The sequence below is a fragment of the Ranitomeya imitator genome, chromosome 6, assembly GCF_032444005.1.
Source record: "Ranitomeya imitator isolate aRanImi1 chromosome 6, aRanImi1.pri, whole genome shotgun sequence".
NCBI lineage: Eukaryota > Metazoa > Chordata > Amphibia > Anura > Dendrobatidae > Ranitomeya > Ranitomeya imitator.
Window position 1 is genome coordinate 221,409,842 of NC_091287.1, and position 288,358 is coordinate 221,698,199.

At 45.6% G+C, this 288,358-nt stretch overlaps 1 protein-coding gene across 1 annotated transcript; it reads right to left on the reverse strand.

Moving 5' to 3' along the window:
• Positions 1-16,066: 16,066 nt before the first annotated feature.
• Positions 16,067-204,656, reverse strand: LOC138643344 (synaptonemal complex protein 2-like). The gene is made up of 16 exons (XM_069732268.1): positions 204,519-204,656; positions 203,913-203,956; positions 203,704-203,764; positions 186,352-186,392; positions 163,965-164,022; positions 145,548-145,591; positions 145,334-145,394; positions 102,048-102,189; positions 100,910-100,989; positions 100,703-100,760; positions 65,606-65,730; positions 64,321-64,415; positions 38,945-39,044; positions 35,353-35,411; positions 20,223-20,274; positions 16,067-16,891 (listed from the first exon to the last, which is right to left on the reverse strand). Exons 1-16 carry the CDS (start codon positions 204,654-204,656, stop codon positions 16,841-16,843), a joined length of 1,209 nt encoding a protein of 402 aa, XP_069588369.1. The 3' UTR covers positions 16,067-16,840.
• Between the last annotated feature and the right edge of the window lie 83,702 nt (positions 204,657-288,358).

Genomic DNA, 288,358 nt, shown 5'->3' on the forward strand with positions numbered 1-288,358 from the left:
AATCTGCGCCCAGCACCTAGGTGTAAATTTTGACACCTGTGCTGTGTCTCCTTAAAAAGACAAGCCACGCCTCCACTACTGTTTGACAGTATAATGGGCTAAATAGTGTACTTGGTTTATTCAGCGTGTGCAAGGAGCAAAATTAATAGAGCAACCTTTTACTTGTGCAGCATTAATGCTGCACAAGGTGTGGCTCTTGTACCTTGCAACACCTGAGGGGGGGTTAAAGGTAACTTTTGAAATTGGTTCAACTAGGCTTCGGCCTACACTCTGCTCCTCTCCTCCTCCTGCTGACCCTGGGCTCTAACACCGCTAGTTTTTGCCCGGAAGTGCTAGCCGCACAGAGAAAAACACCAGCCAATGTGTTAGTGGGGTTCAGCACCGCCAGCTGTTCCCCTGCTGTGTAGCCGGCATCGTGTCCAGCACAAGCCACGCTGGCACAACAGACCTAAAGCTGCGACCAGTGCAGGCTTCGGCCTACACTCTGCTCCTCTCCTCCTCCTGCTGACCCTGGGCTCAAACACCGCCAGTTTTTGCCCGGACATGCTAGCTGCACAGAGAAGAACACCAGCCAATGTGTTAGTGGGGTTCAGCACCGCCAGCTGTTCCCCTGCTGTGTAGCCGGCAACGTGACCTGCAAACGCCACGCAGGCACATGAACTGAAATTGAAGGGAGCCTGCCCCCCACCCCCAGGTGTTTCTATGTATAACAGCCACCTTGTACAGCAGTACTGCTGCATTTGTACAAGGTGGCTGACTTTTTCTACTTGCCCACGTGGAACTCAACACGTACAAAATGTGTCTCATTAGAGACCCTTACAATGTCCCTGAGGTGTGACTTTCCTTTTTAATGACACGCAGCACCACCATTGTTAGCGCTGCCCGTCTTCTGACATCATTGGTTGGCTGGCTGTGCGTCCGCCCTGCCCGACACAACGCCCCTCGTTGTCTCATATATTTTGACTGCGAGGGTGTGATTGATGGGCACGAGCAGTGCATATCTTCGCCTGTCTTCACTCTCCTCCTTCCGCCTTCTTCAGACTGTGCGGCCTCATGGCCGTGGCAGGCGATAAGGGATCAGCTGAGGCCGCCCAGTCTGAAGCAGGTGTAAGGACATGTGTGAGCGGCTAACATATTTACTGCACAAGGTCACGAATCCCAGCACCGCAGTGTGACTTAATGAAAAGGCACTGTGGGTCTGGGATTTATGGCCATCGTTAACCGCACCGGCCAACATGAAATGAGGTCATAAGACGGGCTGCACTAACAGGGTATTGCCAAGGGATAACACAAGAGCGCAGACTACTGTACTGCAAATAACAACGCTCAGGAATCTGCGCCCAGCACCTAGGTGTAAATTTTGACACCTGTGCAGCGTCTTCTAAAAAAGACAAGTCTCGCCTCCACTACTGTAAGACAGTATAATGGGCTAAATAGTGTACGTGTTTTATTCAGCGTGTGCAAGGAGCAAAATTAAGAGAGCAACCTTTGACTTGTGCAGCATTAATGCTGCACAAGGTGTGGCTCTTGTACCTTGCAACACCTGAGGGGGGGTTAAAGGTTACCTTTGAAATTGGTTCAACTAGGCTTCGGCCTACACTCTGCTCCTCTCCTCGTCCTGCTGCCCCTGGGCTCAAACACCGCTAGTTTTTGCCCGAAAGTGCTAGCTGCACAGAGAAAAACACCAGCCAATGTGTTAGTGATGTTCAGCACCGCCAGCTGTTCCCCTGCTGTGTAGCCGGCATCGTGTCCAGCACAAGCCACGCTGGCACAACTGACCAAAAGCTGCCACCAGTGCAGGCTTCGGCCTATACTCTGCTCCTCTCCTCCTCCTGCTGACCCTGGGCTCAAACACCGCCAGTTTTTGCCCGGACATGCTAGCTGCACAGAGAAGAACACCAGCCAATGTGTTAGTGGGTTTCATGTTGTGAATTCTGTGGCAGAGCTCCCTCCTGTGGTCACAAGTGGTACTTCGGCTGGTTCTCTCTGTGAGCTTCCGTTGGTGGAGGAAAGTGGTACTGCGGCTTCTGAGTTTCCTTCCTCAGGTGATGTGGTGAAGTCGTTAGGTGCTGCTCTATTTAACTCCAGTGCTTTGATCCTGGCCTCCAGTCAATGTTCTAGTATTGGACCTGTTTCCTCCTGGATCGTTCCTGTGGCCTGCTGCTCTTCATAGCTAAGTTACTCTTTGCTATTTGTTTGCTGTTTTTTTCTGTCCAGCTTGTCAATTTGTTTTTTTCTGCTTGCTGGAAGCTCTGGGACGCAGAGGGTGTACCTCCGTGCCGTTAGTTCGGTACGGAGGGTCTTTTTGCCCCCTTTGCGTGGTTTTTGTAGGGTTTTGTGTTGACCGCAAAGTTACCTTTCCTATCCTCGCTCTGTTCAGAAAGTTGGGCCTCACTTTGCTAAATCTATTTCATCTCTACGTTTGTCTTTTCATCTTAACTCACAGTCATTATATGTGGGGGCTGCCTTTTCCTTTGGGGTATTTCTCTGAGGCAAGGTAGGCTTATTTTCTATCTTCAGGCTAGCTAGTTTCTCAGGCCGTGCCGAGTTGCATAGGGAGCGTTAGGCGCAATCCACGGCTGCCTTTAGTGTGGTTGGAGAGGATTAGGGATTGCGGTCAACAGAGTTCCCACGTCTCAGAGCTCGTTCTTGTTTTTTGGGTTATTGCCAGGTCACTGTATGTGCGCTGACCTCTATGTCCATTGTGGTACTGAATTACCTTTCATAACAGTTTCAGCACCGCCAGCTGTTCCCCTGCTGTGTAGCCGGCATCGTGTCCAGCACAAGCCACGCTGGCACAACTGACCAAAAGCTGCCACCAGTGCAGGCTTCGGCCTACACTCTGCTCCTCTCCTCCTCTTGCTGACCCTGGGCTCAAACACCGCCAGTTTTTGCCCGGACATGCTAGCTGCACAGAGAACACCAGCCAATGTGTTAGTGGGGTTCAGCACCGCCAGCTGTTCCCCTGCTGTGTAGCCGGCAACGTGACCTGCAAACGCCACGCAGGCACATGAACTGAAATTGAAGGGAGCCTGCCCCCCACCCCCAGGTGTTTCTATGTATAACAGCCACCTTGTACAGCAGTACTGCTGCATTTGTACAAGGTGGCTGACTTTTTCTACTTGCCCACGTGGAACTCAACACGTACAAAATGTGTCTCATTGAGACCATTCCACTGTCTCTGAGGTGTGACTTTCCTTTCTAATGATACGCAGCACCACCCTTGGTAGCGCTTCCCGTCTTTTGACATCATTGGTTAGCTGGCTGCGCCTGTGCGTCCGCCCTGCTCGAAACAACGCCCCTCGGTTTCTTATTTATTTTGTCAGCGAGGGTGTGGTTTATGGGCACGAGCAGTGCATATGTTCGCCTGTCGTCATTCATCTCCTTCCGCCTTCTTCAGACTGTGCAGCCTCATGGCCGCGGCATGCGAAAAGGGATCAGCAGAGGCCGCCCAGTCTGAAGCAGTTGTAAGGACGTGTGTGAGCGGCGAAAATATTTACTGCTGAAGGTCACGAATCCCAGCACCGCAGTGTGACTTTATGAAAAGGCACTGTGGGTCTGGGATTTATGGCCATCGTTAACCGCACCGGCCAACATTAAATGAGGTCATAAGACGGGCAGCGCTAACAGGGCATTGCCAAGGGATAACACAAGAGCGCAGACTCCTGTACAGCAAATAACAACGCTCAGGAAGCTGCGCCAAGCACCAAGGCGTTATTTGGGACACCTGTGCTACGTCTCCTTAAAAAGACAACTCACGCCTCCACTACAGTTTGACTGTAGAATGGGCTGAATTGTGTACGTGTTTTATTCAGCGTGTGCAAGGAGCAAAATTAATAGAGCAACCTTTGACTTGTGCAGCATTAATACTGCACAAGGTGTGTCTCTTGTACTTTGTAACACCTGAGGGGGGGGTTAAAGGTTTCCTTTGAAATTGGTTCAACTAGGCTGCGGCCTACACTCTGCTCCTCTCCTCCTCCTGCTGACCCTGGGCTCTAACACCGCTAGTTTTTGCCCGGAAGTGCTAGCTGCAGAGAAAAACACCCGCCATTGTGTCAGTGGGGTTCAGCAACGCCAGCTGTTCCCCCTGTGTAGCCGGCAAAGTGTCCTGCAAACGCAACGCAGACACAAAGCTGCCTCCAGTGCAGGCTTCGGCCTACACTCTGCTCCCCCTGCTTACCCTGTGCTCCAACAGCGCTAGTTGGGGCTCTAGGAAGACAATCTTTAATAGGCAACGCATCCGGGTTCCAGCACCACCAGCTGGTTCTCGCCAGTGTTTTTGTCACGGGTACTCCCTCGTGCCCAGCCTGGTTCCAGCACCGTCAGCTGTTTCTGGGTAGTGTCAAGCTCACTGAGACGACTATGCTTGCCCCGTCGTGTTGCGGTCGGGTTAGCCAACTCCAGGGTGCCTCCAGTTTAGGAGCTTCCTATGTGGGCTGCATGAATTGGTAGTCAAGGCTGGTTCTGTAGTGCCAGTAGGCCAAGCTCCCTCTGTAGGACTGTTGGGGTTCGGTAACTGCGGCTGCCTCGCGGCCTAGCTGTTCTCTCCTCTCCTGTGGGCCTTCTGGTCCACCACCTGGTTCCAGCACCCTCAGCTGGTTCCGGGCCGAGCCTTTGGCTTAGGTGTCTCCTCCTGGGTATCCGAGTTCTGCCAACGCCAGGCGGTCCTTGGTTGTGCTTTTAAGCGCGGGCACCTACAGCTTAGTAACCGGGTTCCAGCACCGTCAGCTGGTCCTCGGTCGTGCCATTGGCTCTTGCACACTGGGGCAACGCATCCGGGTTCCAGCACCGCCAGCTGGTTCTCGGCAGTGTTTTTGTCACAGGTACTCCCTCGTGCCAAGCCTGGTTTCAGCACCGTCAGCTGTTTCCGGGTTGTGTCAAGCTCACTGAGACGCCTATGCTTGCCCCGTCGCGTTGCGGTCGGGTTAGCCAACTCCAGGGTGCCTCCAGTTTAGGAGCTTCCTATGTGGGCTGCGTGAATTGGTAGTCAAGTCTCGTTCTGTAGTGCCAGTAGGCCAAGCTCCCCCTGTAGGACTGTTGGGGTTCGGTAACTGCGGCTGCCTCGCGGCCTAGCTGTTCTCTCCTCTCCTGTGGGCCTTCTGGTCCACCACCTGGTTCCAGCACCGTCAGCTGGTTTCGGGCCGAGCCTTTGGATTAGGTGCCTCCTCCTGGGTATCCGAGTTCCGCCAACGCCAGGCGGTCCTTGGTAGTGCTTTTAAGCGCGGGCACCTACAGCTTAGTAACCGGGTTCCAGCATCGTCAGCTGGTCCTTGGTCGTGCCATTGGCTCTTGCACACTGGGGCAACTGTTGTGAATTGTGGCAGAGCTCCCTCCTGTGGTCACAAGTGGTACTTCGGCTGATTCTCTCTGTGAGCTTCTGTTGGTGGAGGGAAGTGGTACTGCGGCTTCTGAGTTTCCTCCCTCAGGTGATCTGGTGAGGTCGTTAGGTGCTTCTCTACTTAACTCCACCTAATGCTTTGATCCTGGCTTCCTGTCAATGTTCCAGTGTTGGACTTGCTTTTCCCTGGATCTTTCCTGTGGCCTGCTGCTCTGCATAGCTAAGTTCTTCTTTGCTATTTGTTTGCTATTTTTTCTGTCCAGCTTGTCTTTTTGCTGGAAGCTCTGGGACGCAAAGGGTGTACCTCCGTGCCGTTAGTTCGGTACGGAGGGTCTTTTTGCCCCCTTTGCGTGGTTTTCTTTAGGGTTTTGTGTAGACCGCAAAGTTACCTTTTCTATCCTCGATCTGTTAAGAAAGTCGGGCCTCACTTTGCTGAATCTATTTCATCTCTACGTTTGTCTTTTCATCTTAACTCACAGTCATTATATGTGGGGGGCTGCCTTTTCCTTTGGGGTATTTCTCTGAGGCAAGGTAGGCTTATTTTCTATCTTCAGGCTAGTTAGTTTCTCAGGCTGTGCCGAGTTGCCTAGGCAGAGTTAGGCGCAATCCACGGCTGCCTCTAGTGTTGTTTGGAGAGGATTAGGGATTGCGGTCTGCAGAGTTCCCGCGTCTCAGAGCTCATTCTATGATTTTGGGTTATTGTCAGATCACTGTATGTGCTCTGACCGCTATGTCCATTGTAGTACTGAATTGCCTTTCATAACAGGCAACGCATCCGGGTTCCAGCACCGCCAGCTGGTTCTTGGCAGTGTTTTTGTCACAGGTACTCCCTCGTGCCAAGCCTGGTTTCAGCACCGTCAGCTGTTTCTGGGTTGTGTCAAGCTCACTGAGACGCCTATGCTTGCCCCTTCGCGTTGCGGTCGGGTTAGCCAACTCCAGGGTGCCTCCAGTTTAGGAGCTTCCTATGTGGGCTGCGTGAATTGGTAGTCAAGGCTGGTTCTGTAGTGCCAGTAGGCCAAGCTCCCCCTGTAGGACTGTTGGGGTTCGGTAACTGCGGCTGCCTCGCGGCCTAGCTGTTCTCTCCTCTCCTGTGGGCCTTCTGGTCCACCACCTGGTTCCAGCACCCTCAGCTGGTTCCGGGCCGAGCCTTTGGCTTAGGTGTCTCCTCCTGGGTATCCGAGTTCTGCCAACGCCAGGCGGTCCTTGGTAGTGCTTTTAAGCCCGGGCACCTACAGCTTAGTAACCGGGTTCCAACACCGTCAGCTGGTCCTCGGTCGTGCAATTGGCTCTTGCACACTGGGGCAACGCATCTGGGTTCCAGCACCGCCAGCTGGTTCTCGGCAGTGTTTTTGTCACGGGTACTCCCTCGTGCCAAGCCTGGTTTCAGCACCGTCAGCTGTTTCCGGGTTGTGTCAAGCTCACTGAGACGCCTATGCTTGCCCCGTCGCGTTGCGGTCGGGTTAGCCAACTCCAGGGGGCCTTCGGGTCCACCACCTGGTTCCAACACCGTCAGCTGGATCTCGGCAGTGTCTTTTGCTCTTGTACCTTCTGCTCCCCATCCTGGTTCCAGTACCGTCAGCTGGTTCCGGGCAGAGCCTTTGGCTTAGGTGCCTCCTTCTGGGTATCCAAGTTCCACCAACGTCAGGTGGTCCTTGGTAGTGCTTTCAGGCACGGGTACCTCCTGCTTAGTAACCGGGTTCCAGTAACGTCAGCTGGTCCTCGGTAGTTCCATTGGCTCTTGGACCTTCGGCTACCCATCCGGGTTCCAGTACCATCAGCTGGTTCTCGGCAGTGTCTTTTGCTCTTGTACCTTCTGCTCCCCATCCCGGTTCCAGTAACGTCAGCTGGTTCCGGGCAGAGCCTTTGGCTTAGGTGCCTCCTTCTGGGTATCCGAGTTCCGCCAACGTCAGGCGGTCCTTGGTAGTGCTTTTTAGCACGGGTACCTCCTGCTTAGTAACCGGGTTCCAGTAACGTCAGCTGGTCCTCGGTAGTTCCATAGGCTCTTGAACCTTCGGGTAGCCATCCGAGTTCCAGTTCCATCAGCTGGTTCTTGGCATTTTCTCAACCTTCTTGTACCTTCTGCTACATTTCCAAGTTGAAGACGCTAAAGTCGACGACCCGGAAGACCACCCCGATGACGACGGCGGAGACGACGACGGCGTAGACGACGACGGCGTAGACGACGACAGCGTAGACGACGACCCTGGAGACGACGACCCTGGAGACGACGACATGGAAGACCGAGAAGCAGAAGAACAAGAGGCTGCAGAACAAAGAGCAGAAGAACATTAAGCATAACACTTAATATCAGAGCAAAAGATATTATCTCAATTATATGCAGAAGAAGACTAAGCAGTGTATGGGGGTGAGTCCGTTCCTCCTCGTGGTGCCCCTGGATAAAGCCTGATGCTGCAGGCCAAACTGAACGCGGACAAATGTAACTTTTGTGACTGGCAGAACGGAAGGTGTAATCTTCAAACTTTTATAGATAACAACTACGGGAATGCCTGTCACAAATGAGAATATGATAAAGAAGTAGAATAGGAAGAACAATAATAGTTGAATAAATGAATATGAAGAATGTAATAAAAAAAAAATAGGTAGAAGATGAAGAAGATGAATAAGGTGAAGAAGTTGATGTCAAAGATGCTGATGATGATGAAGATGAAAGTGTGGGAAAACTAAAAAAAAAAAGGGGAAGGGCGTGGAATAGTTAAACATCAATATCTGACAAAAAAAAAATTACATAGTCAATATCTTTGTCACTACGAACGTCTTTAAAAAAAAAAAAAGGCTATTCTATTTGATTGCGCTAAACCTCTATGACTTTTGTCTCCGCCACCTCCCCAAATACATCCTGCATTATTCTTTGTTGTTTTCCTTCATGTAGAATGAACCTACAAGGAAAGAAAGGGTTTATTTTAATTCCGATATTTTGGTCCCATTGACTTGCATTGGGATCGGGTATCGGCGATATCCGATATTTTTTGAATATCGGCCGATCCAATCCGATACCGATACTTTCCGATATCGGAAGGTATCGCTCAACACTAGGATCATGCAGACAGGAGTAATGGGCCCGATAGGGTTTAATGATAGGGTTGATATGTCGATCTTTCTGTGATTTAACTGATCCTCTGTATTGTAATATTTAATGTGATTTTTTGAATATGTTTGGTTTTATTTTGTCATGTGTGGTTTTGTTCTGTACTTCATATTATTCTTTGTCAGTTTGGCTCTGTGTATCCTCATTTTTGTTGGTGATGATTGTGTGACGTTGGATTACAGATCCGATTCAGGACTTGTTCACGAGTGGAGGTTATTATGGGCCGTTGGAGCTTAAAGCTAAGTCGGGAGACAGATATACGGACATTTGTAGTGATAATAATTATTGTAATGGAAGAAATATCTTTGTTTCTCATGATTAATGGTGATAGTAATATCAGGTTTATTTAAGCATAATCTAGCGATTGAATGTCATTGCTTTTAAATGTTTTTAAGTATTTCGTACTGTGGAGGGGCAGAATGAGGTGGGAGGAGCTGTTCGTAATGCACAAACTTCTTCTCACGTCATGTCCGTCCATCCACTGACCTGTAGAAGCGCCAGATCGGCGCGAAACAGCTGTCGTCTGGACCTGCACCCTCGTTTGTATGTACACGCCAAAGCCGTGAAGATTTTACCATGATGGAATAAAGATTTACCTGTTTTAGAAGATCGGTGAGTGCTGCCATTTTTCTTTGCCTGTGAGACATATATATGTATATATATGTGTCTCACTGACATATATATATATATATATATATATATATATATATATATATATATATATATATATATATATATATATATATACTGTATATATTTTTTTACGAATATTTGAGGCCATGGATCCATTCTGTGTTCATTTTGCAAGCCGGCGAGAAAATCTCGTCGTACGGATGCCATACAGATGACACACAGATAATTTTTGGAGAAAAAAATTGCATCCTCTCATTGAATACGGATCACTGTTCAGGAAATTTTCTGCGTAATCTCAGCCATCAAAAATGGACCATATTTTTACACGATGTGTGTGACTTCGGCCTTACTAGGGTAGCACACAGCAAAAACAGTTCAATGTAGGCCTGAAATGCCACAATTTTTAGCCCACAGAGAGATGAGGCATGTGACGGAGAAACCGGACTGTAAAATATGTGGCCTGCATTTTTATTTTCTTACAGGAAAATAGTGTGAAGAACAAGGGTAACACAGCAAAAACAGTTGAATTGAGGCCTGAAATGCCACAATTTTTAGCCCAAATATAGCTGAGGAATGTGACAGAGATACTACACTGTAAAATATGTGGCATGTATTTTTATTTTTTTAAAGCAAAATAGTGTCACTAACTAGGGTAGCACACAGCAAAATTAGTTCAATGTAGGCCTGAAAGGGAATCTGTCACCCCAAAAATCATAAATAGGCTAAGGCCACCGGCATCAGGGGCTTATCTACAGCATTCTGTAATGCTGTAGATAAGCCCCCAATGTAACCTGAAAGATGAGAAATAAAGGTTATATTATACTCACCCAGAGGCGCTCCCGCTGCGGTCCGGGTCCGATGGGTGTCGCGGTCCGGTCCAGTGCCTCCTATCTTCTTACGATGACGTCCTCTTCTTGTCTTCTTGCCGCGGCTTCGACGCAGGCATACTTTGTCTTCCCTGTTGAGGGCAGAGTAAAGTACTGCAGTGCGCAGGCGCCGGGAAAGGTCAGAGGCCCGGCGCCTGCGCACTGCAGTACTTTGCTCTGCCCTCAACAGGGAAGACAAAGTACGATTGCGCCGGAGCAGGAAGACAAGAAGAGGACGTCATCGTAAGAAGATAGGAGGCACTGGACTGGACGCCCATCGGACCCAGACCGCCCCTGGGTGAGTATAATATAACCTTTATTTCTCATCTTTCAGGTTACATCAGGGGCTTATCTACAGAATTACAGAATGCTGTAGATATGCCCCTAATGCCGGTGGCCTTAAGGTACCGTCACATTTAGCGACCCTGCAGCGATCTAGACAACAATGCCGATCGCTGCAGCGTCGCTGTTTGGTCACTGGAGAGCTGTCACACAGACAGCTCTCCAGCGACCAACGATCCCGAGGTCCCCGGGTAACCAGGGTAAACATTAGGTTACTAAGCGCAGGGCCGCGCTTAGTAACCCGATGTTTATCCTGGTTACCATTGTAAAAGAAAAAAAAAACACTACATACTTACATTCCTGTACATTCCCCGCCGTCAGCTTCCCTGCACTGTGTAAGCGCTGGCCGGAAAGCAGAGCGGTGATGTCACCACTGTGCTCTGCTTTACGGCCTGCCGGCGCTGACACTGGGGGACGCAGGGAAGCTGACGTCGGGGGAACATAACAGGAATGTAAGTATGTAGTGGTTTTTTTTTTTTACTTTTACAATGGTAACCAGGGTAAACATCGGGTTACTAAGCGCGGCCCTGTGCTTAGTAACCCGATGTTTACCCTGGTTACCAGTGAAGATATCGCTGAATCGGCGTCACAGCGACGAAATAAAGTCCTGGACTTTCCCCAGCGACCAACGATCTCCCAGCAGGGGCCCGATCGTTGGTCGCTGTCACGCATAACGATTTCGTTAACGATATCGTTGCATTGTCACAAAAAGCAACGATATACGATTTTTGGGGTGACAGATTCCCTTAAAATGCCACAATTTTTAGCCAGAGATAGATAAGGCATGTGACTGAGATACCAGACTGTAAAATATGTGGCCTGTATTTTAATTTTTTTTACTGCAAAATAGTGTCATTAACTAGGGTAGCACACAGCAAAAACAGTTCTATAAAGGCCTGAAATACCACAATTTGTAGCCCACAGATAGATGAGGTGTGTGACGGAGATACCACACTGTAAAATATATGGCCTGTATTTTTATTTTTTTACAGCAAAATAGTGTCTCTAACTAGGGTAGCACAAAGCAAAAACAGTTCAATGTAGGCCTGAAATGCCACAATTTTTAGCCCACAGATAGATGAGGGGTGTGACGGAGATACCACACTGTAAAATATATGGCCTGTATTTTTATTTTTTTTACAGCAAAATAGTGTCACTAACTAGGGTAGCACACAGCAAAAATAGTTCATTCAATGTAGGCCTGAAATGCCACAATTTTTAGCCCAGATAGATGAGGTGTGTGACAGAGATACCACATTGTAAAATATGTGGCCTGCATTTTTATTTTTTTACAGCAAAATAGTGTCAAGAACTAGGGTAAGACACAGCAAAACAGTTGAATGGAGGCCTGAAATGCCATAATTTGTAGCCCACAGATAGCTGATTCGTGTGATGGAGATACCACACTGTAAAATATGTGGCCTGTATTTTTTTTTACAGAAAAATAGTGTCACTAACTAGGGTAGAGTGAGCATAAATAACGTGAGCGCTACTGTAGAAGGTGCTTAGGTAGGTTCCCAAACCGTGATATGACAGAAAAACCTAGCACTAAACTTAATTACACATAAGGAAGAACTTTTATTCAGCCCACTGGAGGTAGTTCAGCAAAAAACGTTTCGGTCAAACCTGACCTTCGTCAGTTACGTACTTCGTAAATAAGGAAATTCAGGTAGATATCCCAGTGTGTTCCAATGAGTATCTCATTTTCGGTAAGGATTGTGTATGTTGGTTAGGAGACTGTATTAGTCCGTGTGTCAGTCACATCAAATGGTCTTGTATGCTGGATAGGGTACGCCTGTGTACTCCTAGACTTGGTATCCACCGCTTGTTTATGAACTAGGGTAGAACAGCAAAAACAGTTCGATGGAGGCCTGAAATGCCACAATTTGTAGCCCACAGATAGATGAGGCGTGTGACGGAGATATCAGAATGTAAAATAGGTGGCTTGTATTTTTATAGCAAAGTAGCGTTAATAATTGGAGTGACACACAGCAAAAACAATTGAATGGAGGCCTCAAATGCCACAATTTCTGTAGCCCACAGAGAGATGAGGCATCTGACGGAGATAGCCCACTTTCAAGCATCTGGCCTGTATTTTTATTTTTTTTGACCAGCAAATTTGTGTCAATAAGTAGGCTAAGACACAAAAAAACAATTCTATGGAGGATTGAAATGGCACAATTTTGACCGCATTGATCTGCGATCTGTGTGGCAGCTAAATATTTTTTGGCAGCAAAAAGGTGTCAAGAAATTGTATAAGACACTCCCAAAATTTTTTACAGTAGCACAAAAATGGCAGAATTTCATGCACACTCAGATGTGACAGATGGGACCGCTGGAGTTTCACGTTGTACTATGAAAACCATGTGGCTCTATTCTGCAGTTGTATTCCTAAAAACCAAATGGAGAAAAAAACATGGGCTCTCGATTGCTTTGGACAGGATTAAGATGCAAAAAAAAAATATTCCTGGCCAATGATACGTGGAGCTATGTATAAATGGTCAATAGGCAGCAGCAGACAGTAATGGAATGGACCTTCTTGATGTATGCAATGAATTATGCCACATACAATGTCTGCCTGCTCCTGATATCTATATACCCACATACACTCCCTGCCTACCTAGCACAGCAATCTATATACCCCATTAGTTCTTAGAAGGACTGTTGGTTTAGCTGGATTTGTGTATTCAATTATGGTATACCAACAGTAACTGTAAACCCCACCTATTCTGTCCCTATCACTGCAGCAACTCTCCCTACACTGGTGATTCCAGAGCTGACTGTGCCGAGAAGGGCGGCGCCAACTCTGATATAGACTTGATGACTCTGTGTGGCCAGCCAATCAATGCCACAACCAACATGGCTCGGCGAGTACGGCGATGCTCAGGTGAGTACTGAGCATTACTGAGTATGCTAGCTCATCTGTTATGCTGTGCTATCAGGCAACACAGTGTGCAGTAATCAGCGCACATACAGTGATATGGCAATAACCCAAAAACAATAGAACAAGCTCTGAGACGTGGAATCTCTGCAGACTGCAATACCTGAACCTATCCTCACACAACTAAAAGCAGCAGTGGATTGCGCCTAACACTACCTATGCAACTCGGCACTGCCTGAGGAGCTGACTAGCCTGAAGATAGAAATACAAGCCTGACTTGCCTCAGAGAAATACCCCAAAGGAATAGGCAGCCCCCCACATATAATGACTGTTAGCAAGATGAAAAGACAAAACGTAGGAATGAAATAGATTCAGCAAAGTGAGGCCCGATATTCTAGACAGAGCGAGGATAGCAAAGAGAACTATGCAGTCTACAAAAAACCCTAAAGCAGAACCACGCAAAGGGGGGCAAAAAGACCCACCGTGCCGAACTAACGGCACGGCGGTGCACCCTTTGCGTCTCAGAGCTTCCAGCAAAAGAGAATAGCACAGCTGGACAGAAAAAACGGAAACAAAAACAAAGTAACACTTATCTAGCAGAGCAGCAGGCCACAGGAAAGATGCAGTAGCTCAGATCCAACACTGGAACATTGACAAGGAGCAAGGAAGACAGACTCAGGTGGAGTTAAATAGCAAGGCAGCCAACGAGCTCACCAAAACACCTGAGGGAGGAAGCCCAGAGGCTGCAATACCACTTGTGACCACAGGAGTGAATTCAGCCACAGAATTCACAACACTCATCACTAATGCCAACCCATCGGCAACCCGCGGTCATGTGACACAGGCGCCAATGGGAGGGATTAGTGACGAGCTTCCAGCACAACCACATTAAATGCTGCTGTCAATCTCTAACAGGTTAACAGCCGCGGGTGGATCATGATTCCACCCTCAGCTGCTAGGGGCACATGTGTGACGGGAAAGATGTGGGCTATGGCGTTGAGCCCATATCAAAATGAGAGACATGTCATGTGCAGTACATGTATGGCACATGTCGTGAAGGGGTTAAGGTATGTTTTACTGTATACACATTGATCACCAAGAGTTTATTGGGTGCAAATCAATAATTTGTGTGCCCTTGCTGATCTACAGTGTTATTTTATCATGAAAATAGGGCATGTAATTAGAAGTATGCAATGGTGATTACCTCTCAAACAATTTATTGAAACAAATGCAAAGAACAGTGGTGGGTATACCCCAACAAAAAATTTAAATGTCTCAATAGCTTGTCATGTCACCATGAGCAACAATTACAGCTTAATTGGGATACAGAGTTACGAGCATCTACACGGCAACACAGCTGATCCCATAGCTTTTCTAAGGGATTTAAAACTGGAGAAAATGCAGGTCACTCCATTTGAGATACCCCGCTCTCCATCAGCCGTTCCCCAATGATGCAACCTTGATGAGCTTGAGCAGTTGTTCATAAAGATGAAATTAGGCCTGTTATGTTAGTGCAGAGGCACTATGACTGGATTCATGTTGTTATTCAAGTAGTAGGATCTTGTCACTGTACCATTCACAAAGCGTAGGGAAGTTCTGTATAGACTAAACACAAATGTGCACACTGTAACACCACCACACCAAAAGGCTCATCTGTTGACAACTTTGGGTAATACATAGCGCTCTCCTTGACATCTCCAACATCACCATCATTTCTGTTTAGCACGAATAGACTTTCATCAATGAAAAGCAATGACGCTCACTGGTCCCTAATCCAGAGTAGATGCTCCCTGGCTCATGCAAGACGATGACGCTTGTGCCTGGTGGTGTGCTCAGGTACCCCTGCAGGCCATCTAGCACACAGACCACGCTGATTGAAACTGTTTCGAATGGTCAATGTGATATGTTGAAGCATTTCAGAGTTATTACTACATAAAGTGACATGTCATTAAGGGGTTAAATCAATTGTACACATGAAAATAAGCAACTTTGCAACGTAAATCAGATAAATCTGTTTCCTTCTCCTTCTGGATTGATCTTTCATTCACTCTCAATTCATGGGTTAAATTTGTATTCAGATCTGTAAGACAGATTTTGCCGTTACGGAAATACTTGACAGTTGGTTCTCATAGAATTCTATGCTGAAGAGTGTCATTTCAGGAGAATTTCCAGTATCTGTCTCTTCTACCTCCTCCTCTCTATAAAAATGTAGAAGCACCTACTGTCATCTAATATGGAGAGAAGGAGAGATAGAAGCAGACACAGATTTTCTGCTGCAGGTTTTGATATGACACTTTGAATTTTATGAGCACTGTCATCTCCCATCTCTGTAATCATTGAAGAAAGATTTTACCAGGGAATTGAAAATATATTACAAAGTTGATTATTTTTGCAGAAAGATTAAACTACAAATACTCTAAGGGTTGTAAGGCAATCTATGTCTGATCAAAAGAGCTGTGGGTACGTCAATGTGATCCAATAGGCTCAATAGTGAAGTCTGAAACGGAGCTTACTTTCCTGCCAGGCAAAAGTTAAAGGAGTATACCCATCTCAAGACCCTAACCCAATATGTAGTAGATGTAAAAATAATATTAGCAAATACTTTCATTTAGAAGACTAGTTCTTCCGATTTCATATGTTGCTTAACCAATATGCAGAGCATTGCAGTAGCATAGTGTTCATAATCATGGATACCTAACAATTGTCACTGTACGTATGAGTAGTCGTAACCATGGATATCTAAGCTCCTGCAATGACTTGAATTTGGGGTAAGTGACATCGCTAATCAGAAGAACTATACTACATATTGAGATAGGATCTTGGAGATGGGAATATTCACTTAACAAGTGCAGAACAAAAAAAAGTTATTTTCTACAAGATAGGTTTATTGACTCTAGACAAAACATTAAACTTTTATTTGCTAAATAGAAAATTGACATTCATAACAAAATTGTCAATTTGGGCAAACAAACAATGAAAGGTTACAATTTCTGGAGGCTCTCATTGACATCTAGAATTCTTTCTTACTTCTGTAAGCAAGCGTACATGGTGGATGCCAAGAAAAATATTTGGTAAACATGTAGAAATGATCTAGTGATTACTGAAGAGAATACCAGATCTAATCTAGACAACAAAACAAACTAATATTAAGCTAAATCGAAAATTGACATGCATAACAAAATTGTCAATTTGGGCAAACAAACAATGAAAGGTTACATTTTCTGGAGGCTCTCATTGACATCTAGAATTCTTTCTTACTTCTGTAAGCAAGCGTACATGGTGGATGCCAAGAAAAATATTTGGTAAACATGTAGAAATGATCTAGTGATTACTGAAGAGAATACCAGATGTAATCTAGACAACAAAACAAACTAATATTAAGCTAAATCGAAAATTGACATACATAACAAAATTACCAATTTGGGCAAACAAACAATGAAAGGTTACATTTTCTGGAGGCTCTCATTGACATCTAGAATTCTTTCTTACTTCTGTAAGCAAGCGTACATGGTGGATGCCAAGAAAAATATTTGGTAAACATGTAGAAATGATCTAGTGATTACTGAAGAGAATACCAGATGTAATCTAGACAACAAAACAAACTAATATTAAGCTAAATCGAGAATTGACATACATAACAAAATTACCAATTTGGGCAAACAAACAATGAAAGGTTACAATTTCTGGAGGCTCTCCTTGACATTATCAATCGTTCTTTCTTCTGCCTGTAAGCAAAAATACATAGTAGGTACAAGGAATACATTTGACAAACATTTAGAAATGATCTTGTGAATAATTGAAGAAAATAGATCTCAAACATTATATGAAGACATTTTGCACACTTTTAAAAGTTACCTTTTCATATAACCCCTAAACGCTCAATGAAGGGCAAAGTGAAAGGAGAAAATAAACATTTTTACTTTTTTTCACAAAAATTTTACTTAAGACACAATTTTTTTCAATTTTCACAAGGGTAACAGGAGAAAATGTACCCAAGAATTTATTGTGCAATTTCTCCTGAGTACGCTGATACCCCATGTGGGGAAAAAACACTGTTTGGGCGCACTGCAGAGCTCGGAAGGGAAGGAGCGCCGTTTGACTTTTTGAACACAAATATGCCTGGAATAGAGAGCATACACCATATCTCATTTGGAGAACCCCTGATGTGCCTTAACAGTGAAAACGCCCCACAAATGATCCCATTTTGGAAACTAGACCCCTCAATGAACTTATCTGTGAACGCACAGTGACAATTCAGTGCCGACAGCTGTCACTTATATCCGAGAGGCACAGGAAGAGATGCAGTGATCCATGCCATCGGTCCCTGCACCCAGATCACTGTGATCGGTCAATCATATGGGGTATCAGCGTATTCAGGAGAAATTGTACAACAAATATTGGGGTCCATTTTTTCCTGTTACCCTTGTTCAAATAAAAAATTGGGAGCTAAAAGATAATTTTTGGGGAAAATTTTTTATTTTCATGGCTCTAAGTTATAAACTTGTGTGAAGCACCTGGGGGTTCAAGGTACTCACCACACATCTAGATAAGTTCATTGAGGGGTCTAGTTTCCAAAATGGGATCATTTGTTGGGGATTTCCACTGTTTAGGCACATCAGGGTGTCTCCAAATGCAACATGGTGACTCTAGATTCCAGGCAATTTTGCGTTCAAAAAGTAAAACGGCGCTCTTTCCCTTCTGAGCCCTGCCGTGCTCCCAAACAGTGGTTTTCCTCCACATATTGGGCATTGGCGAACTCAAGAGATATTGCACGACAAATACTCGGGTCCATTTTCTCCTGTTACCCTTGTTAAAATTAAACAAAATGGCTAAGTAAAATTTTTGTGAAAAAAATTAAAAATGTTAATTTTTTAACTTCCACATTGCTTTAGTTCCTGTGAAGAATCTGAAGGATTAATACATTTCTGTGGCTTTAAGCACCTTGAGGGGTGCGTTTTTAGAATGGTGTCACTGTGGGGTATTTTCTGCCATATAGGCCCCTCAAAATCATTTCAAATTTGATGTGGTTCCAAAAAAATTTTGTTGGAAAAATGAGAAATTGATGATCATCTTTTAGCCCTTAAAAATAACAAAAAATAAAATAATGTTTCAAAAATTGTGCTGATGTAAAGCAGACATGTGGGAAATTAACTATTTTGTGTGACATAACTCTCTAGTTTAAGGGCAAAAAAAAGTTTGAAAATTGTGAAATTTTCACCAAATTAGTTTTTTTCACAAATAAATGCAAATTATAACAAATAAATGTTACCACTATGATGAAGCACAATATGTCTTGAATAAACAATCTCAGAAACAGTAGTATCGGCTTAAGCGTTCCAGAGTTACTAACTCAAAGCGACAGTGGTCAGATTTAAAAAATGAGGCCTGGTGATTAAAGGGAATCTGTCACCCCTGGACGATTTTTAACTATTACTATGGCCATTCAGGTAATTGAATGGTTAAACCAGGGGGGGGGTAATAGCATAATGAAGTGAGGAGGTAGTGACTTCTTCCAGGCACCCCCCCCCCCCCCCCCACGCAGAGCCTGGAAGAAATCATTAACATAAAAGATTATAAATCAATTTCTCAATGTCCACACCACAGCTATGAAGCATACAGGCAAGACTGGTTTAAACATTCAAGTGACTGTATGCCCATAGTAATAGATACAATTGTCCAGGGGGTAACAGATTCCCTTAAACCTACAAAGTGGCTCGGTCCTTAAAGGGAACCTGTCACCCCGTTTTTTCAAGAAGAGCTAAAAATAGCGTTAAATAGGGGCAGAGCTGTGCTTTACATTAGTGTATTTTGGAGCCTTTATTCCCCACCTATGCTGTCGAAATACCTTTGTAAAGTCGCCGTTTTGGGCTGTCACTCACGCTGGTCAGGTCATATGGGCGTGGTGACAGCGCTGTTTCTCCTCCAGATCTCCGTTGGTGGCGTAGTGGTGTGCGCATGTCCAACTGGCGAATCCACAGCGCAGCTTGAAGGAAAATAGCGCGATCTGCGCTATTCAGCCGTTTATCGTGGGCGCGGCCATCTTTGTGAGGCCGCACGTGCGCATATGGTTCTTCTCGGCTTCCCGGGGCTTCAGGAAAATGGCCGCGGGATGCCGCGCGTGCGCAGATGGCGATCTCGGCGGCCATTTTCCTGAAGCCGAGTTCGCATCTCGGCTGCAGGAAAATGGCCACTGCGATCGCCATCTGCGCACGTGCGGCATCCCGCGGCCATTTTCCTGAAGCCCCGGGAAGCCGAGAAGAACCATCTGCGCACGCGCGGCCTCACAAAGATGGCCGCGCCCACGATAAACAGCTGAATAGCGCAGATCGCGCTATTTTCCTTCAAGCTGCGCAGTGGATTCGCCAGTTGGACATGCGCACACCACTATGCCACCAACGGAGATCTGGGGGAGAAACAGCGCTGTCACCACGCCCATATGACCTGACCAGCGTGAGTGACAGCCCAAAACGGCGACTTTACAAAGGTATTTCGGCAGCATAGGTGGGGAATAAAGGCTCACAAAATACACTAATGTAAAGCACAGCTCTGCTCCTATTTAACGCTATTTTTTAGCTCTTCTTGAAAAAACGGGGTGACAGGTTCCCTTTAAGGGGGTTAATGTATATTTTTCTTTAAAAAAAAGGTACAATTCCATTCATCATTTTACAATGAAAATGTCCCCAACCCCAAAATAGATAACCTAAAAATCCCACAAGATTGTGTTATGTTCAAAATACGACCATCAAGATCGATCATAATGAAAAAGACCAGTTAAAGAATGATAGGAATGCAAGGCTGAAAAGGAAAGCATTTTATTTATCTAGAAAATTATTAATCTTATTAAAATACTGTGCATTTCCATTGCCTCACATGCATTTTGGAAGCTATGAACCATAGGTCTTACTACCTACTACCATGAAAAATCTTAAAGTATGAACTATTTTTTTTACATTTACAGATCATAATAATATAAAGAGTGCTTGTAATAGGTAGAAGTTAAAATAAAAAACATTGCTACAATATAAGTAGACCTAAATAAAGCAATACAATAATTACCTGTTTAGGCAAGTTTAAAGGCTCAGGACCTGCATGTTCTATTGCTTCAATACTAAATGAAAAAACAATTACGGTAGTTTAGTGATTACTCTGTCTGTCACAGAAAATAAAGTAGATTATATAAACCGCAATAAGACTTTTACTGTAACAACACACACCTGATGCTCCCCTAAATATCTAGGTAGTATGCTTTACACCTGGACATGGGATTTCTAATTATGCAGAAAGAATAGTATGATGCAATTTTTGCTGCGAAAATTATATTATAATATATACATTTGTTTTGCAAAAAAAAAAGCTTTAATTTAAAAAAAAAGTCTAAAAATGATATTATTCCCTCATACCCACACATTTTCTTAAAAGACTTGGCACATTGAAGATTCTGCTTAAGGCTACGTTCACACTAGCGTTGTGCGCCGCTGCGTCGGCGACGCGACGCACAAAGCACCGAAAAACGCGTGCAAACGCACGCAAAAACGCTGCGTTTTTCGACGCGTGTGTCGTTTTTTGACGAAAATCGGACGCAAGAAAAATGCAACTTGTTGCGTTTTCTTGGTCCGACGCTAGCGTCAAAAAAGACGCACGTGTCGGAAAACGCAACAAGCAAAAACGCATGCGTCCCCCATGTTAAACATAGGGGCGCATGACGCGTGCGTCGCCGCTGCGTCGCCCGACGCTAGCGCGACGCACACTAGCCGAACGCTAGTGTGAACGTAGCCTAACACTTCACACTCGCTTTAGGCCTCTTTCACACTCCCGTTTTTAGCCATACGTCGCAATGCGTCGTTTTGGAGAAAAAACGCATCCTGCAAAGTTGCCCGCAGGATGCGTTTTTTCTCCATAGACTTGCATTAGCGTCGCATCTGTAGTGCAACGGATGCCTCATGATTTTGCGGCCCGTCGTGACAAAAAACCGTTCAATGTAACGTTTTTTCGTCCGTCGGAACCGCCATTTCCGACCGCGTATGCGCGGTCGGAACCGCCATTTCCGACCGCGCATGCACGGCCGGAACTCCGCCCCCTCCTCCCCGGAACTCATAATGGGCAGCGGATGAGTCTGAAAACTGCATCCGCTTCCCACGTTGTGCACTATTTGCACAACGTCCGTCGGTACGTCGGGCCGACGGTTTGCGATGGCCCCGTACCGACAGAAATGTGAAAGAGGCCTTACAATAAAAATGCAACATTTTGTAGTTAAATAAATAATGCTTGTGCCTAAAAAGATTGACCCGTACAAAGTCTGGGACTCACAATGCCTCCTAAAAATACAACATAAAAATAAAATTCCTTTTTGTCCATATATTTTCTCAAATTTAAGAACCATCACATTATGAATATTCCAGCCAACACTTAGGACTTACTTTATGATCACTAAAATGCAACATTTTGCAAATATAATAAAAGTTACTTGCTGGGTAAGGGGCAAGCTCACCCCTTAAGCCTGATCCATTCACTAACAACCGATGTGAGTCGTACATGTACGGCTGATGACTAAGTGCTTAAAGGGAGCCTGTCACCAGCTTTGGCCAATAAGAGATACGGCCATCACATTTCAGGGCTGATATACAGCATTCTACAAGGCTGTATATCTGCCCCCAACACGACTAATAAACTTTTATTTTATTAACCTGTGGGGCGGTCTGGTGGGTGGCGATCTTCTTGGTCTGGCGCCTCCCTTCTTCTTGCGATGCCCCCCACCTGCTTGCTTCGTGTTGATGACGCGTCTCCTCCGCACCGCGCTACTGCACAGGCGTACATCTCTGCCCTGTTTAGGGCAGAGGGACGGGAAAGGTCAAAGAGCTCCGATGCATGCGCACTGCAGTACTCTACCCTTGAGAGGGCAGAAAAGTACACCTGCACAGGAGCTCTGTGCCGAAAAGACTGTGTGGATGACGAAGGGACGCGTCAACCACATGAAACAAGCAGGAGGACGGGGATCGCAAGAAGATGGGAGGCGCCGAACCAAGACCAACGACGCCCATTGGACCAGACCGCCCTGCAGGTGAGTAGAATAAAGTTATTTTTCTTCTCTTGTAGGTCGGGTTGGTGACAGATATACAGCATTATAGAGTGCTTTTTATCAGACCTGAAAGGTGATGGCCGTCTCTTTTATTGGTCAAACCTGGTGACAGGTTCACTTTAAATCACCCCCTACTTCAAAGATAATGATAAGGCCGGGGTCACACTAGCGTAGAATACAAATGAGTGCTATGCGAGAAAACATGATAATGTGTGCAAACTGTAAAGCGCTTCGAAATATGTTAGCGCTATGTAAAAATAAAGATCATTATTATTAACACACTGCATAGCAATCGGACCAGTGTTAATCTAAGGGGCAGCTCATATCACCGTATTTTTTCTCTGGCATATTCTAAAGGCGTGTAAATTTGCAGCATGCAGCGCTTGTCACAGAGTCTCGGCAGAAACTTGCCAATGCAAGCCTATGGGTGCGAGAAAAAAAATCGCATAGCACTCAGACCATGCAAGTGCTGTCTGATTTTTACGTAACGGCGTTCTTTGAAAAGCCGGCAATTCATCTGCAGTGTTCTCTAAAATCACTGCAGGCGCTGACAGGATAGAAGAAATTACTTACAAATGGAATAAGTACATACTGTATATAGATGTCAGTGACAAATATAATTAGTACAGTGTGTGCAAATTACTGGACATGTATTTAATAAATCTAAAAAAGAGAAAGAGAATATCTGTGCTGGAAAAAACAAACACTAGAGGACCATAAAAACTAATAAATACATACGTAGATCTCACAAAAAAGACTAAAACCGTGTTAGGATAAGAATAAAACTAAAACTAAAAACAACACCATATGCAACTGGGAGAGCAACCTACTACCGCCAAATGTATAAAAAATAAATAATAAACACTATAGTGTCACTACCTGCCAGGGTCGTCCAGGGAGGATAAGGATAGATGCAATATAGTAGGTTGAAGTATCCCAGTGTGGTGTAGAGAGAAGTCCGTGCCAAATGGCCACTATGCAGGAAGCGGTGGAGCGGCTTGTTCCGATATCCTTAGATACTTGCAATACCCGGAGGAGGTCAGGTGAAAAGAGTATCGCAAATAGTCCGGTACGGATCAAGGTGGTAGACACTGCCCCGGCCGGTGGCAGCGCTAGCCAGCATTCAATGTGGCGTGTCCACGCTGCTATACAGAGCCGTTAGGTGTACTGCAGACGCAAGACCTAATGTGACGTCACAATCACGTGAAGAATCACGTGATGGGCTACAGGGAGAGCTTAGGACCAATTCCTTCCTACGCGTTTCGGAGAAGGGAAGGAGATCGTTTTTTCTCCGAAACGCGTAGGAAGGAATTGGTCCTAAGCTCTCCCTGTAGCCCATCACGTGATTCTTCACATGATTGTGACGTCACATTAGGTCCTGCGTCTGCAGTACACCTAACGGCTCTGTATAGCAGCGTGGACACGCCACATTGAATGCTGGCTAGCGCTGCCACCGGCCGGGGCAGTGTCTACCACCTTGATCCGTACCGGACTATTTGCGATACTCTTTTCACCTGACCTCCTCCGGGTATTGCAAGTATCTAAGGATATCGGAACAAGCCGCTCCACCGCTTCCTGCATAGTGGCCATTTGGCACGGACTTCTCTCTACACCACACTGGGATACTTCAACCTACTATATTGCATCTATCCTTATCCTCCCTGGATGACCCTGGCAGGTAGTGACACTATAGTGTTTATTATTTATTTTTTATACATTTGGCGGTAGTAGGTTGCTCTCCCAGTTGCATATGGTGTTGTTTTTAGTTTTAGTTTTATTCTTATCCTAACACGGTTTTAGTCTTTTTTGTGAGATCTACGTATGTATTTATTAGTTTTTATGGTCCTCTAGTGTTTGTTTTTTCCAGCGCAGATATTCTCTTTCTCTTTTTTAGATTGATCTATGTTTTTGCGGGTGGGTGGTTCCGCTACTATATCTGCTGCAGGTTTTTCCCGAGTGTGAGCGCTACAGGTGCCTTTTTTGTTTTGATGTATTTAATAAAAGATTATTTTTTCGGAAAAAAACAACATGGGCTCCCGCGCAATTTTCGTAACTAGCAGAGGGAGAGCCGATGGCTGGGGGCAGATGTTTATAGCCTGGGAAGGGGGTAATACCCATGGAGTTCCCAAGCTATTAATATCAGCTCACAGCTGTATAATTAGGCTTTACTGACTATTAAAATGGGGGACCCTAAAAAAAATGAGATAGGGTCCCCCTATAATTAATAACCAGCAAAGGCTATGCAGACAGCTGCGGGCTGATATTCATAGCCTAGGAAGGAGCCATGGATACTGGCTCCCCGAGACTAAAAACATCAGCTTTCATCCGTTCCAGAAAAAGCACATCTCTAATATGCGCCAATTTTGGCACTTAGCCTCGCTCTTCCCATTTTCCCTATAACGGTGGCAAGTGGGGTGATAGTTACTGCTATTCCCTGTCTGACGGCGCCGCGAGCGAGAGTTCTCCTGCTCGCGGTGCTGTCCAACAGGTCCTGCGAGTTCACGGCCAATTAACTCATTTCACCTTTCTGACGTCAGTGCGAGTGCAGTGGGAAAATTTCCCTGGTATAGTGTAATGGTTAAGTGCACAGCCTTTGACATTGGAGACTGGGGTTCAAATCCCAGCTCTGCCCTGTGAAAAAATAAATTATATACTAAGGCTCCTAACATTACAATACCTACCTTAGGTGGTTGTTATAGCGTAGTGGTTGAGGTGCACAACCACCAATGTGGGAGACTAGGGTTATAATCCTGGCTCTGTCCTGTTGGAAATAATATACCAGTAGTGGTCCTTTGGCAAGACTACTAACACTATAGTGCCTACATCAAAAAACATGAGAGTGTCACGAACAAAGAGAGTGTCACGAACAAAGAGAGCGTCAGATGTCGAGGAACCAGGACAATCTGATGATAAATGGGCTACTGGAAAAAAAACATACATGGACAAGGTGAAATGCTACTATAACAGCAGACCAAATGAGAGAAGATATATGAAGCGTATGAGGAAATTCTGGATGGATACAACACCTGCATGTCCACTGACTGAGAAACAACTAGTCACCCAAAGTTTCAATATCATAAAGAGAAAGCTATTATCACAACTTGAGATGGATTAACTGCACTGCAGATCCACCGCACCGCACATGAAGACCTGAAAGAACATGTGCAATCCCCTGAAAATCCCGATCCAGTCCTGCAACTAGAGGGCACTGCAGCTGATCTGAAACAGAAGATCTTAGATAAACTAAATACCATCATTACCAGAAATCGACTGCCAAGGCTCAGCAAAGAAACACCACCAGACAATATGCTAAAAGATGCAAATAGAGCACTTGGATCAATACCTACCACCACAATAACTCAAACTAGTAAACTGATCTATGCTACCGTCTCAGCAATCATGAAAATGCTTGGCTATACAACCAGCAAGAACAACAGAGGTACATGTCCCACTTGGAAAAGAAGACTGGAGATAAAGATCAAGCGAAGAGAAGTCAGCTAACTTAACAGAAATACAGAAGGGTGTAAAGATCCAGAATAAGACCAAGCTGGACAAGTACAAAGGCCTGACCCCAACTGAAGCACTAGAGACAGCTAAACAAAGGCTCACAACACTCACTGCAAGACTAGGGAGATACACTAGAGAAGCTGAGGCCAAGAAGATAAACCTAGAATGTGTGACGTCACAAACCTACACTTTTACGTAACGGGGGCCATATAATCATATGTAGAAACTCACATAAATAACGTTTACAAGTTTATTTCAAAATTGCAAAATAAGATTGGAATAATGCACAACATTTTAATTATAATTTTTTACAAAAAACACCCCCCCCAAATTTTTTTTTCAAAATTTCAAACAAAGATATGAAAAAAGCACACAGATATATAAGGCTAGGTTCCCATTGCGTTAATGGGACCGCGCTAACGGACAGCGTTGCACGGCAAAATTAACGCCGTGCAACGCGTCCGTTAGCGCGCCCATTAACAGCAATGGGGACGCGCATCACTAACGCATGCCATTTTCGGCACGCGCTAGCGATGTGCGCCCGAGGTCCGTTCCCCGCTCTCGCAGAACGGAGATCTGCGAGAGCGGGGACAATTAACACGACCCCTTATAAAACATTGCGTTAGCGCAATCCGCTAGCGCTAGGCGCTAAACGGATTGCTCTAACGCAATCTGAACCTAGCCTTAACCCAGAGTAAACTAGCTGCAGCTACATTTCTTGTACTGCTGAGTACATGATAAAAATAGCAAGGGCCTAAAAGGCCCCCGTTCCGTACAGATGTGGTCTTCCCCAAAAAAGCATCGTTACACCAAAATGCCTATCAAAAAAATTATATGAACAAATGGATATTACCAACAACAACACACCTGAGGAATACCTACAGTTACAAAATTCTAACTAAAGTAATTTTGCAGATAATAGCAAAAAAGTAAGCACCAGGGCCTAAAAGGCACCCAATACGCATTTTAAAGCCCTGTTTTCCAAACAGCCATCCAAGGTGTACTCCCAACTACAGAGTAACAGCACAAAGGCAGCAACTCTACCAAGAGCAGAGACTGAACAATACTGGAGGAACATATTAGAGAAGGAAAAAACATACAACATCAGTGCAATGTGGCTGCAAGATCTGAGAATGAAACGCAGCAACCACCTAGAGCAAGAACCAGTCACCATTACAGAAGCAGACATCCAGCAGCGTGTCAAGAACATGAAGAGCTGGACAGCATCTTGCCCAGACACGATCCACACCTACTGGCTAAAGAAATTAACAGTGGTACATGAACGCATGGCAAAGCAGATGAAGCAAGAAGCAGGCCACCACCCAGTTTGGCTAACACAAGGAAGAACAGTGTTGATCATGAAGGATCCTCAGAAAGGAAAAGTTCCATCCAACTACTGCCCAATAACCTGATTTACGACAACATGGAAACTCCTGTCAGGCATCATAGCCACCAAGCTACAGAACCATATGAACCAGTACATGAATCCAGCTCCAGATGGCAGTGGGACTGACACCAGAGGCTCTAAGCACCAGCTCCTAGTGGATAGAGCAGTCACTCAAGACTCAAGATCCAGACAGACCAATCTCAGCATAGCCTGGATGATTCAATACCACACATGGATCTGGGACTGCTTGGCTCTCTACAATGTCAACAAAAAATTAAGAACCTTTCTCAGAAACTCAATGGGGCAATGGATAACAACATTGGAAGTCAACTCAAGACAACTAGCACAAGTGACCATCAAATGCGGCACAAATCAAGGTGATGCACTGTGCCCATTGCTGTTCTGCATAGGCTTGAACCCCCTCAGTTAGATAACTAGAGTCTGGCAATGGATACAAGTTGAAGAGTGGAAGCACCATCAGCCACCACCTCTACATGGATGACATCAAGCTGTATGCGAAAAACGAACGAGACATCAATTCACTGATCCACCTGACAAGGATCTACAGCGAAGACATCGGGATGTCCTCCGGACTGCAGACGTGCAGCCAGTTGGTAATAAAGAGAGGCAAGGTAGGCAAGACTGATGGAGTGGAATTAAAAGCAGGGCACATAGCAGATGTACAGACATGCTACAAGTACCTCGGCATCCCACAGGGATATGGTAACCATGATGAAAAGACATGGAAAGCAGCAACATTCAAATACCATCAAAGGGTAAGACAGGTCCTGAAGAGCCAGCTCGAGGGGAAGAATAAAAGTCCAGGTGGGAGACGCCAGAAAAAGACGTGGAGAATGAAAGGGCTAAAATCCTGTGGGACTTTAAGATCCAGACAGAAAGCAGGTTTTGGCTAACCAACCAGATATTGTGATAGTAGACAAGGATCAGAAGACAGCAATGATAGTAGATGTGGCAGTGCCAGGTGACAGCAACATCAGAAAGAAGGAATATGATAAGCTGGAGAAATACCAGGGCCTCAAAGGAGAACTGGAGAAGATGTGGAAGGTAAAGGCAACAGTGATTCCAGTGGTGATATGAGCACTTGAAGCAGTGACACCTAAGTTGGAAGAATGGCTACAACAGATCCCTGGAGCAACATCTGAGCTCTCTGTCCAGAAAAGCACAATGCTGGGAAAAACTAAGGTCCTGCACAGAACCCTCAAACTCCCAGGCCTCTGGTAGAGGACCGGAGGATGAGATAGGACAAGAAAGACCACCTGGGAGAGGGAAGTGTTATATATATATATATATATATATATATATATATATATATATATATATATATATATATATATTTTTTTTTTTTTTTTTTTTTTTTTTTTGAGGAATATTTCCTTTGAAAACAATGTGTAAATGACAGAGAATTGCTGTATGTAACAGCTCATGTTAAAATCGCATTGCAATTGGACAGCAATCGCACTGCACACGGATGTAAATCGGAGGCTAGGTGTGAAAAATCAGATTGTATTCACATTACACTCACTCGTGTGACTCTCGGCAGGGAGAGATGGACCGATTTTTCATACGTTTATTGTGACTCAAGCCTAAGGCTGCCGTCACACTAGCATTATTTGGTCAGTATTTTACATCAGTATTTGTAAGCTAAAACCAGGAGTGGGTGATAAATACAGAAGTGGTGCATATGTTTCTATTATACTTTTCCTCTATTTGTTCCACTCCTGGTTTTGGCTTTCAAATACTGATGTAAAATACTGACCAAATAGTGCTAGTGTAACGCCGGCCTTAGAGTGCAGCTTTAATTTGCTAGTTACATAGGGAAGTGGCTCTTTAGCTTGCACCTGTTCACATCTGTCTTTCTGTTTGGAAGGGACGGTGTTATGATCCGGTGACCTTGGAGCAACATGAAAACTTTCACTGGAGTAGGTGGTAACTATACTGACCGCAAATCCTGAACTTAACACCGCAACTAGAAGTAGCCGTGGGGTGTACCTAACAAATCCTAGACACCTCGTCACAGCCGGAGGACTAAATACCCCTGTAGATGGAAATAGGAATACTACCTTGCCTCAGAGCAGAACCCCAAAGGATAGGCAGCCCACCACAAATATTGGCTGTGAGTAGGAGAGGAAAGACAAACACAGGCAGAAAACAGGATTCAGCACAAGAGGCCACTCTAGCTAAAATAGGAAAGGATAGGACAGAGTTCTGTGCGGTCAGTATTAAAACCCTTCCAAAAATATCCACAGCAGATTATACAAAAAATTCCTCCATCTAACTAAAGACGTGGAACGTATATCTGCAACTCCAGAGACTACTAAACTCAGAGCAGGAATACAATCAAAAAACAAGCACACTGCTTGTGTGCCATAGAAAAAGAAACAGACACTTATCTTTGCTGAATTGGCAGCTAAGCAGGAGAAGCCAGACAGAGATCCAACACTTCCCAAGAAACATTGACAACTGGCAAGGACTAATGAGTCCTGCAAATCTAAATACCCCAGTCAGAATTGCAATCAGCAGATACACCTGTCCAGGACTGCAGCCCAGAGACAACTGCATTACCACCTACAACCACCGGAGGGAGCCCAAAAGCAGAATTCACAACAGGACGGTCGGTCTTTTGATATTTGTATACATAGGCCACCTGACTGAGCACTCCACTCATCAGCCTATGGAGTTTTAAAACACAGCAGGATCCTACCTATCCATTTAATTGTAAGCTTCAGCCCAGGAGGTATCATATAAATAATAATAATTTTATTTATATAGCGCCAACATATTCCGCAGCGCTTTACAAATTATAGAGGTGAGTTGTACAGACAATAGACTTTACAGCATAGCAGAAATCACAGTTCAAAATAGATACCAAGAGGAGTGAGGGCCCTGCTCGCAAGCTTACAAACTATGAGGAAAAGGGGGCGACACGAGAGGTGGATGGTAACACAATTGCTTTATTCGGACCAGCCATAGTGTAAGGCTCGGGTGTTCATGTAAAGCTGCATGAACCAGTTAACTACCTAAGTATGTGGCAGTACAGGCACAGAGGCTATTAACTGTATAAAGTGTATGAGAACATGATCCAAGGAACCTGATTATGGTTTAAGTTTTTTTTTTTTTTGAATGGACCACACAGGGATAGTTAGGTTAATGGGTTGAGGCGGTAGGCCAATCTGAACAAATGAGTTTTTAGGGCACACTTAAAACTGTGGGGATTGGGGATTAATCGTATTAACCAGGGTAGTACATTCCAAAGAATCGGCGCAGCACGTGTAAAGTCTTGGAGACGGGAGTAGAGGTTCTGACTATTGAGGATGCTAACCTCAGGTCATTAGCAGAGCAGAGGGCACGGGTAGGGTAGTAAACTGAGACCAAATCAACAGGTTAGGTTCCCAGCAAAGAAGTTTGCCTTGTCATTGGCTCCTGGGAACACATGAATTGGCCAATTTAAGCTCTAAGTATTTTCATTTTTACTTATTTTCCATAGAAGTAATGCAATTCCAATTTCATAAATCCCATGTTTCAATACTATAGTGTTACAGAGTGCAGCTTTAATTTGTTAGTTTGCATGTATTTCTATGCAGCTGTCACACTCCGGTTAGGAAAGCCAACGGTCAGTCTGAAGATTGCGATGAGATGTTCGAGCAAGTAATACGAATGTCTATATGGCCCAGAAGAGAGGACGCGTCTGCCTGGAGCTCCCGTGATCCTGCTCAAAATCCTGTGATATACTCACCCAGGAGGGTTCCTTTGGCTGCTGCTATGTTCCCCTGGACACCTGGAGGCGCCCGGCTTCAGAGGTGTCAGGCGCAGCTCTGGCAAGGTGAGCGCCGGGGAAGCCAGGACGGAGGACGGGCCTTGAAGGAGACTGCGGCCATCTTTCATGCCACGTGTGCCGGCGGTGAAGGACGTGGAGCAACTCTGTGCCCATGGAAACTAAATTGACAAAAGTGACTGGCTCTATAAATGCCTGGAAGCAAAAGGCGGACGACTTGGACAATAGACTACGTTGGAATAATATCCGCATTATTGGGCTACCAGAACACTCAGAGGGTCAGCAATCGGAACAATTCTTGGAGAGTTGGCTCAAAGATACTTTAGGAGATGAATTCTCCTCTACATTCTCTGTGGAAAAGGCCCACAGAGTGCCAACAAAACCTCTTCCTCTGGGCGCCCACCGAGACCCTTTTTGGCACGCCTTTTGAATTGCAGGGATATGCAGTGCTCCGTAAGGAAAGACAAAAAAGCCCCATTAAATTTAATAATGCCACTATATCAATATTCCCGAATTTATCTATGGAGTTGCAAAAACAACGTGCCCAATTCATGGAGATAAAGAAACAACTCAGAGAAAACAACATTTTATATTCAATGATCTATCCAGCCCGTCTCAAGATTGTTTACAAGGGCTCTTCCTCGTTCTTTATGACCCCAACAGACGCCGAAGATTGGATGCGATCTCATGTGGGAGCGAATGGGGGCGGGGGGGAAATCACCTCCCATAGATACTCCGGAAATGGAACTCTCTCACTGGGTTTTCTTCTCCTTTTATTTTTTCTTCTATTTTCAATGATAAGAGCTTTTTCCGAGAAAGTCCAAGAAACCAACTATACCGGACTCTGTTTTCTGAGATGGTACCCTCTTTTTTTCTGGACAGTGACAGGAGCAAGAAACTTTGCTCCCTTTTGAAGCATATTTTGCTTTATCTTGTTTTAGTTTAGTTAGGTATTGGTTATATAGGAATTGCTGCCATGTTTTTTTCCATTGTATATCAGAAGTGTGATTGGCGTGACAATGTATATTATATGTGGATGACGAGGTATGGCATCTGATCTTACATGTTTAACCTGGAATGTGAGAGGTCTTGGATCACCCGAAAGAGAGTTAAAGTATTTTCTCGAATAAGACGTCACCATCCTCATATTGTAACCCTAGTTGAAACACACTTGACCAGAGATTCGGCCCGTTATGTACAAAAACTGTTGGTACAATGGTCTGTACATACATTCCATACTAGTTATTCTAGGGGGGGCCTTCTATTAATCCACAAGGATGTTAGATGGGAGGTTGGGGAGATACGGAGAGACCCTGAGGGCCGTTTTATCTTTGTACATGCGTGGATTAATTTGAAAGATTACATTATAATATGTATATACAACCCCCCTCCTGCTAATATGTCCATCATAAAAAAGGCGCCGAGTTTTGCTCTAAATTATCCAGATGAATATATCATATGCATGGGAGACTTCAATTTGGTTATGGACGAGGAGCTGGATGGTGAGGCTTTGGGGGGTGACTTCCTCCCCATCTCGTTTGTCCACATTCATGGAGGGTAGTGGGTCGCTAGTCTGTGGAGAATACGTCATCCCGATGTAAAAGAATACACCTGCCACTCGTCCGTTAGACGCACTCTATCCCGCTTGGATTATATTTTTGGATCCAGTAACTTGGCGAGTGGGTGGGGGAGATAGAACATGGGAACAGGAGCATTTCAGACCATAGCCCGGTAATACTTAAGCTCATAATGCGGTCTGGAAACTAAATTTAAGGCATACCTGAGAGGATGCTTGACCTCTACAATTTCCTACATTAAACGTATGACCTCACGGGAAGACGATGAGTTGGAGAGATGACTGAGTGACTCAGAAGTGGCCTATATCACTAGCCAAACCAGCGAGGATAGGGATGAATGGTTACTTTCCCATAGATTATACACTCAATATGTAGATACTAAATCTAAGTAATACAGACATCTGACTGCGCCCTAAATGTAAATTTAGCAAGAAAAGTACTATTCCTAGAGGATATAAATGGGTATAGCCTCCAGAAATAATACCTGTATTACCAAAATTGTTATTAGTTGAGCTGAGAGATGATCGTAAAACTATACTGGGGGTTGTAGAGGTTACCAGCTGTGATCCCTTTTTTTTGTCACTTGCAGCTTTTTCCAAAGCTTATTTTCAGGCTTATTTTCCTTAGTATTGCACAGGTGAGAGAACCTGTGGCAGACTCTGATGCTTTGATAATTCCAACACCTGTGAAATGCTAAGAAATTATTGAAAACATGACCTGTTGGGGGCTATAACGATTGGAGTTTGGGTAACAGTGCTTTATCTCATTATCAGTATTATCATTAATCTTCTAAGTAAGGGAAGAATTTATCCACTTACCGTCATTCGCCGTACATGAGCGGGCTGAGCTTGCCCCATATCTGGTATGTAATGGCTGGACCTGTCTCTAACAGCATCGGGTGGAGCAGAGCTTGTGACTGTGAAATGCCGCTGTCAAACTCTGACAGCAGCATTAACAGCGCGCCAGCATGTGGAAACATCATTCTATGGACCCATGGGTGCGCTCGTGACGCGCTCATGGTGAGCCAATGGGTTGCTGCGACAGCTGGGTTTCTCATGAAGACCTCCTTGCCAGTCATTAGAGAGCTCTCTTCCAAGCAGACTGTGCTTTTTATCAGATGCAGGAATACTGTGGTATTGATGCGTATAGTATAAGATAGGGGACTTAGTCCTCTTAGACGATAGCACGTTCAACCGTTTTTTTAAAATATGACATAAAAAACTAAAGTTGAAATCTCCACTTTTCCCCCATTAAGAGTAAAGATAATAAAAAAATGTGGTTTAGCCATTTCCAGAACAGTCCAATCTGTCAAGAAAATAAAAAATTGTGGTATTTTTGTAATAACTGAAATGCCATAATATATACTGTAAGAAGTGATCAAAAGCGAATATCTGTCCCATAATGGCATCAAAAATGTTGTCTCGTCCCACCAAAAATAAGGCCTCACACAGCTCTATTGACAAAAAAATTTAAATTTTAGGGGTTTCGGAAAATGACAATGCAACCCCAAATATTTTTTTTTTTCACTTTTCTGATTTTTTTTCATCACTAAAATTTTTTAAAAAAATGGACAAGTTTGGCATCACCTTAAATTCACCCCCAGGTGATTTTCCATTTTTAGCTCCCCTTCTTCCCAAAGCCATAAATTTTCAATTCTTTCTGTCAATATGGAAGCATAAGGGCTTGTTTTTTGCAGGATGAATTGTACTTTTGAATTACACCATTTATTCTAACATATAGTGTACGGGAATACAGGAAAAAATTCCAACTGCGGTGAAATCGGGAAAAAAGTGCAATTCCACAATTGTTTGGGTTTTTTATTTACCATGTTCACCAAATGCTAAAGCTGACTGCCATTGTGATTCTTATTCTCAGGTCAGTATGAGTACGCAGATACCAAACATGTATAGGTTCTTATTTTTTATTTGAGTAATGGAAAAAAAATCCAAAGTTTGTAAACAAAAAAAAAAATGGAGCCATTTTCCAAGACTCATTGCGCTTCTATTTTTCGGATCTGGGGTTGGGTGATAGCTAATTATTTGCACGCTGAGATGATGTTTTTATTGATACCATTTTGGTGTAGATACGATATTTTGATTGCCTGTTATTGCATTATATTGCAATGTTGCGGTGGCCAATGAAACCTAATTCTGGTGTTTCGATTTTTTTTTTTCTCTCGTTATACGGTTCAACAATCGGATTAATTCACTTTATATTTTCATAGATCGTACATTTCTGAATGCAGCGATACCAAAAGTGTGTTTTTTTAATGGTACGAAAAAATTTTTTTCAATGGGACAAAAGCTGAAAACATGTTATGTGCAACTTAAATCATGATCACGCCCGTGGCTGGAGTTCATAGATTTACAAACAACAGGCACGGGAGGAGTTCATAGAAGATTTACAAATGACAGGCACGGGGGGTCTTCTGCAGACAACCCAGCAGCGTCCCGCAATCACAGGACGAGCAGGTCTTTTGACGCGCTTCCATACAGCACAGCACGTGTTAAATCCCGCTGTCCGAGGTTGACAGCGGCATTTCATTTGTTAACAACCACAGGTGGATCACGAAGGGTCTTGAATGGGTTAATCATATTAATATAAAAGCAATCTCACCACACTTAGTGTACTGGAAAATGGGGAAAAAATTCTGTGTGGTAAAAAGAATGGTGTCAACCAAAGTACAACTTGTTTCGCAGAAAACAAGACTCATACATTTATGCAGACAGAAAAATATGTTATGGCTCTTGGAAAAGGGGAGGAAAAAAGAAAAACATGGAAATTGGCCATGTCAGGAAGGAGTTTAGCTGTGTCCCAACAAATGGAGACAATGCAATAGGTCACACCTTAGACGTTGATTGTTGCAGAATTCATTAACTTTCAATGTCTGTGCTTCCCAGAAATCCTGTTTAATAAAAAAAAAAAAAAGGTTTACACAAATGAAATTATACAGCTTTATAATAAGAATCATACCCACATTTCTTGAAAGGCTTAAGAATAACACTCATTTTAATATTTATTTTATAAACCAAATATTACACATGAAAATATGGAACTTTGTTATACATCTCAAGAGAGGAAAACTTGTTTTTTTTCCTCCTGAACTGATTTTTCACTAATTACATGGGCAAAATCTGTATTCAGCACAGGTTTTACACATTACTGATATAGGAGATCACAATTGCTGCTAATAAGATTCTAAGGAGGGGGAGGGAGAGGAACTAGAAACAGATACAGACATTCTGCTGCAATGACAATAATAATTAACTATTCTTTTAGGTGAACTTGCAGCAGACCGTGTCTGCCTCTAGTTCCTTCTTCCTCCTGCCCCTCCACACTTCATAGAACCTTATGAGTCATCTCCTATTTCAGTAATGGTAAAATCTGTTTTCACTCTTAATACAGATTTTATAGCATTTATCCTTGAATTGAGATTGCAAGATGAACCTAGGAAAAGAAAGAAAAAAAACAAATTTATCTGAAAAGATACATAACAAAAGTTTGTTTTCAAGTGTACTATTAATTTATAAAGTAAAATTGTTACTTTTTAAAGAACATCTCCAAGAATGTGATAAATATGGTGACCGTGACATCATTCAAACTACAGATGTCCTAGTTATGCATCAGCACCAGGGCTGTGGAGTTGGTAAACCAAACCTCCGACTCCTCAATTTCCCCGAATCCCAACGCCAACTCCACAGCACTGCCTCACTACTGAGCATGTACATAAAGTGCAGCACAGATTCATCTCAACTAAAAGCCCCGATCCTCAGATCAGGAACAGAACAGACATTTATAGGACATTTCATAACTTTCTCATATTTTTATAAAAACATTTACAGCCAACCTCAATTGAACTTCTAAACCCAATTTATACCTTTTGAAGTCGGTCCATTTTATACCGACTACACTAAAATGGACACAGACTCCACATACCTGATCAGGACCATTGCACGCTGAAGAAACGGAGCTTGAAATGTATCTCAACTGTCAGAGAAGCTGCTGACATAAATCTCTCAGCTGAAGAGCAGCGCCATGGGCATGAGACAAAGTAAATCTTTTCACTGACTAGGCACAGTGGGGATAATAAGGACTTCTCCAGTTTCAGTGCTCAGTAGAAAGGGTACACAGGCTCAGTCAGAGACTAGATGTATTCCTTCTCTAGTCCACAGTACTGCTACTCAGTTGCGAGAAGCTGCCATCATAAGGACACATACCTGAGAATTAAGATACACCTTGAACCCTGTTTTTTCAGCATGCAGCTGTCCTGATATGTGACTAGGACAAAGGAAATAACCAAAGCAATGGACTAATTTATAAAATAAAAAATTCATATCAAAATTATGTGAAATATATATGAATAAGGATACGTCAGGAACGAAGGAATACATTCCGAAAAGCGCGTTGGAGTGTGCACGTGATAAATAATCTTTATTTTTATATACAGCGCTTTACATACATTATCATTGTTGACCCCGATGGGGCTCACAATCTAAATTCCCTATCAGTATGTTTTTGGAATGTGGGAGAAAACCGAAGTACCCGGAGAAAACCCACGCAAACACGGGGAGAACATACAAACTCCTTGCAGATGTTGTCCAAGGTGTGATTAGAACCCAGGACTCCAGCACTGCAAGGCTGCAGTGATAGCCACTGAGCCACCGTGCTGCAGGTGATTAGGACTGGAGGAACTTAAAGGTACATTGCCCCCTTTATTTTGTATTCTCACCCTTGTGACTCAGAGCACTTTGTGTGCTGCATTGATTTTTCTTGTTGTCTTGGCACTTATGCACTTTAAATCATTTCTCTATTGTTGAGTGATCCTCCCTCAGGCCAGTCTCACACGTCCAGATAATTCCGGTACCGGAAAAATCAGTACCGGAATTATCCGTGTGCTCACGTGGCACATCAGTGTGGCACACGTGCGGCATCCGTGTGCCGGCTGGATACCACACGCACCGTGCAGGAGACAGCGCTACAATCTGCGCTACATCTGGTGCTGAAGCCCCATTCATTTCTTCTCTCCAGCAGCGTTCGCTGGAAAGAAGGAATGAATAATCTTTTTTTTTTATTTATTTTTGTTTTTAAAATAAAGTTGCCGGTAATCTGCCCCCTCCCACCCCCTGTGCGCCCGCCCGCTGGCATTAAAATACTTACCCAGCATCTTCGGCGCTTGCATCCTCTCAGCGTCGCAGCTCTTCCTGTATGAGCGGTCACGTGGTGCCGCTTATTACAGTAATGAATATGCGGCTCCACCCCTATGGGAGGTGGAGCAGCATATTCATCACTGTAATGTGCGGCACCACGTGACCGCTCATACAGGACAAGCAGCGACGCTGAGAGGATGTAAGCGCCGAGAGAGCTGACGTGTGAAACCGGCCTCACATGTTCATTGGGACTATTTTTCCTTGGCACTTTCTTTGAGATATATGCCACCCCCTTCAATTGTGGTCACTTCTGTGTCCTTATTCATATATATTTCACATCATTTTTATATGAATTTTTTTTATATATATATATATATATATATATATATAAGTTTTTTCTTTGGGGCTCCTTTTGTGATCAAATACATATACTTTATATATGCTTTTACATAATATAATTTTATGTAATCAAATATTTCACTTTTTATTTATTGGTCCACCATCTTTGGTATTGAATTATCCCTCAATGTATATTTTCCTGCATCATTTAACATTGTATAATCCTAATACATGCACATGTTTTTAAATGGTACCACTGTTTGCCATATTTGCCATATTTGCATAATAAATGCAATGTTATCGGAATCTCATTTGTCCGGTATTTCCTTTTGGTCAATATATATATATATATATATATATATATATATATATATATATATACAGTGTATATATATATATATATATATATATATATATATACTGTATATATACTGTATATATAAATATATAGTTTGATCTTTTATTTGGTTGTGGTATATACAGGTGTTACTGCTGATTCTTGAGTGACTAGGTCTACAATTTGAATTGTTGGTCACCATAATTATCAAATTCTTGGAGAATCTCATTAAAGCTTTTTTTGTATACATTGCCATTTAAGAGCACCTCTAAAAAAAGATGTCCGTGCATTTATTAACATTGGTAGAGCTCTCTAATATATTTATAGTCTGATTAGAGAATAAATTAGCAGGAGCTTGGTCCAAAGACCAAGTCATTATTCTGTGGTTACCTCCTATGTACTTGAATCCCCAACGTTTCTTCTGTTTGATAGGCCTTTGGCAACATCATTGTTGTGGCATGATGCACACAATATCACATCAAGCCTACTAATGAGGAGACGTCAGGGATTCCAGCAGGAAGGAGTTGGTTTGCAGGTCTCTCAACTTGTGGCGACAATACTGATCGATTGCTCACCTCTACAGACTAAAAAGATGTGTGTAAAGATAGTGCTCACCATGGAATCCTTTTCCAGTTTTAGGAAAGCCTTATTTAGGACCTGAAGACTAGAGACATGCTCTGCTACCACTGTGTGAAAATGATCCAATTTTCGTAATCTAAGCATTTATAAAAACAAAACAAAACACAACTTAGTTAAAGACTGCCAACACTAAACAAAATAGACAGTGTGACAGGTATTTATAGAAGTAAAACTCTACCCCCTCTCTATGAATTCATGAACTAGAGTAGAAAGCTAAAGAATATGGTCACTCCAATTCACTGACCAAGCACATTTTCAAAACATACACCAAATAATAGCACATTGTCTGCAAGATCAAATGGGAAAGATGGTTGTCCCATGAATATCAATAGATCTTGGAATAATAATAACTTCCACAATTGGATGTGTTAAGTAAAATGTTCCAGTGCTTAGATAATCTTATAAATGTGCCCCTGCTATGCACTGTGTAATGGCTTTGTCTCACCCTACAGAGACATGGTCTGGTCATACCTCAGATCCTGGGCAGGGCAGGGGGCATAAAAAAATTATACAGCCTTTACACCAGGGAATCGCAGCTGATTCTTTGAAGCAAAACATTGTTTAATAACAGGCAGGGAAGTCTTTTACCTCACAAAAAAATCAGCTGTGATCCCGTGCTGTAATGGCTGTATACTCTTTTTCTTCCCCCCAGCCCAGCAGATGTGGTATGATCAGACAATATTCCTGTACGGTCAGACACGAACATTACACAGTACACAGCAGGGGCACAACTATAAGATAATCTCAGCACAGGAACATTTTATTTAAACACATCCAATTGTGGAAGTTCTCATTCCAAGATCTATTGATTAAAATGAACTTTGTTTGTTGGACAACCTTTTTAAACCACAATTTAGGGAAAAAAATCAATTGGTTTAGGTCGGGCTCACATTAGCGTTTCTGTGCCCAGTGTATGATCCGCATATATCAGAATGCATCATGTATATACACTCATGGCCAAAAGTATTGACACCCCTGCAATTCTGTGAGATAATACTCAGTTTCTTCTTGAAAGTGATTGCAAACACAAATTATTTGGTATTATTATCTTAATTTGTCTTAAATGAAAAAACACAAAAGACAATGAAGCAAAAAGCAAAACATTGATCATTTCACACAAAACTCCAAAAATGGGCCAGACATAAGTATTTGCACCCTCAGCCTAATACTTGGTTGCACAACCTTTAGCCAAAATAACTGCGACCAACTGCTTCCGGTAACCATCAATGAGTTTCTTACAATGCTCTGCTGGAATTTTAGACCATTCTTCTTTGGCAAACTGCTCCAGGTCCCTGATATTTGAAGGGTGCCTTCTCCAAACTGCCATTTTTAGATCTCTCCACAGGTGTTCTATGGGATTCAGGTCTGGACTCATTGCTGGCCACCTTAGAAGTCTCCAGTGCTTTCTCTCAAACCATTTTCTAGTGCTTTTTGAAGTGTGTTTTGGGTCATTGTCCTGCTGGAAGACCCATGAACTCTGAGGGAGACCCAGCTTTCTCACACTGGGCCCTACATTATGCTGCAAAATTTGTTGGTAGTCTTCAGACTTCATAATGCCATGCACACGGTCAAGCAGTCCAGTGCCAGAGGCAACAACGCAACCCCAAAACATCAGGGAACCTCCGCCGTGTTTGAATGCCTCTTTTTTTTCTCCTGTAAACTCTATGTTGATGCCTTTGCCCAAAAAGCTCCACTTTTGTCTCATCTGACCAGAGAACATTCTTCCAAAACGTTTTAGGCTTTTTCAGGTAAGTTTTGGCAAACTCCAGCCTGGCTTTTTTATGTCTCGGGGTAAGAAGTGGGGTCTTCCTGGGTCTCCTACCATACAGTCCCTTTTCATTCAGACACCGACAGATAGTAAAGGTTGACACTGTTGTACCCTCGGACTGCAGGGCAGCTTGAACTTGTTTGGATGTTAGTCGAGGTTCTTTATCCAACATCCGCACAATCTTGCGTTGAAATCTCTTGTCAATTTTTCTTTTACGTCCACATCTAGGGAGGTTAGCCACAGTGCCATGGGCTTTAAACTTCTTGATGAAATTGCACACGGTAGACACAGGAACATTCAGGTCTTTGGAGATGGACCTGTAGCCTTGAGATTGCTCATGCTTCCTCACAATTTGGTTTCTCAAGTCCTCAGACAGTTCTTTGGGCTTCTTTCTTTTCTCCATGCTCAATGTGGTGCACACAAGGACACAGGAGAGCGGCTAAGTCAGCTTTAATCCATGTCAACTGGCTGCAAGTGTGATTTAGTTATTGACAACAACTGTTAGGTGCCACAGGTAAGTTACAGGTGCTGTTAATTACAAAAATTAGAGAAGCATCACATGATTTTTCGAACAGTGTCAATACTTTTGTCCACCCCTTTTTATGTTTGGTGTGGAATAATATCCAATTTGGCTTTAGGACAATTCTTTTTGTGTTTTTTCATTTAAGACAAATTAAATGAAGATAATAATAACAAATAATTTGTGTTTGCAATCATTTTCAGGAAGAAAATGAGTATTATCTGACAGAATTGCAGGGGTGTCAATACTTTTGGCCATGACTGTATATCTTTAACATGGGACATGTGTTTGCATACTTTTGCATGCGGATGTGTACGCATGCGTCGTTTCGCGGTGTGCGACGGTGTCCGGCGAACACAACAAGTTGCATTTTTGAGGGGTCAAATATTGCGCAATCATGCGCATGTGGATGCATTGGTACGCAAGGACATGCGTATGCATGCATTCGATACGCATGCGTACTTCACACTAATCATGTCCAGGAAATGATGTTACCACCTGCAAAATCCCTGATGCATAAAAGGGGATCTGGAGACAGGTAGTCCATTACTCTCAAGACTCTGGATGGAAGCACAAGACTCTGGATGTAAGTAAAGAAGCTTTGAAAATGTCTGTTTGTCTTCGCAGTCTGTACTCTGTACTAATTTTTTTTCTGTTCCTTGTAGACTGTTTGCTGTTCCAGTCCTGGTGCTGCTGCCGTCTTGGTGCTGCTGCTGTCCTGGTGCCGCTGCCATCCTAGTGCTGCTGCCGTCCTGGTGCTGCTGCCGTCCTGTTGCTGATGCAATCCTGGCGCTGCTGCCTTCCTGGTGCTGCCGTCCTAGTGCTGCTGCCTTCCTGGTGCTGCTGCCGTCTTCCTTGTGCTGCCGTCTTCTTGGTGCTGCAATCTTCCTGGCGCTGCCATCTTCCTGGCGCTGCCATCTTCCTGGCGCTGCCATCTTCCTGGTGCTGCCATCTTCCTGCTGCTGTCCTGGTGCTGCCTGATTGCCGTGCTGTTGGACTACTGCCTGTAATATTGTTGTCCATTGGGGGGGGGCTTCATTGTGTTTGGCTCTTAACAAGTTAGAATTTTTCTAATCTGTTCTTTTCTCTAGTGTTTCACTTGACTGCTGCCTGCTACTCCAACATGTCCTCCACTGAAGCTTCCGAAGGTGAACATGACACTGATTATGTAATCACATTTGATTTACTGATTAGTATGTATTGACTGTTAATACTATACTATACATGTGGTAAATCATGTATTTTCTTTACAGGTACCTTCCAGTGCGGAAGAGCAGGAGCAGTCGAGTGGAAATGGTTCTTCCCAGGGTCGTCGGCCTCAAGTAGCTGAGGAGGAAAGACGGGGTGTAAGTAGACTTTATCAGAATTGTAATTGAATTTGTTTCAAGTTTTACTAACAATTTTTTTTCTATTTCATCTATAGATTCCACAACGTGAGGAAGGACGTGACATAGATAACGACCTACTTATTCAAGCTGTGCAAGAGCGAGCAGCGTTGTGGGACCACCGTGATAGGAATCATTCCGACTGAGCCTTGATCCGATGACTCTGGGAAGAAGTGGCCAGATCATGGTCCACAAGTCAGAAAGGATTTTCAAAAGTATTGCAATGTGGTCATATGCGTCTGTTTTGCTGTAAATGTTGGTATCTTTCTTTTTTTACAATTAATTTTTTTTTCTTCCCCCTTCAGAGTGAAGACAATAAAAGTCCGTTGGCGTTCGATGAAGGATCGCTTCAATAAGGACATGAAAGAGGAGATTCGGTTTCGAAGTGGTGCTGCTCGAAAAATCAGAAAATATAAGTACCATCATCAGCTTTCTCTTCTAAAGCCTGCGGTTGCTCAGCGAATGCGAGTATCTTTTGTGTTCTCTAACTATTATTTAAACTTTTTCCTTTTTTTACTAATGTTTTTCATTTATTTTCCACACAGAACCTGGAGTAGCACCACACAACCTGGATCGTCCTCTGCTGGAGTGGCCCCTCATTGACCAGCCAATGAACAGGCCCAGTCTCCAATCATCCAGCAGCGATGGAGCAACCAGGCAAGCTTCACAGGCTGGGGAACAGGAAGCCTGTCCATCTGGTTTTCCCCTCTCCCAGCACTCTGCCACTATTTCACTTGGGTCTGTTCGCCAGCGGTAGAGGGCCTGGGAGAGGTCAGTCATGCCGAGCTTATTCACTTAAGCTCGGTCTTCCTGGCTGGGATGAAGGGGCGGTTGTAGAAAGACTGGATAGTGGGTTCACTAAGGTGAACACACTTTTCTAGGAATTCCACAGATGCCTTGACTGCCTGGAAGCTGACCTTAACAGACCGGCGCGACATTATTTTTACACTATAGAATGGGGCGTGACGGAAAACCTGATTTCCAGCTGTATGTGATGATGGCCTGTCAGGTTGCTTACACCGAGCAGCGTTTCCGATATTAGCAGCAGGCACAAACTTCATTCCCTACAGGACAACAAGCTCCAGCACAGCATCAGTGGCACCAAATGACCTATCCACCACCACAACGACCACTGGACATTAGGACTGTTCCAACAGTACTCGGCTACACCATGCAGCTGAGTGCAGCAGCCCAGCCTTCCCCTTCAACCATGCAGCTGAATGCAGCAGTCCAGCCTTCCTCTTCAACCATGCAGCCAAGTGCAGCATCCCAGCCCTCCACTCCCACCAGGCAGCAACAGGAACCAAAAGGCCGAGGAAGCAGCAAAACAAAGGCCAGGAAGCGAAAAGGAAAGAGACATTAGCCACCCCCTTCACCCTCACCTCCGAATGTGTCTTTTTTTTCTGTCCACACCTTACCTTGGTTCTTTCTCATCCAATGTGTCAATCCCTTCCAACTTGTTTTCCACTCCTAAGGTGTCCTCTACCTCAATGTGTCCTCTGCCAATGTTTCTGACCCAATCCTCCAATTGACTGCCACTTCCACAACCACTCCTAGCCCACCATCACAGCTCGACACCCCCCAGGTCCACCATGTAACTCCCTCCTGCAGACCCCAAAAGTAAATCACATTACTATCCTTTTTTTTTTTTTGTAAAATTTTAAATTGTTTTTATTTTTGTTAGTAAAAATTCTTTGGTTTCACAATAACTGTCTCACTGTGTTTTTTTATCTCTTTATTTAAACGTGTCAATTGTTGAGTGTATTGTTGAGTGAAGTATTAATCGGTGTTAAAGTTAGGTGTTTATTATTAAAGTTACAGTCAAAGTGTTAATATTAAAGTCAGAAAACAGTACAGATACATAACATTACAGGTACATTTGACTTATTTACAGCTTAAACCATTTCATCTTGCCATGCCACACGTCCAATATCAAAAACAAAGTAGGCATCCAATGTATCTCTCATTTGGGCAACTTCCACTGTAGTCCTCAGAGGGTGAGCATGGTAATCCGGCAATGTGGTATTAACAGGTTCCTCAAGTTCGAAGTGGGGTTGCTCTTTTGACAGGATGTAATTATGCAGAACAACACACACTTTCACAATCTCAATAATTGTCTCTATTTTAAGATTGATTGGTGTTCCCAAAATGCACCATTTAGCTGCCAGCAAACCAAAGGCACACTTTCCACAGTTCTTCGTGCCCTTGTCAGTCTGTAGTTGAAAATTCTTTTTGTGTGAATCAAGTTCCAACTCGAGTATGGTTTTATGAGGTTGGCACACATTTGAAACGCCTCATCCCCAACAACGGCATTGGTAGTCCTTCAGTGTTCGGAAGAGGTTGTGGTGGTGGTGGAAAAGAGGGATTTTTGGTACTCAACATAAAATCTCTTTCTTGGAGCCTTCATTGGGGGACACAGGTAACCATGGGTGTATGCTGCTGTCGCTAGGAGATTGACAATAGGCAAAAAAGGAAAATAGCTCCTCCCCAGCAGTATACACCCACCGACAGGCACAAAGCAACTCAGCTGGTGTAAAAGCAGTAGGAGAAGTAACAAAACGCTCAACATATGTACCAACCCAAAATAAGACCAGGAAGTCCCCACGGCCGGGGTTGAGTGAGCCCTGACTCCCAGAGGAGGCTGTTCGACCTGAACGCGGTATGCCTCCATTACTGCAGAACGAATCCAACGAGCAATAGTGAACTTAGAAGCTGGGAGCCCCTTATGACAACCTTCGGAGATGACAAACAGGAAATCGGAATGACGAAAGGAAGCAGTCCTAAAAAGATAGACCAGAATAGCTCTGACCAAATCCAGCTTGTAGAGGGACTTTTCCAAGGGATGAACCGGAGAAGGATAAAAAGAAGGAATGACAATGTCTTCGTTGATGTGAAAGGCAAAAACAACCTTAGGAAGAAAGGAAGGAACGGGTCAAAGAAGTTCCTTGTCCTGATGCAGGATCAGGAACGGAGAACGACAAGACAGAGCTGTTAGCTCAGAAACCCTGATAGACATAATGGCGATTAGGAAGGCCACTTTCCAAGACAGAAGAGAAAAGGAGTTATCTTGAATGGGTTCAAAAGGCGTGCGCCAAGGACAAAATTCAGATTCCAAGGTTCTATCAGGGAATGGTAAGGTGGAACCAGGTGGGCGACACCCTGAAGAAAAGTCTTCACCTGTGAATGAGAAGCTAGATCTCTCTGAACGAGAATGGAGAGAGCGGAAACCTGTCCCTTAAGGGTACTAAGCGATAGACCAGAGTCAAGACCCGCCTGAAGAAAACCAAGGACGGAAGTAAGGGAAAAAGACATTGGGAACAAGCTATTCTCCTCACACAACGGGAAGAAGGACTTCCAGCATCTGTGGTAGATGCGCGAGGATGCTGGTTTTCTCGCGCCTTAATCATGGTCTGAATGACCCTATGAGAAAAAACAGCTTCCTTTAAGACTGCTGCCTCAACAGCCATGCCGTTAAACTCAAAGACTGAGAACTTGAGTGGAAGAGGGGGCTTTGTGAGAGAAGATCTGGAAGTCTACAGGGACCGTCCATGAGCATGTCACCAGCTCTGTGTACCAGGCCCGTCTTGGCCAGTCTGGAGCTATCAGGATTATGGGAATCCCTTCTGCCTTTATCTTTTTTACGACTCTCAGAATCAAGAGGCAGAAAAAGATAAGGCAGCTGAAACTGGGACCATGGCATCACCAGGGCATTGCAACCGATGGCCAGAGAATCCCGTGCCCTAGCTACGAACTGAGGAACCTTGTGGTTCATCTGAGATGCCATCAGGTCGACGTCCAGAGTGCCACACCTCTGGCATATTTGATTGAAGATGGTGGGATTGAGAGACCACTCGCCTGATGCGAGACCCTGACGACTCAGAAAATTGGCTGCACAATTTTCCACCCCTGGAATGTGAACGGCTGAAATGGCAGGGACGTGCCGTTCCACCCATCTCCGGATCCTTGTCACCTCTGACAAGACCTGTTTGCTGTGGGTTCCATCTTGGTGATTTATGTAAGCTACAGCCGTGGCATTGTCCGACTGAATGCGAACCAGCTTTCAAGCGAGGAGCGACTGCCAGTGAAGAGTAAGGAAGATTTCCCTAATTTCTAAAAGATTGATGGGGAGAAGGGCTTCCTGAGCATTCCAGCAACCCTGCGCTGCGTGATGAAGGAAGACCGCTCCCCAGCCGAGGAGACTGGCATTGGTGGTGATAACCTGCCATCGGAGAGGGAGAAAAGACCTCCCGAGCAGGACCAAGGTGTCCACAAAGTCAGGGATTGCCTCACTCTGAGAGGTAGGAGAAAAGGTTGGTCCAGGGAAACGGTTTTCTTGTCACAAGCAAACAAGAGGGCAAGCTGAAGGGGCCGAGTGTGGAACTGGCAAAAGGCACAGCTTCCATGGAGGCAATCATTTTCGCAAGGACCTTCATGCAGGACCGTAGAGGAAGGGGGGCTGGACGCTTTAGAGAGAGGATCCCCTGGAAAAGAGGCAAACTTCTTTTGGAGAAAGGCACGAGCTTTAGCTGAACTGCATACCTAGAAACACCAGGCACTGAGCTGGGATTAGAGAGGACTTCTCCCTGTTGACTATCCAGCCTAGACGGATCAGTGTCCAGAGTGATCTGAAGACTCTGGTCGCACTCTCATCGGGACGGTCCCTTGATCAGAAGATCGTCCAGGTAGGGGATTATGAGAATCCCCTTGGAGCGAAGAATGGTCATGACAGCCGTCATGACCTTCGTGAACACTCTGGGAGCAGACGCCAGGCCGAAAGGTAGGGTTGTGAACTGATAATGATCCTCCTGGATCGCAAAGCGAAGGAATCTCTGGGGTTGCACACAAATTGGAATGTGGAGATAAGGATCCTGGATGTCTACGGAACAAAGAAATTCTCTTGGTTCCACGGAGGTGATCACCGAGCGTAAGGACTCTATCCTGAAGTGGCGGATCCGAACGTGACGGTTCAGCTGCTTGAGATCCAAGATGGGGCGGCGCGACCCATCATTTTTCTGGACTACAAAAAGATTAAAGTAGAACCCTGAAAATCATTTGTTCCAAGGAACGGGTATAATTACTCCTGAACAAAGAAGGGAAGAGACTGCCTGAAGAATCCCTGGGGCTTAGGATGGCAGTTTTGGCGGGCGAGACAGAAAGAAACGTCTGCTTGGGGGAGAAGAAAAGTCTATCTTGTAACCGGACGAAACGATTTCTCTGACTCGGGCATCGTAGACCACCGACAACCAAGCGTCTCTGAAAAGAAGTCTGCCTCCCACCCTGGAAATATTTTTAGGTGGGGTGACCCGTCACTTAAGAGGATAATCTGTGAGAGTGGGACCCCGAAGACCTTGAGGCCTCCAGTGAGATGCAGGTCTGAAGGATGGCTTCCTTCTGTCCTTTGGGGCAGACAAGCGGTCCTGCTGGGAGTAGGGGGTATTCCCTGAAGAGGAGAAAGATCGAAAGGAACAAAAATGCAGGGCCCCTTTCTTGTTAAAGGGACGTTTAGGTCTGGATTGAGGAAGAGAAGTACTCTTCCCCCAGTAGCATCTGAAATGATATGGTCCAGTCTGGACCCAAAAAGCCTAGAACTCTGAAAGGCCAGGTTGGTGAGAGATTTTTTAGATGTTGGATCCGCATTCCATGCCTTCAACCAAAGGATGCGGCGTATGGCAATGATGTTGCTGCTAGCTCTGGCAAAACAGGCAGCCGCATCCAAGGAGGCAGCCAAAAGGTATTTCCGGTATGAGCAATCTGGTCCGCCAACTCTGTCAGCTCATCCGGAGGGGCTGCTGCTACGACGCCCTGGCAAAGTTTTTTGGCCCAGGCAGAGATGGACTTCACCACCCAAGTGGAGGCGAAGCTGGGGCAGAGAGAGGCACCAGTTGCTTCAAAGGCTGACTTGGCCAGAGACTCAATCTGCATGTCTATAGAGTCCTTAAGAGACGCGCCATCCGGTAAAGGCAGAACCGTTTTGGAAGATAGTTGGAAGACCGACGGGTCCACTACAGGTGATTAAGCCCACTTGCCGACAAGATCGGGACTAAAGGAATAGAGAATGTCCAGCTGCTTCCTTCCTGAGAAGCGCTTACCGGAAGTTCCCAATGTTTAGCCATAGTCGCCTCAAACTCCTTATGCTTAGGAAAGGTCCGGGAAGGACGTTTTACCAATTTGAAGGAGACGGACTGTTCCTCAGCGGGAACCTCGTCCTCTTTCAGTTTAAGAGTTTGCATAATAGCCAGGATACGGCTATCTACCATGTCCTGCATCTTTGAAGTCTGGTCCATATCAGAATCAGATCCAGACTGGGATAGCATATCCAACCCAAAAGCCGCCTCCGAGAAGGAGGAATGGGGAGAGGGGGCATCCTTGGAGATGCAGAGGGGCCCGGGGAGCTGGATGGGGAGTTAGAGCGAGCCCGCTTTCTAGACCTTTAACCCGATCGGTCCCTGCGAAGGTTGTGGTCAGGTGCTTGCGAATCGCTCTGAGAGGCGTTCGGAGCACTGGTGGCCGCATATATATGTGGAAGGTGTTCTAGGACCTAAACCAGGGACTGGGAAACTTTAGTCAGGTCAGAGACCGACTGAGACATAGCAACAGCCCACCACGGGGGGAGGGATGTGTTCGCATACTGGGCGTTATGGTGCTCCTGTGGGGCAGACATGGTGGAAGGACTGACCTATAGACCACTTTATTTTGCAGCAGGCGCAAGCATAGTGAACCATAGTGGGTCTATAGTGGGGGTGAGAATCCTCTGCAGAGGTGAGCATAAATCGAGGTACTGCTGAAGAGAGGAACTGCTGAGGAGAGTTATAAAGGGATGGAAGGGAGAGAGAAAGCCGAGCCTACCCGATGCAGCGATGTGCAGCAGAAGACCCAGGATAGCTTTGTCCCCCTAGTCCGGGTACCGAGTCGGAAGCAGTGAGTCTGAAGAGCAGGGACACGGAACAAAGATGGCCCCGGAAGAGCTGGCACAGCAGCACGCTGTAGAGCGGGGGGCATGGTGAAAGAGATGAATCCGGTTGGCCGACGAGCCAGAGAGGGCGTGGACGGCATGAAACGAAAGCGCCCCTGATAGGCTGATGTGTCGGGGGATGTAGCCAGCCGGGAAAATCTGCCGTCCGGCAAATCAAAAGCACCCCTCTGATTGCCGACGCGCCGGGGGGCGTGGCCAGCAGAGAGGATTTGCCGGCCGGCAAGAAAAGCACTGGCCCGATAGGCTGGCGGTATATAGGCGGAGGAGAAAGGACTCCGGAAAAGGCGCACAATGTGTGGGCGTGGATATACGGAGCGCCCGCCAAAAAGAGTGCGAAGTTTAAAGCACGCAGCCGGGGAAGGAGGTGTGGCCATATAAAATGGCAGGGGCTCAAAAAGATGGCTGGGACTGAATGGGATTAAAGATACTGCTACACAGCTGCCATGGAGGTACCACTAGAGGTACTCTGTCCCAAAAAGGGACAGGAATGAGAAAGGAACTTCCTGAGCCGCTGAAGAACATGGGAAATGAATACCTTAACAGCAGGAGGGACGTGCTGTTTCTGGGTCCACGAAACCTCTTCACGGATGAGGATCCATCAGGTGCCCTCGGGTGGGAGAGGGTCGCTGCATAGGAGATACTCCTTCCCGCACCGCCATCGGAGGGTGCAGAAGACAGCGTCAACCCCTTACAAGAAGGGGGCAGACCACCGCAGGTGACCACCATCTTCCTCTCAGTCCTCTACAAGGTGAGGGGTGAGGAGGGGAAAAGGCAAGGATTGGCCACCAGGAATCACCCTGAAACACCCAAAAAGGGTGACAAGGGAGAGAAAGTCCTGCCTGCGAGTCCGAGAGTGGGCGATCCGGATGACATCACACTGCTCTCTTGGTCGCAAAAACGTGGGAAAACAGGGTGAGACCATTACACCCTGTTACCCTGAAGCTGAAGAACCTGAAAGACAAAGGGAAAAAAATAATAAAACACAATAGGGTACCTGAAAAGGAAAAGACGGATATGGGATCAGATCCAGGTCTGCCTCCTCAGACACTAAGCTTAAACATAGTTGTTTTGTGCCTGTTGGTGGGTGTATACTGCTGGGGAGGAGCTATTTTCCTTTTTTTGCCTAGTATCAGCCTCCTAGAGACAGCAGCATACTCCCATGGTTACCTGTGTCCCCCAATGAAGCGATAAAGAAATTAAAATTATTAGCATACAAACATTGTTCCATGTCAGAGTTTTTGAAAGTCTAGGAGTGATTTCCTCATCCAAATGAGCCAACGTTAACGGCGACAAATCGACACTCAGCATTTGCAATTGCCATAACAACAATGGAAAAGCATTTTTTATAATTGAAGTACTCGGATCCACTTCCAGCAGGTTTCAGAATCCGAATGTGTTTGCCGTCCACAGCCCCCACACAGTTTGGAAAATTACAAATTTCCTTTACAAATTACAATTTTTTTTCATCTAGAGTTCAGTTGTTGGTTGGGGAAGGAATTCAGCACGCAGAAAATCACACAATGCACAGCAGGTGTCTCCAACAACCTCAGAAAGGGTGGACAGTCCAATCTGAAATTGAAACTATAGAGATCTTAAGGTCTCTCTGGTAGCCAGGAATATGTGGAAAAGAAAATGGGGAAAAAAATCAGTACATGGCTTTTAGAACAAGAATATTAATGACGAGTGTTTCCTTTTCAAAATTACGTACCTTAGGGTCACTAAAAGACCTTCCTCAGCAGGAATTGCTCTACGTAGCTGTGTGTCCTGCCTGGTGATGGATCCTTTTGACAAGTAGCGGCAATTCTTGGAAGCTCTGTTCAGACATTCTTGTGTAGTCGAAAAACTTTTGCGGGATTTCACGAAGCTCGGTGAACAATGAGTGGTAGGCTCCACGGCACTCTCGGATTTCAAGAATGGGGTGTTGCCAATAGTGTTGACGATGTCTTCTCCGTCTTTCTCTTCTCCTTTCTTCTTCACAAGCCACAGCAAAAGCCAATTTCAATGATAAATCCAGATTCAGATTGAAGCTCCCCACGCTAAGATCCATCTTACAGCAGGATACAGCATCAAAAGAAGATTTAATCTGTGCAGTGTCTCTATATATAGAAATCCCATAAGCCACGCCCATTGGGAAATACCGTACGCATGCGAATAAACAATGCAAACGCATACAAAAACGCATGCACAGGCAGCGTTTTTTCGCCGTCATGCCTAAGATCATGCAGATAAAAAACGCTGAGTAAACATGCGTTTGCATGCGTTTTGGCATGCTTTTGCGCATGCAGATGATACGCTGCACACAGAAATGCTAATGTGAACATAGCCTTAAAGGGTTTATCCAGGACCTTTTTTTTACCATGGGCTTAAAAACTAACCAGCTAGCTAACTACCTGACTGTACTACCTAGTGCCAGTACCGAACTGTTAAGTGACCGCTCCTTCCGGCAATTCAGCAGCTCACTCCTTGTCAATAGAGTAGCCTGGAAGAAGAGGTGCTGCTTAGTTGATGGGGCGTGACTGCAAACGTTACGTTGATTGACAGCCAGCTCCCTGCAGTCTGCAGTCACACCTAGTCAACACAGCAACGCAGAAAAGAAACCGCTGTTCTGTTAATGTAATGTCAGCAGAAAACCACATATCTGCCTGTTAGTTTTTAGGCTCGAGACGATTAATCTCTTAATGGAAAACCGCATACATGCATGTCCTGATATGGTATAATTTGAGAGCTTCCACAGAAAAGAATTCTAGTTAGCGTAACATTATTCCTTTTTGCCCTATTCAAAGGCCTTGTACATCTCGTCATTCAATGCTGCCATGATTCATCTAGGGCTTAGCACTTTACGATAAAAAAAAAATGCTACTTAATATAGTACAACTATGGGTGCACCTCCTGAGTAGTATATATATATTTTTTTATTTCACTTATGTTTTATCACTTATCACTTTACTACAATAAATACACAGAAGAAAATATCTTTTTTGTCTCACCATCTTCTGAAGCCTATACATTTTTCTCATTACTGGAATTATATAAGGGCTTTTTTTGCACGACAAGCTATAGTTCTCATTGGTTCCACGTAACCGTACATACAACTTTCTGATCAGTTTCTAATCAATTTTTTGGAAAGGAAGAGGGAAAAGAAATATGGTATTTTTTAAATATTTTTTCCAGCACATGATGGTTGTTTTATTTATCCATCATCTGCCTCTAGCAGTCGTAAATGAAGAAGAACAATCATAAGGCGCTAATAGGTTGCCAAGACAAATGAGGGTCTGTTGTAGACCCCAGTGTGGCTTTCATGAAGGTATTTATTGATATGAAAACCAACCCATGGCTGGCATTCATAGACCAGGATTTTTTTGCTATACACAGCTGTACTTTGTTCTTAATCAGACGATTACATGTTTAAGTACCTTGAAGGGATTTTCCTAAGAATAATGTTAATTTTAACCAACATTCTATTCAATAGAATTTTAAATAATAATTTCCACAATTGAATATTTAAAAAAATATATATATTCCTGTGCCGAGATAATCTTATAAATGTGCCCCTGCTGTGTACTGTGTAATTGCTGTGTCTGACCGTACAGGAACATGGTCTGATCATACCACAGCTCGTGGTCAGAGGAGGATGGAAAAAACTATACAGATTCTTTATTTGAGCTACAACATTCACTAAAACCAGGCATGTTTCGTCTCACAAAAAGAATCAACTGTGATCCCCATGCTGACCTATCTGAATACCTTTTCCCTCCTCCCTGCCCAGGAGCTGTAGTATGATCAGACCATGCTCTTGTATGGTCAGCTACAGCCATTGCACAGTAGGGGCACATTTATTAGATTATCTCAGGATGGGAACATTTTATATATTTATTTTTAACACATCCATTTGTTCAACTTAATAATTCAAGGTTTACTGATTAAGGAAAACTTTATTAAGTCCCTTTTAAGAAGACTGCAATACACAGTGAAAAGTTTAAAAAAAAAGTTTTAAAATATATTTTAAAAATCTGACAGCGTTAAATCAGCCCGCATAAATAAAATAAAAAATAAAAAAAAGAACGTGGTATCTCCACGTCCATAAAAGTCTGAACAAAAGCAGGATTTTTGGTTACTCACCTTAAAATCTGTTTCTCAGAGCCTTCATTTGGGAAACAGGAAACTATATACTGTATACTGCTGCCACTAGGAGGCTGACATTATGCACAGAAAAACTTAGTTTCTCCTCCGCAGTGTACACCCCACCGACTGGCACTAGGTTAATCAGTTAGTGAGAAAGCAGGGGAAGCAACAAATAAAAAAAACAACTCAAAGTGTAACAATACAACACAGTAAGTAGAGCTGATAAACATGGGAGGGTGCCATGACCCCCAATAAAGGCTCCGAGAAGCAGATTTTACGGTGAGTAACCAAAAATCCTGTTTTCTCCATCGCTTCACTGGGGACTCAGGAAACCATGGGATGTCACAAAGCAGTCTCTGGGGAGGGAGCAGCAGAAACTCTGTTTAGGTCAGAGAACTCACAACTGCCGCCTGCAAGATCCTTCTATGTAGGCTGGCATCTGCCGAAGCCTTGGTATGGACCCTGTAAAATTTGGCGAACGTGTGCATGGAATACCAGGTTGCCACTTTGGAAAGTTGCAGGGCGGATGCCCTATGGTGTACAGCCCAGGAGGCGTCCACTGCCCAAGTAGAGTGTGCCTTAATCCCCAGGGGAGGCACTCTGTTCATAACTCGGTATGCCTCTAAAATAGCCATCCGGATCCAGCGAGTAATTGTAGCCTTGGAAGCTGGCAGGCCTCTATGTGCACCCTCTGTAATGACAAAGAGTCCATCTTCCTAAAGAGGGCGGTCCTAGCCAAATACACCAGTAACGCCCTGACCAGGTCTAACCTGTTCAGTGAACGCTCCAGAGAATGAGTCAGAGCCAGGCAAAAGGAAGGGAGGACAATATCCTCATTTAAGTGAAAGGATGACACCATTTTGAGCGGGAAAGAAGGTAGAGGCCGCAAAACCACCTTGCCCTGATGGAGAATCAAGAAAGGGGAACAACAGGAGAGAGGCGCTAAATCCGAGATGCGCCTAATGGAGGTGATAGCCACAAGAAATACCATCTTTCAAGACAAAAAGGACAGAGACCTCTCGGAAAGGTTCAAAGGGAGAATTCCTAAGGGCTTCCAGGACCAGATTGAGGTCCCAGGGGTCCATGGGTGAATGGTGTCCGGTACTGTAGGGGAGAGCATGAGCTACCCCATGGAGAAAAGTTCTGACTTGTGAACGGGAGGATAAGATTTTCTGAAAAAGAATGGAAAGTGCTGACACTTAGCCCTTTAGCGAACTAAGAGCCAGACCTGCGTCAAGAGTCCCGGCTGGAGAAACGCCAGAATGGAAGGAAGAGCAAAGGACATAGGCGGTATGTGATTAGACTCGCACCAGCTGAAATAGGCTCTTCAAATCCGATAATAGACCCTGGACGACAAATGCTTTCTAGCCTGGATCATGGTCTGAGTCACCCGATCTGAAAAACCCAGACGCTTTCAGAACGGCGGTTTCAACCGACACGCCTATTGCCGTTAAATTGAGCGACCGACAATTCTGGTGGCAGATCGGTCCTTGGGACAGAAGATCAGATCTCTCTGGAAGCCTCCAGGGGACGTCTGCGAGAAGATTGCCGATCTCTGAAAACAAAGACCTTATGGGCCAATCGGGTGCAATCAGAATGACCTTGATCTTTTTCAACAGCATTGGAAGAAGAGGGAGTGGAGGAAACAGAAACAGAAGAACAAACTGTGACCAGGATATTGCCAGAGTGTCGACGCCCACCGCAAGAGGATCACGGGACCTGGAATCAAACAGTGGAACCTTCCTGTTCAGCCAGAGGCAAATCTAATGGAAGACATCTTGATGCAGAGACCACACTCCCGCCGTGAGACCCTCGGCGGCTCAATTGTCCACACCAGGGATATGTACTGCAGATATCCACGGAATCTTCACCTCTGCACGGAGCAGAATCTTGGATACCTCGGCCGTCCAAAACGGACTTAGAGTTCCTCCCCTGTGATTGACATATGCCACCTCTGTGGCACTGTCTGTCTGAACTCAGATCAGCAGACACCTGAGACGGAGGGACAGAAGAATAGCCCTTATCTCAAGGATGTTGATCAGCAGAACTCTGCCGACCAACGACCCTGGACAGTCAGGTGGCGAAAGACTGCACCCCAACCGAGAAGTCTGAAATCCATCATCACAACCTGCCAGTGAATGGGAAGGAAGGACCAACCCAGGAAGATGAGAAGGGATGACAGCCAATTGAGAGATCTTTTGACTTGGGAGGTGAGCCGAACCAGACGATCCAGAGAGAGAACAGTCTTGTTCCACTGAGATAGGATGGCTTGCTAAAGCGGTCTTGAATGGAATAGCGCAAAAGAAATCGCTTCCTACCCTGCCACCATCCGTCCCAGGACCGCCATGGCCGAGCATAAAAAAGGAAGCCGAGGGCCCTGCAGAGAGCGAACCCCCTGCTGGAGGATTGCTCTCTTCCCCTGGGGAAGAAAAGTCCTTGTCTGGCGGGTGTTGAACAGCATGCCTAGAAAAATTAGGCGCTGAGTCGGGACAAGGCAAGACTTTGCCCTGTTGATTAGCCATCCGAATCGAGACAGAATATCTAGAACGATGGACAGACTTTCCAGGGCCTGATAAAAGGATGGAGCCTTGATGAGAATGTCTTCGAGGTACGGGATGAGCACAAAACCTATGATCCGCAAAATGGCCATTAACGTTGCCATGATTTTTGTGAAAACCCTTGGAGCTGTTACAAGCCCGAACAGCAGGGCAACAAATTGAAAATGGTCCTTCCGCACCAAAATGCAGGAATCCCTGATGCCCTGGGAAGATAGGGACATGGAGGTAAGCGTCCTGGATGTCTATGGAGCACAGGACCTCCTGTGACTCTATGGAAGCAATTACTGAACGAAGGGACTCCATCCTGAAATGTCACAAACGGACCCTTTTGTTCAGTAACTTTAGGTCAAGGATGGGTCGAACTGCGTCATCTTTCTTCGGCACAACAAATAGGTTAGAATAAAACCCTGCGAAACGTTTCTGGTCTGGGATGGGAACGATGACACCAGAACTGAGAAGGGAGGCAATAGATGCAAAGAACCGTGGAACCAGAGAAGCATCTCTTGGAGGACGAGATTAGAAGAATCGATCTCGGAGCCATGAAACAAAATATATTTTGTATCCAGAGGATACAACCTCCCTGACTTATGTCCTCTACTGAGGCGAGTCAAACGTCTCTGAAAAAACAGAGACGGCCGCCCAACCTGGGAGATTCCCTGGAATCTGGAGACGAGTCATGCAGAGGAAGATCTGCCAGGTCTAGGTCTGGTGGATCTACCTTGAGCATCACAGAAACGCCAGAAGGGTGTGGGCTTAAAAGAGGCCATTTTGCTATCCTGGTGAGCCTGTGGCCTCTCCTGGGGGAAAACTTCATTTGCAGAGAAACGGCAAAAGGGCCGAAAGGACCGAAGCTTACGCTTCCAAGGAGGCCAGCGAGGTCCATCGTCCCTCCTGTGGCCTCCTTAATAATTTGGTCCAACTTAGAGCCAAATAGATGTGAACCCTGGAAAAGTAAGCTGGAAAGGGATTTTTTTTAAGATAATTCCGCCTGTCATGCCTTAAGCCAAATAGTTAGCTGGATGGCAGACGACTGAGCAGCACATGAAGCGGTGTCCAGGAAGGTGGATACCATGTACTTCCCTGCATGAGAAATCTGGTCCACAAGGTCTGCCAATTCCTACAGTCGGACTCCAGAAAGAATGCCCTGACGGAGTTGTTTAGCCTACGCGGCTGTAGACTTTGACACCCAGGTGGTCGCAAAAGCAGGGCACAATGTAGAAGCGGCTGCTTCAAAGGCAGACTTAGCAGAAGACTCTATGATCCTGTCAATGGAGTTCCTTGTCGGATGCTCCATTCATAAGCGGGAGGACCGTTTTGGTGGATAGTCTGAAAACTGGAGGGTCCACAATTGGAGAAGCGGTTCAGTTCACCGTGAGCTCAGGTGTGTAGGGATATAGGATGCCGAGGCGCTTCCCTCTTTGGAAGCATCTGGTCGGGTTTTCACATTCCCTAGAAAGTACCTCCTCAAATTCTCTGTGTGTGGCAGACCTTAGGAGCTAGTCTTGACCATCTAAACGAAACCACCTGTTATGCAGGTTCCGTAGCGGTATCCATGATGTTAAAGGTCTGACTGACAGCCACAATGAAGCTCTGGACCATGTCTCTCATATTAGAGGCCTGGTCAGAATCCAGGTTTGAGTCATCCTCTGATAGTGCGTCCGAAACCGACTCGCCCAACTCGGGAGAGAAGGACTGGGAAGAAGCAGTCCGCCAGGAAAGATCAGAGGGAGAGACAGAGCAGGAGGTCCTAGAATGACTCTTCAGCCTGGATCTCTTATGGTCCATGTTGGTAGGCACCGCCGGTAAGTTCTGTGAGCCGCTAGTAACGGTGGAGGCAGGAAGGGGCAACCTGTCAAGAGCGGACACCAGAGTCTGTGACACCTTGATTAAGTCCGCCACAGATTGTGCTAAAGAGGTAGCCACATTGGGATAAGGGCACCACTCTCTCCTGGGACAGTAGGGGGCTCCTGCGTAGCAGGCATGGGGGGACTGCTGCAGTCCTGACAAAGGGGAGAGGACTGGCCTGAAGAGAGTTTGCAGTTAAATGAAGAGCAGACAAAGTGTCTGACAAGAGCAGAAGAAGAAGAGGAAACAGGAGGGCGAGAGCACTCTCCTTTAGGATTAGGCATGCTAAGGAGCAGACCCACTATCTAATGCCAGAAGGTTAGGGGACAGAAAGATATATGCCGAGGTGAGTGTCAGTCTGCAGAGCAGAGCTACTCACAGTAAGATGCAGGACCTGTCTGGTTCCAGGCTGTAGAGGGAGCACCATGACAGCTGCAGAAGTAAATGCAGAACTTCCTGCAGAGAAAAGCCACCTTCCGGGTTCTGATGCCGGAAAATGGTGACCACAGGGATGAAGAGGAGGGCCTACAGTGTGAAAAGCGTGCGGGGATTCCACGCAACTGGAGGAAAGGGGAACGTGTGCAGAAGAACTTGCAAGATGAAGGACAGGGAAAGGGGGCCAAGCCAACAGCAGGCGCTCTTAGAAGAGGGGGCAACTGCGGGAGCTCCGAGAAGGGGTGGAGCCAATCGTGGGAGCCTCGAGAAGGGGGCGGAGCCAATCACTAACATCCTGAGAAAGGGCAACGCCAACCGCAGGAGCTCCGAGAAGGGGAGGTTATATTAAGATGAGGGGGCGTGTCTACAACTGGCGGGGGAAAAAAGCCCACTTGTCATATACTTAGATGAAACTTTACTATTTTTGTCTATTGGTATGAAAAAAAACCCAAACGAACACATATGGAACATTTGCAGCCTATCTTATTTTTACAGACACATCGTCATTATTAATTAATTATTATTGATCATGCACTTTTTTAAATGTGGATATATAAAAACAGATGACATACGGACATAAAAAACATACATACGGATGGCATATAGGCGACAATCGTCCATTTTCTAGATGAAAGGCAGATTATTTTTCATAAGCGCATCTGACCCCGGCCTTAGGCCGGCCTCATACTAGAGAGTTTTACGGACGTGAGAGGTGCTGAAAATACGGATTGCATACGGTACAATGCTTCTCTATGCCCCTGCTCCTATCAGCCGTATTTTACTGATCCGTATTATACGGTCTTCAACGGCCGTAGAAAATCGCAGCATGCTGCGTTTGTCACCGTATTGCGCAAAAAATCCGCCAATGAAAGTCTATGGGGGCCAGAAAAATACGGATTACACACGGACCAGCAGTGTGACTTGCGAGAAATACGCAGCGGTGTTAGAGAGAAAAGCCGGCAATTCAGCGCGGTGTACAGTAAAATCACACTGACAGCTTACAATAGAATATGTAGAATGAATGTGTACACATAGAATAGGTATATATATATATATATATACATATATATATATATATATATATATATATATATATATACACATATATATATGTGTCATTGAGACACATATATGTATATATATATATTAATATTTAGTACAGCGCTAGATAGCTTTAAAGCCGGTAATTCAATTGCCGGCTTTTCCTATCTCCTTCCTAAACCCGACATGATATGAGACATGGTTTACATACAGTAAACCATCTCATATCCCCATTTTTTTTGCATATTCCACACTACTAATGTTAGTAGTGTGTATGTGCAAAATTTGGGCTCTCTAGCTATTAAATTAAAGGGTTAAATGGCGGAAAAAATTGGCGTGGGCTCCCGCACAATTTTCTCCGCCAGAATAGTAAAGCCAGTGACTGAGGGCAGATATTAATAGCCTGGAGAGGGTCCACGGTTATTGCCCCCCACCCCCCCTGGCTAAAAACATCTGCCCGCAGCCACCCCAGAAAAGGCACATCTGTAAGATGCGCCTATTCTGGCACTTGGCCACTCTCTTCCCATTCCCGTGTAGCGGTGGGATATGGGGTAATGAAGGGTTAATGTCACCTTGCTATTGTAAGGTGACATTAAGCCAGATTAATAATGGAGAGGCGTCAATTATGACACCTATCCATTATTAATCCAATTGTATGAAATGGTTAAAAAAACACACACATATTATTAAAAATTATTTTAATGAAATAAACACACAGGTTGTTTTAATATTTTATTGTTCTCTCAATCCACCTGAAGACCCTCGCTCTGTAACAAATAAAAAATAATAAACCAACAATATACATACCTTCCGTTGACCTGTAACGTCCCACGATGTAAATCCATCTGAAGGGGCTAAAATATTTTACAGGCAGGAGCTCTGCTATAATGCAGCTGTGCTCCTACTGTGCCCGTCGCTGAATCAGAAACGTGGGATTTCTACGTCCTTTATGACATCATCGTCGCTGTGCCCGTTGCTGATTGGGCAGAGACGCGGGATTTCTACGTCGATGCTGTGCCCGTTGCTGATTGGGCGAGGCCTGGCGGCCTCGACCAATCAGAGACGTGGGATTTCCAGGACAGACAGACAGAAAGACAGACAGACACACAGACACACAGACAGACGGAAAAACCCTTAGACAATTATATATATACTAGACTGTGGCCCGATTCTAACGCATCGGGTATTCTAGAATATGCATGTCCCCGTAGTATATGGACAATGATGATTCCAGAATTCGCGGCAGACTGTGCCCGTCGCTGATTGGTCGAGGCAACCTTTATGACATCATCGTCGCCATGGCAACCATTATGACATCATCGTCGCTGTGCCCGTTGCTGATTGGTCGAGGCCTGGCGGCCTCGACCAATCAGAGACGCGGGATTTCTACGTCGATGCTGTGCCGGTCTCTGATTGGTCGAGGCCTGGCGGCCTCGACCAATCAGAGAGCCGGGATTTCCAGGACAGACAGACAGACAGACGGAAAAACCCTTAGACAATTATATATATAGATATAGATATATACAGTGGGGCAAAAAAGTATTTAGTCAGTCAGCAATAGTGCAAATTCCACCACTTAAAAAGATGAGAGGCGTCTGTAATTTACATCATAAGTAGACCTCAACTATGGGAGACAAACTGAGAAAAAAAAATCCAGAAAATCACATTGTCTGTTTTTTTATCATTTTTTTTGCATATTATGGTGGAAAATAAGTATTTGGTCAGAAACAAACAATCAAGATTTCTGGCTCTCACAGACCTGTAACTTCTTCTTTAAGAGTCTCCTCTTTCCTCCACTCATTACCTGTAGTAATGGCACCTGTTTAAACTTGTTATCAGTATAAAAAGACACCTGTGCACACCCTCAAACAGTCTGACTCCAAACTCCACTATGGTGAAGACCAAAGAGCTGTCAAAGGACACCAGAAACAAAATTGTAGCCCTGCACCAGGCTGGGAAGACTGAATCTGCAATAGCCAACCAGCTTGTAGTGAAGAAATCAACAGTGGGAGCAATAATTAGAAAATGGAAGACATACAAGACCACTGATAATCTCCCTCGATCTGGGGCTCCACGCAAAATCCCACCCCGTGGGGTCAGAATGATCACAAGAACGGTGAGCAAAAATCCCAGAACCACGCGGGGGGACCTAGTGAATGAACTGCAGAGAGCTGGGACCAATGTAACAAGGCCTACCATAAGTAACACACTACACCACCATGGACTCAGATCCTGCAGTGCCAGACGTGTCCCACTGCTTAAGCCAGTACATGTCCGGGCCCGTCTGAAGTTTGCTAGAGAGCATTTGGATGATCCAGAGGAGTTTTGGGAGAATGTCCTATGGTCTGATGAAACCAAACTGGAACTGTTTGGTAGAAACACAACTTGTCATGTTTGGAGGAAAAAGAATACCGAGTTGCATCCATCAAACACCATACCTACTGTAAAGCATGGTGGTGGAAACATCATGCTTTGGGGCTGTTTCTCTGCAAAGGGGCCAGGACGACTGATCCGGGTACATGAAAGAATGAATGGGGCCATGTATCGTGAGATTTTGAGTGCAAACCTCCTTCCATCAGCAAGGGCATTGAAGATGAAACGTGGCTGGGTCTTTCAACATGACAATGATCCAAAGCACACCGCCAGGGCAATGAAGGAGTGGCTTCGTAAGAAGCATTTCAAGGTCCTGGAGTGGCCTAGCCAGTCTCCAGATCTCAACCCTATAGAAAACCATTGGAGGGAGTTGAAAGTCCATGTTGCCAAGCGAAAAGCCAAAAACATCACTGCTCTAGAGGAGATCTGCATGGAGGAATGGGCCAACATACCAACAACAGTGTGTGGCAACCTTGTGAAGACTTACAGAAAACGTTTGACCTCTGTCATTGCCAACAAAGGATATATTACAAAGTATTGAGATGAAATTTTGTTTCTGACCAAATACTTATTTTCCACCATAATATGCAAATAAAATGTTAAAAAAACAGACAATGTGATTTTCTGGATTTTTTTTTCTCAGTTTGTCTCCCATAGTTGAGGTCTACCTATGATGTAAATTACAGACGCCTCTCATCTTTTTAAGTGGTGGAACTTGCACTATTGCTGACTGACTAAATACTTTTTTGCCCCACTGTGTATATATATATATATATATATATATATATATATATATATACCTATTCTATGTGTACACATTTATTCCACCTATTCTACTGTAAGCTGTCAGTGTGATTTTACTGTACACCGCGCTGAATTGCCGGCTTTTCTCTCTAACACCGCTGCGTATTTCTCACAAGTCACACTGCTGGTCCGTGTGTAATCCGTATTTTTCTGGCTTCCATAGACTTTCATTGGCGTTTTTTTTTAGCGCAATACGGTGACAAACACAGCATGCTGCGATTTTCTACGGCCGTAGAAAGCCGTATAATACTGATCAGTAAAATACGGCAGATACGAGCAGGGGCATAGAGAATAATTGGGACGTTTGTTAGGCGTGTTTTACGGACGTATTTTCTGCGCTATTACGTCCGTAAAACTCGCTAGTGTGACGCCGGCCTTAGACTGCGCCGTTGACCAGATCTAATTGTATTTTGAATATTGCAGACCTGAAGGCCATTTTTGTCCATTTGCCCACAATAACAACCCAAAGCAATTGCAGATAAGGTCAGAGAAGAAGCTTAAGAAAATTACAATGGAAGACTGAAATAAACGACTGGCAGCCAGGTGTAAGACGCTCACAGATGGCTACAAAAAATATTTAGGGTCATAGTTGCATTGAAGCGTACCTTTAATTCTGTCCATGTCAAACTGTTCCTTTTCTTTTTGAAATGACAATGTATGGGGACAGGTCAGCTTTTTTTTGTTGTACATACTTAAGACATATTAATAAAATAGTCTAATGATAAAAAATTGGTACACAACCATTAATTTCTGAAGATAGATATTTTTAGAATATATATTCAAGGATGATAATAAATTCTCTGGCACAACAAAAAAGAAGGCCAGCATGTACAGGGTGACCGAAAAGTAGGTATATAATACAGCTGAATCTATTAAACTTATCACAACAGATTAGATGGGTGAACATACACACTGGCGTGCAACAAAGGGAGTTCATTTGCTTCTTACTACATAGTTTAGCACACTTACAAGGCTAAACAGCATTAAAAAAAATGTAAAGTGCTCAAAGTGTCTCATCAGCGTTGCAATATTCTTCATACTAGTCCTGTGTTACAGGGAGGCACAAATTCCTATCTACATCAACGTCTTAGGCCGGGATCACACATTCGAGAAATACGTCCGAGTCTCGCATGGTAATACCCGGCATTGCCGCCGTCACTCAGGAGCGGAGCGTCGGCCGCATAGCAATACATGCAGCCACACGATCCACTCCTGAGTGACGGTGACAATGCCGGGTATTACCATGAGAGATTTGGACGTATTTCTCGCATGTGTGATTCCGGCCTAAAAACGCTTCCAATTTTCATTTGTCCATTGTGTAGTCAGTCTGTGAAGAAAGTTGCGCAAACAAGAGAAAGTGGCCGACCTATTTGTTGTGAGCCAGTAGTGTATGTGTACCCATAAAATCTCATAGAATCCCATTGACTCAACTGTATCTCTACTTTTTGACCATCCTGTACACACACAACGAATCCCAACTCTGTTTTTCAGTGGAACTGAAAAAGTTCTCCCTTGTTACACCACATACTTGCTCTCTTGCATCTCAGTCATTAATGTGGATACTCGCTCCTGAGTTGTTTTCAGTCCATCCTGTGTCCGAACTTCCATTTTTTTATAACTATCCTAAAAGCATAAAAAAGAAAAAGCAGTAAAAATTATCATATGTATTTTTGAGAAGGAATCGAGATGAATAAAAAAAAATGCAATTCTGGAGTTTTGATCGCTCGTTATTGCATTTTAATACAATGTCGCAGCGACCAAAAAAAGTAATTCTGGTGTTTCGATTTTTTTTTCTCGCTACGCTGCTAAGCGATCAGATTAATCCTATTTGTATTGATAGAACGGATATTCTGATTGCGGCGATATCAAATATGTGTATGTTTGATTTTTTTTTTCATTGTCTTATTTTGAATGGGGCAAAAGGGGTGATTAAAGGGAACCTGTCACCTGAATTTGGCGGGACCGGTTTTCGTTTTTTTTTACTACGGAGGACAGAGAATGAACTTCAATCCAATATTGCAGCCAGTATGCAGCCAGCGGGTAAGGAAAGGGTGAATCAAACACCTGAAAATTCCGCCCATATGACCGAAAAAAACGATCCTGCCAAATTCAGGTGACAGGTTCCCTTTAAAACTTTTACTTTTTTTTATATTTTTAAAACTATATATCTTTAAGTTTTTGCATGCTTCAATAGTTCTCCAAGGTGTGATCACTCCTTTTTAGATGCAGAATTACGAGCAGATCTAATTTGATGCAGGTGTTAGTTTTGGGAATGATAATTTACAGGGTGATTCCATAATTTTTTCCTCAGAATTGAGTGATTCCATAATTTTCCCCCTATGCTTGGTTAAAAAAGTAACTATTACTGACTACCGCATTTTTTGTTCTTGATTTCTTTTAGTGTTTCTTAAAGCCAGAAAGTTGCCATTTGAAATGACTTTAGTTTTGTTTCATGTCTGTGATCTGCTGTTTTTCTCTAAAATTAAAGGGAACCTGTCACCTGAATTTGGCGGGACCGGTTTTCGGTCATATGGGCGGAGTTTTCGGGTGTTTGATTCACCCTTTCCTTACCCGCTGGCTGCATGCTGGCAGCAATATTGGATTGAAGTTAATTCTATGTCCTCCGTAGTACACGCTTGCGCAAGGCAAGGTGACAGGTTCCCTTTAAACAACTGAATGAACATCCTCCAAGGCCGATGATTCCATAATTTTTGCCAGGGGTTGTAGCTGTATTTAGCAAGGCTGCTAAAGATGGCAAGTTCTTATAAATCACAGAACATGTATTTCAAAATGGAAAGAAAAATATTTGTTACCATTAGCGTCTTTTTAAGGTTGGCAGTAAATGTTTCCAAAGAGGGGATGAAGCTGCATTCTGTCATCTCCGATTCACAAGTGTCTGAGTGAAAAACTTCACCTTCTAGGTCAGCTGAAGGATTTCCTGTATAGATATTAAAACAGATGTTACTTAATTCACAAGGACTAAAAAAAGTATTATTTATGTATTAGCATGATAGCATTGGAGGCAACATCTTCCAGCACAGGACTGGTTATTTTTTTTTTCTTTAAAAGACCACAATACTAAAGCTGTCATTCTTGTTTCAACAAACATTGCACAAAAATAGTATAAGGAAATATAGGAAGCTTCGAAATATAGCTCGTTTTAATCTCCACTTATGAGCCAGCCCCAGTCTCCTTTATTTATAATGCACTAGGAAAATCTGCTCTACTGAAAAACGATGTACTGCCAGCTCACTCAGCTATCAAATTACAGCTGTTTGTCTAAGGCTAGTTTCACACTAGCGTTTTGAGGCGCTGCGGAGGGCTGCAGACTTCCTCCGTGAAGCCCCGCCCTCAGCCACACCTCCACCACTAGCTCCGCCTACTTATGCATGCGGCCTGTGTACCTATCTTTAACATTAGGTACACAGGTCCTGCGGCTGTATGCGGATGCTTCCGCATGCGTCGTTTTGATGATGCAGAGAAAAAAAGATATTGCAACCAGCTGCGTCCTACGCTGGTCGCCGCATCGTCAAAACGACGCATGCGGAAGCATCCGCATACAGCCACACGACCTGCGTACCTAATGTTAATGATAGGTATGGAGGCCGCATGCAGAAGTAGGCGGAGCTAGCGGCAGAGGTGCAGCCGAGGGCGGGGCTTCAAGGAGATAGTCCGCAGCTCCTCAAAACGCTAATGTGAAACCGGCCTAAGTCTATGAGTGAGTAAGGAGCGCGCACACACACAAAGAGGGTGTGGTTGCTTTCTAGTTTGTGTCTTTACCTCATCCAAAATTGGATTCACAGCCACAATGCTTAATGTCTCTGCATAATATTATACATGCTGCTGCTAAATTTTCAACATGTGCTACAAAAAGACAGGAGAACAGGAATCTCTCATGCCTCTCTAGCTGTCTCACTTACAGAGTAAGGGAGAAGAGAGACATTGGGTATACACGTTGTATGGTGGGTGTCCATAGTAGGGCCTACTTGGGGCCTGTCCTTCTGAGGACAGGAGCTTTGCAGGGGCACAACAGGGAAGATAGTGGAAATAAACTCATCCCCACCCCTTGCCCATACTTCTGGACCACCATTCTCCAACTTTGGAGACTGAGAAGCAAGCTGCTATATTGATACGTCCGTCCATTGGTAAGACTGATCCAATTTTTATTCTTGAGTACTGGTTCACTTGAGCACTTTTGGTTTATGTTTGTGTTTGTCGGTATCCAAGATTTTTTAACTCTAGTATATTAAAGGATATGTTTTAATATTGGGATATCCTCCATAGCTATTTTATGTTTTCAGCCCTGAGGGTACAGTAACGGTGTTGCTTATTGCACGCCATAGCAATTCACTTACAGAGTACAAACTACTCCCAATAGGGTTGAATTTGCACATCCATGTGAAATGTCTGTGTACTGTCTGATTTTTTTTTCTCAGATAGCACTCGGACCCATAGAGTGTGAATAAAATTCACAAATCCGAGTGCAAAATCTGTAACTCAGAACATGTCCTATTCTGATCCTTGTCTGAAGGTCAAGGATACAAATTGGAATGCTGAAAATTTGCTTCCATCTCTCACAGTTCTGTTGCTTTGGGATCAAATTTAATACAATAATTTGACCTTCCAGGAGTCTTTTTATTGGCTAGGCAGCAAACACACTTCCAGTTGTCCACAACATATCAAGACCATGTTTATATTTTCCATTGCAGTTTGGTAAATTCAGTCTGAACAGGGATTGCTGCTGGGAGACTAGAACAAACTTATCAGTCTTTACAGCCAAGCATACAATGTATGCAAACTCATCCTTTCAGCAGTGAGTTTTTCTCACCAGAACTGAATAGTTTACATGGTTTTAAAGTAATTTCAGGCTTTTCAAAGCTTGTGCACTTTCTTTTCTTTGAATCCTCAACTTTGCTTGAATGATGCAGCTCTTTAATAAGCTCTAGCACGATACACTGGTAAACAATCATGTTACATTGTAAAAGATAAGAGCTTAAAAAAAATGTAGTGACACAATTACAATAGAGGATACATACTGTATTCAATGTATTACTATGAAAGTAGTTTTGCATGACCAACAGAGTGGGCACTACATGCACAGTATAATGCGTAGCAGAGAATTTAGTCAAAGTTTGGTATCTGATTTCCTATCGAGTCCATCCATTTCCTTCCATAGCTATAAGTTAGGGCTCATTTAGGCATCCATGTTTCACGTACGAGTTCTGTTAGTCATTTTAGTCATCCAAGTGGTGTCAGTTTTTCATGGATTGCGAGATTAAAGGTCGGAAAAAAATGTTTCTCAAAAATGTGAAAAAAGTACCATATTTTTCGGACTATAAGACGCACCGGACCATAAGACGCACCCCAAATTTGGGGTGAAAATTGCAGAAAAAAAAGATTTTTTTCTAAGATGGGGGTCCGTCTTATTGTCCGAATTTACAGTATCTTACCTGAGGGCTGGCGGTGGCAGAGCAGGGTCACAGGAGGCATGGTGTTGGAAGGTGGGGTGATGCGGTACGGCGTGCACCTAAGCAGGGTCCCTTCCTGCTTAGGTGGGCGACGCCACGGCCTGGTGTCCATGGGAGGGTTGCTGCACTGGTTACCAGCAGTGGTGCGGGGATGAGGAGGCGCAGTGAGCGGGGTCCCTTTCACCGGTGAGATGCAGCAGCCCAGTGTGAGCGTGGTCCCTTTCACCGGTGAGGTGCGGCAGCAGAGGTGCGGGGATGAGGAGGCGCAGTGAGCGGGGTCCCTTTCACCGGGGAGATGATGCAGCAGCCCAGTAAGCAGCAGAGCCAGGTGAATCATGTTGTTATCGGTGGTGGCGGCCATCTTCCTGAGGCCGCGCGTGCGCAGATGGAGTGCTCTGCTTCCCGGGGCTTCAGGAAAATGGCCGCGGGAGGCCGCGCGTGTGCAGATGGAGATCGCGGCGGCCATTCTCCTGAAGCCGAGATCTAAATCTGCGAACTCAGCGTAAGGAAAATGGCCGCCGCGATCTCCATCTGCGCACGCGCGGCCATTTTTCCTGAAGCCCCGGGAAGCAGAGCACTCCATCAGCGCACGCGCGGCCTCGGGAAGATGGCCGCCGCCGCCACCACCGATAACAACATGATTCACCCAACTCTCCTGCTTACCGGGCTGCTGCATCATCTCACCGGTGAAAGGGACCCGGCTCACTGCGCCTCCTCATCCCCACACCTCTGCCGCCACCGCCACCACACCACTGCGGGTAAGCCTGCATTACGACTATTAGACACACCCCCTATTTAATGTGCGTCTTGAAGTCCGAAAAATACGGTACATCTACAGTATCTCACAAAAGTGAATATACCCCTCACATTTTTGTAAATATTTTATTCCACCTCTCCATGGGACAACACTGAAGATCTGACACTTTGATACAATGTAAAGTAGTCAGTGTGCAGCTTGTATAACAGGGTAAATTTGGTGTGCTCTCTAAATAACTCAACAAACAGCCATTAGGCTACAGTCATGGCCAAAAGTATTGACCCCCCTGCAATTCTGTCAGATAATACTCATTTTCTTCCTGAAACACAAATGATTTGGTATTATTATCTTCATACAATTTGTCTTAAATGAAAAAACACAAAAGAGAATGAAGCAAACATTGATTATTTCACACAAAACTCCAAAAATGGGCCAGACAAAAGTATTGGCACCCTCAGCCTAATACTTGGTTGCACAACCTTTAGCCAAAATAACTGCGACCAACCACCTCCGGTAACCATCAATGAGTTTCTAACAATGCTCTGCTGGAATTTTAGACCATTCTTCTTTGGCAAACTGCTCCAGGTCCCTGACATTTGAAGGGTGCCTTCTCAAAAATGCCATTTTTAGATCTCTCCACAGGTGTTCTATGGGATTCAGGTCTGGACTCATTGCTGGCCACCTTAGAAGTCTCCAGTGCTTTCTCTCAAACCATTTTCTAGTGCTTTTTGAAGTGTGTTTTGGGTCATTGTCCTGCTGGAAGACCCATGACCTCTGAGGGAGACCCAGCTTTCTCACACTGGGCCCTACATTATTCTGCAAAATTTGTTGGTAGTCTTCAGACTTCATAATGCCATGCACACGGTCAAGCAGTCCAGTGCCAGAGGCAGCAAAGCAACCCCAAAACATCAGGGAACCTCCGCCATGTTTGACTGTAGGGACCGTGTTCTTTTCTTTGAATGCCTCTTTTCTCCTGTAAACGCTATGTTGATGCCTTTACCCAAAAAGCTCCACTTTTGTCTCATTTGACCAGAGAACATTCTTCCAAAACGTTTTAGGCTTTCTCAGGTAAGTTTTGGCAAACTCCAGCCTGGCTTTTTTGTGTCTCAGGGTAAGAAGTGGGGTCTTCCTGGGTCTCCTACCATACAGTCCCTTTTCATTCAGACACCGACGGATAGTATGGGTTGACACGGTTGTACCCTCGGACTGCAGGGCAGCTTGAACTTGTTTGGATGTTAGTCGAGGTTCTTTATCCAACATCCGCATAATCTTGCGTTGAAATCTCATGTCAATTTTTCTTTTTCGTCCACATCTAGGGAGGTTAGCCACAGTGCCATGGGCTTTAAACTTCTTGATGACACTGCGCATGGTAGACACAGGAACATTCAGGTCTTTGAAGATGAACTTGTAGCCTTGAGATTGCTCATGCTTCCTCACAATTTGGTTTCTCAAGTCCTCAGACAGTTCTTTAGTTTTCTTTCTTTTCTCCATGCTCAATGTGGTACACACAAGGACACAGGACAGAGGTTGAGTCAACTTTAACCAATATCAACTGGCTGCAAGTGTGATTTAACACCAGGTGTGTGCCAACACCTGTTAGGTGCCACATATAAGTTACAGGTGCTGTTAATTACACAAATTAGAGAAGCATCACATGATTTTTCGAACAGTGCCAATACTTTTGTCCACCCCCTTTTTTATGTTTGGTATGGAATTATATCCAATTTGGCTTTAGGACAATACTTTTTGTGTTTTTTCATTTAAGACAAATTAAATGAAGATAATAATACCAAATAATTTGTGTTTGCAGTCATTTTCAGGAAGAAAATGAGTATTATCTGACAGAATTGCAGGGGTGTCAATACTTTTGGCCATGACTGTATGTGCACACGTCAGGATTTCTTGCAGAAAATTCCTGAACAAAACCAGACATTTTCTGCAAGAAATCCGCATGCGTTTTTTTCGCGTTTTTTTAGCGGATTTTTCCAAAGGTCCCAAATGCAATAATATAGTGGGAAATCCGCAAAAAATCCACAAAATTAATGAACATGCTGAGTTTTTTACCGCGGTGCGTTTTTTTTTGCGGAAAAAAACGCAACATATGCACAAAAATTGCGGAATGCATTCTAAATAATGGGATGCATATGTATGCGTTTATGCCTTTTTATAGCGGAAAAAAACGTGAAAAAAACGCAACGTGTGCACACAGCCTTAATGTCTAAACCGCTGGTAACAAAAGTGAGTACACCCCTAAGTGAAAATGTCCAAATTGAGCCCAAAGTGTCAATATTTTGTATGGCCACCATTATTTTTAATCACTGCATTAACTCTCTTGGATATGGTTTTCACTAGAAAAACTAGACAGGAAATGGGCCAAGTCATTATCAGGAAGCTTAGACATGGTAATTAGCTCACAACCCACTCCAGACATCCTGGAAGAACGCCTCCACGAAGTCCTGCAGCATGCCTTCATTTATCAATGTAGAGATGCTTATTGTTCTGGTCCAAGAAAGGCCTGAGCTTTGGGACCAGAGGGATGCACATTATTCCGACCGGGCCAGAAAAGAGGCGGCATGGAGGAGGATCTGTGGGCTACTTTTTGCAGATTTTGCAGACCGTCCACGTGAGGGACAGCAACAAATAAGTTCTCTCAAGTTTTCTAAATCATATTAACTGCACTAAATAACACGTTTTCACAGTATCCCCTTAAATCCTATTATGTGTATTTTTTATCATTATGTGTAATCTAGATTATGTTTATAACTGACACCTTAGTAGCCCACATGTAAAATGTCTATAAACTTGTGGATCCTTGTGTCCTTATACATTATTATTGTCTGTCATTGCAGTGGAAGATGTTATGAAATGCTGGCGCAGCATCCGCGACCAATATAGGCGGGAACGTCAGCAGCGGGTCAGGAGTGGTGATGCAGCACCAACCAACCGGAAATACATTTTGACCGCCTGGCATTTCTGGCTCCCAGTATGGATCTCAGACCGTAAGTACATGCATCACACCACATTACACATGTTTTTTAGGGTCATATGTCTAAATTTTTATTTTTAAATTAAAATTTCAGTCCAACCTCACTGAGAGGGAGACAGCGTGGGATTCTGAGGCCATTATTGATCCTGTCGGGGAAGGTGAAGATGTGGCTGGCCAATCTTCACAGCCTTCTAGTTGCATCACCCAAGCACCACCTGAACCAGCACCAGTAGCTGCAACAGGACCTGGACCAGCAGCTGCACAAGCCTTGATGAATCGGGCAACAGCAGCAGCCCTACTGTTCCTCTTGAGGCCTCCCCCAGCCTATCACATCCCGTCGTGGGCGACGAAGGTGAGAGATCCCTGCTTCTGATATCAGGAGGCATGTTGACACGGGGGTTCTCAATTACCTGTCCAGGGCTGCCCAGGATGACGGTGAGGAGGCATATTCCAGCAGTCTAGCCCGATACCTCTGTCCCCTACCCCTGAGGTGAAGCTAAGTGTGCGAGGATCAATACAGATCCTCATTGATGCATGTAAACCCCACAATTCCCCATATGAGGTCTTTGAGTTCTTGGAGAGGTGGCAGCTGTCACGCGGTAACCTGCTGAGACTTCAACCAAACCCAGAAGTGCATGCTCAGCATGGATCTGACGCACCTCTTCCACGAGTGCCTACACCTTAACCCATTCCCCCCCAAAACCAACCATGGCCACAACAGGCCCAAATGGCATCCTATAATCAACCTGCCCAATATGGCCACTTGTACAGACCCATTGTTGAAAACTGGTCCCAACCTGATTTGGACGACATGGCCATATTGGGGGGTATGAGTCACATGGGTTCCACAATCCCCAGGAGTTTCATCTCCATTTTTTATATGGTCACTTTGCCACTCAACAATCTGACCCTGGCCACAACATACAGCATGGCCAAGATTATGCACCCACACAGGATGAAGGCCAATTTGGACAACAAAGCCAGCAAGAAAGAGAGGCTGAACTCCCGCCATCACCTCCACCAACGTTCCAAAATCTTTAATTTTGGGGGGTATTCGATTTTGCTGTTGCTAAATAATGTGTTTGTTTTACTGTTATGTTTAACAACATTTAAAAAATGGGTATGGCCAAATTTCTAAGGCCACAAAAGCCATATGACTTCAATATGGTTTTGCTCAAAAAATATTATGTTCTGACTTTATAAGAAAGTTTGAAATGCCAATTTTTGTCTCTTCTTACAATAATTAATACAAGATACAAAATGAAAAACCAAACCATCTATTACATAAATCAAATAAACACACACAAAAACTTAAATGAAAAAAATATATTTATATACACAAACATTTTAAACTTATAGTATAGATACAGCATGCTCTTGCCAGGGAGTAGCACCTGAGGTGTCAGAAAATAATTAGTGAAAATATCACGTACTTTCAGTCCGGAAAGCAGACGACGCCGAGGGATCACATGTGGTCTAGGCCTACCCACATTGTCCAACATACCTTCAGCACCATCAGATAATCAGCATTCATGAACTCGGGTGAAGTTATGTAGGACCACAAATGCTTTGATGACCTCATGTATGTTGGCTTCACTCAGCTGAATGGCTGACTGGAGGAGCCGCCATTTGGCACAAAGAATACCAAAGGCGCGCTCCACCAGACGCCGTGCGCGTGATAGGCGCAGGTTAAAGATCCTACGCCGGGGGGGCGTGGCCTAGCAGGCGATGTGAACAGACGTGCAACAGAGCTCTCCCGCTTCATTATCTCTGTATTAACCCCTTAGAGGCGCCGCCGAGCGCAAATCATACTCTCAGGAGTGCACATAGTCTCGGGGAGCGAGGTGTGACCCGAAGGAACGGAATCTTATCTGAGGATGACACGCAGGAGACAGAAGGAGCTGACAGCTGCGGGAAGCTCACAGGCCCAAGATGGCGCTGAGACTGCAGAGGAGGCGGCGAGGGCAAGCGCTGCTTATCAGAGGAAGATGGATGTGATTGCTAAGTTGGAGCGATTTGCCAGGTCAGAGGAGGCTGTAAATCTACAGTCAGAGGCTGGAAGTGTGGAGTCTGGAGCAGCTGGTGCCCCCGGAGATCAGCAGGAAGGAGGGGCTCAGCTACAGTGCAGTGGGTCAGACCAGGGATCTCCTACAAGGGCCGCAGGAGCTGTTCTGCCTGCACAGTCTGACATGCCAGAAATGGAGGAGCCGACTCTGAAGGACATATTTTCAGTGGTGATGTACTGTAAGTCTGCCCTGGGGGCTCTAAACCTACGAGCGGATGAATTAAAGGGAGAGATGGTCGCTTTAAACTCTGCTATGCGTAAAGTTGAAAAGAGAGTGGAAGAGGTGGAAGAAAGGGTTGGGAGTGCAGAAGATCGGATTGGTGAATTGTTAAACAGGGAAAAAAAGTATATTCAACGTATTGCTGATCTGGAGTTTAAGACTGATGACCTTGAAAACCGATCCCGCAGGAACAACCTAAGGATTGTGGGGGTCCCAGAAAAGGCGGAAGGGAGCAACCCCACGGCTTATATTGAGGCATGGCTAAAAAACGCTGTGGGTGGAGATGGCCTTACTAAGATGTTTGCCGTTGAAAGAGCGCACCGTGTGCCCACCAGACCCCTCCCCCCCGGCTCGGCCCCAAGAGTTATCTTGGCTAAAATTCTGAACTATCAGGACCGAGACATTTTGTTGAGGAAAGCCAGGAATTGTGATGAGCTGACCATTGATGGTAATCGGGTCTCCCTTTATCCGGATTACTCTGCGGCGGTCCAAAAGCTTCGGATGAAGTTTGGAGAGGTCAAGAGGAGGTTGCGAGACTTAGATGTCCGTTATTCAATGATTTACCCAGCAAAATTAAGGGTGGTGGCTCTGGATCGGGTGCATTTTTTCCAAAATCCAGAGGAGGCGTCACAATGGCTGGATCTCAATACTAAGCATGTCAAAACGGGGCAGACCCGCTGAAACTGATTTAAGTGCTACTGAGGCAATTGTTAACCCTTCACTGTTATGTTTGGTTTGATAGTTAACTGGTACTTATACTGTGACTTTATGGTATATTGATATCATCAGGTTGTGTTCGGCGGCGCAACGAAATTTGCATTTTGGCTATGGTGGGCGGGGGAGCTGAAGGAACGCAGAGTTTTTATCGTTAGGCTGTGAAACAGCGTTCCCAGATCTCAAATTGAGAGGGAGAGTTTATTTTGATATTCTAAGAGTAGAGAGGAGTTGGGTGGGCTTAAAGAGAGGGGAGAGATAGAGAGTTATTTCAGTTGGGAATTGGGGATGGGGGGGGGGAGGAGGGAGGGGGTGGGAGTTGGGGTTGAGACCTTAGGGAGCTTGAACTCATTCATTGTTTCTATAAGCTATAATGGGTGGGGAGGTTAAAATCCTAAGTTGGAATGTTAGGGGCCTTGCAAATGCTACTAAAAGAACAGCTATTTTCCAATATGTACTGAAACAGAGGCCTTCAGTGATATGTCTGCAGGAAACTCACCTAGTGAAGGAAAAGGTTGCTATTCTACAGAAGAGATGGGTGAGAAAGGCGTATCACTCAACGTTCTCAAATTATGCCAGAGGTGTGTCAATTTTGATACACGTTAGTGTTCCGTTTGAAGAGATTGAGGTAACCACCGATAAAGACGGCCAATTTGTGTTTTTAGTATGCAAGATATTTAACAGGTTAATTTGTATTGTGTCAATTTATATTCCACCACCATATTCCAAGAAAAAGATACAGGAGATTCTGGAAATTACGGGTAGGTGGGATGGGGTGCCCCTCCTTATAGTGGGGGATGTGAACAATATATCTAATGATCACTGGGACAAGGGTAGACATGCAGAGTTGAGAAGTGAAGGGAACTCTACTCCTTTTGGAAATTATCTAAGAGAAATAGGATGGATAGATTTGTGGCGGGTGCGTAATCCTAGGACATATGCCTACTCATGTTATTCAGCAACATACGGATCTTTATCTCGCATTGATGTGGCTTTGGGAAATGGGGGGGTGAATAATCTAATACATGAGGTGGAGTATAGGCCTAGAGTAATATCGGACCATAGCCCAGTACTGGTCTCTGTACAAATGACTGGGAAGAGTGGTCTGACGGGGTTGGGATGGAAATTTCACCCCTCCTGGCTACAGTATTTGGATATGGAACAGGTGGGAACTGAACTCGGGGAGTTTTTCAGGATAAATGAAGGGAGTGCGGGGAATCTTGTAGTGTGGGACACCATGAAGGCATACCTGAGAGGAATTTTATTCCGGGACATCTCGAGACATAAAACTAAGTCTAAAATTCAAGACAATGCAGTGATGGAGGAACTGAGGGTGGCGGAAGAGACACTGGCCTCTCAGAATTCAAGAGAAGCACAACTTCGTATGAGGGCGGCTCAGGTAGCGGTCGATGAACTCCATATGCGTAGGGCAGATAGGTTGAGAGCCTTTCAAAAGGAAACATTTTATTCTGAGGGAGAGAAGGTAGGACATTTGCTCTCGGTGGTGGTTTCTGCGCAGCGGGATTCTTCACATGTATACTCCATAAGAACAGAGGAAGGTAAAACGGTTACTCAGGGGGGGGAAATTTTAGACGTTTTTCGGAGATTTTATAGTAAATTATATTCCTCTAGGGTGGATAAAAGTCCTGAGGAAATGAATAGATATCTGAAAGAGGTTGACTTACCCAGACTAGGTAGAGAGGAAAGGGAGTGGATGGATAGACCGCTTGGGGAGGAAGAATTGAAGGCGGCTTTGGCGAATATGGCGGGGGGCAAGGCTCCGGGGACGGACGGTATCCCAGTAGAGGTTTATAAAATTCTTAATGCAGAGTTAATGCCCAAATTGGAGCGAGTGTTCTCTGAGTCGTTGGAGAGGGGAGTGCTGCCCCCATCAATGAGAGAGGCCATCGTGGTGGTTATTCCTAAAGCTGATAAAGATCCTCAACAGCCGGAGTCGTATAGACCAATTTCACTTCTAACGGCTGACATAAAGATTTTGGCGAAGGCCCTGGCGAACAGGCTGACCCAAGTGATCGATAAATTGATTCACCCAGACCAGTCTGGCTTTATGCCCAATAAATCCACGGCAATTAACTTGAGAAGGCTATTTTTAAATATGCAAATTCCTGCAGACAATGCCGGAAAAAGAGTTGTGGTGTCTTTAGATGCCCACAAGGCCTTTGATTGTGTGGAGTGGAGTTACTTGTGGTCGGTACTGGATCGCCTGGGGTTTGGTCCAAAATTCATCTCCTGGGTTAAGTTGCTGTACTCGTTCCCAATGGCAAAAATTAGAGTTAATAATAATTTGTCAGAGAGTTTCCCGCTGTTTAGGGGTACCAGACAGGGGTGTCCGCTGTCCCCGTTGCTCTTCGCTCTGGCCGTGGAGCCGTTAGCGGCTAAAATAAGAGGTGCTCAGGAGGTTAGAGGTTACATCTATGGTAGGAGGGAAGACAAAATTGCATTATATGCTGACGATATTTTGTTGTTCCTGGAGGATTCTGAAAGGTCCCTGTGCAATGCGGTTGCTTTGATTGAGGAGTTTGGTCGGTTTTCGGGTCTCACAATAAACTGGGATAAGTCTTGTATGTTGTTGATTGAGGGGGACAGTATGGGCAGTGGAGAGAGGGCGATAACCACAAAATTAAAGATTGTTCAAAAATTCAAATATTTGGGTATTCAGATTGCTCTTCCTCTAACTACCTTTGAGGAACTGAATTTAAGTCCATTAATGCAGAAAATTCGTACCAAAATTGCGGCATGGAACAAATTACATTTATCGGTGGTTGGTAGGGTGAACCTCTTAAAGATGATTGTAATGCCACAGTTGTTGTACGTGCTACATAACTCTCCCATTTGGATTACACAATGCAGATTCCGTAAGATTAGGTCTTTGTTTGGGGAATTAATATGGGGAGGAAAGAGTCCTAGGTTTAAACAGGAGATACTTCAGAGGGCCAAAACAGAGGGGGGTCTTGCACTTCCTAATCCATGGCTATACTTCTTAGCAGCACAGTGTCAACATCTCAAAGGATGGGGGGAGGAGGCAGGGAGTGTGCAAATACCTAATAGCTTGAGGTTCTTACTACAGGCAGACGTTTTGAGTGACAGTTTGGAGGGAGGACAATTCAAAAAAATGGGTTCACATGGGTGCACTATCAAATTAATTCACAGAGTATGGGAAAAAGTCAAACTCATTAGGGAAGTGAGTGGGTTCACCAGATTCTCGCCTATTTGGGACAACATTTATCTACCGGAATTTAGGCAGAGGGAGGGTTTTCACTTTTGGTCTGCAGCAGGTATTAAATGGCTGGGGCAGCTGATAAGTCAGGGCAGACTTAAAACATTTGAGGAGTTGCAGGAAGAATTTCAGTTGCCACGGTCTGAATTGTTCCAGTATAATCGTATCTCTCATGCTTATCAGGCACAGAATAAAAGGGGAGCCATAGTGGTACAGATTGATCTCATGATCGACTATATCCTTAAGAATAGCTGCACGAAGGGGGCGATTTCAGAAATATATGGGTTTCTACTTTTTTCTTTCCTGGAAAAATATCCCATCCGAGCCAAAGGGAAATGGGAAGCTGAATTGGGAATAATTGACAATGATAGATGGGAGTCGGTCCTAGAATATGTGCCCAAGATATCAATGAGTGAACCAGGCAGGCTATCACAGTTATTCGTAATCCATAGGGCCTATAGAACCCCTGACAGGTTGTTCAAGGCTGGGCTTAGGCAGAACTCGGACTGCCCTCGGTGCTCACAATCCCAGGCGGGGATATTGCATATGATGTGGCAGTGCCCTAGACTGTCCTCCTTCTGGATAGTTGTTTTAAATCGTATTGAACTGGTGTATGGATGTTCTGTCCCTAGGGTTCCACTGACTTGCATATTGGGATATGTGGAGGAAATTGTTACGGACAACATGTTTAAAATAGCTATTGCACGATTGTTATTCATTGCTAGGAAATTGATCGCCAAATTTTGGATTAGAGAGGAACCTCCAACAAGAAGAGACTTTCTTAAGCAAGCGGAGCATATACTTACTTTGGAGAAAAGTATCTACACCAAAAGGAATAAGCTGGACATCTTCCACAAGCTGTGGCAACCGTGGATGGACTTGAATTAGGATGATAAATGAGAATATAGGGAACCTAGTATTCAATGGAAATATAACGGATGTTTATTCAAATGGTTGTATCATGATGGGAAGTGGGGTGGCTCTGGCTGAGGTCTCGGGTTGGGCAGGGTGGGGGGGCTCTGGGTCGGGGGGGAAAAAGTTATCTGTAAATGTTTAATGAAACATTGCCATGAGAAATATTCTGATTGTTTATTCTTTGCGGATAATAAAAATCTATCTGATAAAAAAAAAAAAAGATCCTACGCCGGTGGTCCAGGTTTCGATACAGCTATGGCCTCATTACATGCTTGGTTAATTGAAAGGCCTCATCTGCGACAAGGACATAAGGAACAGATTCTTGATTGGAGCCTGGAAGCTGACGTGGTGGTGGTAGGTCCAACTGGCCAACTGGTTATTGCGCAGCCGCCGACCCATAATGGAAGAATTGAAGACTCTAGAGTCTCCAGAGGAAAAATACATACCTTAACGTAAGGAGAAGACGCTCCTCTGCAGATATACATTTACGCATTCTGGTGTCCTGAAAGGTGATCCCAGGGCGAACTGTCTCCAACAAAATATCAAAGGTGGCAATACTTATGCGACAATATTAAAACTTGACGGGATGTGTCCGCAGAGACGCATAGAGACGATGGAAATGGCCTTCAGTGGGGCGTTGCCTCAAAAGCGGATGGACCCACATTCGTCTCCTCTTCCTCGGATCCACTATCACTGGGTATGGCTGCCCAAAGCGGCGTGACAAAACCCAGTTGTATAGGACACGCTCAGTTGGGGTGAACCTCAAGTCTGTCTGGCATGTTGCCAACAAACCACCAATACACCAACACAAGCACAACAACAAAATGGCCAGATTGGAGGCTGCTACCTGTTGTAGAGCCAATAAATAGGGTTGCTGATGATGATTTAAATTATTTTCAGGCCTCAAAACCGTTAAATGTCCATTTTGGAAGGTTGCGGAAAAAACAGGATTTTTGGTTGCTTACCGTAAAATCTGTTTCTCGGAGCCTTAATTGGGGGACACAGGAACCATGGGTGTATGCTGCTGCCACTAGGAGGCTGACACTATGCAAATAAAAAAGTTAGCTCCTCCTCTGCAGTGTACACCCCACCGACAGGAAGTAGGATCTTCAGTTAGTGAGAAAGGAGTAGGAGAAGCAACGTGTAAAAGAGAAATAATATTATAATAATAATAATAAACTTTATATAGCGCCAACAAATTCCGCAGCGCTCCACAGATTAACAGTTTCAAACACTCAAAGAGTGTTCAAAGAACTCAAACGTAAACAGTATAACACAATAAACAGAGCTGTTCAACTTGGGAGGGTGCAATGTCCCCCAATGAAGGCTCCGAGAAACAGATTTTACAGTAAGCAACCAAAAATCCTGTTTTCTCCATCGCCTTTCATTGGGGGACACAGGAACCATGGGACGTCCCAAAGCAGTCCCTGGGGTGGGAAAAACATACTTCCATCAGGTCAGAGGACTCACCACTGCCGCCTGCAGGATCCTTCTGCCCAGGCTGGCGTCTGCCGAAGCATAGGTATGCACCTTGTAAAATTTTGCCAACGTGTGGATGGAAGACAAAGTTGCCGCTTTGCAAAGCTGTAGGGCGGAAGCCCTGTGGTGCACCACCCATGAGGCGCCGACTGCCCGGGTAGAGTGAGCCTTGATCCCAGGAGGGGGCACTCTGTTCTTGACCCGGTAAGCCTCCAGAATTGCCGTTCTGATCCAGCGAGCAATAGTCGCCTTAGAAGCCAGTTGGCCTCTGCGCGTACCATCAGGAATGACGAATAGAGAACCCGTCTTCCGGAAAGTGGACGTTCTATCCAGGTAGATCCTCACTGCCGTGACGAGGTCCAGCTTTTTCAACGATCGCTCCAGAGGATGAGTCGGAGCTGGGCAAAAGGAAGGTAGAACGACGTCCTCGTTGAGGTGGAAACCACCTTAGGAAGGAAAGAAGGCGGAGGCCTGAGGACCACCTTGTCCTGGTGAATGACCAAGAACGGAGGTCGGAAAGAAAGGGCCGCCAACTGGGAAACGCGCGGATTGAAGTGATGGCCACAAAAAAGGCCACCTTCCAAGATAGAACTGACAGGGGAATCTCCCTGAGAGGCTCAAAGGGGGAAAACTTTTGTGAATTCTTTTGTCAAGCTCCCTCCTGTGGTCATGAATGGTACTTCGGCTGGTTCTGTCCATGGACTTCCTCTGGTGGTGGTGAGTGGGGCTGCGGCTTCTGAGGTTCCTTCCACAGGTGACGAGGTTAATTCGTTAGCTGGCTGCTCTATTTAACTCCACCTAGATCATTGTTCCATGCCACCTGTCAATGTTCCAGTATTGGTCTAGTTCACTCCTGGATCGTTCTTGTGACCTGTCTTCCCAGCAGAAGCTAAGTTCCTGCTTGTTTTTCTCTGGTTTGCTATTTTTCTGTCCAGCTTGCTATTTTGATTGTTGTCTTGCTTGCTGGAAGCTCTGGGATGCAGAGGGAGCGCCTCCGCACCGTGAGTCGGTGCGGAGGGTCTTTTTGCGCCCTCTGCGTGGTCTTTTTGTAGTTTTTTGTGCTGACCGCAAAGCTACCTTTCCTATCCTCTGTCTGTTCAGTAAGTCGGGCCTCACTTTGCTAAATCTATTTCATCTCTGTGTTTGTAATTTTCATCTTTACTCACAGTCATTATATGTGGGGGGCTGCCTTTTCCTTTGGGGAATTTCTCTGAGGCAAGGTAGGCTTTATTTTTCTATCTTTAGGGCTAGCTAGTTCCTTAGGCTGTGACGAGGCGCCTAGGGAGGGTCAGGAGCGCTCCACGGCTATTTCTAGTGTGTGTGATAGGTTTAGGGATTTCGGTCAGCAGAGTTACCACGTCTCAGAGCTCGTCCTATATTATCAGTAACTATCAGGTAATTCCGTGTGCTCTTAACCACCAGGTCCATTATTGTCCTGACCACCAGGTCATAACAGAAAACCTCAGAACGTCCAGTACCAAGTTTAAATCCCATGAATCCACAGGGGCCCTATACGGAGGGACAGCATGGGCTGCTCCTTGAAGGCAAGTCTTAACCTGTGGCCGAAAAGCTAAAGTCTTCTGAAAAAGGATGGGAAGCGCAGAAACCTGGCCCTTGAGGGAACTCCGAGCAAGGCCCGAATCCAGTCCTGCCTAGAGGAAGGCCAAGATGGAAGGCAGGGAAAAAGGACATAGATGAAACGTGGTTGGACTCGCATCAATGGGAGTAAGTCTTCCAGGTGCGATAGTTGATCCTGGAAGACGAAGGCTTCCGAGCCTGGATCATGGTGAGAATCACCCAGTCCAAAAGGCCGGATGCTCTTAGAACTGCGGTCTCAACAGCCACGCCGTTAAACTGAATGACCGAGAATTTGGGTGGCAGATCGGATCCTGAGACAGCAGATCGGGACTGTCTGGAAGGCACCAGGGGGCGTCCGCGAGAAGATTGACGATCTCCGCAAACCAAGCTCTCCTGGGCCAATCCGGGGCGATCAGAATGACCGGCACCCCTCCGCCTTGATCCCTTTCTACAGCTTGGGAAGCAAGGGAAGAATGGGAATAGATAGGGGAGCACGAACTGCGACCAAGGAATGGCCAGAGTGTCGACGCCCACTGCGAGAGGGTCGCAAGACGAGGAGACGAACCGAGGAACCTCCATGTTCATTCGAGATGCCATGAGGTCCACGTCCGGAGTCCCCCATCGAAGACAAGGCTGATGTAAGAACCCCCTGATGCAAGGACCATTTCCCTGCCGAGAGGCCCTCGCGGCTGAGGAAGTCGGCGGCTCAATTGTCGACACCGGGGATAAGCACTGCGGATATCACCGGAACCGTTGCCTCTGCCCGGAGGAGGATTTTGGATACCTCGGCCAAGGAACTTAGAGTCTCTCCCGATGGTTGACATGCCACCTCCGTGGCGTTGTCCTCCTAGATTCGGATAGGTAGACCCCTGAGAATCCTTTCCCAGAGGCGCAGGGAGAGAAAGATGGCCCGAATCTCGAGCACATTGATCGGCCGAGAAGACTCCTGCGCCGACCAACGACCCTGAACAGTCAGGTGGCGAAACACCATGCCCCAGCCGAGTAGGCTGGCGTCCGTTTTCACCACCTTGCCAGAGAACTGGAAGGAAGGACCTGCCCTGGGAGAGGTGACGTCAGCCACCAGTTGAGGGACCGATTGACCCGGGGAGAGAGATGGATTGGACGATCCAGGGACAAGACAGACCTGTCCCACTGTGACAGGATGGCCTGCTGAAGAGGACGTGAATGAAATAGGGCAAAGGGTGTCGCTTCCAATGTTGCTACCATCCTCCCCAGTACCTTCATGGCCGATCGGAAAGAGGGAAGCCGAGGACCCTGGAGCAAGTGCATGTCCTGACGAAGGACGGATCTCTTACCCTCGGGAAAGGAAGACTTTGATCTGACGAGTGTCGAAGAGCATGCCCAGAAAAAAAGGAGGCGCTGCGAAGGAACAAGACAGGATTTCTTCTTGTCGACAAGCCACCCGAAACGGCTAGTGTCGAGGACGATGGAGAGGCTCTCGCGAGCCTGAGCAAAAGGACGGAGCCTTGATGAGGATGTCGTTGAGGTACGGAAAAGGTACGAGTCTCCTGACCCTCAAGATGGCTATCAGTGCCGCCATGATCTTCGTGAAAACCCTGGGAGCGGCTGCAAGACCGACAGGGCGACAAACTGAAAAGGGAATCCATGATGTCCCGGGAATATCGGGACATGGAGGTAGGCGTCTTGAATATCTATGGAACACAGAAATTCTTGAGCCTCCATGGAAGCAATTACTGAATGAAGGGATTCCATCCTGAGGAGTCTGAGATGAACTCTCCTGTTCAGCAATTTGAGATCCAGAATGGGATGAACCTTGCCTTCTTTTATCGGTCACACAAAGGATTGGAATAGAAACCTGTGAACCGTGCTTTTTCTGGGACGGGAACAATTACACCCGGCTTGGAGAAGAGAAGCAATGGTTGCGAAGAAACCCGGAACTAGAGCGGGGTCTCTTGGAGGTCGGGATTCAAAGAAACGATCCCAGGGTCGTGAAACGAACTCTATTTTGTATTCCGAGGATACAACTTCCCTGACCCATGTGCCCTCTACTGAGGAGATCCAGAAGTCCCTGAGGAAGAGGAGACGGCCGCCAAACCTGGGAAGTGGGCTGGGATCTAGTCGAGAGTCATGCCGAGGTGGATCTTCCAGTCCTAGACCTGGAGGATATACCTTGGGAGTAGCGAGAACGCCAGGAAGGAGTGGGTCTAAAAAAAAATACCCTGTTCTTCTCTGAACGTGCCTGTGGCCTTTGCTGCGGGAACCCTGAAAAAGGTCAGCTGGTAAGTGACTTTTTGGAAGACAAATCCGCCTGCCAGGCCTTGAGCCAACAGTCCGACGGAAGGGAACAGCATTGCTGGAAGCCTGAGTCGCACAAGACGCGGCATCCAGGGAAGCGGAGGCCAGGTATTCACCTACAAGAGAAACCTGGCTGGCAAGCTCAGCTAGCTGTCCGGGTGGAGCCCCGTCCGGGATGCCCGGGTGGAGCCCCGTCCGGGATGCCCTGACGGAGCGGTTTGGCCCATTTGGATACTTCGCAAAGGATTCTATGATTATCATTAGAATCCTTCAGAGATGCTCCGCCAGCTAGAGAAAGAACAGTGTTGGTCTCTCGACAGCCTGGAAACCCGAGGATCCACCGAGGGAGAAGTGCAATTAGCGGTGAGCTCCGGAGAAAAGAGACATAAAACGCCAAGGCGCTTTCCTCTCTGAAAGCGTCTGGCCGGATTCTCTCGTCATGATTTCCTCTAAATCAGGGTGAGGAGCGAAAACCTTTGAAGGTGGTTTAGCCCGTCTAAACGAAACCGCCTGGTCTGCGGCTTCCGTAGCGGAATCTTTGATGCCACAGGTCTGATTTATCGCTCCAATGAGGTACTGAACCATATCCCTCATGGATTTGGTTCGAATCCAGAGCCGAAATATCCTACAAAGGCGCATCAGAGAAAACCCCGCCTGACTCAGGGGAGGAGCACCGGGGGAAGCCGACCGCAGAGAAGGACCGTGGGGCGAAATGGAACGGGACAAAGGACTCAGACCAGCGTTCCTGTCTGGACCTTTTGCGACCTATAACGGAAGGCTCAGACGGAGCCTCCTGCGACCCGTTGGCTACTGCGGGGGTCTGCAGGGGCAACCTATCAACCACAGACACAAGTGTTTTAGACACCCATGTTAGATCTGCTATGGATTGTGATAGAGAGGAAACCCAGGCTGGAGGGGAGTTTTCGCTCTGTAGCGGAACAGCGGGAGGGTCCTGAGCGGGGGTTGCTACACGTCTGACAGAGAGAAGAAATACCAGAAGGTTAGGGGACAGAAGGGCAGAGGAGTGTCAGTCTGCAGAGCAGAGCTACTCACGACAGGCGGAACGATCTTCGGACGGAAAGGCTGCATAGCTGCCCAGAGGAGGATCTTGATAGAAGATGCACCTCAGCGATGATCCTTAACGCAGAAATGCAAACAGACAGCAGACTTCTGGGACACTGCTGTTTGGCCCCTTCAGTCCGGGACCAGCTGCAGCCGCAAGGAGTGGGGCAAGGCGTTCCTGGTGCCGAAAAACAAACTTGGGGGCACAGGAGAAAGTGGGCGGGGCTAACCGGCATGTCAGTACCGCCTGCTGTGTCCCCCAATGCGCTGAAATGAACCAGTCGGGCGGGAGAAAAGCCCACCCGATGGAGAGAAGGAAGTGGGCGGAGTCGCGGCCGGAAGGAGGCCCAAATTAGAAGTCGGCGACCGCCGGAGAGGGCAGCGGCGACGGTGGACGTGCAGCCAGGAAGAGGCGCGGCCGCCCGCAGACAGAAAGGAGCGCGGCCGCAGAAAAGGCAGAGCTGCTGCCTGCAGGCCCGCCGCAACGGCCCCACAGAAAAGCGCGGTCGCCGGTGGAAAATGGCGCAGCTGTGTGCGTGCCAGAGAGGAAGGAGCGGCCGCTGCAAAAAAACAGCTCGGGTGCCAGTAGGGCCGCCGCGCCACCCAAAGCAAGGAGCAGCCGCAGCAAAAAGGGGCTGTGTGGCTGCCTAGACAGTGCAGTGCTCATAAACATCAACAGTCGCACTCAAGGAAAGATGTCTTCAAGATATTGTTAAGCCAAATACGTGTTTTTTTAATTTTGAAATAACACCAGACAGAGACAGTGCAGTGCGGCCGCCGCGCCGGAAATGAGCGGCCGCAGTAAAATTAAGCGCGGCAGCCAGAAGGGCCGCCGCGCCACTCAGGTAAAGGAGCGGCTGCAGCAAAAAGGGGCTGTGCGCTGCCGAGACGGTGCGGGGGAAGCAGTGCGGCCGCCATGCGAAGGGGCCAGAAGGGTCTCCGCGCCACACGGGAACAGGAGCGGCCGCAGCAAAAAGGGTAGTGCGGTCGCCCAGACAGTGGGCCCCCAAAGGGGCCGTCACGCGAAGGAGAAACGACTTCTCCCATGCCACCCCAAGAAGGACCCAGAGGAAGGGGAGCGGGAATACTCACCTAAACATCCCACGCCGTCTGTTACTAACCTCAAACCGGTGAAGGTATCAGACGTCCAGGGAGCTGATGGACGTCCTTGTCTCCTCCAACCGACAGGCTCTGGTGGGCGAGTGGGTGGGGGACGGAGCCAGGACCGGACTTCTGAGCACACTTGTGTGCTAGGCTCTTGGTCCTGCTGTGGGATCTATGAGGATACGGGGTGGCAGTACACGCCGTACTCATAGTCCGTCTTGTGGGACTACAGGTGTGACTGTTCACCCTGTATCCCTCCGGAAAAAACCTGAAAGAAAACGACGCACATTGAGGTAGATAAGGGTCCAATGAAAGACCCATGTCCACCTCCTACTGACACTAAGCTAAACTGAAGATCCTACTTCCTGTCGGTGGGGTGTACACTGCAGAGGAGGAGCTAACTTTTTTATTTGCATAGTGTCAGCCTCCTAGTGGCAGCAGCATACACCCATGGTTCCTGTGTCCCCCAATGAAGAGCGATGGAGAAAAAAGCTATACGGAAGACATACGGATGACATATGGAGGAGGATTACATGTGCAAAATACGCAGCCACACGTTGCCAACGGATTACATACGGATCACTGTTCAGGGAACTTTTCTGTGTATCTCGCAAGTAAAAAACGGACCGTATTTTTATACGTTAGGTGTGACCCCGATTGACCGTGATAAGATGCTGAATCAGGTGACGGCATGGTCCGAGAAATATATGATGGCGTGTACTGGAAGTACCTCTTGAATTTGGCGCCATAAGAATTGAGCGCAATAGGGAGAATAAAGTGTTATCACGTAGATCCCCAGCTCTTAATATCGGAGGGCATGCAGCTAATATGTAGGCAAATGTCACCATGTTAAAGATCCTCCAACCAATTTATGGTATATGGTATGGGCATGCGCAATTAATACGAGGTGGAACGCAGAGAGGAATATAGCGCTCCACCGCGAGCAGGCGCACTAGACATCGGGGACAGAAGGAGAATATCCCGTGCGTTCCAGAATTTGGTCTGAGAACAGGAAATACGTAGATAGAGGGTGTCTAAATAACACCCCTTGAGCATTGGTGGGCAGACGCCGCTTGTTACCGGTGGAACGCAGGGATATTTTCAGCGTTCCATACCGAGCAAGCGCACTCAGATATCCCTGTTGCCGTATGGGAGTCAGCATACATGACGTAACTTCCGGTCCCGAAACAGGAAGTACACGCGCAGGACGCTCTGGCGGTCCGGTTTAAAAATGAGGTAAATACATCAGTGTTCCTTAGAATTATCAACCATCTAGACACATGGGATCGAGCCTCCTGATGAGCCAGAGGGGCGAAACGCGTTGAGGCTACACAGGGACAAGGCGGATGGTATTCTAACCCCACGATGAGTACCTAATGCGACGTCATAGTATTGTATGATATTCCTTATGGAACTTGACGGTTACGCTGTTTGTGACTCTAAGGGTATGAAATGGAGTGTATCATTTGATCTGGTATAACCAGGGGTGCTGATGATGATATACATCCCAAAGGGGATTTAATCAGAGATTGATAAGCCAATAATCAACTCCATACGCTGGGTCTTTTGATATTATCTAATGAATTATTAATAACCAAGCTTGGTATCTGCCGACATGTATGGGAGTGGCTGTTATCTCATTAAAAACAAGTAGCCCCTACAGATTATCTTGATCTTTTTAGAAAGCTACGCAATTATACAAGTACCAAGTAGCGGGCTGAATTGTAAAATATTTTCTGCCATATGCCTTTGTCCACATGTGTTCTATTCTGTTTTTAAATCACGCTGGGGGGTATAGGATTCCCTAGACGTAGGTTGGTCTATGTATAGTCCGTAGGGGTCCTTTAGTACACGATTGTGTGGGTAGAGGGGTCCAAAGTATTTTGAGGGCCTTCTAGGGACCCTAGGGCGAGCCGACGTGGAGCGGGGGCGCCATAACGTTATCCCCTAGGGTGCCAACCCCCGCCGCCAGGCAGACCACAACGTAGATGATTATTAGGGTATTCCTAGTTGTCCTCACTAGCTTTTTTTCACAGTGTTTTTTTTGGTGGTGTTTGGTATAGCCACAGGTTGGTGGCCTTTTAAAAAATATATTTAATAAAAATTTTGTTTTTTTTTTTGAGTAATTTATGATTTTCAAGAACGCCTACTCTAAAAATATTTATTGATTTAAATTTTGCAATGTGACCCCGACCTAATTCTCTTCCACTCCTCCATGACGACATCATGGAGCTGGTGGATGTCAGAGACTTTGTGCTCCTCCACCATATGTTTAGGTCTGGAGACATGCTTGGCAAGTCAAGCACCTTTACCCTCAGTTTCTTTAGCAATGCAGTTGTCGTCTTGGAGGATTTTGGGGTCCTTATGTTGGAATACTGCCCTGCGGCCCAGTTTCCAAAGGTAGAGGATCATGCTCGGCTTCAGTATGTCATAGTACATGTTAAAGGTTTCCTCAATGAACTATAGCTCCTGTAAGGCAGCGATGTCCTTGCTGTGCAGTGAATAGGCAGTGACCCATATAAAGTTCAAATAAAGTCTTGTTTATTTTGTAGCATACTCACAAACCAAACACATAAGAAACAAGTCCTTCAGTATGCAGCCGGGAAAAGTAAAGACAGTCCACAATCCGTTGCCGTGGACGTATTACACCACTGTGTACGCTGGGGTGTCAGGCTTTTTAGTCTCTGCCTGGCCCGTGTTGCTCCACACGGAAAGAGCTCCTCATGAGCCTCCTGCTAGGTCTGACTCCCAGACCAGACTGACACACCCAAACTCTCTTGCAGGGTTTTTTTTTTTCTATCCTCCAGATTCTATGGCCATGGGCCACTATAAGATCTGGGCTGGAGGAAACGGACCGGCCCCACTACCATCCTGCAGTCCGTTTCAAAATAAAAGCCCATACCGGGTTTTCCTGAATAATTTCTGGGACAAATAACTTGACCAAGTTCACACTCACTTTTATTCTTCCCTGTGTCTCACAGGCAACCTGCTGTGAGCACAGGGCACTCCAGCGGATCTAATATGCTTCTAAGCACATCCTGGGGGATACATAGCGACCCTCGCATATGACACCGGTCACTGCCTCACATACCCCCCCCCCCCTCTGTTCAGACTTGTGGGGTTGAACATTTGTCGGCATACATGGTGCCCGTGACAGGGCATCTGCATTTCCCTGTGATTTCCCAGCCCGATGTTCCACAGAGAAGCTGAAATTTTGTAGGGACAAGAACCATCTGGTGACACGGGCAATCCTTTCCTTTGCATTTCTCATCCAGACGAGGGGTGAATGGTCCGTTACCAACCGAAACTGACGCCCGAGCAAATAGTAGCGTAGGGACTCCAAGGCCCATTTGATCGCCAAGCACTCCTTCTCCAGTACGCTATAATTTTTCTCTGCCGGGGTCAGTTTCCTGCTTAAATAGGTGACTGGATGCTCATCCCCGTTCACCTCTTGCGACAACACCGCTCCTAAGCCTACCTCTGAGGCATCGGTTTGCACAATAAAGGTTTTCTTGAAGTTGGGGCTGATAAGGACCGGCTGCCCACACAATGCCGACTTCAGAGACTGGAACGCTTCTTCTGCTTGAGGATTCCACTTGACCATCACCGTTTTCTTCCCTTTTAACAGGTCTGTTAGGGAAGCCATTTACCAGCAAAATTGGGTATAAATCGACGGTAATAACCAATGATGCCAAGGAATGCCCTCACTTGTTTGGAATTTAAGGGCTTGGGCCAGTTTTGAATGGCCTCAATTTTGTTCACTTGAGGTTTGATAACCCCCCGGCCGATCACATATCCTAAGTACCGGGCTTCCGTGAGACCTATTGCGCATTTCTTTGGGTTTGCTGTTAACCCTGCAGCTCTAAGAGACTCCAGCACTGCTTGTACCTGGGACAGATGGGTATCCCAGTCGGTACTAAAGATGACTATGTCATCCAAATAGGCTGACGCATAGTCTCTATGTGGCGCTAACACAATGTCCATCAGCCTCTCAAATGTGGCCGGAGCTCCATGTAACCCAAAAGGTAAGACAACGTATTGAAAGAGACCCTCTGGGGTTATAAAAGCAGTCTTTTCCTTCGCTGACTCTGTTAAGGGAACCTGCCAGTAACCTATTGTGAGATCCAGCGTGGTGAAGTACTGGGCCTTCCCCAGTCTCTCAATTAGCTCGTCCACCCGTGGCATGGGATAGTGGTCAAATTTTGACACTTCATTTAACTTCCTAAAGTCATTACAGAAGCGTAATGACCCATCTGATTTTGGTATTAGAACAATGGGGCTAGCCCACTCACTTCGGGACTCCTCAATGACTCCCAACTGAAGCATTTGCTTTACCTCGGCCGCGATGGCTTGCCTTCGGGCCTCTGGCACTCGGTACGGTTTCATCCGCACCTTTACCTGGGGCTCAGTGACAATATCATGCTGAATCACCGAGGTTCGCCCTGGCAGCTCTGAGAACACATCCATATTCTGCTGTACTAAAGCTCGAGCCTCCCGCCGCTGCTGTTTTGTGAGGGCATCATTGACTTTTACCTCACAGCTGGCTGTGTCCTTTGCCAGGGCCAGAGGAACCTCCGATTGTATGACCGTAGTTGCATCTGTGACCAAACATTCTCGGTCCTTCCAGGCCTTTAGCAGGTTTACATGGTACAACTGCTCGGGTTTTCTTTTCCCGGGTTGGTACACTTTGTAATTCACTTCCCCCACCTTCCCCCGTATCTCATAAGGCCCTTGCCACTTGGCCATGAGTTTACTCTCTGGGGTGGGTACTAGTACCAACACCCGGTCTCCTTCTTTAAAGGTCCTGACCGTGGCCCTTTTATTATATGTACGGCTCTGAGCGGCCTGGGCATCCAACAGATGCTCCTTTACTATGGGTTGCACAACTGCAATCCGATCCTGCATACTTGCCACATACTCGATAACACTCTTATGTGGAGTGGGCTCCTGTTCCCACGTCTCTTTGGCTACATCCAGCAGTCCCCTCGGGTGCCTGCCATACAATAGCTCAAATAGGGAGAACCCTGTGGACGCCTGCGGTACCTCGCGTATGGCGAACATTAAATATGGCAATAACATATCCCAATCCTTCTCATCCTTGGCGACCACCTTTTTGAGCATGGCCTTGAGGGTCTTATTAAACCTCTCGACTAACCCATCGGTTTGTGGATGGTACACTGACGTACGCAACTGTTTAATTTGGAGCAATTACATAGCTCCCTAGTCACTTTAGACATAAAAGGGGTTCTGTTGTGAATTCTGTGGCTGAGTTCACTTCTGTGGTCACAAGTGGTATTGCAGTCTCTGGGCTTCCTCCCTCAGGTGTTTTGGTGAGCTCGTTGGCTGCCTTGCTATTTAGCTCCACCTGAGTCTGTCTTCCTTGCTCCTTGTCAATGTTCCAGTGTTGGATCTGAGCTACTGCATCTTTCCTTGGGCCTGCTGCTCTGCTAGATAAGTGCTTCTAGTTTGTTTTCTGTTTTTTCTGTCCAGCTTGTTATTATCTTTTGCTGGAAGCTCTGAGAAGCAAAGGGGTGCACCGCCGTGCTGTTAGTTCGGCACGGTGGGTCTTTTTGCCCCTTTGCGTGGTTTTCGTTTTAGGGTTTTTTGTAGACTGCATAGTTCTCTTTGCTATCCTCGCTCTGTCTAGAATATCGGGCCTCACTTTGCTGTATCTATTTCATTCCTACGTTTGTCTTTTCATCTTGCTAACAGTCATTATATGTGGGGGCTGCCTATTCCTTTGGGGTATTTCTCTGAGGTAAGTCAGGCTTGTATTTCAATCTTCAGGCTAGTCAGCTCCTCAGGCAGTGCCGAGTTGCATAGGTAGTTGATAGGCGCAATCCACTGCTGCTTCCAGTTGTGTGAGGATAGATCAGGTACTGCAGTCTACAGAGATTCCACGTCTCAGAACTCGTCCTATTGTTTTGGGTTATTGCCAGATCTCTGTATGTGCGCTGATTACTGCACGCTGTGTTGCCTGATTGCCAGCCATAACAGTACAAGGAGCCATTCAATGATTTCCAATAGAGGGAAAAAAGAAATCCTGACATCATTTTTTTTTCTTAGCTCTGTCTTCAGTCTTTTTTTTCCCCTAGACATTAGAGTGCTTCAGGACACAGCTGTGGACATGGATATTCAGGCTCTGTGCTCCTCAATGGATAATCTCGTTGTAAATGTACAAAAGATTCAAGATACTATTGATCAGAAATCGATGCTAGAACCAAGAATTCCGATTCCTGATTTGTTTTTTGGTGACAGAACTAAGTTCCTGAGCTTCAGAAATAATTGTAAGCTATTTTTGGCCTTGAAACCTCATTCTTCTGGTAATCCTATTCAACAGGTTTTGATTATTATTTCTTTTTTGCGCGGCGACCCACAGGACTGGGCGTTTTCTCTTGCACCAGGAGATTCTGCATTGAGTAATGTTGATGCATTTTTCCAGGCGCTGGGATTGCTTTACGATGAGCCTAATTCAGTGGATCAAGCTGAGAAAAATCTGCTGGCTTTATGCCAGGGTCAGGATGATGTAGAAGTATATTGTCAGAAATTTAGAAAATGGTCAGTACTCACTCTGTGGAATGAATCTGCACTAGCGGCTTTGTTCAGAAAGGGTCTCTCTGAAGCTCTTAAGGATGTAATGGTGGGATTTCCTATGCCTGCTGGTTTGAATGAGTCTATGTCCTTGGCCATTCAGATCGGTCGTCGCTTGCGCGAGCGTAAATCTGTGCACCATCTGGCGGTATTGTCTGAGAGTAAGCCTGAGCCTATGCAGTGCGACAGGACTATGACTAAAGTAGAACGGCACGAACACAGACGTCTGAACAGACTGTGTTTCTATTGTGGTGATTCTACTCATGCTATTTCTAATTGTCCTAAACGCACTAGGCGGTTCGATAGCTCTGCCGTTATTGGTACTGTACAGTCCAAATTCCTTTTGTCCATTACCTTAATGTGCTCTTTGTCATCATATTCTGTCATGGCGTTTGTGGATTCAGGCGCTGCCCTGAATCTGATGGTTTTGGATTATGCTAAACGTTGTGGATTTTTCTTGGAGCCTTTGCGGTGTCCTATTCCGTTGAGAGGAATTGATGCTACACCTCTGGCCAAGAATAAGCCTCAGTACTGGGCCCAGCTGACCATGTGCATGGCTCCTGCACATCAGGAAGTTATTCGCTTTTTGGTACTGCATAATTTGCATGATGTGGTCGTGTTGGGGTTGCCATGGCTACAAACCCATAATCCAGTATTGGATTGGAACTCTATGTCGGTAACCAGCTGGGGTTGTCAGGGAGTACATGGTGATGTTCCATTTTTGTCTATTTCGTCATCCATTCCTTCTGACATCCCAGAGTTCTTGTCGGACTTTCAGGATGTATTTGAAGAGTCCAAGTCTGATGCCCTTCCTCCGCATAGGAATTGTGATTGTGCTATCGATTTGATTCCTGGTAGTAAATTCCCTAAGGGTCGTTTATTTAATTTGTCCGTACCTGAACACACCGCTATGCGCAGTTATGTGAAGGAGTCCCTGGAGAAGGGACATATTCGCCCATCGTCGTCACCATTGGGAGCAGGGTTCTTTTTTGTAGCCAAGAAGGATGGTTCGCTAAGACCGTGTATTGATTACCGCCTTCTTAATAAGATCACTGTTAAGTTTCAGTATCCCTTGCCATTGATTTCTGACTTGTTTGCTCGGATTAAGGGGGCTAGTTGGTTTACTAAGATTGATCTTCGTGGTGCGTATAATCTGGTGAGAATCAGGCAGGGAGATGAATGGAAAACGGCATTTAATACGCCCGAGGGTCATTTTGAGTATCTGGTGATGCCGTTCGGACTTGCCAATGCTCCATCTGTTTTTCAGTCTTTTATGCATGACATTTTCCTTGAGTATCTGGATAAATTCTTGATTGTTTACTTGGATGACATTTTGATCTTCTCAGATGATTGGGAGTCTCATGTGAAGCAAGTCAGAATGGTTTTCCAGGTACTGCGTGCTAATTCCTTGTTCGTGAAGGGATCAAAGTGTCTCTTCGGTGTGCAGAAAGTTTCATTTTTGGGGTTCATCTTTTCCCCTTCTACTATCGAGATGGATCCGGTTAAGGTTCAGGCCATCCAGGATTGGACTCAGCCGACATCTCTAAAAAGTTTGCAGAAATTCCTGGGCTTTGCTAATTTTTATCGTCGCTTCATCTGTAATTTTTCTAGCATTGCCAGACCATTGACCGATTTGACCAAGAAGGGAGCTGATTTGGTTAATTGGTCTTCTGCTGCCGTGGAAGCTTTTCAGGAGTTGAAGCGTCGTTTTTGCTGTGCCCCTGTGTTGTGTCAACCTGATGTTTCTCTTCCGTTCCAGGTCGAGGTTGATGCTTCTGAGATTGGTGCAGGGGCGGTTTTGTCACAGAGAGGTTCTGGTTGCTCAGTGTTCAAACCATGTGCTTTCTTTTCCAGGAAATTTTCTGCTGCTGAGCGTAATTATGATGTGGGCAACCGAGAGTTGCTGGCCATGAAGTGGGCATTCGAGGAGTGGCGTCATTGGCTTGAGGGTGCTAAGCATCGCGTGGTGGTTTTGACTGATCATAAGAACCTTACTTATCTTGAGTCTGCCAAGCGCTTGAATCCTAGACAGGCCCGTTGGTCGTTATTTTTTGCTCGTTTTGATTTTGTGATTTCATACCTTCCGGGCTCTAAAAATGTGAAGGCGGATGCTCTGTCTAGGAGTTTTGTGCCCGACTCTCCGGGGTTATCTGAGCCGGCGAGTATCCTCAAGGAAGGAGTCATTGTGTCTGCCATCTCCCCTGATTTGCGGAGAGTGTTGCAGAAATTTCAGGCTAATAAACCTGATCGTTGTCCGGCCGAGAAACTGTTCGTCCCTGATAGGTGGACTAGTAAAGTTATCTCTGAACTTCATTGTTCGGTGCTGGCCGGTCATCCAGGAATCTTTGGTACCAGGGAGTTGGTTGCTAGATCCTTCTGGTGGCCATCTCTGTCACGGGATGTGCGTGCTTTTGTGCAGTCCTGTGGAATTTGTGCTAGGGCTAAGCCCTGCTGTTCACGTGCCAGTGGGTTGCTTTTGCCCTTGCCGGTCCCGAAGAGGCCTTGGACACATATTTCGATGGATTTCATTTCTGACCTTCCCGTTTCTCAAAAGATGTCTGTCATTTGGGTGGTCTGTGATCGCTTTTCTAAAATGGTCCATCTGGTGCCCTTGGTTAAATTGCCTTCCTCCTCTGATTTGGTGCCTTTGTTCTTCCAGCATGTGGTTCGTTTACATGGCATTCCTGAGAATATTGTTTCTGACAGAGGTTCCCAGTTTGTCTCGAGGTTCTGGCGAGCCTTTTGTGGTAGGATGGGCATTGACCTATCTTTTTCCTCGGCCTTCCATCCTCAGACTAATGGCCAGACCGAACGAACCAATCAGACCTTGGAAACATATCTGAGATGTTTTGTTTCCGCTGACCAGGATGATTGGGTGTCATTTTTGCCGTTGGCTGAGTTCGCCCTTAATAATCGGGCCAGCTCGGCTACCTTGGTCTCTCCATTTTTCTGTAATTCTGGGTTTCATCCTCGTTTCTCTTCAGGACAGGTTGAGTCTTCGGACTGTCCTGGTGTGGATTATGTGGTGGACAGGTTGCAGCAGATCTGGACTCAGGTAGTGGACAATTTGACCTTGTCCCAGGAGAAGGCTCAGCTTTTCGCTAATCGCAGACGCCGTGTGGGACCCGACTTCGTGTTGGGGATCTGGTTTGGTTATCTTCTCGTCATATACCTATGAAGGTTTCCTCTCCTAAATTTAAACCTCGTTTTATTGGTCCGTATAGGATTTCTGAGATTCTCAATCCGGTGTCTTTTCGTCTGACCCTCCCAGACTCCTTTTCCATACATAATGTATTCCATAGGTCGTTGTTGAGGAGATACGTGGCACCTATGGTTCCATCTGTGGAGCCTCCTGCCCCTGTTTTGGTGGAGGGGGAATTGGAGTATATTGTGGAGAAGATTTTGGATTCTCGTGTCTCTAGACGGAAACTCCAGTATCTGGTCAAATGGAAGGGTTATGCTCAGGAAGATAATTCCTGGGTTTTTGCCTCTGATGTCCATGCCCCAGATCTTGTTCGTGCCTTTCATGTGGCTCATCCTGGTCGGCCTGGGGGTTCTGGTGAGGGTTCGGTGACCCCTCCTCAAGGGGGGGGTACTGTTGTGAATTCTGTGGCTGAGTTCACTTCTGTGGTCACAAGTGGTATTGCAGTCTCTGGGCTTCCTCCCTCAGGTGTTTTGGTGAGCTCGTTGGCTGCCTTGCTATTTAGCTCCACCTGAGTCTGTCTTCCTTGCTCCTTGTCAATGTTCCAGTGTTGGATCTGAGCTACTGCATCTTTCCTTGGGCCTGCTGCTCTGCTAGATAAGTGCTTCTAGTTTGTTTTCTGTTTTTTCTGTCCAGCTTGTTATTATCTTTTGCTGGAAGCTCTGAGAAGCAAAGGGGTGCACCGCCGTGCTGTTAGTTCGGCACGGTGGGTCTTTTTGCCCCTTTGCGTGGTTTTCGTTTTAGGGTTTTTTGTAGACTGCATAGTTCTCTTTGCTATCCTCGCTCTGTCTAGAATATCGGGCCTCACTTTGCTGTATCTATTTCATTCCTACGTTTGTCTTTTCATCTTGCTAACAGTCATTATATGTGGGGGCTGCCTATTCCTTTGGGGTATTTCTCTGAGGTAAGTCAGGCTTGTATTTCTATCTTCAGGCTAGTCAGCTCCTCAGGCAGTGCCGAGTTGCATAGGTAGTTGATAGGCGCAATCCACTGCTGCTTCCAGTTGTGTGAGGATAGATCAGGTACTGCAGTCTACAGAGATTCCACGTCTCAGAACTCGTCCTATTGTTTTGGGTTATTGCCAGATCTCTGTATGTGCGCTGATTACTGCACGCTGTGTTGCCTGATTGCCAGCCATAACAGGGTTCCCTGCTCTGTAAGGATCTCCTTGGGAAGCCCAAGGCGACAAAACATGGCAAACAGTTCACGGGCTATTAGTTTAGCCGAAGTGTGCCGGAGCGGTATCGCCTCTGGATACCGGGTGGCGTAGTCTACGACTACTAATATGTGCTGATGGCCCCGGGCGGATTTTACTATTGGTCCTACCAGATCCATCGCTATCCGCTCAAAGGGTACTTCTATGATGGACAGAGGCACTAATGGACTCCGGTAGTTCGTGGTGGGTGAGGTTAGTTGACACTCAGGACATGTGTCACAGTACTTTGTAACCTCAGCATAGACACCAGGCCAAAAAAACCTCTGTAATATGCGCTCTAACGTCTTTTTGGCCCCCAAGTGCCCCCCCAACATGTGAGTGTGAGCCATGTCGAGCACCGCCCGACGATAGGGTTGGGGCACTACCAGTTGTTCCACCACCTCATCCCGGATTTTATCAACCCTGTACAGTAACTCCTGGTTGATCATCATCCGGGGAAACTCCTTTTCTGCACCAGGTTGTTGTGCCACCCCATTCACCTCGATTACTCTTTCCCTTGCCCGGGTCAGAGTGGGATCCTGGAGCTGGGCAGTCCCAAACTTACCAGGTGACACCTCCAGCTCAGGAATTGGTAGATTCTCTTCCACTTCTCCTGCCAACACCTCTAGGGGAAACCTATCGGGATTACACACTGTCCCTATCGTGGCGACCCCTACGGCAGGTGTGCCTGACTCGGGATCTTCGGGTTCTGCACCCGGAATGCTTTTTACCCTGAGAGGGTTAACTCTGGTCTCCCAGAGGGACCAGAACAACGGCAAGTCTCTACCTATCACAGTCCCATACGGAAGAGTCTTTACCACTCCCACCACGTTTTATATCTCCACATGGGGTGGAGAATGTGACCTCCGCAGTCGGGTACTCTCGGAGGTCCCCATGTATGCACTCTACCCCCACCTTTCGTACATTAGGACTGTCCCCAGCAACCAGGGACCCGTGTACCAGGGTCACCAAGCTCCCCGAGTCCAAGAGAGCATCTGTCTGGTACCCGTTAACGAGCACTCTGCACAGCTGAGGTTCGGTACCGGCAGGGTCTGTAGTGGCAATGCAGACTGGCTGGGCATACATAGACACGCGGCGGGTATACCCGCAGTCCATGGGTTCTGTTGTTAGGGGGCAATTAGCAACCACATGTCCAGGTTCTTGGCACCGCCAACACGTAATGACTGTGGCACGAGGTAACCTTGGAGCCAGTTTAGAGGACACAGGCCTGTGGTCACTCTCTTTCCGAGACAACCCCTCAGCACGGACTCGGTCTGGTTTTGTCCCAGTGGAGGGTCGTGGACTTTTCTCAGACTCCTGAGCTGGCGGAGCCTTACGTGACAGCCGAAGTGGAGCAGTGTCCCGTATAAAGTCCTGGGTGGCCTTATATCACTCTATCAGACCTACAACCTGGTGTAGGGTACCCGGGTCCCCTTGACCCACCCAAGGCTGTATGGCTGCTGGCAGAGCCCTCACCAGTCGGTCGACCACCACCCTCTCCACTATCTGACTTGTGGTTAAAGTCTCAGGTTGGAGCCACCGTTTCACAAGCTGCAATAAGTCAAAAATCTGAGACCGGGCAGGCTGGGCTTCCACAAAAGTCCAAGAAAACACCCGTTGAGCTCTCACATAAGTATTAACCCCCAGTCGGGCAAGGATCTCACCTTTTAGCTTGGAATAGTCCTGGGCATCCTCCCGACTGAGGTCAAAGTAGGCCTTTAGCGCATCACCCCTCAGGAACGGAGCCACAACTTCAGCCCACTGTGCTGCTGGCAGATTCTCCCGTTCTGCCGTGTGCTCATAGACGGTGAGGAAAGCTTCCACGTCATCTTCCGGACTCAATTTCCTCAAAGCGGAGCGGACCTTGTCTCGGGCATCGCGACGTTCCGGGGTCGGTGCTGGAGGTGCCTCACACAGGGCTGTAATTTGCTGCAGCAACAAGTTATTAGTTTGTTGCTGTTGTTGCTGTTTGAGGACCAGCTGCCTCAGGATCTCCTCCATTTTGTCTGTAGGCCTGAGTTGCAATGTAGCAGGCTTAATAACAGACATGCAAATGGCGTTGGGGTATGCCTTAATTCACACTGCTCCGCATTCTCCAACCATATGTAAGGCAGCGATGTCCTTGCTGTGCAGTGAATAGGCAGTGACCCATATAAAGTTCAAATAAAGTCTTGTTTATTTTGTAGCATACTCACAAACCAAACACATAAGAAACAAGTCCTTCAGTATGCAGCCGGGAAAAGTAAAGACAGTCCACAATCCGTTGCCGTGGACGTATTACACCACTGTGTACGCTGGGGTGTCAGGCTTTTTAGTCTCTGCCTGGCCCGTGTTGCTCCACACGGAAAGAGCTCCTCATGAGCCTCCTGCTAGGTCTGACTCCCAGACCAGACTGACACACCCAAACTCTCTTGCAGGGTTTTTTTTTTATCCTCCAGATTCTATGGCCATGGGCCACTATAAGATCTGGGCTGGAGGAAACGGACCGGCCCCACTACCATCCTGCAGTCCGTTTCAAAATATAAGCCCATACCGGGTTTTCCTGAATAATTTCTGGGACAAATAACTTGACCAAGTTCACACTCACTTTTATTCTTCCCTGTGTCTCACAGGCAACCTGCTGTGAGCACAGGGCACTCCAGCGGATCTAATATGCTTCTAAGCACATCCTGGGGGATACATAGCGACCCTCGCATATGACACCGGTCACTGCCTCACACTCCCCACAGCAGGCAGTACTCATACACCCCTAAACCACGACACTCCCACCACATTTGACTGTAGGCAAGACACACATGTCTTTGTACTGTTCAGCTGATTTATACATTAATGGCTGTGTTGAGTTATTTAGAGAGCACACCAAATTTACAGTTATACAAGCTGCACACTGACTACTTTACATTGTATCAAAGTGTCAGATCTTCAGTGGTGTCCCATGAAAAAGATATAATAAATTTACAAAAATGTGAGGGGTGTACTCACTTTTGTGAAATACTATATATGTGGAGGAACAACAGAGAGACTTGCAGAACACTGGTTATTTAGGGAAAAAAAAATACCAATCTGGTCTTCATTGCTTCCAATATCCATTTTACTGGCAATGTCACTTGGCTTCGCCTGAAAATGAATAAATATATATTGAAATGTATGATAATACATATATGTGTACTTTACCAAAACAACCTTACAAGACCATAATCTACAAATTTACAGATAGATATTAAAGACATTTTATTCTACAAAATATCGTAAGACTAAAAACTTACCCCTTCTAACTGGTCAAGAGAAGAATCATCTACTAGAGGATCCATGGTGTCCTGATCCAGGTCAGACAAATATACAGTGCCTGAAAAAGTTTAGCATTAACTGCATTTTAGAGCAATTATACCAACACAAATGTATCACTCTGCAAACATCTTATGTAACATAGTAACATAGTAACATAGTTAGTAAGGCCGAAAAAAGACATTTGTCCATCCAGTTCAGCCTATATTCCATCATAATAAATCCCCAGATCTACGTCCTTCTACAGAACCTAATAATTGTATGATACAATATTGTTCTGCTCCAGGAAGACATCCAGGCCTCTCTTGAACCCCTCGACTGAGTTCGCCATCACCACCTCCTCAGGCAAGCAATTCCAGATTCTCACTGCCCTAACAGTAAATAATCCTCTTCTATGTTGGTGGAAAAACCTTCTCTCCTCCAGACGCAAAGAATGCCCCCTTGTGCCTGTCACCTTCCTTGGTATAAACAGATCCTCAGCGAGATATTTGTATTGTCCCCTTATATACTTATACATGGTTATTAGATCGCCCCTCAGTCGTCTTTTTTCTAGACTAAATAATCCTAATTTCGCTAATCTATCTGGGTATTGTAGTTCTCCCATCCCCTTTATTAATTTTGTTGCCCTCCTTTGTACTCTCTCTAGTTCCATTATATCCTTCCTGAGCACCGGTGCCCAAAACTGGACACAGTACTCCATGTGCGGTCTAACTAGGGATTTGTACAGAGGCAGTATAATGCTCTCATCATGTGTATCCAGACCTCTTTTAATGCACCCCATGATCCTGTTTGCCTTGGCAGCTGCTGCCTGCATTCATAGAAAGCTGCTAATCAGTGGTGTAGGCGGGATTATACACGGCTCAGCATTAGAGAACTGCTAGATCTGAGCAGAAAAATCAGTGACTATCAAAATTACAACATGGAGACCGAGAAGTGACACATCACAGGAATCAGGGTCTCTGCCCCTACATTGGGCTGCTCTCGGATTACATAATATCTGATAATGTATTCCCTTTACTGGTCTACAGACCAAATGCATTATCCAGAAGAACATATAAGCAATGTGCTGTTTTTGACTTTTTAATCAAATTATTTTTTTTTAATGCAATGCATACCCACCTGAGGTTTGTGGATGGGAATTGCTAGGAGTTAGCAGGACTGAAACACGGGGCAGTCTTAACTCAGAGAATGACAGACTTTTTGCCACACCTCTTTTTTGCTCATTGTCCCTTTTCATTTCTTTATCTTTTGACAATTCAGCCTTTAAATATAAAAGAAAAAAAAAATGAAAAATGGAACACTGTTCCTTAACCCCTTAATCCCATATGACGTACTATCCCGTCGAGGTGGGGTGGGCTTTAATTCCCATACGTCATACGCGATCGGCCGCGTTCACGGGGGAAGCGGGGCCGATCGTGGCCAGGTGTCAGCTGCCTATCGCAGCTGACATCCGGCACTATGTGCCAGGAGCGGTCACGGACCGCTCCCGGCACATTAACCCCCGGCACACCGCGATCCAACATGATCGCGATGTGCCGGCGGTACAGGGAAGCATCGCGCAGGGAGGGGGCTCCCTGCGTGCTTCCCTGACACGATCGGTACAAGGTGATGTGCTCACCTTGTACCGAGAGTCTTCTCCCTGCAGTCCCCGGATCCAAAATGGCCGCAGGGCTGCATACTGGTCCTGCAGGGAGTACTTCCGGGTCAGGAGCAGGCTGCAGCTGCAGCTCTGTAAGCCTGCAGCGATGAGTGAGATCGCCGATCTCACAGAGTGCTATGCAAACTGTGAGATCGGCGATCTGTGATGTCCCCCCCTGGGACAAAGTACAAAAGTTTAAAAAAAAAAATCCACATGTGTAAAAAAAAAAATAAAAAAAAATTACTAAATAAATAAATTAAAAAAATATTATTCCCATAAATACATTTCTTTATCTAAAAAAAAAAAAAAGAATAAAAGTACACATATTTAGTATCGCAGCGTCCGTAACGACCCAACCTATAAAAATGTCCCACTAGTTAACCCCTTCAGTGAACACCATAAGAAAGAAAAAAAATGAGCCAAAAAATAACGCTTTATTATCATACCGCCGAACAAAAAGTGGAATAACACGCGATCAAAAAGACAGATATAAATAACCATGCTATCGCTGAAAGGTCATCTTGTCCCGCAAAAAACGAGCCGCCACAAAGCATAATAAGCAAAAAAATAAAAAAGTTATAGTCCTGAGAATAAAGTGATGCCAAAATAATTATTTTTTCTATAAAATAGCTTTTATCGTATAAAAGCGCCAAAACATAAAAAAAAAAATGATATAAATGACATATCGCTGTAATCGTACTGACCCGAAGAATAAAACTGCTTTATCAATTTTACCAAACGCGGAACGGTATAAACGCCTCCCCCAAAAGAAATTCATGAATAGCTGGTTTTTGGTCATTCTGCCTCACAAAAATCGGAATAAAAAGTGATCAAAAAATGTCACGTGTCCAAAAATGTTACCAATAAAAACGTCAACTCGTCCCGCAAAAAACAAGACCTCAGATGACTCTGTGGACCAAAATATGGAAAAATTATAGGTCTCAAAATGTGGAGACGCAAAAACTTTTTTGCTATAAAAAAAGCGTCTTTTAGTGTGTGACAGCTGCCAATCATAAAAATCCGATATAAAAAATGCTATAAAAGTAAATCAAACCCCCCTTCATCACCCCCTTAGTTAGGGAAAAATAATAAAATTAAAAAAATGTATTTATTTCCATTTTCCCATCAGGGCTAGGGTTAGTGCTAGGGTTAGAGTTAGGGCTAGGGTTAGGGCTAGGGTTGGGGCTAGGGTTAGGGCTAGGGTTGGGGCTAGGGTTAGGACTAGGGTTAGGGTTAGAGTTGGGGCTAGGGTTAGGGTTGGAGCTAAAGTTAGGGTTAGGGTTGGGGCTAAAGTTAGGGTTAGGGTTTGGGCTAAAGTTAGGGTTAGGGTTGGGGCTAAAGTTAGGGTTAGGGTTGGGGCTAAAGTTAGGGTTAGGGTTGGGGCTAAAGTTAGGGTTTGGATTATATTTACGGTTGGGATTAGAATTAGGGGTGTGTCAGGGTTAGGGGTGTGGTTAGGGTTACCGTTGGGATTAGGGTTAGGGGTGTTGTTAGATTAGGGTTTCAGTTATAATTGGGGAGTTTCCACTGTTCAGGCACATCAGGGGCTCTCCAAACGCGACATGGCGTCCGATCTCAATTCCAGCCAATTCTGCGTTGAAAAAGTAAAACAGTGCTCCTTCCCTTCCGAGCTCTCCGGTGCGCCCAAACAGGGGTTTACCCCAACATATGGGGTATCAGCGTACTCAGGACAAATTGGACAACAACTTTTGGGGTCCAAGTTCTCTTGTTATCCTTGGGAAAATAAAAATGTGGGGGGCTAAAAATCATTTTTGTGGGAAAAATTAGATTTTTTTATTTTCGCGGCTCTGCGTTGTAAACTGCAGTGAAACACTTGGGGGTTCAAAGTTCTCACAACACATCTAGATAAGTTCCTTGGGGGGTCTAGTTTCCAACATGGGGTCACTTGTGGGGGGTTTCTACTGTTTAGCCACATCAGGGGCTCTGCAAATGCAACGTGATGCCTGCAGACCAATCCATCTAAGTCTGTATTCCAAATGGCGCTCCTTCCCTTCCGAGCTCTGCCATGCACCCAAACAGTGCATGGACAACTTTCAGGGTCCAATTTATCCTGTTACCCTTGTGAAAATACAAAACTGGGGACTAAAAAATCATTTTTGTGAAAAAAAAAAGTATTTTTATTTTCACGGCTCTGCGTTATAAACTGTAGTGAAACACTTGGGGGCTCAAAGCTCTCAAAACACATCTAGATAAGTTGCTTAGGGGGTCTACTTTCCAAAATGGTGTCACTTGTAGGTGGTTTCAATGTTTAGGCACATCAGGGGCTCTCCAAACACAACATGGCGTCCCATCTCAATTCCAGTCAATTTTGCATTGAAAAGTCAAATGGCGCTCCTTCCCTTCCGAGCTCTGCCATGCGCCTAAACAATGGTTTACACCCACATATGGGGTATCAGCGTACTCAGGACAAATTGCACAACAACTTTTGTGGTCTAATTTCTTCTCTTACCCTTGGGAAAATAAAAAATTGGGGGCAAAAAGATCATTTTTGTGAAAAAATATGATTTTTTATTTTTACGGCTCTGCATTATAAACTTCTATGAAGCACTTGTTGGGTCAAAGTGCTCACCACACATCTAGATAAGTTCATCAAGGGGTCTACTTTCCAAAATGGTGTCACTTGTGGTGGGTTTCAATGTTTAGGCACATCAGGGGCTCTCCAAACGCAACATGGCGTCCCATCTCAATTCCAGTCAATTTTGCATTGAAAAGTCAAATGGTGCTCTTTCCCTTCCGAGCTCTGCCATGCGCCCAAACAATGGTTTACACCCACATATGGGGTATCAGCGTACTCAGGACAAATTGCACAACAACTTTTGACATCTAATTTCTTCTCTTACCCTTGGGAAAATAAAAAATTGGGGGCAAAAAGTTCATTTTTTGTGAAAAAATATGATTTTTTATTTTTACGGCTCTGCATTATAAACTTCCATGAAGCACTTGGTGGGTCAAAGTGCTCACCACTAGGGTTGAGCGAAACGGGTCGAAAATTTTCAAAAGTCGACGACTTTTGGCAAGGTCGGGTTTCATGACCCCTGTGTGGGGTCGGCCATGAAGTCGGCGATCTTTTGAATCTGGAATCGGAATTCCGATACCGATTCCAGATATGTTTAAGATATCGGGAATTGGTATCGGAATTCAGATTTAAGTGTAAAATAAAGAATTAAAATAAAAAATATCGCAATACTTACCCTCTGACGCGCCCTGGTACTAACCGGGAACCTTCCTCCTTCGAATCAGCGCTTCCAGGACCTTGCGGTGACTTCGCAGTGACGTCGCGGCTTGTGATTGGTCGCGCGGCCAAAAGTGACCAAAAGTTTGGACACACCTTCTCATTTAAAGATTTTTCTGTATTTTCATGACTATGAAAATTGTACATTCACACTGAAGGCAACAAAACTATGAATTAACACATGTGGAATTATATACTTAACAAAAAAGTGTGAAACAACTGAAACTATGTCTTATATTCAAGGTTCTTCAAAGTAGCCACCTTTTGCTTTGATGACTGCTTTGCACACTCTTGGCATTATCTTGATGAGCTTCAAGAGGTAGTCACCGGAAATGGTTTTCACTTCACAGGTGTGCCCTGTCAGGTTTAATAAGTGGGATTTCTTGCCTTATAAATGGGGTCGGGACCATCAGTTGTGTTGAGCAGAAGTCTGGTGGATACACAGCTGACAGTCCTACTGAATAGACTGTTAGAATTTGTATTATGGCAAGAAAAAAGCAGCTAAATGAGAAAAATGAGTGGCCATCATTACTTTAACAAATGAAGGTTAGTCAGTCCGAAAAATTGGTAAAACTTTGAAAATGTCCCCAAGTGCAGTGGCAAAAACCATCAAGCGCCACAAAGAAACTGGCTCACATCAGGACCGTTCCAGGAAAGGAAGACCAAGAGTCACCTCTGCTTCTGAGGATAAGTTTATCCGAGTCACCAGCCTCAGAAATCACAGGTTAACAGCAGCTCAGATTAGAGATCAGGTCAATGCCACACAGAGTTCTAGCAGCAGACACATCTCTACAACAACTGTTAAAAGGAGACTTAGTATAGCGGGCCTTCACGGTAAAATAGCTGCTAGGAAACCACAGCTAAGGAACGGCAACAAGCAGAAGAGACTTGGTTGGGCTTAACAACACAAGGAATGGACATTAGACCAGTGGAAATCTGTGCTTTGGTCTGATGAGTCCAAATTTGAGATCTTTGGTTCCAACCACTGCGTCTTTGTGCGACCCACAAAAAGTAAACGGATGGACTCTACATGCCTGGTTCCCACCATGAAGCATGGAGGAGGACGTGTGATGGTGTGGGGGTGCTTTGCTGGTGATACTGTTGGGCATTTTTTCAAAATTGAAGGCATACTGAACCAGCATGGCTACCACAGCATCTTGCAGCGGCATGCTACTCTGTCCGGTTTGCGTTTAGTTGGACCATCATTTATTTTTCAACAGGACAATGACCCCCAAACACACCTCCAGGCTGTGTAAGGGCTATTTGACCAAGAAGGAGAGTGGTGGGGTGCTACGCCAGATGACCTGGCCTCCACAGTCACCAGGCCTGAACCCAATCGAGATGGTTTGTGGTGAGCTGGACCATAGAGTGAAGGCAAAAGGGCCAACATATGCTAAGCATCTCTGGGAGCTCCTTCAAGATTGTTGGAAGACCATTTCCGGTGACTACCTCTTGAAGCTCATCAAGAGAATGCCAAGAGTGTGCAAAGCAGTCATCAAAGCAAAAGGTGGCTACTTTGAAGAACCTAGAGTATAAGACATATTTTCAGTTGTTTCACACTTTTTTGTTAAGTATATAATTCCACATGTATTAATTCATAGTTTTGATGCCTTCAGTGTGAATGTACAATTTTCATAGTCATGAAAATACAGAAAAATCTTTAAATGAGAAGGTGTGTCCAAATTTTTGGTCTGTACTGTACATCACAGGAAACAAAAGGGCTGCAACATGTACATTGTACATTGCAACATGTACAGGAGACACTGGAGATGCTGTTACTGCTATCTTCATGTGTGCGAACGGCACGCATTGCGAACAAATTCTGCCCACAAAGCATATACAGAAGCTGGCACTGGCCAGTGTCAGGACGTGATTCTTCAATGCATTCAGTAATGAATGCTGCGTGCATGTGCTTGCAGTGCAAGAAGAGATTTAAAGGACTGATAGCCAGCTAAACATGGTTGTCGCACCTGGCAATCTGCCCTCGAACGGGAAGATCCCTACCCCTGCAATAAATAGTAGGACATTGATCATAAGAACAATTTGCTTCAATGAATCTAAAATAAAAAGTTTGCAAAGCAAATAAATGTAATAGAAGCTGATATATTGTCATTACTAGTATTAACCCCTCAATCCCCAAGGGTGGTTTGCATGTTAATGACGGGTCAATAATTACAATTCTGACCAGTGTCCCTTTATGAGGTTATAACTCTGGAATGCTTGCATGGATCCCGGTGATTCTGACATTGTTTTCTCGTGACATATTGTACTTTATGACAGTGGTAAAATTCCTTTGATTTTACTTGTGCTTATTTGTGAAAAAAAAGGAAATTTGGCAAAAATTTTGAAAATTTCACAATTTTCCAATTTTGAAGTTTCATGCCTTAAATCACAGAGATATGTCACACACAATACTTAATAAGTAACATTTCCCACATGTCTACTTTACATCAGCACAATTTTGGAACCAAAATTTTTTTTTTGTTAGGGAGTTATAAGGGTTAAAAGTTGACCAGCAATTTCTCATGTTTACAACACCATTTTATTTTAGGGACCACATCTCATTTGAAGTCATTTTGAGGGGTCTATATGATAGAAAATACCCAAGTGTGACACCATTCTAAAAACTGCACCCCTCAAGGTTCTCAAAACCACATTCAAGAAGTTTATTAACCCTTCAGGTGCATCACAGGAATTTTTGGAATGTTTAAAAAAACAATGAATATTTAACTTTTTTTCACAAAAAATTTACTTCAGATCCAATTTGTTTTATTTTCCCAAAGGTAACAGGAGAAAATGGACCCCAAAAGTTGTTGTGCAATTTGTCCTGAGCACACTGATACCCCAAATGTGGGGGTACACCACTGTTTGGGCGCATGGTAGAGCTCGGAAGGGAAGGAGAACAGTTTTACTTTTTCAACACTGAATTGGCTGGAATTGAGATCGGACGCCATGTTGCGTTAGAGAGCCCCTGATGTGCCTAAAAAGTGGAGACCCCCCCAATTCTAACTTCAACTCTAACCTAAACACACCCCTAACCCTAATTCCAACCTTAATTCCAACCGTAATCCAAACCCTAACCCCATCTCTAGCCCCAACCCTAACCCTAACTTTAGCCCCAACCTTAACCGTAACTTTAGCTCCAACCCTAACCCTAGCCATAACGTTAGCCCCAACCCTAACCCTAACTTTAGCCCCAACCCTAACCCCAACTTTAGCCCCAACCCTAACATTAGCCCTAACCCTAACGGAAAAAGGGAAATAAATCCCTTTTTTATTTTATTATTTTTCCCTAACAAGAGGGTGATAAAGGGGGTTTTGATTTATTATTTATAGCGGGTTTTTGTTTGGCAGCTGTCACACACTAAAAGACGCTTTTTATTGCAAAAAATAGTTTTTGCATCACCACATTTTGAGAGCTATAATTTTTCCATATTTTGGCCCACAGAGTCATGTGAGGTCTTCTTTTTTGCGGGACGAGATGTCATTTTTATTGGTAACATTTTAGAGCACATGACATTTTTTGATCACTTTTTATTACGATTTTTGTAAGGCAGAATGAACAAAAACCAATAATTCATGAATTTCTTTTGGGTGGAGCACTTATACCATTCTGCGTGTGGTAAAATTGATAAAGCAGTTTTATTCTTTGGGTCAGTATGATTACAGTGATACCTTATTTATATACTTTTTTATGTTTTGGCGCTTTTATACACAAAAAAATATTTTATATAAAAAATAATTATTTTTGCATCGCTTTATTCTGAGGGCTATAACTTTTAAATTTTTTTGCTGATGATGCTGTATCACGGCTCATTTTTTGCAGGACAAGATGACGTTTTCAGCAGTACCATGTTTATTTATATCCATCTTTTTGACCGCATGTTATTCCAGTTTTTGTGAGGCGGTATGATGATAAAGCATTGTTTTTTGCCTTGTTTTTTATTTATTTATTTTTTACGGTGTTCACTGAAGGGGTTAACTAATGGGACAATTTTATAGATCGGGTCGTTACGGACGCGGCGATACTAAATATGTGTACTTTTATTGCTTTTTTTTATTTACATAAAGAAATTTATTTTTGGGAAAAATATTTATTCTTATTTTATTTTAGGAATGTTTCAAAAAATATTTTTACATGTTAATTTTTTTAAAACTTTTTTACATTGCCCCAGGGTGGGACATCACTGTATAAAGTCAGATCGCTGATCTGACACTTTGCACAGCACTGTGTCAGATCAGCGATCTGACAGGCAGAGTAGGAGGCTTCTCAGCACATGCTCTCAGTAAGCACTGACAAACCACCTCCCTGCAGGATCCGGAAGGACCCCGCGGCCATCTTGGATCTGGGGGCCTGCAGGGAGGAGACCCTCGGAACAACGCGATCACATTGCGTTGTTCTGACGGTCTCAGGGAAGCACGTAGAGAGCCCCCTCCCTGCGCAATGATTCCCTATGCCACTGGAACACTGCGATCTTGTTTGATCGCAGTGTTCCGGTGGTTAAATGCACATAGTGCCGGGTGTTAGCTGTGATAATCAGCTGACACCCGGCCGCGATCGGCCGCGCCCCCCCCCCACCCCGTGAGCGCGGCTGATCGCGTATGACGTACTATCCCGTCGATGGTCAGACAGGCCCAGGTCACCTTGATGGGATTGTACGTCGGATGGCAGAAAGGGGTTATTATTATCCAAAAGATAAAAAAACAAACAAAAATAACATCGGAAAACACCAGCGCTACCAATAGAAAATATACCCTTTGCTGCTGGTATCAAAACAGCCAGATGCCAGGGCTGTCAATGTAAGTAAACAATATTAGTAAAACAGGATGATACCACGCTAAAGAGAATTATCTGTGCTCAGGAATCAGTATACCAACAGGTGGAGTATACCAAAGTTACCCCTATTAATGAACTCCCCGCTGAGTCCCTGCTACATATAATGGAAAAAAAAAATGGAAGGATAAGTGCACTGTGATAAATACTATGCTGAGCACAACGTGGTACTAGAGGTGTTGGCATTAACCAACTTGTATTGGTTAACCCCTTCATGACCATGGGATTTTTCGTTTTTCCGTGTTCGTTTTTCACTCCCCTCCTTCCCAGAGCCATAACTTTTTTATTTTTCTGTCAATTTGGCCATGTGAGGGCTTATTTTTTGCGGGACGAGTTGTACTTTTGAACGACATCATTGGTTTTAGCATGTCGTGTACTAGAAAACGGGAAAAAAATTCCAAGTGCGGTGAAATTGCAAAAAAAGTGCAGTCCCACACTTGTTTTTTGTTTGGCTTTTTTGCTAGGTTCACTAAATGCTAAAACTGACTTGACATTATCATTCTCCAGGTCAGTACGAGTTCGTAGACACCTAACATGACTAGGTTATTTTTTTATCTAAGTGGTGAAAAAAAATTCCAAACTTTGCTTTAAAAAAAAAAAAAAAAAAAATTGCGCCATTTTCCGATACTCGTAGCGTCTCCATTTTTCGTGATCTGGGGTCGGTTAAGGGCTTATTTTTTTGCGTGCCGAGATGACGTTTTTAATGATAGCATTTCGGTGCAGATACGTTCTTTTGATCGCCCGTTATTGCATTGTAATGCAATGTCGCAGCGACCAAAAAAATGTAATTCTGGTGTTTCTTATTTTTTTCCCGCTACGCTGTTTAGCGATCAGATTAATGCTTTTTTTCAATTGATAGATCGGGCGATTCTGAGCGCGGCGATACCAAATATGTGTAGATTTGATTTTTTTTTTTATTGATTTATTTTGATTGGGGCGAAAGGGGGGTGATTTAAACTTTTATATTTTTTTTATTTTTTTAACATTTTTTTTTACTTTTGCCATGCTTCAATAGCCTCCATGGGAGGCTAGAAGCAGGCACAACTCGATCGCCTCTGCTACATAGCAGTGATCTGCTGATCGCTGCTATGTAGCAGAAATGCAGGTGTGCTGTGAGCGCCGACCACAGGGTGGCGCTCACAGCCACCGGCGATCAGTAACCATAGAGGTCTCAAGGACCTCTATGGTTACAATGGAGACGCATCGCCGACCCCCCGATCATGTGACGGGGGTTGGCGATGACGTCATTTCCGGCCGCCCGGCCAGAAGCGGTAGTTAAATGCCGCTGTCTGCGTTTGACAGCGGCATTTAACTAGTTAATAGGTGCGGGCAGATCGTGATTCTGCCCGCGCCTATTACGGGCACATGTCAGCTGTTCAAAACAGCTGACATGTCCCGGCTTTGATGCGGGCTCACCGCGGAGCCCTGCATCAAAGCAGGGGATCTGACCTTGGACGTACTATCCCGTCCAAGGTCAGATAGGGGTTAATGCCAACACCTCCGGTACCACGTTGTGCTCAGCATAGTATTTATCACAGTGCACTTATCCTTCCATTTTATTTTATTGTTTCCATTATATGTAGCAGGGACTCAGCGGGGAGTTCATTCATAGGGGTAACTTTGGTATACTCCACCTGCTGGTATACTGATTCCTCAGCACAGATAATTCCCTTTAGCGCGGTATCATCCTGTTTTACTAAACAAAAATAACATACCATCTTTGAGGGCTTGTTTTCATCCCCAGAACTGTAGGAAGGCAGGGGAAGTACTGAAATAATTAAAACAAAGTAAGTACAGAGTACATACAAACACTTTTCACTTCAGTTTGTGAACAAGGCTTAGTCAGGCTAATTTATTTACTTCTTACACAAAGGCAAGAAATTAAAAAGATTTTATAGTTTTTTTTTAATATATTGCTAATATAAAAGTGTCTATATAACGTCCCAATCAAGTATTACAATTTAACAGAGTACGGATATCTTGCATTAACCCTCATAAAATTTAAGGGTTAATAACCAAAAACCCGGCTAGCGGAAGGAAATTTTGCTTACAGTCGGCACTCACTCTGTATCGAGCAATGACTAACCACTCTAGGCTCGCTTCTACAACTGAAAGCCGGCGGCTTGAAAGAGAAATTAAAGTTGATTTTAACCCAGCAACTGAGTTTTCAGTAAGGGAGTTTAGGCAACACTGTTAACGCTATTAATATGCAAATTGACCCTATATAAGCAGGTCAATAGTCTTTCGGGCCATGACCAGTCCCTTTAATGTATTTTAACCATAGAAGTGAATGGGGTGAATAGTGTCTAGTCCTGGTATTGTTTTGTATACAAAATAGAATACTGGTAACAGAATCTAATTAAAGGAATCTGTCAGCAGGTTTTCGATGCCTCATCTGAGAGCAGCACGATGTGGGGTGCCCATAGTTATGCACCTGTCAAGTTTTGTTTGAATGCAGATTGCACATTTTCTGTTAGTACAATAAACCTCATTTCAAGGCAGAAACATTACTGTGTCCAACAGTTATTAGATATATGAAACTGAAATAGCTGTTGCAAAAAAAACTATTTTTATAAAACATTAAGCTTAAGATTAATAGGGGTGCCCAAACTTTTTCATAGAACTGTACTTAGAGAGCTACCAGTCAGTGGTGTTAGGAGTTATACAGAGCTCATGATTGTTGGATACCTGCAGAAGGTTTACTAGACCTCTAGTGATAATCTCCTGATAAATTCATGATTTTATCAAAACTACAGCAAGATGCCCGATAACGGACACATCGCTGAAATCAGGGCCTCTGTCTCTACATTATACTGCTCTCAGATAAAATGATAAAAAGCGAATAACAGACTCCCTTTTACGTGATAAGAAATTTGTGCCATTTTATGATGTAAAAATGACTTGTGTTACCTTTACTCTTTTGCCTTTTACGACTGTTGTTAACAGATTTTGCTAAGGATTTTCTAGAAGCTTCTACGAGCCCGCTTATGCCACTCCCTGAAGGACTGAACTCTTTATAGTGTGCAGCCTGCAGAAGTCAAGATGTGTCAAGTCATAATAAAACAATGGAAGCCCTTTACTAAAGAAAAGCAGAAGGCGCACGTTACAATGATTTCTAATGATCCAATGCAGCCAAAATGAAATTACAATAGTTTTAAATTTAACCAGTTCAAGACTAGGGGCAGTTTGAGATTTTTTCATACATGCTGTTTAAAGAGCTGTAACATTTCTTTTCTCCATGGGACATTCAAGTGATTTTTGTATCTTTCTTTGTGATAAATGGGGCTTCATTGTTATATCAGCAAAACAAAAAGATACTATACCAGTGATTTAAGTGGGATAATAAGAGTCTGATATTCCTACATTTTTTAGAACTAAAATACGTTTACAAACATTTTCCACGTTACATAATTATTTTTATATATCGGCTCAATTATTTTTTGAGGGGGTAGAGGGGAGCAGAGCTAGTAACAGCAATTTGGATTGACAGTGGTTTTCTTTCCATGCAGTCTTTCCAGCTGCTCTGGCTACTAACACCCCCAAGCAGCATCCCATCCCCTTCACTCACACTGAGTGTATTATCTCCCTTACAGCATCCTTCCCAGGCTCCAACTGTCTGTACATCAATCCCACCACCTATCCCTCTGTTCCCAACACGCAGACATGTCCGTTTTTACCAGGACACACGGGCCGCCAGACGTCCCGCACAAGTGCACACAGAGAACAGTGTACACGCTGTTCCCCTGCGTGTGGTGCTGAACGCGGCTTTCATCCATTATCCCCTACTCTGCCGGCGAGCAGGGGACAATGAGTGAAAGAAAAAAAACGACGTGGGGTCCCTCCTGCATTTTAAAAGCAAGACTCACAGATGCGGGCTGCTATTCTCAGGCCGGTAAGGGGCCATGATTATGACCCCCCCCAGCCTAACAACAGCAGCCCGCAGCTGCCCAGAAAAGGCCCATCTATTAGATGTGCCAATTCTGGAGCTCTGCCCGCTTCTTCCCACTTGTCCTGTAGTGGGGTTAATGTCACCTTCCTATTGTAAAGTGACATTAAGCCGGCATAGTAATGGAGAGGTGTCAATAAGACACCTATCCATTACTAATCCTAAAGTTGTCAAAGGGTTAATCAAACACTACACAGTAAGAAAAAAGTATTTTAATGAAATAAAACAATATACACAGTTTGGCATTTTCCCATGCTGAAGAGTTCATTTTACTTCAGGTCGGCAGGGAGCGCAGCTTCGGTGACGTCACCACTAGTCACTGAAGCTCCGCTCCCAGCATTTCATTCATTTCACAGTAGTTTACAGCCAGGAGTGGTCGCATTAGCACCGCTCCCGGTTATAAACTGTACATACCCCCGATATGGATTATTATGTGGGACTGACTGTACGATGGACAGGTATGGGTATACTGTTGATTTTTTATTTTGACATTTTTTTTACAGGCGATCGAGGGTTTCGCTTGGAATGGCAGACTAATAAAGATGGAAAAGCTGTGTATATTGTTTTATTTAATCAAAATACTATAAAAGGACTATAGGATTAGTAATAGATAGGTGTCTTATTGACACCTCTCCATTACTAAGCTGGCTTAACCCCTTTCTGCCAGCTGACGGAATAGTAAGTCAGCTGGCAGATCCCCTGCTTTGAGGTGGGCTCCGGCGGTGAGCCCACCTCAAAGCCGCGACATGTCAGCTGTTTTCTACAGCTGACATGTGCGCGAAATGAGCGCGAGCGGAATCGCGATCCGCCCGCGCCCATTAACTAGTTAAATGCCGCCGTCAAGCGCTGACAGCGGCATTTAACTAGCGCTCCCGGCCGCGCGACCGGAAGTACTCGCACTGCTGACCCCCGTCACATGATCGGGGGTCAGCAGTGCATTGCCATAACAACCAGAGGTCTCCTTGAGACCTCTATGGTTGTTGATGGCCGATTGCTTTGAGCGCCACCCTGTGGTCGGCGTTCAAAGCAACCCTGCATTTCTGCTACATAGAGGTGATCTGTGCATCACCTCTATGTAGCAGAGGCGATCGAGTTGTGCATGCTTCTAGCCTCCTATGGAGGCTACTGAAACATGCCAAAATTTAAAAAAAAAAAAAAAAGTGATTAAAAATATAAAAAAAATAAAAAATATATAAACGTTCAAATCACCCCCCTTTCGCCCCAATCAAAATAAAACAAGTAAAAAAAAATCAAACCTACACATATTTGGTATCGTCGCGTTCAGAATCGCCCGATCTATCAATAAAAACAAAGGATTAAACTGACCGCTAAATGGCGTAGCGAGAAAAAATTCAAAACGCCCAAATTACGTTTTTTTAATCGCCGCGACATTGCATTAAAATGCAATAACGGGCGATCAAAAGAACGTATCTACACCAAAATGGTATCATTAAAAACGCCAGCTCGGCACGCAAAAAATAAGCCCTCACCTGACCCCAGATCACGAAAATTGGAGACGCTACGGGTATCGGAAAATCGCGCAATATTTTTTTTTTTTTTTTAAAGCAAACTTTGGAAATTTTTTTCACCACTTAGATAAAAAATAACCTAGACATGTTAGGTGTCTATGAACTCATAATGACCTGGAGAATCATAATGGCAGGTTAGTGAGAGATTGCACTTTTTTTGCAATTTCATCACACTTGGAATTTTTTTCCCGTTTTCTGTTACATGGCATGGTAAAACCAATGGTATCGTTCAAAAATACATCTCGTCCCGCCAAAAAATAAGCCCTCACATGGCCATATTGACGGAAAAATAAAAAAAGTTATGGCTCTGGGAAGGAGGGGAGCAAAAAACGAAAATGAAAAAGCGGAAAAAGCTCCGGGGGTGAAGGGGTTAATGTCACCTTAGAATAGGAAGGTGGCATTAACCCCTCATTACCCCACTTGCCACCGCTACAGGGCAAGTGGGAAAAACCATGAGCCGCATGTACGACACACATGGACAGCAAAATTTTAACAAAGCGAAAAAAAGGTAGGGGCAGACTAAACTACTCTCACCAGTAGGGAGATCATTGGTCTAGACATTAACCCCTTCATGATGGAGACATTTTCCGTTTTGAGGTTTCGTTTTTTTCTACCCTTCTTACCAGAGGGATAACTTTTTTTATATTGCAGTCAATATGGCCATGAGAGAGCTTTCTTTTTGCAGGCCGAGTTGTGCTTTTGAACGACACCATTGGTTTTAACAGATCTTGTAATTGAAAACGGGAAAAAAATTCCAAGTGCGGTGAAATTGCAAAAAAAAGTGCAATCCCACAGTTGTTTTTTGTTTAACTTTTTTACTAGGTTCACTAAATGTTAAAACTGACCTACCATTATGATTCTACAGTTCATTACGAGTTCATAGAAACCAAACATGTCTAGGTTCTTTTTTTATCTAAGTGATGAAAAAAAATTCAAAACTTTGCTAAAAAAATAAATAAAAATTTGCGCCATTTTTCAATACCCTTAGCATGTCCAATTTTGGTGATCTTGGGCTGGGTGAGGGCTTATTTTTTGCGTGCCAAGCTGAAGTTTTTAATTATACCATTCTGGTGCAGATACAATCTTTTGATCGCCCGTTATTGCATTTTAATGCAATGTTGCGGCGATCGAAAAACTGTTATTCTGGCATTTGACTTTTTTTTCGCTACGCCATTTAGCGATCAAGTTAATACTTTTTTAATTGATAGACCTGGCGATTCTGAAAGCGTTGATACCAAATATGTGTATGTTTGATTTTTTTTTTTTAGTGTTTTATTTTGAATGGGGTGACAGGGGGGAGATTTGAACTTTTTTTTTTTTTATATATATATATATATATATATTTTAAAAAACAACATTTTCTTTTAACTTTTGACATGCTTCAATAGTCTCCATGGAAGACTAGAAGCTGCCATAACCCGATCAGCCCTGCTACATGCAGGCAATGATCACATCACGATAGAGGTCTCAAGGAGACCTCTGGTTGTCATACCATATAAGGAACTTATCTAGATGCATAGTGAGCACTTTAAAGCCTCAGGTGCTTCACAAATTGATCCGTAAAAATGAAAAAGTACTTTTTTTTTCACAAAAAAATTCTTTTAGCCTCAATTTTTTCATTTTCACATTGGTAACAGGATAAAATGGATCCTAAAATTTGTTGGGCAATTTCTCCTGAGTACACCGATACCTCACATGTGGGGGTAAACTACTGTTTGGGTACATGGTAAGACTCGGAAGGGAAGGAGCGCCATTTGACTTTTTGAATGAAAAATTATCACGTGACAGGGGTCACCAATGGATGGATTTCAGCCGCAATTGCTGGAAGTGTATAACATGCTTATTTACTCCTGATGAACCTCATGCGAGAGGGGAAATGCGTCGAGTATACTTTTTCATAGACATGCTTGCTGTTTTTTTTTCACTAATTATTATGAAAGAGTTCATCTCTTCACATATATGCTCTCTTTTTTTGGAATAATTGATGTAGGACCTATTGAGTTTATGTGTGATGTTTACATTGGCTCCAACTATGGAAAAATGATCTGGGGAGTTTCTCTGATATATCAAGAGTAAAATAATATACAGCTCTGGCAAAAATTAAGAGACCACTGCAAAATGTTCAGTTTGTCAGATTTTTCTCTTTATATGTATATTTTTCAGTAAAATGTAAATTGTTCTTCTAGTCTATAAACATCTGACGACAAGTCTCCAAATTTCCAAGCAATAAATTTTGTATTTTTTTTCTGAAAAGGAGAAATGGTCAAAATAAAAAAAAAACAGTGGTTTCAGACCTCAAATAATGCAAAGAAAACAAGGTCATAATCATTTAGAAACAACAATACTAATGTTTTAACTCAGGAAGAGTTCAGAAATCAATATTTTGTGGAATAGCCATGATTTTTAATCACAGCTTTCATGCATCTTGGCATGCTTTCCACTAGTCTTTCACACTGCTTCTGGCGCAAAAATGTAAGCATTTCATCTTTGTTTAAAGGCTTGTGACTATCCATCATCCTCTTGATTACATTCCAGAGGTTTTCAATGGGGTTCAGGTAATATTGTTTAAGCAATCACTGCTATATTCTCACCCATCAGCGTCGGTTTCTGTCTCTGGAATGATGTCGGATAGGTTTACTATTACTAATGGGACGAGACACGGGTGTCCGCTATCACCCCTTATATTCGCTTTGGTGATTGGGCCTCTAGCGGAGAAAATTAGATCACACTCGATGATATCAGGAATCCAGGTAAATAAAACGGAACACAAAATAGGTTTATTTGCGGACGGCATCCTTCTAGCGTTAACAAATCAGACAGAGTCATAACCGGCAGCAATGCAAATAATCAAATTATATACTAAAATATCTTATTATAAACTAAACGTGTATAAATGCCAGGTATTAAACCTAACCCCATACATAAAACACCCAAAAATACCCTTTAACCCCTTCATGACCCAGCCTATTTTGACCTTAACCCCTTCATGACCATGGGATTTTTCATTTTTCCGTGTTCGTTTTTCACTCCCCTCCTTCTCAGAGCCATAACTTTTTTATTTTTCCGTCAATTTGGCCAAGTGAGGGCTTATTTTTTGCGGGGCGAGTTGTACTTTTGAACGACATCATTGGTTTTAGCATGTCGTGTACTAGAAAACGGGAAAAAAATTCCAAGTGCGGTGAAATTGCAAAAAAAGTGCAGTCCCACACTTGTTTTTTGTTTGGCTTTTTTGCTAGGTTCACTAAATGCTAAAACTGACTTGACATTATGATTCTCTAGGTCAGTACGAGTTCATAGACACCTAACATGACTAGGTTATTTTTTATCTAAGTGGTGAAAAAAAATTCCAAACTTTGCTAAAAAAAAAAAAAATTGCGCCATTTTCCTATACTCGTAGCGTCTCCATTTTTCGTGATCTGGGGTCGGTTGAGGGCTTATTTTTTGCGTGCCGAGATGACGTTTTTAATGATAGCATTTCGGTGCAGATACGTTCTTTTGATCGCCCATTATTGCATTTTAATGCAATGTCGCGGCGACCAAAAAAACGTAATTCTGGTGTTTCTAATTTTTTTCCCGCTACGCTGTTTAGCGATCAGGTTAATGCTTTTTTTTAATTGATAGATCGGGCGATTCTGAGCGCGGCGATACCAAATATGTGTAGATTTGATATTTTTTTATTGATCTATTTTGATTGGGGCGAAAGGGGGGTGATTTAAACTTTTATATTTTTTTTATTTTTTAACATTTTTTTCAACTTTTTTTTTTTACTTTTGCCATGCTTCAATAGCCTCCATGGGAGGCTAGAAGCAGGCACAACGCGATCGCCTCTGCTACATAGCAGCGATCTTCTGATCGCTGCTATGTAGCAGAAATGGAGGTGTGCTGTGAGCGCCGACCACAGGTCTCAAGGACCTCTATGGTTACAATGGAGACGCATCGCCGACCCCCGATCATGTGACGGGGGTCGGCGATGACGTCATTTCCGGCCGCCCAGCAGGAAGCGGTAGTTAAATGCCGCTGTCTGCGTTTGACAGCGGCATTTAACTAGTTAATAGGTGCGGGCAGATCGCGATTCTGCCCGCGCCTATTACGGGCACATGTCAGCTGTTCAAAACAGCTGACATGTCCCGGCTTTGGTGCGGGTTCACCGCGGAGCCCTGCATCAAAGCAGGGGATCTGACCTTGGACGTACTATCCCGTCCAAGGTCAGATAGGGGTTAATGACCTGGCCGTTTTTTGCAATTCTGACCAGTGTCCCTTTATGAGGTAATAACTCAGGAACGCTTCAATGGATCCTAGCGGTTCTGAGATTGTTTTTTCGTGACATATTGGGCTTCATGTTAGTGGTAAATTTAGGTCAATAAATTCTGCATTTATTTGTGATAAAAATGGAAATTTGGCAAAAATTTTGAAAATTTCGCAATTTTCACATTTTGAATTTTTATTCTGTTAAACTAGAGAGTTATGTGACACAAAATAGTTAATAAATAACATTTCCCACATGTCTACTTTACATCAGCACAATTTTGGAAACAAAATTTTTTTTTTGCTAGGAAGTTATAAGGGTTAAAATTTGACCAGCGATTTCTCATTTTTACAACGAAATTTACAAAACAATTTTTTTTTAGGGACCACCTCACATTTGATGTCAGTTTGAGGGGTCTATATGGCTGAAAATACCCACCATTCTAAAAACTGCACCCCTCAAGGTGCACAAAACCACATTCAAGAAGTTTATTAACCCTTCAGGTGCTTCACAGCAGCAGAAGCAACATGGAAGGAAAAAATGAACATTTAACTTTTTAGTCACAAAAATTATCTTTTAGCAACAATTTTTTTATTTTCCCAATGGTAAAAGGAGAAACTGAACCACGAAAGTTGTTGTCCAATTTGTCCTGAGTATGGTGATACATCATGTGTGGGGGTAAACCACTCGTTGGGCGCACGGCAGGGCTTGGAAGGGAGGGAGCGCCATTTGACTTTTTCAATGAAAAATTGGCTCCACTCTTTAGCGGATACCATGTCACGTTTGGAGAGCACCAGTGTGCCTAAAAATTGGAGCTCCCCCACAAGTGACCCCATTTTGGAAACTAGACGCCCCAAGGAACTTATCTAGATGCCTAGTGAGCACTTTAAGCCCTCAGGTGCTTCACAAATTGATCCGTAAAAATGAAAAAGTATTTTTTCACAAAAAATTTCTTTTCGCCTCAATTTTTTCATTTTCACATGGGCAATAGGATAAAAGGGATCCTAAAATTTGTTGGGCAATTTCTCCTGAGTACGCCGATACCTCATATGTGGGGATAAACCACTGTTTAGGGCTCGGAAGGGAAGGCGCGCCATTTGACTTTTTGAATGGAAAATTAGCTCCAATTGTTAGCGGACACCATGTTGCGTTTGGAGAGCCCCTGTGTGCCTAAACATTGGAGCTCCCCCACAATTGACCCCGTATTGGAAACTAGACCCCCCAAGGAACTTATCTAGATGCATATTGAGCACTTTAAACCCCAAGGTGCTTCACGAAGTTTATAACGCAGAGCCATGAAAATAAAAAATAATTTTTCTTTCCTCAAATTATTTTTTAGCCTGAAATTTCCTATTTTGCCAAGGGTAAAAGGAGAAATTGGACCCCAAATGTTGTTGTCCAGTTTGTCCTGAGTACGCTGATACCCCATATGTGGGGGTAAACCACTGTTTGGGCGCACGGCAGGACTCGGAAGGGAAGGCACGCCATTTGGCTTTTTAAATGGAAAATTACCGTATATACTCGAGTATAAGCCAACCCGAGTATAAGCCGACCCCCCTAATTTTGCCACAAAAAACTGTGAAAACTTATTGACTCGAGTATAAGCCTAGGGTGGAAATGCAGCATTTACCGGTGAATTTCAATAATAAAAATAGATCATTATTTCCCCATAGATGTGCCATGTAGTGCTCTGCACCGTTCATTATTTCCCCATAGCTGTGCCATATAGTGCTCTGCACTGTTCATTATTGCCATATAGTGCTCTGCGCCGTTCATTATTGCCCTATAGCTGTGCCCCATATAGTGCTCTGCACCGTTCATTATTGCCCTATAGCTCTGCCCCATATAGTGCTCTGCACCGTTCATTATTTCCCCATAGCTGTGCCCCATATAGTGCTCTGCACCGTTCATTATTGCCCTATAGCTGTGCCCCATATAGTGCTCTGTACCGTTCATTATTGCCCTATAGCTGTGCCCCATATAATGCTCTGCACCGCTCATTATTGCCCTATAGCTGTGCCCCATATAGTGCTCTGCACCGTTCATTATTGCCCTATAGCTGTGCCCCATATAGTGCTCTGTACCGTTCATTATTGCCCCATAGCTGTGCCCCATATAGTGCTCTGCATTTCCCCATAGCTGTGCCATGTAGTGCTCTGCACCGTTCATTATTGCCCTATAGCTGTGCCCCATATAGTGCTCTGCGCTGTTCATTATTGCCCTATAGCTGTGCCCCATATAGTGCTCTGTACCGTTCATTATTGCCCTATAGCTGTGCCCCATATAGTGCTCTGCGCCGTTCATTATTGCCCTATAGCTGTGCCCCATATAGTGCTCTGCGCCGTTCATTATTGCCCCATAGCTGTGCCCCATATAGTGCTCTGCGCCGTTCATTATTGCCCTATAGCTGTGCCCCATATAGTGCTCTGTACCGTTCATTATTGCCCCATAGCTGTGCCCCATATAGTGCTCTGCGCCGTTCATTATTGCCCTATAGCTGTGCCCCATATAGTGCTCTGCACCGTTCATTATTGCCCTATAGCTGTGCCCCATATAGTGCTCTGCACCGTTCATATTTCCCCATAGAAAACTCTGCCATTGTCGCTGCTGCTGCTGCTGATGCAGTAAAAAAAAAAAAAAAAAAAAACACATACTCACCTCTCTTGCTTGCAGCTCCCGGCGTCCGGTCCCGGTGTCTCGTCCCGGCGTCTCTCTGCTCTGACTGATCAGGCAGAGGGCGCCGCGCACATGATATGCGTCATCGCGCCCTCTGACCTTAACAGTCAGAGCGCAGAGACGCCGGGAAGATGGAGCGGCGCCCGGCGGCTGGAACGTGGACAGGTAAATATGCGATACTTACCTGGTCCTGGCGTCCGGCTCCTTCTCCCGGACAGCTGTCTTCGGTGCCGCAGCTTCTTCCTCTATCAGCGGTCACAGTTACCGCTGATTAGAGAAATGAATAGGCGGCTCCACCCCTATGGGAGGTGGAGCCGCCTATTCATTTCTCTAATGAGCGGTCACACGTGACCGCTGATAGAGGAAAAACTGCAGCACCGAAGACCGTGGGACGGCAGGGGGAGCACCAGGATCGCTGGAAGCAGGTAAGTATGCCTCGGCGCCCTCACCCCCTCACCCGCCGACCCTGCCACCCACCTTGACTCGAGTATAAGCCGAGAGGGGCACTTTCAGCACAAAAATTTGGGCTGAAAATCTCGGCTTATACTCGAGTATATACGGTAGCTCCAATCATTAGTGGACACCATGTCGCGTTTGGAGAGCCCCTGTGTGCCTAAACATTGCAGATTCCCCATAAATGACCCCATTTTGGAAACTAGACCCCCAAAGGAACTAATCTAGATGTGTGGTGAGCACTTTGAACCCCCAAGTGCTTCAGAGAAGTTTATAACGCAGAGCCATGAAAATAAAAAATAAAAAATTCTTTTCTCAAAAATGATTTTTTAGTCCGCAATTTTTTATTTTCCCAAGGGTAACAGGAGAAATTTGACCCCAAAAGTTGTTGTCCAGTTTCTCCTGAGTACGCTGATACCCCATATGTGGGGGTAAACCACTGTTTGGGCACATGCCAGGGCTCGGAAGTGAAGTAGTGACGTTTTGAAATGCAGACTTTGATGGAATGCTCTGCGGGCATCACGTTGCGTTTGCAGAGCCCCTGATGTGCCTAAACAGTAGAAACTCCCCACAAGTGACCCCATTTTGGAAACTAGATCACCAAAGGAACTTATCTAGATGTGTGATGAGAACTTTGAACCCCAAAGTGCTTCACAGAAGTTTATAACGCAGAGCCGTGAAAATAATAAATATGTTTTCTTTCCTCAAAAATAATTTTTTAGCCCAGAATTTTTTAATTTTCCCAAGGGTAACAGGAGAAATTTGACCCCAAAAGTTGTTGTCCAGTTTATCCTGAGTACGGTGATACCCCATATGTGGGGGTAAACCACTGTTTGGGCACATGCCAGGGGTCGGAAATGAAGTAGTGACGTTTTGAAATGGAGACTTTGATGGAATGCTCTGCGGGCGTCACGTTGAGTTTGCAGAGCCCCTGATGTGGCTAAACAGTAGAAACCCCCCACAAGTGACCCCATTTTGGAAACTAGACCCCGAAAGGAACTTATCTAGATGTGTGGTGAGCACTTTGAACCCCCAAGTGCTTCACAGAAGTTTATAACGCAGAGCCGTGAAAATAAAAAATCATTTTTCTTTCCTCAAAAATGATGTTTTAGCAAGCAATTTTTTATTTTCACAAGGGTAACAGGAGAAATTGGACCCCAATAATTGTTGCGCAGTTTGTCCTGAGTATGCTGGTACCCCATAAGTGGGGGTAAACCACTGTTTGGGCACACGTCGGGGCTCGGAAGTGAGGGAGCACCATTTGACTTTTTGAATACAAGATTGGCTGGAATCAATGGTGGCGCCATGTTGCGTTTGGAGACCCCTGATGTGCCTAAACAGTGGAAACCCCTCAATTATACCTCCAACACTAACCCCAACACACCCCTAACCCTAATCCCAACTGTAGCCATAACCCTAATCACAACCCTAACCACAACCCTAATTCCAACCCTAACCCTAAGGCTATGTGCCCACGTTGCGGATTCGTGTGAGATTTTTCAGCACCATTTTTTAAAAATCCGTGGGTAAAAGGCACTGCGTTTTACCTGTGGATTTACCGCGGATTTCCAGTGTTTTTTGTGCGGATTTCACCTGCGGATTCCTATTGAGGAACAGGTGTAAAATGCTGCGGAATCCGCACAAAGAATTGACATGCTGCGGAAAATACAACGCGGCGTTTCCGCGCGGTATTTTCCGCACCATGGGCACAGCGGATTTGGTTTTCCATAGGTTTACTTGGTACTGTAAACCTGATGGAACACTGCTGCGAATCCGCAGCGGCCAATCCGCTGCGGATCCGCAGCCAAATCCGCACAGTGTGCACATAGCCTAATTCTAAAGGTATGTGCACACACTGCGGAAAACGCTGCGGATCCGCAGCAGTTTCCCATGAGTTTACAGTTCAATGTAAACCTATGGGAAACAAAAATCGCTGTACACATGCTGTGGAAAAACTGCAAGGAAACGCAGGGGTTTACATTCCGCAGCATGTCACTTCTTTCTGCGTATTCCGCAGCGGTTTTACAACTGCTCCAATAGTAAACTGCAGTTGTAAAACCGCAGCGAAATGCGCAGAAAAACCGCTGTAAATCCGCGATAAATCCGCAGCAGTTTAGCACTGCGGATTTATCAAATCCGCTGCGGAAAAATCCGCAGAGTACCAGAATACGTGTGCACATGCCGAAACCCTAACCCTAACCTTAACCCTAGTTCTTACCCCAACCTTAGTGGAAGAAAAAAAAAATTCTTTATTTTATTATTGTCCCTACCTATGGAGGTGACAAAGGAGGGGAGGTCATTTAGTATTTTTTTATTTTGATCACTGTGATAGGTTTTATCACAGTGATCAAAATGCACTTGAAACTAATCTGCCGGCCGGCAGATTCGGCGGGCGCACTGCGCATGCGCCCGCCATTTTGGAAGATGGCGGCACCCATGGAGAAGACGGACGGACCCCGGGAGGCTCGGTAAGTATGATGGGGGGGGGGGGGGGGAGCACGGGTGGGTGGATCAGAGCATGGGGGGGGGGGTGGATCGGAGTGCGGGGGGATGGATCGGAGCACGGGGGGTGGATCGGAGCACCGGGGGGTGGATCGGAGTGCAGGGGGGGGGGATTGGAGCACGGGGGTGGGATTGGAGCATGGGGGGGAGCGGACAAGAGCACGGGGGGAGCGGACAGGAGGACGGAGGGGAGCGGAGCTGCGTACAGGACCAGTGTTTCCAGCCATGGCCGATGATATTGCAGCATCGGCCATGGCTGGATTGTAATATTTCACCAGTTTTAATAGGTGAAATATTACAAATCGCTCTGATTGGCAGTTTCACTTTCAACAGCCCCCCCCCCCCCCCCCCCCCCCCCCCCCCTCACGGGCTGTATTACCACTCCCCCTGTCCCTGCAGATCGGGTGAAATTGGATTTAACCCTTTCACCCGATCTGCAGGGACGCGATCATTCTGTGACACAGCATATGCGTCACAGGTCGGATTGGCACCGACTTTCATGACGCATACGCTGTGTCACAGGTCGGGAAGGGGTTAAAATGGGAAAATGACCATATTGAGTATTTAGGTATTTGGCTGACACTCTCAGCAGATAAAATGTCATCATTGATTTATGAGTCTTCAAGAAGAAAATCCAAACTGACATGTTACGCATGAAGAAACACGAACTATCATGGCTGGGCAGGATTGCATCGGTGAAAATGTTCATTCTCCCACAAATACTGTATTTGTTCCGCAATCTCCCCGTCATATTCAAAAAAAGAAAATATTAAAAGAGGTTCAAGCAATGATTTTAAAATACATTTGGCAAGAGAAAAGACCCAGAGTCCAAGCGGACACGCTTTACATCCCTATGGGTAAGGGTGGCCTGGGATGCCCCTCAGTGGTCCGTTACTACAGGGCCGCATTATTCGGACAGTTACAATTCATATGGAATAATGATGACGACCAGCACTGGATAGCAAGTGAAAAACATCTGATGAGAACCTCCAATGTCTCAACTTTTTACCAAGCACATCAAACTAAAGTCCCTAATAAAAACCTAAAAATGTCCCCAACAATAGACGCAGCTCTGGAGCTATGGAGAGTGCGGACTAATAAATTAGGCCTTATACAAACCGCATTTCTCAAAGCTCCCATAGAGACACTGGAACATTGTATCTCGGTCCTCAAACTTAAAAATTGGAATTTAACCAAAACCACCTCAATTGGGAACCTATATGAGGGGGAGGAAATAATTACTTTTCATCATTGCAAGATAAATACAATGTCCCTCAAAGGGATTTTTACAAATATTTGCAGATCCGGCATTTCCTAACTGAAAGGAAAAAACAGATGCCTGCACCGCCATCTAAACTATTCTTTCTGCTGATGACCCCGACATGACAGATTAGGGTGCTGTCCACAAGCTACGACTGTATGTTGGAGAATACCCTGCCCTCTCTAACTACATACCTGCAAAAGTGGGAAAAAGATCTAAACTGCACATTCACAACGGATCAGTGGAGGGCATCTTTCTCAATTATTGGAAGCCAATCTAAATGTACTAATCACATAGAAAACGCAAGGAAATTGTTCTATAGGTGGTATTTCACTCCCAATAGATTGTCTAGGATGTTCCGCAGTTCCCCAGACACATGCTGGAGGTGTGGAGACCCCAGTGCAGAGATGCCACATACTGTATATGGTGGAATTGTGACAGAATTAGACGTCTGTGGGAAGCCATAGATCATCTGATGTTCCAGATTTGTGGTATACCCGTGACTCTTAGCACACAGCAGGCGTTACTCGCTACTGATTTGGACGCTTTTCCCTATGAGCTCCGTACAGTGATTGTACATATTATTGTAGCAACAAGAATCAAAATTGCTAGTTACTGGAAAAACTCCAAATGCCCATCAGTGTCTGAGGTTGTGTCACTGATCAACGAGAATTGCCTATCGGAAAAAATAATCGCTACATCTAATAATAATATAGCTCAATTTCATAAAAAATGGAACAATTGGTTATCTTTCCGTTTAAATACCGCTTTAAATAATAGAGAATGTGATAGTTGTTGTAATGTCACCATTTCCTCTATCCTCTTCCCTTCCCTAATCCCCATAACACTGTGTTAATCATTAAGAATTTACTGTCAAAAACGACTGGCACATCCAAACTAGTGTGAATAGGTGCATACCAGGAGCAGCTAGTTTGGATGTGCCAGTCGTTTTTCTGTTATTTCTATGTTAGCTTACTGACTGAGCACTCCTCCCTTCACCATGTGGTTTGCAGGATGCGTTTTTTCTCCATAGGCTTGTATTAGCGACGCATTGCCACACGTCGCAACCGTCGTGCAACGGTTGCGTCGTGTTGTTGCGGGCCGTCGGCATCAAAAAACGTTGCTTGTAATGTTTTTTGGTGCGTTGTGTCCGCCATTGTGTCCACCATTTCCGACCGCGCATGCGCGGCCGGAACTCCGTCCCCTCCTCCCCGCAACTCACAATGGGGAAGCGGATGTGTTGTAATAATGCATCCGCTGCCCCCGTTGTGCTGCATTGACATAGAATGCGTGGGTACGTCGGCCGTCGCAGTGCGAAAGTAGCCTTTGCTGACAGAGGTGTCCACATTCACCCAAGCATACAGACATTAGCCTTCAGTAAGTGTTCACATTTGGACAGGGAGGTCAGGGACCCATCAGATTAATGAGACCACCTTGACGATGGTTGATGGGCTCACACTATTTGGCCAAATTCTGTGCAAAGCGTCTCACAAATATTTTTCCTAATGTTCAAAAAGCCATTTTGCTATTCACATTTCATGTATTTCATATTCGACATGCTTTGGCATGATAGAGTACAACCTTTTTTTGTATATTGTATATGGGGGTAGCTGCTCCTGGTATGCACCTATTCACACTAGTTTGGATGTGCCAGTCGTTTTTCTGTCATTTATACTTACAGGGTCTGCCTATGGGGGTACTGTCTTATACTACAGGGTCTGCCTATGGGGGTACTGTCTTATACTACAGGGTCTGCCTATGGGGGTACTGTTTTATACTACGGGGTCTGCCTATGGTGGTACTGTCTTATACTACATGGGGGTGCATCTTATAATCCAAAGGTAGCTTACCAGGAGGGGGGGCTGCTGTGAAGAGGGGTTACAGGAGGCAGGGTTGCTGCTTCAGGAGGCCAGTGTCAGGAGTTAGACAATGCTGTGGGTCCCAGCGGTGGGAGGCTGTATCCCCGGCAGGGGCTGGCTGGGCCAGGTGGCAGGGAGGCAAATGCCCCCCGGGCTGCTACTCCAGCAGCTGTGCAGAGCCGGCCGCCTGATTGCCGTGCACAGGAAACTGCGTGAGGCCGTGTCTGCTGTGCTGCGGCCAGCAGCAGGCATGGCCACACGCATCTGTCTGTCTCATAAGCTGCAGGCCGCTGCTTGTGAGACCTCAGCGTGCTCATGCAGGGGGTGTGATGACGTCATTGTCTCACGCCGCTCTACAGGCCTGAAGACGGAGGCTGCGGTGGCGGGAATCAGGATGAGGTGAGTATAAACTTCATTATTTGTTATATGAACGGGCTGTTTGGCCATCCTACTATATATATGGGGCTGGGGCCATCATACTGTATATATAGGGGCTGGGGCCATGATACTTCATATATGCTGCTACCCCAGCAGGTGTGCAGGGTCAGGCCTGATTGCCGCGCACAGCAAACTGCGCGAGGCCGTGTCTCATGTCCTGATTCTGCTCTGAAGCATTACAATAAAACCCTGCAAAGTGCCCTGGATGAAGCTACACCTCCTATACATAGAACAACTCAGCACAGACGGCGACAACCGTAGCACACGCTGCAAACACGTTTCCTGCAGCGGTGCTCCAGGTGCGCCGAACGTCTGTGTAGAAAGTCTACCCGAAGATTTTATCCATTATAAGTTCATGCTAAAAACATACAACTCTGCCCTTCACGGCTCCAAACAAACCTATTTCAACACCCTCATCACCTCACTGTCAAATAACCCTAAACGTCTCTTTGACACTTTCCAGTCCCTACTCAACCCAAGAGTGCAGGCCCCAACCACGGATCTCCGCGCTGACCATCTGGCCAATTACTTCAAAGAACAATTGACCACATTCGACAGGAAATCATCTCCCAATCTCTTCATACCATGCACTGTGCTCCCTCCCCCACTGCATCTAGTTCACTCTCTGACTTTGAACCAGTTACAGAGGAAGAAGAAGTAGTCGGGCTCCTTGCATCTTCTCGCCCAACCACTTGCACCAGTGACCCCATTCCGTCACATCTCCTCCAGTCCCTTTCCCTGGCTGTCACCTCTCACCTAACAAAAATATTCAACCGTTCTCTCACTTCCGGTATTTTTCCCTCCTCATTTAACCCCTTCATGACCTTGGGATTTTTTGTTTTTCGTGTTCGTTTTTCGCTCCCCTCCTTCCCAGAGCCATAGTTTTTATATTTTTCCGTCAATTTGGCCATGTGAGGGCTTATTTTTTGTGGGACAAGTTGTACTTTTGAACGACATCATTGGTTTTAGCATGTCGTGTACTAGAAAACGGGAAAAAAATTCCAAGTGCGGTGAAATTGCAAAAAAGTGCAGTCCCACACTTGTTTTTTGTTTGGCTTTTTTGCTAGGTTCACTAAATGCTAAAACTGACCTGCCATTATGATTCTCCATGTCATTACGAGTTCATAGACACCTAACATCACTAGGTTATTTTTTATCTAAGTGGTGAAAAAAAATTCCAAACTTTGCTTAAAAAAAAAAAAAAAAAATTGCGCCATTTTCTGATACTCATAGCGTCTCCATTTTTCGTGATCTGGGGTCGGTTGAGGGCATATTTTGTGCGTGCCGAGATGACGTTTTTAATGATAGCATTTTGGTGCAGATACGTTCTTTTGATCGCCTGTTATTGCATTTTAATGCAATGTCGCGGCGACCAAAAAAAACGTAATTCTGGCATTTCGAATTTTTTTTCCCGCTACGCTGTTTAGCGATCAGGTTAATGCTTTTTTTTTAATTGATAGATTGGGCGATTCTGAGCGCGGCGATACCAAATATGTGTAGATTTGATATTTTTTTTATGGATTTTGATTGGGGTGAAAGGGGGGTGATTTAAACTTTTATATTTTTTTTATTTTTTTAACATTTTTTTTCAACTTTTTTTTTCACTTTTGCCATGCTTCAATAGCCTCCATGGGAGGCTAGAAGCAGGCACAACTCGATCGCCTCTGCTACATAGCAGCAATCTGCTGATCGCTGCTATGTAGCAGAAATGCAGGTGTGCTGTGAGCGCCGACCACAGGGTGGCGCTCACAGCCACCGGCGATCAGTAACCATAGAGGTCTCAAGGATCGCCGACCCCCGATCATGTGACGGGAGTCGGCGATGACGTCATTTCCGGCCGCCCGGCCGGATGCGGTAGTTAAATGCCGCTGTCTGCGTTTGACAGCGGCATTTAACTAGTTAATAGGTGCGGGCAGATCGCGATTCTGCCCGCGCCTATTACGGGCACATGTCAGCTGTTCAAAACAGCTGACATGTCCCGGCTTTGGTGCGGGCTCACCGCGGAGCCCTGCATCAAAGCAGGGGATCTGACCTCGGACGTACTATCCCGTCCGAGGTCAGATAGGGGTTAAGCATGCCATCATACATCCATTACTTAAAAAACCATCCCTCGACCAAAACTGTGCCGCTAACTATAGACCTGTCTCTAATCTTCCCTTCATCTCCAAACTCCTCGAACGCCTGGTCCACTCCCATCTTACCCGCTATCTCTCAGATAACTCTCTTCTCAACCCTCTTCAATCTGGCTTCCGCTCTTTACACTCTACTGAAACTGCCCTCACTAAAGTCTCTAATGACCTACTAACAGCTAAATCTAATGGTCACTACTCCATGCTAATCCTCTTGGATCTCTCCGCAGCATTCGATACTGTGGATCATCAGCTCCTCCTCAATATGCTCCGCTTTATCGGCCTCAAGGACACCGTTCTCTCCTGGTTCTCCTCCTATCTCTCTGACCGCTCCTTCACTGTATCTTTTGCTGGTTCCTCCTCCTCTCACCTTCCCCTTACTGTTGGGGTTCCTCAAGGATCAGTCCTAGTCCTTCCTTTTCTCTTTGTATACTGTACCTATTGGACAAACAATCAGTAGATTTGGTTTCCAGTACCATCTCTATGCTGATGAAACCCAATTATACACGTCTTCTCCTGTTATCACGCCGACCTTTTTAGAAAACACCAGTGATTGACTTACCACTGTCTCCAACATCATGTCCTCCCTTTATCTGAAACTGAACCTGTCAAAAACTGAACTCCTCGTGTTCGCTCCCTCTACTAACCTACCTTTGCCTGACATTGCCATCTCCGTGTGCGGTTCCACCATTACTCCAAAGCAACATGCCCGCTGCCTTGGGGTCATCCTTGATTCCGAGCTTTCATTCACCCCCCACATCCGATCACTGGCTCGCTCTTCTTATCTGCACCTCAAAAACATTTCTAGAATTCGCCCTTTTCTTACTTTCTACTCTGCAAAAACTCTTACTGTTTCACTTATTCATTCTCGTCTGGACTATTGTAACTCTCTACTAATCGGCCTCCCTCTTACCAAACTTTCCCCGCTCCAATCTGTCCTGAATGCTGCTGCCAGGATCATATTCATCACCAACCGTTACACCGATGCCTCTACCTTGTGCCAGTCATTACACTGGCTACCCATCCACTCCAGAATCCAGTACAAAACTACTACTCTCATCCACAAAGCACTCCATGGCTCAGCACCACCCTACATCTCCTCTCTCGTCTCAGTCTACCACCCTACCCGTGCCCTCCGCTCCGCTAATAACCTCAGGTTAGCATCCTCAATAATCAGAACCTCCACTCCCGTCTCCAAGACTTTACACGTGCTGCGCCGATTCTTTGGAATGCACTACCTAAGTTAATACGATTAATCCCCAATCCCCACAGTTTTAAGTGTGCCCTAAAAAGTCATTTGTTCAGATTGGCCTACCGCCTCAACCTAACGATCCCTGTGTGGCCTATCATAAAAAAAAAAAACATAATCAGGTTGTTCCTCGTATGATGTTCTCATACATTTTATGCAGTTAATAGCCCTCTGTGTCTGTACTGCTACATACTTAGGCAGTTAACTGGTTCATGCAGCTTTACATGAACACCTGAGCCTTACACTATGGCTGGTCCGAATAACTAAAGCAATTGTTACCCTCCACCTCTCATGTCTCCCCTTTTCCTCATAATTTGTAAGCTTGCGAGCAGGGCCCTCACTCCTCTTGGTATCTATTTTGAACTGTTATTTCTGTTATGCTGTAATGTCTATTGTCTGTACAAGTCCCCTCTATAATTTGTAAAGCGCTGCGGAATATGTTGGCACTATATACATAAAACTATTATTATTATTGAGGAACTGGGGCCATCATACTGTATATATGGGGGCTGGGGCCATCATACGATATATCTGGAGGAACTGGGGCCATCACACTATATATATTTTGCGTATAATCAAAAGAGTAAAATGTAGACAGCACCGCCAATTTCACTGGATCTATGCACCTTTGATTCAATGTGTAGTTTGAACACCTGCACATTCCTGCCCTCACACTCCCGGACCTATTTTTCCTTCTGGTTATGGACTGTATATATTTTGGTTGGGGCCATAACACTTTATATGGAGGAATTGGGGCCATCATACTGTAATACTGTACATATGGGGGCTGCGGCCATCATACTGTATATATATGGGGGCTGGGGCCATCATACTTTATATATGTTGGCTGGGGCCATCATACTTTGTATATGAAGGAACTGGGGCCATCATACTGTATATATGGGGGCTGGGGCCATCATACTGCATATATAACTGGGGCCATTATACTATTTATTTGGGGGAACTGGGGCCATCACAATATATATGGGGGAACTGGGGCCACCATATTTTATATATAGAGGAACTGGGGCCATCATACTATATATTTGGAGGAACTGGGGCCATCATACTATACATGATGGAGTTTGATACAATGTGTAGTTTGCTGCCCTCACACTCCCGGACCTATGTCTCCCTCTGGTTATGGACTGTATATCTTTTGGCTGGGGCCATAACACTATATATATGGAGGAATTGGGGCCATCATACTATATATATATATATATATATATATATATATATATATATATATATATACAGTGGGGCCAAAAAGTATTTAGTCAGTCAGCAATAGTGCAAGTTCCACCACTTAAAAAGATGAGAGGCGTCTGTAATTTACATCATAGGTAGACCTCAACTATGGGAGACAAACTGAGAAAAAAAAATCCAGAAAATCACATTGTCTGTTTTTTTAACATTTTTTTTGCATATTATGGTGGAAAATAAGTATTTGGTCAGAAACAAACAATCCAGATTTCTGGCTCTCACAGACCTGTAACTTCTTCTTTAAGAGTCTCCTCTTTCCTCCACTCATTACCTGTAGTAATGGCACCTGTTTAAACTTGTTATCAGTATAAAAAGACACCTGTGCACACCCTCAAACAGTCTGACTCCAAACTCCACTATGGTGAAGACCAAAGAGCTGTCAAAGGACACCAGAAACAAAATTGTAGCCCTGCACCAGGCTGGGAAGACTGAATCTGCAATAGCCAACCAGCTTGGACTGAGGAAATCAACAGTGGGAGCAATAATTAGAAAATGGAAGACATACAAGACCACTGATAATCTCCCTCGATCTGGGGCTCCACGCAAAATCCCACCCCGTGGGGTCAGAATGATCACAAGAACGGTGAGCAAAAATCCCATAACCACACGGGGGGACCTAGTGAATGAACTGCAGAGAGCTGGGACCAATGTAACAAGGCCTACCATAAGTGACACACTACGCCACCATGGACTCAGATCCTGCAGTGCCAGACGTGTCCAACTGCTTAAGCCAGTACATGTCCGGGCCCGTCTGAAGTTTGCTAGAAAGCATTTGGATGATCCAGAGGAGTTTTGGGAGAATGTCCTATGGTCTGATGAAACCAAACTGGAACTTTTTGGTAGAAACACAACTTGTCGTGTTTGGAGGAAAAAGAATACTGAGTTGCATCCATCAAACACCATACCTACTGTAAAGCATGGTGGTGGAAACATCATGCTTTGGGGCTGTTTCTCTGCAAAGGGGCCAGGAAGACTGATCCGGGTACATGAAAGAATGAATGGGGCCATGTATCGTGAGATTTTGAGTGCAATCCTCCTTCCATCAGCAAGGGCATTGAAGATGAAACGTGGCTGGGTCATTCAACATGACAATGATCCAAAGCACACCGCCAGGGCAATGAAGGAGTGGCTTCGTAAGAAGCATTTCAAGGTCCTGGAGTGGCCTAGCCAGTCTCCAGATCTCAACCCTATAGAAAACCTTTGGAGGGAGTTGAAAGTCCGTGTTGCCAAGCGAAAAGCCAAAAACATCACTGCTCTAGAGGAGATCTGCATGGAGGAATGGGCCAACATACCAACAACAGTGTGTGGCAACCTTGTGAAGACTTACAGAAAACGTTTGACCTCTGTCATTGCCAACAAAGGATATATTACAAAGTATTGAGATGAAATTTTGTTTCTGACCAAATACTTATTTTCCACCAAATATGCAAATAAAATGTTAAAAAAACCGACAATGTGATTTTCTGGATTTTTTTTTTCTCAGTTTGTCTCCCATAGTTGAGGTCTACCTATGATGTAAATTACAGACGCCTCTCATCTTTTTAAGTGGTGGAACTTGCACTATTGCTGACTGACTAAATACTTTTTTGCCCCACTGTATATATATATATATATATACACACACACACACATATACATATATATTGTGGTGCAGTGACCAATGTTACAGCCAGGGGGCGCTGCGTGTGCACTTCAAGATGCACTTGGAGGCATAGTTGTGATGAGACAAAGTCCGGCAGAATTGTAGATGGCCGGTATGTGTGTCGCAGAGGAGGACACTCTGCGCTGTCAGTCTAAAGTTATGTTATGGTCTGGGACCTGTAGTCCCACATGTAAATGTGTAAGTTCTAATGGGAGATTGGCAGGGCTAGTCATGAGAGATGGGAGGGTCAGACTAGCCACACAGTGGGAGTGGTTACAGGTATGTAATGTGACCAGGGTGTGGGTCACATGGTTCCTGTGTTTGGATCTGAATGGTGCAAGTGCAAGGCCCTGAAAGCCTGTGTTGGATAATCCTGGGATTTCCTGAATAGCACATGGTGGGACTTTGCTACTGGTGGCCTGGGTATTGGACGGTCCCAGCTGGGATGGACGTCCTGAATAGTACCCGGACTGGCCACCTGTGTGATCCTGTGTAACCTGGGTGTTGGGACCGGATCCCTGAATAGCACGAGGTGAGGACCGGGATCTGCAGAGCCAGTGACAGCTACTGTTTGGGGAAGCTACAGTCCTTCGGTGGCTCTGGACTGACTGATGTGTGCCAGCCAGGCAAGTTGGTGAACCCCGTAAGGCAGCTTTCCCAGAGGACTGACAAGGAGTCAGCAGGTGGAGCAGGAGCTCCCGTCAGGTACCTTCATAAACTATAGGTGCTTGTTGTATCATGGAATGTATTGCAATGGACTGTACGTCATGTGGTTTATGATGTTTAATAAACCAGATTCATGTGAGGTACCGTGCCTGAGTGCTTGAATCTTGTGCCAAGCGAGTGTCCCCCAACACACTCAGGTAGCGTAGTCTCACTATATATATATATATATATATATATATATATATATATATATATATATATATATATATATATAGAGGAACTGGGGCCATCACACTATACATGATGGAATTTGATATGAGAGACTCACGCGACTTTCTCAAATCGCACTGATATACACATGATATACAAGGCAGCCAATAAGACATGGATGCAGGCGCCATGATGCTTGGGCGCCTGCATCCATGTCTTATTGGTTCTGACATCCCTGCCTCCTGAGGAACCGTCTAACGGGGAAACGCGTCGGGGCGATTACCTGGCAGCTAAGTAGATTTGGGCTAATGTCCTCCCCTGGCTGCCTTGTATATCATGTGTATTAATATGCTGAGACTGTACATTGCTGATACGGTGATCTGTCTTCAGTCTGGTGCCTAGGGAAGGAATAGACTTCTCTATTGTGTTTTGTGACAATAATACTATTTTTCATGTCAGTTATATATGGATGTTATGTCACACCACCCATCATTTACCCTGGCACTATTGGCACATGCTGCCTCAGGCTGTTCTAAGAGGGTCTGTCATTAACAGTCTGCTGGCATGTATTGAACCAGGCTACTCTGAGGTTATTTTACCTACCCCTGTCATCAATGCTATTGTGCTTTAGTCTGTAACCTCTTGTAGTGCTGGCTGTATTTGTCTATTTCAGGTTTTTTTTAGCCAGCACACTATGAGTTTAGCTCTTATGTGACAGGATTATTGCTTGCATGCAACACACATAAGAAGCTCTGTTGCAGGCTATTATACAGTTTTGGGGTTATTCATTATTTGTTTTTTTTACTTTTTTGTGGACCTTAGCCTATTTTTCCAGACCTTCCTTCATCTCTTTGAATAGCTCATTGTTTTCCCACCTGTAGCTCGCTAGACATTTAATAGGGCGAGTTGGGGTCAGCCGCCGTTGAGTGGGGGCGCCAAATCGATCTGTTAGGGTGCCAACCTCTACTGGTAGGTAGGGATAGCAGCTAAGTGTAGGACTATCTGACAGGATAGGTGCACAATTGGATCCTGTTTTTTCATATATTTTTTTTGTGTCTCATTGGGAACTGGTATTTTTAATATATATAAAATAAATCTATGCTTTAAGGGAACTGGGAGAACTAGGGTCATCATACTATATATGTGGTGAAAACTGAGGCCATATGTAGGGGCAGTGGGGACAATGATACTTATATACAGGGGCAGTGGGGCCCATCATACTATATATATGTGGCAGTGGGGACATCACATTGTATATAGGGGCTATGTAGCCATTTTACTATATGGGGAGCTATGAAGTCCTCAATCTATATATATAATCGTCTAATTGGTACATCCGTGTGTCTGTTTGTCTGTAACGGAAAACGCACGTCGCTGATTGGTCGTGGCCGGCATGCCGCAACCCATCAGCGACAGGCTTAGTCCGGCCACAAATTGACCCATCCCTACTCTCCTCAAGTCAGTGACCCCTCCCTACTCCCCTCCAGTCAGCGAGAGTGTGTCGCCCCATTCCAGACCAACTTTTTACTATTAATGCTGACTATGCAGCATCAATAGTAAAAAGATATAATGTTAAAAATAATTTAAAAAAATAAAAAATTGTGCTATTCTCACCTTCTGCCGTCCACTGATGCACGCGATGCTGCCGCCAGCTTCCGTTCCCAGTGATGCATTGCAAAATTACCCAGATGACCTAGCGGTCTGTGGGCTAGTGGGCTGTGTTATATACTGTGTGGGCTGTGTTATATACTGTGTGGGCTGTGTTATATACTGTGTGGGCTGTGTTATATACTGTGTGGGCTGTGTTATATACTGTGTGGGCTGTGTTATATACTGTGTGGGCTGTGTTATATACTGTGTGGGCTGTGTTATATACTGTGTGGGCTGTGTTATATACTGTGTGGGCTGTGTTATATACTGTGTGGGCTGTGTTATATACTGTGTGGGCTGTGTTATATACTGTGTGGGCTGTGTTATATACTGTGTGGGCTGTGTTATATACTGTGTGGGCTGTGTTATATACTGTGTGGGCTGTGTTATATACTGTGTGGGCTGTGTTATATACTGTGTGGGCTGTGTTATATACTGTGTGGGCTGTGTTATATACTGTGTGGGCTGTGTTATATACTGTGTGGGCTGTGTTATATACTGTGTGGGCTGTGTTATATACTGTGTGGGCAGCGTTATATACTGCGTGGGCTGTGTTATACACTACGTGGGCTGTGTTTTATATACTACGTGGGCAGTGTTTTATACTACGTGGGCAGTGTTATACACTACGTGGGCTGTGTTTTATATACTACGTGGGCAGTGTTTTATACTGCGTGGGCTGTGTTATATATTACATAGGCTGTTCTATATACTACATGGCTGCTATATACTACGTGGCTCCTATATACTACGTGGCTGTGCTATATACTATGTGGCTGTCTGTGTTACGTGGGCTGTGCTATATACTATGTGGCTGCTATACACTACGTGGCTGTGCTATATACTACGCGGCTGTGTTGTATACTACGTGGCTGTACTATATCCTGCGCCCGGAACCCCCGACATTCTGCGCCACGAAACCCCGACATCCTGCGACCAATCAGCGACCGGCGCAGTCCGGCCGCGAATTGGCACGGGATTTGAACCACGCTTCGCTGATTGGTCGCGGCCGGCTGGGCGCGACCAATCAGCTATATTGGCGCGGTATTAAAACACCGCTTCGGTCATTGGTTGTGCCCGGCCGGCCGGGACCAATCAGCAACAGGCGCAGTCCGCCCGCGAATTGGCGCCGGATTTGAACCACGCTTCGCTAAACGGCCAGCTGGGCGCGACCAATCAGTGATATTGGCGCGGAATTTAGCCCCCACTCACAGCGCGACGTACATACATACATATTCTAGACTACCCGATGCGTTAGAATCGGGCCACCATCTAGTGTATAATAAAAGGCTTTGAGGACCACCATATTGTGCACTGGGGGCTGTAAGACCATCATTCTGTATATGCAGAGCTGTGTGGGCACTCAGGACATTATTTGTTATAAATGGGGACATTAATAGTTTTGATTGGGGCACTCAGATTCCAGTACTTTTTTAGGGACATTGTTAACTTGAAATGGACACTCAAGGGTATTTGTTGCTGGAAGGGGGCACATGGGATATTATATCCTTCAAAGAAGCATACAGGCCTTTGCACAGTGGGGGTATTAATACTTTCTATTGGACACTTTAATTTTTGGGGGAGGGAGTAATCATAGTAATGACACATTTTTTAAAAAAAATTGGGGTCAGTATTCTATGCCTCAGAGCACGCAGAGTGGGGAGTTTTTGTAGGTTGGGAATAGAAGGAGACATCACTAGAAATGTGAGAAGTCAAATGTGTTTTTGTTGTAATCTGTGCAGACAAGTTATGGCTGGAGAAGTGGTAATGGAGGTATGGGCGACATGTAAAAGACGGGAAAAGTGAGCGACCCAAATCAGAAAGATTGTCAGCTGTAAGTCACTATACAGTATATAACTGTACTGTACTCGTGTATGCTCTGCGGGACCGGTATCTACCAATATACAGTTACATTAAGGTGGTAATATTGCTGTCTTTTTTATTTTTTTATTTAGTAACAGCTAAATTTGTTTCAGTCATTATGTAGTATGAGGTGTATGGTGGTGTCATTGGTCTCTGTATAGTGTTTTGTTATGTAAAGTTAATGGTCATATTATATTATATTATGTATTCACTGTGTAGTGGTGATGGTGGTGGACATTGAGTAGTTTTATTGTTTTGGTCTTTTGTAGTAATAATTTTGATAATATTGGTTTTTATATTGTATGTTTTTGGTTAGCAACAGTGGTATACTGTAATTATATATGGATAGATGCTCTTTTAAATGGCTATAGGGGGGTTAGATGGGGAGACATGCACTTTGGGGCTTGGACCCCTGATCATTTAGAACCCTAGCAATGTCCCTGCTGTACTGTGTGTTTACTTGTCAGTGTTTCTAGAGATATATGTATGTTTGTAAGTAAGCTCAGTTATGGTACCATATCTTAGCAGTAAGCTTGGTTCTGGTACCGTATCGATGTAGTAATCTAGATTCTGGTATCATATGCATGCCATAAGCTTGATTCTCTTCCGTATCTATGTAGTAGACTTAGTAAGCTTGGTTCTGCTCCCTAATCTCTGTTGTAAGCTCAGTTTTGCTTCCATATCTCTGTAGTAAGCTCGGTTCTGCTCCCACATCTCTGTAGTAAGCTCAGTTCTTCTCCCACAGCTCTGTAGTAAGCTCTGTTCTGCTCCCATGTTTCTGTAGTAAGCTCGGTTCTGATCCCATATCTCTGTAGTAAGCTCGGTTCTCCTCCCTTATCGCTGTAGTAAACTCAATTCTGCTCCCTTATCTCTGTAGTAAGCTCTGTTCTGCTCCCTTATCTCTGTAGTAAACTCCGTTCTGCTCCCATATCTCTGTAGTAAGCTCACTTCTGCTCCATTATCTCTGTATTAAGCACGGTTCTTCTCCCACAGCTCTGTAGTAAGCTCTGTTCTGCTCCCTTATCTCTGTAGTAAGCTTGGTTCTTCTCCCATATCTCTGTAGTAAGCTCAGTTCTGCTCCCTTAAATCTATAGTAAGCTCGGTTCTGCTCCCTTATCGCTGCAGTAAACTAAATTCTGCTCCCTTATCTCTGTTGTAAGCTCTGTTCTGCTCCCTTATCTCTGTAGTAAACTCCGTTCTGCTCCCACATCTCTGTAGTAAGCTCAGTTCTTCTCCCACAGCTCTAGTAAGCTCGGTTCTCCTCCCTTATCGCTGTAGTAAACTCAATTCTGCTCCCTTATCTCTGTAGTAAGCTCTGATCTGCTCCTGTATCTCTGTAGTAAGCTTTGTTCTGATCCTTATCTCTGTAGTAAGCTTGGCTCTTCTCCCTTATCTCTGCAGTAAGCTCTGTTCTGCTCCCTTACATCTGTAGTAAACTCTATTCTGCTCCTTTATTGCTGTAGTAAACTCCATTCTGCTCCCTTATCTCTGTAGTAAGCTTGGTTCTGCTCCCTTATCTCTTTAGTAAGCTCAGTTCTGCTCCCTTATCTATGTAGTAAGCTCTGTTCTGCTCCCTTATCTCTGTAATAAACTACGTTCTGCTCCATTATTTCTGTAGTAAGCTCAGTTCTGCTCCCATATCTCTGTAGTAAGCTCAGTTCTGCTTCCTTATCTCTGTAGTAGTAAGCTCAGTTCCTCTCCAATATCACTGTAGTAAGCTCTGTTCTGCTCCCATGTCTCTGTAGTAAGCTCGGTTCTGCTTCTATATCTCTTTAGTAAGCTCGGTTCTGCTCCTATATCTCTCTAGTAAGGTCGGTTTTGCTCCCTTATCTACGTAGTAGTCCATCCTTCTCGTGTCTATGAAGTCAGCTTGCTTATGTTACAGTATCTATGTAGGTAGTAAGCTTGGTTCTGCTCCAAAATCTATGCAGCAAGCTCCATTCTATTTATATATCTATGTACCAGCCTGTTTTTAAAGCCTGTTATCTCTGTTGCTTTAATGCAGCAGCCAGCAATAAGTAGGGCAAAGGTGGACACGTGCAACTCAAGGGCCACTGACTTGTGATTGCCCCCCAGGCTGAAAAGTCCCTGATCCCCGGGCTTTCCTAAGATGTCAACGGTGATCAGAGTTCCATTTCCCATTGATTTCCGTTTGGTGGGCTTTCGGAAAATGGCTGCAGGAGGTGATGCATGCGCAGATTGAGATCTCGGGAGAAGGTATCTCATCTCGAGACCTCAATCTGAGGATGCGCAGACTCTGCCATCCATTTTCCCGAACCCACCACATGGAAAATAAAAAGGGAATTGGGACTACAATCACCGCCGACATCTTTAGGAAAGCCCAGAGATGCAGGCTCGCACCACCGGGACACGCCCTCTCCCAGCCTGGGGCCTACAGCATCACTTCACTGCTGCCACCGGCCTCTTGAAGCAGCGACCCTGCCTCCTGTGATCCAGTGCCACCCTTCCTCCCAGGCAGTAAGCAACCTAAAATCAGACTGTAAGCTGCACCGCCAGATGCCGTTAACAACCCATCCAATCTACACAGGCAAAGAAATCAAACCATAGATGTCCATAAATTAAGGTATGTGTAATAATGAAAAATTACAAATAGAGAAAGTTTTTTAACACATGAAGTAAGAAAGGTGCAAAATACATGGAAAGTCATAACACCAGCTGAAATCTATCAGTAATTAGAAAGCAATCCTGCCACTTCGTTAAAAATATCAGCTGCTTCAACTGATGGCCTATAAAATATGTATGATTACCAAGGTGCCACACAAGAAACTTCTTATGATGAGTTAAACCAGGGAGCCGCCTCAAGACCTTTGCAACCTTATTGTTGCAAAACATACTGATGGCATTGACAGAATTTCGGAAGTAGTGAAGGTTCCAGTGATCACTATTGGGGCCACAATCTGGAAGTGGAAAGAACAAAATTTCACCATAAACCATCCATGATCAGGTGCTCACCACAAGATTTTTAGAGAGCGGGGTTAAAATAATTATCTGAAGAGTTATCCAAGAGCCAAGGACCACTTGTTGAGAGCCACAGAAAGACCTGGAATTAAGAGATATAGTTTCCTTTGAAACAAATAAGTAGTGCTCTCCATGTCCTGTATGAACGCTCATCAAGCAAGCCTCCATTGCTGAACAAAAAAACACGTTCAAGCACATTTGAAGTTTCCTCAACAACATTTAGACAAGCCTGTGACATATTGGGACAATATAGTCTAGTCAGATGAGACCAAAAATATACTCTTTGGATGCTATAACACACCCCATATTAAGTCACCATACCAACAGTGTCGTTCGGAAGTGGGAGCATCATTGTGTGGGGCTCATGCAACTAGTTTGTCCATACAGGAGGCACCTTGAAGCTGTCATCAACACAGGCTTTTGCACAAAGTATTAAATACATTTCAGTAAGCATGTTCACTACGTTTTCCCAGTGTCATTTCTCATTACACATTTAATTTATGGACAACTATGGTTTGAATTAATTGGCATGTGTGGATTGTATGGGCTGTTACACACATCTGGTGAGAATTTCATGCCAATAGCACCTTTAGAAATATATCTACTAAATGGGTGATGTGCTAAATACTTATTTCACTCGATGTATTGGAAACTTTTGCATAACACTTGCACACCACTTAAAGGGAACCTGTCACCCCGTTTTTTCAGTAGATTCGAACTCGGCTTCAGGAAAATGGCCGCCGCGATGTCCATCTGCGCACGCGCGGCATCCCGCGGCCATTTTCCTGAAGCCCCGGGAAGCAGGAGACTCCATCTGCGCACGCGCGTCCTCAGGAAGATGGCCGCGCCCACCGAGAAACCGCTGAATAGCGGTGAGCGCGCTCTTTTTCTACAGCTGCGCAGTGCATTCGGCACTTGCGCATGCGAGAAGCACTACGCCACCAACGGGAACATAAGCAAGATGTGGGGGAGAAACAGCGCTGTGACCACGCCCATCCGACCTGACCAGCCTGATTGACAGGCGAAAAAGGCCACTTTTGTAAGGTATTTCGGCAGCATAGGTAGGGAATCAGGGGACAAAAAATACCCTATTGTAAAGCACAGCTCAGGCCCTATTTAACGGTATTTTTATCTCCTACTGAAAAAACGGGGTGACAGGTTCCCTTTAATTATCCTATTTTCATCAGAAGCAAATCACACAATGTCAAATCCATCATACAGATCCCCCCACAAAGAAATGAGATTGACTAATAATGGGGTCCTATGAGGTTACATTGTTTTGAAGCAAAGAATAGAGCTGCATGATGTGCTATTCCTGTGAAATTTTAAAGGGTTGTCTACAACTAAGACAACCCCTTCTCAATCTAAATGTTTGGCTCCTATAAAATAAAAAAAAGCTTATACTCACCTCCCGTGCCAACGCCGTTCCAGCGGTGTCGGCACTCGCGGTCACGGGGCTGTGATGACAAGTGGTGCCCGGCGCCCAATCAGCACTGGTGTCACTGTCCCAACCTTCGTACAAATTGAACATGAAGAAGAAGTTAGAGATCAGGTGCAGCCCGGACTTCCTTTTCATGTTCAATTCGTAAAAAGATAGGGACAAGATACCAGCGCTGATTGGGTGTCGGGTACCACGTGTCATGCAACTGCACAAGGGCCCCAGGACCGCGAGGGCCGACACCACTGGAATGGTGCTGGCATGAGAGGTGAGTATAAGATTTTTTTATATTATAGGGACCAAACATTTAAATCGAGAAGGGGTTGGATGACAGTGTGTGCAGAGTCATTATGTTAACATTTCAGAGTGATCCCTTTATTTGGGTGTACTTGGTAGGAACTTCTTGCCATTGGGTGGTACTAGGTTTGGAAAAGTAGAGAAACAGCTGTAATAAAATGAACACTCATCTCTGTGGTTAAATGGAGACAAATTAACCTTTTACAGTCTGATCATTGCCATCAGCGCCTACTCAATTGTTGACTTACAAAGCAAAAATGAAAGCAGACGGTAAAGAACAACTTGACCTTTCAGTAGGATACATCTGCATCAATGGGTAAACAGGATAAAGCACTGCATACTAACGGAGGATTTTTACATTAAAAAAAAGCATACTGTACCATTTTGGGGTTAGTATTCTGGCTGGATCGTGTTCGTGGCATCTTGGGGTCAATAGTCTTCCTATATATATATTTTTTTTTTTTTAAAAGAAACATTCAGAATCAATAACCCTAATGTTCTATAAATAATGAAAATTAACAAATCTGCATTGTTCACACATCACAAGCCATAGCATTTTCTTATTAATAAAAAAAAAATACTTAGAAAACATACCAGCTGGATGGAGGACTTAGCAAGTTGACTGTTGCAGCAGACATCTGAAATAAAAGCGCATACCTTTAATTTCTGTATCCAGCCCCTCCCCCACCCACCCACAAAAAAAAAAGCTAAACAGTCGTTGCCAAAAATTAGAACGACACAAATTTGCAACTTTGAGCAACTTTAGGGTTTTAGGTATTTTAGTCAGATGCTTCTATGGTTCCCGAAGGATGATTATTTCATAAGTTTGCAAACGGAACCCGTCAGAAAGTTTTTAGACCCTTAACCATTTAATGACCAGGCGATTTTCTTTTTTTCTTTTTTTTCCATTTTTATTTTTTCCTCCATTTCTTCCAAGAGCGATACCTTTATTTTTCCGTCCCCATAGCCGCATGAGGGCTTGTTTTTTTGTGGGACAAGTACTTTTGAATGACATCAGTCATTTTACCATATGATGCACTGGAAAGCGGAAAATAATCCAAATGCATTGAAATGGCAAAAAAATACAACTCTGGGGTAGTTTTGGGGAGAGGGGCGGGGTTGGCCAAGGGAGGGGAGAGGTGGGGCAGAGGGAGGGGCCGAGAGCTGAGGGTGAGGTCCGAGAAGGCCTCTTCGTTGTAGGTAAGAGAGAGTGACAATGGCTAGCGATGCTAGAGAGGATCAGGGGCCTAAGCCACAAGACGTTAGGTTTACCAAAATGTAGCATATCTCATCTATATATATATAATTGTCTAAGGGTTTTTCCGTCTGTCAGAAAGACAGACAGACATTCTGTCTGTCTGTCCTGGAAATCCCGCGTCTCTGATTGGTCGAGGCCTGGCGGCCTCGACCAATCAGCGACGGGCACAGTATCGACGTAGATGTCATAATGGTTGCCATGGCGACGATGATGTCATAAAGGTTGCCTCGACCAATCAGCGATGGGCACAGTCTGCCGCGAATTCTGGAATCATCATTGTCCATATTCTACGGGGACATGCATGTTCTAGAATACCCGATGCGTTAGAATCGGGCCACAATCTAGTCTACTATATAATTGTCTAAGGGCCACTTCCGTCTGTCCTTCTGTCTGTCTGTCACGGTTATTCATTCGCTGATTGGTCTCACCAGCTGCCTGTCATGGCTGCCGCGACCAATCAGCGACGGGCACAGTCCGGAAGAAAATGGCCGCTCCTTACTCCCCGATGTCAGTGCCTGTCGCCCGCATACTCCCCTCCGGTCACCGCTAACACAGGGTTAATGCCGGCGGTAACGAACCGCGTTATGCCGCGGGTAACGCACTCCGTTACCACCGCTATTAACCCTGTGTGTCCCCAACTTTTTACTATTGACGCTGCCTATGCGGCATCAATAGTAAAAAATGTCATGTTAAAAATAATTTTAAAAAAATAAACCTGCTATACTCGCCCTCCGTAGTCCGCTGAGCCGCTCCCGCCGGCCGCCATCTTCCGCTGCAGTTTCCAGTGGCAAAGATGGTATGGCAGAAGGACCTGCCGTGACGTCACGGTCATGTGACCGCGACGTCATCACAGGCCCTGCGCTCTGATACCAACCCTGGGACCGCAAGCTGCCGTGGACTAAAAGGGGCCTTCGGAAAGGTGAGTATATGTTTATTTTTTCACCTGTGACAAACCTGGCTGGGCAATATACTACGTGGCTCTGTTCTGTATACTACTTTGCTGTGCAATATACTACGTGGCTCTGTTCTGTATACTACTTTGCTGTGCAATATACTACGTGGCTCTGTGCTGTATACTACATCACTCGGCAATATACTACGTCACTGGGCAATATACTACGTGGCTCTGTGCTGTATACTACGTTGCTGTGCGATATACTACGTCACTGGGCAATATACTACGTAACTGGGCAATATACTACGTGGCTGGGCAATATACTACGTAGCTGGGCAATATACTACGTGACTGGGCAATATACTACATAACTGGCCAATATTCTACGTGGCTGCGCAATATACTACGTCACTAGGCAATATACTACGTAACTGGGCAATATACTACGTGGCTGGGCAATATACTATGTGACTGGGCAATATACTACGTAACTGGCCAATATACTACGTGGCTGCGCAATATACTACGTCACTAGGCAATATACTACGTGACTGGGCAATATACTTCGTAACTGGCCAATATACTACGTGGCTGCTCAATATACTACGTCACTGGGCAATATACTATGTCACTGGGCAATATACTACGTGGCTGGGCAATATACTACGTGGCTGGGCAATATACTACGTGGCTGGGCAATATACTACATCACTGGGCAATATACTACGTCAGTGGGCAATATACTACGTCAGTGGGCAATATACTACGTGGATGGGCAATATACTACGTGGCTGGGCAATATACTACGTCACTGGGCAATATACTACGTGGCTGCGCAATATACTACGTGACTGGGCAATATACTATGTAACTGGCCAATATACTACGTGGCTGCGCAATATACTACGTCACTAGGCAATATACTACGTGACTGGGCAATATACTTCGTAACTGGCCAATATACTACGTGGCTGCTCAATATACTACGTCACTGGGCAATATACTACGTGGCTGGGCAATATACTACGTGGCTGGGCAATATACTACGTGGTTGGGCAATATACTACGTGGTTGGGCAATATACTACGTGTCTGGGCAATATACTACGTGGCTGGGCAATATACTACGTGGCTGGGCAATATACTACGTGGTTGGGCAATATACTACGTGGCTGTGCAATATACTACGTGGCTGGGCAATATACTACGTGGACATGCATATTCTAGAATACCCGATGCGCTAGAATCGGGCCACCAAATAAAGAAAATGAGTAATAAAACAGTGATAGCTTCTTGCGTACAGATATGTAGATGTCATCTGCAGTCCTATGTAACACCACTAATAACACAGTGACAGAATTTAGACCTGCAGATGACATCCATTACATTATCTGTACTAAGTTTTTACTGAATTTTCTGTCATTTTACATAGGACTCCAGGTGACATCTACATCTGTACCATGAATACCACAGATAACAGTGGCAACCGAGTACAGATAATGCAGTAGATGTCACCTGCAGTCCTATGTAACACCACAGATAACACAGTGATAACTGGATGGGGGGTGTAGGATCAGGGGCCAGTCCCAGCCTGGATTCATCACAGAGGTAATTACAGCAGGTTACCCTGTCACAGATCAGGCAGTGATTAATGCCTGTGGTCTCAGCTCCATGCCTAGCGACGCCCGTGGCCTTCCAAATACAGAAGGAAGGACAAAAGCTCTAGTTACAAAGCCTCCCCTTCCCCTGAAGCCCGCCACACTGTGCTCCCGTCTGTCTACCGTCATAAAGGTGTGAGCCTCAGCCGAGCCTACCGCGCCGACCCAAGGACAGCTCCTTACCCTGCGCCGTCTCCCCTTAGTGTCACTGGAAGCTCCTGAGCGCGAGATCTCCTCAGGAGCAGCGCCACTAGCTGCACTGGTTAAGTACCAAGTGCCCCAGACTACTGTAGAAGATCACACAAACAAGTGCAGAGCTGCATCTCACCCCTCCTGCTCCGTGCAGAGAGAAGGGAGTTAGTAAGAAGGAACATAAACCAGCTCACCCGTGATTCAGCAACCAAACCTCGGGAGCACGATTAAGGGAGCCTAGTCTCCAGAAACGCGTTGAGATTCTTACCCATATGGTTGTGCTGAAGTCTGTATCCTCCATGTTTAAAGTTTGTTAATAAAGAAATCGCTTTTTTACGGACTCGGTGAAGCTGGACATTTCTTTCTTTTTTTGAGAGAAGGGAGTGCAAGATCCAGTCAGAGCTTAGTACTGATCTACAGCTATCTACCCATCCATCATCCATCTCTTAGTATTTATGTACAGCTATCTCCCCATTCATCTCTTAGTATTGATGTGTAGCTATCTCCCCATCCATCTCTTAGTATTGATGTACAGCTGTCTCCCCATCCATCACTTATCTCTTAGGGTAAGTTCACACAGGGCATTTTTGCTGCGTTTTTTTATGCTAATTTTTAGTTGCTTTTTACACTTGGGGGCCTCTTATCCACGCACGGCAGCAGCAACAGCAGGTTGGTATATGGTTCACACTATACCGGATCTCTTTTGAAATCTTCCTCCCCTCCAGCCACTTGGCAGGCATATGTTGCGGATAGGGTGAGACACCATTCTATACCTGCACTTTAATATTCGGTTCATATTGTTTAAATTATTACCCATACCACCCCGCTGTCTGCTTTTATATATTTGTCTTGGAGTTTTTTCCCCCTGGTGTAGCTGCCCACTCCTTACCAAACACAATCCTGTGTTACAATCTGGTTTCGGGCCTTCAGCTTGGAGTTGCTATACCTGGGAGTTGATTTATATATATATATATATATATATATATATGTGTGTGTGTGTGTGTGTGTGTGTGTGTGTGTGTGTGTGTGTGTGTGTGTGTGTGTGTGTGTGTGTGTATGGTCTCTTCACTTAGTACTGTTGGTTTGCTCCTCTAGTGTTAGTTGCAACCGTGCGTGGAACTAGGTTTACCCTTCTCTTTTCCATTGCATCTTTTTACTTGTGTTTTTAATATTTACATGTAACATTTTAGAAATTTGTTTCTCAATAAAGTTGTCATTTTTTTAGCTCTGGTGTCCATTATCCTTTTGGGTTATCTATTATATTTAATATGGCTGAGCATGTATGCTGTTTGCCCCCTGTATAGGTTTACTGCTTTTTACACTACCAGCAAAGCCTATGAGATCTCAGAAATCTCATGCACACACATTGGTTTTTTGTTTGATCCGTATTTTGTGCTTTGCTGCGGTTTTTGGACATAGAGCATGTCACTTCTTTCAGCGTTTTTGCTTCGTTTTTTCACCCATTGACTTGAATGGGTGTTGAAAAAAACACAGCAAAAACGAAGGTATCATTATTTGCTGTGTTTTTGCTGCTGAAAATCCAAGTACACCAACTCACCAAAACCGCACCAAATACGCAACAAAAAACACACCTAAACCTGCGTTTTTTATGCAGCTTCTTTCTTGCCAAGATCAGGTTTTGCTGCAGAAAAAAAAAGCAACAAAAACGCCCCGTGTGAACTTACCCTTAGTACTGATGTATAGCTATCTCATCATCCATCTCTTCGTACTGATCTACAGCCAACTCCCCATACATCCATCTCTTAGTATTGATGTATAGCCATCTTCCCTTCCATCATCCATCTCTTAATATTGCTGTATAGCGATCTCTCCATCCATCATTTTTTTTTTTTTTTTTTTTTCCTTTCTTCCCCTGCATGTTTTCTCATTTTAATTCCTTGACGCCAATACACAGTTGGCTTTATCTTTCCATTTAGATTCATTTCCCCTTTCATTTTCCCTTCTGACTTCTAATTAATCCCCTCCTGTGTCTGTGACCAGTCTTCCTGCTGCCCCTGCCTCCTGATCACACCTGGCCTATTTCATGAGCACTTAGCCTGTTATAAATTCAGAGACACAGGTCTGTCTGGACAGTGGTCTGTCTCTAGAACAGACCTGGGCAAGATGCGGCCCGCGGGCCGCATCGGCCCGCCTGACGATTGTAAACGGCCCGCCGCCCCCGCTCAGCCAGCCGCCAGAGACAGTGCAGCAGCTGCTGCGCGTCGCTGGTTCCCCTTCCCTTCAGCCACTTCTGCGCCTGTGCACCCTGCATTCCAACCCCTGTCTGTGCGCCTGCGCCTGTGCGCCCTGCATTCTAACACGCTGACCGCCGCTGGCACTTCCGCATCAGGGAAGCGCCAGCAGCGGTGGCGTCACTCAGCGTGACGCGTGCATACATCATCCCCTCACAGGAGAGATTCTATTCTAGCCTCTACCTCACAGCACATCAACAAAATGGCGCTGATCCCCCTCCCACAGCTGTGACCTGGAGAATCCAGAGGCTGCGTCCTGGTCATAGCTGGAGCACAGCTACTCTGGCAGCCAGGGCTGATGAGCCGCCATCAGTGACACTTTGGGAAGAGATCTCCCCTCCAGTCTCCGCTTCCTTTCTGATTTATTCCCCCGATGGCAGAGAAGGGGAGGGAGGATGAGGAGGGTAAGTCACAAGGGAGGAGAGGGGGGAGGCTTCTGCACTCAGCACAGGCTGCTGCTGCCGGAAAGTTAAGTGCACTGTCTGCGCTCCATCACAGCTGGCAGCTCACTATGCCATGGCCGAGACGACAGCACAACAGCAACTTTACTGCTCAGATAGCAGTGTCCGTGTGCCAGTGTGCCCGGGCTCACACACTGCAGCCTCGGCTCCTGCATTACCGTAACTACACTGGTGCTGCAGCAGATCTATTGTCTCCAATTACCAACATATCTATCTATATCTAGCAATAAGCGCCACTTCCTGCCATGCTCATCTACATCAGCCAGCATCCTGGGCTACACCCTGGGCATCACAGACCCCCCTATCCCCCCCCCCAGAGCATCACAGACTCCCCAGAGCAGACCTCGGTCTGTGGTAAGTGCTCCATGCCGCGGGGACCGGGTGATGGAGGTGCCTGCCTGCCTGCATGCATGTTAGGGAGGGGGAGGGAGCAGCGGCCAGCCCTGGGGGGAATGCGGATGGGGGCAGCACAAACACCACATTATGGGCCTGTGGGGCACATTTATCAGGAGTCAGGACAGTATGATAGGGGCACAAGTGACAAATCAGGACAGTATGGGCCCCATACTGTCCTTATTTGTCACTTGTGCCCCCATAGTAAGATAGCATATGTATACTACAGTATTGGGCAAAAATGAGTTAATTATATTAGTCCGGCCCTCTAAAACCATCCAAACTTCTCATGCGGCCCCATGGCAAAATTAATTGCCCACCCCTGCTCTAGAAGGATGTCTCTAAAAGGATAACAGCAACTATGACATCAGAAATATGCCAGAAATGAGCCAGAAGTGAACAGAAGGTAAGACTAACCACTGTTAATAAATGTACTAAACTTCTTTCCCTTTCCACCACACTTACTCTCATCATGCTGACATACGCTCTAACAGTTTTGACTCCATTACTCCTCAGTCTCCTTCGCTATCCCCAAACCTCAGCACCCTCTAACCAAGTAATAATCTCTCCTTCCCTCTTGCCTCCCCACCTGTTCTCCTCTGCTGAGCTCCTCATCAACCTCAGATCCCTCCTAATAAAACACAAAACAAGCCACCCACTCTCCTCCCACCTGCTCCTCCTCACTGCTGGAGACATATCTCCCAATCCTGGACCCCCACAGCTCATACCTCCCATTACTACCCCCTTCTATCGCTCCCAACCCAATCTTTGACTCCCACCCCCTGCACCCTCTCCTTGGATCACTATGGAATGCCCGCTCCATCTGCAATAAACTCCATGTGATTCACGACCTCTTTAACTCTCGTAATCTCTTCTTTTTGGGCATCACCGAAACATGGCTGACACCCTCTGACACAGCCTCCCCCGCTGCACTATGCTACGGTGGCCTCCACTTCACCCACACTCCTCACCCTGGCAATAAACATGGTGGAGGAGTGGGCCTTCTCCTTTTTCCAACTGTACCTTTAACCCAATCCCACCTATACCCTCCCTTATCCTCCTTTCTTTTGAAGTCCACACTGTCCGCATCTACTCACCCTACAACCTCCAAATGGCCGTCATATACCAACCTCTGGGCCCGACCACTGCCTTTATTGACGAATTCTCCACCTGGCTCCTTCACTTTCTCTCTGCTGACATTCCCACCATCATCATGGGTGATTTCAACATCCCCATTGACACCCACCAGTCAGCAGCCTCCAAACTCCTGTCCCTTACTTCATCCTTTGGACTTACTCAGTGGTCCTCCTCAGCCACCCACACAGACGGACACACATTAGACCTTGTCTTCACCCGTTTTTACTCCCTATCTAATTTCACAACCTCCCCTCTCCCTCTATCTGACCACCATCCACTCACTTTCTTATCCCTGTCCTCCTCACCTATCACCCATGTCCAGCAACATGCACACCCACGCAGGAACCTCACACACCTAGACACCCACACACTCTCTGACTCTAGCCTACCACTAGCATCCATATCCTCACTCCACGACACAGACACTGCCACTGCTTTCTACAATGCCACTCTTGCATCAGCTATTGACATGGTCGCCCCTGTCATGCATAGCAGAGTGCGACGAACCAATAGACAACCCTGGCACAATAACATCACTAAAAAGCTTCGGCAAGCATCCAGAATTGCAAAACGGGGTTGGAAGAAAACACATTCGCAAGATGATTTCACTGCACTCAAAAAAGCAACACTCGCATTCAAATCAGCACTCACCTCTGCTAAACAGAAACAGGCCTACTTTACAACCCTGGTATATTCCTTATCCCACAACCCCAAAGAGTTGTTCAACACTTTTAACTTCCTCATCCGCCCACCACTGCCCCCTCCGAGTTTCTTAATCGTTGCCGAGGACTTTGCCACGCACTTCAAAAATAAGATCAACCAAACAAGGCAAATCTTTGTCGTCAAACCACCACAACCCCTTTGTATACCAGACCAATGCCCAAACCCCGTAACTATCCTCTCCAAAATCACTGAAGGGGAGCTTGCTCATCTTCTCTCCAAATCACACCTCACCACTTGTGCACTTGACCCCATCCCATCCCACTTCCTCCCCAACCTCACCATTACTCTAATCCCATCCCTAACCCATCTCTTCAACCTATCACTAACTTCTGGTACCTTCCCCACTGCTTTCAAACATGCCACAATCACACCTATCCTCAAAGAGCCATCCCTTGACCCAAGAGCTATGTCCAGCTATCGCCCCATATCTTTGCTCCCATTTGCATCCAAGCTCCTTGAGCATCACATCCATGCTGAACTTTCCTCTCACTTTGCATCTAACTCTCTGTTCGACAACCTACAATCTCACTTCCGTCCCCACCATTCCACTGAGACTGCCCTGACCAAAATTACTAACAACTTACTTACAGCCAAAGCTAACAGACAATTCTCTATACTCCTCCTTCAAGAACTGTCATCTGCCTTAAACACAGTTGACCACTGCCTCCTACTACAGATCCTCTCTTCCTATGGGGTTAAAGGCCTCGCCCTATCTTGGATCTCCTCCTACCTTACCAACCGCACATTTAGCGTTTCCTACTCCCATACTACCTCTTCATCTTGCCCCCTCTCTGTTGGTGGCCCTCAAGGTTCTGCCCTTGGGCCCTTATTCTTCTCAATCTATACACTCGGCCTGGGACAACTCATAAGGTCCTATGGCTTCCAGTACCATCTATATGCTGATGACACTCAGATCTACCTCTCTGGCACAGATGTCACCTCTCTGCTCTCCAGAATCCCGGAGTGTCTATCAGCCATATCCTTCTTCTCCTCTCGCTTCCTCAAGCTCAATGTGGACAAATCTGAACTAATTATCTTTCCTACATCTCGCATATCTTCCCTACCTGATCTATCTATCAAAATAAATGAAATCACACTTTCCCCTGTCCCCAAAATCCACTGCTTCGGAGTAACCCTGGACTTTGCCCTGTCCTTCAAACCGCACATCCAAGCTCTCGCCACCTCCTGTTGCCTCCAGCTCAAAAATATTTTCAGAATCTGTCCTTTCCTCAACCCTCACTCTACCAAAATGCTTGTGCATGCCCTAATCATCTCCCGCCTCGACTACTGCAACGTCCTCCTCTGTAGCCTACTTTCTAACACTCTCGCACCCTTCCAGTCCGTCCTTAACTCTGCTGCCCGACTAATTAATCTCTCTCCTCGCTACACTCCTGCTTCCCCTCTTTGCAAATCCCTTCACTGGCTCCAATTTCCCAGCGTATCCAGTTTAAACTACTAACACTGACCTACAAAGCCATCCATAACCTTTGTGCTCCGTATATTTCCAAACTAATCTCTCAATCTACCCTCACGCAATCTCCGGTCCTCCCAAGACCTCCTTCTCTCCTCCACGCTTATTCGCTCCTCACCCAATCGCCTCCAAGATTTCTCCCGAATATCCCCTATCCTCTGGAATTCTGTGCCCCAACACATCCGGTTATCCACCACATTTGGATCCTTCAAAAGAAACCTGAAAACCCACCTCTTCAAAGAAGCTTACAGCCTGTAATGACCACACGGCCACCTCAACACCATCGGAGCTACTGCAACCCTCGACCTACTGTCTCCTTCCCCATAATCCTGTAGAATGTAAGCCCACAAGGGCAGGGTCCTATTCCCTCTGTGTCAGTCTGTCATTGTTAGTTTTGTTTACTGTAAGTGATATTTGTATTTTGATGTAACCGCTTCTCATGTACAGCACCATGGAATTAATGGTGCTATATAAATAATAATAATAATAATAATAATAATAATAATCCATCACTTAGTACTGATGTATAGCCATCTCCCCATCCATCATCCATCTCTTAGTATTGATATATAGCGATCTCTCCATCCATCATCCATCTCTTAGTACTGATGAATAGCCATCTCCCCATCCATCATCCATCTTAGTACTGATGTACAGCTATCTTCCTATCCATCAACCATTCTCTTCGTACTGATGCATAGCCATCTCCCCATCCATCATCCATCTTAGTATTGATGTATAGCGATCTCTCCATAAATCATCATCCATCACTTAGTACTGAAGTATAGCCATCTCCCAATCCATCATCCAGCTTAGTACTGATGTATAGCTATCTCCCCATCCATCTCTAAGGCTAGTTTCACACTAGCGTTTAGCTGAGGTGCGGAGGGCTGCGGCCTTCCTCCGTGGAGCCCCACCTACGGCCGCACCTCCGCCACTCAGCTCCGCCTACGTCTGCATGTGGCCTGCGTACCTATCTTTAACAATAGATACGCAGGTCGTGCAGATGTATGCGGATGCTTCCGCATGTATCGTTTTGACGATGCGGTGACCCACGTCGAACGCAGCTGGTTGGAATTTTTCTTTCTCCAGAGTCAAAACAACGCATGCGGAGGCATCCGCATACATCCGCACAACCTGCGTACCAAATGTTAAAGATAGGTACGCAGGCCGCATGCAGTCGTAGGCGGAGCTGAGCGGCGGAGGTGCGGCCGTGGGCGGGGCTTCACAGAGGAAGTCCGCAGCCCAGCAAAATGCTAGTGTGAAACTAGCCTTAGTACTGATGTATAGCCATCTCCTCATACATCATCCATCTCTTAGTACTGATCTATAGCTGTCTCCCCATCCATCTCTTAGTACTGATTTACAGTTATCTCCCCATCCATCATCCATTCTCTTCATACTGATGTATAGCTACCTCCCAATCAATTCTCTTCATACTGATGTATAACTATCTCCCCATCCATCAATCATCTTAGTACTGACGTATAGCTATCTCCCATCCATCATCCATCTCTTAGTACTGATGTATAGTCATCTCCCAATCCATCAACCGTCTTTTAGCATTGAAGTATAGCGATCTCCCCATCCATCATCCATCTCTTAGTACTGATGTACAGCTGTCTCCCCATCCATCATCCATTTTCTTTATACTGATGTATAGATATCTCCCCATCCATCTCCCATCTCTTAGTATTGATTGATTTATGTCTATCTGTATATCTATCACCGATCTTAGCATTGATGTGCAGCTATCAGCATATCCATAATACAACTCTTACTACTCATGTATAGTCATCATCCATCTCTTACTACTGATGCATAGCCATCTCCCCATCCATCTTAGTATTGATGTATAGCGATCTCTCCATCCATCATCCATCACTTAGTACTGATGCACGGATATCTCACCATCCATCATCCATTCTCTTCATACTGATGTATAGATATCTCCCCATCCATTCTCTTAGTACGGATGTATAACTATCTCCCCATCCATCAACCATCTCTTAGTACTGATGTATAGCCATCTCCCAATCCATCATCCATCTCTTAGTATTGATGCGCGAATTGGCGCGAATGAGGCAACATCATGAGAAGTGCGGTGATGTTGCCTCATTCACGCCACCAGGCCTTGCATCTCTTTGTTGCATCGTTTGCATTTTGCACGCATGCCTGCCTTACCGATAGGCGAAGGAGCTTCATTAAAATATTCACAAACTGGGTCTCTTTTACAGCCTGCTGCCATTATAAGGAAAGAATGTAATAAACCTCAGATCGTACACACAAACAGATCCAGACTTGTCTGTCTGTGGCTATGCTGCAGTATTGTGCTCAAAGTTTCACTTTCATTTTCTTGTCTGCTTGCCCTTCCTCCTCCTCACACTTAGATTCACATTCTTCTTGTGTTGTTCAGATCTATTCCACTTCAAACAATCAGAAACATATTGTCTAACTTCTTAGACTTGGCACTGAAGGGGTTGATTCTGTATTCATAGGTTTGTAGAACAATAGGATTAAGGTCTTTTTCTCAACTCTGTTCATGTTGTAACATTTTTGCCGTGAAGAAGAGGCTGGGACCTCTGCGGAGTCAAATTCAGTTTTGAGAACTGCGTAAGTAAAGCGAGCGTCTGTGATAATATAGGAGAGAAACTGCCCACTAATCCTACAGAAACCTCTGGAAGAGCATGGCATTGTGAATGTTACACATATACAGCCTTTATTCTACTGAGTTAAACAACAACATCAAAAAAATTCGATTTAAATAAAAAAAATCCGATTTAAATAAAAAAAATCCGATTTTTTTTTTTTTTATTTTTTTTTTAAAAAAAACATTGATTTTTTTATCCACCCTGATTGATGTATAGCTATCTCTCCATCAATCTATTCATATTGATGTATAGTTATCTCCCCATCAATCTCTTAGTATTGTTATACAGCCATCTGCCTATTCATCACCCATTTCGTAGTGTTGATATATAGCAATCTGCATATCCATAATCCCTTTCTTACTACTCATGTATAACTATCATCCATCTCAGTATTGATGTATAGCTATCCGGCCAGCCATCATCCATCTCTTAGTACTGAAGTATAGCCATCTTCCCATCCATCACCCATCTATTAACCCCTTCATGACCCAGCCTATTTTGACCTTAATCACCTGGCCGTTGTTTGCAATTCTGACCAGCGTCCCTTTATGAGGTAATAACTCAGGAACGCTTCAACGAATTCTAGCGTTTCTGAGATTGTTTTTTCGTGACATATTGGGCTTCATGTTAGTGGTAAATTTAGGTCGATAATTTTTGTGTTTATTTGTGAAAAAAATGAAAATTTGGCTAAAATTTAGAAAATTTCGCAATTTTCAAATTTTGAATTTTTATTCTGTTAAACGAGAGAGTTATGTGACACAAAATAGTTAATAAATAACATTACCCACATGTCTACTTTACATCAGCGCAATTTTGGAAACAAAATTTTTTTTTGCTAGGAAGTTATAAGGGTTAAAAGTTGACCAGCGATTTCTCATTTTTACAGCAAAATTTACAAAACCATTTTTTTAGGGACCACCTCACATTTGAAGTCAGTTTGAGGGGTCTTTATGGCTGAAAATACCCAAAAGTGACACCATTCTAAAAACTGCACCCTTCAAGGTGCTCAAAACCACATTCAAGAAGTGTATTAACCCTTCAGGTGCTTCACAGCAGCAGAAGCAACATGGAAGGAAAAAATGAACATTTAACTTTTTAGTCACAAAAATGATCTTTTAGCAACAATTTTTTTATTTTCCCAAGGGTAAAAAGAGAAACTGAACACCAAAAGTTATTTTACAATTTGTCCTGAGTACGCCGATACCCCATATGTGGGGGGGAACTACTGTTTGGGCGCACGACAGGGCTCGGAAGGGAAGGAGCGCCATTTGACTTTTTCAATGAAAAATTGGCTCCAATCTTTAGCGGACACCATGTCGCGTTTGGAGAGCCCCTGTGTGCCTAAACATTGGAGCTCCCCCACAAGTGACCCCATTTTGGAAACTAGTCCCCCCAAGAAACTTATCTAGATGCATAGTGAGCATTTGAACCCCCAGGTGCTTCACAAATTGATCCGTAAAAATGAAAAAGTACTTTTTTTTCACAAAAAAATTCTTTTAGCCTCAATTTGTTCATTTCCACATGGGCAACAGGATAAAATGGATCCTAAAATTTATTGGGCAATTTCTCCTGAGTACAGTGATACCTCACATGTGGGGGTAAACCACTGTTTGGGCACACGGCCGGGCTTGGAAGGGAAGGAGCGCCATTTGACTTTTTGAATGAAAAATTAGCTCCAATCGTTAGCGGACACCATGTCGCGTTTGGAGAGCCCCTGTGTGCCTAAACATTTGAGCTCCCCCACATGTGACCCCATTTTGGAAACTAGACCTCCCATGGAACTAACCTAGATGTGCGGTGACCACTTTAAACCCCCAAGTGCTTCACAGAAGTTTATAACGCAGAGCCGTGAAAATAAAAAATCATTTTTCTTTCCTCAAAAATTATATTTTAGCCCGCAATTTTGTATTTTCACAAGAGTAACAGGAGAAATTGGATCCCAAAAGTTGTTGTCCAGTTTGTCCTGAGTACGCTGATACCCCACATGTGGGGGGGAACCACTGTTTGGGCACACGTCGGGGCTCAGAAGGGAAGTACTGACGTTTTGGAATGCAGACTTTGATGGAATGGTCTGCGGGCATCATGTTACGTTTGCAGAGCCACTGATGTGTCTAAACAGTAGAAACCCCCCCCCCCCCACAAGTGACCCCATTTTGAAAACTAGACCCCCCAAGGAACTTATCTAGATATGTGGTGAGCACTTTGAACCCCCAAGTGCTTCACAGAAGTTTACAACGCAGAGCCGTGAAAATAAAAAAATCATTTTTTTTTCTTCAAAAATGATGTTTCAGCAAGCAATTTTTTATTTTCACAAGGGTAACAGGAGAAATTGGACCCCAATAATTGTTGACCAGTTTGTCCTGAGTACGCTGAAACCCCATATGTGGGGGTAAACTACTGATTGGGCGCACGTCGGGGATCGGAAGGGAAGTGGTGGCGTTTTGAAATGCAGACTTTGATGGAATGGTCTGCGGGCGTCACATTGCATTTGCAGAGCCCCTGATGTGCCTAAACAGTAAACCCCCCACAAGTAACCCTATTTTGGAAACTAGACCTCCAAAGGAATTTATCTAGATATGTGGTGAGCACTTTGAACCCCAAGTGCTTCACAGAAGTTTATAACGCAGAGCCGTGAAAATAAAAAAATAATTTTTCTTTTCTCAAAAATCATGTTTTATCAAGCAGTTTTTTATTTTCACAAGGGTAGCAGGAGAAATTGGACCCCAATAGTTGTTGCCCAGTTTGTCCCGAGTATGCTGGTACCCCATATGTGGAGGTAAACCACTGTTTTGGTGCACGTCAGGGCTCGGAAGGGAGGGAGCACCATTTGACTTTTTGAACGCAAGATTGGCTGGAATCAATGGTGGCGCCATGTTGCGTTTGGAGACCCCTGATGTGCCTAAACAGTGGAAACCCCTCAATTCTAACTCCAACACACCCCTAACCACAGCCCTAACCCAAACACACCCCTAACCCTAATCCCAACCCTAACCATAATCCAAACCCTAACCCCAACACACCCCTAACCACAACCCTAACCCCAACACACCCCTAACCATAACCCTAACCACAAGCCTAATCTTAACCCTATTTCCAACCCTGGCCCTAATTCCAACCCTAACTCTAATTCCAACCCTAACCCTAAGGCTATGTGCCCACGTTGCGGATTCGTGTGAGATTTTTCCCACCATTTTTGAAAAATCCGCGGGTAAAAGGCACTGCGTTTTACCTGCGGATTTACCGTGGATTTCCAGTGTTTTTTGTGCAGATTTCACCTGCGGATTCCTATTGAGGAACAGGTGTAAAACGCTGCGGAATCCGCACAAAGAATTTACATGCTACGGAAAATACAACACAGCGTTCCAGCGCGGTATTTTCCGCACCATGGGCACAGCGGATTTGGTTTTCCATAGGTTTACATGGAACTGTAAAGCTGATGGAAAACTGCTACGAATCCGCAGCGGCCAATCCGCTGCGGATCCACAGCCAAATCCGCACCGTGTGCACATAGCCTAATTCTAAGGGTATGTGCACACGATGCTGAAAATGCTGCGGATCCACAGCGTTTCCGCCACTGCTGATCCGCAGCAGTTTCCCATGAGTTTACAAAATACGCTGCGCACATGCTGCAGAAAAAACTGCGCGGAAACGCAGCGGTTTACATTCCACACATTTCACTTCTTTCTGCGGATTCCGCAGCGGTTTTACAGCTGCTCCAATAGAAAACCGCAGTGAAATCCGCAGAAAAACCGTGGTAAATCCGCGATAAATCCGCAGCAGTTTTGCACTGCAGATTTATAAAAACCGCTGCGGAAAAATCCGCAGAGGACCAGAATATGTGTGCACATTCCCTAACCCTAACCCTAGTTCTAACTGTAGTGGGGAAAAAAAAAATTCTTTATTTTATTATTGTTCCTACCTATGGGGGTGATAAAGGGGGGGGTTCATTTACTTTTTTTTATTTTGATCACTGTGATAGGTTTTATCACAGTGATCAAAATGTACATGGAACGAATCTGCCGTCTGGCAGATTCGGCGGGCGCACTGCGCATGCGCCCGCCATTTTGGAATATGGCGGCGCCCATGGAGAAGACGGACGGACACCGGGAGCCTCGGTAAGTATAAGGGGGGGGGGGGGGTAGATCGGGGCACGGGGGGGGGCATCGGAGCACGGGGGGGTGGCATAGGAGCACGGGGGAGCGGACAGGAGGACAGGGGAGTGGAGCACAGGACGGAGGGGAGCGGAACATAGATCGGAGGGCTGGGGGGGGAGATCGGTGGGGTGGGGTACATCAGTGTTTCCAGCCATGGCCGATGATATTGCAGCAATATTTCACCAGTTTTTTAGGTGAAATATTACAAATCGCTCTGATTGGCTGTTGAAAGTGAAACTGCCAATCAGAGCGATCGTAGCAACGGGGGGGGGGTGAAGCCACCCCCCCTGGGCTGAACTACCACTCCCCCTGTCCCTGCAGATCGGGTGAAATTGGAGTTAACCCTTTCACCCAATCTGCAGGGACGCGATCTTTCCATAACGCCACATAGGCATCATGGGTCAGATTGGCACCGACTTTCATGACGCCTACGTGGCGTCGTGGGTCGGGAAGCGGTTAATATTAATGTACAGCGATCTTATCATCACCTCTTAGTACTGATCTATAGCTCTCTGTCCAACCATCTCACAGTATTGATGTATAGCTATCCAGAGGTGAACCTAGAGGGAGCAGCCAGGGCATGCGCCCCCGGCACCGCCGTCAGGGGACGCAGTCGGGAAGCCCTCCGGACTGTGAGTTGGCCATTCTCTGCGCTAGCTGTTAAGAAGCTGCAGCGTGCCTGCTCCCAGTGATCAATTATACGCAAGTACAATTGAAGCTCTGATCGCCGTCCTGTGATCACACTGGTGACGTCACTCGCCAGCATTAGTGGTAAATGTTTGCTTGGGGAGCAAAGAAGTGACATGTGCGAATACAATATGAGGAGCAGTAACGATTTGAAGACAATTTGAGGAGGAAGGTATGAGATAAGGGGCATGTAAGGGGGGATGGGTGCAGAGACAGTATGAGGGGGGAAAATATATGCTGAGTTGAAGGGATGTGTGAGGAGGCCAAATTGAAAGTGAGACGGTCAATGTGGAAAGTGAGAGAGTCAGTGTATGAGAAGGGAGGGGTAACCGTGTGAGGAGACAGTCAGGGCTGGTTTTAGACAAAGTGGGCCCAGGGGCAAAAGTTTAAAGTGGGGCCCCAAATGCTCACATATTGCACCACTGTGAGTTTCTTTATACCAACTGAGGAAGAATGATGGGGACAGATAGTCATCTCTACTGTATAATGCAGATCCCATATAGTACATATAGTATAATGCACTCACCATGGTCCTAATGCAGCTCCCCCTCAGAGTACAATGTAGCCACCCCTCCTGTGTACAATGCAGCCACCCCTCCTGTGTACAATGCAGGCCCTCCTCCAGCGTACAATGCAGCCTACCTCCAGCGTACAATGCAGCCCCCCCTCAGCGTACAATGCAGCCCCCCTCAAGAGTATAATGCAGCCCCCACAGACACACAGTATAATGCAGCTCCCAACACAGTATTATGCAGTCCCCAACACATAGAGTATAATGCAGCCCAACATACAGTATAATGCAGCCCCACACACACAGTATAATGCAGTCCCCAACACACAGTATAATGCAGCCTCAAACATAGTATAATGCAGCCCCCACACACAGTATAATGCAGCCCCCCACACACAGTATAATGCAGCCCCCCACACACATACACACTGTATAATTCAACCATACTGAATGCTTTTCCTGGGTTGTGGGGTTATCATCAGTTGTTCAGAGCTGGCAGTTATCACAATTTTTTTTCTATGTTTCATACATTTTGAGTTTTTGGGGAAAAAAACAAAAACATATCTTACCTCTGAATCTGAAGTGGACTCTGATGAGCTTTTACATTCAAAAACATTAAATGTTTTTCTAAAACAAGCAGAAAATTACACTTATACACTTAAATATCACATATAATGCATATAAAATATTAAGTCCAAAAAAGAAGAAAAATTAAATGGCAACTAGGGCACACAAATCACCACTCCAAACAGACAGAGATCCGTTTTAAAACTGAACTGTTGCGGTACAGATATTCAGATTAAAAAAGGTGCTAGCATGGAAACAAGGAATGTCTCAGTAAATCATGAAGAAAAAATGCAGCACTCACCAGCTGAAGTGAAATTGTCCTTTATTTCACAACCGTGCCATGGACAAATAAATGAACAAGCAGGGCTTAGGAGGATTGCTCGCTTATATGGGTCCTGCTTAGGAGGAATGCGGAGGGAGTGAAAGCCGGACGATGGCCATTTCGCGATTGCTCGTTTCTACATGTCCAGGACCCGTAGAAGCGAGCAATCGTGAAACGGCCGTCGTCTGGCTTTTACTCCCCCCGCATTCCTTAACCTTTCAATTAACAATTTTATTTTAACAATTAACCTTTCACTTCGGCTGCTGAGTGCTGCATTTTTTCTTCATGATGTACTGATATAAAATGTTAAAATTTATTTTCTGAACATATGCAGTATATATTTTATATAATATTCAAGCACAGACATCACCAATGAATTTGCAACACCAAGGTGATAATAACACAATTTTCAAAACATCTCTATTTATTCAAGCGTATGAGCGCTACACACAAAAATACACGCATGCTAGCAAAGGGGTTATTTATGGTCGTCTGAGAAACGTTCTGCCACTCTGAATGCAATTGGGGATGCAAATCATCAAGATCCACTGCTGGTGGAGGGAGTAAAATTTTATAGTAATATATAAAGAATGTTTTATGGTTATAGGCCTTGTACATAAATCTGCCTTTTATCTTTTTTGCCAGTTGGTGCCTCGGTTTTCATTGAGGTTTACCTCAAGCTGTCCCAGGGAATTGGGGAGAGCTGTCCATGGGAGATCCAGTGGAAGGCATAGAGAAACACTTTATGGCCGGAGTCACCCTACAGCGAGATACGGCCTAGTCTCGCAGGTTAAAAACAAGCTCTGGCACCAGCACTCCGGAGCGGAGCGTGCAGCTCCATGTATTGCTATGCGGCCGCACGCTCCGCTCTGGAGTGCTGGTGCCAGAGCTTGGATTTAACCTGCGAGACTCTGCCGTATCTCGCTGTGTGTGATCCCGGCCTATAGCAGTGACTAGGAGGGTATCAGACAGTGTGAAGAGTGACTGGTTCAATGTCAGCGGATGCATATGTATTGAAGTGTCCTATCAGCCTCAAGTCTCTCAAACAGTATGGGAACACATCTGAAGTTTCGTGCAGACCCAGGGGCAGTCCAGAAGATCAAAATAATAAAAAGCTGATCGGCACTCTGTGTGATCGTGGTGCACATGGAGAGAAACCGCAAAATGGAAAGAAATCCCGGCTCTCACGTGTACAATAATTGCTCATTTAATCCAGTGAAATCCAAACAATCAGACATTTCAGCCCATCCCAGGCTCTTGTCAGGTCACAGCGAGTGGAAAAGGTGGTGATCCTCAAAGAAGATGTAATGCCGGATAGGAAGTCCCTGGTACCAACAGAAGCTGTTGAGGTGGGGACAGCTTGAGCAGAACGGAGGCAAGAACTGATAGTATACGGAGCAAAGGGAACACCAACCAGAGGGGAATCAGTCTCATACTGTATACCACAGCCGAATGTATCCTAATTACACAGTAAAGCTGAACCTGTTGAACCGCACCAAAATGTCTCTTGTGGGTACAGTTGTTTCTGTTCCCAAGGATGTGGAGGTAACAAGGACTCTCGAACGACAACTGAGTACAGAACGAAGCCCCCTGCACAACACACACGACAGATGCCCGTTTAGAAGAAAGAATTCAGGGTGAAGAGAAGTCAGAACCGACCCACAGCACTGGGCCTGACCTCCCCTTCACTGACTCCCCTTCACGCAGACCACAGTAGCATGTTTAGGCCACGCAGGCTGGTCGCAGTGGTACAAGTAACATGTGGCCTGGCATTGTCATGTTGAAAAACTGCTTCTGTTACACTTTGGAAACATGATCATACCAATGGTTCAGTGATTGATCCATTCTGTACTGCATGTGAATTTGGACATCACATACCAAGGCTAATACACAGAATAGTGTCTACACAAACCATCAGAAGTAGTGATGAGCGAATATACTCGTTCCTCGAGATTTCCCGAGCACGCTCGGGTGTCCTCCGAGTATTTTTTAGTGCTCGGAGATTTAGTTTTTAATGCCACAGCTGAATGATTTACATCTGTTTGCCAGCATAAGAACATGTGTGGGTTGCTTAGTATTTTATGCTCTCAAAGGTCATCATGGTGCCGAGCTCTGTCCTCTTCAGTTATAAGGTCCGCTTTTAGCTATCATTGTATCCTGTGTTTTGTCTGGAGACTATGAGGTAGCTGGACTCCTCTATTCTTCATTCCAGGTACATTAATAGCACAGGATTATGCTGATTTGGTCGTGCAACCACTGGTACAGTCATTTCTCAAAAGTGTCCCAGGAGCTATTTTTCACGACAATGCCAGGTCACATTTTGCTCGTGCAACTGTGAACAACATGTGTGGCCCAAGAGTGGCCTGAAGAGTGTCCAGACTTGCCATTGGGTGGCAATTGTAAAGGGAGCTGCCAGCAGCGGATCTTTAGATTTGCATTCCCAAGTGCATTTAGGGAGGCACAATAGTTCTCAGACATCTATTAACCCTCTCACACCATGGCCATTTTCCATTTTTGTCGTTCTTATTTTTTCCCCTCCCAAGATCCATAATTTTTTATTTTTCTGTCAATGAAGCCATATGAGGACTTGTTTCTTGCGGGACGATTTGTACTTTTCAATAACATAGTTCATTCTACCACACAGTGTTCTGGAAAACAGGAAAAGACTTCCAAATGTGTTGAAATTGCAAAAAAAAAAAGTGCAATTTCACAATTCTTTGTTTTTTAATTTACCATGTTCACTATATGGTTAAACAGACCTGGCAATATAATTATCCAGGTCATTATGAGTACAACGATATGCATAGGTTTTCTTTTTTATTTAAGTGGAGAAAAATGTCGGGGAAATTTATAAGCAAAAAAGTTGCTTTTGTCACCATTTTCCAAGACCTATAACACTTTCATTTTTTTTAATATGGGTTTGTGTGAAGGCGTATTTTGTGCATCCTGGGGAGACTTTAAAATAATGGGTTGCATTAAAAAAGGCATAGATGCTCATGAGGAGAACATAATTTTACCTCTATACAAGTCACTAGTTCGACCACACTTAGAATACTGTGTAGAGTTCTGGTCTCCGGTGTATAAGAAAGACATAGCTGAACTAGAGCGTGTGCAGAGGAGAGCGACCAAGGTTATTAGAGGACTGGGGGGTCTGCAATACCAAGATAGGTTATGACACTTGGGGCTATTTAGTTTGGAAAAACGAAGGCTAAGGGGTGATCTTATTTTAATGTATAAATATATGAGGGGACAGTACAAAGACCTTTCTGATGATCTTTTTAATCATAGACCTGAGGCGGGGACAAGGGGGCATCTTCTATGTCTGGATGAAAGAAGGTTTAATCATAATCACAGACGTGGGTTCTTTACTGTAAGAGCAGTGAGACTAAGGAACTCTCTGCCGTATGATGTTGTAATGAGTGATTCATTACTAAAATTTAAGAGGGGACTGGATGCCTTTCTTGAAAAGTATAATGTTACAGGTTATATATACTAGCTTCCATGATAGGGTGTTGATGCAGGGAACTAGTCTGATTGCCGTATGTGGAGTCGGAAAGGACTTTTTTTCCCCAATGTGGAGCTTACTGTTTGCCACATGGGTTTTTATGCCTTCCTCTGGATCAACATGTTAGGGCATGTTAGGTTAGGCTATGGGTTGAACTAGATGGAATAAGGCTAGGTTCACATCACATTAGTGCCCTCCGTTTAACGGATCTGTTAAACAGATGCGCTAACGCTGATGCACAAAATCTCTTTTTTTTTCAGTCGAGCTAACGCATAGTATCATTGCATTGGCATGTGTTAGCAATAGAGGTCTATGCACAGCGAGCGCAACGCGTCCATTCACTGTGCGTTAGACCTAAGGTACCCGAAAACGTGGTAGACCGCGTTCGAGGGTGCGTCACAAAGCAGCGCATCATCGCTAACAAATGCCAATTTTGACATGCGTTAGGATGCTTTACAATAATGGAAGTCTATGGGAGCGTTAACAGATCCGTTACATAGCGTTAATGCCGCTAAGTAACGGATCCGTTAAACGGATCACCCAAACGCAATGTGAACATAGCCTTATAGTCTTCATTCAACCTTAAAAACTATGTTACTATATTACTGATACCATTTGGGGTAGATACAATGTTTTGACCGCCTCTTATAGCAATGTTGCGGCAGACAAAACCTCATAACTCGCTCTATGATATTTTTTGTTATGCCTTATACCGATCGGATTCATTTATTTTATATTGTGATCAGAATTTTAGAAATTTTTTTTTTTTAAGAACACAGCCATGCCAAATGTTTGTTATTAATTTTTAAATGGGGCAAATGGGAAGGTGATTTGAACTTTTGTTTTCTTTAGTTTTTTCATTTTTTAAAAACTTTTTCTGAATTTAATAGTCCCCTTAGAAGAGTTGAAACTGCGATTGTCTGATCTTCTGTGCTATGTGTTGCAGTGCATCAGTACTGTGATGTATAGCAGAAATCACAATCTCCCATGAACGTTGGCCATGGGCCAGTGTTCACAGGAAGATCGTAATGACAGGCATGGCGGTTTCCGCAAACCCTTTGCTGTTCATGCATCGAACATTCGTGATCATGTCACGGGTGTGTCGATGGAAGCATGAACTATACGCACACCTGTTCACACGTTGCAGATTTCCTGCTGATCTGCAGCTTTTTTTCCGCGCAGAAACGCTGCAGATCCTTAAGTGATTTACAGTACAATGTAAATCAATGGCAAAAAAAATGCTGTGCAGATGGTGCGGACAAAAAACTGCACGGAAAACGCAGCAGATTCAAAAAAGGACCATGTCAATTATTTTTGCAGATCTGCTGCGTTTCTGCACCCATTCCATAATAGAAATCTGTAGGGGTAAAAAAAGGATGAAATCCGCACAAAAATCTGCAATGTGTGCACAGACCAAAAAAAGGTGCAGATTCTGCCAAGAAATGCAGAATCTGTACAGAAAATTCCACAGTCAAATCTGCAACGTGTGCATATACTGTAGCCTTGGTGTGTGTTAAACTTAAGGGTATGTGCACACGTTGCGGATTCTCTGCAGATTCGCATTTTTTGAGGTGCAGAAACTCTGCAGATCCGCAATTGATTTACAGTACATTGTAAATCAATGAGAGAAAAAAAATGCCGCACACACTTTGCGGAAAATCCGCTGCGGAAACGCTGCGGTTTAAAAGAAGTAGCATGTCCCTTCTTTTTTGCAAATCTGCAGCGTTTTTGTACCCATTCCATTATAAAAAACCGCAGGGGTAAAAACGCAGCAAATTCGCAAAAAAAAAAAACCGCACAAAAAACGCTGCAGAACCGCACAAAAAACGCGACAAATCCGCAGGTGCGTTTTCTGCCAGGAGAGGCAGAATCCGCACCAGAAATTCCTAAGGCTAATCCGCAACGTGTGCACATAGCCTAAATGCCACTGGGGTGGATTAAGAGTAGCTAGGGCCCGGGGCAGTTTAAAAGGCATGCCCCCATCCCCAATGTCACATGACCTCCTTTTTTCATAAGTCACGTGATTAATGCACAGGTACACAACTGTAGATACATAACGAGAGATGTCTTATGTGCAGTGGACAACATACACAATACTGTAGAGCAGGGGTGGACAATTAATTTCCCAGGGGGCCACATGGGAGACTATGGGTACCGTCACACTATACGATTTACCTACGATCACGACCAGCGATACGACCTGGCCGTGATCGTAGGTAAATCGTAGTGTGGTCGCTGGGGAGCTGTCACACAGACAGCTCTCCAGCGACCAACGATGCCGAGGTCCCCGGGTAACCAGGGTAAACATCGGGTTACTAAGCGCAGGACCGCACTTAGTAACCCGATGTTTACCCTGGTTACCAGCGTAAAAAAAAACAAACAGCACATACTTACATTCCGGTGTCTGTCCCTTGCCGTCTGCTTCCCGCACTCAGTGACTGCCGGCCGTAAAGTGAAAGCACAGCTTTCACTTTACGGCCGGCAGTCACTGAGTGCGGGAAGCAGACGGCAAGGGACCTGACGGACACCGGATTGTAAGTATGTGCTGTTTGTTTTTTTTTTTTTTACATTTACGCTGGTAACCAGGGTAAACATCGGGTTACTAAGCGCGGTCCTGCGCTTAGTAACCCGATGTTTACCCTGGTCACAAGCGAACGCATCGCTAGATCGGTGTCACACACACCGATCTAGCGATGCCAGCGGGAGGTCCAGCGACGAAAGAAAGTTCCAAACGATCTGCTACGACGTACAATTCGCAGCAGGATCCCTGATCGCTGCTTCGTGTCAGACACAGCGATATCGTATGGATATCGCTGGAACGTCACGAATCGTACCGTCGTAGCGATCGAAATGGCACTGTGTGACGGTACCCTAAGACTGTTGTGGTGGGTGAACTAATAAGCTGAATTTAATTCTGTTAAGTATGCTTAATTAAGTATTAAGAATTACTACAGAATTAAGTATGCTGACATCCCCCTATATACTGTAGCACCTCATACACAGGCCTACGATGTATAGCATGAGCCTCCACATAGCATCCCTAAATACATGATGAATACCCACATGGCATTCGTATACAAAGTATGAGCCCCCACAGCTGTCTATATACATTAAGAGATCTTACACAGATCCCTCTATACAGTATGAACCTCTACAGTGATCCACCATAGCTCCCTATATATAGTCTGAGCCTTACATAGCTCTCTATATACAGTATGAGCCCCTACATAGCTCTCTATATACAGTATAAGCCCCTATATAGCTGTTTAACAGTATGAACCCCTACATAGCGCACTATATACAGTATGAGCCAGCACAGCCTCCTATATACAGTATGAGCCCCTACATAGCTCTCTATATACAGTATGAGCCCCTATATAGCTGTTTAACAGTATCAACCCCTACATAGCTCACTATATACAATATGAGCCTTTACATAGCACTCTATATACAGTATGAGCCCCTACATAGCTGTTTAGACAGTATGAACCCCTACATAGCTCACTATATACAGTATGAGCCAGCACAGCCTCCTATATACAGTATGAGCCCCTACATAGCTGTGTACAGTATGAACCCCTACATAGCTCACTATATACAGTATGAGCCCCTACATAGCTCCCTGTATACAGTATGAGACCCTACATAGCTCCCTATATACAGTATGAGCCCCTACAAAGCATCATATAGACAGCTTGAGCCCCTACATAGCTCCCTCTATACACTGTGAGCCCCTACAAAGCATTATATATACAGTGAGCCCCTACATAGCTCTCTATATACAGTATGAGAACCTACATAGCTCCCTATATACACTTTGAGCCCCTACAAACCATCCTGCATATAGTTTGAGCCCTTACATAAGAAACTTATGAAGAACTTGCAGTCCTCATTGGCCCCAATCTTCTCCATCTCATGTCCTGATTCTGCTCTGAAGCATTACAATGAAACCCTGCAAAGTGCTCTGGATGAAGCTGCTCCTCCTATACATAAAACAACTCGGCACAGACGGCAACAACCGTGGCACACGCTGCAAACACGTTTCCTGTAGCGGTGCTCCAGGTGCGCAGAACGTCTGTGGAGAAAATCTAATCTACCCGAAGATTTCATCCATTATAAGTTCAGGCTAAAGACATACAATTCTGCCCTTCACCTCTCCAAACAAACCTACTTCAACACCCTCATCACCTCCCTGTCCAATAACCCTAAACGTCTCTTTGACACGTTCCAGTCCCTACTCAACCCAAGAGAGCAGGCCCCAACCACGGATCTCCGTGCTGACGATCTGGCCAATTACTTCAAAGAAAAAATTGACCACATTCGACAGGAAATTATCTCCCAATCTCTTCATACCATGCACTGTCCTCCCTCCCCCACTGCATCTAGTTCACTCTCTGACTTTGAAGCAGTTACAGAAGAAGTAAGCAGGCTCCTTGCATCTTCTCGCCCGACCACTTGCACCAGTGACCCCATTCCGTCACATCTCCTCCAGTCCCTTTCCCCGGCTGTCACCTCTCACCTAACAAAAATATTCAACCTTTCCCTCACTTCCGGTATTTTTCCCTCCTCATTTAAGCATGCCATCATACATCCATTACTTAAAAAACCATCCCTCGATCAAAACTGTGCCGCTAATTATAGACCTGTCTCTAATCTTCCCTTCATCTCTAAACTCCTCGAACGCCTGGTCCACTCCCGTCTTACCCGCTATCTCTCAGATAACTCTCTTCTTGACCCTCTTCAACGCTCTTTACACTCTACTGAAACTGCCCTCACTAAAGTCTCTAATGACCTACTAACAGCTAAATCTAATGGTCACTACTCCATGCTAATTCTCTTGGATCTCTCTGCAGCATTCGATACTGTGGATCATCAGCTCCTCCTCAATATGCTCCGCTTTATCGGCCTCAAGGACACCGTTCTCTCCTGGTTCTCCTCCTATCTCTCTGACCGATCCTTCACTGTATCTTTTGCTGGTTCCTCCTCCTCTCACCTTCCCCTTACTGTTGGGGTTCCTCAAGGATCAGTCCTAGGCCCCCTCCTCTTCTCGTTGTATACTGCCCCTATTGGACAAACAATCAGTAGATTTGGTTTCCAGTACCATCTCTACGCTGACGACACCCAATTATACACTTCTTCTCCTGATCTCACGCCTGCCTAATTAGAAAACACCAGTGATTGTCTTACCGCTGTCTCTAACATCATGTCCTCCCTCTATCTGAAACTAAACCTGTCAAAAACTGAACTCCTCGTGTTCTCTCCCTCTACTAACCTACCTTTGCCTGACATTGCCATCTCCGTGTGCGGTTCCACCATTACTCCAAAGCAACATGCCCGCTGCCTTGGGGTCATCCTTGATTCTGACCTTTCATTCACCCCCCACATCCGATCACTGGCTCGCTCTTCTTACCTGCATCTCAAAAACATTTCTAGAATTCGCCCTTTTCTTACTTTCGACTCTGCAAAAACTCTTACTGTTTCACTTATTCATTCTCGTCTGGACTATTGTAACTCTCTACTAATCGGCCTCCCTCTTACCAAACTTTCCCCGCTCCAATCTGTCCTGAATGCTGCTGCCAGGATCATATTCATCACCAACCGTTACACCGATGCCTCTACCTTGTGCCAGTCATTACACTGGCTACCCATCCACTCCAGAATCCAGTACAAAACTACTACCCTCATCCACAAAGCACTCCATGGCTCAGCACCACCCTACATCTCCTCCCTGGTCTCAGTCTACCACCCTACCCGTGCCCTACGCTCCACTAATGACCTCAGGTTAGCATCCTCAATAATCAGAACCTCCCACTCCCGTCTCCAAGACTTTACACGTGCTGCGCCGTTTCTTTGGAATGCACTACCTAGGTTAATACGATTAATCCCCAATCCCCACAGTTTTAAGCGTACCCTAAAAACTCATTTGTTCAGACTGGCCTACCGCCTCAATGCATTAACCTAACGATCCCTGTGTGGCCTATTTAAAAAAAAAAAAAAATCAGGTTCCTCGCATTATGTTCTCATTCACTTTATGCAGTTAATAGCCCTCTGTGTCTGTACTGCTAAATACTTAGGCAGTTAACTGGTTTATGCAGCTTTACATGAACACCCGAGCCTTACACTATGGCTGGTCCGAATAACTATAGCAATTGTTACCATCCACCTCTCGTGTCTCCCCTTTTCCTCAGTTTGTAAGCTTGCGAGCAGGGCCCTCATTCCTCCTGGTATCTGTTTTGAACTGTATTTCTGTTATGCTGTAATGTCTATTGTCTGTACAAGTCCCCTCTATAATTTGTAAAGCGCTGCGGAATATGTTGGCGCTATATAAATAAAAATTATTATTATTATTATTATACATAGCTCCCTATATACTGTATACTATGAGCCCCTACAAAGCATCCTATATACAGTGAGCCCCTACAAAGCTCCCTATATACAGTAGTAACCGCTACATAGCTCCGTATATAGAGTATGAGCCCCTACATAAGCTCTCTGTGTCCAGTATGAACCCCTACATAGCTCACTATATACACAGTATGAGCCCACTATATACACAGTATGAGCACCCACAGCTGCCTATATACAGTATGAGATCTTCCATAGCTCTCTATATACAGTATGAACATCTACATAGTGAGCCACCACATAGCTTCATATATAGTCTGAGCCTTTACATAGCTCCCTATATATAACATGAGCCCCTAGATGGCTTCCTATATAAAATATGAACCCCTACGTAGCTCTCTGTATACAGTATGAGCCCTCAGTCTCCTATATACATTATGAGCCCCTATAGAGCTCACTACATACAGTATAAACCTCACTATACTGCAGTGTTCCCCAACTCCGGTCCTCAAGAGCCACCAACAGGTCATGTTTTCAGGATTTTCTTAGTATTGCACAGGTGATAATTGCAGCACTTGGACAGGCAAGCATTGAATCACCTGTGCAATACTAAGAAAATCCTGAAAACATGACCTGTTGGTGGCTCTTAAGGACCGGAGTTGGGGAACACTGCTATACTGTACACACAGTATAAGCCCTTATAGCCACCTGTATACAATATGAGCTTTACCTAGCTCCCTACAGTTGTGGGCAAAAGTATTGACATCCCTACAATTCTGTCAGATAATACTCAGTTTCTTCCTGAAATGATAGCAATCACAAATTCTTTGATATTATTATCTTCATTTAATTTGTCTTCAATGAAAAAACACAAAAAGAATTGTCCTAAAGCCAAATTGGATATAATTCCACACCAAATATAAAAAAGGGGGTGGCCAAAAGTATTGGCGCTGTTAGAAAAATCATGTGATGCTTCTCTAATTTGTGTAATTAACATCACCTGTAACTTACCTGTGGCACCTAACAGGTGTTGGCAATAACTAAATCACACTTGCAGTCAGTTGACATGGATTATAGTTGACTCAACCTCTGTCCTGTGTCCTTGTGTGTACCACATTGAGCATGGAGAAAAGAAAGAAGACCAAAGAGCTGTCTGAGGACCAAATTGTGAGGAAGCATGAGCAATCTCAAGGCTACAAGTCCATCTCCAAAGACCTGAATGTTCCTGTGTCAACCGTGCGCAGTGTCATCAAGAAGTTTAAAGCCCATGGCACTGTGGCTAACCTCCCTAGATGTGGACGGAAAAGAATAATTGACAAGAGATTTCAACGCAAGATTGTGCGGATGGTGGATAAAGAACATCGACTAACATTCAAACAAGTTCAAGCTGCCCTGCAGTCCGAGGGTACAACAGTGTCAACCCGTACTATCCGTCGGCGTCTGAATGAAAAGGGACTGTATGGTAGGAGATCCAGGAAGACCCCACTTCTTACCCCGAGACATAAAAAAGCCAGGCTGGAGTTTGCCAAAACTTACCTGAAAAAGCCTAAAACGTTTTGGAAGAATGTTCTCTGGTCAGATGAGTCAAAAGTAGAGCTTTTTGGGCAAAGGCATCAGTTTACAGGAGAAAAAAAGAGGCATTCAAAGAAAAGAACACGGTCCCTACAGTCAAACATGGCGGAGGTTGTTGTGAATTCCGCTCTTGGGCTCCCTCCGGTGGTTGTAAGTGGCACTTTTGTGAGTTCTGCTCTTGGGCTCCCTCTTGTGGTTTCTAGTGGTATGGCTGCTCCTTGGAGTTAGCTGTCATCAGCTGCCTCCACTTATCGTCTCTTCTGCTCGGCTATTTAAGTCTGGCTCTATCTTGAGCCAGTGCCACTTGTAAATGGTTCCTGGTTGGATTCACATCTCTTTGGAGTTCCCTGTTATCCTGACCAGTTCAGCTAAAGGTACCGTCACACTAGACGATATCGCTAGCGATCCGTGACGTTGCAGCGTCCTCGCTAGCGATATCGTCCAGTGTGACAGGCAGCAGCGATCAGGCCCCTGCTGTGCTGTCGCTGGTCGGGGAAGAAAGTCCAGAACTTTATTTCGTCGCTGGACTCCCCGCAGACATCGCTGAATCGGTGTGTGTGACACCGATTCAGCGATGTCTTCACTGGTAACCAGGGTAAACATCGGGTAACTAAGCGCAGGGCCGCGCTTAGTAACCCGATGTTTACCCTGGTTACCATCGTAAAAAAACAAACAGTACATACTTACATTCAGCTGTCTGTCCCTTGCCGTCTATTTCCTGCACTGACTGCTGGCCGCAAAGTGAAAGTGAAAGCACAGCACAGCGGTGAGTCACACAGCGGTGACTCACCGCTGTGGCTGTGCTCTGCTTTCACTTTGCGGCCAGCAGTCAGTGCAGCAAACAGACGGCAAGGGACAGACAGCTGAATGTAAGTATGTACTGTTTGTTTTTTTACGATGGTAACCAGGGTAAACATCGAGTTACTAAGCGCGGCCCTGCGCTTAGTTACCCGATGTTTACCCTGGTTACCGGGGACCTCGGGATCGTTGGTCGCTGGAGAGCGGTCTGTGTGACAGCTCTCCAGCGACCAAACAGCGACGCTGCAGCGATCCGGATCGTTGTCGGTATCGCTGCAGCGTCGCTAAGTGTGACGGTACCTTAAGTTAAGTTTTTGCTTGCCCTTTTCTGTCCATAGATTGTGGACTTATCCATTCTGTGCTTTCTATGTTTGTCCAGCTTATCAGTGTGAATTAATTCTGTCTTGCTGGAAGCTCTGGGAGGCAGATTTGCCCTCCACACCTTTAGTCAGGTGTGGAGATTTTTTGTAAACTCTGCGTGGATTTTTGTAGTGTTTTATACTGACCGCACAGTATTCCATCCTGTCCTATCTATTTAGTTAGACTGACCTCCTGTGCTCATCCTGGTTTCATTCTGTGTATGTCTTTTCCCTCTCCACTCAGTCATTATTTGTGGGGGGCTAATCTATCCTTTGGGGATTTTCTCTGAGGCAAGATAGCTTTCCTGCTTCTATCTTTAGGGGTAGCTAGCTCTTAGGCTGTGATGAGATGCCTAGGGAGAGTTAGGAGCATTCCACGGCTACTTCTAGTGTTGTGTTGAGCTTAGGGACTGCGGTCAGTACAGTTACCACTTCCTTCGGAGCTCATTCCATGTTGCTCCTAGACCACCGTATCATAACAGGAGGTTCCCTGATGTTTTGGGGTTGCTTAGCTGCCTCTGGCACTGGACTGCTTGACTGTGTGCATGGCATTATGAAGTCTGAAGACTACCAACAAAATTTGCAGCATAATGTAGGGCCCAGTGTGAGAAAGCTGGGTCTCCCTCAAAGGTCATGGGTCTTCCGGCAGGACAATGACCCAAAACACACTTCAAAAAGCACTAGAAAATGGTTTGAGAGAAAGCACTGGAGACTTCTAAGGTGGCCAGCAATGAGTCCAGACCTGAATCCAATAGAACACCTGTGGAGAGATCTAAAAATTTTGGAGAAGGCACCCTTCAAATATCAGGGACCTGGAGCAGTTTGCCAAAGAATGGTCTAAAATTCCAGCAAAGCATTGTAAGAAACTCATTGATGGTTACCGGAAGTGGTTGGTCGCAGTTATTTTGGCTAAAGGTTGTGCAACCAAGTATTAGGCTGAGGGTGCCAATACTTTTGTCTGGCCCATTTTTGGAGTTTTGTGTGAAATGATCAATGTTTTGCTTTTTGCTTCATTCTCTTTTATGTTTTTTTCATTTAAGACAAATTAAATGAAGATAATGATACCAAAGAATTTGTGATTACAATCATTTTCAGAAAGAAACTGAGTATTATCTGACAGAATTGCAGGGGTGTCAATACTTTTGGCCACAACTGTATAACTGACATGGCGTAAGTTAAAGTCATATGTCATGAGGGGGTTAATCAAGCCAAGTCCTGTATTTCTGTGTGTGTCGCTTATACTTGATACTGAATAAAATAGAATATATTTGAAACTTATGTTGTCATTTTTTTTTCAATTGTATAAAATGAACATGTCCGTTGCTCCAGTCATTTCCATAATTCCCTTACTTTTTCTTTCCTGGTGTTCCTATTTCAATGTTTACTAGTGTATACACACACACACACACACACACACACACACACACACACACACACACACACACACACATAAAGTATATACAATATATATTATTTATCTAGAATCTAAAGCATTACTTCAGTCCCAAATAGTAGGATTTTACTTATATGTATTACATATATACACTTATTACAACTAGTGATGAGCGAGTGTACTCGTTGCTCGGGTTTTCCAGTGCGCGCTCGGGTGACCTCCTAGTATTTATGACTGCTCGGAGATTTAGTTTTCATCATGGCAGCTGAATGATTTACAGCTATTAGCCTGCTTGACTACATGTGGGGATTCCCTAGCAACCAGGCAACCTCCACATGCACTCAGCCTGGCTAGTAGCTGTAAATCATTCAGCTGCCATGATGAAAACTAAATCTCCGAGCAGTCATAAATACTAGGAGGGCATCCGAGCGTGCTCGGGAAAACCCGATCAACGAGTACACTCGCTCATCGCTAATAACCAACCTATGACATGTTAGTAGATACAGAGAGAGTCTATTAGTGCAAATCAACATAAGTGTGTCATGATGATTGCATGGGCACAGGCGCTGTGCTCGTGTCATCACAGATGCCAAGCTGTGAGTGATGGCTAGCTTCCTGCTGCAAAAGCCAAGGGACAAACATTGCAGTATTTATATTGGAACAAATAAGGGTCAGAAAGTTAAAGGGAATCTGTCACCTCAAAATTTGCCTATAAGCTAAGGCCACCGGCATCAAGGGCTTATCTACAACATTCTGTAATGCTGTAGATAAGCCCCCGATGTGACCTGAAAGGTAAGAAAAACGAGTTAGATTATACTCACCCAGGGGCGGTCCCGATGTGGTCCGGTCAGATGGGTGTCGCGGTCCGGTCCGGTACCTCCCATCTTCATATAATGACATCCTCTTCTTTGCGTCCTGCCGCGGCTCCTGCGCAGGCGTACTTTATCTGCCCTGTTGAGGGCAGAGCAAAGTACTGCAGTGCGCAGGCGCTGGGCCTCTCTGACCTTTCCAGGCGCCTGCGTACTGCAGGACTTTGCTCTGCCCTCAACAGGGAAGATAAAGTACGCTTGCGCGGGAGCCGTGGCATGAAGCAAAGAAGAGGACGTCATCGTAAGAAGATGGGAGGCGCTGGACTCGGACCGCGACGCCCATCTGATCGGACCGCACCGGGACCGACCCTGGGTGAGTATAATCTAACTCGTTTTTCTTACCTTTCAGGTTACATTGGGGGGCTTATCTACAGCATTATACAATGCTGTAGATAAGCCCCTTATGCCGGTGGCCTTAGTTTATAGGCGAATTTTGGGGTGACAGATTCCCTTTAAAGTTTACAATTGTTACAAAAATAAAAAGGAATGAAAAAAAATAGAAAAAATGACAATTGGATCACCACATCAGTAAAGACCAGAACTATTATTTATGACATATAAACCTACATAAAAGCTTTTGTTTTTTTTTCTCCATTTCCCCAAAAGATCTAATAGTTTTATATATTTTATACACCCCAAAAACGGAAAGGTGGCACTGAAAAACAAGCACTGATCGAAACATGCGTTGACAGAACATGAAAACATTATTGCTCTTTGATGGCATTGTTTGGAGAAAAATGTTTAGCCTTTAAAGGAAATCCATGTAAGGCCGGTTTCACACGTCGGTGGCTTCAGTACGTGAGGTGAGTTTCCTCACGTACCGGAGACACTGACTCACGTAGACACATTAAAATCAATGTGTCTCTGCACATGTCAGCGTGTTTTCACGGACCGTGTGTCCGTTTGAAAAACACGGAGACATGTCAGTGTTTGTGGGAACGCACGGATCACACGGACCCATTAAAGTCAATGGGTCCGTGTAAAACATGTACCGCACACGGATGCTGTCCGTGTGCCGTGCAGATGACAGCGCTACTGTAAGCATATTCCTCACTGTAATGAGCGGGACCACATGACTGCTCACACAGGGCGCACAGGGGATGGGAGGCGGGAGGGGACGCACAAACTTTATTTTTAAGGGAAAAGAAAAAAAGAAAAAAGATTATTCATTCCTTCTGTCCAGCGAACGCTGCTGGGAAGGGATGAATACCGGCTTCAGCACCGCACGCAAGGGACAGCGCTTAACTGTAGCGCTGTCTCCTGCACGGTCCGTGTGGTCCTCAGTCGGCACACGGGCGGCACACGGCTGCCGCACGTGTGCCACACTGATGTGCTACGTAAGCACACGGACAATTCCGGTACCGATTTTTCCGGTACCGGAATTATCTGGACGTGGTGTGGGACAGGCCTAAGAATCACTGAGTTTTTTTTTTTTTTTTTAAAGGGTTGAAGATTTCATGCTACTAGTTAGAGAGTGAGAGCTCCTAAGTTCACTGTATGCAGGCAGAAAATGCAATCTCCACTCACAGAGGCTTACAGATTCAGGCCGGCGTCACACACAGCGTAAAACAATACGGTCCGTATATTACGGCCGTAATACGCTGAAAAGTCCCCAAAATAGTGGTCCGTAGCTCCTCCGTAGGCAGGGTGTGTCAGCGTTTTTTGCGCATGGCATCCTCCGTATGTAGTATGGCATCCGTACTGCGTGTAAAAAAAATATATATATATATATATATATATATATATATATATATATATATATACAGTGGGGCAAAAAAGTATTTAGTCAGTCAGCAATAGTGCAAGTTCCACCACTTAAAAAGATGAGAGGCGTCTGTAAGTTACATCATAGGTAGACCTCAACTATGGGAGACAAACTGAGAAAAAAAAATCCAGAAAATCACATTGTCTGTTTTTTTAACAATTTATTTGCATATTATGGTGGAAAATAAGTATTTGGTCAGAAACAAAATTTCATCTCAATACTTTGTAATATATCCTTTGTTGGCAATGACAGAGGTCAAACGTTTTCTGTAAGTCTTCACAAGGTTGCCACACACTGTTGTTGGTATGTTGGCCCATTCCTCCATGCAGATCTCCTCTAGAGCAGTGATGTTTTTGGCTTTTCGCTTGGCAACACAGACTTTCAACTCCCTCCAAAGGTTTTCTATAGGGTTGAGATCTGGAGACTGGCTAGGCCACTCCAGGACCTTGAAATGCTTCTTACGAAGCCACTCCTTCGTTGCCCTGGCGGTGTGCTTTGGATCATTGTCATGTTGAAAGACCCAGCCACGTTTCATCTTCAATGCCCTTGCTGATGGAAGGAGGTTTGCACTCAAAATCTCACGATACATGGCCCCATTCATTCTTTCATGTACCCGGATCATTCGTCCTGGCCCCTTTGCAGAGAAACAGCCCCAAAGCATGATGTTTCCACCACCATGCTTTACAGTAGGTATGGTGTTTGATGGATGCAACTCAGTATTCTTTTTCCTCCAAACACGACAAGTTGTGTTTCTACCAAACAGTTCCAGTTTGGTTTCATCAGACCATAGGACATTCTCCCAAAACTCCTCTGGATCATCCAAATGCTCTCTAGCAAACTTCAGACGGGCCCGGACATGTACTGGCTTAAGCAGTGGGACACGTCTGGCACTGCAGGATCTGAGTCCATGGTGGCGTAGTGTGTTACTTATGGTAGGCCTTGTTACATTGGTCCCAGCTCTCTGCAGTTCATTCACTAGGTCCCCCCGCGTGGTTCTGGGATTTTTGCTCACCGTTCTTGTGATCATTCTGACCCCACGGGGTGGGATTTTGCGTGGAGCCCAGATCGAGGGAGATTATCAGTGGTCTTGTATGTCTTCCATTTTCTAATTATTGCTCCCACTGTTGATTTTTTCACTCCAAGCTGGTTGGCTATTGCAGATTCAGTCTTCCCAGCCTGGTGCAGGGCTACAATTTTGTTTCTGGTGTCCTTTGACAGCTCTTTGGTCTTCACCATAGTGGAGTTTGGAGTCAGACTGTTTGAGGGTGTGCACAGGTGTCTTTTTATACTGATAACAAGTTTAAACAGGTGCCATTACTACAGGTAATGAGTGGAGGAAAGAGGAGACTCTTAAAGAAGAAGTTACAGGTCTGTGAGAGCCAGAAATCTTGATTGTTTGTTTCTGACCAAATACTTATTTTCCACCATAATATGCAAATAAATTGTTAAAAAAACAGACAATGTGATTTTCTGGATTTTTTTTTCTCAGTTTGTCTCCCATAGTTGAGGTCTACCTATGATGTAAATTACAGACACCTCTCATCTTTTTAAGTGGTGGAACTTGCACTATTGCTGACTGACTAAATACTTTTTTGCCCCACTGTATATATACAGTGGGGCAAAAAAGTATTTAGTCAGTTGCATCCATCAAACACCATACCTACTGTAAAGCATGGTGGTGGAAACATCATGCTTTGGGGCTGTTTCTCTGCAAAGGGGCCAGGACGAATGATCCGGGTACATGAAAGAATGAATGGGGCCATGTATCGTGAGATTTTGAGTGCAAACCTCCTTCCATCAGCAAGGGCATTTAAGATGAAACGTGGCTGGGTCTTTCAACATGACAATGATCCAAAGCACACCGCCAGGGCAACGAAGGAGTGGCTTCGTAAGAAGCATTTCAAGGTCCTGGAGTGGCCTAGCCAGTCTCCAGATCTCAACCCTATAGAAAACCTTTGGAGGGAGTTGAAAGTCTGTGTTGCCAAGCGAAAAGCCAAAAACATCACTGCTCTAGAGGAGATCTGCATGGAGGAATGGGCCAACATACCAACAACAGTGTGTGGCAACCTTGTGAAGACTTACAGAAAACGTTTGACCTCTGTCATTGCCAACAAAGGATATATTACAAAGTATTGAGATGAAATTTTGTTTCTGACCAAATACTTATTTTCCACCATAATATGCAAATAAATTGTTAAAAAAACAGACAATGTGATTTTCTGGATTTTTTTTTCTCAGTTTGTCTCCCATAGTTGAGGTCTACCTATGATGTAACTTACAGACGCCTCTCATCTTTTTAAGTGGTGGAACTTGCACTATTGCTGACTGACTAAATACTTTTTTGCCCCACTGTATATATATATATATATATATTAATATTTCTTCCAGCGCGAGATGGCTTTAAAGCCGGTAATTCAATTACCGGCTTTTCCTCGCTCCTTCCTAAACCCGACATGATTTGAGACATGGTTTACATACAGTAAACCATCTGATCGGACCGCACCGGGACCGACCCTGTTAGTAGTGTGTATATGCAAAATTTGGCCGTTCTATCTACTAAATTAAAGGGTTAAATGGCGGAAAAAATTGCCGTGGGCTCCCGCACAATTTTCTCCACCAGAGTAGTAAAGCCAGTGACTGAGGGCAGATATTAATAGCCTGGAGAGGGTCCACGGTTATTGGCCCCCCCCCCTGGCTAAAAACATCTGCCCCCAGCCACCCCAGAAAAGGCACATCTGTAAGATGCGCCTATTCTGGCACTTGGCCACTCTCTTCCCATTCCCGTGTAGCGGTGGGATATGGGGTAATGAAGGGTTAATGCCACCTTGCTATTGTAAGGTGACATTAAGCCAAATTAATAATGGAGAGGCGTCAATTATGACACCTATCCATTATTAATCCAATACTAGTAAAGGGTTCAAAAAATACACAAACACATTATTAAAAATTATTTTAATGAAATAAAAACAAAGGTTGTTGTAATATTTTATTCAACGCCCAATACAATCACTGAAGACCCTCGTTCTGTAACAAAAAAAACATAATAAACCAACAATATCCATACCTTCCGCAGATCTGTAACGTCCAACGATGTAAATCCATCTGAAGGGGTTAAAATATTTTGCAGCCACGAGCTTTGCTAATGCAACGTTGTTCGTGGCTGCAAAACCCCGGGGAATGAAGGTAAAGTAGGTCAATGACTTATACAGGTCCTTCTCAAAAAATTAGCATATAGTGTTAAATTTCATTATTTACCATAATGTAATGATTACAATTAAACTTTCATATATTATAGATTCATTATCCACCAACTGAAATTTGTCAGGTCTTTTATTGTTTTAATACTGATGATTTTGGCATACAACTCCTGATAACCCAAAAAACCTGTCTCAATAAATTAGCATATTTCACCCATCCAATCAAATAAAAGTGTTTTTTAATAACAAACAAAAAAACCAACAAATAATAATGTTCAGTTATGCACTCAATACTTGGTCGGGAATCCTTTGGCAGAAATGACTGCTTCAATGCGGCGTGGCATGGAGGCAATCAGCCTGTGACACTGCTGAGATGTTATGGAGGCCCAGGATGCTTCAATAGCGGCCTTAAGCTCATCCAGAGTGTTGGGTCTTGCGTCTCTCAACTTTCTCTTCACAATATCCCACAGATTCTCTATGGGGTTCAGGTCAGGAGAGTTGGCAGGCCAATTGAGCACAGTAATACCATGGTCAGTAAACCATTTACCAGTGGTTTTGGCACTGTGAGCAGGTGCCAGGTCGTGCTGAAAAATGAAATCTTCATCTCCATAAAGCATTTCAGCCGTTGGAAGCATGAAGTGCTCCAAAATCTCCTGATAGCTAGCTGCATTGACCCTGCCCTTGATGAAACACAGTGGACCAACACCAGCAGCTGACATGGCACCCCACACCATCACTGACTGTGGGTACTTGACACTGGACTTCAGGCATTTTGGCATTTCCTTCTCCCCAGTCTTCCTCCAGACTCTGGCACCTTGATTTCCGAATGACATGCAAAATTTGCTTTCATCAGAAAAAAGTACTTGGGACCACTTAGCAACAGTCCAGTGCTGCTTCTCTGTAGCTCAAAAGTGGCTTTACCTGGGGAATGCGGCACCTGTAGCCCATTTCCTGCACACGCCTGTGCACGGTGGCTCTGGATGTTTCCACACCAGACTCAGTCCACTGCTTCCTCAGGTTCCCCAAGGTCTGGAATCGGTCCTTCTCCACAATCTTCCTCAGGGTCCGGTCTCCTCTTCTCGTTGTACAGCGTTTTCTGCCACATTGTTTCCTTCCAACAGACTTACCATTGAGGTGCCTTGATACAGCGCTCTGGGAACAGCCTATTTGTTGAGAAATTTCTTTCTGGGTCTTACCCTCTTGCTTGAGGGTGTCAATGATGGCCTTCTTGACATCTGTCAGGTCGCTAGTCTTACCCATGATGGGGGTTTTGAGTAATGAACCAGGCAGGGAGTTTATAAAAGCCTCAGGTATATTTTGCATGTGTTTAGAGTTAATTAGTTGATTCAGAAGATTAGGGTAATAGGTCGTTTAGAGAACCTTTTCTTGATATGCTAATTTATTGAGACAGGTTTTTTGGGTTATCAGGAGTTGTATGCCAAAATCATCAGTATTAAAACAATAAAAGACCTGACAAATTTCAGTTGGTGGATAATGAATCTATAATATATGAAAGTTTAATTGTAATCATTACATTATGGTAAATAATGAAATTTAACACTATATGCTAATTTTTTGAGAAGGACCTGTATTTACCTTCATTTGCGGTGAGGCGCCCTCTGCTGGTTGTTCCTAGATCATGGGAACTTTCCTAGAAAGCTCCCAGGCTCGAGTTCATATGAGGACAACCAGCAGAGGGCGCCTCTTATGAACTCGAGCCTGGGAGCTTTCTAGGAAAGCTAGTACGGTGACAAACGCAGCATGCTGCGATTTTCTACGGCCATAGAAAGCCGTATAATACGGATCAGTAAAATACGGCAGATAGGAGCAGGGGCATAGCGAATAATTGTGCCGTTTGTTTTGCGAGTTTTACGGACGTATTTTCTGCGCTCATACGTCCGTAAAACTCGCAAGTGTGATTGCGGCCTCAGGGTGGAGGGACTCTGAGGAACTGTCAGTTAGGTTGGATGGGGGAGATTGACTTTAGCTTACGAGTTTATGGCATTAATGGGATAATTATACAGCCACTTTCATCATGTCTAAGTTCTATTTAACAATGTTTGCCATTTGTGTTGTGCCATTTAGTTACAATTACTCTGAAGATAGAGATAGAAAACATTGGTATAAAGGCTATGCTTAAACTAACATTTTGACATTCTGTCTGTTCCTAAAAATGGAACAGAAAAGCAATCTGTTTATCAACCTAATCAAATAATGTGTTATACATATAAATAAAACAGATATTGAATATCGTGAAATTGTACTTCTCTGCTGATTGCTGTCCTTTTGTTTCAGTAGTTCTCTTCTGAGAAAGAAAACAATAACGAAAAAAAATAAATTAATCCACTATATATATTATATATATATAAAATTTGATTACACACATACATACTTATTCACACACATGCTTTACAAACATGCAAATTAATCTCACAAGAAAAAAAAAAGTAATTAGATTCATATGCATATTACTATGACCTATAGTGATGTCACAATATAGGTTTTAAAGAAAAAAATGGTCATTATAGGGGTATTCCCAGAATAGAAATTAATCCTTTATGCCCCATGTAATTCAGATTTCAATAGCAGTCCCATAGACAATGAATATATGTCCAAGTGTGCTCCATTACAAATGGGGCTCTGCAGTTTGTTGAAGGTCTGACTAGCAGCTGTAAATCATGCGGCTGTGGCAATGAAACAGGGACTTGTGTGTACTCAAAGCAAAATCCTTTTCTCAGAGCCAATCATTGGGGGACACAGGACCATGGGTGCTATGCTGCTGCCACTAGGAGGACACTAGGCAAATACACAAAAAAGTTAACTCCTCCTCCACAGTATACACCCTCTGCTAGCTCTCTCGTGAGCCAGTTCGGTGCCAAAGCAGTAGGAGCTCACAAACAGAATTGCAATATGCCAAAACCAACAAAGACTACAAGCCAACGGGCTAACAGGGTGGGTGCTGTGTTCCCCAATGATTGGCTCGGAGAAAAGGATTTTACGGTGAGTACACAAAAATCCCTGTTTCTCCTTCGCTTCATTGGGGGACACAGGACCATGGGACGTCCTAAAGCAGTCCCTGGTTGGGAAAACGTCACAACAGGTGAAACCTCACGCACCCAATACTTAAGGAACTAAGGCCTCTTTCACACTTCAGTTATTTGGCATCAGTCTAAAACCGCCATTTTCCTCAAATAACGGATCCGTCATTTTTTTTTGACGGATCCGTTATTTTCCCATAGACTTGCATTAGTGACGGATTGTGACGGATGGTCGTCCGTTCCATCCGCCATGCGACGGATCCGTCGAAATTTGGCGGACGTTTTCTGAAAATAGACGGACATTGGAACGTTTTTTGTCACCGCCGAAATGGCGGATCGCGACGAATGGCCGCCTATGGGCGACGGATCCGCCGCAACAGTTTTTTCGGCGGATCCGTCGCCCCAATCCGTTTTTTCAATTGCGCATGCTCCAAAAAGTAGATACTTCTCCCAGACAACCCCCAAGTAACGGATCCGTCAAAAAACGGATCCGTTAAAACCGTTTTCGCAACAATTGTGACGGATCCGTCAATCCGAAACTATGTCGGTAGTGACTGACGCCAAAAGACTGAAGTGTGAAAGAGGCCTTAGTGATTAAATGAAGCCTACAGATGCGAAACTGCTGATTGCAGAATCTGTCTACCGACGGCCGCATCTAGAGGAGGCTTGAACATGAATGTTGTAATGTTTAGTGAACGTGTGAAGACTGGACCAAGTCGCAGCCTTACACACTTGATGTGCGGATCCCGGGTGCCAAATTGCCCAGGAGGCCCCCACTGACCGATTGGAGTGTGCCTTAATCCCCACGGGGATAGGCTGGCCTTTTGACACGATAACCTTCTTGGATCGCTGAGCAAAGCCATCTGGCTATCGTGGCCCTCGAGGCAGGCAAACCCTTTCTGTGACCATCCGGAAACACAAAAAGGGCATCAGCCTTGCGAAAAGACGCCTTCCTGGAAATGTATTTTCTGAGAGCCCTCACCAAGTCCAGAGTGTGAAGGGCTTTCTCAGTACGATGGACTGGAGCCAGACAGAACGAGGGCAGGACAATGTCTTCATTCAGATGAAAAGCCGAGACGACTTTAGGCAAGAAGGACGGGGACGTCCTGAGCACCACCTTGTCCTTGGTGGAAAATCAAAAATGGAGGTTTGCACGACAAAGCTGCCAGTTCCGAGACCCGTCTGATGGATGTTATTGCCACCAGAAAGGCAACTTTCCATGAAAGGAAGGAGAGAGAAACATCCTGCAATGGCTTGAAGGGAGTCTCTTGTAAAGCACTGAGGACCAAGTTAAGGTCCCAAGTTCTAAAGGTATCTTGTACGGAGGGACAAGATGCATAACTCCCTGCATGAAGGTCTTAACCTGAGGCTTGGAAGCTATCCGACGCTGGAAAAGGACAGAGGGCTGAGACCTGGCCCTTGAGAGAGGCTAGCGCTAGGCCTGAATCCAGACCCACCTGGAGTAACTCCAGAATGGAGGGGATGGAAAACACCAATGGGGGAAAAACCCTTATCTTTACACCATGAGAAAAAAGTTTTCCAAATGCGATGGTATATACGCATGGAAACAGGCTTTCTAGCGTTGATCATGGTAGATGCCACTTGACGGGAGAACCCGGCCTGGGCTAGGATCCAGGATTCAATGGCCAGGACGTTAAACTCAGAACTTTCGAGTTCTGGTGGCAAATGGGTCCCTGGGAGAGAAGATCCAGAAGATCCAGCAACCTCCAGGGAACGTCGGCGACGAGATGCATTAGCTCCACGTACCAAGCTCGGAGTGGCCAGTCCAGAGCAACCAGGATCACCGGAACGCCTTCAAAATTGGCTCCATGGGAGTACTAGGGCATCTGAGCCGATGGATAATGGATCATGGGATCGGGCTACTAATGCCGGGACCTTGGCATTCAGCCTGGAGGCCATGAGGTCCACATCTGGAGTGCCGAAACGCTGGCAATTCCCATGAAAGACTTCCGGGTGAAGAGACCACTTTCCTGAGGCTATGCCCTGGCCGCTGAGGAAGTCCGCCGCCCAATTCTCTACTCCCAGAATATGAACTGAGGAAATGAGCGATTAATTTGCCTCGGCCCATTGAAGAATGTGCAAAACTTCGGTCATCGCTCTTCTGCTGCGCGTGCCTCTCTGGCGATTGATGTACGGCACAGCCGTGGCGTTGTCTGATTGGATCCAGAAGGGACGTCCCGCCAAGAGGTGATGGAAACGATGAAGAGCCAGCGATATCGCTCGGATCTCGAGGATGTTGATCAGAAAGTTGGCTTCCTGAGCAGACGTCCCTGAGCCGTGTGGTGACGAAAAATCGCGCCCCATCCGAGTAGACTGGCGTCGGTGGTCTCTACCAGCCAGTAAACTGGGAGGAAGGACCTTCCCTGATCTAAGGACGATGCTGCAGTCCACCACCTGAGAGATCGCCTGTTTCAGGGTGCCAGGCGAAAGCGGTGACCCAGGGAGGCTGGATTCTTGTCCCATGCTGAGATCAAAGCCTGCTGCAGGGGACGGAAGTGAAATTGGGCAAATGGCACTGCCTTGATAGATGCCACCATTTTCCCGAGAACCTGCATGGCGAACCGCAGGGAGTGAGAGCGTCCCAGAGATAGCAATTAAGCTCCCCGGATTAGAGAGGAAATCTTTTCCGGAGGGAGAATTACCAACCCTAGGGAAGTGTCCAAGATCATCCCCAAAAAGGGGACTCACTGGGACGGAACTGGAAACGATTTCTCCAAGTTCACCAGCTAACCTAGACGAGACAGAGTGTCGATGGTAACAGTGACGCTCTCTTCGCAAGCCCGAAAAGACGGATCTTTGGCGAGAAGATCGTCCACATATGGAAGAATCACCACGCCCTGGGAGTGTAGAATAGACATGACGGCTGCCATGACTTTTGTGAATACCCTGGGGGGGTAGCGAGCCCGAAGGGCAGAGCAGTGGATTGAAAATTATCATCTCCGACCGCAAATCGCAGAAATCTTTGACTTTCGAAGACTAGAATGTGAAGATATGCGTCTTTGATGTCGATTGACGCTAGGCATTCCCCTTTTTCCAAAGAAGCGACGACAAAGCGTAGGGATTCCATCCTGAAATGGCGCACTGAGAGGAATCTGTTCAACAACTTCAGGTCCAAAATGGGACGCATCGTTCTGTCCTTCTTGGGGACCACGAACAGGTTCGAGTAGAAGCCCTTGAACCGTTCTGTGGGAGGAGCCGGAATGATGACTGCGCTGTTGCGGAGGGCTTGTAAGACCTGGAATATGGGATTGCATGCGCCTTAGACTTTGGAAGACGAGACTGGAAGAAGTGGGTTGGAGGGGGGGGAAATGAATTCGATCCTGTATCCGGAAGACACAAGATCTCCGACCCACTGGTCGTGAATAACCGATAACCATACTTGGCGAAACAAAAGTAGACAGCCGCCTACCCTGCCTGTGTCCACCGGACACGGGCAGAAGTCATTGAGAATTTTCGGGAAGTGGCACTTCTGGACCTGGATCGGGGACATCTGTTTCTCCAGGAATTAGAAGGTCTGAAGGAAGGTTGCGACCCCCTGCCTCTGTGTAGGGGCGAGACGAGCTAGCTGGGGCGGCTCAGGAAGACCAGCCTCTGGTACCGCGAAAGGGTCGGAAGCGAACCTGGGATTGGTTCCGAAAGGGGCGAAAGGGCCTACACTGAAGGAGGAACTTGTTTTTTTCGCCGGTAGCATCTGAGATAATCTGATCGAGTTTATCTCCGAACAGGCGCCCATGCTGGTACGGCAGGGAAGTCAAGGATTTTTTCGAAGCGGAGTCTGCCCGCCATTCATGGAGCCACAATGCTCTCCTGATGGTCACGGCGTTAGCGGCCACAAGTGCGGCGCAATTAGCCACATCTAGGGAGGCATGAACTGCATAATCTCCTGCTTGAGCAATCTGATAGGCAAGATTGGACACTTCGGGAGGCAAGTTTTTGTCTCTATTGGATTTCACTATGGCCTCGGCCCAAGCTACCATAGCTCTAGCTACCCAAGTGGTGGCGAATGAAGTGAATAGAGTAGCTCCGGCGGCCTCGAAGACAGACCTGGCCAGGTTGTCAATCTGCCGATCCGTGGGATTTTTAATAGAAAATCCGTAAGTCAAAGACAGAAGAGTCTTTGAAGTGAGTCTTGATATGTGTGGATCTACCGCAGGGGACTCAGTCCATTCCTGCCTAAGAGTGGGTGCGAAAGGGTACCATGCTTCTAGGGGCTTTAGGCCCCTGAAGCGCTTATATTGGCGATTTCTATGCCTCTTGACAATGTCCGTGAACTCAAGATGATTTGCAAAAAACTTGTGAGGCCGTTTTGTTCATTTAAAGGTTAGTACAGGGTTCTTCGTCTAGCTTCAGAACCTGATTAACCGCCACGATGAGGGAATTAATGGACTCCTGGAACTCAGGGGAGTCCGGGTCTGGGGCCACATCGGACTCATATTCTAAGTCGTGTTCACTGTAAGCCCCTGGAGAAAGGGGATTGAGACACAGAGCTAGCAAATGAAGAGGCATCGGAGTTCCGTGAAGCGTCACGGATACATTTTCAAGAGGAATGTGTACCCTGCGTAGCCATACGGCCCCGACCTGACAACGAATCGGCTCAGCAACCCTCTACAGTGGTAAAGAGATGCCCTGGCTTGAGGAGAAATCGCAAAAGGATTCTAGGGCCTTTGCGAGAGAATAAATGGACTGTGTCAAAGAGGAAGCCCACTCAGGGAGGCTGGCACCACTGTGTTCAACCGTGGCAGCGGTCTCCTGAGAGCCTGAAGCTTCACAGTCCGTGCAATGAGGTTTAGGATGTTTCTGCGGTAGGGAAACATTGCATGAGGTGCATGAGGCATAGATCACCGTGTGCGTCTTTTACGTATTTCTATTAGCCTTTGATTGAGACATACTGCAAAAGGCTGATGAAAGCTTGCAGGGAGTCGGCGTGCACCTGCAGCAGTGTGTGTGTGGCTATCTTACCCAGGTCCTGCATGCCCCCAGAGAAGTGCCTGTGCGCGGATCCTGCAGCGGTAATGGCGTCCCCCACAAGCTTCGTCCGATGGGAGATTTGGTGCTTCTCGTGAGGTACTGTGCTCTGCTTTACAGCCGGCGCTGACACAGTCAGTGCGGGAAGCTGACAGCGGGGGACGTGACACACATCGGAATGTAAGTATGTACTGTTTTTTTTTTTTTTACTTTTACAATGGTAACCAGGGTAAATATCGGGTTACTAAGCGCGGCGGTGCACTTAGTAACCCGATGTTTACCCTGGTTACCCGGGGACTTCGGCATCGTTGAAGATAGTTTCAACGATGCCGAAGTCGTTCCCCTGATCGTTGGTCGCTGGAGAGAGCTGTCTGTGTGACAGCTCCCCAGCGACCACACAATGACTTACCAATGATCACAGCCAGGTCTTATCGCTGGTCGTGATCGTTGGTAAGTCGTTTAGTGTAACGGTACCTTTAGTGTCCTCCTAGTGGCAGCAACATAACACCCATGGTCCTGGGTCCCCCAATAAGGCGAAGGAGAAAGCTAAATCTCCGAGCAGTCAGAAATACTCGGAGATCACCCGAGCATGAGTATATTCGCTCATCAAGTTATCCACTATCTATTTTAGGGAATACACCTTCAAGTAAGCATTTGCCATACTTCAAATGGTGAATTAAATTTAAAAGTATGGAATTGTTTGAGCAAAATGATTATGCTTACTCTTGGCAAGCCTACACCAAAGTATCAATCTTAATACTATTAGAGGGCATGTTCATATGAGCTCCAAAATTGTAAAAATTGTCATTAAAAGGTAACCTGTCACATGAAAAAAAAAAACCACTATTAACCTGCAGATTAACCCCTTATCACCAGGTTATGACTGTTGTGAACCTGTCCGGTGTCAACACTTAGGCCGGCGTCACACTAGTGAGTTTTTACGGACGTATGAGAGGCGCAGAAAATACGGATTGCACACGGTACAATGATTCTCTATGGCCCAGCTCCTATCTGCCGTATTTTACGTATCCGTATTATACGGTCTTGTACGGCCGTAGAAAATCGCAGCATAACCTCGGATGAACTCGAGCGTGGGAATTTTTCTGAATATTTTCCCACGCTCGAGTTCATCTGAAGTTATGCTAGCAGGGGGCGCATCACCGCGAGTCTAGGTAGCTACGTTCCCCTGCTTTCCAATCATTCCCCAGATTTTACAGGCAAGGGCGGCTGCATTAGCAGGCTCCTGCTTGTAAAATTATTTAACCCCTTCAGATGGATTTACAGCGTGGGACAAGACTAAACGACGGACGGTATGGGATATTGTTGATTTTTTATTTTAACTTTGTTTCAGGTGACAAGGGTCTTCAATTGGATTGAGAGTATAATAAAATATTACAACACCCTGTGTCTTTATTTCATTAAAATACTTTTTCCATAATGTGTGTGTTTTATTAACCATTTCCTACTATTGGATTAATAATGGATAGGTTTCTTATTGACGCCCCTCCATTATTAACCTGGCTTAATGTCACCTTACAATAGCAAGGTGACATTAACCCTTTATTACCCCATATCCCACCGCTACTCGGGAGTGGGAAGAGAGAGGCTAAGTGCCAGAATAGGCGCATCTTCCAGATGTGCCTTTTCTGGGGTGGTTGGGGGCAGATGTTTTTAGCCAGGGGGGTCCAATAACCATGGTCCCTCTCTAGGCTATTAATATCTGCCCTAAGTCACTGGCTCTCCCACTCTGGCGGAGAAAATTGCGCAGGAGCCAACGCCTATTTTTTCCGTGATTTAACCCTTTATTTTAATAGCTAGAACCCCCAAATTTTACACACAGACACTTGGAACATTATTAGTGAGGAATATGTACAAAAATAAGGGATATGAAATGGTTTACTGTATGTAAACCATGTCTCATATCCTGTCGGGTTTAGGAAGGGGATAGCAAAAGCCGGCAATTGAATTACCGGCTTTTAAGCAATCTAGTGCTGTATTAAATATATATATATATATATATATATATAAATATGTCTCTGATATATATATATATATATATATATATATATATATATATATATGACTGTATATATGTTTTCATGAATATTTGAGCCCATGGATCCATTGTATGTCCGTTTTGCAAGCCTGCGAGAAAATATCACAGTACGGATGCCATACGGGTTACATACGGAGGTTTACATGCGCAAAATACGCTGACACAAACCTGCCTGCCTACGGATGACATACGGATCACTATTTTGGGAATATTTCTGCGTATAACGCATGTAAAATACGGACCGTATTTGCCTACACTGAGTGTGATGCCGGCCTTAGACCCGCGCTGTGGTGAGCAAATTAACTTTATTCCTCTCGGCAGCATTCCGGTTTTATTTCCTCTCAGCAGCAGGGGTCTATACACTGGGGTTGAGCAGGTTTAGAATGTTATCATCCTGCAGATTAAGCCCAAATCTGCTGGTTAATAGCATTTTCCCCAGGTAACAGGTTCCCTTTAAAATATTAAATATGAATCAAACGCTAAAGTTTTTTAATATTAAAAATTAATATTTAGCTATTGCTATAGGTTCAACACATTATGCATTTTGTTTGCTCCCTGTGAAGATCTGAGGTTGTGGGTTGCAATAGTCACCTAGGCAGGTTAACGATGCAACTATTTTTTATTCCTTATGTCCATGGTTTTACACTAACTCCAGGTATATAGCCAAAATACAATGTCCCCAGTCCACAAGATCCCCTCCCCAGGGGCAGGGGTCCCACTGCCCCCGTGCCTGGCGATACTCGCTATCTCCAAACTTTTGCTTGGCCCACAGATTTCGTATCTCCCGCCAGTATAGTCTGTAGTCACAGTCCACATTCCTCAAAATGATACGTAATATAACCAAAGTGTCAAGATCCTGTCAGCACCGAAGCACTGTCACGGCTGAACAGGGTGACTCACCCACACTACAGGAGGACCCAGGGTCAGATACCACAAGGAAAACTCAGACAGACGGGACCTGCACAGCGTGCTGAGTATGGTAGAGAACAGGAGGACCTGCGATCATGTGACCACAGGAGGTGGGGCTTAGCGTCCTGCTGCTGGAGATGAGTGTAAGTCTTTACAGGGAAACTGAAGTAAAGGAGAGGGGAACTCAGGTCGGACAGGCGGGGGTCATACACAGAGAGGGCGGCGCAGTACACAGGGGCAATCAGAAGAATAGTCAGGACGTAGCAATAGATCAGAAAAACCAGAACGGGCAATAGACAGTACAAAAACAGCAGGCAGAAATCACAACAGCGACAGAACCAGATCAGAAACCAAACAGACAGACTAGTACTTGCACAAAGCAGAGGCACACCAGGGTCAGACACACTCAGCCAATGGTCAGAGTATAAACGACAAGGACTGACCTCAGAGTGAGGCTATAAAAAGCCTCCCTGGACCCAGAAAGAGGCCATAAGAGTTAAGGTGACAAAGACCTTTCCGGTCGAAACGCGTAGCCACGTGTTGTCTTCATGGAGTCTTCATGGAGTTCATGATTTTTCATGTTTTTACATTTTCCCAATAAAGTTTGTTTATTTTATCTTTTGGAGCTGGAACATCGTGGGGTTTTTTTTTCCATTGGTTCGCATCATGTCAGGACTTGGTTCCGTGCTCTGCTGGATATGGTGAGCTGGCTTTTTTCCTTTTTTCTTTCCATAAGAGTTAACCCTGCAACTAACTGACCCGAGAGCACAGTAAACCATGACACAAAGCCCATGTATCCAGCAGCAACAGTTCCTGTTAAACGGAACCTGTCACCCCCAAAATCGAGGGTGAGGTAAGCCCACCAGCATCAGGGGCTTATCTACAGCATTCTGGAATGCTGTAGATAAGCCCCGATGTATCCTAAAAAATGAGAAAAAAAGATTATATTATACTCACCCAGGGGCGGTCCTGGGCCGGTCCGATGGTTGTCGCGGTCCGGTCCGGCACCTCCTATCTTCATCAGATGACGTCCTCTTCTGGTCTTCACGCTGCGGCTCCGGCGTACTTTGTCTGCCATGTTGAGGGCAGAGCAAAGTACTGCAGTGCGCAGGCGTCAGGCCTCTCTGACCTCTCTACGTCCATTCGTCCTATAGTCTTTAGTAACTGGTCAGCTCCTCACACTCCCATAGGAAACACTATATTACTAAAACATATAAGGTTGATTCTGCAAAGCAATTGAAATGGCATACAATGTTGTGCAACTTGGAGTTGCACAAAAATTTTGAAACTTTTGGCGTTACCGTGTAAGTTTCTCACAGTTCCACCAAAGTGGGTGGAAATGGACCACAATAGGGGAGTAACCCAATAATTCATCTAATTCATGAAGCGCAACAAAGAGGGGTCAGAAGATCACAACATCTGGTAACACAAAATCCTGCACCGTTTAAAACTGCTTTACCATATTATACAGTGCAGTTTTGTTTTCTTAGCTCTGTCATTGCAAGGTTAATCAGTTCAGTTGATCATCTGGAGCTCTCAATCCTAAATTGTCTCAGCTGTTCTGTGTTAACCACTCCCCTCTGGTATATATGCTCCCACTGGCACTTAGAAGTTGCCAGTGATAATTCTACTTCCTGGTTAGATGTTTGAGGAGAAATTCAGTATGTGGAGCACGCAGTTGGAGAGTTGTTCAGGAGATTTCTGCTTGGATTTCGTTTGCATGCTTATCCTCATCCTCTCTTATCTGGTTTCTCCTAGCTATCCCTCCCGTGTTCCACTGTTTTGTGAGTATATTTGTACGATTGTAGTTCTTTCATCCTTATCTGTCTACTCTTGTTTTTCTGGTTCGTATAATTCTATACACTTCAACCTCACGCCTCTCTGGGTGTTGGAGGAAATAGGCAAGGTTTAAGGTAGGAGCATAGCAAGGTACGTGACAATGGCATCTCCACCTTCTGGTGTAATCCGTTGTCATGCACAGTGTGGGAAGACTAAGTGCAACACGAAGGGATGAGGGGAAGGAAGCCAAAATGCTAGGGAATGGGGGAGTGGAGACCACTCATTGGATCTAATAGTACCCTACCTACCCTACCGTCCCTTTATTGGTTCCACACCAATCAGGAAACCTAAGCCCTGTATATCCCTAGAGCTAGGAGCTGAATAGGGAAAGGGGGGGGTGTGCAATGGTCCGTCCCCACTGCACACTAAAGACAAGGGAGAAACAAGGGAGGAGAAAGTTAACTTGAACAGACTCCAGAAAGGTAACACCAAACATCCTCCAAGAGGACCAGAGAGGAGGTAAGCAAACTGCTATTGCTCCAAGCCTTCACAATGGAAAATGTGAATATCACTGGCGGCTCCCTGAAGCACAGTCTATAAACACCTAGGTCCAGGTGTGTCAATTCGAGTCGGAGGGATGTTGCCACTGGGTCCAAAAGTCAGAAGGATTAAGAAGCCATCTGCTAGTTCGAGAATTCAGGTAGGCGCTCACTGTCCCTAGACACTACGCGACAGTTGTAGCATTCCTTACGCTACGTCAGGGATTGGAGTAAGATTTGTGGGAAGTTACATACCTAAGGAATCAGGAGTGTCAGGCTCAAACATGCTCCCTCATCAAGGTCTGCATGATTCATGGCCAAAAAAGTGTAGTTTCAACTCGGAACAGTCACCAGTTAGCATAATGACCGTTTAGTGAGCTTCTGTAACAGCTGGGTTTTCTGAAAGTGTTTCTCCCATAGGATTTCACTTTTATTTTATTCTGCTCAGCTTTGTACTATATATAATATATAGACATAATGAAGTATGCCTGATTTACATTTATGTGTATTGTAAGTCCTCATAAACCACATCACAGGAAACTCATTGAGAGAAACCAATTTTTTGACAGTTTGAAGTGCAAACGATTGTTGATTCCCGGAAAGTCCGTAATTCCCTCCAGCACCTCATTCATTTTTAGAGGTTACGCACCGGAAATTAGATCTTGGGGCCCTGCTGTGGTTAACGCCAATCGTCTGGTCAGGGCCTTCCATCGCAGGCTTTCTGGGAAACATGGGGGGTCTGGTGGCCCCACTAGAAGAGGGGATGCTATCACAATTCCTCCTCCTCCGCAGTGAGTGATTGCTCTGCTGTTTTATGGAAATTGTCCTGCTGAGCTGCCTGTGTTTTGATTGACAGCTTGGCTGTCCAATCCTGTGATGTGCTTGCTGAGCTGTCAGTGCCTTGATTGACTGCTCAGCTGTCCAATCTGTGACTGGGAGGTGCGACACTTTCTCCAGGTGTTCAGTGTTCTGTTGATTGCCCAGCAACTTACCTGAGATGTCTGCACCTGATCCCTGGTAGACGTAGTTTGTGCTTCCTGGTGAGTGTTAGCCTGATTCTGTCACTCTGAGTTCTGATCTTCTGCTGCCTGACCCTTTGGACTGTGTTTTATTATTATTTTTATTATTATTATTTATATGGCACCATTGATTCCATGGTACTGTACATGAGACGGGGTTACATACAAATTACAGATATCACTTACAGTAAGCAAACTAACAATTACAGACTGATACAGAGGGGTGACGACCCTGCCCTTGCGGGCTTACATTCTACAGGATGGTGGGGATGGAGACAATAGGTTGAGGGTTGTAGGAGCTCCGGTGTTGGTGAGGCGGTAGCTTCGGTAGTGGTGTAGAGTCAGCAGGGTCAGTGCAGGCTGTAGGCTTTCCTGAAGAGGTGGGTTTTCAGGTTCCGTCTGAAGGATCCGAAAGTGGTTGATAGTCGGATATGTTGGGGCAAAGAATTCCAGAGGATGGGAGATATTCTGGAGAAGTCTAGGAGGCGGTTAGGTGAGGAGCGGAGTGTGGAGGAGAGAAGGAGGTCTTGGGAGGACCGGAGATTACGTGAGGGAAGATATCGGGAGATTATTTCATTGATATATGGAGGAGACAGGTTATGGATGGCTTTGAAGGTCAGTGTTAGTAATTTGAACTTGATACGCTGAGGGAATGGGAGCCAGTGAAGAGACTTGAAGAGGGGGGGAAGCAGAAGAGTAGCGCGGATAGAGATGAATTAGTTGGGCAGCAGAGTTAAGGATGGACTGGAGAGGTGAAAGGGTGTTAGCAGGGAGGCCACAGAAAAGGATGTTGCAGTAGTCAAGGCGGGAGATGATGAGGGCATGCACAAGCATTTTAGTAGATTGACTGTTGAGGAAAGAACGATTTTGGAGATATTTTTGAACTGGAGGCGACAGGAGGTGGAAAGAGCTTGGATGTGCGGTTTGAAGGACAAGGCAGAGTCAAGGGTTACTCCGAGGCAGCGTACTTCCGGTACGGGGGAAAGCGTGATGTCGTTAATTGCAATAGATAAGTCAGGTATGGAAGATCTATGAGAAGGAGGAAAGATAATGAGTTCAGATTTGTCCACACTGAGTTTGAGGAAGTGAAAGGAGAAGGAGAATATGGCTGATAGACACTCCGGGATTCTGGACAGCAGAGAGGTGACGTCTGGGCCAGAAAGGTAGATCTGAGTGTCATCAGCATAAAGGTGGTACTGGAATCCATGGAACTTTGAGTTGTCCCAGGCCAAGTGTATAGATTGAGAAGAGTAGGGGTCCTAGAACAGAGCCTTGGGGGACTCCAACAGAGAGAGGGTGGGATGAGGAGGTAGCATGGGAGTGGGAGACGCTGAATGTGCAGTTGGAAAGGTATGAAGAGATCCAGGATAGGACGAGGTCTTTGATGCCAAAGGAGAAGATCTGTAGTAGGAGGCAGTGGTCAACTGTGTCAAAAGCAGAGGACAGGTCTAGAAGGAGTAGAGTATTGTCGGTTACCTTTGGCTGTAAGTAGGTCATTAGTGATTTTGGTCAGGGCTGTCTCAGTTGAGTGATGGGGTGGAAACCAGATTGTAGATTGTCAAAGAGCAAGTTAGATGAGAAGTGGGAGGAAAGTTCAGCGTGGACGTGCTGCCCCAAGATTTTGGAAGCAGCGATATTGGGTGATAGCTGGACATAGCTGTTGGATCGAGGGTTGGCCTTTTAAGGATAGGCGTGATTGTGGCATGTTTGAAAGCAGAAGGGAAGGTGCCAGAAGTTAGTGATAGGTTGAAGAGGTGGGTTAGGGATGGGATAAGTGTGGTGAGGTTGGGGAGGAGGTGGGATGGGAAGGGGTCAAGCGCACAGGTGGTGAGGTGCGACTTGGAGAGTAGACAATTAAGCCCCCCTTCAGTGATCTTGGAGAGGGAGGTTATGGGGTTTGGGAATTGGTCTGGTATACAAAAGGGGTTGTGGTGGTTGAACAATGAAGACTTGCCTTGTTTGGTCGATCTTATTTCTAAAGTGTGTGTGGTAAAGTCCTCAGCAGAGATAAGGAAGGTTGGAGGGGGCAGTGGGGGGCGTAGGAGGGAGTTAACGGTTTTGAATAACTGTTTGGGGTTGTAGGATAGAGAAGATAGGGTTGTGAAGTAGGCCTGTTTAGCAGAGGTGAGAGCAGATTTAAAAGCGAGTGTGGCCTGCTTGAATGCAGTGAAGTCGTCTTGCGAATGTGTTTTCTTCCAACGCCGCACTGCAACCCTGGACAGTTGCCGGAGCTTTTTAGTGGTGTTATTGTGCCAGGGTTGTCTATTGATACGTCACACTCTGCCATGAACGAGAGGGGCAACCGTGTCAATAGCTGATGCGAGAGTGGCATTGTAGAAAGCAGTGGCACTGTCTGTGTCATGGAGTGAGGATATGGATGCCAGTGGTAGGATAGAGTCAGAGAGCATGTGGGAGTCTAGGTGTGCAAGGTTTCTGTGGGGGTGCGCATGTTGCTGGAAATGGGTGACCGGTGAGGACAGGGAAGAGAAAGTGAGAAGATGGTGGACGGACAGAGGGAGAGGGGAGGTGGTGAAGATAGAGAGCAGAGACGGGTGAAGACTAGGTCTAGGGTATGTCCGTCTGTGTGGGTGGCTGCGGAAGACCACTGAGCAAGTCCAAAAGATGAAGTAAGGGTCAGAAGTTTGGAGGCTGTTGACTGAAGGGTATCAGTGGGGATGTTGTAGTCACCCATGATGATGGTGGGAATGTCAATAGAGAGAAAGTTAAGAAGCCAGGTGGAGAATTGCTCAATAAAGGCAGTGGCCGAGCCCGGAGGTCGGTATATGACGGCTACTTGGAGGTTGGAGGTAGAATAGATGGGGACAGAGTGGACTTCAAAAGAGGGGAGGATAAGGGGATAAGGGAGGGTAGAGGTGGGATTAGGTTAAAGGTGCAGTTTGAAGAAAGGAGAAGACCCGCCCACATGTCTGTTGCCAGGGCGAGGGGTGTGGGTGAAGTGGAGGCCGCCGTAACACAGCGCAGCAGGAGAGGCGGTGTCAGTGGATGTTAGCCATGTTTCTGTGAGGCCGAGGAAGGCAAGATTGTGAGAGAGAAAAAGGTCATGAATCACATGAAGCTTATTGCAGATTGAGCGGGCATTCCAGAGTGCTCCAGAGAGAGGGAGCAGGGGGGTGGGCGTCAGGGGCACGGGTTTTATGTTGGAAAGATTGCGGTAGTTCGTATTAGATGGAGCGTTAGGAGGGGTAGTATTGGGAGGTATGAGCTGTGGGGGTCCAGGGTTGGGAGATATGTCGCCAGCAGTGAGGACAAGCAGAGAAAGGGAGAGCAGGCGACTTGTTTTATGTTTTATTAGGACAGATTTGAGGTTGAGGAGCAGGTCAGCAGAGGAGGACAGGTGGTGAGGTAAGAGTGCAGTGGAGATGATTATTTGGTTAGCAGGTGCTGGGGTTTGTGGATATATCGAAGGAGAGAGAGGATTAGTGGAGCTAACACTGTAAGGGCATATGACTATCCTTTTGTCTTGTCCTTTGACTTTTGATCCGCCATCTCATTATTGACCCTGGACTGTGACCTGACTTACGCCTTTGTCTTTTCCCTTGGTTATCTACGTACTCTCTTGGTATTGAACCCGCGACTGACTCTTCTGCCTCACAGTCCATCCGTGAGTAGTGACTAGAATCACAGTCCCCTTCTGGCTCAACCAGTAAACATGGGAGTTTCAAACAGGTCTCAGTCTTGCCCTGACTTGATGGGTAGCGGCAAGAGTGAATTTCGGAAGTGAGCTGTGGAAGCTGTTAACTGGCAAGTGGGACAGGACTTGCAATACCCTTCTAGGTGTCATCCGTCCCAACACAATCTCCACATGACTAGTTCTTTCACCTCCCGTGCTGACGCAGTTCCAGCAGTGTCGGCCCTTGCGGTCCAGGGGCTGTGATGCGGTTGCATGACACGTGGTGCCCTGCACCCAATCAGCACTGCCGTCACTGTCCCCACCTTTGTAAAATTGAACATGAAGAAGAAGTGAGAGATCAGGTGCAGCCCGGACTTCCTTTGCATTTTCAATTCTTACAAAGATGGAGACAAGAGACGCCAGTGCTGATTGGGTGTCGGGTACCACGTGTCATGCAACTGCACAAGAGCCGCAGGACCGCGAGGGCCAACACCACTGGAACTGGAGAGGTGAGTATAAGATTTGTTTTATATTTTAGGCACCAAACATTTAAATTGAGATGGGGTTATCCTAGTAGTGAAAATCCTTTAAAGGCTCCAGACCCGAGACTTGGATGACAGTGTGTGCAGAGTCATTATGTTAACATTTCAGAGTGATCCCTTTATTTGGGTGTACTTGGTAGGAACTTCTTGCCATTGGGTGGTAAAGGTAGAGAAACAGCTGTAATAAAATGAACACTCATCTATGTGGTTAAATGGAGACAAATTAACCTTTTACAGTCTGATCATTGCCATCAGCGCCTACTCAATTGTTGACTTACAAAGCAAAAATGAAAGCAGACGGTAAAGAGCAATTTGACCTTTCATTAGCATACATCTGCATCAATGGGTAAACAGGATAAAGCACAGAATACTAAAGGTACCTTCACACTCAGCGACGCTGCAGCGATACCGACAACGATGTCGATCGCTGCAGCGTCGTTGTTTGGTCGCTGGAGAGCTGTCACACAGACAGCTCCCCAGCGACCAACGATGACGGTAACCAGGGTAAACATCGGGTTACTAAGCGCAGGGCCGCGCTTAGTAACCCGATGTTTACCCTGGTTACCATCGTAAAAGTAAAAAAAACAAACACTACATACTTACCTTCCGTTGTTTGTCCTCTGCGCTGTGCTTTCCTGCACTGACTGTGAGCACAGCGGCCGGAAAGCAGAGCGGTGACGTCACCACTGTGCTTTCCGGCTGGCCGGCGCTCACAGCCAGTACAGAGAAGCACAGCGCAGAGGACAAACAACGGAAGGTAAGTATGTAGTGTTTGTTTTTTTTACTTTTACGATGGTAACCAGGGTAAACATCGGGTTACTAAGCGCGGCCCTGCGCTTAGTAACCCGATATTTACCCTGGTTACCAGTGAAGACATCGCTGAATCGGCGTCACACACGCCGATTCAGTGATGTCTGCAAGGAGGTCCAGCAATGAAATAAAGTGCTGTACTTTCTGCTCCGACCAACAATGTCACAGCAGGATCCTGATCGCTGCTATGTGTCAAACTGAACGATATCGCTAGCCAGGACGCTGCAACGTCACGGATCGCTAGCGATATCGTTCAGTGTGACGGTACCTTAACGGAGGCTTTTTGCATTAAAAAAGCATACTGTACCATTTGGAGTTTGGTTTTCTGGCTGGATTGTGTTCGTGGCATTTTAGGGGCAATAGTCTTCCTATATTTAAAAAAAAAGAAAAGAAACATTCAGAATAAATAACCCTAATGTTCAATAAATAATGAAAGTTAACAAATCTGCATTGTTCGCACATCACAACAAGCCATAGCATATTCTTATTAATGAAAAAAATACTTAGAAAACATACCTGCTGGATGGAGGATTTAGCAAGTTGACTGTTGCAGCAGACATCTGAAAGAAAAGCGCATACCCTTAATTTCTGTATCCAGCCCCTCCCCCACCCACCCACAAAAAAAAGCTAAACAGTGTTTGGCAAAAATTAGGAGAATGACTACAGATAATGTAGATGTCATCTGCAGTCCTATGTAACACCACTAATAACACAGTGACAGAATTTAGACCTGCAGATGACATCCATTACATTATCTGTACTCAGTTTTTACTGCATTTTCTGTCATTTTACATAGGACTCCAGGTGACATCTATATTATCTGTACCATGAACACCACAGATAACAGTGGCAACCGAGTACAGATAATGCAGTAGATGTCACCTGCAGTCCTATGTAACACCACAGATAACAGTGGCAACCGAGTACAGATAATGCAGTAGATGTCACCTGCAGTCCTATGTAACACCACAGATAACAGTGGCAACCGAGTACAGATAATGCAGTAGATGTCACCTGCAGTCCTATGTAACACCACAGATATCAGTGATAACTGGATGGGGGGTGTAGGATCAGGGGCCAGTCCAGCCTGGATGCAGCACAGAGGTAATGACAGCAGGTCACCCTGCCACAGATCAGGCAGTGATTAATGCCTGTGCTCTCGGCGCCATGCTCGCTCGGTGCTGTGTGTGGATGAGAACTCTGACCCTGCACCGAGCAGTGCGGAGCCGGGATCACAGTCCTCCGCTTCTGTGCCGCCATTCCTGGCTCAGCAGAGGCCGGACAGGGAGCGGCGGCTGGCAGTGACTGGCTGGGGAGGAACACCTGCCGCCTGCGAGCATGGCAGCCTGCACTGAGGGCAGCGGGACCTGGGCAGCCGCGTGACTCGGAGCACAGGCCATCAATACAGAATGCAGGGCAAAAAGCCTCCCCTGCAGCCCGCCACACCGTGCTCCCGACTGTGCACCGTCATAACGGTGTGAGCCTACCACGCCGACCGGGGACAGCTCCTCACCCTGTGCCAGCTCCTCACCCTGTGCCGTCTTCTCTCAGAGTGTCCCTGGCAGCGTGTGCTGGGCGTGGTGGCCGGCTGCACTGGAAGCTTCTGGGCGGGAGTTCTCAGGAGCGGCGCCACTAGCTGCTACACTTGTTGCAATGTGGAGTGCTCCAGACTAGAAGATCCCACAAACAAGCGCTGAGCTGCATCTCAGCTATCTCCCCATCCATCATCCATCTCTTCATACTGATGTACAGCTATCTCCCCATCCATCATCCATCTCTTCATACTGATGTACAGCTATCTCCCCATCCATCATCCATCTCTTCATACTGATGTACAGCTATCTCCCCATCCATCATCCATCTCTTCATACTGATGTACAGCTATCTCCCCATCCATCATCCATCTCTTCATACTGATGTACAGCTATCTCCCCATCCATCATCCATCTCTTCATACTGATGTACAGCTATCTCCCCATCCATCATCCATCTCTTCATACTGATGTACAGCTATCTCCCCATCCATCATCCATCTCTTCATACTGATGTACAGCTATCTCCCCATCCATCATCCATCTCTTCATACTGATGTACAGCTATCTCCCCATCCATCATCCATCCAGAGCTTAGTATTGATGTGTAGCTATCTCCCCATCCATCATCCATCTCTTCATACTGATGTACAGCTATCTCCCCATCCATCATCCATCTCTTAGTATTGATGTGTAGCTATCTCCCCATCCATCATCCATCCAGAGCTTAGTACTGATGTGTAGCTATCTCCCCATCCATCATCCATCCAGAGCTTAGTACTGATGTGTAGCTATCTCCCCATCCATCATCCATCCAGAGCTTAGTACTGATGTGTAGCTATCTCCCCATCCATCATCCATCCAGAGCTTAGTATTGATGTGTAGCTATCTCCCCATCCATCATCCATCTCTTCATACTGATGTACAGCTATCTTACCATCTATCATTGGTGATGGGCGAGCAGAGGTGTAGCTAGGGTTTTGGTTCAGGTAACCTTGATTACAACTCCGTGACGCACCCTAATACTGGAGGAGAAACTCAGCAGATGACAGCGATGTTACTGAAGATAATCTCTGTATAACGACCAATATGGATATTACCGCCATATGGTCAGTGGTAGATACCAGCCCTAGAGAACATATAACAGATCACTGCACAGTTACAGATAATGACTTACCGCTGACGTCCTTTCTGATGGAGTCGTTCATTTTTCTCGTCTTTTCCATCTGGCCCAGACCAATATGACTTCTTTCACCCAGGACTCTGCTGCAGAGAATACAACAAAGACACGTTTCACGCCTCATATTCCAGCCCCATCACCATCTATTCCCAACCTGCACAAACTCCTCATCCTGCTGGTACCCCAATACTGAGCCGCTGCTGCCGTATGTGTCCCTATTACTGCCCCTGATACCCCAATACTGAGCCGCTGCTGCCGTATGTGTCCTTATTACTGCCCCTGATACCCCAATACTGAGCCGCTGCTGCCATATGTGTCCCTATTACTGCCCCTGATACCCCAATACTGAGCCGCTGCTGCCATATGTGTCCCTATTACTGCCCCTGATACCCCAATACTGACCCGCTGCTGCCATATGTGTCCCTATTACTACACCTGATACCCCAATACTGAGCCACTGCTGCCGTATGTGTCCTTATTACTGCGCCTGATACCCCAATACTGAGCTGCTGCTGCTGTATGTGTCCCTATTACTGCTCCTGATACCCCACTACTGAGCCGCTGCTGCCGTATGTGTCCCTATTACTGCCCCTGATACCCCAATACTGAGCCGCTGCTGCCGTATGTGTCCTTATTACTGCCCCTGATACCCCAATACTGAGCCGCTGCTGCTGTATGTGTCCCTATTACTGCTCCTGATACCCCAATACTGAGCCGCTGCTGCCGTATTTGTCCCTATTACTGCCCCTGATACCCCAATACTGAGCCGCTGCTGCCGTATGTCCTTATTACTGCCCCTGATACCCCAATACTGAGCCGCTGCTGCTGTATGTGTCCCTATTACTGCTCCTGATACCCCAATACTGAGCCACTGCTGCCATATGTGTCCCTATTACTGCCCCTGATACCCCAATACTGAGCCGCTGCTGCTGTATGTGTCCCTATTACTGCACATGATATCCCAATACTGAGCCGCTGCTGGCGTATGTGTCCCTATTACTGCACATGATATCCCAATACTGAGCCGCTGCTGCCGTATGTGTCCCTATTGCTACACCTGATACCCCAATACTGAGCCACTGCTGCCGTGTGTCCCTATTACTGCACATGATATCCCAATACTGAGCCGCTGCTGCCGTATGTGTCCTTATTACTGCACCTGATACCCCAATACTGAGCCGCTGCTGCCGTATGTGTCCCTATTACTGCACATGATATCCCAATACTGAGCCGCTGCTGCCATGTGTCCCTATTACTGCACATGATATCCCAATACTGAGCCGCTGCTGCCGTATGTGTCCCTATTACTGCACCTGATACCCCAATACTGAGCCGCTGCTGCCGTATGTGTCCCTATTACTGCCCCTGATACCCCAATACTGAGCCGCTGCTGCCCTATGTGTCCCTATTACTCAACCTGATACCCCAATACTGAGCCGCTGCTGCCGTATGTGTCCCTATTACTGCCCCTGATACCCCAATAAGCACTTCCGAGTTCGGGCCGGGGAGGCAGGAGATTCGGCGCCAGATTTAAATCTGCAGCGCTGGCATCGGCCGGTGTGTATGTGAGTATGGCTTCACCGGCCGACGAGACGCACCTTGCTGTAACAGAGCGCTCTCCTAGTAAGGAGAAAAGCGCCAGGAGCAGCACTAAAGATGGTGGTCGACAGGAGCGATCTTCCACCAAACAAAGAGATCCCTCAAAGAATCCGCCTCCAGATCCGGTACCTGTCAGCTTCTCTGGGTGAGTTTAAAGAATCCTCTACCTATATGCTGATATATGTTCCTCCTGTGTCCCCTTCCTTTAGACTAGGAAAAAGACATACAAATCCAAGCACAAGGAGTGTGCTTTATGTACGCAGCCCCTACCGGATTCTTATATGAAAAGGTTATGCTCGGATTGCATCATGCTAACCTTACGTCAGGAAAATATAATGACTCCATCTGACGTCAGAGCCATAATTCGGGAAGAGATGCAGGGGTTGGCGCATGCAAGTAGCACCAGTTCCCGCCAACCTAGCAAGTCCCCATCTCCAGCAAGCCCAGAGTCAGAGGTGGTACATAAGTCCTCAGACGAATCAGAATCTCGGCCGAGTTCATCCGAAGATGAAGGGGGGCTGTGTCTGCCTAACAGCAGTGTAGACAACTTAGTGAAAGCGGTCAGAAGCACGATGGGGTGCCCAGACAAGAAGGGAAGAAAATCAGCTCAGGACATCATGTTAGGACAAAAGAAACGTAGATCCTTCCCCGTAGTTACCACTGTTAAAGATTTAATTAAAAAGGAGTGGGATAGGCAGAGCACAAGAGGATTCCTACCATCATCCTCTAAAAGACGCCATCCCTTCAGTGATGAGGAGCTGAATTCTTGGTCAAAGGTGCCAAAAGTTGATGCAGCAGTAGCCTCAACTTCCAGGCAATCGGTCTTGCCAGTCGAGGATTCGGGGATGCTAACTGACCCATTGGACCGAAAAGCAGAGGCCTTGCTTAAAAAATCATGGGAGGCCAATACTGGGGCATTCAGGACAGCCATCTCTGCTACCTGTACGGCGAGATCGCTGCTAGTGTGGATGGAACAACTGGAGGAGCAGATTAGAGGTAGAACTTTGAAAGAGTCAATTCTACCGAAAATCACTCTAATAAAGGAGGCTGTAGCGTTCCTGGCGGACGCCTCTGTGGATTCGCTACGCCTAGCAGGCAGGTCAGCCGGTCTAGTGAATACAGCCCGGCGAGCACTCTGGTTGAAGAACTGGAAAGGGGACGCACAAGCAAAAGCAAAACTTTGTGCGATCAACCGCCAGGGTGAGTTCCTTTTTGGAAAAACGCTGGATGAGCTCTTAAATAAAGCAGGAGAGCGAAAGAAAGGCTTCCCTAATCAATATCTTCCATCTTACAGGAGAGCCTTCAGAAGACGCTCCTTTACCAGGAACAAACCGTTTGAGCAAAGGGAGCGTTGGGAAACAAAGGATCTTAAACAAAGAGGCGCTCTGTTTAGTGGATCCTATAACACAAAACGTGGCAAGTACCCCTAACCTTGAAGTGGGCGGCAGACTAAAAAAATTTTCTTTCTAAATGGGAACAGATAACATCTAGCCGTTGGATTCTGGACATTGTTAGAGATGGATTGAAATTTGAGTTTATTAGAATCCCTTGGGATTCTTTTTTAGTAACATCACCAAAGGGACGGGAACAACAAGAGCCTCTAGAGTTAGAGATCCTATCTCTTCTATCTAAAAAAGTGTTGGTGGAGGTTCCCCAGGATCAAAAAGGAAAGGGGTTCTACTCCCCTTTGTTTTTGATCAAGAAACCAGATGGTTCATTCAGAACCATCATAAATCTCAAAAAATGTAATTCCTTTTTGCGTAACCATACTTTCAAAATGGAATCTATTAGTTCTGCCATCAAGCTTTTGTTCCCTAGGTGTGTCATGGCCGGGATAGACCTAAAAGATGCCTACTATCATCTTCCCATACATGCCGAACACCAGCAGTACCTAAGGGTAGCAGTCATCCTGGCAGGACAGGTTTGTCACTTTCAGTATGTAGCAATGCCCTTTGGGCTTTCTATGGATCCCCGCATCTTTACAAAGGTGATTCTAGAAGTGATGGCTCATTTACGCCAGCAGGACACTCTGATAATACCCTACCTGGATGATTTTCTTGTAATAGGAAATTCCATAACTCAATGTAAAATGCGGTTATCTAATGCGATCTCATCCCTGCAGAAATTGGGTTGGATTGTGATGAACTACGAAAAATCCAGGCTAAACCCAAACGCCATTCAAATGTTTCTAGGAATCCAGCTAGATTCAGTAAGTCAGAAAAGCTTCCTCCAGCATTCAAAAAAAGTAACTATACAATCAAAGGTGTCAGAGGCAATGAAAAAACCCTACATGACCCTGAGGAAGGCTATGTCTTTACTAGGATTGTTATCCTCATGTATACCAGCTGTACCGTGGGCTCAATTTCATACCCGCCAATTACAGTATGAAGTATTGTCAATCCAGGGAAAAGGACGACATCTGGAGAGTAAATTAACTCTTTCCAGTGATGTTGTAAAATCCCTATCCTGGTGGTTAGACCTGGATCACCTTTCAGAGGGTGTACCATGGATGATAGATCCCTCTAAAACGATTACCACTGACGCCAGCCCTATGGGGTGGGGTGCACATATGGAAGATAATCTGGTCCAAGACACCTGGAATCAGGCAGAGTTAACATGTTCTTCCAATTGGAAAGAATTAAAAGTGGTAGAATATACCTTAAGTCATTTTCTTCCACAGGTTCAGGGAACGCATGTGAGAGTTCTATCGGACAATTCCACCACAGTGGCATACATAAACCGTCAGGGAGGTACGCGATCAGGAACCCTGATGACCGTAGCAGCAAACATCGTCCAGTTGGCAGAGTCTCATCTTCCATCCTTAACAGCCCTACACATCAAAGGGGCAGAAAACACCAAAGCAGACTACCTCAGTCGAAACAAGCTACGCCAAGGAGAATGGACTTTAAACAGAGACATATTCGGGATGATAACAAAATCATGGGGCGTACCCCAAATAGATCTGTTCGCCACAAGGGGCAACAGACAGGTAAAAAGATTTGCTTCCCTGAACCTCATGGATCACCCAGACATGTTGGACTCCCTTCACCACCCTTGGAAGTTCAAACTGGCATACGCCTTTCCTCCGATGTCTCTGATACCTCTAGTGATCAGGAAGATCAGGAGGGAACAAGCAAGAATAATCCTGATTGCGCCCTTTTGGCCAAAAAGACCATGGTTCTCTTGTCTCCAGAGCATGTGTCTATGCGATCCATGGATCCTTCCATTAGACAAGGAACTGCTGTCTCAGGGCCCATTTTTCCACCTGCAAGTGAAAGGGCTTCACTTGACGGCGTGGAATTTGAGCGGCAGTTATTAAAGTCAAGGGGGTTCTCAGAACAACTGGTTAACACCCTGTTGCTAAGTAGGAAAAGATCTACCACACTATTATACAGTAGGGTATGGAAAAAATTCTTAAATTTTCATACAAAACCGTTCACTAAGCAAATCCCGGTAATTCCTATTCTAGAGTTCCTACAAAAAGGTAGATAATTAGGTCTATCGGTAAACACCCTGAGGGTTCAGGTCTCAGCATTAGGAGCCCTATATGGAGACAACATAGCAGCTAACAAGTGGGGCTCCAGGTTTATTAAGTTTTGTGAACGTAGTAATCCAGTCCATATTCCCCGTCTACCTCCGTGGGATTTAAATTTAGTTTTAGAGGCCTTAACTGACTCACCATTTGAGCCACTAGATTCCATACCTCTAAATATCCTAACATATAAAGTAGCCCTATTGGTAGCCCTAACCTCAGCTAGAAGGGTTAGTGACATCCAGGCCCTATCGGTAGACCCGCCTTTCTTACTGGTATTTCAGGATAGAATAGTCTTAAAGCCTGACCCCTCATACCTCCCTAAGGTAGCATCCACCTATCACAGATCTCAGGAAATTTTTCTACCTTCCTTTTTTGATTCACCTGTAACTCCAGAACAACATAAGTTTCACACCTTAGATGTCAGAAGAGCCATCCTGACGTATATAGAGAGGTCTCAGACATGGAGGCAGAGTAGGGCTCTGCTTATCTCCTTTCAGGGCCACAAGAAAGGACATGGGGTCACAAGAGCTACCATTTCTCAGTGGATCAGAGAAGCTATCTGTCTGGCCTACACATCAAAGGGCGAAATCCCTCCAGTGGGGATAAAGGCACATTCAACACGAGCCATGGCTTCCTCTTGGGCGGAACAAGCAGATGTACCGATCCACTTAATATGTAAGGCCGCAACCTGGTCCAGACCTTCTACCTTCTACAACCATTACAGACTTGACCTTTCTACATCCTCTGATCTGACTTTTGGTAGAGCTGTCCTTAGTACAGTAATCCCACCCAAATAATGACTCTCTGAAAATATCTCATGTGGGGTGCTGTTGTGGCGAAGGGTAAAAAGCCGGATTACGTACCGGTAATGCTCTTTTAATGAGTCCACGACAGCACCCATGTATTACCCTCCCTAAATTTTGCACAGTTCTTTTTTTTTTTAAGTTCACAAGTAATGGTTGTATAGAGTTAAGAAATTTTGCTGAATAAGAATGAATACTAAAGCTTTTGCGGTTCCCTTTTTATAGTCTGTAAACTAAACTGAGGAGGAGAGGGGACCGCCTCCTTTTATTCTGTAGGTTTCCTGTTCCTATGGGCGGATCCCTCTCTCTCATGTGGGGTGCTGTCGTGGACTCATTAAAAGAGCATTACCGGTACGTAATCCGGCTTTTTTTGTTAATAAACAATGTGTTTTGATACCTGTACCAAGTCTCCTATGTCTTTCCTCTAAAAAACACTTATGTTGTTACTGGTAAGGTAGTTGACGTCAATACATCCTGAATCTCTTCTGCAGTATCTATTGGACGCAGACTAAAGAGACGATGGAGGTATAATACAAAGCAGATCTATACTCACCAGTTCATGTGTGAGAAATAATGACTTCATGATGCACAAAACCCAGCCTCGTGAATTCACTATTTCTGACACCTATCCAGGTGAGTATAGATATGCCTTGTATGACCTCCATTGTCTCTTCAGTTTGTGTGAAATTGATTACGTAGACTGAAGAGAAAGTGGAGGTTATACAAGGCAGTTCTCTACTCACCAGTTCAGGTGTCATAAATGAGATGAAGATGCAGAGGTTTGTGTATCATGAACTCACTATTTATGACACATGACCTGTTGAGTATAGATCTGCTTTGTATTACCACCATTGTCTCTTCAGTCTGCGTCACATAGATTAAGCAGACTGAAGAGATTATGGAGAAAATACAAGTAATATTAGTTTTTGACAACTCATAGCTCCATACCAAACACACAAAGCTGCTGTGTTCTACTTAATAACTCCTGGAGCTATGAGGTTGCAAAAAAACAAAGTGTACAGCGCAGTGTGTTTATTCGGCACACGGTGTGTGTTGCCGGTGGCGAAATACAAAAATAACCAAATAGTATTGAGGGCAAAAAACATTTACATTTATTAAAAAAAAAAAAATAACTGCGCCGGCTTGGGGTAGAGTGACGGAACTGGGGTGTGTGTAGCTGTGAGGCCTGGCTGGCTGAAGATAACGCAGGGGTTGCAGGAGAAGGGGCAATTAAACTAGTGGCGAGACAAGCCTGACATCACAGACAAATTGGGAGGTGAGGGGGGAGGGATAGCGATAGTCTGCATTTTTTTCTTTTTCCCTTTTTGGGATCGGTGCTGGGTAGCCTCGGTGGGCTCGTTTCTTGCAGCCCGGTCGTGGTGACCGACCTGTCATGGTTCGTGTGCTGGTGCAGCTGCATGGTGGTGGTGGTAGTGAAGGCCATGCTAGGGTCCGGCTGCTGCTACATGGTAGTGGTGCTAAAGGCCATGCCAGGGTCCGGCTGCTGCTGCATGGTGGTGGTGGTGAAGGCCATGCCAGGGTCCGGGTACTGCTGCATCCTGGTGGTGGTGAAAGCCATGGTAGGGTCCGGCTGCTGCTGTAGCTGGGACATGATGATGGTGGCTGACCCGTCGTGATCCGGGTGCTGCTGTTGCATGGTGGTGGCAGTGGAGGATGTCCAAGCAGGAGCAGCAGTTGGCATGGTGGTGGCGGTGGGCTGTCCAACAGCACTCGGCATGGTGGTGGCGCTGAAGTGGTGTCCGGCATTGCTTGGAATGGTGGTGGCCGTGCAGTGGTATGCAGCAGTGCTCGGCATTGAAGTTAAGCGTGGCAGTGTTGGCACAGATGGGAATGCCACCACTGGCTGCTGAAAATACCGAGTCTGCTGCATAGCCTGCACGTAAGCGGCATTGCAGGACTGCATGACACTAAGCTGGAGATCAGGAATAAGGTGTTCCGACATGCCCATTTCTATTTGATTAAAAAAATGATGTGCTGAGGGGCGTGGCCTGAAGGTGCAAGAGAGCAGTCGCACATCGCAAGAGCTCCTGCTCTGAGACTGCTTTCCACAGGGATTTTTTGGCCCCATCGAGCCCAAAGACTCCTCTGACCGGCAAGGGAGGGCTGCGATCGCCCTGAGACTACCCGGAGGGCAGGGAGAACTCTCTGCCCCAGCACAAGCCCAGCGTTTCCCCTTGGAGGGACGGGGAAGCGGCATAGACGCCGCCATCTTGGAAGCTACACAGGCCGGGAGCACGCAAGCTGCTGGGACGCCGGGAGGGTACACTCCACCCCCCTTCCCCGGCTACTCTACCTTCTCCCTGACTCTTCGCTCGCTCCCTGCTGAGCTGACAGCCGCTGGCCGGCGCCTCTGCGCTCCGGTGCGCCCCGGATTCCTCTGAGTGGTGTGGACCTGCACACCACTGAGCTCCGGCCGCTGCCCCCTGTTGGTGCGGCCGGTCAGAAGAGAGGTTACGCTCACTGGAGAGGGTGCTGAGTGAATTGCCAGCTGCGGCGCTCTGTCCCTCGGCCGCTCCGGTGGATTGGTGTCTGTGGGGGTGAGAATCTGCCGGCGGTGGAGATTCTGGGGATTTCCCGCCACTCCCGGCGCCATCTTGTTGCCCCTGCAAGGGGCTGGAGTGCCTGTGTGTGTGCGCCGCTGGCGGTCTGTGCCCACCTCTCCTTCGTGGCGCGGCACTGCGTCCCTGCTGCCCCATACCCACCAGCTTCTGGGTCACGCTGGAGGAGGCTTAAAGCAACGCTAACACCCTGTAAAACGACACACATTTACATAGCCCCTGTGGCACCTGCTCCCCCCCTGAGACTCATAGTGGAATAACACAGTAACCCTTTGGCTGCCCAGAGTTAAAAACAGTTGCACTATAGACTTACGCACGCATCTCGGAGGGGGCTTGCTGATGGGGGGCCACGGCTAATGTGGTGATGGCTGCACCCCCATGTTCCCCTAAACACTTATCTGGGATATAATTGATAGCAGCAGACATCTATGGGCAAAAACAAAAAGATCACTGAAGACCCCACAAGCCTGCATAAGGAACCTCTTCCGGAGGATATGAAACGGTTTCTAAATCAGCCGACCCAAACAAGGAGCACGAGATCAACAATGTCGCAAGCCCCACATAAAAGCAACTCTTCTTCGGGAGAGTCACAGGCTCCACATGTTTCTCCCAAAAAATCAGCAGATATCAATAAGGGAGACAAAGACTTGCCTGAAGATATGAATATAGCTGATCTAAGCAAATATATTAAAGCTCTACCAACAAAAATGGACCTGGAAGGCTTTGCATGCAGGCTTGAGAACTCGTACAAAAAGGAGATACATAACCTACAGAAGGAGTTTACATCACGGATAGAGGATGTAGAAAAGACGCAGGATGACATCTCACAGGAACTTCAGGCACATAGAGAAATTTTAATGGACCATACTATAAGAATGGAGGAAATGTCTTCTGGCCTTGAGGATCTGGAAAATCGCAACAGGCGTAACAATATTCGCATACGGGGCCTCCCAGAGTCCGTTAGTCCTCAGGACTTAGATCGCACAGTCCAAAAAATATTTCTAGACATCCTGGGTGATTGTGAAGATAGTACCATTGAATTTGATAGGATCCATAGATCTCTTGGTCCCAAACCCACCTCTGATTTACGCCCTAGAGACGTCATTTGTAGGGTGCATTACTTCAGAACCAAGGAATCCATCATGATGGCCTCTAGGAATAAGGGACCTCTCCAGTATGAAGGCCAACCAATTTTACTTCTATCAGACTTATCCAGGCGTACCTTGTTTTTGCGCAAAGCCCTAAAACCCCTGTTAGCAGTTCTTAAGGAAAGAGATATCCCTTATAGATGGGGGTTCCCATTTCAACTAACAGCATTCAAAAACGGGAAAAGCGCATACTTCCGCCGAATTGGGGACCTGGCCAATTTCCTAGGAACATTTGAACTGCCGTTAATAGATCTCCCAGAATGGCCTTCAACCCCAACACTTCCGGACGCTCCTCCAAGGTGGCTCAAGGTCCCTCAGTCCAAGAAAAAGCTCTCTAATGAGGTCCCTTCTGATCCTCCATGAAGTCCTTCTTTCTTCTTTTTGTTTTCTACATTTTTTTTTTCATTTGTTTCAATAAGTTCCTGGCAATTATTGTGTTGTGTCCAGATGTTCTGCTGCAGTTAGATAGGTCCTATGTTAGTATATTGTTAATGGGCCGATCCCCCTGGCCGGATAGGCGGACATACTGGCGGCCTGCCATGGGGGTCTGGCTCAAGTTCTGAACCTTTAAATTTATGGTATCGCGAATGTTATTAATGTTTTACAACTCTCTGTCAATAAGCGAGACACCTTGACCTTATTAGATATGCTATTAATATTACTATTATTCTGCTTTGCTTGAATATCATATGCATGTAGATTCTTGATCGTAGGACCTATCAAGTTCATGGGGAAGTGGGGGGTCGGTGTTCTCCTCGGCTTCCCTTTTCCATTTGAGGTGCACGGTTCGGGGACGGGGGGGGGGGAGCTATCTCTTCCCCTTCTGGTTGCCTCCGCCATACTGATGCGAGACCAGACTTGGTGCGTCAATCTCAACGCACCTTTTCCTATGTTCTTCACATATTTCTACCTTTTTCCTACCCTGTCTTTCTTCCCTCTTTCCCATTGTTTTTCCCCTACCACACCTGGCTATCCCGTGTCCCGGCGGGTGGGGCGCACGATGTCGCGAGAAACTGTCAAAATTTTAGATTATGGATAAAATAAAACTCTGCTCCTTTAGCGTAAAGGGGCTAAATATTCCAGAGAAAAGGAGGCGGATCCTGTTCGATAGTCATAAACAACGGGTCTCTGTGCTATTGCTCCAGGAGACTCACTTCAAAACTGGAGTGATACCGCATTGTGTCACGAAAAATTATCCCAAATGGTATCACAGCTCTAACCCGTATTCCAAATCAAAAGGTGTTTCAATAGCTTTCCACAAATCCTTCATGCCTGAAATTCTAGATTCTTTAATCGACAAAAATGGCAGATATATCTTCCTACTCATCTCATGGGCAACGTATAAACTTGTAATAGCCAATGTTTATTTTCCAAACCAAGGGCAACAGACTTTTGGAGCTGAATGCAAGAGGCGTCTTGGGGAGTTTGCTGGCTCCTCTCCTGTGATACTTGGAGGCGACTTTAACATTCCAATGGACCCTGCGGTGGACGTCTCTTCAGGTAGGTCCTCCTATTCTTCATCTTCTATCAACAAAATTAGATCCCAACTACGCAGCCTGAGACTAGTAGATGTCTGGAGAGTTCTAAATCCTACAGTCAGGGATTATAGCTTCTTCTCGAAAATCCATAACACATACAGCAGAATAGATTACTTCTTTATTTCACATAGGTTACTGGACTTACAGATGGAGGCGGACGTGGGGTCGATACTGTGGTCGGATCATGCACCTATTTACTTATCTCTTTCACTTCATTCCGCCTTGGGATCGGGATTCTCCTGGCGTTTGAATGAAAATCTGCTCCTGGATCCATTATGTCAATCCGAGATTCAACAGACAATCGCAAATTTCGTGGCCGACCATGGTGGGGACACCACGTCTCCCACTATGAGATGGGAGGCTTTGAAATGTGTAGTGAGAGGCGTTCTCATTTCCCACGGCGCCCGGTTGAAAAAAGAGAGAGCGGCGGAAATAATTATCCTAACAGATCAAATCCACCAATTAGAAAATCAGCATAAACGAGATCTCGACGCCAGTACATTTGCTCGGCTTACTTCAGTTAGGCAGAAATTATTGACTATCATAGATCAAAAGTCCAAGTGTCTCAGGGAGAGACTCAGAAGCCGCTTTTACCAACTCGGCAATAAAAGTGGTAAACTTTTAGCCAGAGCCCTTAACAAACACAGCCCTAATACCTACATTCCCTTTATCAAAAACAAAGAAGGGAATAAAGTGTTCAACACTAAAGATATCCTTTCCAACTTTAGTAGATATTACGAATCTCTGTACAATATAGCAGGACATTATAAAGATGCACCTCCACAATTTCTTCATAATAAAATTAAATCATACTTGCAGGAACACAAATTGCCCATATTGCCTGAAGGCGACCTAGCCGACCTCGAAAAGGAATTCTCTACAGAAGAGGTATCCGAAACCATTAGCGCCCTAAAACAAGGGAAAAGCCCGGGCCCGGATGGGTTCTCAGCGGGCTTCTATAAATCATTTACTACATCACTGTGCCCACTGTTTCTGGAGGCCTGCAATTTTGTCTCTTCGGGAGGTTCTTTCCCTGCTCAATCACTCGCCGCCCACATTACAGTGCTTCCCAAACCTGGTAAAGACCTTTCTACATGTAATAATTATCGGCCGATTTCTTTGATAAACGTTGATATTAAAATATACGCTAAAATGTTAGCAAATAGATTATGCCCCCTCTTACCTAAACTAATAAACCAGGACCAGGTAGGCTTCGTTCCAGGGCGAGAGACAACACAATCAGAACTATCTCTCTACTCGACAGAGCGAGCAGGGAGGGGGACCCCCTGTGTATCATGTCAATTGACGCTGAAAAAGCTTTTGACCGGGTTCACTGGGAATTTATCTTTCAAACCCTGGAAGAAATTGGCTTAAAAGAAAATATGATGCACAGAATTTCTGCTCTATATACCTCTCCTAGTGCCCAGGTCAAGGTCAACGGCAAACTTTCAGACGTGTTTCCGGTCAGGAATGGTACAAGGCAGGGGTGCCCGCTCTCTCCCCTCTTATATATACTAACAATGGAGCATTTGGCTGTGGCATTGAGAAATAACCCCTCAATCAAAGGGATAAAACTGCGTTCCGAAGAACATAAGATAGCACTTTTTGCAGACGATATTCTGCTATACATCACGTCCCCATCTACGAGCCTACCAAACATTATCTCGGAACTGCACAAATTCGGCCTCCTAAGTAATTTTAAAATGAACTCCCACAAATCCGAAATCTTAAACATCTCATTACAACTTCCCTTGGTCGAACAACTAAAGTCCACCTTTCCATTTAAATGGCGCTTTGACTCCATCACTTACTTAGGCGTTAAAATAACCAGCCAGATATCCAAATTGTTTGAGACCAATTTTACAACAGCCCTACAAAAGGTTAATCTAGATTTAGAAAAATGGCATAGGCTCCAGTTGTCTTGGCTAGGCAGGATCAACGCAGTAAAAATGGACCTCTTACCGCGCCTTTTATACCTTTTCCAAACAATACCTCTATACTTGCCAGCTTCCTTTTTTTCTCGCCTTAAACAAATAATCACCAGGTTTATATGGTCTCATAATCGGGCACGCATTTCCTACACGTTATTAAGCAGATCAAAACTGACAGGCGGTCTAGGCCTCCCGGATCTTGCGACCTATAGTTACGCCTCATTAGGAACATGTATACTAGACCTCTATCACAACATAAATAGTAAAAAATGGGTAAAGCTAGAGAATGATCTGAATGGCTGTGACTCTCAGATTATTCTCTGGTCCGGGGGTGGATCGGGAGCGGGCGCCCACCTACCCTTCCTTACACGAAACATATCGCTTCTCATTAAAAATAGAAACTCAGACCTCAAGATCACAACTCTCCCAGGACCTTTGATCCCAATCTACGACAACCCTGCCTTCCCTGCGGGGCTAAAAAGAGAGATGTATTTAAACAAGAGAAAAGATTCCAAACCCATTCTCCATGACTATCTAAATGAGACTAGGATGAAATCCCTCCAGGAATTATTTCCAGAGGAGGAAGCACCCTTTGCTGATTGGTTTTTTTATGAACAACTCAAAAGTTTCATTTACGCAATCTCTAAACAAACAAATATTGGCAGACCGCTAACTCCTTTTGAGACGCTTTGCACATCAACATGCCCTCCAGATCATACTGTCTCGCTGCTATATAAAATCTTCCAGGGGGGAAGGGCTCCACTGCAGGGATCACCAGCATTCTTCTCGAAATGGGAAGGTGATCTGGGAAAGCCTTTACTGCCTGAGGATAGAGAAAAAATTCTTCTCTTCACGTTTAGATCGTCATTATACGCGGTATCACAGGAGAGGAGCTACAAGATCTTGGCAAGATGGTATAGATGTCCCTCTATGGTACATGCCGTGTTCCCCACTACTCCTGACACTTGTTGGAGATGCTTAAAGGAGACTGGCTCTTATATGCACATTTGGTGGGATTGCCCCCCCATAAAAGCCTTATGGTTGGCTGTCTTTGAGCTTTATAACAAGATGTCTATCATTCAGATTCAACCTTCTCCATGCATAGCATTACTATCCCTATGTGATTTGTCGATTTCCCGATATAAAAAGAGCATCCTCAGACACTTCCTCACCGCGGTTAGGAACTTGATTCCACGCTTTTGGAAACAGGAAAAATTTCCCTCACGTGCGGAGTTTGTGGCGGAACTCAATGACATCTATAGGATGGAGCAGTTAATAAATCAATCTCTAGGCAATGTAAATAAAACCTATATCACATGGGCCCCCTGGATAGCTTTCAGGGAAACCCCTGACCTGGATCTCTGGATTTCTGAAGCCCGATGTAATACATGACTCGCTCTCGCTTATCATTAGATCATTCATCTGTTTACGTCCTGACAACTGGGACGGGATGATGGCCGCACCTTTCCCCACCCTGCCCCATTACCCTACCCAATCCTCTCTTCTTCTTTCTACCCCTCTATCTCTTCTCTACTCTAATCTCTTTGTTTGTTTTCCACCCCTTCTTTAGTTTGAATATGCATTGTGATTACTGAATAGTCATAATGAGAATTAATATAGGTTATTATTCACTTCAATTGTTCTTTACTGTCAACATATTATAATATCAATCAGTAGTATTACTTTTTAGAATGTTAAGTGCAAGATACATGATGTTGCTGTAATGCATTTCTTGTCTAACGTGTAATTTTACCTGGTATTTTGCTGATATACTAGAGTGCATCGTTTACTTTTATTCTTCTTGCTTCACTCAATAAACATGATTTAAACAAAAAAATGATGTGCTGGCCTCTGGAGGTCGGCTTTCACTTGGTCAAGGCTTCTGGGGATGGAGCGCCCCCAAGGGCTAGGGGTTATTCGAATCCGGGCCCTTCTTCTGTACTCAGTGGGGATGTCACGGTGGCTGACCCGGTCCGTGGCCTTAGGGGAACGTTCGTTGTAAATGGGGGGGAAGGTCTTTAAAGGGAAAATGTTTGTGACGCCACCTGTGGTATTCGGTCAGGGTGACCGACGCTGCTTAGGGGTCCGCTGGGGTGATGTTATGGCAGCTAGATGGTATACCTTCCCGCAGGTGAAGTATGTCCCCAGGGCTTCCCAGAGTGTACATGGTGGATGGTGGATGTTGTAAGGTGCAGTGAATAACGAGGACACAAGGTTGCAGTCTCTTTACCTTTACTGAAGGCTTCAGCATCCACAGTCCAGGGTAGGGACCACAGGGCAGGCAAAGTCCGGCCGGTCTGAAGGCAAATCCAGAGTCCCCTTATCCAGGTGGAATTCAATAGCCTTCCTCTAGCGCCTGGTCGTTGTAGTCCCTCCCTGCTGAGCAACTCGGTAAGGTCCTCACAACTATTGCAGATGTTAAGTCTCTTTCTCTCTGTCCCCCTGATGGATAGGACAAACCCGTATGACTGGTGGCCTGAGGCTTTTTATAGGGACTCTAGAGATGCCCCGGCCCCCACAAGTTGCCACCCTGCCTCCTGGGTATATGGTCGGGCAGTCAACGTGGAATCAACTGTCTTGCCAGTCTCTGAAGTAACGGCATAGAGATCCTTACTCCCTCGGTGTTCTGACTACCGGTACTGCGCTTCAGAAGGAGGCAGCCTGCTTCTAGATGGTCTCCCGCCGATGTTCCTCTCCTGTTGCTATGACTTCGTTTCTCACTCACTGCAACACAATTCCTTTCAAAGTCTCTTTCTTGGGATGCTGCCACATGGGATGCAGGCACAGCTCTGTGTACCCTCGCCTTCCGCAGGCCGCAGTCTGGAGCTGGCTGGAACCCACTCCAACCAGCCTCTGCCAAACTCGGTCGGGACTCACTGACAATCTCCTACTCCCTCCAGTCAGCTTCTGTCTGACTTTCTAACCAACCCACCAGTTTTACCTAAGTGTGAGGAGTGCCCTAATAGATAGAAGCATGGCTCCCCCTGGCATCCTTCATCAAACGCCAATGTGTTCTGACTTTGAGCACTGTTTAAAAAAAAGTAAATGGTTAGACAATGCAATTTTCTCAGGAGTTTCTCTCATCACACATAGTTGTGTGATCCCGGTCAAGGTCACTGCTGCATCACACCACATTGCAATACTTACGAAATGCCTTGCGGACCCGAGTCGGGGCATTGTCCCAGCCAACCCACATCGCTTGGGCCGCCTCATTCAATAGTCGCCGGATCGTCACGTTGTCCGAGTGCTGCGGAACCCGGGCATCCCACAACGGGACTCGCTCATGGACCAGGGAGATGAGGATGTCATTGTTAATGAGGTTCTCATCCCGTTCTGGAACCTAGAAAATAAATAAATACATTAATGTTTGAGACATTAACATAAGGAAAACAAAGAAAAGAAAAGAGAGCGGTGTTGGATATTTTGGTCTCCCCGAGGCCAATCATCTGTGCCTTTATAGCCTTTTTACTAGGCACTGCTCCTAATAGCCAGATTCCTACTCCACACTGATGAGGGGCAAAAACCCCGAAACAGCTGTCTGTGGATGGATACCATGCTTGGCATAGGTGGCTTTCCTTCATAGGATGCTGCCCTTCCCGTGGTTGTTCCTTCCCGGGGAAAGGCCTGGCTATTCACTGCTTGCGTCGAGAAACACGTGATGGTGTCTCCGCAGCTTCTTTACATGCATCTGCATATTTCCCATAAGGGATGGGGGCAGTGTTCTGGAATCACTGCGTTGAGAAACACGTGATGGTGTCTCCGCGGTGTTGGATGTTTTGGTCTCCCCGAGGCCAATCATCTGTGCCTTTATAGCCTCTTCACAGCCTAAGAGCTAACTAGCCCTAAAGATAGAAAATAAAGCCTACCTTGCCTCAGAGAAATTCCCCAAAGGAAAAGGCAGCCCCCCACATATATTGACTGTGAGATAAGATGAGTCACAAACACAGAAATGAAACAGGTTTTAGCAAAGGGAGGCCAGACTTACTAAACAGACTGAGGATTGGAAAAGTATCTTTGCGGTCAGCACAAAACCCTACAAAAAGACCACGTAGAGTGTGCAAAAAGACCTCCGCACCGACTCACGGTGCGGAGGTGCCACTCTGCATCCCAGAGCTGCCAGCTAGCAGGGCAAGATCATGATAGCCAGCTGGACAAGGAAACAAAGAACAAATAAATAACTAGCAGGAACTTAGCTTCTGTTGGAGTAGACAGGTCACCAGTAAGATCCAAGAGCGAACTGATATTATTATTATTATTATTTATTGTTATAGCGCCATTTATTCCATGGCGCTTTACATGTGAGGAGGGGTATACATAATAAAAACAAGTACAATAATCTTAAACAATACAAGTCATAACTGGTACAGGAGGAATGAGGACCCTGCCCGCGAAGGGATGGGTGAGAATACAGTAGGTGAGGGTAGAGCTGGTCATGCAGCGGTTTGGTCGATCGGTGGTTACTGCAGGTTGTAGGCTTGTCTGAAGAGGTGGGTCTTCAGGTTCTTTTTGAAGGTTTCGATGGTAGGCGAGAGTCTGATGTGTTGTGGTAGAGGGTTCCAGAGTAGGGGTGATACGCGAGAGAAATCTTGTATACGATTGTGGGAAGAGGAGATAAGAGGGGAGTAGAGAAGGAGATCTTGTGAGGATCGGAGGTTGCGGGTAGGTAAGTACCCGGAGACGAGGTCACAGATGTATGGAGGACACAGGTTGTGGATGGCTTTGTACGTCATGGTAAGGGTTTTGTAGTGGAGTCTCTGGGCAATGGGGAGCCAGTGAAGGGATTGACAGAGGGGAGAGGCCGGGGAATAGCGGGGGGACAGGTGGATTAGTCGGGCAGCAGAGTTTAGAATAGATTGGAGGGGTGCGAGAGTGTTAGAGGGGAGGCCACAGAGCAGGAGGTTGCAGTAGTCAAGGTGAGAGATGATGAGGGCATGGACTAGGGTTTTTGCAGATTCATGGTTGAGGAATGAACGGATTCGTGAAATATTTTTGAGTTGAAAGCGGCAGGAAGTGGAAAGGGCTTGGATATGTGGTTTGAAGGAGAGATCAGCGTCAAGGATTACCCCGAGGCAGCGAGCTTGTGGGACTGGGGAGAGTGGGCAGCCATTTACTGTAATGGATAGGTTCGTTGGGGGGGGTCGCGTGAGATGGGGGAAAGATGATGAATTCTGTTTTGTCCATGTTAAGTTTTAGAAATCTAGTGGAGAAGAAGGATGAAATAGCAGACAAACATTGAGGGATTCTGGTTAGAAGGGAGGTGATATCTGGTCCAGAGATGTAGATCTGTGTGTCGTCAGCGTAGAGGTGATACTGAAAGCCATGAGATTCTATGAGCTGTCCCAGGCCAAAGGTGTAAATGGAGAAGAGCAAGGGCCCAAGAACTGAACCTTGTGGGACTCCGACAGATAAGGGGCGAGGTGAGGAGGTGGTGTGTGAGTGGGAGACGCTGAATGTCCTGTCTGTTAGGTATGATGAGATCCAGGATAGGGCCAAGTCTGCGATGCCAAGGGATGAGAGGGTTTGTAATAATAGGGAATGGTCCACTGTGTCAAAGGCAGCCGACAGGTCGAGGAGGAGGAGGATAGAGTAGTGTCGCTTGCTCTTGGCGGTTAAGAGGTCATTGGTGACTTTAGTTAGGGCAGTTTCGGTGGAATGGTGTGACCGGAAGCCAGATTGTAGGCGGTCAAAGAGGGAGCAAGAAGAGAGATGGGAGGACAGTTCAAGGTAAATGTGGTGTTCCAGTAGTTTGGAGGCATAGGGGAGAAGTGATATAGGGCGATAGCTAGATACAGAGGATGGGTCAATAGAGGGCTTTTTGAGGATAGGTGTGATGGAGGCATGTTTAAAGCTTGAGGGGAAAATGCCAGTTGTTAGTGATAGGTTGAAGAGATGGGTTAGGGTTGGGATGAAGACTGTGGTGAGGTTTGGGATGAGGTGGGATGGGAGTGGGTCAAGTGCACAGGTGGTGAGATGCAATCTTGAGAGTAGAGTGGAGAGTCGATCTCTCTGTAATGGTGGAGAAGTTGGTTTTGGAGGTGGAGGGCTGGGAAATCGGGAGGAAGGGCTCTGGGGGTTGTTGACCAAAATTGTCTCTAATGCTATCAATCTTCTGCTTGAAAAATGAGGCAAAGTCTTCAGCGGAGATAAGTGGGGAGGGAGGAGATGCTGGGGGACGGAGGAGAGAATTGAAGGTGTTGAATAACTGTTTAGGGTTGTGAGAGAGAGAGGATATGAGAGATGAGAAGTACGTTTGTTTAGTTGTGGCGAGTGTGGTCTTGAAAGTAGTGAGGGACTGTTTGAATGCGATGAAGTGCTCGTTGGAGTGGGATCTTTTCCATCTGCGCTCAGCAGCCCTGGAAGCTCACCTCAGTTCTTTGGTCAGGCTGGTGTGCCAGGGCTGTCTGTTGATTTTGCGAGCTTTGGTATGTGTAAGTGGGGCAGCAGATTCCAAAGCTGCAGCTATTGTGGTGTTATATAGAGCAGCAGCGTCATCCGCATTGTGTAAGGAACTTATGCCTGTGAGGGGGAGGAGGGATTCAGAGAATGAATGTAGGTCAAGATATTTAAGATTTCTGCGAGGGTGTGAAAGTTTGTGGGGTGGGGATTGTAGACATGGAGTGGAGAGAGATGAGAATGTGAGAAAGTTGTGGTCAGAGAGTGGAAGAGGTGAGTTAGAGAGGTTAGATAGAGAGCATAGGCGGGTGAAGATGAGGTCCAGTGTGTGACCGTCTTTGTGAGTGGCTGCAGAGGACCATTGAGTGAGGCCGAAGGAGGAAGTGAGAGTTAGAAGTTTAGTGGCAGCTGAGAGGGAAGTGTCAATGGGGATGTTGAAGTCGCCCATGATGATAGTGGGAATGTCCGCAGAATAAACTAAATAGAACAGCCAGCCAAAGAATAAACTACGTCACCTGTGGAAGGAACCTCAGAAGCAGCAGCTCCACTCACAGCCACCAGAGGGAGTCCATGGACAGAACTCGCCGAAGTACCATTCATGACCACAGGAGGGAGTTCGATAACAGAATTCACAACAGTACCCCCCCTTGAGGACGGGTCATCGAACCCTCACCAGAGCCCCCAGGCCGATCAGGACGAGCCAAATGAAAGGCACGAACTAGATCGGCAGCATGAACATCAGAGGCAAAAACCCAGGAATTATCTTCCTGACCATAACCCTTCCACTTGACCAGGTACTGGAGTTTCCGTCTCGAAATACGAGAATCCAAAATCTTCTCCACCACATACTCCAACTCCTCCTCGACCAACACCGGGGCAGGAGGATCAACAGAGGGAACCATAGGCGCCACGTATCTCCGCAATAACGACCTATGGAACACATTATGGATGGCAAAAGAAGCTGGAAGGGCCAAACGAAATAACACAGGATTGAGAACTTCAGAAATCTTATACGGACCAATGAAACGAGACTTAAACTTAGGAGAGGAAACCTTCATAGGAACATGACGAGATGACAACCAAACCAAATCCCCAACACGAAGTCGGGGACCAACACAGCGCCGGCGGTTAGCGAAACATTGAGCCTTCTCCTGGGACAATGTCAAATTGTCCACCACATGAGTCCAAATCTGCTGCAACCTGTCCACCACCGTATCCACACCAGGACAGTCCAAAGGCTCAAGCTGCCCTGAAGAGAAACGAGGATGGAAACCAGAATTACAGAAAAAAGGCGAAACCAAAGTAGCCGAGCTGGCCCGATTATTAAGGGCGAACTCAGCCAAAGGCAAGAAGGACACCCAATCATCCTGATCAGCAGAAACAAAGCATCTCAGATATGTTTCCAAAGTCTGATTAGTTCGTTCGGTTTGGCCATTTGTCTGAGGATGGAAAGCCGAAGAAAAAGACAAATCAATGCCCATCTTAGCACAAAAGGACCGCCAAAACCTCGAAACAAACTGGGAACCTCTGTCCGAGACGATGTTCTCCGGAATGCCATGCAAACGAACCACATGCTGGAAAAACAATGGCACCAAATCAGAGGCAATTTAGACAAGGGTACCAAATGGACCATCTTAGAGAAGCGATCACAAACCACCAAATGACCGACATCCTTTGAGAGACAGGGAGATCTGAAATAAAATCCATGGAAATATGCGTCCAGGGCATCTTCGGGACCGGCAAGGGCAAAAGCAACCCACTGGCACGAGAACAGCAGGGCTTAGCCCGAGCACAAGTCCCACAGGACTGCACAAAAGAACGCACATCCCGTGACAAAGAAGGCCACCAAAAGGATCTAGCCACCAAATCTCTGGTACCAAAGATTCCAGGATGACCCGCCAACACCGAACAATGAACCTCAGAGATAACTCTACTAGTCCATCTATCAGGGACAAACAGTTTCTCCGCTGGACAACGGTCAGGTCTATCAGCCTGAAACTTCTGCAGCACGCGCCGCAAATCAGGGGAGATGGCAGACAAAATTACCCCCTCTTTGAGAATACCCGCCGGCTCAGGAACACCCGGAGAGTCAGGCACAAAACTCCTTGACAGGGCATCAGCCTTCACATTCTTAGAGCCCGGAAGGTACGAAACCACAAAATCAAAACGGGAGAAAAACCGCAACCATCGAGCCTGTCTAGGATTCAACCGTTTGGCAGACTCGAGATAAGTCAAATTCTTGTGATCCGTCAAGACCACCACGCGATGCTTGGCTCCTTCAAGCCAATGTCGCCACTCCTCGAATGCCCACTTCATGGCCAACAACTCTCGATTGCTAACATCATAATTGCGCTCAGCAGGCGAGAATTTTCTAGAAAAGAAGGCACATGGTTTCATCACCGAGCCATCAGAACTTCTTTGCGACAAAACAGCCCCTGCTCCAATCTCAGAAGCATCAACCTCGACCTGAAACGGGAGCGAAACATCTGGCTGGCACAACACAGAGGCAGAAGAAAAACGGCGCTTCAACTCCAGAAAAGCCTCTACAGCCACAGAGGACCAATTGACCACATCAGCACCTTTCTTGGTCAAATCAGTCAACGGTTTAGCAACACTAGAAAAATTAGCGATGAAGCGACGGTAAAAATTAGCAAAGCCCAGCAACTTCTGCAGGCTCTTCACAGATGTCGGCTGAGTCCAATCATAAATGGCCTGAACTTTAACAGGGTCCATCTCGATAGTAGAAGGGGAAAAAATGAAACCCAAAAATGAAACCTTCTGAACCCCAAAGAGACATTTCGACCCCTTCACAAACAAGGAATTTGCATGAAGGACCTGGAACACCATTCTGACCTGCTTCACATGAGACTCCCAATCATCCGAAAAGACCAAAATGTCATCCAAATATACAATCATGAATCTATCCAGGTACTCTCGGAAGATTGTCATGATTCCAATGGCAGGGAATCACAAAAGGACAAGCACCAACGAGCTCTAGGGTGATGGAACCTGAGCTGACCGCGACCCTAAACCTGAACACACAAATAACAATAGCCGGGGAACGTGCCTACGTTGATCCTAGACGTCTCGCACCAGCCGAAGATCTAACTTCCCCTATTAGAAGAAACACAGACCTCTCTTGCCTCCAGAGAAATACCCCACAGAAATAGCAGCCCCCCACATATAATGACGGTGAAATGAGAGGAAGGCACATACACAGTATGAAAACAGATTCAGCAAAATGAGGCCCGCTAAAACTAGATAGCAGAGGATACAAAAGTAAACTGCGCGGTCAGCAAAAAACCCTTCAAAAAACCATCCTGTAATTACTTGAACTCATGTTCCAACTCATGGAACATGAGGAGCAATTACAGCCCACTAGAGCAACCAGCAGCAAAGAAACAATTATATGCAAGCTGGACAAGACAAAAATAAAGCAAAACGTGGAACAAGAAAATCAAAAACTTAGCTTGTCCTGAAGATTACTGAAGCCAGAAGCTGAGGTAACAAAACACTCTGATAACCTTGATAGCCGGCGGGGAAATGACAAGAAAGCCCGGTTAAATAGGAAACTCCCAAATCCTAATAGAACAGGTGAACACCAGAGACAGCAGAACACAAATCACCCAGTACCATCAGTAACCACCAGAGGGAGCCCAAAAACAGAACTCACAACAGAAGATGTCATGCATAAAGGACTGAAACACAGATGGAGCATTAGAAAGCCCGAATGGCATAACCAGGTACTCGAAATGGCCCTCGGGCGTATTAAATGCTGTTTTCCATTCATCGCCCTGTTTAATTCGCACAAGATTATACGCCCCTCGAAGATCTATCTTGGTGAACCAACTAGCCCCCTTAATTCGAGCAAACAAATCAGACAGCAGCGGCAAAGGGCACTGAAATTTGACTGTGATCTTAAGAAGGCGGTAATCAATACAAGGTCTCAAAGAGCCATCCTTCTTGGCCACAAAAAAGAACCCTGCTCCCAACGGTGATGACGACGGGCGAATATGACCTTTCTCCAAGGATTCCTTTATATAACTCCGCATAGCGGCGTGCTCTGGCACAGATAAATTAAGCAGTCGGCCCTTAGGAAACTTACTACCAGGAATCAAATTATTAGCACAATCGCAATCCCTATGAGGAGGTAAGGCACCGGATTTGGGATCTTCAAATACATCCCGGTAATCTGACAAAAACTCAGGGACTTCAGAAGGAGTGGAAGGCGAAATTGACAGCAATGGAACTTCACCATGTACCCCCTGACAACCGCAGCCGGACACAGACATAGATTTCCAATCCAATACTGGATTATGGACCTGTAGCCATGGCAACCCCAAAACGACCACATCATGCAGATTATGCAACACCAAAAAGCGAATATCCTCCTGATGTGCAGGAGCCATGCACATGGTCAATTGAGTCCAGTACTGAGGCTTATTCTTGGCCAAAGGCGTAGCATCAATTCCTCTCAATGGAATAGGATACTGCAAGGGCTCCAAGAAAAAACCATAGCGCCTGGCAAACTCCAAGTCCATCAAATTCAGGGCAGCGCCTGAATCCACAAATGCCATAACAGAATAGGACGACAGAGAGCAAATCAGAGTAATGGACAAAAGAAATTTAGACTGTACAGTACTAATGGTGGCAGACCTAGCGAACCGCTTAGTGCGCTTAGGACAATCGGAGATAGAATGAGTGGAATCACCACAGTAAAAACACAGCCCATTCCGACGTCTGTGTTCTTGCCGTTCAGCTCTTGTCAAAGTCCTATCACACTGCATAGGCTCAGGCCTATGCTCAGAGAATACGGCCAAATGGTGCACAGCTTTGCGCTCACGCAAGCGCCGATCGATCTGAATGGCCAAGGATATAGACTCATTCAGACCAGCAGGCGTGGGAAATCCCACCATGACATCCTTAAGGGCTTCAGAAAGACCCTTTCTGAAAATTGCCGCCAGAGCACACTCATTCCACTGAGTAAGCACAGACCACTTTCTAAACTTCTGACAGTACACCTCCGCTTCATCCTGACCCTGACACAAAGCCAGCAAGATTTTCTCTGCCTGATCCACTGAATTTGGTTCATCATAAAGCAATCCAAGCACCAGAAAAAACGCATCTACATCACGCAATGCAGGATCTCCTGGCGCAAGGGAAAATGCCCAGTCTTGAGGGTCGCCACGCAACAAAGAAATAATGATTTTTACTTGTTGAAAGGGGTCACCAGAGGAGCGGGGTTTCAAAGCTAGAAACAGTTTACAATTATTTTTAAAATTCAGGAACTTAGATCTATCCCCAGAAAACAAATCAGGAATTGGAATTCTAGGCTCTAACATCGGATTCTGAACCACAAAATCTTGAATGTTTTGTACCCTTGCAGTGAGATGATCCACACAAGAGGACAGACCTTGAATGTCCATATCTACACCTGTGTTCTGAACCACCCAGAGGCTTAGGGGAAAAGAAAGACAAAAAACACTGCAGAGAAAAAAAAATGGTCTCAGAACTTCTCTTATCCCTCTATTGAGATGCATTAATACTTTGGTCCAGCTGTATTGTTATGGACCTGGTGGTTAGGAGCACCCGGAACGACCTGATGGTTAAACTAACACAGAACAAGCTCTGGAAGTGAGAGCTCTGCCGACCGCAATCCCTAATCCTATCACACAACTAGAAATAGCCGTGGAGCGTACCTAACACGACCTAGACGCCTCTTCACAGCCTAAGAGCTAACTAGCCCTAAAGATAGAAAATAAAGCCTACCTTGCCTCAGAGAAATTCCCCAAAGGAAAAGGCAGCCCCCCACATATATTGACTGTGAGATAAGATGAAAGTCACAAACACAGAAATGAAACAGGTTTTAGCAAAGGGAGGCCAGACTTACTAAACAGACTGAGGATAGGAAAGGTATCTTTACGGTCAGCACAAAACCCTACAAAAAGACCACGCAGAGTGTGCAAAAAGACCTCCGCACCGACTCACGGTGCGGAGGTGCCACTCTGCATCCCAGAGCTGCCAGCTAGCAGGGCAAGATCATGATAGCCAGCTGGACAAGGAAACAAAGAACAAATAAATAACTAGCAGGAACTTAGCTTCTGTTGGAGTAGACAGGTCACCAGTAAGATCCAAGAGCGAACTGAACCAGTACTAGAACATTGACAGCTGGCATGGAGTAACGATCTGAGTGGAGTTAAATAGAACAGCCAGCCAAAGAATGAACTACGTCACCTGTGGAAGGAACCTCAGAAGCAGCAGCTCCACTCACAGCCACCAGAGGGAGTCCATGGACAGAACTCGCCGAAGTACCATTCATGACCACAGGAGGGAGTTCGATAACAGAATTCACAACACACGCCACTTTGCCACACGACCGTGTCCACGCTGCTCCTGCTCGGCCTCTGCTGCTGTTGAAAAACTCTTCTGAAAAAGAAAAAAAAAATTTGTCACGTGTAGATGTGACAGAGAATACTCACTTCACGGTCATTTCCACCTTGTTCAGGCCCAAGACGCTCCTCAGAAGAAGACGATGACATTCTGATGCATGCAGCAAGAAAAAAAAAGACAGAAATTATTAGGACATATATAGAGAGAAAAAAGAAAATACAGACAATGGCTTTGATACTCACATTGTCCAAAGTGTAGATTCCTCCCAGGTTCCTTCCAGCGTCTGATCTGCTTCCCAGTCTGCAAAGTTGTGGAATGCCAATGTCCACTCCCTCCTTTTATCAGTTTGTATGTGGGGGGTGGCTAATCAGTGTCTAGACAGGTTTTCCTGTGGTAAAACACATGCGTTCACAAACGCAAACAAACGCATGTGCTTGCGAACGCATGCATTGTCATAGACTGAAATGCGTTTTTTCACCGCATTCCTTCCGTTAACAACCGCATACGTTTGTAGGCAGCAAATTCACACCTCTGAAATTACAACATGTTGCGTTTACCGCGCCAAGCCGCAGACAACGAAACCACTCATGCGTCATCAAATGCGGCAAAACGCATCCAATCGCAGGCACCTGCATCCCTAATGGTAAAGATAGGAATACACGACGCATGCAGAAAAATGCGGCATAAACGCTGCAGACACAACTGCAAATGTGAAACCAGCCTTAGAGTCTCAGTTTGTGTTTTTTTCGTGTAAAAGTTTCCACTTTTCTGTGGCTGTTAGAACAGATAGACACGTTAAGAGAAAAAAAAATCACATGTGAAATTAATTTGAACTCCATTCCTGTCATTGCAATCTATGGCTCTATACAGGATTCAGTCAGAATGCACTTTACGAAAGACAGTGTGAACAGGCCCTAATGTAAAACACAGGCATTAGATAAACTGTTGATCCCTATTATGGCGACACTACAATTACGGAGCAATATATGCAGCACATATACACAGATATACATTATACATGTACACATTATATATACTTTATATAATATAGAAACATACACTACATATTGTATATACAGTATACAGACACAGTATATTTCAGCACATATATAAAGTATGTAAACACAGAAACATTCAGTTTATATACAGTTGCTCACAAACATATACAGTTTATGTATATTTACACAATATACTGCACACATGCAGTATACAGTCATGGCCAAAAGTATTAACACCCCTGCAATTCTGTCAGATAATACTCACTTTCTTCCTGAAAATGATTGCAATCACAAATTATTTGGTATTATTATCTTCATTTAAGTTGTCTTAAATGAAAAAACACAAAAGAGAATGAAGCAAAAACCAAAACATTGATCTTTTCACACAAAACTCCAAAAATGGGCCAGACAAAAGTATTGGCACCCTCAGCCCAATACTTGGTTGCACAACCTTTAGCCAAAATAACTGCGACCAATCGCTTCCGGTAACCATCGATGAGTTTCTTACAATGCTCTGCTGGAATTTTAGACAATTCTTCTTTGGCAAACTGCTCCAGGTCCCTGATATTTGAAGGGTGCCTTCTCCAAACTGCCATTTTTAGATCTCTCCACAGGTGTTCTATGGGATTCAGGTCTGGACTCATTGCTGGCCACCTTAGAAGTCTCCAGTGCTTTCTCTCAAACCATTTTCTAGTGCTTTTTGATGTGTGTTTTGGGTCATTGTCCTGCTGGAAGACCCATGACCTCTGAAGGAGACCCAGCTTTCTCACACTGGGCCCTACATTATGCTGCAAAATTTGTTGGTAGTCTTCAGACTTCATAATGCCATGCACACGGTCAAGCAGTCCAGTGCCAGAGGCAGCAAAGCAACCCCAAAACATCAGGGAACCTCCGCCATGTTTGACTGTAGGGACCGTGTTCTTTTCTTTGAATGCCTCTTTTTTTCTCCTGTAAACTCTATGTTGATGCCTTTGCCCAAAAAGCTCTACTTTTGTCTCATCTGAGCAGAGAACATTCTTCCAAAACGTTTTAGGCTTTTTCAGGTAAGTTTTGGCAAACTCCAGCCTGGCTTTTTTATGTCTCGGGGTAAGAAGTGGGGTCTTCCTGGATCTCCTACCATACAGTCCCTTTTCATTCAGACGCCGACGGATAGTACGGGTTGACACTGTTGTACCCTCGGACTGCAGGGCAGCTTGAACTTGTTTGGATGTTAGTCGATGTTCTTTATCCAACATCCGCACAATCTTGCGTTGAAATCTCTTGTCAATTTTTCTTTTCCATCCACATCTAGGGAGGTTAGCCACAGTGCCATAGGCTTTAAACTTCTTGATGACACTGCGCACGGTAGACACAGGAACATTCAAGTCTTTGCAGATGGACTTGTAGCCTTGAGATTGCTCATGCTTCCTCACAGTTTGGTTTCTCAAGTCCTCAGACAGTTCTTTGGTCTTCTTTCTTTTCTCCATGCTCAATGTGGTACACACCAGGGCACAGGACAGAAGTTGAGTCAACTTTAATCCATGTCAACTGACTGCAAGTGTGATTTAGTTATTGCCAACACCTGTTAGGTGCCACAGGTAAGTTACAGGTGCTGTTAATTACACAAATTAGAGAAGCATCACATGATTTTTCGAACAGTGCCAATACCTTTGTCCACCCCCTTTTTTATGTTTGGTGTGGAATTATATCCAATTTGGCTTTAGGACAATTCTTTTTGTGTTTTTTTCACTTAAGACAAATTAAATGAAGATAATAATACCAAATAATTTATGATTGCAATCATTTTCAAGAAGAAACTGAGTATTATCTGACAGAATCGCAGGGGTGTTAATACTTTTGGCCATGACTGTAGATATATAATAAATACACACAGACACATTATATATACACACGCACCACAGATATAAACAGCATATAGTATGATTATGTATATGTACACACACAGATGCACATATATACAGTGGGTACGGAAAGTATTCAGACCCCTTTACATTTTTCACTCTTTGTTTCATTGCAATAATTTGGTAAATTCAAAAAAGTTCCTTTTTTTCACATTAGGGCTCATACTCACTTGTGCGAAACTCGGATGAGTAGTTAAACAGGAAAAAATGCAAAGAACATGCTATAATGGAGATCACCAAATAGTAAACAATTATATACTTTATTCAACTGTGCTTACAGACCAAAAAACAATAAAAACAATTAAAAACCAAAAAGCATCCCCAATAGATGGAGCCAGGCCCATGAGACTACACAATCATTTAAATATCCCAACATCATGATACTAGAAAAATAGAACAGTAGACGGTATGATGTTGCAATTAGCAGATTTGGCTCCTGGTAAGGAAAGTTATTCACCACTCAATGCCCGTTCTTGTCAATTTTACAGCATTCAAATAATAATACCCAATATATAAATTTTTGGGCTACTGCATCATAATAAATGCTTAAATGCAACAAGGTGAATAGAAATGCATTTTAGAAAGCCTCCAAAATTATGATCATCCAAATATCAATCGTACATGCCATGATGCCAAGATGTAAGTATATAATAATAATAAAAAATAATAATTTTTATTTATATAGCGCCAACATATTTTGCAGCACTTTACAATTAAGCGGGGACATGTACAGACAATAAATTCAGTAAAAATTAAGACAATTTAAAAATTTAAACAGTGACATTAGGGGTGAGGTCCCTTCTCGCAAGCTTACAATCTACAAGGAAATGGGGGGACACAATAGGTGAAAAGTGCTTGTTATTTCAGGTCTGGCAATTATAATAAATAGGGATTTTCATATAAAGCTGCATGATCCGGTCATCAGCCCGTGTGTTTAAGTGCAATAGTCAAGTATCAAGTGCAGTTATCATGTGTATGGAGGGTGTGGAGACAGATGAATAGTAGATGCAGATTCACATGCAGATAATATTTGGAAGTAGGGAACAGGACAAAGTTAGTTTACTGAGTAGTTGATGTGGTAGGCTTGTTTGAAGAGATGGGTTTTTAAAGCGCGCTTGAATAGGTCGGGGCTAGGTATCAGTCTGATCGTCTGGGGAAGTGCATTCCAGAGAGCTGGCGCAGCACAAGAGAAGTCTTGGAGACGGAGGTTCGGATTACCGGGGATGTTAGTCTTAGGTCATTTGTAGAACGGAGGGCACGTGTAGGGCGATAGATGGAGATGAGAGAGGAGATATAAGGCGGTGCAGAACTGTGGAGAGCTTTGTGGGTGAGAGAGATGAGTTTATACTGGACCCTGTAGCGAATGGGTAGCCAGTGTAATGACTGGCACAAGATGGAGGCACCGGTGAAGTGGCTGGACAGAAATTTGACCCTGGCTGCCGCATTCAAGATGGATTGGAGAGGAGAAAGTTTGGAAAGAGGGAGACCGATCAGAAGAGAGTTGCAGTAGTCCAGACGAGAATGAATAAGAGCGACAGTAAGAGTCTTAGCAGGTTCAAAGGAGAGAAAAGGTCGGATTCTGGAGATGTTTTTAAGATGCAGGTGACAGGAGCGAGTGAGTGATCGGATATAGGGAGTAAAGGAAAGTTCGGTGTCGAATATTTTTGGAAGTGCATTTGAACAGCAAGGTGGATTGCTGTTAAGGGGAACTAGAGAAAAAAAATCTATAAATCTTCAGCATAGCGAGTGTGAGCGAGCTGAGTGTGGCCTGAGCGTAAATGTGAACGGCGGTAAGTGTGACTTGTGATTCAGTGAAGAGGTATTTGGAAAGCCTTTAACAAATACCTGTGTGAATTGGTGTGAGTTGCTGAATTGGGAGTAGCTATATTCATAAGGGGTTAACTTAGGGTTAACTTAGGGTGGGGGCTCATAATTAAGGGTTTATAAGGGGCAGCTGTTTGGGGCTCAAGTCCTTTTTGGAAGTGCATTTGAACAGCAAGGTGGATTGCTGTTAAGGGGAACTAGAGAAAAAAAATCTATAAATCTTCAGCATAGCGAGTGTGAGCGAGCTGAGTGTGACCAGAGCGTAAGTGTGAACGGCGGTAAGTGTGACTTGTGATTCAATGACTTTGGAGTCAGGGAGTTTCCAAGGGAGGAATTGCTGTCTGTTTTTTATTGATACTTTGTATTTATTTATTTTTTTTTTTTTTTCATTTTTTTTTTATTATTTAACATTTCTGTCTGGTGCAATCCCCATTAGGAAATGTGCTCCACTCTTGTTAATGCCATCCAGTGCACATCTTGCCACATGTATGCAATCCTTGAGCAGCTGATCGAGGGTGCTTACTGCTGTGCGAGATGTGAGCACATTGTGCATTTGGAAACCCAGATTCTGAATCTAAATGTGCAGCTGGCAACACTGAGATCCATAGACAATATGGAGAGGAGTCTTCTGCTCACAGAGCAGACGCTCAATGGGATAGATGAGGTGGGGGGATGGTAGGATGGAGCTGCAGGACGATGAAGTAGCAAGCTTGGTGACAGTTAGGAAGCGGGGTAGAGGGAAGAGTGCCAGGGAGGCTAGTCCTGATCTGGAACACCCCAATAAGTTTGCTAAGTTGGCAGATGAGGGGGGTGCCAGTACAGGGGTAGCACTGCTGCAGCCAGGCATGTCCTCTGAAAGATGGGGGAGTGACTGCTCCAGTAAGGAGGGAAATAGGAGAGCAGGGCAGGCCAGACAGGTGCTGGTAGTGGGGGACTCAATTATTAGGGGAACAGATAGGGCAATCTGTCACAAAGACAGGGATCATCGAACGGTGTGCTGCCTACCTGGCGCTCGAGTCCGACACATCGCTGATCGGGTGGACAGATTACTGGGCGGAGCTGGTGAGGACCCAGCGGTCATGGTGCACATTGGCACAAATGACAAAGTTAGAGGTAGGTGGAACGTCCTTAAAGATGATTTCAGGGAATTAGGCTGCAAGCTGAAAGCAAGGACCTCCAACGTGGTATTTTCCAAAATACTGCCTGTACCACGTGCCACGCCAGAGAGGCAACGGGAGATTAGGGAGGTTAATAAGTGGCTCAAGAATTGGTGTAGGAAGGAGGGGTTTGGGTTCCTGCAGAACTGGGCCAACTTCTCAGTTAGCTACAGGCTCTACGCTAGGGATGGGCTGCACCTCAATGGGGAAGATGCAGCTGTGCTGGGGGAGAAAACGGCTAGAAGGTTGGAGGATTGTTTAAACTAGGGATTGGGGGGAGGGTATTCAATTTATAGGAGGGGAAGATAGTGCAGGTAGAGACCTGGGCACAAATAAGGAAGTTGGGGGTGGCGGTGGCATGGGGGGTGGGGTTAGAACAATTAATAATTTAAGAAATAGAGAAACATCAAGTGCATGTATACTAATGCCAGAAGCCTCGCCAACAAAATGGACGAATTAGAACTAATGTTGTTGGAGCATAATTATGACATGGTGGGGATATCTGAAACATGGCTGGATGAGAGCCATGACTGGGCTGTTAACTTGCAGGGCTATAGCCTGTTCAGAAATGACTGTACAGATAAGCGAGGGGGTGGGGTGTGTCTATATGTAAAATCGTCCTTAAAACCCATCCTGCGTGATAATATAGGTGAATTTAATGAAAATGTAGAATCCCTGTGAGTGGAGATAAGGGGAGGGGAAAAAATAATAAATTACTGATAGGGGTTTGTTATAAATCTCCAAAATTAATGGAAGCAATGGAGAATATCCTCGTAAAGCAAATAGATGAAGCTGCAACTCAAGGAGAAGTCATTATTATGGGGGACTTCAACTACCCTGAAATAGATTGGGGAACAGAAACCTGCAGTTCCAGCAAAGGTAATCGGTTTTTGACAACTATGAGAGACAATTACCTTTCACAACTGGTTCAGGACCCAACAAGAAGGGGGGCACTGCAAGACCTAATATTAACCAACAGGCCAGACCACATAGTAAATATAAGGGTTGGCGGTCACTTGGGGAATAGTGACCACAAAATAATAAGTTTTCATGTATCCTTTAAAAAGATGTGTAATAGAGGGGTTACAAGGACACTAAACTTCAGGAGGGCAAATTTCCAATGGACGAGAGAGGATCTTGGTGCAATTAACTGGGACGATATCCTGAGACACAAAAATACACAAAGAAAATGGGAGACGTTTATTAGCATCCTGGATAGGACCTGTGCACAGCATATACCGTATGGGAATAAACATACTAGAAATAGGAGGAAACCAATATGGCTAAATAGAGCTGTAAGGGGCGCAATAAGTGACAAAAAGAAAGCATTTAGAGAATTAAAGGAAGTAGGTAGTGATGAGGCATTAAATAAATACAGAAAATTAAATAAAGTCTGTAAAAAGCAAATCAAGGCAGCAAAGATTGAGACAGAGAGACTCATTGCCTGAGAGAGTAAAAATAATCCCAAAATATTCTGTAACTACGTAATAGTAAGAAACTAAAAAAATGATAGTGTTGGCCCCCTTAAAAATAGTCTGGGTGAAATGGTAGATGAGGATGAGGAAAAAGCCAATATGTTAAATGACTTTTTTTCATCAGTATTTACACAGGAAAAATCCCATGGCAGACAAAATGACTACTGATATAAATTCCCAATGAAATGTCACCCGCTTAACCCAGCAGGAAGTGCGGCGGCGTCTAAAAATCACTAAAATTGACAAATCTCCGGGCCCGGATGGGATACACCCTCGAGTACTGCAGGAATTAAGTACAGTCATTGATAGACCATTATTTTTAATCTTTAAAGACTCCATAATAACAGGGTCTGTACCACAGGACTGGCGTATAGCAAATGTGGTGCCAATATTCAAAAAGGGGACAAAATCTGAACTCGGAATTTATAGGCCAGTAAGCTTAACCTCTACTGTGGGTAAAATACTGGAGGGATGCTATACTGGAGTATCTGAAGAGGAATAACCTCATGACCAAGTATCAGCACGGGTTTACTAGGGACCGTTCATGTCAGACTAATTTGATCAGTTTCTATGAAGAGGTAAGTTCCGGACTGGACCAAGGGAACCCAGTGGATGTAGTGTATATGGACTTTTCAAAAGCTTTTGATACGGTGCCACACAAAAGGTTGATACATAAAATGAGAATAATGGGGAAAGGGGAAAATGTGTAAGTGGGCTGAGAGCTGGCTCAGGGATAGGAAACAAAGGGTGGTTATTAATGGAGCACACTCGGACTGGGTAGCGGTTAGCAGTGGGGTACCACAGGGGTCAGTATTGGGCCCTCTTCTTTTTAACATATTTATTAATGACCTTGTAGGGGGCATTCAGAGTAGAATTTCAATATTTGCAGATGACACTAAACTCTGCAGGGTAATCAATACAGAGGAGGACAATTTTATATTACAGGATGATTTATGTAAACTAGAAGCTTGGGCTGATAAATGGCAAATGAGCTTTAATGGGGATAAATGTAAGGTCATGCACTTGGGTAGAAGTAATAAGATGTATAATTATGTGCTTAATTCTAAAACTCTGGGCAAAACCTTCAATGAAAAAGACCTGGGTGGATGACAAACTCATATTCAGTGGTCAGTGTCAGGCAGCTGCTACAAAGGCAAATAAAATAATGGGATGCATTAAAAGAGGCATAGATGCTCATGAGGAGAATATAATTTTACCTCTATACAAGTCACTAGTTCGACCACACTTAGATTACTGTGCACAGTTCTGGTCTCCGGTGTATAAGAAAGACATAGCTGAACTGGAGCAGGTGCAGAGAAGAGCGACCAAGGTTATTAGAGGACTGGGGGGTCTGCAATACCAAGATAGGTTATTACACTTGGGGCTATTTAGTTTGGAAAAACGAAGACTAAGGAGTGATCTTATTTTAATGTATAAATATATGAGGGGACAGTACAAAGACCTTTCTGATGATCTTTTTAATTATAGACATGAAACAGGGACAAGGGGGCATCCTCTACGTTTGGAGGAATAAAGGTTTAAGCATAATAACATATATTGTGGAAGACACGTGGCACAGCTGTGAGGTGCACAAAGAAGGTTCCCAAACCAGTAACAATAAGAAATAGACTTTGGCACTCAACTTCAATATGTCGTAATTTTTATTAGCAGCCACTCGTACAGACGTTTCGGTCAGTATCATTGACCTTCCTCAGTGTACTGCATCGACATCAGAAAAACAGAACAGAAGGATATATTATCTATGTACAAAAGATTCAAATAAACATCAAAATTACAAAAAAAACATTCTCAGTTCTACAATGGAACATGGAGACCAATACACTATTATATACTGTGCATATATAGTGATGGATGGGAAAATAGGGAATGGGGAAAAGGAAAAAAGAATAATGGAAAGAAAAAAGGATCATACCTTATGATCAGAGTTAGCAAGGATGTGGCTCAAAATTTGTAGTAAAGGTCCTAATGTAAATGTTTAGGGAGGTCCTAAAACAGATCCTAAATAGAAAGAAGGGAGTATATAATGACTGGGTTATCAGAGGTGTTCTTGGACTACATTAATGAAACTAACCCATATGTAGGTCCCAATGAGGGTAATGTGTGGAAAAAATCCAATGTTGGTTTCTTGTTATGGTAAGTAAAGCTAAATGAGAAAATAAAAGGATAAAGTAAATCGTGGAGCATAATATGCATGATGAGGGTACAAAAGAGGTGACGACTGATTGGGTAAATCTACATACCCTATGGAGATGGAGATATTATATGGGCAGAACAGGTGGGTCACGAAAGACCTCTTACCTAGATAATAAACAAATATATAATGAAGGAAAATCCCATAAAGTGTAATCCCAGTTACTGCTATAGTGTCTTACCCCAAATGGATAGTAACTGAATGTAGAACAAGCGACTGTATCATATGGACCTAATAGGTGGACCAGGGAACATCTTTTGCCTGGATAAAAATAACCAAATAAACGGAGAGAAAGAAAAACGGAAATCTCAACCGGGAAATAACAAGCTCCTTCAGGATGTCTTACCCAGGACTAGAAGTCGTTACATACGGACCAAAATAAATGGAGCAGGAATATGTCCCTGTCCTAAACGGAAGAACAGAAACGGCTATAAGTCTGGAGAATATCCAGTAAATGACTGGTCCCGCCTATAGAATGTCTCACAGAAGAGAGATCTTAGATCTTACCTAGAACGGATGATAGAGAGAAACGCGGTGTCCACCGCTAGTTTGGAGGTACTGCATCCAGGTTTGGAGCGCTCTTATATGGGCTGGGGGCGGGGCTGCAAATCGGCCGCATACCGGAAGTACGTCACCGGAAGTGACGTACCATCTGTGCGGGTCGAATACCTGTCCTCCTAGATAGGGTGGCAATGCGTGCCATGTAACAAATGGTCCGCAGGTGTTATGGTAGAGATGGCACACTAATGGGAGGAAGGGGGCGTGACGCATGCCGGCCGTGTACCGGAGGTGCGTCATAAAGACTATATCACCCTCCCCTTGTGTGTGCGTGTCACTGGGGCATAGAACAATATGGTGGTGCGTTCCACCAATGTACCAAGAGTGGAAAGAAATGAAAATATCATATAACTGGAGCTATAATGTTTGTAGATAAATGTTAGATACTCTACCGGTGTGAGGAGGGGTAAAAAAAGAAGAAAAGGAGAAGGGGAAAATAAGATAAAGAACGAAGATAAGAAAAAATAAAAAAATGAGATAAGTAAGGATAAGGAAAACAATGATAATGATAATAATAGGAAGCAAAAGGACCGGGATGGGGGTCCAGGGGAGGAGGATCAGGATGTGAATAATTCCGTGTCGTCACATTCAATATTGTTGACTCTGTAAGATAAAGCAACGTATCAGTATAAAATTCAAACAAAGTAGACTAGAGCCTAGAATACAATAAATCTAGAGAAAAATGCGTAAAGTACTGAACAGTAGTTATTATAATCCCAGAAAATCATATGAATGAGAGGAGATCATACTCCCTATTTAGACCCCTAGGGGTCATGGTTTCCAACTCATGTATCCAGAACGCCTCCCTTTTTTTGAGGGTCTGGATACGGTTACCCCCCCGTCTGGGTGCAGGAACATGCTCAATGACCTGAAATTTGAGTTGGGGTATGGTGTGTCCTGCTTCTATGAAATGGTGAGGTAATGGGAGCAACGTATTTTTACATCTTATAGTAGACTTGTGCTTACTGATGCGGTCTCTAATGGATTGTGATGTCTCACCAATGTATAAAAGGCCACAGGGGCACTTGATGGAGTATACCACAAAAGAGGTGTCACAGGTACTATAATCTTTGATTTTGTATTGTTTGCCCGAGTGGGGATGATAGAAATGATCTCCTTTTAATACGTTCCCACACTGATTACAGTGTAGGCATGGGTATGTTCCTGTTCTGGGTTGTGAAAGGAATCTCTGTGTAGATGTGCGTGGGCCTGACCCAATATCCGCTTTGACGAGTGTATCACGTATGTTTCGGGGGCGTTTATAGCAAGGCAAAAAATGATTCCGAAATTCAGGTATATCTGGGTGTGCCTCCCTCAAAAGTCTCCAATGTTTTCTAATGTTGTGGTGAAGGATGTGGACGTAAGGATGATATGTATGTACAAAAGGTATCCGTCCCGTAGGGGATTGTTTTGGAGATGTACGTGGTTGTAAGGCATCATAAAGTACATTGGGGGGATAACCCCGTTCTCTAAATTTGTGGTACATCTCATCAATCCTTACTTGTTTCTTAGTGTGGTCAGAGACCAATTTGTCCACCCTTTGGAATTGTGAGCGTGGAATGGCATTTCTAGTAGAAGTTGGATGTAGACTAGTGTAATAGAGTAAGCTATTACGATCCGTAGGCTTCCTGTAGAGGTCTGTGCTAAGGGTGCCACTTGCATCCTTGATCACTATGGTGTCCAGAAAACTGATCTGTTGTGTATCCTTAGTTATCGTAAAGGAGAGACCAGACCACGAGTGATTAAGGATCTCAAAGAACTCGTTCAGAGAGTCCAAAGTGCCTGTCCATATACAAAAAATGTCGTCTATATATCTTTTCCACGTAATGCAATGTGCTTTGAAGAGATCATTTAAATAAATAACTTCCTCCTCGAATGTGGCCATATATGTATTTGCATACGGGGGCGCCATATTGGACCCCATGGCGGTCCCTTGTGCCTGTAAATAATAATTATCTTCAAACAGAAAATAATTACGAGTGAGGACAACTTTCAATAGTTCAAGGCACAAATCAATTGTCCTAGGGTCTAGTTTAGATGTGACCAATAGGCGTCTGACGCAATCAATGCCTTTATCATGAGGGATAGACGTATAAAGATCCTTTACGTCAAAGGAGACCAGATAGGAGTCATTAGATACTATGCCTATTGTGTGTAGTGTCTTAAGGAAAGCCCCTGTGTCCAGTAAATAGGACTGGGATTTTTGCGTCAACGGTGTGAGAACTTTTTCCAAGAATATGGAGATGGGTGATAAGATGGACTCCGTAGCTGCAATGATGGGTCGGCCTGGTGGGTTAACTAGGCTTTTGTGTACTTTGGGCAGTAGGTAGAGGACGGGTGTGACTGGGTTGGCCTTAGTGAGAAAATCCTTTGTTTTGCTATCTATGACACCTAAATCAAGATATGTCCTCAGTATGGATGATATGTCATTACGTATATCATTGATAGGGTCCCTACTTAATTTGATGTAAACTGTAGAGTCACCCAGTTGGCGGTAAGCCTCCTTGATATAGTCTGCCCTGTCCATGACGACTATGGCTCCGCCTTTATCGGCGGGTTTGATAATGATGTTTTTATCCTCGCGTAGTATCTGTAATGCCTGAAGATCAAGATTAGTCAAATTAGGTAAAAAATGCAATTTACCACCGTCAGAGTCCCGACGCAGTTGTATAAATGCCTTATTGACAAATTCAATAAACGTCTCTACTGCGTGTGAGCCTGAAGGAGGTCGATAGGTGCTTTTATTACGAAGACCGAGATGGTCTATAGATATGAGAGCTCGTTGTGTGGAGGAATCAGAGGTCCGTGTACCTTCTACTTGAGAAAAATGCGTTACTAATCTGATGCGACGGTAAAAACGTTGTAGTTCCATATCAAGTCCGAATGTATTCAATTTGGAATAGGGGCAGAATGAAAGTCCCTTTTGTAAGAGACTATGTTCCGCAACACTGAGTGTCCTTGAAGAAATGTTAATGACTAGAGAGTTAGTACCTGGGAGCGGGTGACCCTGTAGAAATCTGGATTTCTTCCTCCGCTGGCTCTGGCGGGGCCTTTTCTTCTTGGGTATCTTCTGCCTTGATCTAAAAAATGACGATTTATGTTGATGCGGTTGCCTCTTCTATCCGTGTCAGAGCTTGATGAAGATCCTTCGTTTGTCGAGTAGTGGTCAGATCTAGGTGGGTCAGAGCGGGGAAAAAGGTTATTACGCCAGTGATACACACGATTGTTATCGTAGTCCTCTAAGTCTCTTTGAAATTTAACCCTTTTCCGATTCTCAGTGTCTCTCTTGTGTTGATCGATAACAGTTTGTATTTTAGATTTCAGGGTACCTAGTTCCTCTGCTGTGCACGATGATGTTAATTGCGATTCGATGTTTTTAATTGTATCACTTGATTTAATAATCGCCTCTTGTAGGTATTCAACAGTTAAAGTCATTAAATCAAACGAGCACTTATTAAGTATTTGCTCAAACTTTAAACAGAAAGCGGAGGAATCACTGAAAAGAGTTGGTCTTAGAGGTACTCTGAGGCCCCTTGGGATGCGTTTGACTCGGAGATATTCTGATAGCGTAGCGCAGTGTAACTCCAAATTGACCAAATGCCTTGATTCACGTTCAAGATCTCTCCCCCTGGTCTCCCTGGGTGGGGCTTTGAGGAACTCACTGGAAAAATTAGACTTAGAAAGAATAGTATTAGTCTCCTCCTGATTATAGGAAAAAACCAATGAAGACATGATAGACAGCGTGCACACGGAAGGGTGAGTACATATATTGTGGAAGACACGTGGCACAGCTGTGAGGTGCACAAAGAAGGTTCCCAAACCAGTAACAATAAGAAATAGACTTTGGCACTCAACTTCAATATGTCGTAATTTTTATTAGCAGCCACTCGTACAGACGTTTCGGTCAGTATCATTGACCTTCCTCAGTGTACTGCATCGACATCAGAAAAACAGAACAGAAGGATATATTATCTATGTACAAAAGATTCAAATAAACATCAAAATTACAAAAAAACCATTCTCAGTTCTACAATGGAACATGGAGACCAATACACTATTATATACTGTGCATATATAGTGATGGATGGGAAAATAGGGAATGGGGAAAAGGAAAAAAGAATAATGGAAAGAAAAAAGGATCATACCTTATGATCAGAGTTAGCAAGGATGTGGCTCAAAATTTGTAGTAAAGGTCCTAATGTAAATGTTTAGGGAGGTCCTAAAACAGATCCTAAATAGAAAGAAGGGAGTATATAATGACTGGGTTATCAGAGGTGTTCTTGGACTACATTAATGAAACTAACCCATATGTAGGTCCCAATGAGGGTAATGTGTGGAAAAAATCCAATGTTGGTTTCTTGTTATGGTAAGTAAAGCTAAATGAGAAAATAAAAGGATAAAGTAAATCGTGGAGCATAATATGCATGATGAGGGTACAAAAGAGGTGACGACTGATTGGGTAAATCTACATACCCTATGGAGATGGAGATATTATATGGGCAGAACAGGTGGGTCACGAAAGACCTCTTACCTAGATAATAAATAAATATATAATGAAGGAAAATCCCATAAAGTGTAATCCCAGTTACTGCTATAGTGTCTTACCCCAAATGGATAGTAACTGAATGTAGAACAAGCGACTGTATCATATGGACCTAATAGGTGGACCAGGGAACATCTTTTGCCTGGATAAAAATAACCAAATAAACGGAGAGAAAGAAAAACGGAAATCTCAACCGGGAAATAACAAGCTCCTTCAGGATGTCTTACCCAGGACTAGAAGTCGTTACATACGGACCAAAATAAATGGAGCAGGAATATGTCCCTGTCCTAAACGGAAGAACAGAAACGGCTATAAGTCTGGAGAATATCCAGTAAATGACTGGTCCCGCCTATAGAATGTCTCACAGAAGAGAGATCTTAGATCTTACCTAGAACGGATGATAGAGAGAAACGCGGTGTCCACCGCTAGTTTGGAGGTACTGCATCCAGGTTTGGAGCGCTCTTATATGGGCTGGGGGCGGGGCTGCAAATCGGCCGCATACCGGAAGTACGTCACCGGAAGTGACGTACCATCTGTGCGGGTCGAATACCTGTCCTCCTAGATAGGGTGGCAATGCGTGCCATGTAACAAATGGTCCGCAGGTGTTATGGTAGAGATGGCACACTAATGGGAGGAAGGGGGCGTGACGCATGCCGGCCGTGTACCGGAGGTGCGTCATAAAGACTATATCACCCTCCCCTTGTGTGTGCGTGTCACTGGGGCATAGAACAATATGGTGGTGCGTTCCACCAATGTACCAAGAGTGGAAAGAAATGAAAATATCATATAACTGGAGCTATAATGTTTGTAGATAAATGTTAGATACTCTACCGGTGTGAGGAGGGGTAAAAAAAGAAGAAAAGGAGAAGGGGAAAATAAGATAAAGAACGAAGATAAGAAAAAATAAAAAAATGAGATAAGTAAGGATAAGGAAAACAATGATAATGATAATAATAGGAAGCAAAAGGACCGGGATGGGGGTCCAGGGGAGGAGGATCAGGATGTGAATAATTCCGTGTCGTCACATTCAATATTGTTGACTCTGTAAGATAAAGCAACGTATCAGTATAAAATTCAAACAAAGTAGACTAGAGCCTAGAATACAATAAATCTAGAGAAAAATGCGTAAAGTACTGAACAGTAGTTATTATAATCCCAGAAAATCATATGAATGAGAGGAGATCATACTCCCTATTTAGACCCCTAGGGGTCATGGTTTCCAACTCATGTATCCAGAACGCCTCCCTTTTTTTGAGGGTCTGGATACGGTTACCCCCCCGTCTGGGTGCAGGAACATGCTCAATGACCTGAAATTTGAGTTGGGGTATGGTGTGTCCTGCTTCTATGAAATGGTGAGGTAATGGGAGCAACGTATTTTTACATCTTATAGTAGACTTGTGCTTACTGATGCGGTCTCTAATGGATTGTGATGTCTCACCAATGTATAAAAGGCCACAGGGGCACTTGATGGAGTATACCACAAAAGAGGTGTCACAGGTACTATAATCTTTGATTTTGTATTGTTTGCCCGAGTGGGGATGATAGAAATGATCTCCTTTTAATACGTTCCCACACTGATTACAGTGTAGGCATGGGTATGTTCCTGTTCTGGGTTGTGAAAGGAATCTCTGTGTAGATGTGCGTGGGCCTGACCCAATATCCGCTTTGAAACATACGTGATACACTCGTCAAAGCGGATATTGGGTCAGGCCCACGCACATCTACACAGAGATTCCTTTCACAACCCAGAACAGGAACATACCCATGCCTACACTGTAATCAGTGTGGGAACGTATTAAAAGGAGATCATTTCTATCATCCCCACTCGGGCAAACAATACAAAATCAAAGATTATAGTACCTGTGACACCTCTTTTGTGGTATACTCCATCAAGTGCCCCTGTGGCCTTTTATACATTGGTGAGACATCACAATCCATTAGAGACCGCATCAGTAAGCACAAGTCTACTATAAGATGTAAAAATACGTTGCTCCCATTACCTCACCATTTCATAGAAGCAGGACACACCATACCCCAACTCAAATTTCAGGTCATTGAGCATGTTCCTGCACCCAGACGGGGGGGTAACCGTATCCAGACCCTCAAAAAAAGGGAGGCGTTCTGGATACATGAGTTGGAATCCATGACCCCTAGGGGTCTAAATAGGGAGTATGATCTCCTCTCATTCATATGATTTTCTGGGATTATAATAACTACTGTTCAGTACTTTACGCATTTTTCTCTAGATTTATTGTATTCTAGGCTCTAGTCTACTTTGTTTGAATTTTATACTGATACGTTGCTTTATCTTACAGAGTCAACAATATTGAATGTGACGACACGGAATTATTCACATCCTGATCCTCCTCCCCTGGACCCCCATCCCGGTCCTTTTGCTTCCTATTATTATCATTATCATTGTTTTCCTTATCCTTACTTATCTCATTTTTTTATTTTTTCTTATCTTCGTTCTTTATCTTATTTTCCCCTTCTCCTTTTCTTCTTTTTTTACCCCTCCTCACACCGGTAGAGTATCTAACATTTATCTACAAACATTATAGCTCCAGTTATATGATATTTTCATTTCTTTCCACTCTTGGTACATTGGTGGAACGCACCACCATATTGTTCTATGCCCCAGTGACACGCACACACAAGGGGAGGGTGATATAGTCTTTATGACGCACCTCCGGTACACGGCCGGCATGCGTCACGCCCCCTTCCTCCCATTAGTGTGCCATCTCTACCATAACACCTGCGGACCATTTGTTACATGGCACGCATTGCCACCCTATCTAGGAGGACAGGTATTCGACCCGCACAGATGGTACGTCACTTCCGGTGACGTACTTCCGGTATGCGGCCGATTTGCAGCCCCGCCCCCAGCCCATATAAGAGCGCTCCAAACCTGGATGCAGTACCTCCAAACTAGCGGTGGACACCGCGTTTCTCTCTATCATCCGTTCTAGGTAAGATCTAAGATCTCTCTTCTGTGAGACATTCTATAGGCGGGATCAGTCATTTACTGGATATTCTCCAGACTTATAGCCGTTTCTGTTCTTCCGTTTAGGACAGGGACATATTCCTGCTCCATTTATTTTGGTCCGTATGTAACGACTTCTAGTCCTGGGTAAGACATCCTGAAGGAGCTTGTTATTTCCCGGTTGAGATTTCCGTTTTTCTTTCTCTCCGTTTATTTGGTTATTTTTATCCAGGCAAAAGATGTTCCCTGGTCCACCTATTAGGTCCATATGATACAGTCGCTTGTTCTACATTCAGTTACTATCCATTTGGGGTAAGACACTATAGCAGTAACTGGGATTACACTTTATGGGATTTTCCTTCATTATATATTTATTTATTATCTAGGTAAGAGGTCTTTCGTGACCCACCTGTTCTGCCCATATAATATCTCCATCTCCATAGGGTATGTAGATTTACCCAATCAGTCGTCACCTCTTTTGTACCCTCATCATGCATATTATGCTCCACGATTTACTTTATCCTTTTATTTTCTCATTTAGCTTTACTTACCATAACAAGAAACCAACATTGGATTTTTTCCACACATTACCCTCATTGGGACCTACATATGGGTTAGTTTCATTAATGTAGTCCAAGAACACCTCTGATAACCCAGTCATTATATACTCCCTTCTTTCTATTTAGGATCTGTTTTAGGACCTCCCTAAACATTTACATTAGGACCTTTACTACAAATTTTGAGCCACATCCTTGCTAACTCTGATCATAAGGTATGATCCTTTTTTCTTTCCATTATTCTTTTTTCCTTTTCCCCATTCCCTATTTTCCCATCCATCACTATATATGCACAGTATATAATAGTGTATTGGTCTCCATGTTCCATTGTAGAACTGAGAATGGTTTTTTTGTAATTTTGATGTTTATTTGAATCTTTTGTACATAGATAATATATCCTTCTGTTCTGTTTTTCTGATGTCGATGCAGTACACTGAGGAAGGTCAATGATACTGACCGAAACGTCTGTACGAGTGGCTGCTAATAAAAATTACGACATATTGAAGTTGAGTGCCAAAGTCTATTTCTTATTGTTACTGGTTTGGGAACCTTCTTTGTGCACCTCACAGCTGTGCCACGTGTCTTCCACAATATATGTACTCACCCTTCCGTGTGCACGCTGTCTATCATGTCTTCATTGGTTTTTTCCTATAATCAGGAGGAGACTAATACTATTCTTTCTAAGTCTAATTTTTCCAGTGAGTTCCTCAAAGCCCCACCCAGGGAGACCAGGGGGAGAGATCTTGAACGTGAATCAAGGCATTTGGTCAATTTGGAGTTACACTGCGCTACGCTATCAGAATATCTCCGAGTCAAACGCATCCCAAGGGGCCTCAGAGTACCTCTAAGACCAACTCTTTTCAGTGATTCCTCCGCTTTCTGTTTAAAGTTTGAGCAAATACTTAATAAGTGCTCGTTTGATTTAATGACTTTAACTGTTGAATACCTACAAGAGGCGATTATTAAATCAAGTGATACAATTAAAAACATCGACTCGCAATTAACATCATCGTGCACAGCAGAGGAACTAGGTACCCTGAAATCTAAAATACAAACTGTTATCGATCAACACAAGAGAGACACTGAGAATCGGAAAAGGGTTAAATTTCAAAGAGACTTAGAGGACTACGATAACAATCGTGTGTATCACTGGCGTAATAACCTTTTTCCCCGCTCTGACCCACCTAGATCTGACCACTACTCGACAAACGAAGGATCTTCATCAAGCTCTGACACGGATAGAAGAGGCAACCGCATCAACATAAATCGTCATTTTTTAGATCAAGGCAGAAGATACCCAAGAAGAAAAGGCCCCGCCGGAGCCAGCAGAGGAAGATATCCAGATTTCTACAGGGTCACCCGCTCCCAGGTACTAACTCTCTAGTCATTAACATTTCTTCAAGGACACTCAGTGTTGCGGAACATAGTCTCTTACAAAAGGGACTTTCATTCTGCCCCTATTCCAAATTGAATACATTCGGACTTGATATGGAACTACAACGTTTTTACCGTCGCATCAGATTAGTAACGCATTTTTCTCAAGTAGAAGGTACACGGACCTCTGATTCCTCCACACAACGAGCTCTCATATCTATAGACCATCTCGGTCTTCGTAATAAAAGCACCTATCGAGCTCCTTCAGGCTCACACGCAGTAGAGACGTTTATTGAATTTGTCAATAAGGCATTTATACAACTGCGTCGGGACTCTGACGGTGGTAAATTGCATTTTTTACCTAATTTGACTAATCTTGATCTTCAGGCATTACAGATACTACGCGAGGATAAAAACATCATTATCAAACCCGCCGATAAAGGCGGAGCCATAGTCGTCATGGACAGGGCAGACTATATCAAGGAGGCTTACCGCCAACTGGGTGACTCTACAGTTTACATCAAATTAAGTAGGGACCCTATCAATGATATACGTAATGACATATCATCCATACTGAGGACATATCTTGATTTAGGTGTCATAGATAGCAAAACAAAGGATTTTCTCACTAAGGCCAACCCAGTCACACCCGTCCTCTACCTACTGCCCAAAGTACACAAAAGCCTAGTTAACCCACCAGGCCGACCCATCATTGCAGCTACGGAGTCCATCTTATCACCCATCTCCATATTCTTGGAAAAAGTTCTCACACCGTTGACGCAAAAATCCCAGTCCTATTTACTGGACACAGGGGCTTTCCTTAAGACACTACACACAATAGGCATAGTATCTAATGACTCCTATCTGGTCTCCTTTGACGTAAAGGATCTTTATACGTCTATCCCTCATGATAAAGGCATTGATTGCGTCAGACGCCTATTGGTCACATCTAAACTAGACCCTAGGACAATTGATTTGTGCCTTGAACTATTGAAAGTTGTCCTCACTCGTAATTATTTTCTGTTTGAAGATAATTATTATTTACAGGCACAAGGGACCGCCATGGGGTCCAATATGGCGCCCCCGTATGCAAATACATATATGGCCACATTCGAGGAGGAAGTTATTTATTTAAATGATCTCTTCAAAGCACATTGCATTACGTGGAAAAGATATATAGACGACATTTTTTGTATATGGACAGGCACTTTGGACTCTCTGAACGAGTTCTTTGAGATCCTTAATCACTCGTGGTCTGGTCTCTCCTTTACGATAACTAAGGATACACAACAGATCAGTTTTCTGGACACCATAGTGATCAAGGATGCAAGTGGCACCCTTAGCACAGACCTCTACAGGAAGCCTACGGATCGTAATAGCTTACTCTATTACACTAGTCTACATCCAACTTCTACTAGAAATGCCATTCCACGCTCACAATTCCAAAGGGTGGACAAATTGGTCTCTGACCACACTAAGAAACAAGTAAGGATTGATGAGATGTACCACAAATTTAGAGAACGGGGTTATCCCCCCAATGTACTTTATGATGCCTTACAACCACGTACATCTCCTAAACAATCCCCTACGGGACGGATACCTTTTGTACATACATATCATCCTTACGTCCACATCCTTCACCACAACATTAGAAAACATTGGAGACTTTTGAGGGAGGCACACCCAGATATACCTGAATTTCGGAATCATTTTTTGCCTTGCTATAAACGCCCCCGAAACATACGTGATACACTCGTCAAAGCGGATATTGGGTCAGGCCCACGCACATCTACACAGAGATTCCTTTCACAACCCAGAACAGGAACATACCCATGCCTACACTGTAATCAGTGTGGGAACGTATTAAAAGGAGATCATTTCTATCATCCCCACTCGGGCAAACAATACAAAATCAAAGATTATAGTACCTGTGACACCTCTTTTGTGGTATACTCCATCAAGTGCCCCTGTGGCCTTTTATACATTGGTGAGACATCACAATCCATTAGAGACCGCATCAGTAAGCACAAGTCTACTATAAGATGTAAAAATACGTTGCTCCCATTACCTCACCATTTCATAGAAGCAGGACACACCATACCCCAACTCAAATTTCAGGTCATTGAGCATGTTCCTGCACCCAGACGGGGGGGTAACCGTATCCAGACCCTCAAAAAAAGGGAGGCGTTCTGGATACATGAGTTGGAAACCATGACCCCTAGGGGTCTAAATAGGGAGTATGATCTCCTCTCATTCATATGATTTTCTGGGATTATAATAACTACTGTTCAGTACTTTACGCATTTTTCTCTAGATTTATTGTATTCTAGGCTCTAGTCTACTTTGTTTGAATTTTATACTGATACGTTGCTTTATCTTACAGAGTCAACAATATTGAATGTGACGACACGGAATTATTCACATCCTGATCTTCCTCCCCTGGACCCCCATCCCGGTCCTTTTGCTTCCTATTATTATCATTATCATTGTTTTCCTTATCCTTACTTATCTCATTTTTTTATTTTTTCTTATCTTCGTTCTTTATCTTATTTTCCCCTTCTCCTTTTCTTCTTTTTTTACCCCTCCTCACACCGGTAGAGTATCTAACATTTATCTACAAACATTATAGCTCCAGTTATATGATATTTTCATTTCTTTCCACTCTTGGTACATTGGTGGAACGCACCACCATATTGTTCTATGCCCCAGTGACACGCACACACAAGGGGAGGGTGATATAGTCTTTATGACGCACCTCCGGTACACGGCCGGCATGCGTCACGCCCCCTTCCTCCCATTAGTGTGCCATCTCTACCATAACACCTGCGGACCATTTGTTACATGGCACGCATTGCCACCCTATCTAGGAGGACAGGTATTCGACCCGCACAGATGGTACGTCACTTCCGGTGACGTACTTCCGGTATGCGGCCGATTTGCAGCCCCGCCCCCAGCCCATATAAGAGCGCTCCAAACCTGGATGCAGTACCTCCAAACTAGCGGTGGACACCGCGTTTCTCTCTATCATCCGTTCTAGGTAAGATCTAAGATCTCTCTTCTGTGAGACATTCTATAGGCGGGACCAGTCATTTACTGGATATTCTCCAGACTTATAGCCGTTTCTGTTCTTCCGTTTAGGACAGGGACATATTCCTGCTCCATTTATTTTGGTCCGTATGTAACGACTTCTAGTCCTGGGTAAGACATCCTGAAGGAGCTTGTTATTTCCCGGTTGAGATTTCCGTTTTTCTTTCTCTCCGTTTATTTGGTTATTTTTATCCAGGCAAAAGATGTTCCCTGGTCCACCTATTAGGTCCATATGATACAGTCGCTTGTTCTACATTCAGTTACTATCCATTTGGGGTAAGACACTATAGCAGTAACTGGGATTACACTTTATGGGATTTTCCTTCATTATATATTTATTTATTATCTAGGTAAGAGGTCTTTCGTGACCCACCTGTTCTGCCCATATAATATCTCCATCTCCATAGGGTATGTAGATTTACCCAATCAGTCGTCACCTCTTTTGTACCCTCATCATGCATATTATGCTCCACGATTTACTTTATCCTTTTATTTTCTCATTTAGCTTTACTTACCATAACAAGAAACCAACATTGGATTTTTTCCACACATTACCCTCATTGGGACCTACATATGGGTTAGTTTCATTAATGTAGTCCAAGAACACCTCTGATAACCCAGTCATTATATACTCCCTTCTTTCTATTTAGGATCTGTTTTAGGACCTCCCTAAACATTTACATTAGGACCTTTACTACAAATTTTGAGCCACATCCTTGCTAACTCTGATCATAAGGTATGATCCTTTTTTCTTTCCATTATTCTTTTTTCCTTTTCCCCATTCCCTATTTTCCCATCCATCACTATATATGCACAGTATATAATAGTGTATTGGTCTCCATGTTCCATTGTAGAACTGAGAATGGTTTTTTTGTAATTTTGATGTTTATTTGAATCTTTTGTACATAGATAATATATCCTTCTGTTCTGTTTTTCTGATGTCGATGCAGTACACTGAGGAAGGTCAATGATACTGACCGAAACGTCTGTACGAGTGGCTGCTAATAAAAATTACGACATATTGAAGTTGAGTGCCAAAGTCTATTTCTTAAGCATAATAACAGACGCGGATTCTTTACTTTAAGAGCAGTAGGACTATGGAACTCTCTGCCGTATGATGTTGTAATGAGTGATTCATTACTTAAATTTAAGAGGGGACTGGATACATTTCTGGAAAAGTATAATGTTACAGGGTATATACACTAGATTCCTTGATAGGGCGTTGATCCAGGGAACTAGTCTGATTGCCGTATGTGGAGTCGGGAAGGAATTTTTTTCCCCAAGGTGGAACTTACTCTTTGCCACATGGGTTTTTTTTTGCCTTCCTCTGGATCAACATGTTAGGGCATGTTAGGTTAGGCTATGGGTTGAACTAGATGGACTTTTAGTCTTCCTTCAACCTTAATAACTATGTAACTATGTAACTATGTAACTATGCTTGAGAGTTATGGTTGAACCCTCCAGGGTAATTTCGATGTTGGGTAGAGTGAGGTTAGTAGAAGGGAGAAACACAAGTAGTTCAGTTTTGGAGAGATTTAGTTTCAGATAGAGGGAGGACATGATGTTAGAGACAGCAGCCAGACAATCCTTGGTATTTTGAATTAGGGTAGGGGTGATGTCGGGGGAAGAAGTGTATAATTGGGTGTCGTCAGCATAGAGATGGTACTGGAACCCACATCTGCTGATTGTTTGTCCAATAGGGGCAGTGTATGGAGAGAAAAGGAGGGGGCCCAGGACTGAGCCCTGCGGAACCTCGATAGTAAGGGGACGAGGAGAGGAAGAGGAGCCGGCAAAAGATACAGTGAAGGAGCAGTCAGAGAGGTAGGAGGAGAACCAGGAGAGGGCTGTGTCCTTGAGGCCTATGGAGCGGAGCATAGTGAGAAGGAGCTGCTGATCCACAGTATCAAATGCGGCAGATGGATCCAGGAGAATCAGCAGAGAGCAATGACCTTTGGATTTAGCTGTTATTAGATCATTAGAGACTTTAGTGAGGGCAGTTTCAGTGGAGTGAAAAGAGCGGAAACCATCATGATCAGGTTAATTTTTTTATTGATAGATCGGGCGATTCTGAACGCGGCGATACCAAATATGTGTAGGTTTTTTTGTTTTTTTATTTATTTTGAATGGGGCGAAAGGGGGGTGATTTAAACTTTTATATATTTTTTTCATATTTTTTTAAACTTTTTTTTTTTAACTTTTGCCATGCTTCAATAGCCTCCATGGGAGGCTAGAAGCTGGCATAGCATGATCGGCTCTGCTACATAGCAGCGATCATCAGATCGCTCCTATGTAACTGAATTACAGGCTTGCTATGAGCGCCGACCACAGGGGTATTTAACTAGTTAATAGTGGCGGGTGAATTGCGATTTCACCCGCCGCTATTGCGGGCACATGTCAGCTGTTCAAAACAGCTGACATGTCCCGGCTTTGAGGTGGGCTCAGCGCCGGAGCCCACATCAAAGCATGGGATCCGACATCCGCAGTAATAGTACGGCGGAGGTCGGGAAGGGGTTAACTCCCTCCTCCACCTACCACTGCCCCCTCTGACTTCCTTAATCTCTGCTGAGGAATTTGCCACGCACTTCAAAAATAAGATAGACCAAACAAGGCAAGTCTTTGTTGTCCAACCACCACAACCCCTTTGTATACCAGACCAATGCACTAAAGGTACCTTCACACTAAACGATATCGCTAGCGATCCGTGACGTTGCAGCGTCCTGGCTAGCGATATCGTTCAGTTTGACACGCAGCAGCGATCAGAATCCTGCTGTGATGTCGTTGGTCGGGGCTAGAAGGCCAGAACTTTATTTGGTCGCTGGCTCTCCCGCTGACATCGCTGAATCGGCGTGTGTGACGCCGATTCAGCGATGTCTTCGCTGGTAACCAGGGTAAACATCGGGTTACTAAGCGCAGGGCCGCGCTTAGTAACCCGATGTTTACCCTGGTTACCATCCTAAAAGTAAAAAAAACAAACGCTTCATACTTGCCTTCAGCTGTCTGTCCTCTGGCGCTGTGCTTTCCTGCACTCACTGTGAGCACAGCGGCCGGAAAGCACAGCGGTGACGTCACCGCTCTGCTTTCCTGCCGTGGTGCTCACAGCTAGTACAGAGAAGCACAGCGCCGGGGACAGACAGCGGAAGGTAAGTATGAAGCGTTTGTTTTTTTTACTTTTAGGATGGTAACCAGGGTAAACATCGGGTTACTAAGCGCGGTCCTGCGCTTAGTAACCCGATGTTTACCCTGGTTACCGGCATCGTTGGTCGCTGGAGAGCTGTTTGTGTGACAGCTCTCCAGCGACCAAACAGCGACGCTGCAGCGATCCGGATCGTTGTCTGGATCGCTGCAGCTTCGTTTAGTGTGAAGGTACCTTAACCCCATAACTTCCCTCTCCAAAATCACTGAAGGACAGCTTGCTAATCTTTTCTCCAAATCACACCTCGCCACTTGTGCACTTGACAACATCCCATCCCACCTCCTCCCCAACCTCACCACTACACTAATCCCATCCCTAACCCTTCTCTTCAATCTATCACGAACTTCTGGCACCTTCCCTTCTGCTTTCAAAGATGCCACAATCACATCTATCCTCAAAAAGCCTTCCCTTGACCAGAGCGCTATGTCCAGCTACCGCCCCATATCTTTGCTCCCATTTGCTTCCAAACTACTTGAGCAGCACGTCCACGCTGAACTTTCCTCTCACCTTGCATCTAACTCCCTATTCGACAACCTACAATCTGGCTTCCGTCCCCACCATTCCACTGAGACTGCCCTGACCAAATTTACAAACAACTTACTTACAGCCAAAGCTAACAGATAATTCTCTATACTTCTCCTTCTAGACCTGTCCTCTGCCTTCAATACAGTTGACCACTGCCTCCTACTACAGATCCTCTCTTCCTTCGGTGTCAAAGACCTTACCGTATCCTGGATCTCCTCATACCTCATCAACCGCATATTTAGCGTTTCCTACTCCCATGCTACCTCTTCATCTCACCCCCTCTCTGTTGGTGTTCCTTAAGGCTCTGTCCTAGGACCTCTTCTCAATCTATACCCTTGGCCTAGGATAACTCATAAAGTCCCATGGCTTCCACTACCATCTATATGCCGATGACACTCAGATCTACCGCTCTGGCCCAGACGTCACCTCTCTGCTCCATCTCGAACACCTTCCCTACCTGATCTATCTATCACAATAAATGAATTCACACTTTCCCCCATCCCGTTAATCTGCTGCATCAGAGTAACCCTTGACTCTGCCCTGTCGTTTAAACCACACATCCAAGCTCTCGCCACCTCCTGTCGCCTCCGCCTCCAGCTCAAAAATATTTCCAGAATCCGTCCTTTCCTCAACCCTCACCCTACCAAAATGCTTGACCATGCCCTAATCATCTCCCGCCTCGACTACTGCAAAATTCCCCTTTGTGGCCTACCCTCTAACACTCTCGCACCCCTCCAGTCCGTCCTTAACTCTGCTGCCCGACTAATTAATCTCTCTCCGCTACACTCCTGCTTCCCCTCTTTGCAAATCCCGTCACTGGCTCCCAATTTCCCAGCGTATCCAGTTTAAACTACTAACACTGACCTACAAAGCCAGCCATAACCTTTCTCCTCCATATATTTCTGAACTAATCTCTCAATATCTTCCCTCACGTAATCTCCGGTCCTCCCAAGACCTCCTTCTCTCCTTCATGCTTATTTGCTCCTCACCCAATCGCCTCCAAGACTTCTCCTGAATATCTCCCATCATTTGGAATTCTGTGCCCCAACACATCCGGTTATCCACATTTGGATCCTTCAAACAGAACCCGAAAACCCATCTCTTCAAAGAAGCTTAAAACCTCTAATGACCACACGACCATTTCAACACCATTGGAGCTACTGCAATCCCTGACCTACTGTCTCCTTCCCCACAATCCTGTAGAATGTAAGCCCGCAAGAGCAGGGTCATCTCCCCTGTGTATCAGTCTATCAGTGTTAGTTTTGTTTAATGTAAGTGATATTTGTATTTTGATGTAACCTCGTCTCATGTACAGCATCATGGAATTAATGGTGCTATATAAATAAATAATAATATATAATGTACACTCAGTGATTATTCATTTACACACACACATATACTGTACATACAGTGATTATACAGATTCACACATACATATATATCTCCTGTGCCATTTTGACTTGGAGCACACATATCACATAGTAATTATACATATACACACATATATACCGTACACACAGTGATAATACGTATATACACACATATATACTGTAAACACATAATGAATTACTATACTCAACCAAAATATCAGATGTGAACAATCAAGTGAGGTTTTTAACTAAGTACAATGCTCAGGCAGACATTATGAGAAAATGTCTTAATAAATCATGGCCTATCTTACGTGCAGATCCCACTTTGGCTGCATATTTACATGAAAAACCCCAAATAACATTTCGTCGTGCAAACAACTTACGTGTTTTTTTGGTAAAAAGCCATTACGTGGCAGCCCTTACAACTACATTCTTGGATAACTTTCCCGTTTTGGACATAGGTTGTTCTCCATGTGGCAGCTGTGTTTCCTGTCCAAATGTGGAACGTACTAATACTTTTTTCAATCAAGATGGCACTCGGATATATAAGATTAGACACCACATTACTTGTACATCTAAAGCCGTTGTCTATTTTGCAACCTGTCTGTGCCATAAAATATACACTGCTAAAAAAATAAAGGGAACACTTAAACAACAGAATATAACTCCAAGTAATTCAAACTTCTATGAAATCAAACTGTCCACTTAGAAAGCAACACTGTTTGACAATCAATTTCACATGCTGTTGTGCAAATGGAATAGACAACAGATGGAAATTATTGGCAATTATTAAGACACACTCAATAAAGGAGTGGTTCTGCAGGTGGGTACCACAGGCCACATCTCAGTACCGATGCTTTCTCGCTGATGTTTTGGTCACTTTTGAATGTTGGTTGTGCTTTCACACTCGTGGTAGCATGAGACGGACTCTACAATCCACACAAGTGGCTCAGGTAGTGCAGCTCATCCAGGATGGCACAACGATGCGAGCTGTGGCAAGAAGGTTTGCTATGTCTGTCAGCATAGTGTCCAGAGGCTGGATGCGCTACCAGGAGACAGGCCAGTACACTGGGAGACATGGAGGGGGCCGCAGGAGGGCAACCACCCAGCAACAGGACCGCTACCTCAGCCTTTGTGCAAGGAGGAACAGGAGGAGCACTGCCAGAGCCCTGCAAAATGACTTCCAGCAGGCCACAAATGTGCATGTGTCTGCATAAACGGTTAGACCATGAGGATGGTCTGAGTGCCCGACGTCCACAGATGGGGTTGTGCTCACAGCCCAACACCGTGCAGGAAGCTTGGCATTTGCCACAGAACATCGGGATTGGCAAATTCGCCACTGGCACTCTGTGCTCTTCACAGATGAAAGCAGGTTCACACTGAGCACATGTGACAGACGTGACAGAGTCTGGAGACGCCGTGGAGAGCGATCTGCTGCCTGAAACATCCTTCAGCATGACCGGTTTGGCAGTGGGTCAGCAACAGTGTGGGGTGGCATTTCTTTGGAGGGCCACACAGCCCTCCATGTGCTCGACAGAGGTAGCCTGACTGCCATTAGGTACCGAGATGAAATCCTCAGACCCCTTGTGAGACCATATGCTGGTGCGGTTGACCCTGGGTTCCCATTGTCCTAATGCAGGACAATGCCAGACCTCATGTGGCTGGAGTGTGTCAGCAGTTCCTGCAAGATGAAAGCATTGAAGCTATGGACTGGCCCGCTCGTTCTCCAGACCTGAATCCGATTGAACACATCTGGGACATCATGTCTCGTACCATCCTCCAATGTCACGTTGCACCACAGACTGTCCAGGAGTTGGCGGACGCTTTAGTTTAGGTAGGGCTGGCTCCAGGTTTTTGAGGGCCCCGCGCAAAGTCTCAGTGGGCCCCCCTTTAACACATACCACGATTCATGATCGCATATAAATACAGCCATGTAGTATATAACACAGCCCATGTAGTATATAGCACAGCCTCGTAGTATATAGCACAGCCACGTAGCATATAACACAGCCACGTAGTATATAGCACAGCCCACGTAGCATATAGCAGCCCATATAGTATATAGCACAGCAACATAGTAAATAACACGGCCCACGTAGTTTATAGAATAGCCATGTAGTATATAGCACAGCCCACGTAGCATATAACAGCCCATATAGTATATAGCACAGCCACATAGTATATAACACGGCCCACGTAGTTTATAGAACTGACATGCAGTATATAGCACAGCCCACGTAGTATATAACACGGCCCACATAGTATGTAGAACAGCCATGTGGTATATAGCACAGCCCACGTAGCATATAACAGCCCACGTAGCATATAACAGCCCATATAGTATACTAGATTGTGGCCCGATTCTAACGCATCGGGTATTCTAGAATATGCATGTCCCCGTATTATACGGACAATGATGATTCCAGAATTCGCTGTGCCCGTCGCTGATTGGTCGAGGCAACCTTTATGACATCATCGTCGCCATGGCAACCATTATGACATCATCGTCGCTGTGCCCGTCGCTGGCGGCCTCGACCAATCAGAGACGCGGGATTTCTACGTCGATACTGTGCCCGTCGCTGATTGGTCGAGGCCTGGCGGCCTCGACCAATCAGAGACGCGGGATTTCCAGGACAGACAGAAAAACAGACAGATGGAAAAACCCTTAGACAATTATATATATATATAGATAGCACAGCCACATATTATATAACACAGACCACGTAGTATATAGAACAGCCCACGTAGCATATAACAGCCCACGTAGCATATAACAGCCCACGTAGTATATAACATGACCACGTAGTATATAGAACAGTCATGAAGTATATAGTACAGACATGTAGTATACAGCACAGCCCCCCTCCCCCCAAGAATGGCCCCATAGTCCAGTACTCACTGTTAGTTACAGAAAAAAAAAACACTCCTCACCGCTCAACGTTCCCGTGCTGCTCCGGTCTCGGCGGCTGCCGCTGCACTGCCTGACACACCGCGAGTGCGCGATGACGTCATCGCGCACCCGCAGCGGCAGTGTCAGAAGCAGAGCGGGGAATGATGGGAGAGGGAGCGTCAGGTGACGCTCTCTCCTCCATCATTTGCTTTGAACTTTACCGGCAGACGTCGGTAAAGTTCAAAGCGACGGCAGAGGAGTTGGCGCTTGCGACAGGCGGCCCCCCTGCCTCACAGGGGCCCCATAGCAGCTGCGTGATGTGCCGCTAGCTGAGGGCCCCTGGGGTGCGGGAGCCGTAGCCAATGGCAGCTGTCTGCCCCTAACGCCGGTCCTGAATTGGCCCCCCTGTCTCGCCAGGGCCCCGGCACTTGCCCGGGTACGCCGGGTGCTGACGCCGGCCCTGAGTTTAGGTCTAGGAGGAGATCCCTCAGGAGACCATCCGCCGCCTCATCAGGAGCATGCCCAGGCGTTGTAGGGAGATCATACATGCACGAGGAGGCCACACACTACTGAGCATCATTCCCATTTTTTTGAGCAGTGTGTATAAGTTGCGCTTCGAGACAATTAAAAGTACGCATTCGGGAACATGCCCTTGGAATAACGGCAGCGAAAAATGAAAAGGACATTAATGTCCTGAAGACTATTCCAACGCATTTTAAACTCTATCACAATTGTGATAGTACTCAATTTAAGGAACGTGGTATCACAGACCTGCCTGTTGTGTTCCTTGGTCTTCATGATGCTCTTTGTGCTTCAAACAGAACCCTGAGACTATCACAGAGCAAGTGCATTTATACGGAGACTTGATTACACACAGGCGGATTATATTTATCATCATTAGGCATTTAGGACAACATTGGATCATTCAAATATCCACAATGAACTTCTGGAGTGAGTTTGCTGCACTGAAAGTAAAGAGGCCGAATAATATTGCACGCCCCATGTCACGATTCCCCCTGACCGCTGTCACCAATGGGTCAGGATTCACACCGTGACCGTCACCCCTACGTCACGGATCAGGGTGACTTTAGGCCAACAGACGGCTATCACATGTGCAGGGGGGCTTATCTTAGTTATCCCTCCACTGCTAACAATGTGATGAAAAACCACACACAAGGCTATTGACCTCTTAGTTTACAGCAGGGGCTTATTCTAGGTATCCCACTGCTTTTCTATATACCACGAACTGCAGGGATTTATGTATATCCCGCTTACAGTTCCACTTAACACTTGCAGCTCTCTGGCGCCCCCTTACTCTCAGGTCAGATTAGGTACTGCACCCTGGGTAATTAGTCGCCAGAAAGGCTGCCTGCTATGTACTGGCTATTGGGCACGCTGCAGCGACGCGATAACTACTCCCACACAGGCAGGAACAATAATTATCAAACCCGCAGTTGCTTCAGCATAATCCAACCGTCAGCACACTTTCGCTGCCACCAGCTTCGATTAAACGGGTCCGAAGCTAACCCAACACAACAGTAACAGTAGCGTATTTTCCCTTCAAGAGACTTAGGGTACGGTTTAGAGCGGGAGAACGAACTAATATATAATAGTATATCCCATTCAAAATAACTAGGCAGTGCGTTATTAAAAATAGTTTATAAAGATGTTATACATGAGACAATTGCAAATATGTACAAGGGTAATTATAACATAAAGGGAATAAATGAGAAAAGATAACACTCACATATTAAAAGCATTGCAGGCATCCAGGCTAGTGCAGTTTCCATACATCCCAGTCCATGGGATGTACCAGCTCTTCCAGGACAATAGGACAAAGCAGTCCAGAGGGAGAAATCAGCAAAAAGTGACTCCTCAGAGCCTGCCAGACACTTAAAACATTAAGGCTGTGACATCACAGAAAGGCTGGCTTATCCAGACCCTCCTCTCTCTACATTCTGCCTAAACTTTAAACTATTCTCTCTGATTTCTATAACTTCACTACAAAACATGACAGAGTCATACCAAACCCATAATTCATCTCGGATTAACGTGAGCATTCTAATGAGATCAAATATGTCCTATCTGGGATACATATTTACAGAGAAAACCCTACTTCTTTACCAGATGGAGTTAGAAACCCGAGTGTCATGAGATGTGTAGCTACACCGAGTGGGACTACGAATATATATTTTCGTATTTCTAGCTTAAATCGTTTGCCTAATATCTAACAAAAACTAAACAAAGAATCTTTCATGGATTTTTGGAGCCATTTTTCCTGTTCTAGCTGGACAAGAGCTTACACAGGAAATGCCAGTCGTAAATTCCGTTCGGCCATAAAACTTCTAACCCCCACACTCTCTGAGAAGGAAAGCCAGGAATTTGCAGCTACAACTGTTACTCCAAGAAGGGGGCTTAGCCCACTCAGGCTAGCAAGAGACCTACTTATGATATTTCATACCATATCGTGACACCTCCCCCTTTTGGTGTGCGCTAGGGAGGCAGGACCTGATGGTTCTCCTCCATGCGCACCTCAGCAGGTTCACCCTGGTGGGCCAACCCATCACCATTGCCATGATCTGGTTCCATGGTGCCTTCGCCTACCCGGTTTCCCAGGTAGTGAACCTCCCTCATGCCCATCTGACACTTTCCCGGCTTGATAGTCAGTCCTGCTTGGTGAATTCGCCTGAGCACCTCCTCGAGATGCTGCAGGTGTTCCTCCCAGGAGGAACTGAAGATGGCAATGTCATCCAAGTACGCCACGGCGTACGTCTCCAGTCCCTGAAGCAGGCGGTTGACCATCCGCTGGAAAGTGGCAGGGGCATTCTTCATGCCGAAGGGCATGACCGTGGACTCGTACAGTCCAAAGGGTGTGATAAAGGCGGACTTCTCCTGCGCCTCGGGGCTCAGGGGAATCTGCCAGTATCCTCTACTCAAATCCATTATTGTCAGGTATTTTGCGCCAGCTAACTTCTCAAGCAGCTCCTCGATGCGCGGCATTGGGTGCGCATCCGAGGCTGTGATGGCGTTGAGCCCCCTGTAGTCCACGCAGAACCGTGTGGTCCGGTCCTTCTTTGGCACGAGAACTACAGGCGATGCCCACGCGCTCTTTGACCGTCGAATCACCCCCAGCTGTAACATCTCATCGATCTCTTGGCGCATAGTCTGCTGCACCTGGTCAGAGATTCGATAGGGTGTTCGCCGTAGTGGGGCGTGATTCCCGGTGTCCACCTCGTGGACTGCTAACTCAGTCCTCCCAGGTCGGTTGGAGAACACGACCCGGAAAGGTTCCAGGGTGGTTTGCAACTGCACCCGCTGGGGTTCAGTTAACGAGGCGCTTACCTCCACATCCTCGATGGACCCATTGGCCTTGGCTTGGGCCAGCAAGTCCAGGAGGGTGTCTTCCTCACCGTCTTCGGGCAAGCTGCAGACCGGTAGGACGAAAGGTTCACGTTCGTGATGAGCCTTCATCAGGTTGACGTGAAAGGCCTTTCGCCTACCCCGAGCGTGGTCAAGCGTGACCACGTACGTGACTGGGTTGAGCTGTTGGTGGACGACGTACGGGCCCTCCCAGGCTGCCTGAAGCTTATCCGTTGGTACGGGGACCAGCACCCACACCTTTTGACCCACGTGGTAGGTCCGCTCCCGGGCGTTCTGGTCGTACCAGTGCTTCTGATCAGCCTGAGCCTGCGTCATGTTGTCATGCACCAACTGCGTCAAGGTCTGCATCTTGTCACGGAAGCGCATGACATACTCCACTATGGACACTTCAGAAGGGTTCGGCTCCTCTTCCCAGGATTCTCTTATCAACCCAAGGGGTCCCCGAACTCGCCTGCCGTACAGGAGCTCGAAGGGGGAGAACCCCGTCGAGGCCTGCGGAACCTCTCGGTAAGCGAACAGCAGGTGTGGGAGGTACCGCTCCCAGTCGCGCCCTTGAGTCTCAACCAGCATGCGTAGCATCTGTTTGAGGGTACCATTGAAGCGTTCACACAAGCCATTGGTCTGTGGGTGGTACGCACTCGATACCAGGTGCTTCACCTACATTTTCTTACAGAGAGCCTCCATTAGGCGAGACATAAATTGGGTCCCTTGATCAGTAAGCATTTCCCTGGGAAATCCTACACGTGAAAAGATGGCCAACAGGGCATCCGCCACCTTATCTGCCCTAGTTGACGACAGAGCTACTGCCTCTGGGTACCGGGTAGCATAGTCTACCACAGTAAGGATGTATTGCTTTCCAGAGCTGCTGGGGACGGCCAGCGGGCCCACAATGTCCACCGCGATCCTCTGGAAAGGCTCTTCTATCACTGGCAAAGGGATCAGGGGAGCCTTAAGAGCAGGCCCTGCCTTCCCCACTCTTTGACAGGTGACACAGGAGCGGCAGTAGTTTGACACATCTGTCCCCATCTTAGGCCAATAGAAGTGTTGAGACAGCCGGGCCTTAGTTTTGCTGATCCCCAAGTGTCCAGCTAGCGGGATCTCATGGGCAATCCGCAACAACTCCCCCCGGAATTGCTGCGGGACGACCAGCTGTCTTTCCCTCAACCACTCCTTTTGTGATTCTCCGGGTACTGTCTCCCGGTATAACCTTCCTTGTTCCCAGAACACCCTCTCCTTATCAGTCACGGAGGTGGGCGTCTCGGCGAGTTGTCTCAAACTCTCTAGGCTCGCATCTGTGTGCAGAGCGGCCTGAAACTCCTGGCTAGGGGAAGCCAAAAGCGACGTCAGGGTCCCTTCCCCACGGGAACCCTCTTGGACCTGCTCTGGGTCCACCTCTGGTTCAGTCACAGTGTTGACTGAGGAGGGTCCGGAAGGCTGACAGTTATCTGCGTTCCGGGCACTCTGACTGCGGGTGACAGCAGCTACGTAGGCTGTCTCCCCGGGGATTTCTACAGGCCCATCAGCCGGCGCTGCTATGGGCTCTACCTCCCCATCCACCCCCAACACTCCAGGGGCAGTGCTACTTATGGGCCAGTTACCTTCCTCGGTGGCACTGGTCACTTTCATGGCGTCACCTTCCTCACGGTTCCCATGCATCTCCCCATTTCCTGTAGCACCGACACTTGCCCCTGTTAGGGGTTCCTCAGCCGTCTCACTCCGCAGAGCGACGTGGCTGGGCACGCCTGTACCTAGGGACACATTAACCTTCACAGAAAAATCATTATCAGGTTCCGCTGGCACAGGTACAACATTTTCACCCTCAATCCTAGGGAAAAAATGGTTATTAGATGCATCATTACAAGATAAAGCATGGTCAGGTAACACATGCGATTTCCCATCATCATCATCATCATCAGGGTTAACGTCACCCTTATTAGTAGATTGGGGAGGGGTGTCAGGGACGTAGTATGCAAACATCCTCCCCAAATCAGTTCCCAACAAAACATCAGTGGGCAAATTATCCGACAGCCCCACTTCCTTCACCCCGCTCCCAGCACCCCAATCAATAAAAACCCGGGCCATTGGTAAGGGACAGCTGATGCCCCCAATCCCAGTGACAGTTAGGGTTTTCCCCGGAATGATTTCTTCAGGGGCCGCCAGTTCGGGTCGGATGAGGGTTCGTTCAGCCCCGGTGTCCTTGAGGCCTGTAGCAACATGGCCTCCCACAGTGACGGGCTGTACGTTGTCACACACCCTCCCAACCACACCACCCACAAAAAGAACTGCTGCATTAGGCCCTGGGGCCTTGGCTGGGGTGTTCTTCGGCCTGTCTGGACAGAAGGTACTGATATGCCCAGGCCGCTTGCAGGTGTAACACGCGCAAGGTTTGGTGGTAGGTCTGGTGCTGTTGGCCACAGGGACAGGACCTCTGGTGTGTTGGCTGGCAGGGGTACTGGCGTTGGTTGCAGGCTTACCCCCTCTCCAGCTGGTGGTGACTGGCTTCCGCGCTTCCGATCTACGGTTGGCCTCATAGGCATCGGCAATCTGCGCTGCTTTCGTCACGTCTTTGGGTTCTCTGTCCATCACGAACTGTCGCACCTCAGCTGGGCAAAGATGAAAAAACTGGTCTTTGATCATCAGGTCTCGCAGCTGTGCAAAGGTGGTCACTGACAGTCCTTGGGTCCACTGGTCAAAGTGGGTCCCCAGTCCATGCACCACATCACTGTAACTGTCGTGTGGGCCACGTTGGAGGGTCCGGAACTTTCTACGGTACACCTCGGGTGTAAGCTGGTACTTGGCTATTAGAGCCTTTTTGATGGCCTCATAGTCACCATCTTGTTCTTGAGGGAGGGCAGCAAACGCATCCAGAGCTTTACCTTTCAGCCCTGGTGTCAGGTATCGGGCCCATTCATCTGTAGGCAGCCGGTACTGTCTGCAGGCTTTCTCAAAGGCCCGCAGAAAAGTGTCCAAATCTCCGTCCTTCTCCATAACAGGAAAGTGATCAGGCCGGGGCTTCGGTGTCTGAGCGCTGCTAGGCTCACGGTTGGTCTGGGACAACCCCTGCATTTGCAGTCGGGCTAACTGCAGCTGGTACTCCCGCTCCGCTTGCCGCTCGGCTCGCTGGGCCTCTCTCTCAGCTCGGGCCTCTCTCTCAGCTCGGGCCTCTTGCCGGTATTGCTGAATCAGCTGCCGACGTCCCTCATGGTCGTCAGTGGGGAATTCTTTCAAGGCCGCCTGCAGGTGGGGGTCCAATTCGCCCGGATTACTAACAGGGCCAGCATTCAGTGGTTGGACCTCTGCTGCAGCACCATGTTCGCTGGTGCTGGCTTCTGCGGCCTCTGAGCTCTGAGATTGGTCTCGAGCGGCTTCCCATTGCACCAGATCTGCGACCAGTTGGGCTTTGTTTTTGCTTGCAAAGTCAATGTGCTGTGACTTGCATAAGGCGACAAGGGTGTCTCTGGTCTGCTGCTCATAGAAGGTTTCTCCCAGCACAACCATGGTTGCCAAATAAAAGATAGGATAGAAAAACGAAGAGAAAGGGAGGGGATAATTACCCGTACACAATTGTCTCACAACTAAAAAGCACTGAGTTCGTTCTCCAAACTTATTTGCGCAGAGTCCTCGCAAGAACTTTCTGCAAGTTTTTAGTGAGAGGAATGATTACTCAAACCAAATCACTAATGCTCTAAGATATCCCACCGCTGCCACCAATTGTCACGATTCCCCCTGACCGCTGTCACCAATGGGTCAGGATTCACACCGTGACCGTCACCCCTACGTCACGGATCAGGGTGACTTTAGGCCAACAGACGGCTATCACATGTGCAGGGGGGCTTATCTTAGTTATCCCTCCACTGCTAACAATGTGATGAAAAACCACACACAAGGCTATTGACCTCTTAGTTTACAGCAGGGGCTTATTCTAGGTATCCCACTGCTTTTCTATATACCACGAACTGCAGGGATTTATGTATATCCCGCTTACAGTTCCACTTAACACTTGCAGCTCTCTGGCGCCCCCTTACTCTCAGGTCAGATTAGGTACTGCACCCTGGGTAATTAGTCGCCAGAAAGGCTGCCTGCTATGTACTGGCTATTGGGCACGCTGCAGCGACGCGATAACTACTCCCACACAGGCAGGAACAATAATTATCAAACCCGCAGTTGCTTCAGCATAATCCAACCGTCAGCACACTTTCGCTGCCACCAGCTTCGATTAAACGGGTCCGAAGCTAACCCAACACAACAGTAACAGTAGCGTATTTTCCCTTCAAGAGACTTAGGGTACGGTTTAGAGCGGGAGAACGAACTAATATATAATAGTATATCCCATTCAAAATAACTAGGCAGTGCGTTATTAAAAATAGTTTATAAAGATGTTATACATGAGACAATTGCAAATATGTACAAGGGTAATTATAACATAAAGGGAATAAATGAGAAAAGATAACACTCACATATTAAAAGCATTGCAGGCATCCAGGCTAGTGCAGTTTCCATACATCCCAGTCCATGGGATGTACCAGCTCTTCCAGGACAATAGGACAAAGCAGTCCAGAGGGAGAAATCAGCAAAAAGTGACTCCTCAGAGCCTGCCAGACACTTAAAACATTAAGGCTGTGACATCACAGAAAGGCTGGCTTATCCAGACCCTCCTCTCTCTACATTCTGCCTAAACTTTAAACTATTCTCTCTGATTTCTATAACTTCACTACAAAACATGACAGAGTCATACCAAACCCATAATTCATCTCGGATTAACGTGAGCATTCTAATGAGATCAAATATGTCCTATCTGGGATACATATTTACAGAGAAAACCCTACTTCTTTACCAGATGGAGTTAGAAACCCGAGTGTCATGAGATGTGTAGCTACACCGAGTGGGACTACGAATATATATTTTCGTATTTCTAGCTTAAATCGTTTGCCTAATATCTAACAAAAACTAAACAAAGAATCTTTCATGGATTTTTGGAGCCATTTTTCCTGTTCTAGCTGGACAAGAGCTTACACAGGAAATGCCAGTCGTAAATTCCGTTCGGCCATAAAACTTCTAACCCCCACACTCTCTGAGAAGGAAAGCCAGGAATTTGCAGCTACAACTGTTACTCCAAGAAGGGGGCTTAGCCCACTCAGGCTAGCAAGAGACCTACTTATGATATTTCATACCATATCGTGACACCCCACTTTTCAGTTTTTGAATTTTCCACAAAAATTTAAAATAACCAATAAATTTCATTCAACTTCACAATTGTGTTCTACTTGTTGTTGATTCTTCGCCAAAAATTTATATTTGGTATCTTTATGTTTGAAGCATGATATGTGGGAAAAGGTTGAAAAGTACCAGGGAGCTGAATACTTTCTCAAGGCACTGTACACACATATATATCTTACACCAGGGGTCCCCAACCTGTAGCTCGGGAGCCACATGTGGCTCGCGGTCCCATGAATTGTGGCTCACGGCTGTCTGCCAGCTTGGTGCATTAGCTACAGGTCTAGCAAACAGGTATGAAGAACACATCTGAAAATGGTGAATTCTGTGAGTAGCTCAGCACAGAAGAGCAGATCTGGATGCACATATACTGGTCTTAGGGGTTTTGAGTTAATTTAAGTATGGTACACTGGAGACAAGATGACACCACCTGTCAGAGGAGGTGTTTGAAGCTGGATGTGAACGTTTGATGGGAGTGCTTTATAGGAGAATACTGAATGGGGGGTATTGTGGGAACCCCTGGATCTTAGTATACAGCTTTGGGGTGATTTTTATGGAAAAGCTTTGGATACCATTATGCCTGTAATGGGGGCTTTGGTTGCCACTATTGTGAGGGTGGCGGAAGCTGAATGTGGCTGAAGACCTTCTCTCAGAGCTGAATGTGGCTCTCAAGGTCAGAAACGTTGGGGAACGCTGCCTTACACAGTGATTATACATATACACACACATATACTGTATACCGTGCAGACAGTGATTATACATATACACATATATATACCGTACCGTACCCGACCGCAACACGACGGGACAACGTATAGGCGTGTAAGTGACCTTGACACTACCCGGAACCAGCTGACGGTGCTGGAACCAAACTGGGCAGGAGGGAGTACCCGTGACAAAGACACTGCCGAGAACCAGCTGACGGTACTGTAACCCGGATGCGTTGGCCAAGTGTGCAAGAGCCAATGGCACGACCGAGGACCAGCTGACGGTGCTGGAATCCGGTTACTAAGCAGGAGGTACCCATTCTAAAAAGCACTACCAAGGACCGCCTGACGTTGGTGGAACTCGGATACCCAGAAGGAGGCACCTAAGCCAAAGGCTATGCCAGGAACCAGCTGACGGTGCCGGAACCAGGATGTGGACCAGAAGGTCCACAGGAGAAGAGAGAACAGCTAGGCCGTGAGGCTGCCGCAGTTACCGAACACCAACAGTCCTACAGGGGGAGCTTGGCCTACTGGCACTACAGAACCAGCCTTGATTGCCACTTCCCGCAGCCCACATAGGAAGCTCCTAAACTGGAGGCACCATGGAGTTGGCTAACCCGACCGCAACACGACGGGACAACGTATTGGAGTCTAAGTGACCTTGACACTACCCGGAACCAGCTGACGGTGCTGTAACCAGGCTGGGCAGGAGGGAGTACCCGTGACAAAGAAACTGCCGAGAACCAGCTGACGGTACTGGAACCCGGATGTGTTGCCCAAGGATGCAAGAGCCAATGGCACGACCGAGGACCAGCTGACGGTGCTGGAACCCGGTTACTAAGCAGGAGGTACCCGTGCTAAAAAGCACTACCTAGGACCGCCTGACCTTGGTGGAACTCGGATACCCAGAAGGAGGCGCCAAAGGCTCTGCCCAGAACCAGCTGACGGTGCCGGAACCAGGATGTGGACCAGAAGGTCCACAGGAGAAGAGAGAACAGCTAGGCCGTGAGGCTGCCGCAGTTACCGAACACCAACAGTCCTACAGGGGGAGCTTGGCCTACTGGCACTACAGAACCAGCCTTGATTGCCACTTCCCGCAGCCCACATAGGAAGCTCCTAAACTGGAGGCACCATGGAGTTGGCTAACCCGACCGCAACACGACGGGACAACGTATAGGCGTGTAAGTGACCTTGACACTACCCGGAACCAGCTGACGGTGCTGGAAACAGGATGTGGACCTATTCAAGATTGTCTTCCTAGACCTCAACTAGCGGTGTTGGAGCAAAGGGTCAGCAGGGGGAGCAGAGTAGGCCGAAGCCTGCACTGGCGGCAGCTTTGTGTGTGCGTGGCGTTTGCAGGACACGTTGCCGGCTACACAGCAGGGGAACAGCTGGCGTTGCTGAACCCCACTGACACATTGGCGGGTGTTTTGCTCTGTGCAGCCAGCACTTCCGGACACCAACTGGCGGTGTTAGAGCCCAGGGTCAGCAGGAGGAGCAGTGTAGGCCGAAGCCTTATTGAACCAATTTCAAAGGTAACCTTTAACCCCCCCTCAGGTGTTACAATCTAGAAGAGCCACACCTTGTGCAGCAGTAATGCTGCACAAGTAAAAGGTTGCTCTTTAATTTTTGCTCCTTGCACACGCTGAATGAAACACGTATACAATTTAGCCCCTTATACAGTCAAACTGTCTTGGAGGCGTGACTTGCCTTCTTAATGAGACACAGCACAGCTGTCAAAAAATCCCACCTCGGTGCTGGGTGCAGCCTCCTGGGCGTCGTTATTTGCTGTACAGGAGTCTGCGCTCTTGAGTTATCCCTTGGCCATGCACTGTTAGCGCTGCCGGTATTCTGACCTCATTTCATGTCGGCCGGTGCGGTTAGTGATGCCCATGAATCCCAGACCCGCAGTGTCTTTTCATAAATTCACACTGCGGGGCTGGGATTCATGGCCTTGCGCAGTAAATATGTTCGCCTCTCACATATGTCCTTACACCTGCTTCAGACTGGGCGGCGTCAGCTGATCCCTTATCACATGCCACGGCCATGAAGCCGCACAGTCTGAAGAAGATGAGTGACAGTCGAAGATATGCACTGCTCATGCCCACCAATCACAACCTCGCAGTCAAAATAAATATGACACCGAGGGGCGTTGTGTCGGGCAGGGCGGCCGCAGAGGCACAGCCAGCCAACCAATGATGTCAGAAGACGGGCAGCGCTACCAAGGGGGTTGCTGTGTGTCATTAAAAAGGAAAGTCACACCTCAGGGACGGTGTAATGGTCTCAGAGGACACATTTTTTTACGTGTTGAGCTCGACGTGTGCAAGGAGAATAAGTGAGCCACCTTGTACAAATGCAGCATTACCGCTGTACAAGGTGGCTGTTATACATACAAACGCCTTTGGGGGGGGCAGGTTCCCTTTAATTTAAGTTCTGGTGTCTGCGTGGCGTTTGCAGGACACGATGCCGGCTACACAGCAGGGGAACAGCTGGCGTTGCTGAACCCCACTGACACATTGGCTGGTGTTTTTCTCTGTGCAGCTAGCACTTCCGGGCACCAACTGGCGGTGTTAGAGTCCAGGGTCAGCAGGAGGAGCAGAGTGTAGGCCGAAGCCTGCAATGGAGGCAGTTTTAGGTCTGTTGTGCCAGCGTGGCTTGTGCTGGACACGTTGCCGGCTACACAGCAGGGGAACAGCTGGCGTTGCGGAACCCCACTGACACATGAGCGAGTGTTTTTTCTGTGTAGACAACACTTCCAGGTGACAACTGACAGTGTTGAAACCCAGGAAATCAAAGAGGAGCAGAGTGTAGGCCGAAGCCTGCACTGGTGGCCGGAAAATGTCTGTTATTGTGCCAGCGTGGCTTGTGCTGGTCACGTTGCCGGCTACACAGCAGGGGAACAGCTGGCGTTGCGGAACCCCACTGACACATGAGCGAGTGTTTTTTCTGTGTAGACAACACTTCCAGGTGACAACTGAGAGTGTTGAAACCCAGGAAATCAAAGAGAAGCAGAGTGTAGGCCGATGCCTGCACTGGTGGCCGGAAAATGTCTGTTATTGTGCCAGCGTGGCTTGTGCTGGACACGTTGCCGGCTACACAGCAGGGGAACAGCTGGCGTTGCGGAACCCCACTGACACATGAGCGAGTGTTTTTTCTGTGTAGACAACACTTCCAGGTGACAACTGAGAGTGTTGAAACTCAGGAAATCAAAGAGGAGCAGAGTGTAGGCCGAAGCCTGCACTGGTGGCCGGAAAATGTCTGTTATTGTGCCAGCGTGGCTTGTGCTGGACACGTTGCCGGCTACACAGCAGGGGAACAGCTGGCGTTGCGGAACCCCACTGACACATGAGCGAGTGTTTTTTCTGTGTAGACAACACTTCCAGGTGACAACTGACAGTGTTGAAACCCAGGAAATCAAAGAGGAGCAGAGTGTAGGCCGAAGCCTGCACTGGTGGCAGTTTAAAGTCTGTTGTGTCTGCGTGACGTTTGCAGGACACGTTGCCGGCTACACAGCAGGGGAACAGCTGGCATTGCTGAACCCCACAGACACATTGGCGGGTGTTTTTCTCTGTGCAGCCAGCACTTCCGGGCACCAACCTGCGGTGTTAGAGCCCAGGGTCGGCAGGAGGAGCAGAGTGTAGTCCGAAGCCTAATTGAACCAATTTCAAAGGTAACCTTTAAACCCTCTCAGGTGTTACAATCTAGAAGAGCCACACCTTGTGCTGCAGTAATGCTGCACAAGTAAAAGGTTGCTCTTTAAATTTTGCTCCTTGCACACGCTGAATGAAACACGTATACAATTTAGCCCCTTATACAGTCAAACTGTCTTGGGGGCGTGACTTGCCTTAATGAGACGCAGCACAGCTGTCAAAAAATCACACCTTGGTGCTGGGCGCAGCCTCCTGGGCGTCGTTATTTGCTGTACAGGAGTCTGCGCTCTTGTGTTATCCCTTGGCCATGCACTGTTAGCGCTGCCGGTCTTCTGACCTCATTTCATGTCGGCCGGTGCGGTTAGTGATGCCCATGAATCCCAGACCCGCAGTGTCTTTTCATAAATTCACACTGCGGGGCTGGGATTCATGGCCTTGCGCAGTAAATATGTTCGCCTCTCACACATGTCCTTACATCGGCTTCAGACTGGGCGGCGTCAGCTGATCCCTTATCGCATGCCACGGCCATGAAGCCGCACAGTCTGAAGAAGGCGGAAGGAGATGAGTGACAGTCGATGATATGCACTGCTCATGCCCACCAATCACACCCTCGCAGTCAAAATAAATAAGACACCGAGGGGCGTTGTGTCGGGCAGGGCGGCCGCAGAGGCGCAGCCAGCCAACCAATGATGTCAGAAGACAGGCAGCGCTACCAAGGGGGTTGCTGCGTGTCATTAAAAAGGAAAGTCACACCTCAGGGACGGTGTAATGGTCTCAGAGGACACATTTTTTACGTGTTGAGCTCGACGTGTGCAAGGAGAAAAAGTGAGCCACCTTGTACAAATGCAGCATTACTGCTGTACAAGGTGGCTGTTATACATAGAAACGCCTGGGGGGGGCAGGTTCCCGTTAATTCCAGTTCAGGTATCTGCGTGGCGTTTTCAGGACACGATGCCGGCTACACAGCAGGGGAACAGCTGGCGTTGCTGAACCCCACTGACACGTTGGCGGGTGTTTTTCTCTGTGCAGCTAGCACTTCCGGGCACCAACTGGCGGTGTTGGAACCCAGGAAATCAAAGAGGAGCAGAGTGTAGGCCGAAGCCTGCACTGGTGGCCGGAAAATGTGTTATTGTGCCAGCGTGGCTTGTGCTGGACACGTTGCCGGCTACACTTCCGGGCACCAACTGGCGGTGTTAGAGCCCGGGGTCAGCAGGAGGAGGAGAGGAGCAGAGTGGAGGCCGAAGCCTGCACTGGAGGCAGTTTTAGGTCTGTTGTGTCTGCGTGGCGTTTGCAGGACACGTTGCCGGCTACACAGCAGGGGAGCAGCTGGCTTTGCTTAACCCCACTGACACATTGGCGTGTTTTTCTCTGTGCAGCTAGCACTTCCGGGCACCAACTGGCGGTGTTAGAGCCCAGGGTCTGCAGTAGGAGCAGAGTGTAGGCCGAAACCTGCACTGGAGCAAGTTGAAAAGGAACCTTTAAACCCCCCCCCCCAGGCGTTTGATGCTGAAAGAGCCCTCTTGTACAGCACTAATACTGCAAAAGGAAAAGGTGGCTTTTTAAATTATGCTCCTTGCAAACGCTGAACTACACACTCATGTAATGTGTCCCCTCACACCGTCAAACCGTCCCGGAGGTGGGACTTTCCTTTGTATTGTGACGCAGCACAGCCGTCATTCCTACCCCCTTGGTGCCATGCGCCACCTCCTCAGCGTTGTTTGATTCTGTCACGGAGCCTGCGCTGTAATGTTATCCCTTGGCCATGCACACTTAGCGCTGCCCGTCTTATGACATCATTTAGGTGTCAGGCTGGCAGTGCCTGTGCGTCCACGCTGCCCGAGATCCCACCTCGCAGTGTCGTCTAATGTAATCCCACTGCGGGCCTGGGATCCATGGGCATGCGCAGTGCATATCCTCGCCTCTCACTCCCCTCCTTCCTGCTTCTTCCCCAGCTGTGGAAAAGAGTGTAGGCCGAAGCCTGATTGGAGCAAGTTGAAAGGGAACCTTTAACCCCCCCCCAAGGCGTTTGTAGCTGAAAGACCCATCTTGTGCAGCACTAAGGATGCAAAAGAAAAAGGTTGCTCTTTTAATTATGCTCCTTGCAAACACAGAACTAAATACTTATAAAATGTGTCCCCTGATACCGTGAAACCGTCCCGGAGGTGGGAATTTCCTTCATAATGGGACGCAGCACAGCCGTCATTTCTACCCCCTTGGTGCCGTGCGCCGCCTCCTCAGCGTTGTTTGAAGCTGTCATGGAGCCCCGTCTTCTGACATCATTTAGGTGTCAGGCTGGCAGTGCCTGTGCGTCCACGCTGCCCAAGATCCCACCTCCCAGTGTAGTCTAATGTAATCCCACTGCGGGCCTGGGATCCATGGGCATGCGCAGTACATATCCTCGCCTCTCACTCCCCTCCTTCCCTCTTCTTCAGATTGTGTGGCGTCACGGCCGTGGCATGCTAATAGGGATCAGCTGACGGCGCATAGTCTGAAGAAGGCGGAGGGAGATGAGCGAGAGCCTGAGGTGAAGATATGCACTGCGCATGCCCATGGATCCCAGGCCCGCAGTGTGATTAAATCAGAAGACACTGCGAGGCGGGATCTCGGGGAGCGCGGGCGCACAGGCGCAGCCAGCCTGACACCAAATTATGTCAGGAGACAGGCAGCGCAAATTGGCCATGGCCAAGGGATAACAGAACAGCGCAGGCTCCGTGACAGCTTAAAACAACGCTGAGGAGGCGGCGCACGGCACCAAGGGGGTATGAATGACGGCTGTGCTGCGTCACATTACGAAGGAAAGTCCCACCTCCGGGACGGTTTAACTGTATCAGAGGACACATTTTATAAGTGTTAAGTTCTGCGTGTGCAAGGAGCTAAACTAAAAGAGCTACCTTTTCCTTGTGCAGCATTACTGCTGCACAAGGTGGATCTTTCAGTAACAAACACCTGGGGGGGGGGGGGACAGGTTCCCTTACATTTCAGTTGTTGTGTTAGCGTGGCGGTCGCAGGACACATTGCCGGCTACACAGCTGGGGATCAGCTGACGTTACTGAAACCCAATAACACTGGGTCGTATGTTTTGACTGTGCAGCCTGCACTTTTGAGCCTCAACTGGAGATGTTGGAGCCCAGGAATTGCAGTTCAGGTGGTAGAAAGATGAACACATCAGGAGACCTGGATGACACCCAATTACTTAATCAGGCAGAGGAGTGGCAAATTCCTGCGAGATCCAGGCCTGGTTCATTTTCAGAAAAGTAAGCCGGTCAACGTTATCGGAGGATAGTCGCATGCGACGGTCTGTTAGTACACCACCTGCGGCACTAAAGACGCGTTCCGATAAGACACTAGCCGCAGGGCAAGCCAGCACCTCCAATGCATACTGGCTTAGCTCTGGCCATGTATCCAGCTTAGAGACCCAAAACTTGAAAGGGGAAGAGCCGTCTGGGAGTACAGTAAGAGGGCAAGACATGTAGTCTGTCACCATCTGATGGAACCGTTGCCTCCTGCTGAATGGAGCCACCGGTGATGGTGTAGACATTTGGGGCGGGCACACAAAACTGTGCCACAGTTGGGCCATACTGGTCTTGCCTTGGGCAGAGGCACTGCTTCTGCTCCCTCTTTGTGCAGAGCCTCCTCCTCTGCCTCGACGCACTGAGCTGCTTTGTAAAGCACTAGCAGCACTCCTCTCAGTTGGACTGGAGAAGATGATGGAATTCACCAGTGTGTCTTGGTACTCCTGCATTTTACGCTCCCGGGTCAACAGTGTGATGAGGTTTTGTACGTTAAAGATGAATGAAACTTGGCACTCAATTTTTGAGAAAAAAGGCTTCTTAGTTTATTGATGCATCCAGACAAACAAAACCGCTAAACGTTTTCGGTCCACACCGGACCTTCGTCAGAGCGTTTCTTAGACATTGACTGGATGAGGAAGCTAATGAGCCTGAATGAGCGTCAGCCAGAGCATGGGATATAGGAGCTGCAGTCTGCTGCAGGATCACAGTGGAAGGTGAAGCGCCAGAGGAGAGGCACAAAGCCTGGAGGGAGTAACGGCGCTGGATCCTGAGTGCTAGTAGTGCAGAGCAGAGGAGAGCGACGCTCCTATATCCCGTGCTCTGGCTGACGCTCATTCAGGCTCATTAGCTTCCTCATCCAGTCAATGTCTAAGAAACGCTCTGACGAAGGTCCGGTGTGGACCGAAAACGTTTAGCGGTTTTGTTTGTCTGGATGCATCAATAAACTAAGAAGCCTTTTTTCTCAAAAATTGAGTGCCAAGTTTCATTCATCTTTAATATACGGGGTGGACACCCTACTTGAGCACCGCCAACCCTCATATCTACTGAGTGCCATGTTTTCTTACCGTAACCGAGGTTTTGTACGTTGTCCCGGTAGCGAGGATCGAGGAGGGTGTACACCCAATAATCAGGCATGTTGAGAATGTGGTCGATGCGGCGGTCGTTTCTCAGGCACTGCAGCATGAAATCAACCACTCGCACGATCTGTACCTGGCTCAACAACATTAACCCAATCTGCAGTGAGGGAAAGGTATCGCCCCTGTCAATGTTGACTGGTCCACGCATCGGTGGTGAGGTGGACCTTGCTACTGACGTCGTTCAGTAGCGCGTGTTTTATGTGTCCCTCCACATACTTGTGCAGGGCAGGGACGGCTTGCCTGCTGAAATAAAAGCGGCTGGGCACCTTGTACTGTGGGACTGCCAATGCCATCAAGTCACGGAAGCTGTCAGTCTCCACCAGCCTGAATGAGAGCATTTCCAGTGACAGAAGTTTGGCAATGCCTGCATTCAGAGCCTGTGCTCGGGGGTGGTTTGCCGAGAATGGCCGCCTTTTCTCCCATGCCTGTACTACCGATGGCTGTAGACTGGGCTGGGAGTGTGAGGATGACTGGGAACGTGGTGCTGTGGGTGGAATTACAGTGGGTCTCTGGACAACAGTGCCAGAGGTTCTTCCATGGCTATTGGCAGGTGGTGAAGAGACAGATGGCGTCCCCTGAGGAAGGAGCTCTTCTGTCGCTCTGAAACGCGCGTTGGGGTGGGCTCTGGGTCCCCCATCGCCGTACATACCAGGTATTACATGTTGCTTATATTTTTCTAAGTGTTGGATATCGGGTCTTAGTACCAGTATTTATTATAGCATATTTATTTGTCCATAATTATGGGTTGATATCCTAGTGTATTCTATTATGGTATGTGCTGGCTACGGGTGGCACCTTAGGCCCTTTGTTTTATAGTGTACTGCCATTTAGTGCTTCACCGTCCCTACCTTTGTCCTTTGTACCTGTTTCCATGTATTGATTTTATTCTGTAATAAATAAAGGTGATATTTTATGGGATTTGTCTGCGTTTTGTGGTGATTAGGATATCTGTCTTTTTGCAGTTGTACCTATTGGTCCTTTGGCATACATATGGGGTGGTTTATTAGTTGCCTGTATATATTATGTGCAAGGTACCATGATTTCCCCTATATGTTACAACTTTATTTTCCACACACACATTCTGTACAGTGATTACACATGGACACACACATATATATACTGAACATACAGTGATTATACAGATACACACATATATCGCACACAGTGATTATACATAAACACACATATACCGTACACACAGTGATTATACATATACACACATATATACCGTACACACAGTGATTATACATATACACACGTATATACAGTACACAGTGATTATACATATACACACATATATACCGTACACACAGTAATTACACGTATATACACACATATACCGTACACACAGTGATTATACATATACACACATGTATACTGTACATATAGGGATTATACATATACACACATATATACTGTACACACAGTGATTATACATATACACACATATACCGTACATACAGTGATTATACATATACACACATATATACTGTACACAATGATTATACAGGGTCCTCTCTCCTCCTGTACCAGTTATGACTTGTATTGTTTAAGATTATTGTACTTGTTTTATTATGTATACCCCTCCTCACATGTAAAGCGCCATGGAATAAATGGCGCTATAACAATAAATAATAATAATAATACATATACACACATATATACTGTACACACAGTGATTATACCTATACACATATATACCGTACATACAGTGATTATACATATACACACATATATACTGTACACACAGTGATTATACATATACACACATACAGTATATACCGTACACACAGTGATTATACATATACACACATATATACCGTACACACAGTGATTATACATATACACACATATATACTGTACACACAGTGATTATATATATATATACACATACGGTATATACCGTACACACAGTGATTATACATATACACACATATATTCCGTACACACAGTGATTATAGTATATACACACATATATACCGTACACACAGTGATTATAGTATATACACACATATATACCGTACACACAGTGATTATAGTATATACACACATATATACTTAACACACAGTGATTATACATATACACACATACGGAATATACCGTACACACAGTGATTATACATATACACACATATATACCGTACATACAGTGATTATACATATACACACATATATACTGTACATACAGTGATTATACAGATACACACATATATACTGTACACACAGTGATTATACATACACACACATATATGCCGTATATACAGTGATTATATATATACATACACACATATATATTGTTCATACAGTGATTATACAGATACACACACATACTGTACACACACATACTGTATATATAATGTACACACAGTGATTATACAGATACACACATATATACCGTACACAGTGATTATACATATACACATATATACTGTACATACAGTGATTATACAGACACACACATATATACTGTACACACAGTGATTATACATATACACACATATATATCGTACACACAGTGATTATATATATACACACTATATACCGTACACACAATGATTATATATATATACAAACACACATATATATTGTTCATACAGTGATTATACAGATACACACACACATACTGTACACACACATTATATATATGTGTATATATATATATATGTGTATATGTATATATATATTTATATACATATATATATATATATTTATATACATATATATATGTACACAGAGTGATTATACAGACATACACACAAACATATATATCTCCTGTGTCGTATTGACTTGTAGCGCACATATCACACATATCACACATATCACGACATCCCTGCAGCTCGTTCCGTCACGTGACCATGATGCAATCTTCGGGCCCTCCGTCAGAGATCTCCCGCGACTGCAGCGGCGTCCATGTAGCGGCGGTGGATGCGCAGTCACCGAGGGCACGAGTGAGGGCATCTGCGGAGGAAGGTATTGTTGCTGCGGCCGGGGATGCTGCCAGTAGCGGCTTCAGCACAGCACATCCCTACAGCCATGGAGCTGCCGATGAGGAGGATGAGACATGGACGCTGCTGGGTCCCATCGATGTCAGCATCACAGAAATGAGCGTTACTCTAGGCGTCCTGTATGTGCTGTGCGATTTATTCATGGCTCCCTCCATGTTACACATTGTTCATTCATGTTATGCCTCTTCTACAGAGTACAGACTGTTATGGCTGGCATCTCTGCCTCTTCTACAGAGTACAGACTGGTATGGCTGGCATCTCTGCCTCTACAGAGTACAGACTGGTATGGCAGGCATCTCTGCCTCTTCTACAGAGTACAGACTGTTATGGCTGGCATCTCTGCCTCTTCTACAGAGTACAGACTGGTATGGCTGGCATCTCTGCCTCCTCTACAGAGTACAGGCTGGTATGGCTGGCATCTCTGTCTCCTCTACAGAGTACAGACTGGTATGGCTGGCATCTCTGCCTCCTCTACAGAGTACAGACTGGTATGGCTGGCATCTCTGTCTCCTCTACAGAGTACATACTGGTATGGCTGGCATCTCTGCCTCCTCTACAGAGTACAGGCTGGTATGGCAGGCATCTCTGTCTCCTCTACAGAGTACAGACTGGTATGGCTGGCATCTCTGCCTCCTCTACAGAGTACAGACTGGTATGGCTGGCATCTCTGTCTCCTCTACAGAGTACATGCTGGTATGGCTGGCATCTCTGCCTCCTCTACAGAGTACAGGCTGGTATGGCTGGCATCTCTGTCTCCTCTACAGAGTACAGACTGGTATGGCTGGCATCTCTGCCTCCTCTACAGAGTACAGACTGGTATGGCAGGCATCTCTGCCTCCTCTACAGAGTACAGGCTGGTATGGCTGGCATCTCTGTCTCATCTACAGAGTACAGGCTGGTATGGCTGGCATCTCTGTCTCCTCTACAGAGTACAGACTGGTATGGCTGGCATCTCTGTCTCCTCTACAGAGTACAGACTGGTATGGCTGGCATCTCTGCCTCCTCTACAGAGTACATACTGGTATGGCTGGCATCTCTGCCTCTTCTACAGAGTACATACTGGTATGGCTGGCATCTCTGCCTCCTCTACAGAGTACATGCTGGTATGGCTGGCATCTCTGCCTCCTCTACAGAGTACAGGCTGGTATGGCAGGCATCTCTGCCTCCTCTACAGAGTACAGACTGGTATGGCTGGCATCTCTGCCTCCTCTACAGAGTACAGACTGGTATGGCTGGCATCTCTGCCTCCTCTACAGAGTACATGCTGGTATGGCTGGCATCTCTGCCTCCTCTACAGAGTACAGACTGGTATGGCTGGCATCTCTGCCTCCTCTACAGAGTACAGACTGGTATGGCTGGCATCTCTGCCTCCTCTACAGAGTACAGGCTGGTATGGCTGGCATCTCTGCCTCCTCTACAGAGTACAGGCTGGTATGGCAGGCATCTCTGCCTCCTCTACAGAGTACAGGCTGGTATGGCTGGCATCTCTGCCTCTACAGAGTACAGACTGGTATGGCAGGCATCTCTGCCTCCTCTACAGAGTACAGGCTGGTATGGCAGGCATCTCTGCCTCCTCTACAGAGTACAGGCTGGTATGGCTGGCATCTCTGCCTCCTCTACAGAGTACAGGCTGGTATGGCAGGCATCTCTGCCTCCTCTACAGAGTACAGACTGGTATGGCTGGCATCTCTGCCTCCTCTACAGAGTACATGCTGGTATGGCTGGCATCTCTGCCTCCTCTACAGAGTACAGGCTGGTATGGCAGGCATCTCTGCCTCCTCTACAGAGTACAGACTGGTATGGCTGGCATCTCTGCCTCCTCTACAGAGTACAGACTGGTATGGCTGGCATCTCTGCCTCCTCTACAGAGTACAGGCTGGTATGGCTGGCATCTCTGCCTCCTCTACAGAGTACAGGCTGGTATGGCAGGCATCTCTGCCTCCTCTACAGAGTACAGGCTGGTATGGCTGGCATCTCTGCCTCCTCTACAGAGTACAGGCTGGTATGGCAGGCATCTCTGCCTCCTCTACAGAGTACAGACTGGTATGGCTGGCATCTCTGCCTCCTCTACAGAGTACATGCTGGTATGGCTGGCATCTCTGCCTCCTCTACAGAGTACAGGCTGGTATGGCAGGCATCTCTGCCTCCTCTACAGAGTACAGACTGGTATGGCTGGCATCTCTGCCTCCTCTACAGAGTACAGACTGGTATGGCTGGCATCTCTGCCTCCTCTACAGAGTACAGGCTGGTATGGCTGGCATCTCTGCCTCCTCTACAGAGTACAGGCTGGTATGGCAGGCATCTCTGCCTCCTCTACAGAGTACAGGCTGGTATGGCTGGCATCTCTGCCTCTACAGAGTACAGACTGGTATGGCAGGCATCTCTGCCTCCTCTACAGAGTACAGGCTGGTATGGCAGGCATCTCTGCCTCCTCTACAGAGTACAGGCTGGTATGGCTGGCATCTCTGCCTCCTCTACAGAGTACAGGCTGGTATGGCAGGCATCTCTGCCTCCTCTACAGAGTACAGGCTGGTATGGCTGGCATCTCTGCCTCTACAGAGTACAGACTGGTATGGCTGGCATCTCTGCCTCCTCTACAGAGTACAGGCTGTTATGGCAGGCATCTCTGCCTCTTCTACAGAGTACAGACTGGTATGGCTGGCATCTCTGCCTCTTCTACAGAGTACAGACTGGTATGGCTGGCATCTCTGCCTCTTCTACAGAGTACAGACTGATATTGCTGGCACCTCTGCCTCCTCTACAGAGTACAGACTGTTATGGCAGGCATCTCTGCCTCTTCTACAGAGTACAGATTGGTATGGCAGGCATCTCTGCCTCCTCTTCAGAGTACAGACTGTTATGGCAGGCATCTCTGCCTCCTCTACAGAGTACAGACTGTTATGGCAGGCATCTCTGCCTCCTCTACAGAGTACAGACTGTTATGGCAGGCATCTCTGCCTCCTCTACAGAGTACAGACTGTTATGGCAGGCATCGCTGCCTCCTCTACAGAGTACAGGCTGGTATGGCAGGCATCTCTGCCTCTACAGAGTACAGACTGGTATGGCTGGCATCTCTGCCTCCTCTACAGAGTACAGGCTGTTATGGCAGGCATCTCTGCCTCTTCTACAGAGTACAGACTGGTATGGCTGGCATCTCTGCCTCTTCTACAGAGTACAGACTGGTATGGCAGGCATCTCTGCCTCCTCTACAGAGTTCAGGCTGGTATGGCTGGCATCTCTGCCTCCTCTACAGAGTACAGACTGGTATGGCTGGCATCTCTGCGTCTTCTACAGAGTACAGACTGGTATGGCTGGCATCTCTGTCTCCTCTACAGAGTACAGACTGGTGTGGCTGGCATCTCTGCCTCTTCTACAGAGTACAGGCTGGTATGGCTGGCATCTCTGCCTCTTCTACAGAGTACAGACTGGTATTGCTGGCATCTCTGTCTCCTCTACAGAGTACAGGCTGGTATGGCAGGCATCTCTGCCTCCTCTACAGAGTACAGGCTGGCATCTCTGCCTCCTCTACAGAGTACAGGCTGACATCTCTGCCTCTTCTACAGAGTACAGGCTGGTATGGCTGGCATCTCTGCCTCTTCTACAGAGTACATACTGGTATGGCTGGCATCTCTGTCTCCTCTACAGAGTACAGACTGGTATGGCAGGCATCTATGCCTCTTCTACAGAGTACAGGCTGGTATGGCTGGCATCTCTGCCTCTTCTACAGAGTACAGACTGGTATGGCTGGCATCTCTGCCTCCTCTACAGAGTACAGGCTGGCATCTCTGCCTCCTCTACAGAGTACAGGCTGGCATCTCTGCCTCCTCTACAGAGTACAGGCTGGTATGGCAGGCATATCTGCCTCTTCTACAGAGTACAGACTGTTATGGCAGGCATCTCTGCCTCCTCTTCAGAGTACAGACTTATGGCAGGCATCTCTGCCTCCTCTTCAGAGTACAGACTGTTATGGCAGGCATCTCTGCCTCCTCTTCAGAGTACAGACTGTTATGGCAGGCATCTCTGCCTCCTCTTCAGAGTACAGACTGTTATGGCAGGCATCTCTACCTCCTCTTCAGAGTACAGACTGTTATGGCAGGCATCTCTGCCTCCTCTACAGAGTACAGGCTGGTATGGCAGGCATCTCTGCCTCTTCTACAGAGTACAGGCTGGTATGGCTGGCATCTCTGCCTCCTCTACAGAGTACAGGCTGGTATGGCAGGCATCTCTGCCTCTTCTACAGAGTACAGGCTGGTATGGCTGGCATCTCTGCCTCCTCTACAGAGTACAGGCTGGTATGGCAGGCATCTCTGCCTCCTCAACAGAGTACAGACTGGTATGGCTGGCATCTCTGCCTCCTCTACAGAGTACAGACTGTTATGGCAGGCATCTCTGCCTCCTCTACAGAGTACAGACTGTTATGGCAGGCATCTCTGCCTCCTCTACAGAGTACAGACTGTTATGGCAGGCATCTCTGCCTCCTCTACAGAGTACAGACTGTTATGGCAGGCATCTCTGCCTCCTCTACAGAGTACAGACTGTTATGGCAGGCATCTCTGCCTCCTCTACAGAGTACAGACTGTTATGGCAGGCATCTCTGCCTCCTCTACAGAGTACAGACTGTTATGGCAGGCATCTCTGCCTCCTCTACAGAGTACAGACTGTTATGGCAGGCATCTCTGCCTCCTCTACAGAGTACAGACTGTTATGGCAGGCATCTCTGCCTCCTCTACAGAGTACAGACTGTTACGGCAGGCTTCTCTGCCTCTTCTTCAGAGTTTACAGACTGGTATTGTGAGCTAGATGCCTCTTCTACAGAGTACAGGCTGGCATCTCTGCCTCATCTACAGAGTACAGGCTGGTATGGCAGGCATATCTGCCTCTTCTACAGAGTAACGACTGGTATGTAAAGCTAGATGCCTCTTCTACACTTTACAGATCGTTATGGGAGGCCGTGCTCCAGACTGAGATGTCTGGGATATCAGGGACCATTGTGACTGGCATGTGAACAATGCCACCAATATGGCAGGATGACTTTCTTTGTTTAAATTGCACCCCAGTAGTTCCATCCAATCAGCGGCGTCGCTATTATGGATTATATGTAAGGTTAATGAGGATAAGGTGATTATATGTCTGGTTATTTGTTTCGGTAAAATAATCTTTTCCTTTCTGAATTGCTCACAGAGTGTTCATCATATACTTCCGCAGCTGTCTAGTGATGCGCTTCAGCGATTTGAACAACCTCCGTGCATGTACCCCACCAATAGCCAGACCCTTCCCAGCCTTGTCTTGTAGTCAGTGGGT

Coding starts and splice junctions, on each gene's coding strand:
- LOC138643344 (XM_069732268.1), bottom strand. CDS start 204,656: ATGGCGGCACAGAAGCGGAGGACTGTGATCCCGGCTCCGCACTGCTCG. Junction 102,190..145,333: donor AGAATACTAACCCCAAAATG/GTACAGTATGCT, acceptor TTATATTTAAAG/GCTGAATTGTCAAAAGATAA. Junction 100,761..100,909: donor CTCTTGACCAGTTAGAAGGG/GTAAGTTTTTAG, acceptor ATTCATTTTCAG/GCGAAGCCAAGTGACATTGC.